This window comes from Vanessa tameamea, chromosome Z, assembly GCF_037043105.1.
Source record: "Vanessa tameamea isolate UH-Manoa-2023 chromosome Z, ilVanTame1 primary haplotype, whole genome shotgun sequence".
Classification (NCBI taxonomy): domain Eukaryota; kingdom Metazoa; phylum Arthropoda; class Insecta; order Lepidoptera; family Nymphalidae; genus Vanessa; species Vanessa tameamea.
In genome coordinates, this window is record NC_087341.1 from 2,138,023 (window position 1) to 2,426,380 (window position 288,358).

Sequence of the window (288,358 nt, forward strand, 5' to 3'; positions counted from 1 at the left end):
TAGGAATATATATTTACATTAAAAATTTTTCAACATTTCAAAAGTGAAATTCGAAGCGAATTCTTAAAAAGTATCTCTGTGGTCGGTTAAAGCGTGAACGCTATTAATTTATGTTATACTAGCGACCCGCCCCGGCTTCGCACGGGTGCAATACTGATACTAAATATACTACAGAATGTCATTATAGACAAAGTTCACAGCTTTTTGTATTGTCTAATAGACGATACAATCCGTTCCTGTCCCTGCGTTTTAAATCTGTAATATCTTCAAAAATATTCATTTAAATTACATGCTGTAAAGGGCCCTATTGATCTATATTAAATGCACAATGTATTTATGGTACTTTATTGAATAAGGATTAATGTTGTACTGCCTAAGATCGCTTCGAAAAAAAGCCATTATTTATAGTAAAAATAAAGGATAAAAATGGTTATTGTGGGTTATCCCTAAGAGATAGACACATACCATTGCGGAATTTTTTGAAGACCTTTTTTACGTGTATAATACTGTGGTACCATTAAACTAACTTTAATTGAATTGAATTGAATACTATAGTACATGATTTTGATCTATCTTGTAGGTTTCAGCCAGCGTTTGCAATGTAAGCGCAAAAAAATTGTTTATTTATGACATCCCATTAGAAACCTCTAAAATTATCAGTGTTTCTAAATGCTTTACTTTTTATATAACATATAACTTTTTCATAAACGTTGATCTATATTATAAGGTGGATAATTTTCCATCAGGTCTAAGGGAAACGGTAGAAACTACAAATAATTTGGAAAAGAATTTTTGAATGCACCCGTCAATAAACGTCAAACACGGCCGCCCGTTGAACTATCACGTCATTGAATTTTATAGATTCCATTTTGAAATATCTCGACTATACGAATGTTGTCGATTAAAAAATCATTATTTTTAACGATCTATAATTGTGGATAGGTTTCGATCGGGTTTATCGTGGACTATTAATGTAATGTGGATTATTAATATAACAAATATACAAGCGCATATTTAGATATTGTACTGACATCAAAATAACATATAATTAAAGGTCTTTTTCGAAATTTAAATTCGAAGCGAGTTCTTAAAAAGTAGCTCTCTAGCCTTAAGGCGTAAACGCTATTAATTTACATCATAATCATTTCATGATTAAATAATAAGTATTATAGTTTATCCAAATGTTATTACCACACATTTAGACTTGGTTATTTTCCGCATGTTCATTGGAGTGTATGAAAACCGAGCGTGATAATGACTGTCGCTTCTCAATTTGTTTTTGATAATGTTATGTATGTACGCAAAAACATAAATGATTTTCCCAGAAATTGTGACGTACATTCTATTAACACTAGGAACAAGAATAAACTTGTTACTCCAAGTACCCGATTACACAGGGTTAGTAACTCTTTTTTGGGGCAATGTATACGTTTTTACAACAGGATCCCAGAAAACGTTCAAAATTATTCAATTATAAAATTCAAAAGAATCGTTAAAGAGCGTTTGTGTGCTAAAGGATATTACAACACTAATGACTTTTTTGTTGACTGCACACCTTGGGCATGAAATGATCGCCTCTAGGCTGTCTCAAATAGCTAAAATATAATTATTATCGTACATGCAAAATGAAAAAAAAGTAAAAAATATATCCCGCTGAGTTTCTTTCGTCGGTTCTTCTCAGGTCAGAAGGTTTTACTTTCCGAACCGGTGGTAGATTTTTGACTATCAATAAGCAAGTTTAAACACTTCTATATTGAATAAAGATTTTTGACTTTGACTTTGACTTTGAATAATAAATGAACTTAAAATAAATTACGTTTGCACAACACAATTACTTACCGATGTAAGGTTATACCTCAATTCACTTACTACTTCCTTAGACGAGATTTTAGCTGTTTATAACATCACAATGTGTCATTTTTATATACTCGACGACACAATTCTTGAGACGCATACACTTGTTTTATAAATACGCTTTGTATATACAATTGTCAAGAGGACATCATTATTATTTCCTTTAATCTTATTACATTCTTTATAATTACAATATTAATTCAATGATCATATGTTATGTTTTATATATAGGTATGAAATAAAATTACTATTTGTATTTTTAAAATAATGGGGTAACGATTATTATATAAAGTACCTATAATATTTATCAAAGAAATTTCATAATAATTTTCCGATTACACTAGGCTTGAGATTTACCAAGGATTACCGAGGATACATTAATTTCGGACGTATTAAACAATATTCAGAGAAGTACTATACGATCAGATAGCTTTTCTCGTTGACAGAATTTATTTTAAATATCTCATATTATTTGAAAGTGATAATATTATAAATTATTTCAATAATATATAACAATATAGGAAGAAGGCATGTAGGTCCAGTAAAACATCTTGTTTTACTTTTTAATTCACCTAGCAGATGCAAGCATCGACTTTAAACAGGCGTAGTAGGTATCAGAGTTTTTATAAAGTTAACGCTATGGTAAATGCTTAACGCTTAATAAAACTCCGAACAGCTACTAAATTATAAATTAAATAAAATGTCTGTAAAAACGTACGAAGCCGTACCTTATTAAAATGACTTATCAGCTCTAATACTGGTCCATTGGATATTTATATAAAATTAGCGGGTTTCCTGCGAAACTTATACGTTTATTCAAAAGATTTTTTAGGAATTTCAAAACCACCTAGATGTCCGAAAATCCACAACAGCGCGATTTTTAAGACACTTTCTGCCTCGCACAACCACTCTGTGGAACCAGCTTTCGCCGGCGGTTTTTCCGAACCGATACGACTTAGGAACCTTCAAGAAAAGAGCGTACTCTTTCCTGAAAGGCCGGCAACGCACTTGCAAGCCCCCCGGTGTTGCAGATGTCCATGGGCGGTGGTAGTCACTTTCCATCAGGTGAGCCTCCTGCTCGTTTGCCACCTCTAACATAAAAAAAAAAAAAAAACCTATGACAGGTTTAGTTTTGATCTCATTTCATTGTCAACTGCAAGTCACTCATTTACATTCGGCGCCAAAATGATGAAGTCTCTTTTAAATTATTTTTTTAATATCAAATAGTATACTAGTTCTTTCTAGTATAGTACTTAGTTCAGTTGGAATGTTTACGTTTGCATTTTTTTACTTATCTAACTAAACGGCCAGTAACGTTTTTCCGCTTTCTAAAATTGATTCTTTGTTAAATCGTAACAATTTAGTAAATTGCAATCAAGAATCCTCTTTAATTTTCTGCACATTTACGGCTGGAGCTCTACAACATGAGACAATAACCGTTTTTTTATGTGCAGCTATCGTCCGTAATCACTGGGACAAAAATCGGCTTATGCTAATGTATTAGAATATATGATTTCTCTCTAAGCTTTGATGTTCGTTGCACAACATAATTCAATGATATTCTATCCTTAGCGTTTGATGTTTTATTATTGAAAGTACATTTTTATTGAGATTTTACAAGCAAGGTTACACGTGTCCCTTCAGATCGATACTCTTACAGTATCTCGCAACACCACAGCTCACTGACAGTCATATCAATTTATATTTAAAATTGTATTTTAATATTATTTCCTTTAAAATAATTTGTATGTTGTGTGAACGAGTTATTTTAAAATGGTGTGTGCATTGTAACATATATATTTAATGTGAGTTTTGTATTATTTTTAATATAAATTACATCATTTACTATTTAAGTCGTAAATTTTGTACTTAAAAATCTGATTAACATTTCATAATTCTCAGCTCATGTTCGTTCACTGCTCCTCTTAGGCATGTCACAAAGCACGCACAGGAAAGCAGGAACGCAAGATTACTCTCGCATCCTGAGGAGTGCTCCATCAAGTCACGAGTGGATCACGGCATGGATGGTATGAATACCAAACGATCACCGAACCACAGGCCGTTTGATCCAGTACCTTCGGTTCCTCCAGGACTCTTGTATCTTTCGAAGATATCCCAGCCGAAATAAAAAAGTAATCAGTCCCCTCAATATTTTGTTCGATTATCTTAATCGAAAGTAATAATAAAATACATATACGACAATCATAATTTTAATACTAATCATGATTGCCTGAATATTTTTTTAAGAATGATGAAGCTGATCGTAACTTTGTTATATTTTAAGGTGCATTTTGTTTGCCTTGTATATAGTACGCTTTTACATCCCATCACGGTATTGTTAAACACATCCGAATGGAATTTTTAAAAGTAAAAAAACACTTGCGTTGTTTATTATACCTACCAGAATATTTCGAAGTCTTTTCTACCTAAATAAAAAGTCTGGTAATTGAACTTTTTAAGCTGAAAACACAAAAGGCATCCTTTTTTAATTTGGAATCATTTTTAATTTTGTTTTTTTTTTTTGGTCAAAGGGACACTACCTAAAAGTTTAAATTTTATAGTTACATCACTTCCCAAGACCCAACTACGTACGGATTTTTTTATTGTGATATTCTTTAAGTTCTGTAATAGATATATTTATTAATGTCGTTGAATTTTCTTTAGATATTTTTCTTAGAAAATTAGTATATATTTAAATAAATGAGTGAATGAAAACGTTCGCTGGTGCATATTCTCCTTGGTGAATATCTGTATACTTGTTATCAATATTTTATTCGTGCACAGTAGGTACGATCAGTTAGTCATTCTTATAGCTAATCTTGTATGGAACAATTATTACGACTTGTTTATTAATTAATTTTTAATATAAACTTTAAACGTATTAGGTGTCGTATGCAAAAATGTCTGCTGAAGCAGTGACATGAATAAATGTAAATATGAATGATGATGAGCTCATAGCAGAGTTAAATGCAAACTTCAAAATACCTTAAGACGTACATAATGCAATTCCTATTATGATCGGCTTGCTATATTTTATTTTAAGGCGCCTACAATTAATGGATGTTTCAACATAATATTAAGGAAAACAATAAGTTTTGTTTTAAAATTTGATATTTTAAAACAACCAACAGTAAAAATAAAGAGAGAAGTTTCTTTTGTTATAAAAACAACTCATTTTGTAATTATTTCGTTCGACGTGACGTATTTAACAACGGATTTTTTTTTCCTTCCGTACATTATAATTATACCTAGTACATCAGTATAATGTATGCATAAGTAGAAAAATACTGTTTCATTGGAAGATTGTACTGTTGGTTTAGCAGCTAGATTATTAAATGGATATCCTGAAGTTTTTTTAATTAAAAAAATGTTTGTTAATCATTTATCAACAACAGCCGAAAGTTTGGAATTTGAAATATTTAACGCCGTGTCATCGGATACTGAAAGTGAGAGAAAGGGTGATTTTGACTTTCCGCACACACTTGGACACTACAATAATTATCTCGTAAATAACTATATAGAAGATCCATTGTTAGCTAGTTAGCAACTCTCCGTTACAATGGCCCGTGCAAATATTTAAAAACAATTATGTGAATAGAATATTCTAGAAACGAAATCTTTCTTTCTTAGTTAATCTATTTGAAAATTTCTAAACTAAACTAATTAGGTACAATAAAACGAGATAGCAATAATTTTGTCAACATTCAGTAACAGTCAGTGATAATATGGTCTGGTTAGGTATGAGTTATGACCGACTCTTCAGCTCAAGGGAAATAAAATCTTAATTCCCAAGGTCGGTGGCCCATTTTGTAAGATACGTAACTATTATTTATGTATTATCTTTTTGATTATTATTTAAGTTGCAGAATATGTAAATCTAAATAATAATTTATTTATTGCATTACTTCTGTTATACAATGTACGCACGTAAATATTAATTAGTATGTAATCACATATAAATCATTATGCGATGGACATAGATACACGACTCACGTATAATTATATAAAGCAATTAGTCTCCTTACAAATGGCTATACATGTCGGTCTGTCTGTTACGCTTTCACGGCGAAACCACAAAAGCGATCTTGATGAACTCAACAAGGAAGGACATAGGTTTTTTTAGACCCTGACGACCGACCTGTCAATATAAATTTTAAATATTATAAGTGTAAAAATATGAACAAAAAATTACTTATTTAATTTAATTGTTTCGCAAAATTCATATGATGTCAAACCATGTTAGACATTTTGATGGCGTCATAACAATTAGAGTTAGATTATGAGCCTTGGTACTTTTCGGACTTAATTAATGTCATTTTAGTTTGTATTCTCAATAATCACTAGGAATACAAATAAATGTTATTATTTTCCGGACAAGTTTTCACTTGCTCGTGGACGTGATTTTTTTTTTTGGTCACCTTTATACAGCGGCGGTCATTAGTATTGAGTGACGATCGTGATAAGGTGTCTTAGTGTGCGTGAGACGATTAGCAGAAGAGTAGAAACAGAAAATTAATGCAAATTAGATTACACAATCAAATAAAAAATAAAGGTTATTTTTAAATTGTTGTTTAACGCCCTCCAACGTGCGCCTATGTGTGAATAGGTCTATACCAAAATTCCAAATCCAAATACCAAAATCAATCGGAGGTATAGGCTTTTCGGAAGTTTATTCTAACATTTATATAGGACTTGTTATATTCTATTTTTACTTTATTTTATATGAATTATTCGTTCGTTCTCTATGTTCGGATAACTGAGTCGGACAAAGTATTTCAAGAGCAAAGAAGGCGTTATTTTTAAATTATCCGCCAGCGCAGTTTCTTGGGGATTTGATCTGGTGCTTGTTATATCACAACCTTTACCCTTTGATATTCACGATAGGGCGTAGCTTAGGCATACGAACGGCACCATCATTTAAATAAAATGTACAATTTGTTAGTGCAATCGCGAGGGTTGTTATATTCATATAAAGTTAATCCTGATATTATATCATTCGTTCATTTCGCTGACACACAAAGATAAATTTGATACATAAGGGATATAAAAATAGTATTTTCTGTTAAATGTATTATCATTCATAACATATTATTTTACAGTTTTATGTATATTCTATATAATATTTGAATACGAAATATTCATTTCAATGTCAAAATTCAGTGTTACAAAATCCATTGAAATTCCTAAGCTAATGCCTTTTGAAAGAGTGTTTCATTATATCGGAACTGTACTAGCGCACTAACAAATTATAATTTATATATATTTAGAGTTTAATATAAATGTTCAATATTTTAAAATAATATTACAAGCACATACACGAATATCTTCACGAATATTTATTGATCTGCATGCATTAGATAAATTATGCAATATCAAGAAACAGGTTATTTTGCAATTTGAATTTTAAGCCATAAACTTACTTGGACTTATCGTTTTAAATGGAAACTTTTCGAAATATTCGACGGTAAATATTCGATTTTATCGATTCTTCAAAATGTTTTCAGGTTAGTATATTTTTGCTCTTTGCACTAAAATATATTTTACCTAATTGTATATTGGAAACGTGGATATGAAAATTTATTTTATTTTTAATATAATAATCAATGCCAGATTGAGCAAATTCCCGTAACGAATTCTTTCAACGAGTACATGATCTGCTACGGGTTCTTAAGTATAAAGAGGAAGAAAAAGAAGTAAGAGCGCTTGCATACGTCAGAATTTTTGTAGAGCTATATTCTTCTCGTTTGTACAAGCAACTTTTGTAGTTCTTGTGCGTTTACCCTATAAAATTCGGTATTATTATTTATGCCAAGGAAATAGTCGGTTACCGTTCGTTCGTTCGTGGATTGTCTTCGATGTTGTAAAGGTTGACGTTTTTGTGTCATCAAGTAAATTCAATATTTTAATAAGTTTCACTCAAAAAATTACGCTCAGGCAAAGATGAGTGGGTTTAAATAAAATGCTCGCCCACCTTTCGCGCGGGGTCTGAAGCAATTGCTGCTCTTGCTACGTGGTTAATCCGGCACTGGCTATGATTTATTATTGTAAGTAATTGTTGAAGTTGGATCGAAATGGAAACGAGAACATATCATAACCATTATATGTTAGTAGAATTAGTCCCTCGCGTAAAAGGAATAAATGAAATTTGGCCCAAAATTACTACCATTGGAACACCTCTTATTGCCACTCCGCTAGCGCGATTCACCTGTCATTGTTTATTCATTGAACATTGATTCTGGTTTCGTTCCAGTTCAGTACAGTTATATTCACTAGACAAATATTTTATAATATTTTTATTAGAATTAGATAAACACAATTATTATTGTATTTATACTAATTAAATATTTTATCGCTTTGTTTTTGATTTTTTTGAATGTTGAGATCGCTCATAAGATATAAGAGATTCATGTTTGAGAAGGCATGTTTTTTTTTGTATTTTGCTATTTTATTTTGTGTTATAGTCTGGTCTCTAGTATCGGATCTACCGACGAGGACGTAGCAGTTAAAATTGGAAGTTTAATCCCTTGTTGTCGTATTACTTTTATATATTTATAAATTATTTTCTTTTTTTCTTAGGTTATCTGTATCTTAAGTAAATCTACCTTGGTCTATCTTGGATTGGAGAGGTTACATTTTTTTATAGCCATCTAAAACTAAGGCTAGAAATAATAAATTAACCCTCTGATACCTTTGATATCATGGACACTAAATTAATGTGAAACAGACGTGGGTTGACATATCCCAACAAACAGCGTACTGATTAGATTGAATACTCCGTTTTTCAGAAGTTATCTTTCGATATCTTAAAAACGGATTATTTTCTGTAACTGATTGTTTTTGGTCCATATTGTTTCATTTTTAAAATGTTACAAAACAGCAACCCGCAATTCAGAGTGATTTTCTTTCAGAACTATATTCTCTACTATTGACATATCCCCAACAATAAATACTTTCAAGATTTTTAAAGTCAGAAAGTTGATTAAAACAACGAAATCAGAGAAAAACTATACGAAAATCGAAATTCTGTTTTAGGAATTTCTACAATTATAGCTCTGATCCTCTACACGATGTAGTATTTCGATAATACAAGAGACAAAGTTTAACTGTTACAATATCTATTGACAACAATTAGTTTGTTTAAGAAAACATATTCTAAATTGATACCTATTTATTAATACTGAAAGCTTATATTCGACTGTACTGTCGGTCTCGGGCCGAGATCGATCAATTTATTTCAATTCCAAATATCGACTGTCAGCACTGAGTTTCAATTAACACGTCGTATGACTCCTATTATATATCACAGGTCATTTGAAGCATACATTTATAAAGTTTTTTAACGAACAAAGCTTTATAAATTCAAATCTATAAAATTTTAACTTAAACATAAAACAAATTCAAAGGAACTGCTGTATCTGGTTTAATTGATGACTTAGATATAAATGAGTCAGTCGTGCTTGAAAGAACTTTATTAAATATGTAATCGATGGTCGATGTTTTTTTAAGTAGCGAATCTGAAAATCTGTATATGCGGCCAAAAGACTAGTTATTTGCTTGAGTTAGAAATAACGCTTACCCCTCCCCCCAACAACTAAAGGCGTTCAAAGCTGTGGATGGACATTAGATGTTAATAATCTGCATATCAACCATAATCTGAATCAAATATTTTATATTCTGTATAGGAGGTACAATTTCTATAAAACTAAATTTACAACGAGACGAGATACCTACAGAAGTTAAAATTTTAACAAGACAGCTATACGTCTGCAGTTATTATATTATGAATCTCGAGGAGATAGATAACTTCAGAGATAGCATATTTCACAGAACATAATTATCTACGAGCATCCATTTATATGTTAAGCTTATTTAAACAATACTAAATATGTGTGATATTATGATGAATTTATTGTTGGTCATAATTTTTTCGTTGACGTCATATGGGATGGAGCATTGAAAGGATGAGATTCAACAACTTTTCACCGTTTCTTGTTAAGAAATTGCTGAATCGTTTTAAATGATAATAGTTTATCCTTTTATGTTTATTGTAATGATTACAGAATAAACACATAAGTGAGATAAAAAACTTTTTTTTTTTATGATATCCGTAGGAGGAAGAGTAAATGGGCCACCTGATGGTAAGTGGTCACCACCGCCCATAGATAATGGCGTTGTAAGAAATATTAACCATTTCTTACATCACTAATGCGCCACCAACCTTGGGAACTAAGATGTTACGTCCCTTGTACCTGTAGTTACACTGGCTCACTCACCCTTCAAACCGGAACACAACAATACTTAGTACTGCTGTTTGACGGTAGAATATCTGATGAGTGGGTGGTACCTACCCAGACGGGCTTGCACAAAGCCCTACCACCCAAAAATATAAAAGAAAAGAAGTATAAAAGATGCAAAGCATGAATAAATTGTTGCTCATTAATTTTTTAACTCTCGGTTCAAATTTCTTTGGAGTCGATCATTCATAATTTCTTAAGACATAAGAAGTGAAGGAAAAGTTAAGGTACATAAATATTCTTAACATTTTAGTACGTATAATATAACACAGTATTTATTATAAAAAATAATAGAACAAGATTTGGTCAGTTATAGGCTTACCGTAGCTGTCACGTACGTTAACACATGCCGGTTCCTCAGCCCCCGATAATGAATAAGAAATATTGATACTATTATTTAGGTATTGTATATATTTTAGAAATTCTTATATTTTTCAAAGGAATCCGACACTTTTTGTAATGCCATTAAAGTAAAATTTTGAGCATAAGGGAAAATTCGTTATTGCAGAAATTATTTTTTTCTAATCGATGTCGAAAGACGGTCTTCGTCTGCTCTAAGAATTTGGTATTATAAGACCTATAACACTAGGGTAACGGTATTTCAGATAGGATTCCTGTTTGTTGAGGACGTGATGGAAATTTTAAAACTGAAATACGGAACCTCCTACAACTGCGGTTTGATTGTAGAAAAACTGGTATAGGATCTAGGAGAGATTTTTTTAGTTTTCTTCTAAATTTTTCTATTTTAGGCTCTTTGTTTGCAGTCTTATGGCTTTATTTAAAGCGAATGTTTTGCCCAGAAAATTTAAATTGCGATTGCTGACGGGAAATTGCTAAGGTTGGTAACATTTCTTCCGACTTCATATTGTCATCCATAACAGAAATAAGTATCCAAGCTATATACTACTTTTAAACATTTCTCTTGATATATGATAAAGTTGATTAAATAAATAGAAAATTATAAATATATACTAGTGAAGATACAATACAAGATTTTTAAAAATTTCGAAGCGTATGACAGGTTTTTTTTTATTTAATTTCATTGTGACGTTTTTTTTTAATTTAATTTGAAACTGACGACGTCTGTTTGCTCGATTTCCATTTGTTTTTTTATACATACAGCTATAGCGCTGCACTCTACGTGGTCAGTAACTTTATCCGCTCTCGAAAATTAATTCATAACAATTTAATAAATTGCAATCAAGAACCTCTTTATTTTTTCTGCAATTCTACGGCTGGAGCTCTTTAAAATAAGATTATAACCGATTTTTTTATGTGCAGCTATCGTCCGATAATCACTGGGACAAAAATCAGCTTACGCTATTAATATATAAGATGCCCACCTTTAAACAAATACAGTTATGAAATCTGTCTCTGACTGAAATAAGAGACCTCTGTTGTTATATCACAAAAAAAAAAACTATCAATTACATTCTTACTTTTTCGCAATTGTCAAGAGACGCCTAGACTATGACGAGTGTTGCTAGTATGATGACGATAATAATAATAAATAAAAATTCAATTACATAATACTACTAATACCGTCGGTGTGTATATATAATTATTTAGGTATATATTTGCATTAGTATAATTTTAGGTCTCGTTCCCACTCATAACTCTATGAGCTTATATCAGAACAGTGAGCCAAATCAACGGAGCGAAAATAATACTTATATAGGTAGTGTTGTTGCCAAGCAATGGTTTAAAATATGCAAGTTCTATTACGATATTTTATTAGTAATGAAACTTAGTCACGTATGCATTACCAATTATGTTTTAATTTTTTAAAAAATAGAATAAAAGCCCATTTTTATGCAAACTTACAAATATTCGAGGACTTACAGATAGACGAGGATACTCCTAAAAGGTTAATAGTCTTGATATTTAACATAGAATAAGATATCGTTAAAGTCAGCATTCAGAATTGGTTGTAGCTCTACCTACGTTTAATTCATCTTGTAACTATTAAGATTCACTACTTATACAAGCTTGTTTGAGTACCTTTCATATTTTTATGGACTTATATCGAAAGTCTCGACTTATATCGAAGACTTGAAGAGTCTAATTAAAAATATTTTGTCCTGCATAAAATTAATAATAGAAATATTTATTTACGTGCTCATTAGATATACATTTAAAACTATGGTATTTTATTTAATAATTAGAGAATTTTTGGTGTTATTATAGGAAATTGCATAAAATGTTATCCTTGTTCAGGAATCAGAAACAGATAGAGGATTTTTTTGGTAACTACCTAAGTATAGCTGTATATTTTATTACCATTTTATAAGGCAACGAAATCAAAATAATTTAAAGAATATCTTGAACTTTATCGATCAAGCTTAAACCACACTCAAAGATCTTTCTATCCTCGAATAAGCACACTATATAGTCACTTACACAAGCCTTTAATTATAGTAATCATTTGTAAGCTGGGTCGAACTCGTAAACTTTAACGCATTAAATAGCTCTATGAGAAATGGTTGGCATTTTGGCACGAGGTGCAATTTTTTGACAACGAAGCCATCCGTGTTTATTATAAAACTAATTGTTGCCCGCGGTCACTTGCAATTTGGGGGTTAATCGTCAGAAGTTTGGTACAAAAAAAATATATGTCATTCTTCGGTTCAAAGTTGCTATTTAAACAATTTCATCAAATTCGGTTCACTGGTTTGGCTGTGAAAGCGTAACAGACAGACAGACAGTAGTTACCTTAATATTTATAATAATAACATATATTAACTACAGTTGCTATGCGTTTTTAATATTATGTAATAAATTTGATACGAGGATCAGATGACAGAAGTATTGTTGTATTATAAGAGTTTCTGAAAGGCACGAATTAGGTACAGGAATTTATGCCCAATTAAAAAAATAGAGGAAAATGAATGAATTACACAGCACAATATTATGCACCCATGCCATAAAAATCTTTAACGTCCATTTTTGTTTTGTATTAAGTTTTTGGATTTCGTTAATTATCATACATTTAAAATATTGCAGGAACTTGCAATTCCTGATATAATTTTCAATTATTTATTAATACATTCAATTAGAAAAAAACTGAAGAATAAAATATTACAAATCTCTCAATTTAAATATCTTTATCGCTAAAATTTAAGATTTAATAGATTTATCAATTCGTGATCGTTTAGAGTCCATCACTGGGATTGTAAAAGAACTTTCTTTTGTATCATGAAAGAAGGGCGGCAATTGCAAATTGCTGTAATTTTTTTGTCTTGTCGAAGTATTTCTAATAATTAGGTATCTAATAAAGACCCTTTCGGTATCTTATGAAGACCCTTTCCTTTATTAAATTATTTAGGCCATAATTCTGCAAAAGTTTAAAATAAAATATCACGAATTCACTTATTTTGTGTAGTTAAAATAAGAGATAAAGCTTTGATAACTGTTCACGAAGGGCTTAATTTTTCTGGACAATAAGTATCCTGTACATCGAGTGAGATAACTTATCGTCAGGAGTTTTTGTTTAAATTATCTTACTTTGCATTGATTATACTTGCAATACAAATTGGAAAGTTTTCTCTTATTATTTAAAAATACATAAGTAGGTATGTGTTCGATCTTCGTTTATTTGAACTTTTTGATAGAAAAAATGACACAAATACTAATTACTTTTGGTGTCATTTTATAGCATTTATGTATAGATTCATTTGGCACTGTATTTGTATTAGTTCATAAGAAACTATATCGAAGATATCAATGAAACGTGTCACTGACAAGTCAAGTGAAATTAGTATCGAAGTTGACACTATGGTTTTACGTAATGTTATGAAACATAAAAAGAATGTGCTTGATGTACACCATTAACAGTCTTGCTTTGAACGTCGTCAGTGCTGTGCGCGTGTTCACAAACGACTATAAATATGTGTGTTATTACTTGCGCATTGATCGTTTTAGTTATCACTGGGTACATCCTTAAATCTATCACAAAACCGAAGAACTTCCCTCCAGGTACATTTCATATACTATTTTTCAATTGTTTTAGCGACCTGACTATTTCTAGCATGCGCTGAACGAATACTGAACGTTCAAGACTTATGTTTATTTTTAAATTGTCTAACGATGTCAGATATATATTGTTTAAGACTGCCAAGCGATACTTATTTTATTATATCTATGTTTTTTTTCCTAACCAATTAGTGTTATTACATATGTATTTGAGACGCTGTGGTCGACACTAGTAACGTAACTTATTTGAATAAAAAATCTTAAAATATAATAAATTTTCAGCATCTATTCTGTGATAAAAAAAAATCAAAATTTTTGCGGTGATAACTTTTAGTGTTGCTAGCGATACTCTTAAATTGTAATGCAATTGTATTATAAATAAATTGTGCCTGTAGACAGTTCAATAAGAATATGATTGTGTGTACTTTATCGTTAATGAGACGAGTGGTCTAGTTGATACAACATGACGTGCATCCAAATCAAATATGGAGGAAAACATCGGAAGGCAAATGCATGCATGTTAACATTCCATTATGGAACGATGTAAATAATAAAGTTTCGTTAAAATGATTGGGTACTTTATTTGTGCAGATTAACAACAATTAGACTCTGCAAGTCTGTTACTAAACTAATACATTTATTTTTATTGTTGAGTAGTGGAGAGTGGCAACACTAATATTAAGAAGATGTCAAAAATAATAATTTTTATAGGATTTTATTTAAAAAAAAAATCTTTAATTTTAATATTTCTAAGCTATGAAGCTGTAATATATATGTGGATACATGTATTATCGTAAGGTTGTGTAACGTTTTGTGTTTCGCTTTGTGTTCGTCGGCTGCCAATGCGCAGGCCGCAGGTAACGAACTCTTTTTAAAATAAGAAATTTTCTGCTTGCTGTTCTTTTTTGTTTTATGTTAACTATTAATATGTAAAGAATTAATGATAAGGTAAACTAATAATTTAAAAATTGTATAGTCGCATTTAACATAGTTTTCTTATTTAAACTTAATCTTATAACTTTATATCATGATGGTACGGTAAAAATTAGCAAGTAACAGTGATAATTGTCATCAAAAAGAGTTATACGATTGTAGTTATAGCCGAATTCTTGCAGATCATCAACAGACTGTAAAACTAAAATTTATATGACAAAGTATTCTTATTCAAGTTTTAGGTAAATAACATATAAATATAAAAATGCGTTGGAATAAAATAAAATAAAAATCCGAATTCTATATTAGAAAATACGGCAAACTTACTTAAATTGATGTTAAAGCATCTGTATATAATATAATACAGTAAATTATATATTTAGTTCTTTATCTATTGTTTTGATTTGTTAAAGATTATAGTTGTTGCTATCATAATAACTAACTAATTAACCATCTGGTTTTAAGAATATCATAAGCATTATAATATTAAATTAAAAAAAAAAATAGCTGTGTCGTTGGACCTCTGGTTGGAATTAAGTTGTGTTTGTTAAATCAAAAATCAAAATCAAAATATACTTAATTAAAGTAGGCTTTTACAAGCACTTTCGAATCATCATTTAACAAACAATTTAAGTAAAGCTACTAGAAGTAAAGCTAGTAGACATTATGTATTCAATATCAGACACAATGAAACAAATTATCAACATTTGAGAATAATTATATGATGAAATGGTTGATTCAAAATCCTATGTGAAAAAACAATAAATAAGTTTAATAAATCATGTAAAATAGAAAGAGATAAAATGAAAAAGAAAGAAGGGGAAAGTTTGCTTGGAGGTGGCATAACACTTATTCCTTCTGCGATGATTTCCACCATTCCACATAATAGAACTTCATTCTAAAAATATCTAGTCTGATAAATAACTTCTAAATTATTTATTAGTTATTATATATGACTATGTTTATTGAGATCACAAATATATAATAAACATTATTATATTATATAATATTATATTATGCATATTGACATGGTATCTGTTTGTCTCATTATTGTGCCAAAAATTATTAAAATCGCTCATAATATAAATCAAAGTGATTTAAATTAGTCTTAAAAATCTAGTTAAGTAATTACATCTTAAAAAAGTATTGAATTAAAAACAAAATCTTTGTACATATGAGAGATAAAAAAAATGATAATACATTTTAATACATGCCTTAATGAAACCAAATTACCATGAAATGCTCACAGGAGTCTTGGGATTGTTGATTCTGATGAAAATTAGGACATTCTAGTCTAGTGTTGAATCCACTGATTTAAAAACAAACACGATTAAAAGTGTGTAGTATTAGAAAAATACATCAAATATATTTACATTTTTATTTTTAACTGTAAATATTTATTTAAATTAATTAAAAAAAAACTAGCAATTGTACAAGTTTGTATGGTTTACACAATCATGCTATAATTGATAGTCAGGCAGTTTACTCAACGCACAAGAGTGTGAAATGACTGAATGTGATCTTGTCGTTAACTATAATAATTATAAAATTTATAGAATACACACGTCAAAAAGTCACATCAGTCAGTAGTTTCTTACAGAATTGCACTGCAGCATGTTTATTCAACATTCTTAGTACATTTTGACATAAAGCTTCTTTACCAAAGTAAGTTGAAATTCATGTATGTACACATTACTAATTAAACTTATACTAACTTTGTGATGTCCATAAAGCCATTTGAAAAGTATTTTGTCTCAAATCAAAGGAATATTCTATGTATTCTATGTCAATAAAACTAACAGATATTACTATAATTATTTTATTAGGAAGGCAGAAGAACTAATTGACATTCTCATGAACACATTTTCAAGATTTAGAACCAAGTTCTTACAAAGTAAAAGCGCTGTCCATCACAAAGCTTAAGATAATATGTCCTTTGTAAAAAGCAAATAAAATAAAAAGTTTTTTTTTTAATTATTATTTTTAATTGCATATATATATTTTTTCAGAAAACATTAATAATTAGCTAGGTTATTATAATTAGATAAAATTAAAAACTTATATATATTACTAATGAATTTAATCAGCAAATGTCCCATCGCTGGGCAAGTGAAACTTATTCCACCATAAGTAACTCCTCTAATTCGGGGGGTCTAATTGTATACACACTCATGTAGAATTTTATAGTTTTTTCCTTCACCAATGATCATTAAATAAATTATAAGCAAAAATGAAACACACGAAAACCTTGCGTTAGTTTACCGGCCTTGAACCCGCCATCCGAGGTTAAGATGCAATTGTCTAGTCGCTAGGTCTTTTCACTTCTATAATTAGATCACTTATGATGTATTTATGGTTTTGACAAAACTATCATTCAAAAAAAGATTTTGTCCCGATTGGTAAATATTTCGAATTGTATTTTCGGAAAAACACTACATTGAATTATGAAATAAATGTATTATGTATGAATTATTTGTCATGCTAAGACTTAAATAAGTATATAAAAATCAAAATTAAAAATACCGCAGATCATGACTGCGTGGAATGGTGGCAAGAATCTTAGGAAATTTCCAAGTTAAACGCAATTCCAATTCCCTGGATGAAAAATGTACCAGCCCGCTTGTCGCCAGTGGAGGCAATAAGACGGGGTTTTATATGTATTAGAAACGTTTTTGCACTATCAGTTCCTTTGTCCAGATGCAGAAGTAAGAGACAAATATTTGTGCCGCTTTTTCGCTGATTACTGTACGTGTAACTACCGATTATGTACACAGACAACGCTTCTAATAAATGAATGATGCTGATAAATATACCTACCTTAAATAATTTTTCTTGAATGTAAAATTAATTTATTTTATTTGATTATAATAGTATCTTTACATAGTATAAAACAAAGTCGCTTTCTCTGTCCCTATGTCTCTTTGTACACTTAAAGCTTTAAAACTACCCAACGGTTTTTTTAATAGATAGAGTGATTCGAGAGGAAGGTTTTTGTATATAATACATAGACAATATAGTTAAGTAACACTGATAACTTTAAAAGTTTCTAATGTGATGTCGTAAATTTATAAATTTTTTGCGCTTACATTGTAAACGCTGGCTGAACCCTACTAGATAGATCAAAATAATGTACTACAGAATTGTACACCTCAAAAATGTCTATAAAAAAGTCCGCGATGGTATATGTCTATCTGTAAGTGATAACCCACGATAACATTTTTTGTTATTTATTTTTTACCACAAATATTGGCTAATCTTCGAAGCGATTTTAATCTATACAGCTTTAATCCTTATCCAATGAAATACCTTAAATACATTGTTGATTTAATATTGATCTATATGGCCCTTTACAGCATACGATTTAAATGAATATTTTCGAAGATATTACAGATTTAAAAATTGCGGAACGTAGCGTTTGCGGTGGTACCGGCCGGCCGGGGCGGCGGGAGCGTGCTATAGGCGCGTCGGAGGTCGGAGGCCGCGGTTCTCCCTGTAGCACTTTGAATTTAGCAGTGATCGGACGCGGTTATTATCGGAGCTCTAGCGATTGAAATAACAATCCATATTTCCATACTAATATTATAAATGCGAAAGTAACTTTGTCTGTCTGTCTCGCTTTCACGCCAATACTACTGGACCGATTTAAATGAAATTTGGTACACAAATAGTCTAGAGCCTGAGAAAGGACATAGAAAAAAGTGCTGTAAAGGGTTGAAAAGGGGGATGAAAGGTTGTAAGTTATTGAAAGTATTGTCATGTTTAGAGTTTTTAGAACTAGAAGCATAAAAAAATATAAGTATATTTTAGACTGTACACTTAAAAAATAACATATCATGACACCCACTCGGGAGGGAATTTTAGATATTCTACCCCTAAATGGGTGAAACAGGGGTTGAACGTTCGTATGGAATTTTTTAAGTTAGAAACATAAAACTTTATCTTTGGGATACTGATTAAAAAGGAGTAGATACTTATTTGAGTGTTTCTGCATATTCTACCCCTACGGGGGTGATATAAGGGTTGAAAGATTGTATAGAAGTCCGTCATTTTTAAGATAGAAACATGAAACTTTATTTTTGGGATACTGATCAAAAATGAGTAGATACGTATTTAAGCGTTTCTAGATAATCTACCATTAAGGGGGTGAAATAAGGATTGAAAGTTTTTAAGGGAGTCAGCCATTTTTTAAGTAACAAACATGAAACTTTAGTTTTGGGATACTGATTAAATATGAGTTGATTCGCATTTAAGCGTTTCTGGATATTCTACCGTAAGGGCTGAAATACACACCAATGTGGTATACAGAGAGGTTTACATTAACGTAACATTTTAAGTTAATTTGTAAATATATTCATATTCTACGCGGGCAAAGCCGCGGGTAACAGCTAGTAATATAAAAAGGTTTAGATACCATATACCATACACATATTTTACTCATAAATGGCAATTTTCAAATTATTATAAAATACACATATTTAATAAATTTTGAAATTTTTTTTTTTTTTTGTATGCTAGTTTTCGCCCGCGTCTTTCGGGAGTGGGGGAGTCGAACGTAGGTTTTAGTTAAAAATATATTGCCTATGTCCTATTTTGGATTCAAAACCAAATTTCATCAAATTTGGTTCAGTGTGAAATTAGTCGTACGAAAAAGAAAGCGTAACAGAAAGAGTTACAGTCGCCTTTATAATATTAGTCAAGATTAATATTTAGATACTATCCAACAAAATATGTATATCTCGATTAGCACTTTGATAAAATAGTTTGACTGGAAAACGAAAGAATAGACGTTTAACGTAAGTGCTCTTCGAAACATTTAATAAACCCAGGGATGTAATAGAGAATTAAAAAACAAAAAATTGGCTGTCATACTATTTGATGTCAGTGAAACGCGCCCGTAAATTTATATACATAAAAGGCAATTTAAAAAAAAAAAGATTTATATACTACAAGAATGAATTAATTAGTATTGCATTAGAAATCTCTGGCGGATCAGCTGTTTTCTTTTAGGAAAATATCAAATAATAAGAAGTAATAAAATTTTCTGTGTCTATGGCTCATTGTCTTTGATTACATTTGACATTTCATTGACGCGATATCATTGGTTCATGCGAGCTTAAATAATCTATTTTATATTTGGACATATATTTAAAGTGAATTTAAGTAGTTAGTGGAATATTATTGTATTATAAATGAATAATATATTAATTAAGTAATATGGCTGAGTCTTTAGCAAATTGCATGATAAATTTAAATATAGGGTCTGTTTATATGTTAATAACTACTGACCCGCCCCGGCTTCGCACGGGTGCAATGCTGATACTAAATATACTACAGAATGTCTTACAACGTTCACAGTGTTTCAGTCATTAGACAAGACAAAACCGTTATGCCCCTGCATTTTAAATCTGTAATATCTTCGAAAATATTCATTTAAATTACATGCTGTGAAGGGTGATATTGATATATATTAAATGCACAATGTATTTAAGGTACTTAATTGGATAAGGATTAATGCTGTATTGCTTAAAATTGCTTTGAAAATAGGTCATTATTTCTCGTTAAAAGTAAAGGATAAAAAATAGTTATTGTGGGTTATCCCTAAGAGATAGACATATGTATACCATCGCGGACTTTTTTAAAGACCTTTTTAAGGTGTACAATGCTGTAGTACATTATTTTGATCTATCTCGCAGGGTTCAGCTAGCGTTTGCAATGTAAACGCAAAAAATGTGTTTATTTACGACAGCACTTTAGAAACCTCTAAAATTATCAGTGTTTCTCTACTATATTATGCATATATAGAATCTATCTATAAAAAAAACAAACCGCATCAAAATCCGTTGTGTAATTTTAAAGATTTAAGCATATACAGTGACAGACAGACAGCGGTAAGCGACTTTGTTTTATACTGTGTAATGATTTGGAAACGCCGTGTTAGAAATTTGAGAAAGCCGACCTTAAACCATCAAGATGATTTTTTTCTTCTATTCATTTCTACCTCCATTAATAACATCGTTCATCCTTGCTATAACCTCATCTAATACTTTACACCTCTTGCTAAAGCTATCCGTACTCAATATTTACCTTGCTTAATCCCATTCATTATTATGAAATAAACATACCAGTATTTATGGTAATATTGACGTAAATACATAACATTCATAATTATACCAACATTTGCTTTGAATCAAGTTCATAAACATAAACTAGTTGTTTTAAAACTAGGTCTTCTAGGATCAAAAGTTTGTTCGGTTGCACGGAAGGTGAATGAAAATATTTATATGCACATTGCACTTAATATTATAAGGTAAATTTACCTTTTTATCATAGATCTTATGTTTCATTTAATAAATCCAAATTTAATGAAAAAATACAATATTTGTCTGGTTGATTGATTAGTCAGTTTCATAGATGTTTGATGGAATTATGGATTTTTTCTTTTGGATGATTTAGACAGTATATACGACGTCTTTTAATTTTTTTTTACAAGGTATAAGAAGTATGGCCACAGATAATTTTTTTTTTTTAACTTTTGAATTGACTTTTATAAATTTTTTGTTTGATTTTTTTAAGACAATACAGTCATTAGGTTGAATATCTTATTATGTAACTGATACGTGATTTTGTCCCCATAAAATGTTTACAAAACGTCTCGTTCTCGAAATCGTCTTTTAGGACATGGGATACTGATTCACAATGAAAAATTGTAATTATTAAACAATCGTGTAATCGATTTGAAATGAATCGATCGAGAGTGTTTTATTATATTTTTAAAGGTACTTTTAATTAAAATAAGGCGGCATTATTTCGCTTAATAATTTCTTCCAAACAACTTTAGGGTTAAACAACATACATGTTTATGTATTTAAATATAGTATACGCATCTCTAAAGATATAAAAACACGAAAATACATAAAATTCAATAACATAATATATAGTATTATTAGTCAGTAGGTTTATTTTCCGAGTGATTTCCGTAACTACTGCGATTTAACGATCGGAATAGCATCTTGGATGGGAGCAATTTTCTTAAGTAGATAACAACAGTTCAATCAGTACATGTACGGCAATCTAAAAGGGCAAAACACATAAGCTAGCATGTTATATGCTAGCTAGTCCGTAATTCGTACGGGTAAAATAATGAAACTCGAGATATTTCAATTTCAAATTCAAAATGCTTTATTTAGAGAAGTGTTAAAATTATTGATTCTAAAATTTAAAAGTTCCGCTGGTTCAGAAAAGAAAATACCCAGAACATAGAAGAACTGGCGAAAAATAAAATTTTATAAGAGTTTGAAATTGTTTACTAATATTCATAGCAAAGAAGTCACCAAGAGGCGATCATTTTGTTCCCAAGTTGTACTTTCTATGAACCTAGTTTATTTATATAAGAATTATTAATGTACATTAATTCCTTAAATATATATCAATATTTATTAAAAATAGTTATTGTATAAATCTTTACTAAGTGGAATGGTGGCAAGAATACCAGGGTGAGTTGGGGCAAGATCGACAATGGTAAGATCGCACTGAACTAATTTCCGACGAATTAATAAACCGTTTTATTGATTTTGTTCTCCAGGCAAACTAGTAAAACTGCAATAAACTAGTAAAATTGCTTCCATTCAATGAAGAACAACATATAAAGTGATCGATCAGTACGATATTAGACATTACTAATCTTACGCAACAAGCATTCATTTAAATTTACTTAATAGTTTCTAATTGTACGCTTTCTGGGAAACTATAGTGAAACCATAAACGTTGTCCCACAAAAGAGTTACTGACACTATGCAGTCAAGTTACAGGAGTAATTAGTTTGTGTTTGTTCTTTGTACATATGAATGTTATATATTCCGATTTCGATGGCCATTGTTTTTTGTTGGTCTTCTTGCCTCATCAGTTCCACTTTGTTTTCTAGTAAATTGTCAGATAAAAGCAACTACATAGATTTTTGTCGGTTTTTCTTGGTAGAATCTACATTAAAATTGGTGGTAACTTTAAATTAAAATCAATCTTTTAAAGGGACTTATGAAAGTTGCTCGTAACAGCCTACTTGAATAAAGTATATTAGATTTGATCAAAACGTGCAGTTCGTGTTAAAACAAAAGAATACGGTATAACCTTTCAAAGTAAATTGTGAACAAAAACGTGACGCTTTCGTCAGCTTTTCAATTGCTGTTATTATACCTACTGCTCATATAACAGAGCAGCGACCGTCCAGTTTATAAAACACGTGGATCTTAACAGAAGATTGTTTGTTCTAGTCTGGACAGATTAGATGTAAGATTCCATGTTTAGGTGTCACTTTTAGACTTATTTTCCGATACTGAGCTGATCTTCTGCATGTTCAATATCAATATAAAATCTCAGAAAGATCTGATGTTAATTTATTTAGCTATTTTTTATTAAATGTTACATCAAAATAAAATAGAATTTATATATAAATAAAGGTTAATAACGATTTTATCGAAAGATTTCATTTACTAGAGCTCTCGATACTTCAGCAAATTAGTTCTATGATACAAGTTACTATTTGATAATGGAACAGAACGCAATGGTGAAAACGAGGCGTTTCCGGAAAGCATTTCTACTTTTAAACGAAATTGAAGCCTTGAAGTTCTAATAAAACTTTACTTAACAATATCCAATCAAACTAACTAATATAGAAAATTTTAAATAATACCGCTTCTGTCTATTTGTTAAGCACTTTGATTGCCTCCATTCGTTTCAGCTTTGAATAGTGTTATAATTGTGAGGGTACGTCAAAAGCAAATACGATGCTAGAAATGCATATTGATATTAAACTCCTACGTGTAACGTATCTGTTTTATACGAGTCTTCATAATTTGTATTATAAATAAATCTGTAATTCCGTTAAAAGTTAATTTTAACGCCAAAATCATATTAAATACAATTTAAAATTGCAGTACAAATCATTATCTCCTTAAAGAAATGCTCGCGACATTTTTCCCATCACTTGTAATTTTAGAATCACTGGTGGAATTAACAAGATGATTTTTTGTAACGTTGGCTTGATTTAACTGTTTTAGCTTTGGCCCTTAACGGTCTATACTTGACGTTAGTCGAGACCAATGTGTTTTAAAAGGTTACTAATAATTGATACCAATATCAAACTTTTGGCATCTCGTAAATTGACAACAGAAATGAAAGGACCGTTGACCGTTTTTCAGCAGGTGACACAAATTTTACTGTCTAATATAATAGTTAGTAATAGTTGTTCTCTCGCTTCAATTCAATCAAAATGTATTTGTTTTATTCTTCATAGCTTTATGAGGAACTAAATTAGTAGGACTTGTTGGTAGGAACCAATAAATTAAAATGTATAACATTCGACATCGTACGATGCGAACGAAATATGAATGTCTCGTTTCATACCGCCAGTAAACTAATTAACAAAAACAAAAACGTTTCAATTGAAAGATACTCTGATTGCATGTAACCCAAATTAGAATTATTTACGTGGTTGCTCTTGTATAATCTGATATTTTGTTTTAAAAGAATTCTGAAAATATCTCTAATACAAATGCAAGGCCAACGTATCTTTCTTACCATTTTTTAAATTAATAAGATAGCACTGACTTGCTTGAGTCAATTCGGTTAATAATTAAAACCAACGATGTCGTTACATTGTATCGATGGGAAAAAATAGTTTATTTGTGCGGGAAAATTGTCTGCTAATAAATGCGGGCGACACAAAGAGAGGGTAAACCACGTCGGAACTCCGGCCAGTTTAATATGGAATAGTTCTCCGCGTTTCGTATTTCACTGTGGAAATCGAACAACTATAAATTTTCAAATGGAATGTTTTCAATTATTTTTGTTTAGAATAAAATAGATAGGTTATTCCATAGCGTGCATATTAAGTTTCTTTTGAAACGAACGACTTTACTTTTATTTTATTAAATTGCTTAAACATATATTAAAATATAAAAAAAGAAATGTAACACCGCTGGGTTTATTTCTCCGGTGCTTCTTAGATAGGACGTACTTTTAAAAGATAGGTGGTTGATTTTTAATGATAAATAAGCGAGTGCTTCTTTTTTGAAAATATAATTTGATCCGATTTGAAACAAAAAAATTAATGATGATACCAATAATTATATTTTAGTATACAAAGTAGAAAGACATATAAAAATCATATAATTTATTTTTCACAGGTCCAAAATGGTACCCAATATTCGGATGCAGCGCTCTCGTTCAAAATATGGTCAGGAAGCACGGATCTCAGTGGAAAGGCTTGTCAGAAATAGCGAAAGAATATTCAACGAAAGTTCTCGGAATAAAGCTTGGATCGGAACCGATCGTTGTCGTCTTTGGAGAAAATAACGTTCGAAGAGTTTTCACGGAGAAAGAGTTCGAAGGACGACCCGATACTTTTTTTATTAAGCTCCGTTGTCTCGGCAAGAGAATGGGTAAGAGTTTTAATAGAATCATAAGTATTAATGTTCAAGTCTTAATTCATTCGTTGTTCGTAATAAATTTTTGTTTTCTGCTGTTGTATTCGATAACTGAAATTGGACTATCGAAATTTATTGCGACTTGATAAAAGTTATTATCGCGTCTTTAAAAAAAAGCAGTGCATGGTATGTCATTTAATTTAACTTTATTAGACTTTCCATCGTATTAACCTTAATAAATAAAATTAATAATGGTTAATAATTACCTATCAATTTGGAACTGAAGGTTGTTTTGTTGATAAATATTTTTTGTTTAAGGATGTTAAATTATGACGTCTTAACTTCGGTTAAAGTCTTATCACTGAACACGAAATTTTCAGTACAAAATTTTCAAATCGCGGGTATAACTTCTGATATTTAATTTTTAAATTAATATTGAATCAGCGGTAGTGAAATAGATCGTAAGGAAATTTGGACGTATCGGATGATGTCCTGCCCCTCGTTAGGAAATCTTTTTTTTATAGTTAGTGGATCTATTTATTGCCCATATATGGGCCACCTGGTGGTCCTAATGGCTTATAGACATTAGGTCTGTATGAAATATTAAACAATCCTTCGCCAATGCGCCAACAACTTTGGGAACGAAGATGTTATGTCCCTAGTGCCTGAAGTTATACTGGCCCACTCACCCTTCAAACCGGAACACAACAATACTAATTATTGTTATTTTGCGGCAGAATACATGAGGAGTGGGTGGTACCTATCTAGACAGGCTTGCACAAAGTAAACTACCAAGTAAATCTACTACCGCGCACTGGAGTAGCGTTATAAAATAAACCTCAAAACCATTTCGATTCGAAGGCACAATATGATCTTACATCAGCCAATGTAATTACTGTGTTAGTTGGTTGATGGTTGATTGGTCAGGAGGGACATAATCAACATCACTTGTTCCCTTAAATTTTTAAAACAAAAAATAGATTTAGTTTTTTGATGACACAACTGACAAGCGTCAACGCTTCGCCATCGCCGTTGCTTGCATCGGCTGACAAGTCTCATCTCTTACATGAACATTTACATGAAGATGTTAGTGATCAAAGTAAATTCATATGCAGGTATTACGTTTGCCGACGGCGCGTTATGGAGGGAACACAGACGGTTCACGGTCAAACATTTGAAGAATGTTGGATTCGGTAAGACAGCGATGGAGGCCCACATACAGAATGAGATGCAGAAAATCCTAAACTACATTAGCAATCAAAATAAACCTTTCAATCCGAAAAACATGCTTGCAATGTCTGTTATAAACATTCTATGGAAATTCACGGCCGGTGAGTATTCGATTATGTTAATTTGGGAATAATGGCTGAATTAAATTGAATATGAATTATAACTACATCGTATCCCACGACCTCAGTGGGGCGTTCAGTCGGACGTGGCTACATTCGGATTTATGTTTAGAACAAACACAAATTTTTGTGCTAGAATAGAAGTGCAAGTATTAAATGGTATATGATTGTCCTTTATCTAAAGGTAATAAATTCTATTGAACGCTCGATATTATTTTTAATTGGAAGGGCGTTGTATATAACCATCCTTAGGAACTCAGGTGTTATGTTTCTTGTGCCTGTAATTTTACTGGCTTATTCACCCATCAAACGTAAGTATTGTTGCCAGACGTGTTATCCACCTTGTTAGCTACCCAGTTTTGAGCTATCCAGGCGCGGTTGCTTCCGAGCTTACCTAACCACCAAAAATAGTTGTATATTTTAATAAAATGTAATTAAAGATTATTATGTTTTATATTTAATCTTTAATATAAATAAGTAAATAAATATTGGACAACATCACATACATTACTCTGATCCCAATGTAAGTAGCTAAAGCACATGTGTTATGGAAAATCAGAAGTAACGGCGGTACCACAGACACCCAGACCCAAAGAAACAGACAACATAGAAAACTAATTAACTTTTTCTACATCGACTCGGCCGGGAATCGAACCCGGGGCCTTGGAAGGCGTACCCATTAAAACCGGTGTACACACTGCTCAACCACGGAGGTCGTCCAATTTTCGTCATTATTAATACATGAATAATTTATCTGATAATGTATGAAATTAATATATTTTTCGATTTTATATTACCCCGTGGGCGAGATGGTTTTAATATTACAGAAATATGCATACGAAGTTACCGCGGCGTGACCTTTAAAAAATGTCCAATTCTGTAGGTATGAATGTGTTAGTGTGCTAGATACCCTTAAGTGCTAAAAAAATATTTTTTTTATATACCGAGATCTCAGGATCTTGCTTTACGAACTTTAATAAATTTATTTATTGTTATATTAAAGATAATAATCCGTGGATTATTTATTAGTATTTATTGTTTTCTAGTTCAGGATATATAAAAATTTATTCTTCTTTACTGACATACTTTTTAATTGAAATGATGAAAAAGAGTAACTACTGAGTTTCTTGCCGGTTCTTCTCGGTAGAATCTACTTTCCGAACCGGTGGTGGCTTTAAATTTAATTCAATACTTTAAGCCTAAATCTCCTTCTTTGAATAAAGAATATTTTGATTTGGAATTGATTTGATTTCATTTATACCTCTTTTAGGACAATTCTAACAAATTAACCAAACGACTCATTTTTCGTATACATTTAAAATATCATCAAAAGTATTAAATGATAATAATCAAGCTCCAGGCTCCATTAAAGGCTTATTCATTAAATATTAAATAATTAATAAATTATAAAACCAAATGCACCTACATTCGCATTAAATCACTTCCATCGAAATATATATACCGCTGTGATGTGAAAGTCATTGCATATATTTATATGCGAATCAATTTGAGATTCATGAGAGGAACAGGCTGATGAAATAAAATATTTGTTCCCACGCCTTTGTCGTTAATCAACTGGTCCACTAGCTGTTCCTCTGGAATCTAACCGCGTAGTTTTGTTGTTGGATACTGCTAGTGTTCTATATGAATACTAGCTGTGCGTCACGACGTATCAGGTGAAATAATCATTTCTAAACTTAACTTGAGACGGGTAGCTCTCTATATACAAAGGTTCTTCATTTGTACGACAATCACATGAAAACTACTGAACGTATTGGTCTAAGAATTTGTATGATGTTGAATAATCAACCCGAATTGTCTGTAGATGTCTGTAGATAGGCTGTACATTTTTTTAAATTCCTTAGATCCTTCTCCGTTTTATTTATTTATTGTCCAGCAGCAGTTATATATATAATTAATTTCATGCTAAATAATGTTATAAATGTGTTTGTTAGGCTTTCACGTTTTAACTACTTGAAAACACAGAAATAGCTACCGCCAAACAGCAATGCATAGTTACTTAGTATTTTTTTGTTCCGGTTTGAAGGGTGAGCGAGACAGTGTAACTAAAGGCAACGGATATAACATCTTAGCTTCCAAGGTTTGTGGCATTTTGGCTATGTAAGGAATCGTAAATATTTCTTAAAATTAGCCAACGTCCATGGGCCACTTTTGGACCTTATCATCGGGTGATCCATTTGCCCATCTTCCTTCCTATATCATAAAAAAACTAACCTATATCTAACAACTGGTCCTAACAAGACACACGTGGGTGATGCTTCGGACGGAAAATCGGTCCAAAAAATTTCGGATGGGTTTAAAACAAAGGAACTTAAAATGACTAGGACGAAAAAAGTCTGTAGAGAATGAAATGAAATTAAAATAAACTTATGTTTACAATTGTTCCACCTTTACGAAATGTCATGTTGCATGAAATCCAATTGAGATTGATATACGAGTAGTCGTCGGTTGTGAACGCTTTGTCAGTTCATAATCGATACCGAATTGTCGATTTGGCTATTGAATATAATTGAATGATAGATACAGATAAGCTGCAGTGTTATTCTGTCACTAAATGTTAATATTTACGATACAGTAACCGTTCCGAAGACGAAAAATTTTTTGAAAAATATTTATATAGTGCTTATAAATTTTAAGTGATATCTGTTCACATATTTTTATTTATTAAATTGTGACTGTATAACTGTAAATATACGAATTTAAAGTTATATTTTTAGTGAGGTTTAAACTTTTGCAAAAATGTCTTCAAATGGTACAAAATACATTTTTGCATATCCGTTAACATTTCAGCTTGTAAATTTAGAAAAGAGAATATTATATTTAGAATATATATAATATACATTTATCGTAACAGTTATAACAAGAAAGTCTGCAAATGTGCTTGCTTGCTTTGTTTGACTAGCACGCAAAGCAGCATGCTAATAAGCATACGCAGTAGCACGTTGAGTAGCACGCTAAGAAGTACTGCGAGTAATTTTAATGAAACAGGTTAATTTTAAATTAACCTTAAACAAAGTCACGTTTCAGAAGTATATTGCCAACACCACATACATAAATAAACGAACCGAGATGCGTAGGACGTAATACTAATAAGCTGTCTATATGGTGTTTCGAAATGCAGGTTCATTAAGAAATTGCTCGTTTGTGTCGAGGTGCAAATGTTTTGATGTTATAGTGGAAACGATGAGTGGAGGTATAATCGGATTTACGATGAAATTTCTCCCACGTACAGCAATTAGTGCTACTTAATTTAGTATCATTTATATCTTTATATAATAATAATAGTACATTGTCGATCTTATTATTATTGAATAATAGGTTTTTCCAACGAGACTGTTTTAGTGAAATATATTTTATAATTATAATATTTATTAATAACTTAACTATATTGAACAACTATCTTAGTCATATTTTTCAATATTCTTTTTTGACACTAAACTTAATTTAAATATACATATTATACTACCTGCCCCTTCCCGACTTTGTTCGGTTAAAATTCATACAATGTTAACCCTCCAGTTCTCGCTCATGAAGTTGAAATATCAAAATAACCCTATTTAGTGAGCATTTACGTCAAAAAAGGTACGGACTCTTGACGAGTAAGTGGTATTTCGCTTAGATATACGTATAAAAAAGATAGAAAATATGATTAATTAAAACGCAAAAAAGTTGGTTCATGCTATACAGAACCAATCGACAAAATATTATATTTATATATTTTGTGACTATGAAATAAATCGATTAGGTCGGTTAGATGCTACACTTGCTAACAGACGCAAATAAAACAAAATACGAAGTTCATGATTGACTTTCACATGAAATAAAACGTGTCGCATGGGAACTGTAATATAGGTTGTCGGAGTTTGACTCCCACTCACAACATGGATTTGCTTTTTTTATTAGGTTCAATGGAACAACACTTGAAGGTTAAAACCAATTGAAGTGAAAATATAAAAACCGAAAATAGTGCTCACAATTACCATAACAAATAAAATCTTGATTATTTAGAACTATGCTCTTAAATAGATAAAAAGTTAAAAGCCCGCAAAAGCTCCTCTCAAAGGAAAATATAAACTTTAACATAACCTAACGATTTGCATAAAAAGGCAAATTCACGATCTCATTTCAACTGTCCATAACAAAGACATTTCGTAGGAGAAAAAACACATATCTACAATATGTCGCTTTAGTTTGGAAGATAGAGCCGGTTTGAAAATATCTATACTAATATTATAAATGTGAAAGTAACTCTGTCTGTCTGTTGCTCTATCACGGCGAAATCACTAAATCGAATTTGATGACATTTTGTATGGTATGTAACTGTGTAACTCCAAGAGATAGGCTACTTTTTTATGTCGACCGAAGCGAACGACTGCTAGAAGACTATATGTTCGCTATTTTTGGATCCAAATTAATGCGATTCTATAAACTATTGAACGATAATGGTAATTAAAAATGCTTTAGATAATCGTAATTAGAGTTACTTTTAAAGAAGATGTAATTTGATGTATTTTTACTAATTTATTATTGTTAACATTATTTTATTTTAATTAAATGCTTATGTGTTCAGATTTTATATTAGGTTAGATTAGATAATTAATATATTAAATTAAATTCATATCATTGTATTCAAATTGCTCTAATTCTGTATTATTTGTAAGTGGAAACTTAATTGGTATCTGTATTACCTTTTTTAATCATATATTTGTGTATTATGTTACTGTTTGTTTCCCAAATAAAATAAATAAATAAATAAATATCAAGGCTCATCATTCAAACATAGGAAACCGAAAGTATTAATAACTGCAAAATAATGAAAATGAAATTATAATAAAAAAAAAATTAACTAGAACATATTTTGGAAAGAGATACAATAAGAAATAAAAGAGGAATAATACAACTATTCCTCTTTAAAACGACGGTGACGGTATGACGGTTTCTCGGAAATTATTCGTAACATTAGCCAAATTATATGATATTAGGTACCAGGCGCCTGAATTTACCAAATAACTAAACGTGGTAGTTGCAAAATTAGGTGGAATATATTTTAGCCAATTATGTATTTACAATGACGTCCCGAATTACTAATGACTTGAGCGAATAATACCATTGCATCGGCCAATTTGGCATTCGGGAGGCGGGACTTTTAATACGCATCCATTTAATGCATAACGTCAGGATACAGATTACCTAATTATACTTACGTTTTTGAAAGTCAATATGAAATACGTGATGAGCCGAGATGGCCCAGTGGTTAGAACGTGTGCATCTTAACCGATGATTTCGGGTTCAAACCCAGGCAGGCACCACTGAATTTACATGTGCTTAATTTGTTTATAATTCATCTCGTGCTCGGCGGTGAAGGTAAACATCGTGAGGAAACCTGCATGTGTCTAATTTCAACGAAATTCTGCCACATGTGTATTCCACCAACCCGCATTGGAGCAGCGTGGTGGAATATGCTCCATACCTTCTCCTCAACGGGAGAGGAGGCCTTAGCCCAGCAGTGGGAAATTTACAGGCTGATTATGTTTTATTATGTATGAAATACGTAAAAAGATAATTGAATTAAAAACGTCTAACTGTTTTAACATCCAATTTCCTTTGAATCTGACAAATCTTTCAATTGAATCTTTTAAATTTTTCTCTCTTCTAGGATGAGATCTGTCATTGGCTAGATAAAAAGATTAATACGAGATTAATCAAAGACTTGCCATTTAAAACTAGTAGTTTTAATTCAATTTAAACTTTTATGCTTGAATAAACGATTGAACTTGATCTTCAACCATCGTTCAGCGGTCTTGAGTACCTACCGACATTTTTATTGAAAATAACGGTGACTCGTTTCATACGGTGATCGTTAAAAACGAGCTGATACGAGTGCCCGTGATTTATTTCAAGTGAACTTCGGTTTTTTTTATAAACAATACTGGACGACAATTTGAGTATAAATTTGGCTTAAACAGGGAAGAAATTAAATGTTTCTAACCATTCGTTATTTTGTAATCGCGTAGGTTCACTAATAAATCCGTTCACGGAGACGCCACGTAAATGTCGCTTTCAAAATTTTATATTTCTTTAAAAATTCTTAAGGTATATTTTGTCATATTCAACGACATAATCGCTTTCTATAAAAAAAAAAACCATTAGAATAATTTCAATCGACTGCTTGATTGAGCAACATAAAATCAAACGCGAAACCGATATATTTTTTTAATGATATACCCTAAAATGTGCATCTCATTATTATTCAAATTGGCATATAACGTATTTTAGGGGACGTTAAACACCAGTATTCCTTCCTCTCGCTGATACCCTTCTAACATAAATTAAGCCGTATATCACTTATGTCTACTAAAAATTTACGATGTTTCACTTTACGTTTTCTTCTTTTACCCGAAATATGATCTGCAAAATCATCCGACGAGCCAACAATTTAATTGATATTGTTGATCCCTTCTCGAGAACGATATAACCTAAAGAAAATTGCTCAAGCATTTTAAAATAGATTCTTGTTGAATGAGGAGAAAGTACGTCATTCAAGACTATATATTCTAAAGGGCAGCTTTAATACCGACAGCTTAAAGTGGATCCAGTTTCAATGCCGGGAAAATACGTCATTTACCGTTATTATATTAATTGTGAGAATGAAGACTGACGTAGTGCAATATAATATTGTTTTAATTAAACAATTTCTATGAATTTATCCGAGTATGTAAACCGCGAGGCAACACGGTTGAAACACGACGCTGCTGTAAGTTTGTTTATAGTTAATATGAGCTGTTGCGACCTTGACTTGTTAAAATTGACCTTGGATATGGAAGCTATTTTTTTTAATTTAATTAGTAGACAGATGGGCAAATTTGTCACCTCATGGTGAGTGTCCACGAACGCTCATAGAAATTGGTAATGCATCACCATTAATATTAACCATTCCGTATATCGCCAATTTTCTACCAACTTTTTCCACAAACTTAGATAACTGGATATCTGATGAGTGGATGGTACCTACCCAGGCAGGTTTACGAAACCATACCAACTAAGTTTGTTTTTATATATTATCTCTTGAAAAAGTTTCCGTTTTCTTTGTCACTACGTGCAATAAATATGTTCTATTGAACTCATATTCTCGTAGGCGAAGGAAAATCTCATAACGTCCTCATCTGATTTTCCTAAATACTTTGAGAAGTTTGAAGTTCTTCTTGTTAAAAGAGTATAAAGTCTTTCACAATAGTCCGATATTTACCAGAAGCGATTAACTTTATTGATAAAAAAAAAATAATAGATATAAATGTCTTTAAACAAATGCAATTTGGGCCTGAAGTTGAAGGTATGGAATTGAACATTTAGATTATATGTACATATGTATATATTTATGTATAAAGCGTGATAATTGCTGGTGACACATCTTTGTATAGATCCGTTTGGGTGGTACGAGTCACTCATCAGTTAAACTACCCTCAAATTCAACAATAATTTGTACTGCAGTATAATTTCAGGAACAAGTGTCACTCAACACGGTAGCACGCGAAGGCGATCGCGTGTCGTCCGCCGAACAGACGGAGAGGGTACCTCTGTTTTTCTATAAGTATACTAGGGCGCACTAGTTTTTCGGTCACCGAGACTCACATAACCAATATCCACATACTTCATTTCGGGGGAAAAGCGTAGTTTTTTGCAGCGAGATAAAAATATAAAAAAGACACAAGAGACTTTATTTTGTTTCTCTTGACTAGAGGTGCATTGGCATTGAAGGGACTCCATTTTTAGTACATTGCCACAATCTAACAGTTGCGAACGCTTTTTTAAATTAGAATTAGGTTGTCCATTTGTCGGACTGATATTCAATTTAAAAAAGAAAAAGCACTGATGTAGATGCAGGTTAATAATTTATTCTCTATCGGACATGGTTTTGGTTCCCTTTGTCAATAGAGTTTAATTATCAATGTAGAAAATATACATGGACTGGGTGCTGTTAAATAAAAACTGAAATAATACCATTTGACCATTAATTATATGCGTACAATTCAAATTTGTTCCGCGTTTGTTAGTATTGCGTTTGGATATAAAAACATCATTACACGACAACAAAGGAATGTCAGTCGTTTTTATTATTACAAAATGTATATTTGATTTAGTTTTGAACCTGTAAGTAAATAATAATAATAAAGTTGTATTGTAAAAGAATACTAGCATTAAAATTTGTTATAAAATAAAATACGATACTTTAACAATATTATGAACGAATACACGTTTTATGTGGGGCTCGCCGGCGCTGTAGGAACCGGAATATCCACTAAAAAACTAGCGGTACCCAATCCGTCTTTTCGGAGGACGTTACGGGTTCCCATGCGCATACTTCCGTGACGTTCCGAGTTCCGAGACGAATAAAGCGTCTGGATATCCTAACTTAAAATTTTAAAGGAAAGTGAGTTTGTTATTAGTTACGCTTTAACCAGTGACCAATCATTATGAAATGTTGCATGTGCCTTGTCATGTGCACAGAAGAAAATAAGAGTACATAAAACGTCAGTCCAACTCTCTTGTCGGTTTGAGTAAGGACGATGTCTATTTTTAAAGATTTATAGATCGTCGTTTTGTAACAATTGTTTTTACTTTTACTGTTACAATTTCGGGTTACAAAAGAAACACCGGGTCCTTATCATATAAAAATATATTTAAACGTACATTAGAAATGATTATTTCATAACCAAGCTGGTTTAGAATTCGCAATCGACAGTCCGTGAATTTCTGTATTCGGCAAGTCTCAGGGCGGAAGGCAATACATATTATTAAAAAGTTTTCAAACAAATCCTTCGTCTGAAAATAACTTAGTCATACTCATATCAAGCTACTATTCCGCGAAAGCAGTTCTTATTGTAACTAAAATAAATGTCTTACTTTAGTATTGAACTAACATTGTATAGAATGTAACAAAAAACAAAGTACCGCATACAAATGAAATATAATTAATACCTTTATTGGCATTTAAAGTCTCTTTAGCGGACGGAAAACGAGCGGTTATAATAATAAAGGAAACGTTCGTTGCAGGTGAGCAAATAAAAGAGGAGCGTCTGAATTTTCTTTTGGATTTATTAAATGCACGTTCGAAAGCATTTTCAATGGCCGGCGGATGGCTGAACCAGTGGCCTTGGATAAGGTTCTTGTTACCCGAAATAAGTGGTTACACGCTTATAAAAAAAATGAATCAGCAAATATCTGACATAATAGAGGTAATATTTTATAAAAAAATGTATTTTTAGTATCAATGATTTGAACATGTGAATGGCAAGTGCTTTTATATTTTCGTTTGGGCTTTCTCTGATTATATCACTTTATTATGATGAATGAATGATGATGATGAATTTATGAATGATATATGATGAATTTTTCGCGACGTTAGTGATATGACCTGATACCAAATCTTTCATAATATCAGAAATTAAAATTCAACCACGAAAATGATTTTTTAATATCTGTGTACCAAACATTTATAATTTTTCTAAGCATATTGCAACAGATATGCGTATAGGACATGTAAATTTGACTTTAAGTTTGAGATTAAAGATATCACGTTTATCAAAATTTGATCAATACCTCAGGATTTAAACGGGAACTAACGAATACACAGCCAAAATCATAACTTCGATGAAATCACAAAATTGCGTAGTTGGATAAAATACCTAAGTTAACACGTTAAAGAAAATGCATAAATGCAAATACTCGAATAGAATTCGAACAAGTAATTTCCTCACTCTGAATAATCCAATGCATTCATCAGACGTACTCTTAAAAAATAATAGAAAGAAATAATCTTAATAGAAAGGATGTTCCAGTGGATTATACACTAATGCATTATTTGAATCGAAAAATCTTATTCAATGAATTCGAAAATGTATCAAAACGAATATTAATAAAATTTCCAGTGCAATGAACAATGGAAGGCTAAAAGGATTATTACTTATTAATTTGCATAAAATGTACTTACTCAATATTAAAAAATATTAAAAATATACAAGCACCACACGCAAACGTAATCCTAATAGGATTGTTGGGTTAATGATAAATTGTACCAATGCTAATAATTGTAATACGTTTCAGGATAGTATTTTGAATCACAAACGAAAATTGACAACGGGAAGTGATTTCATATATTCTTTTTTGGATGAAATGAAAGTCAGGAACGACACGTTTACAGGTGAGTAAATTATAAATGTACTTACATCCACTTGTTTTGGATTAGATTTTGACCTTTTGGAATTGATGTCCCCGAGCCGATTTCGACATTAATCATCTTCACTGGACTACATAATTCTATTTTAATCCAAGTAAAATTTAAGTCCCGTTTTCTTAGTATTTAGAACGCTTTAGCATCAAGTTAAGTATCCAGAGGTCCAGCTGCCGTAATTAGATTGATTTTGTGATTACCTATATTATTAGTAGTGAAGGTATTCACAATTCAAACTAAAAATGTAATCGTTTCCTTTCGATTATATTTTCCAAGTTAACTTTGAATCACATAATATTCTGTTATATACCTAATGACGCTAAAGATGACGTCAAAATTTGTATTTTAATTATACATATATTATTTCAAAAGCTTAATACAATACATTCAAAAACTTATTAAATATGTAATTAATTAAAATTTCCAGTGCAACGAACACTGAAATGCTATTTGGATTATCACTTGTTACTTTACGAAAAACTGTTATATGTTGTTAAAAAATTAATAATAATAATTAAATACGTAACATGAACTACAAATCTTTATTAATAATATATCTCTGTATATTTAAATGTTGTTTATTTTATTGTAGTATTCTATCAGTTGTTAATCTTTTATATTACATGTATATAATTATTAAAATTAGTAGTATATATTTATTACAATACTCAACGTAATAATTCTTATATAAATATGTAAATATTCTATTTTATTTTATTGTATACCATCGGCACCAGTATTTGACTCTTCATTCAATGATAATACCAAGTACTTACCTATATTGGCTATTTATAATAAGACCATCAATAACTTAGCCGTAGATAGTGTAGGAACTTTGATTGAAGTGTATTTTATTTTTAATAAGCATTCGTCAACGAGGCTTAACTTAAATGCGCAGAAAACTTAAGAGTTGAGTCCGTTGAAGTTTACAGCATGAAAGGAATGAGGAATATTGAAGTGGAAGCTATAATGACAAAGTACTCGGTGAAATGCATTTAATATCTATCTCAATTAGCTATTATAATATTCTGTTCGCTTTGACGATGATAAATTCTATAGCGATTGCGTCACTAGCTAACCGATGTCAACATTTTTATATGCACTTTTGATTAATTGCTTTTCTACTGACTGTGTTTTTTCGTTGGAATATATATGTTTTATAGAATCGTTTGCTCTGTATATTAACACAGGCGTAATTTTTTTTTCATAATTTCTTTATTAATAATATCGTGCAGGTCGGTAAGAAAGAGCCGAGATGGCCAAGTGGTTAGAACGCGTGCATCTTAACCGATGATTTCGGGTTCAAACCCAGGCAGCCACCACTGAATTTACATGTGCTTAATTTGTTTATAATTCATCTCGTGCTCGGCGGTGAAGGAAAACATCGTGAGGAAACCTGCATGTGTCTAATTTCAACGAAATTCTGCCACATGTGTATTCCACCAACCCGCATTGGAGCAGCGTGGTGGAATATGCTCCATACCTTCTCCTCAACGGGAGAGGAGGCCTTAGCCCAGCAGTGAGAAATTTACAGGCTGATTATGTATGTTTTATGTATACGTTAAGAAATATCGATTTTTTTAGTCGACAACACATATCGAGATATTTCGATGTTTAATTCATGAAATTCTATGATATGAAGTTAAATGACATTTACGGATGCTTTCAGAAAGTGTGCTCCAAATAATGATTTCGTGTAGGCTTATGGTAGTTAGTATGTTTATTTATATTAGTTTAGATTTATTTCTTTACCCGAGCGAAGCCGGGTTGTCATCTAGTAGGTTAATATTCTTGAATTCAAAATAACTAGGTATGTAATTTGTTATTGCTTAGCTACAGAAGTACGTGCCCTTAAATACACATCTATCGTTGCATTAATCCTACTGAATTTAGTTCTATATTTATCTAATAAAATGTATTCCGAGGAGTGCCCCTGCCGATCTATTGCAAAGCGTTCTGAGCACGTAAGAGGATTACCGTGCTAAAATGTAGCACGTGATATTCTCCTGCAGATAGAATACGTGCATCTAAAACGAAAAACGTGGGTTTGAAGCCGGGAAATGTATAACTCTTGAAACTTGAAATTTTGTCACGTCATGTGTATCCAGCCGTAATGAAGTGTCTTTGTTTAATAAGCTTCAAACTTGTGAAAGATATACCGGTAGTTAATGTCACGTAGATAGTATGTCACGTGGGTGGGCGGCTACACGTAATCAAAAGGCCGTGATTACAATTTGTTATATTTGGTGAAGATTTGTCCTCTGGATATAGATTCGTGTTCGGAATAAAATTCAAACGATAGAGCTGATATTGAAATATTACTTAAATATGTAGGACGTTTTAATGTTTTTTTTTTTTTAAATCAGTTATTACAATATTAATAAATGCTGCATTATTGCTGTATAAGGTTATATAGATGATCATTTTTTTGATGTACATTTTGTATTCGTTGATTTTCATAACTATAATTCAAATACTTTTTCCCGTCTTCCTTTGATATCTAGTTGAAGTTTAAATATTTATATTTGTTTAAATGTTGATCTATAGGTATTGTATTATATATTTTTGTATTGGATTAGGTATATGTCAGGATTCAGACGACAATTATTAATCTGTTTATATTTATGACTTTATTTTAGTATGAATATACGTTTGCCTATAGCCTATTTCAGGTTAAGAAGGAATAAAGATAAACAAAACATAGATGTATTCCATGCAATTTACTAATAGCTTTGTTATATTGTGCAATAAAAACAGCTCCTGATACATCTTTATTTATCATACCAAAATTTCATTTTTTCGCGCCATAATAGTCATTATCATACATCAAAATGTCGACCAATGAAATCGCGTCATTTTTGTTTACTTGCTCTTGTGGTTGGAATAAGCTATACATCAGGATTCAAACTAGAAGTTTCAGTTTATTTTTTTTAAATTTCGAACTTTGTTTTAGTTAATATATAATATGTGTTAGGGTCGGACAGGGACAAGCTTTGAAAATACTATAGATTTTTGTGTACTGAAAAAACTTCTAAACACGACAAATAGCTTATAACAGTATATTTTATTAGAACTTTAAGATAGGTTTTAAAATGTCGTGTTATTAAAATATGTAGAAAATTTATAACAAAAACGCCTATTATATAATAACCTCTTAAAAATAATAAATATAATTTTAAATGATTTCATAAAACGTGACACGTGTATCTCCAGATTCTAGAACGTTCGCTAATATTTCGCCCTTTTAACATTACTAAAACAAAAGACAAACTTCCTATTTTATATTCAAGTATCAAGTTGAGACGTCGTTTTAGTAGTTCTTAATAATTCCAAGTCTTCGCTGAGACGAAGGTTATAAAAATGTAAATTTGCAAAAGAGATTTTTTTTTCCATTCGAGATCAAGCGCAATTTTTAATTATCTTTCTTTTTCTATTTCAAGAGGAGCAGCTCAAGGTTATTTGCCTGGATATCCTGATAGCTGGGTCGCAAACGACGAGCAACGTTCTAGAATTTGCTATTCTCAAAGTTTTGAGGGAGAAGAATATACAAGAGAAGATTTATAATGAAATAGTTAATTTACTTGGGGACGACATGCCTTCATGGGCTGACACTAACAGGTGAGCTTTCGGGATTTTCACATGATTACTGTGGACATTTTTTTTCTGTGGCATAGATTAGCGGACGAGCATATAGGCCTGATGGTAAGTGATCACCACCGCTCATAGGCAATGGCGTTGTAAGAAATATTAACCATTCCTTACATCGCCAATGCGCACCAACCTTGGGAACCAAGATGTTATGTCTCTTGTGCCTGTTGTTACACTGGCTTACTCACCCTTCAAACCGAAACACAACAATACTGAATACTGTTGTTTGTTTGATAGTATGTGTGGGTAATACCTACCCAGCCGGGCTTGCACAAAGCCCCACCACCAAGTAAACATTACGAACGATTCCGTAGAATATACCCTTTTATATCAGAAAAATCGATTTGCCGCTGGCTACAGACGTTGACAATATACACACTCATACATAATGTATAATAATTAATATTATATACTGAATTATATATACGTAAGTAGAACGTTATTTATTATTGGATTAGTCGTCACCCGGACATTGGTGCTGTTGGAAAGTATTAGTTATTCGGTACATCGCCAATGCGCCACCGTTCTTGGGAGCTATGGTTTTATGTCCGTTGTGTCTGTAGTTACACTGGATCAGTCAACCCGGATTACAACAGGACTAATTATGACGAGCGTGGTACCTACATATCTAGACGGGCTTGCACAAATCCCCACCACCAAATGTTTTTATAGATAAAAATAATGTTTGTAAGTTTGTCCTCTATGGCTTGGAAAAAAAAAACAAGTATTATTATTAATGACCAAATTGAGTCTGTAATTACGACAGTCCTTCAATATAAATGTTTCATATATAGTTCCTTAGAGTAATATACTAATCACAATTGTCAGTAGCTACTGTACAAATCATCAATGAGAAAAAACCTTTATCAAAATAATATGTAATTCAGTATACAATTGAAATGTCATGAATAATAAAATATTGAATAATCAAAGATATATACAATAATCATTGAAATCATTTATTTCATTGTTATTCACGGGAGAGAGTACGTAACACCCATTAGTTATTTACGGCTAAACATCAATAATTTGTATTCCTATGTTCCGGTTTAAAATGTAAGTGGCGTGTTTAAACAAGGTGTATCTGAACTGCAATAGACACGTTATATATTTGATCGCGTAATTAAGGACGTTGGCGACCATTTACTGTCACGAAAGAGTAAAAAAACTTTTCAAAAATTACTAGGATTTCGTAGGTATAAATTAAGAGCCTGCAATTGTTCCACGGCTGATCTAATGTCTCATTTTCTTTCGAGTAGAACATTTGGTACATATTCTAAACAAGCCACTCCATGTGGAATTGTTAATATTTGGCAGATTTTCATTTGACACATGCGATTTTTTTTTTTCGCGGCAAACTATATGCGTGCAGTTATATGGTGTTGGTTTGGATTTCAAACTTATATTTTTGGATAAGGTGATTTAACCACTTAGTCATCTCAATACATATCAAATTATAGCAAAGTGGCTTAAATAATAGATATAACACCTTCGGCACGTATACACTAGTCGAGATAATTATGTTAGTGTTTATTGCCGGTCATGTCGGATTTGCCGCCCCTATTAGATTATTTTATTTTCAGTAGGACAACCATCAAATAAAATACCAAATACAATACCAAATCAGAAAAAAAAAACATTTCAAAATTATCTTGGCAAATGTTCTACCGTTTACAAGTAGTCTCACCAGGCACTATCAAATTACACAATATTTATTAAAAAATATAAATTCAACATAATCAATGATTACAGCCGAGAATTATAATTTTTTTTTTTAACTTTTAGGTACATAATAAATAATAATCAATAAAACCAATAAGATATACCAAAAAAATTGAATTAAATAAGCACAAATAAAATTCTATATTTTTCGATTGAACTGAGGACGGCCATCGACATAAGTCTAAATATTTTACTTTTAAAATTTTTAAATATTTAAATTGAAAAAAAAAAAATGTCAGTGTGGGCCACGTCTTCCAAGAAGACGACAAGGTCGAAGTCCAGCGAAGATCTGCTGATGTTCAGTAAAAATATAAAATAACGCCACAATTTATAAAAATAAAATGTAAAAAAAGGCACGGTAACTGTGAGCCCGTGGATGTTGTAAAGAAATAAAAAAAAATAAAGTTTACTTGATTACTAAAGGTGATGTACTCGTATAACAATGATAATCTCGATATGATGGATTTTTTTCCTAATTGTATTCTATATAATCTTATACTATGGGAGTGTTTGTGTGTGTCTGTGTTAGCACACACATATGTGCACTATGATATGTCGTCTTTAGTTTAAAAGGGTCAATATTCTAAAGCCATAGCATATCTTATATATTAATAGCGTGAGCCGAATTTTGTCCCAGTGATTATGGGACGATAGCTGCACATAAAGAATCGGTTATGGTCTCATTTTGATGAGCTCAAGCCGTAGATGTGCAGAAAAATAGAGAGGATTCTTGATTGCAATTTAATAAATGGTTACAATTTAAAAAATAATTAATTTTAGAGAGCGGATAAAGTCTCTGTCCGGTTAGGTTAGGTTAATCATTTTAATAAAGTTTCATCATTTTGGAGCCAAATGTAGACGAGGACTTGCAGTTTACATTGAAACTAAATCAGTACAAAACCGGTCATAGGTTTTGAAATTCCTAAAAATATATTTTGTACAAACGCGAAGTATTGCGGGCGAACCACTAGCTGATAAGTTTACTGCCACAATAAAAATGGTTACCCATTTAATTCCCAATAACTTCGGTCAACACGGGTCTATTTATCAACAGAAATCGGTAATAAGCTTGGTGTATATTACGTATTTCCTAATCAAAATATTCGGTCGAACATCAAAAGGATTCCACATAATCGAATGAAATATTTTATTTAAATTTATTGTTAATATATAGCCATAACAGTGTTTTTCGTTGAATACTTTTATTTGTATTAATTTTTTCTCAATCTAAAAAATTGTTTAAAGTTTTCTGTATCGTTTTGTTCGTTAATTACTAAGTTTAATTACGAAACGTGGGGATTATTTAGACACACGTTTACGATGTGCCTCTTCGGTACTCGCTAGTTCGTATGTCAGGGGGTACCAAGCACTTCATAACGCTTTACACGAAGGTAAATCCGCAGGTTAAAACTGGTATATATTCATAAGATCTTCTTCATTGATTCCGAAGACCTACGAATATAATAATTCGATGTGCTAAATGCCTAGTCGTTCACCTAGGTGTGGAGTCTTCACTATAGAGTCAAGCAAGGGACCCTTCGGATATATTTACTTATATTTACTACACGGAACTCGCTATTTTATATCGCTATTATTTACAATCGAGAACCTTCTTTAAATATGTAGAAACATAACGTACATAACAATAAACAACAATGAATGATAATGACCTTCCAGGAGTTCGAAATATATAACGCATTTTAAATACAACTCAACAGAACAGACGAATTTTAATTTAAGGTGTACTTGAAATAAGGTCTATTTTAACTTGTATGTTTAATGGTCATTGAACTTTACCGAACTACATTTGATTTGATTTCTAGAAATTTCTCGACGGATCGATCGAATAAATTAAAACTATTAATTCCTTTTTAGTAAATGCAATGTTGTTACTTATTCGAGAAGGGCTTTAGTCCTTTTTTTAATATGTATAAACTTTATTTAGAAGCAGACTCTGACTGACTCACCAGCTATTCTCCCAAACGAATGTTACTACTTTGTATTGGTCCATCGTTTTTTCATCCTTCCCACTAAAAAGTTTAAAAGATTATTTAGCGAATAAGTGTAATTACAGACGAAAAGGACAACCCTGTTCTGTTTCTGTTTCCCCGTCTAAAATAATGAAATAATTAAAAAAAAAAAGTGAAGATACGCTGAAAAGTTGTAATTCTTAGGCGTAATTAAAAAATAGTTTAAGTAAATTATTTCATGCATTTCGTAATAAAATAACTGTAGAGGGATAGTCGATACGGTTGATAAGTACTTTTTCTTGAGCTATTTCGTATCTCATACTTCAATAAAATATGTGAAGTTGTCGGTATCGTGCAACTTGAGAGCCAGTTGTCGGTTTAGCGAGCAATTTCATCGTGTAGCTTTAATGTCACACGAGCATCATCTCACTCGTATTTTTCTCATAACTTCTTATAGATGTTGTCTCATAATCTATGTGTCATAATCATGTCTCATAATCTTAAAGATGTTAACCAAACCAACGCAGGGCACTCCTTAATATGTTTTCCATCCATGCAACTAGCAGCATATCACCTACTATTAGCTATATTTATATAAAGCAGAACTAATACTATTTTAGAGACTATTATATAAAGCAGTTTATTGTTTGCATATCTTGGTTTGCGCTAGACGTATTTCTAACGCACTGATCACAGGATTTAACAGTCTGATTTGGTACAAATTTTTTCCTTAGATAGTTTATTATTAATATTTGAGAAGGTTACTAGGTTATAGATCACGACGTCCCATGAGGTCGTAAGAGTAACATTAAAAGCATTTATATAGTACCAGTGCGACACCACAATTGGCCACCTGATGTTAAGTGGTCACCGCCGTCAATAGACAGTGGCGCTGATAGAAATATTAGCCACCCTTTACTTTGCCAATGCGCCACCAACCCTGGGAACTAAGATGTTATGTCCCTTGTGCCTGTAGTTACACTGGCTCACTCACCCTTCAAACCGGAACAACAATACCAAGTATTGCTGCTTGGCGGCAGAATAATCATTTAATTTTATTCCTTTTTATTCCTTTTAGGCTAGTTTACACGATGGCATTTTTATCTGAAATTCAGAGATATTTTACAATAGTACCAATAGCGGGACCAAGGAGAGCACTCGAAGATGTAAATATGGACGGTTTTCTTATACCGAAAGATACGACGATACTAATATCGGTTGGAGACGTGCATTTCGATCGAGATATTTGGCAAGAGCCGGAGAAGTTTATGCCTGAGAGATTTATAGATGAAACGGGACATTTAAAGGATATTGAACATATGTATCCATTTGGAATCGGTAAGTTATATTCCTTGAAAGTTTTCGGATTATACTCGCGTCTAGTTCATATTATAGCAATGACCTTGAAAATTATAACTGGCTAATTTGTAGGATGATGACAAACACAGGGTTAAGCGATTTACTTGTGTAGAATATTTAGACAGATATTAGTTTTAGCTTTTTCTTACAGTCAATTGATAAAATATAATTATTCTATTTTCAAGATTACTAGAAGAATAATATTAAAAGAAGTATGTTAGTTTTATTTTTGGAACGATTTTAATGTTATGTTAAGTAGTATTTTGTATAGCGAGTTGCCAGTGACATTTACCAACCGATGAGATGATGATCTTGTGGTCATCTCTGCTAAGATAGGCATTGTAAATAATAAATATTTAAACCATACGAGACACACTCACACGCATATCAAAACACAACACATACAAGTACACCACAGACGAACAAAATACATGCTTTGGAGTTCCATGTCAACTAAGATTTTAGAAATGGATTTCAAGAGCTAAATAATATTTCGCAGGTCGTAGGCGATGTCCCGGGGATTCCCTTGCCAAGTCCTTTATATTCATAGTATTTGTTGGAATTATGCAAAAGTACAGGATTGAGTGCAGTAACGGCGTTCTACCTTCAGAAGATCCGATTATCGGCCTCATTTCCAGCGCCAGACCCTTCACGGCTGAATTTATATTAAGGGAATGATTTTCGTGGTTTAACTGTTAGATGAATAAATTGTTTTAAAAGACAAATACTGTAGTTTTCTTTTCTTGCGGTAAAAATGTTGTATTCGTTTTATAAATGAATCTTTTTAACCAACATTAGATATTAGTCATCTAAAAGTAAAGTGAACTAAAGTTAACTTTACTTAACTTTATTTTATTGATGACTTGCTATGTGTTGGCTTGCAATCTAGTATAAGGTGTTTGGGGTAACTTTGCATGGATGGTAGGGTTTTGTAAAAGCCAAGCAGCAACACTAAGTATTGTTGAACTTTGGTTTGACCTTGAAACTTTAAAGTGAGTGAGCAAGTGTAATAGGGAACATAAATATCGAGGTAGAGGCGCATAAGGCGGATATAAAAGGGCTAGTTAATATTTGATGTCCATTTACCATCAAGAGGCCCTATTATTGAGATTCATCCGAGGCAATGCAAATACTAACCAACCTATTTACCGTCTACATTTTCTTGTAGCGTGTAATTATTTTGCCCGACGTTTGGATGTAATTGCATTTGAAGTGTCTGTCACCTGACTCGGAGCTCCGCCGTTAATAGTCTACTGCACGTGTTTTATTCCTCTGAACTTGATTATTTTGATTTCTAACATCATGCACCTAAAATTAAAACCTTTGAAAATTTTATTACATTTTTTCCATTAAAAAACTAAATGCAACTAAGGTTGACAAAGATTCTTGTCAGACTCAGTTGATTCAGAGCGTGATTGGAAAGCAAAATTCGTTTTACATCGTAGAACAATGTTTTAACTTACATCAGCTAAATTTGCGGAAGTGGTAAGGATTGTAGGTATTAATAAAACTTGACTTAATCTTATTTTACATCATACTAGGTTCTTCAGTTCGCTGTTATTTTTTAAACACTGATCTTCGAAAAAATATATGTTTCTTAATGAAAAAAGGGCTGTGGGTTAACTTACATACATGAATTATAAGTATATAATGGTAAACATGTATAATTGATTTCTAAACAAAAAACACGAAGATCCGGCGAAGGCCTTAATGTTTACAGCCAACAGTTTTTTAAGAATGAAATACCCAGTCGGCCATTATTTACCTACTTTTAAAGATCTATCTATAAACTCACAGGTTCCTCAACATTTTGTTTTTAATTTGATATCTATCGTAGGTAAACGTCACAATAAATATCTATGTCTAGTCTACTCTAAGTTAGTCGACCAATCGGATACCGGCTCGTGTTTGTTTTACGTCTGGTTCGGGTGTTTTTCGGTTGGTAAAATCGATGGCATTTCTAAACATTTTTGTTCTAAGGTTCACGTCACAGAATCAGGGTTGGTGGCGAGGTTTTTATTTTTTATTTACCAATGCTATCTTTTGTACTTGAACGCGTTTGTGTATTTCTAAATGAATGACTTTTAACGGGTAAAAAATTGTTTCACGATTTTATGCTTCATATAAAAGTATTTTAATATTTTTTATTCTTTTAAAGGATTTCAATAATTTAAAGGTTATTTGTGTAAAAGTTAAATTTAGGCTATGCTATTTACAATTAGTGAATTAATAGAACACATCACATCTCGGGACCGAAACGAAAATTTTTAATATTTTGTAAATATTTACAAAATAAGACAATACAAAAACCGTTGAGTTTCTTTAACCGGTTCATCTCATACATTAAATGAAGGAATTTTAACCTAATCTAGAGTCTAGAACTCCTGAATCTTAACTGAAAGATAGTGTGTTCAAACCCGGACAAGCACCGTTACTTTATTATGTGCTTAATTTGAGTCATCTCGTGCTCGGCGGTGAAGGAAAACATCGTTAGGAAGACTTCACTGTTTGATTGAAACTCTGTCTCAGATATCACTTGCTATCTCATCTACCAAGCAGCGTGGTGTAATAATCTTTCTTCTTCTCAAAATTTACTTTAATTTAATTATTCAATTGCAAGAAATATTTTATTATTATTTATAATTTGCTTTTTTAAAGCTGATGTTCAACAATTTTCGGCCTTGATTTATACAATTGACATATTGAACTCGCAAACACATCGCTATAAATAAATATAAATATTCATTTTTATTTAATAGAATAAAATTAATACTAATATTATGACATATTTTTTTGTTTTTTATAGCGTCATATTTGCTAGTGTGGAATTTGTTCTGTTCATTAATCTTACTATATCTAAATATCCGTTTTGGCGACGTACCTCACCCAAGTAATATCGTACAAAGGTTTTACAAAATGGAAACACTCGATGAACGGGTCCGCATATGTAAAATCAGGGATACAAGTACGTACATACATCATAAAGAATTTACTCTCTGAATGATCAAAGCGGTTTCTCGTATAGTACTCTCGATTTGCTGAGGATAGGGCTGTCGATGCGGTTAGTTTACGGTTTCGTGAATCGAAATGCATTGCTTGTGAAATAAATAGAAACTGTTACTTTACGTACAACATGGAGGCGTTACTTATAAGTCAACAAGATCAGGCTTATCGAAGCGGATTTGTTATAAAACGGACATTCCATTCTATTCCGTAATAAACTTGTTATACTTAGATAATGATTGATATTGAATAGAAGATTTGCAGTTCACAATCTGTTTTTATATCGAATGTTAATTGAATTCAGGGAGTTATACTACAACACTCATACATGATATTTGAGCATGTTATTGGGGTTTTCGTACACATTTGTTACTCTGTGGAATTTTATTTTATTAAATATAATTTAGTAAAATCAAAATAAAATGCGATAAGAATAAATTAGCCTGCATTTACGTTTAACTTTAAATTAATCTGATCACTTAAAATATTATGTCAATATTTAAAATGAGGATCGAAGCCGTCGCAAAAATATTATAAAGGTTTTTTTTTTTTTATTTAAACATTATTTTGTCAGTATAAGTCTTTCCTCCTAGATATCCGAAAATCCACACCAGCGCGATTTTTAAAACATTTTCTGCCTAACAATCACTGAGGAACCAGCTTTCGCCGGTGGTTTTTCCGAACCGATATGATTTGGGAACCTTCAAGAAAAGAGCCTACTCATACCTTAAAGGCCGGCAACGCATTTGCAAGCCCCCCGGTGTTGCAGATGTCCATGGGCGAAGGTATTCACTTTCCATCAGGTGAGCCTTCTGCTCGTTAGCCCCATATAACGTAAAATAAATAAAAAATAAAATATGCAAGCAACATTTCGAAGTCATATTTTTTAATTAATTAATATTAATTTTATTTTTAATAATATTTATAAGGTAGATAAATGTGTAAAGAGCTATAATTTCATATTTTCAACATAAATCGGCAACCCTCATGCAATTGAAATGTGCTATTGAACTTGAGATGCAGGAGCAAGTGTTTTGCTATCGACGGAAGTCGACGAGAAAAGACCTTTTAAGTATTTTGCCTACTTTTATAGATACGTCAAATATTTTTAAATTTTACGTAGAAGTAAAAGTAACAGCGTTACTGTTATGTATGAACACTTTCAATTTACAACTAACTATTATTGTTATTTAATAAACAACGGAAGGGACGCTTAGTATAGTAGAAGTTTAAAAAAAAGAGACATGTCCGAAAGGGAAAGAAGAAAAAATTTAGAGGAAATTGCATTTCGGACACTGCGCCGCGCTGCTGTACAGAGCGGCGCCGACGCAACCACATTAAATGAAACGACAATGAATATAAAGCTATAATTCTTTCATATAAAGCTATTTTTTTTTTTTTTATGTTAGAGGTGGCAAACGAGCAGGAGGCTCACCTGATGGAAAGTGACTACCACCGCTCATGGACATCTGCAACACCGGGGGGCTTGCAGTGCGTAAAAAAAAAAAAAAAATATATAAAGCTGTTAAAATTATCGAAAGAACAAATAAGGAACAAAATAATTCACACGGAAATTAAAACAAAGTAAAAAAACATTTGCTAAATTAGTCTATTAATCTGTAAAAGCGGCAACGCGAGTGCAGGACGTACTCCGCTCCACGCACAATGCTCTTTGATTTCATCCGGAATTACTTTAGGGTATTAATTTAGTAAATTAATAGTTCGGAGCGGCATCTATGAAACCATCTAAATAATCCAGGGTTTTTTGGTATTCTGTTGTAACAGCGTATTATTTGTCCATTGTCCTATTGTCCCGTTCCCAGAAACTATTAACCGGTTTAGTCGGGTGACAGAAGTAAGTTTACGTGTTCCTCGTATTAATGACGTGCACATAATTATTAGAAAATTCATTTATATTTTTACGAACATACATTATACTATCAAAAATAATATTTTGAGTAGGGAGAGTCAGTAATACTATTTCCTTAAATTTCCTTCTTATTAAAATAATGCTCGCTTGAGACTTTCGAAACAATACTTGCACATGTTAAATAAAGTTAGTCATCATTATACGTTAACGCAGCTAAACTGGCTCCGGACCGCGAGGATAAATTAATTTTTCTTTTTCAAGAGGTGAAGTACAAAGACAATTTCTTAGAATATAAAGGAATATTAGTAAAGCAACGTAAAATGAATCGGCATTGTGAAAGGTGATCAGTCGACGTGACACTACCGTAATAATGTGCGGCGCCGGCGCCGGCGACGGATCCCCTATGCAGTTTTTATTAAAATACATATGCCGTGACTGTGGCGCCATTTGCACGTGCAATATATTATTAACGTAAATATTTGTAAGTATGAAAACATATGAGTGATATTGAAAAATTATTAAAGTAGTAGAAAATATATAAAGTGGAAACCGACTGTCATGGTATGGGCATGTTATGCGGAGGAATGAGGACCATGTTGTGAGAAAGGTTTTGAAAATGGATGTGGATGGATATAGAGGTAGGGGACGACCCAAGAAACGATGGATGGATTGCGTGAAAGACGATATGGTTAGAAAGAATGTTACTTGTGAGATGACGTCCGACAGAGAAGTATGGAAGAAGAAGACATGCTGCGCCGACCCCAAGTAAAATTGGGATAAGGGCAGGAGGATGAGTAGAAAATATATAAAGAGACAAAAAATATATAATACACTCCACAAGTCGATAATATATTTTATTAAAATAACAATTAAAAGAAAAAAATCTTTTTTTTTTGCTTGTTCTTATTATCACACGTTGAATAAAAGACGTATTTTGAATTCTAATTGGTAGTGGGGATTCGTGCAAGCCCGTCTGCTTGAGCACCCGCTTTATTATTACCCATTTGTAATGAACTCGTATTCTACCACTACGCAGCAATGCGTAGTGTAGTTGTGTTTTATGTATAATGATTTTATTCTACAGGAAGTCTCTCAGATGTCTCGTGAACCTGGCATAGCTAGAAGACTCGGTCTTGTATTTTTCCTCACTTCGTAAAAGTTAATATAAAGGTAACTACATTTTTCCTAGTTACGTTTCAGAACACAGGCGCAGAGACTAATATATATTAAACGTGGAACTAACGTGGAAATAACAATTATGTTTGAATCAGGTGGTATTGACACCTACTCGTAGTTTTAAAGGGAAAAATTTTAATTTATTGTTTGTCCATCGCGTGTGTAGTATAAATCGATGATCTTAAATCATATTTAAAGAATATTTTCTATCTAATCTAAAAATATTCTAAATCTAATCTATTTTAATGTTCCATACCGGGCTTCTCACTTTGAGTCTTTGTCTATCAATAGGTAATTTTAAAAATAAGTTCAATTTTAGTTCACCAATATTTATTGTTTTAGAAGCAATTAAAAATTGATATAATCAACCTCCTAGTGTCTACGGAAAATTCGAATACATAATATATTTATTTTTACAAACAATGAACAGAAGCGAATGTTATATTTTTTTTAAATGAAAATTATAATAATTTTCAACAGTAGATAGCTAAATGAATTTACGTTTTCTGAATTTTTTACTAATTATTTATCCTAAATCAATAGACATATTAAATATTTATACTTATTTCTTATTATTGGTATTTCTTTAAAGCAAGAAGTTTTTACGGATACGTTTTTTTAAAAGTCGGATCCTTGCCTCGAGCTAAATAAAAATGGATGACATATCGTGACAATTGATAATAATAATAATCAAATCAAAAGATTTAATCAAAAACATTGAATAAATATTATAAATATAAATTTAAATATTTCACTTCTGAACCAAATTAGGTTCGTAAACAATAAGAATTTTCACCTCAACGTTTTTAAAATAATGTTTTCCAATTTACAAATAATTTCCAATAGTTCCAGAACCAATCAAAAGTTTCGTCAATCAAAGCGGCTATACAAACCGTGGAAATAAATTAAAAAATTCCAGTGGAATATTAAAAGAAAAATATTCGGGATGGCGAAGTTTTGGGGCACTCCGTAGACCGAATGCAGCGGGCAGCCCAAGTGCGCTCTTTATTAGAGTTGAATTTTAAATACCAATATCGTTCGTACGTTCTTGACCTAATTTTTCTGTTTTAATTTTATAATGTAATATATAACACTTCGCAACTAAAGGGATTGAAAAAACCTCTCGTGACTGACACGCTTCCTTGGCGTTTCAATGGTTACAGTCAACCTAAGTTCTTTAAAATAAATCTTTACGTGTTTAATATTGCGATGTTACCTGTCATGTAAGTATCGGCGTTACCCGTCGGCTGCACTGCACATTAAATAAATTAAAGGAAGGATCAAAGGATTTCAAAAACTTAATAATCAATGAATCGTCATAGACTTACACCGATACGCTCAGTTCTTTTCACGTGATTGACGTATAAAGAAAAAAAAAATCTAGTTATATACATTGAAGATGACTATGTAATAAAATGACGTGCAAGTAATCGAATTTCGTGGTTTGTATGTACAATGGGAATCTATGAATGTCACACGTGAAAGAGTCTTATGCACGAGTATGAATTAGATCGTGATTCTGGGTTGCTGATAATAACTTATCCTCAGTAACAGCTTGAAGTCTCTAAGTTATATGTGTGTGAATTCCTGTTCCTCGGATAGCTCGTAAAGCTGTTGCGTCTGAACTGTTTCCGGTAATATCGGATATGCCTTTATTTATTAGATAAAAAGTGTAAGGTATGCTATATGCGAAAATGGAGCCTAAGATTGGATAACAGAGAGCGGAATGGAAGAGGTCAACACGCTGCACTAATTCCAAAAAATTACATAGTCGATTTTATATAATATGTCCCATTCTCCTTATTTAAACCTTTAGATATTTGGAAAAGTTTTTTCATTGGTCATTTGTAGCACCGTATTTGGGACGAATGCGACATGCTATTTTATGTTATATATTTTTAACTTTAACGACTTTTTTAGTTCACATTGTCTGTTCTCGATAAGAATATTTATTTAAATTTTGTTTTAGTGTTGATCGAATTATACAATTAAAATGAGACACAAATATATTGATTTAACCGCAAGCTATTCATCGTCGTCTTCCACTGACAGAAATGTGAGTATAATATTTTTCAACTTAATAACGATTTAAATGGAAAACAATTGAATATACGTTAATAAAAAAATTGACAAAAAAAAAAACACCCGCTGCTTCTTTCGGCGGTTCTTTTCTGGTCAGAATGTTTTCTTTTCCGTACCGGTGCAAATTTGAATATCAATAAGCATGTGTAATAAATATTGAATAAAGGAATTTGAGTTTGAGTTTGAGTTCAATGTAGGTATCGTTAATGCAAATGTTAAGACATGCAGTTGAAGAGCGAATTGTATAATTACATATATTGTACATCTATATAGTCCATTTCGAAAATCACGTAGCTCTTAGCGAAATAAATACTAGAGATCAACACACAATAAGGCACCTGAATCATCATCATGTCGAATTATATTGATGTTCAATTTGTAAATAAACCTTATGTATACGAAGCCATAGCTATCATTTTAAACAAACGATACAAATACATACAGATGGTGGCTTTCATTAGAAATCTGTAATAATAATTGTTGGCCACTCAGTCTGGGCAATTCACGTTACCGATTCTTTCAAAGTGCTACGAAGTCTTATACAACGAATAAAATACACATTTCCTCAACGAAACCAACAGTCAGTGCTTGTGTTACCGGACAAAGATTAATTACCTAATATTTTAATTTATAGAAATATTTCTAAAATAAACCACCTATATTTAGAAGTCTAGATTATGAGCTGATCCAATTATCGCAATCTTACCCTAATATACATACTATAAAGGTGTATATATCTATCTATCTAATCTCTCTAAAATCTCTAATATCTCTAAAATCTATCTAAAATCGATGTATATATCTTTTTTGAATTGTTTACCTATATTTCAATCGACAGCGATTATATTCGAACAGAACAATAATTTTGACGTTTTGTATTTTTTTGTTTTTTCATCGACGAATATTGACTATAAAAATATGAATTTCATTTAGCATATTTGTTTAAACGTATTAGGGCGGTTCTCGACTGGGCGTTGCGTGTTTGGCTATTTTTATTAATTGGCCGAACACGAAAATATGAGGACCTACTCGATTACTATTATTCTACTTTATAGCAAATGCGTGTTCCAGTCGAGTCGTGGGCTTATTATTTACACACTAAATGAGTAAAATATAATAATGTAAACACTTGCTTTGTCAGTCCATTCTTTGTTTGCTTAACTGCTTTTCAGTTCCGTTTATTGTTTTTTGAATACGCAAATATTTTTGAATACTTGATTTATTTGCGGATTCAATCCACGTGTGTGGATGGAGTTGATGTGTTTGTTATATTTTTTTCTTGGTAGTAGGGCTATATGCAAGCATGTCTGCGTAGGTAGAACCCACTCATAACATATTCTACCGCTAAGCAGGTATACTTGGTATTGTAGTTCCGGTTTGAAAGGTGAGTAAGCCAGTATGATTACAGTTAAGGACATAACATTTCTGTTCCCGATGGTACCAACCGTTTGCTCATTTGCATCGTAAGGTATCGCTAAAATATCTTCCGGCGTCTCTGTCAATGGCCATTGGTGATCATTTACTTTAAGAAGTCCAGTAGCCAGCCGCCTACCTAGGTAAAAAACCATGCACCAAATGCTTAGTCAAACCAGTATCGTTCCGCCAGTAAAGTAAAACATCGTCCTTATAATCCTAAAATTCGTTACATATAAAAATATGAATTTATTTACACGAAATACACGTGTAATATTATTTTTTCAAAAAATGTTTTCAAATATCATTTCTGATTGAGAATTCGCTACGAAACAATACGTTTAAATTAATAATTCTAGTGGCATTGTTCACGTGTTAGTACGCGTAGAATTGTTTCACGTGAAAACGGAAATACAGTGCATTGTAGTGGCGGCAGTGGGCGGGCTATTGAAACGTGCTCGCAAAAAGCTACCACGCAATTCTGTGACATATAATGTAACACGACTGACGCACGCCGCGCTTTTACAATTATACAACAGTAGTATTGGTTTGATTGTCTTTTCTGTCAGTATCTCCCATGTTTAAGACTTCATGTTTACGAATAGACTGCTCAAGAAATGTAATCTCGTATTTTTTTCACTACATATGATAATCTAAAATCATTTCGATTGATACGCCGGTTATATACACTTATTTCCATAACTAATATCTAATATTGTGTATACGTCCTACCGGTAGCTGACGCCGTGGGCGGACCAACCGATCTCACTCAATTGTAATTCATAAAACAATTCAACATGAAATACGCACTATTTAAGTCCAGCATAACGATAGGTTCCAAAAATAGAGATCGTACAAGTGTCATTGATATGATAATCTATAATTATTTACCTACATAATTGGTACCGCGAAATATGAATAATTCCCTCTAATTTAATGTTCGCGTATGCGCGTATTTCGAATCAAATTAAATTCCTTTATTGCAAGCTTTTACTTAACTTGCAATGTAAGTATGTGCGGGTGAATCTTGCAACTCAATTTAGAGCAGATATCATTAACCGATCAAGCTGAAATTTTGTATAAGAGTTCAGCTTTGATGACAATGCATTGTTAACTTTGTGACGTCATACTAAATCCAAGATATCCAAGATGGCGGACCAAGTATTTTTAATTTACTCCTACAATAAGGGTTAAATAAAATAAGATTTACTTGTGGGGATGGAAACAAGTAAATTCGAGTACTTTAATCTCGCGACAAGCTTTTATCATCATTATATAGTATAAACCAAAGTCTGTGTGGTTTGATTTTTAAAATTACACAACGGATTTTGATCCGTTTTTTTTATTAGTTAGTATTATACAATATTTAGTACCATCATTGCACCTGTTCGAAGCCGAGGCAGGTCGCTAGTATCATATAAACTGTGTCGGATGTGTAAAATATGAAATGACGTTATAAGTTAACAGTAAAAGTTTATTTTTTTCTTTTAGCGCATTTTAATAAAATCTTGTTTTTCGAAAGGTTTTTTTACTTATTAATACAACATAGAAGCATTACACTTACTTATTGAAAGTTAAATTAAACACAACCACCGGTTCGGAAAAGTAAAGAGAGAACCGGCGAAATAAACTCAGCTGTCGAGAATTCGTAGTCGGCCAACATAGATGACGCGTACACGTCTCTTTTCCTACTTTGGTCCTTTAAAATTTTTGTCTTTTCATCGTAGTTCAAACAACCACAATTAAAATACGCTATGTATTTGCGTTTAATTTATTAATTATAAATATTTGTAAATATTTAATTCACGTACAATTCATTTTATCGTACGAATAAATAAATGTATGAATATGTGTTATTCATTGAATGTGCATTGAACTAAGGTATATTAAATAATAAATTATGGTAAATTAAATAAGGGGAAAATGTATACGAGAACCTTAAAGCCGATTGGGATGGAAGTAACCATAGGAATGCATAAAATAATAATGCTTTAACAGTCTCCGCTCAGGTTTTTTGTAGGCGGTAGGTTTTCAATAGGCGTTTGATATTAATAATCTATTATTAATAAAATTCTTGCCGTATTCATTCATCTGTTAATAGAGTATATAATCTTTAGTAAAAATTAAGCGAGTATATCACTCACAATAATTTATAGTTAAATAAGATTTTTAATCATCGTTTGTCCGTAATGTACTGAATTGGTTAAAGCTTTTTACTTATATATTTTGATACAGACAATGCAATTAAGGTATTATAGGCTTTGCAGTATAACTTATATTTTTTATATTAAACTATTAAATTAAACTAAAATTACTATTATGGATTTGATTATTTATAAATATGTCTAGATAGACACGCACTATAAAATAACTAAAAAAAACGAACCAACTTTTTTATCTTGGTTTGCGTGATACGAAAAGATACGCTTGTCTCTCGCCAAATTTTACTAGTGTGCGTGAGGTGGCCAATTGTTGGCCGTTATTTTATAGAAATGTTGACATTTTAATTTTTTTCTTTTGTCTTTTTAGGATTTTTATGTACGAAGTCACTTCAGATGGCAGAGCATCAAGAAGTTTATATACGTAGCGCATGCGTTCTCAACGACGAGTTTCAGTTTCGACATGTTTTCTAAAGTCCTCGCTGTCCATGGTAATAATAATACTCTAGATATATATTCTAATAAAAAAAGTGACAAGAACGTTTGCTGGATACAAATGTGGCAGATTTTCATAAATCACTTAGGACTTCGTGCAAGTCACCAGTCATCAGATATTCTAACGCCTAACAACAATACTTAGAGTTATTTTTCCGGTTTGAAGAATGAGCCAGTAAGTGTAACTACAGCTACAATAGAAATAATGTCTTAGTTCCCAAGGTTGGTTTCGCATTTGCGATGTAAGGAGAGATCAATATTTCCAACAGCCCCGTGTCATGTCTATGGGTGGTGGTGACAACTTGCCAGCATGCGGTTCATTTGACCGTCCGCCTACCTTCATCATAATAATGACATGTATATTTCTACACTATGTTGCTGCTACTTTTTGACATTAAACATTAAGGTTTAGCAGAATTTGTCCGTAAAATCGGAATTTAAGTTCTGTCAATAAAACAATACCAATTATTTTGACACAAGGATATTTTTATGATAATTCAATTTAGGAGACCTTATCATACTCCTTCTAATATTATAAAAAAGAGTTAGAGAGAGTTTGAGTTTATTCGTTGATCTGTGTTTATACGAAATCAACCAATGCTGAGAATGCTGTCCAAGGTAACTCTGTCAAAACTATTGCAGACACGAGATAACTTTATATGTAAGATTTGTTGATCTATAAGAAGTTTACAAAAAAATGTATCCGTCTTTTATAGGCAAGAAAAGTACAAGTCATTTGTGCGGTAAACTGTATGTAATACGCGAGGATTTATTGCTAGGCTCGATACATACAAAAACAATTATTGATTGAACTGCTTTGCTTTATTTTAAAAATAAAATATTCAATGATTCAACTCGAATCAAATTCTTTATTCAATATAGAAGCATAAGCACCTTCTTATTATTTAAAAACTACCACAAAATAAATGACCATCGATTAAAAACTATTAGTATTCAATTTTAAACGGATATCACATCATCATCATTTTCGAAGCAATTGGCTACCGCATGAGACAAATTATATCAATGAGAAAAATCCAAAAACAATTGCAACTTTTGGATCGGAATTAATAGATTTGTCGACAGCTCCTTACAGTTTGGCAAATGATTATTTTCCACAACGTTTGAATTTTATCTCGTGTCTTTCGGGTTTTATTGTCCATTGTGTATGTGAATATTACTAAAGATTTTTCTGAAAATAGCGACACACACTAGGCGCTAGGAACAAACATAAACTTGTTACCGCTGTGACTCGACTCCATAAAGTCGGTAATTCTTTTATGGACGCTTTTATGAAAGGATTCGTTTTACCTTGTTTAATGGTAAATAAAAAAAAAACAACTTGTGCGCAAAAAAGACATTTTAAAACTAACGAATTTATTGATGATATATTTTGGTATTTTATAAAAATCCTAGATTCTATAGAATAAGTAAAAAGCCAAAAACTTGTAAAAAAAGTTAACGTATTGCTGATTTTACTTCATGCTCATTTAAAGTCTCATATAAAAAGGATTTGTACAAGCCTAGTTGGGTACCACCCTCAGTTATTCAACTAATCATTTATGGTGCTAAGGTTTTGTCTAAGCCCGCCTGGTTAGGCACTCACCATAATATATTCTGCCGTCCAACAGGTCGAGTTAATGGGCGAGTATAGTGTCTATGTATATGAATTATATGACTACATGAGAGGTAGACATTTTGTTCGCATGTCGTATTTAAATAAATAAATAAAATGCAGCTCAAAGATCAAATATCCGGTTAAAGGGCTTGAATATTGTCGACTGACAGGTTATACGTGATTCTCGTCTTAGAATGTTACAAAGATGTCTATTCTTTTCTAGTGATGTCTGAAGTATTTTCTTGCATTTTACGTTTTGAATTTAAAGGCAGACGTCGTGTTTTGAACAGGGCGTATTATATTTTCTTATCTGAAGCTTACCTTATTATTTTATATTCAGTTCACTCGAATGAAAATAATAGGCTTCCTGTGGATTTCTCGAATATTTGATTTTATTTGCTTTGCAAATCTCTAATATTTATCTATTGTATTTATTGATATGAAAACATCGTAGTATTTTTTACATTAGCAGCCTGTTAATTTCCCACTGCTGGGCTAAGGCCTCGTCTCCCTTTGAAGAGAAGGTTTGGAGCATATTCCACCACGCTGCTCCAATGCGGGTTGGTGGAATGCACATGTGGCAGAATTTCGTTGAAATTAGACATAAGCAGGTTTCCTCGTGATGTTTTCCTTCACCGCCGAGCACGAGATGAATTATAAACACAAATTAAGCACATGAAAATTCAGTAGTGCCTGCCTGGGTTTGAATACGAAACCATCGGTTAAGATGCACGCGTTCTAACCACTGGGCCATCTCGGCTGTTTCATCGTTGTATATATAACAGTAATGGGAAAACTAATCAAACCATAATTTATATTATAAATATGCCTAACAATTTATACTAAAACGTTCTTAAATTAAATTATAACCTTACCTTAATACTAAATTATAACCTTTTTTTCAGTTCACTTATTCGAATATATATTGTACGCAATATTTATAGGAGTTAGCTACATGTTTATGGATTTCTTTATAAAACAATACACGAGGAGGCTAGATACGAATAAAAATTTGAATCCGCTAATGAAAGGCGTATCGTTTGGTATACTCTTGCAGACAGCGTTTTGGGCTTTATTGGTGAGCTAATGTTTTCTTTCAAATTTGATATTTTAATCGTCTTGACTCACATATATGTTACTTGACAGATATTATTTGAATTTCCAATTATCAGACTCATCATTGGCTTTTTGCAAAAATTGTGTAATAAAATTAACTAAGTGATTTGAACGCACCTTTGGAATTCCAGTATAGTCAAGTAAAAGTTTTAAATATATATAATATTATAAATATAGTAAAATGAGAGATTTTATGCTAAGGACTATGAAAAAATATATCAAATTTCGAGTATTAAATATTAAAGTAAATTAAAAATATTATTTAATTTTTAAAAATGTACGATCATTGTCGATCGCTTTTAAGCATTGCTCAATCGGACTTAATCGTCTTCTCACAAAATTGATGTATCCATGAATCGAAATTATTCGAAACGTAAAATGTTATTTTAAAAATTGTCAAATGTTTATGTCTAGTTGAAAACAACGATCGTTGAAGGAGAGGAAAAGTTACGTCTCATGAAATATATTTCTAGTAAAATTGAAATAGCATTTGATTGGAAAATGTAAAACAAATCTGCGACCAAATTTTTTTCACATCGAATATTGTTTTCAATTCTACGGTTTTTTATTCAAAGCCTTTTATTCCATATTTTCCAGTACGATTTGAAAAATTGAATTCTATTCTTTTGAATTTTCGGCACAATCGATTCGTTGAATTTCGTAAGAATTGGTGGTTTGAGTTGAAGGTCACACGAACTCTATTCATACAATCGTAATGGACGGACAGGCGTGCTGTGTGCACTGACGAATCCATTTGAAATTTCTATCCGAAAAAACCTTTATATGTTGTTTCCGTAAACATTGCTTCACGCTTTCGCTTCAAGGATATATTTAATAAATAATATTTATTACGGTCGTATAAATTGCCTTCGTCGTGCGATATTTTAGCTTGAGCGCGGTTTTCTCGTTAACAATATTATGAGCATCGGTTTTTCTTACTATATTTCATAAATAAATTCTATATTTGTAAAAATTCACACCAAAACTCTTTTCAAAACAAACCATAATTTGAAATCAAAACATCCCACTCAAATCAGTAAGCATGGTCACACTACTAATACTAGCCTTCAAAATATTTCACGTGTAACTCTATGTTTTACACGAGCTGCGTTCACGGTCAGTTATAAATCTCGTTGTTCATATAAAGGATTTATAGAACGAGATAAATTAAAGGCAATGTATTCAATGGAAACTGTGATAACAGCATTTCTCATTAATGAGGTACATACTGGTATAAATGGATAGGAAATGACGTCTATATGTGAATTTGAACGCTCATTTGTGTTGACTAGATCGTTGTTCATTATACAGATATTATTCACTCGTGAGTTTATTAGAAATTACGTTGGATTTTATGAAATTAACTATACTTATATATAGTAGTATGCCTCCCTAGGCATCCCATCTTTTTCGTTTTATAATATGATTTTTATCTGATACGTTAAATAAATACCTTGCTTATAGAAGTAGAAAAAATAAATATTTAACTGATGCACTTTGTGCATGTTTAATCATGCCTGCTTAGATATTGTTCCATTAAGCATTAAGCACAATATAACGTCAATGAACCCGCGGTTATTAGATGAACACCATAAAAAGTTAAGCAGAATTCTTAGAGTGTTTGTACCTACAATGATCTTATGAGATCATTATAAAATATAATAAAATGCATATACAAATCACAAACAAAATTATACTCTTTCCTAAATATGAGTTGAAAGAAACTTCCTTACGTAATAGTAACGTAAACGTAACGCAATAGTAACGTGACATTGATTTTTTTTGTTAATTTTTTTAGCACGCTAGTGATTTAGCGGATTCCTTAAGATTTTTTTTGGTCAGTATGAACAGGACTCCGACGTGGTCGAGGTGTCAAAAAATCAACACGAACGTGACTTGTATGTCCTCCCAAGACGTGTTATTGCATTGTCGTGAGAAAGTTATGGTTGACATAAAAATAACATCTGCACATCTAAATTATATGTAAGTTTCATTATTTATTTATTTGTTTTATTATGATATCGTTTTATATGATTTTTTAAACTTGGAAGGGTTTTTGTGCCACATATTCTACTGCCAAATTGCTGTACTTAGTATCGTTGAGTTCCGGTTTTATTTCGGTGAATGAGCCATTCTAACCACACGCACAAGGGACCTAAGGTTGGTGAGGCATTGGTGATGGTTGCTTAATTTTTCTTACAGTGTCTATTGGCAGTGGTGACCAACGGCCATACGCCACCTATAGAATAAAATTACAACCTATAAAAGTGTTATGGTATAAGACCTTTGCGATTACCAAAACAATTTAAAAAATCACCTGTTAACAAACCAAAGACATGTTTACTTGTGACTAAACGTATCTACCGATTGTAAAAATATTTTCCTTCAGCCGATTGTCCAATAATTGTCTTCATATTATTGTATGTACCGGAAACATTGAGTTAATATAGACTTTGGCAGATTCGAGTCAATGTTAGTTGTGTTGACTCAAACATCAATACAACTATCTAAATGTTATTTATTAGTCGTCGTGTTGTAAGCCGATAATAGCCGTGACATGAAGGTTAATGCACTTATTGTGATATATCTATTTATGTATTTAGTAACGTGCGGTAATCCCTTAAATTTAACTTAATCGAATTTATATGTTTAAATAGAATTTAATACGAATAATAAAGAGGAAATTCGTTTGGTAATTTTGTTTCATGCTCAAATTACTAATCCGATTATATATTTATTATATTTGTAGTTATTGTTTTATGTTTAAAATTTCTCCATATTAAAGTATAAAATTATAAAGAATTCTGTGAATAAAACTAAATATAAAAGCGCGGCAAGCTCTACAATCCGCTTCGAATGAATTTTGATAATTGATATTTTATATTCAAACAACATTACTCAGAAATGGATGGAAACTACGATTTATATCATATTACAGTTTTCTGTGATGGTATTTTATAATTCTATTGTCTTTTTTTTAATAAACATTTTAAAAAAATATTACTATTTCCTTTTTTCGGCTTAATCCTCGCTGTGATATCAACCTAGAGCTTATTTCAAGTGCCAATATCGATATTGCGATGCCATTCAATAAAATTCAACAAGCGCATCGTGTACTGGACGAAAAGAAGTTTAACGCTATGTTTCTGCAATATTTTATGTATTATATTTATGATATAAATTTTATGCTTTTTTTTTTTTTTCTTTATTTATATTATGATTCATTTGCGGTTTCACATTTGGTTCTTAATTTGAATTATATTAAATTTCTATATTATTTTCATGTTTTAGGTTTGACGTAGTGTTCGAGATATCTATTTCTCATTATTTCGTTGTAGGCAGTTTGTGAATTGTCGGTAGAGGCGCTTTTAAAGCAAACGCTTGTCAAATTGTTACTAATTATGACACCGTGAGTGAGGTATATATCTAAAATATCTGTTGAAAACAACAACTAAGATCATTTTAAACAAGGAGGAGGTTGCATTTTTGTCAGTTTGACGTCACGTACTATATGGACGGATTTCGAAACATATGTGTAGGACTTGGCCACCCTTTCATAGTAATAATCGATGTACCGTTCGATTGGGCTGTCTAGTATAACATTGGTTACGATTACGATAATAACAAGTGTGGTATGTTATATATTTTATGACGACAAATCATTTATTTGAATAAATATTTTGCGTTAAGTAAAAAATATTTAATGAGAATTTTTTTTTAAGATATAATATCATACTACGAACTCTGGCGCAATGGGTGGATCAGAAACTTTTAATGTGGGCGAAGCTGCGCCAGGTTGCTAGATTTTTTGTGCTCATTATATCATCATAGGTTAGCGGACGGAAATGGACCACCTGATGGTAATTGGTCACCACGGCCCATATACATCGGCAGAAATATTAACTACTCCTTACACCGCCAATGCGCTATCAACCAGGAGAACTAAGATCTAATGTCCCTTGACTATGTAGTTACAATGATTCACTCGCCCATAAACTGGAACACAACAGTACTAAGGAACTTTGTTCATCGAGAGGATATCCAATGTGTGGGTGGTACCCATTTAGACGGGCTTGCCCAAAGTCTTACCAACAAGTATAGTCAAATATATTATTACATCAACAATATTTATGTACTATTTATAAAATTATTCTTACGTTATTGTAAGATTTTTTACATTCAAATGTTTATTGCGATGTGTTGTGTGTTATAATAGCACTAGACTACAGTATTGATAACTATCAGTCTATAACTTTCGTAATATATTTCCCATCGACATTCCACACTCAAGAATTCTCGTAACACCTTACTTGAGCGTTCTGGGGAATACAATACAGAGACCACCAAAGCGATCGCCGTGAATTCGATAATTCATCGTAACACATCATGTGGGAATCGTACGAGTTGCAATATCGAGACTACCGGTGAATCGCCGTCAACCATCGGTACCGAGTACGAAGGAAACTTAACTTCCGGCTCACGCTTCGAGCAGTTGACACTAGGCTAATTAGTTGATAGGATAAATGTAATCGATTTACTTCTGGTTCTTTAATAAATCGTTTTAGAAATAAAACGTTTTATTTGCGTCTCTCGGGCTCGCTCATTATAACTTGTGTGTAAATAAAATTCAATCGATATTTTCAGGAAGTTATTTTCAAACATCGATAAGAACAGCTTGTCGATGCGTCTCTTCGTGATAGCTATCGTATGGATTGGTAACTTTTTTATCGCGACCGTCACCGACAATGCACTTTTAATGGTTAGTTCTATTAATGTATTTGTACCATAAACATTATGTCGCGGTTCATTTTTTTTATTAGTAATAATATAAATAAAATTTGATACTGAAATTTATTGTATTTAAAGATGTTTAAAAATCATTAGAGTCCAGATTTACGATTTTTTTATGAAGTACACAGTACATATATAAAGTTTAAAAATTCTATATATAATATTTATTCAATGCAAAAGGCATTCTTATTATATATCGAGTGCCTATAAATCTTTGATCTGTGCTGTTTTGGAAATGAGTACCCCAGACCTTACAAGCACTGGGGAAGAAAACTTAACTCTCCTTTTATTAGTAGTTGTTATATATATATATAAATGTACTAGTATACTGGTATTGGTAGTGGTATCTACAAAGTTTTGTAATGTCCCTCGACACATAGAGTTTGCTTGTCATATTTTTAAATTTGATTAGTTGTTTTTGATTTAAATTTTTTAAACTGGCTACCTAATAGGGTAGCAGATGGTTATTTATCAAATGTCATGTAATTGATTCTTATCTTTCGATTCGTGGCTAATTGGCACTTAAAAAATTATACCAATTCCGAACATTGTCAAATCGCACCGAATCATAAGTACTAAGGTATAATGTTAGGACTTTTCTACCGCCAAACAGCAATACTGAGTATTTGCGTGTTCCGTATTGAGAGATGAACGAGCCAGTGTAACTACAGTCACAAGGGACATAACATCCTAGCTCCCAAGGTTTGTGGCGCATTGTAGACGTAAGGAATGATTAATACACTTACAGCGCCAATGTCTAAGGGTGCTGGCGTGCACCTACCATCAGGAGTCTTATTTCCCCATTTGCCCGACCTATCATCATAAAAACATGTTTTGTCCCTTATACCTGTAATTACACTGGCAACACTCTTCAAAACAGAACGCCTTTCACAAGAACGATAATTAATATTTTAAGTCAAAATGCAGAGATAACTCATCGTCGAGAATTACAGTTGCAGATTTGACTTACTATTTTGAATTAAAAACAAATAGCTGGAACATCAACTTTTATAACAATAAATGTACAATGCTTGTGAATATAAATATGAAAAATATTCCTATTTCATACTAATATTGTAAGTGAAGCTGTACACTGAAATAAGTTATTGCGGAGAGTTTATTATCAATAGGTATTATTATGTAATATATTTATAGGACCAATTTCCTACGTCAAAAGTATTCTTATTGAATTTGAATACGACTGAACTGAACATTCGTTCTCCGTCAACAAAGTGAACATGATGTTTATGTAATATATTTCCATTTCAGATTTTTAAATTCTCCTTCCTGTGGGGGACGTTTTCTACAGCTTTTATATTAGTTTTTTTATTATTTTCGACGCAGTACACGTCTAAGGCTTTCTATGATTTAATGGATATACAAGACGTATTCCGTGTAAGTGTATTTATTGACTTTTTTTAATGCCTTCAGTAGAAAGTAGGATAAAAAATTAATACGCAGTTCTGCAGTATTATCTGTTGCATACATACATTTTATATTTGAGGCGCTGTTGTCAGGTGATTATAATAGTATTATTCCATCGTAAATCTTAAAAATATGTCAAGTAAGGTTGGCGTCATCCAAGTGGCCGGATGTTAAAACCAAATGTAATTCTTGCAGTGTTTAAACACACGTTTATTGTTATTTTTGGAAGTCCTTTTACGCGAGTTACCGTAGACTGAACTGCCAGCAATCGTCATGTTAGGAAAAACCGTAAAACCCCCCCTAAGCGACATTTTCTGCTCTTTTCTTTTTGTTTTAAATACTGTTTTGTTTAAACTTATTTCTTGTTATTGTTTGAATTCAAACGGGATTCTAAAATTTTTTTTTAACATTTATGTCTTCTCAAAGTTTGTTCATTTATTTTATTGTGTCTGTTATTCAATACGTAACATTACTTCGTTATAAACGGTTGTGCCGAGAATTTTTTTTAAGGTTTCTTTTAAATTATCCATAGTAATAGAAGGAAAGAGTCATAAAAGCTTCAGTACCGCAGTTGAAGTACATTTACCAGTGCATCTCCATAATCTGCTAACTATAGACAGATATATATTATATATAACCCATCAATATATAAATAGATATTCTAGTCCATAGTAAGTCAAATGATTTAGAAAATTGATTCTGAAATTGATTCTGATTGGAAAGGTACAATATGCAACAGAAATATTTATGTAAATGTAATTTTTTATATACTTTAAACAATTTATTCCGATAAAATTATATAAGATTTTTTAAAATATATAATATATATTTTAAAAAATCTTATATAATATATGTAGCTTTATACTTATATATTATTTGAGTACGATTACGGTCAAATTGTCAAGTCAAGTCGAGCCGATATGGCCCAGTGGTTAGAAAGGGTGCATCTTAACCGATGATTTCGGGTTCAAACCCAGGCAAGCACCACTGAATTTTTATGTTCTTAATCTGTGTTTATAATTCATCTCGTGCTCGGCGGTGAAGGAAAACATCGTGAGGAAACCTGAATGTGTCTAAATTCAACGAAATTCTGCCACATGTGTATTCCACCGCACATATTGTAGCAGCGTAGTGGAATATGCTCCAAACCTTAGGCCTTAGCCCAGCTTAGTTCGAAATTTACAGGCTGCTAATGTACGGTCAAGTCTCAATAACAAGTTAATTAAATATAATTCAGTCATGTCAGTGCTAGTACGAGCTAATTACAAACGAAATTATATATTTTTATATTATAACGAAAAGTAATGCTCGATCCGTACTGTAGTTTTTTTTTAATGATCTTGTTTGTCGGCATCCAATAATTAAATAATGTACGCATAATATGTATTGTCTAAAAACAAGTCAGCAATGTGCGGTCACGTTGACGTTAATAATCCCGAAAAAGTGATGCGATATCATAATAAAGATAATGGAATGGAAACTGTAAAAAAATACTCCTGATTTTAAAGATCAAAGCGCCGGTCTTTTTGTCTTTTGTACTTGGAATCTAATTTTGTGTGATAGTAATTTGAATTATTACAACCGCCTCGTTAGTCTGGTGTATAGTATGTAGAATGTTCTGAAGACATAAGTTCGAGCGAATGTTGGTAAGGTAAAAATTTTGTTTTCGTTTTTCCGTCAAGATACTCTGTTATCATTCTGTATAAATCTGGAATCTAAAATCTAGTGTAACTTGATACAAGGAAAAAATCATCGTAAATTTGTGAAATAACATTATTTTCAATATCTCAGACTTAATCAAAGTCCGCCTTAAATGATTTCCTTACTGAATCGTCGAACACTACGAGATCAGTGTTTTTTTATTTACGTTAATATATAATTAAAATGAAAAGTACATTTCTCTTGAGTAAAATCTATTTTGGACGACCAAAAAAGAACCCAAGCAACATTGCCCCATTCAATGGATATTTCCACTAAGTACTCGAACAAAATACGCTCAAAATGTATTTATTTATCGCTCTTGTAAAAATGACAATAACAAGTTCAATGACTTAAATGTCATGTGTAAAGTTTGTTCAAAACATTCGAGAAGAAAATTAATGAAAAATTATAATGTAACAATAATTTATTTTACTTCATTGCTAAAGGCTTTGTTTAAGTATTATTTTCCAGCTTAAAACGTATACTACAATATTTTTTGTGTTTATGAGAAAATGGGAAGAGCGAACATCTCTCCAGTCTGGCTAAACCTAATTAGACAATCCGCACATTGTACATATGTATTACACAGTGTGAGTGCCTAGTGATTTTGCTCAGGTCTGCCTGAGTGGGAACCACCCACTGAACAATTCTAAAAATAGAATATTTCACTAACAAATAATAAGCGGATGCGAATTGATGCCGTAACAGTGGTTCTCATTTCCCTTTGGGTTCTTTGAGCGTCTTTGAGCGAAGGCGATCTTCCATCAAATGCCTCATTTGTTTGTCTGTTTATACAATATAATTAAAAATAAGAAAAGACATAAAAATATTTATAAAACGGTTATTATATTTAACCAAAACTTAAAAGTTTCTAAAGACACATTTCTGCCATTTCACTATTTCGAACACTATTTCGACATATAAATGTTCTGTGATGAATTCGAAATAGTAAATGGTGACGTCGGACTGGTTTATGAAGTTCTCTTAATAACTGAAGTGCTGTTTGAAGATGGCCGTTAATTGAATGAAGTCCCATTGCTGTGAAGCATTTCGCTTCTAATTAATTAAAAAGTATTACCTAAACTTCACCGTAAACAGATGTTTTCTTAGAAATGAATCGCGTAGGCGACATCGAAGCTTCAACGCATTCTATATCTGATCTTTTGATGTGAATTCAATTTGAAAATTGCACCGAATGTAAAAATAATTGTAAAATACATTTTGTGTGTTCGTTTGAATATTATTTTTGTTCGTAATTCTATTAATAGATGGTGGCTCTGTGCAAACTCATCTGCGTGGGTACCATCCTCTGATCATTTGTTCTACCGCTAAACAACATTTATTGATATTGTTATGTTCTGGTTTGAAAGTGAGTGAGCCAGTGTTACTACAGGACATAAAATTTTAGCATTATTGATGTAAGGGATGGTTAATATTTCTTATAGCACCAATGTCTATGGGCGATGGTACATACTTTGCTCGTCCGTATACATATTACCTTGTAAAAAAACATGTTATAAGAGAATACTCGTCGTGAGGCAGTCCTGTAATAGTGGAAATGCTGTCAACCTACCTAAAAAAAATATAAAAGATACAAATATTATTTTGGTCTGTCATAGAAGTTTTGGTGCACGTAATAATTGACTATCCTGATAAACTTTTTCACAGAAATTTCTTATGGAATGTAGATGAGCACTTAGGAAGAGATTTTTCAAAATTCATCTCCAAATCTAGTTAAATAAGGTATTTAGGATTATGTTCAAACCAAATATATAGATGATAAAGTTAAGGTAAATACTTTTGAAGTAAAAAATATGGAAACCGGCGTTTAGTCTTCTGTTTTTGAAGATACGAGTTTTTGAACATACATTATCTGAGAGGGTGATATCGGGATGAATGTTTGTATTGAAAGTCGCCAGCTCTAATCTTAGAAAGACGGAAATTGGTGATTATGATTTTGTTTATAAGTATAAAATATTGTTACGGTGGTTTTCATAGTCAACGCTTAAGATATTTAGATTGGAGTTGAAATTATGTAAGGCAGTTCGTCATTTTTGAAATCCCAAATATAGACAACGAAATATACCAAAAACTCCATTGATTAAGAAAATATGGATTTCTGTATAATGATTCCAATATGATGTCCCATTGAGTATACGGCTAGTGTTATCAATAAAAAACCGACCACGGTTAGGGGACGTAGCTTTATAGTTCATCTTTAAACTGAGGTTCACGGTCAGGTTTAAATTTAGGTTTTTTTTTATTATCCGACCAACCCAACGAGATAAATTTCAATCAATTTGCAATAAATGAACTCCTAGCAGTACGCCTCACATATTTTTTCTTTTAAACAGAATATTTATTTATCGTCAAACATAATAGAATGTAAATAAACTCGTAACTATAATAATTTACTTAATAGAGAAAAGTGAGCAATATTTTTTGTTCAGGTTCTTCTCGGTAGAATATAGCTTACTAGTCGCTCGCGGCTTCGCTTTTCCTTATAGTTCATACTAAATTTCATCAAATTTAGTTCAGTGGTTTGGCCATTAAAGAGCAACAGACAAACGGATAGACAGACAATCACATAAAATATTTACACGTCTTTATCAATAGCTTAAGTAAGTCAAGTAACCAAAGGCGAATTTACATCGATGTTTGATTGGAGGAAGTAGACTGGATCTTAAAGATAAACCCTGTGTTAGGTAGTTTGTGTACTTTATAAATGACGATGCACTTGAGACGATATTCACAAAATATTTGACAAATATTTTGCTTCTCAAAGCTTTCACTAAAACAAACACCGAGAGTGCACTATCGGGTGGAGATTAAGGTTTGAAAATTTTCCAATACTCTTGCCCTTTACACGTACACGCTGAGAACCATTTTTACGTGACCTATAGCGTCAATTTTCGCGTAACGTGTCTGTATTGATTGATTTTAAACAAAGCGTTTGATATAAAGTGTTTTCTGTACACCGATGGTTGGTTATGCCCAGGCTCGTCTTGGAGCTTCACCGCACTCGTCTCTTATTCAATATTTCTGTATCCAGTTTTAATGACGATTAAGTGTGCAAGTGTGATTACAATGTGATTCTACGACTGGCGTAAAAGTTTTTTTTTTGTGTCACCTGAATTTGAGTGGTCACCATCGCTCGTAGACATTGGCGCTGTTATAAATATTAACGAGTATGTCCCTTGTGCCTGTAGTTACACTGGCTCACTCGTCCTTCAAACCGGAACAAAACAATACCAAGTATTGCTGCTTGGCGGCAGAATATCTGATATGAGTGGGTGGCACCCTACCCAGACGGGCTCGCATAAAGCACCAAGTTGGTTTAAGGAGGGGTGTATATTTCTTATAGTGCTGATTGTCATAAGCGAATATCACCTATCAGATAGCCAAGATTGTGCATCTGTTTACGTTTAATATTCCAACAAAATATGCGGTCTAATAATTTCCTTATAATTTATATCTTTGGAGTTGTAGTCGTATCGGTCTATGTAGGTTCTTGTTAGAACAAAAATGTACTCAAACTGTACTTCTGTAACGCTGTTGTTAAATTCTCATTATATACGTATTAGAGGAGTTGACCGTTGAACCAATATTGATCCAAGATCAATATTGGTAGCCAATGTTAGTTCGAATACAAGTATGATTAATTGAAAAAGCATTTGTCACTTCGCTCGCTTTACAGCATGATATTTATAACTCGACTTCGGTATCTCGCAGTTTCCTTATATGTATTTAATGCTTGGACCAAGGGAACTTGTTTTAGATATATTTTTAGAAATATCGAAAGTGCTTCTTGATTGATGAGTTATTCGCATCAACGAGATGGATATATTATACTTGAACTACTAGTCTAGTAGTATTATCGCAATAGAAGTTTATTTAATGCGATAGCTGTACGTACGGCATTCTGTTTGAGCGTATTGCCAAAATTGCGTACGTTCGGCCGCTTGACTGACCAACGAGAGGTTGCAGTATCCTCCCGATGTTATCGTTTGCGGTATGATGGCTCCATTTCCCTTGACGAGACTGACATGTTTAAATTTTCAGTACTAACTCATCTTATATGTTAATGGCGTAAGCCGATTTTTGTCCCAGTGATTATGGGGCGATAGCTGCATAGCTCCATATAAAAAAATCGTTTATGGTCTCATTTTAAAGAGCTCCAGCCGTAGATGTGCAGAATATTAAAGAGGATTCTTGATGACATTCTTCATGACTCTCTAAACGGCCAGTAACTTTTTTTATAAGTTTAGAGAGCGGCGTTATGGATGTATAAGAAAAAAAATGAAAAACGTAAATAGAATTAAATTTTTCGACAAACTCCAAATTTTATATCAACTAATGTATACTATTTGACATTAAAAAAATAAATTAAAAAAAGGTTTCATTATATTGACGCCAAATGTAGATGCAGACTTATATGTGACTCATAGGTTTCGAAATTCCTAAAAAATCTTTTGAATAAACGCGAAGTTTCGCGTGAGATCCACTAATTTATAATTTATCGGTTGATGGACACGTGAGCACCTATAATGTATTTTTTTAAACGAGTCATGTTTCCTATTAAACAAATGTATTGAGTGAAATTGATATTTTATTTGATCCCTATATTTGAATAAGGCTTAGTGAATATTTTGAATGTCGGCATTTTGCATCGCGACAGAAGAGTATGTACGCTAGTCGTGTTAATTTATTATAGTATGGTATTACGTTGAATAAGCGTTCAATACGAGAGCGCTTCTATAAGCTGAGCTTTTAACTAAATTAAACCGGCTAAAATCATAAGTACGAAACTAAAAAAGCCGATTAAAAACGCGAAAATTATACATATTTGAAGGAGAGAAAAATAACAAAATTCTGCATGCCAGTACGGTGTGTTAAAAACTTTAAAATATTGTTTAGAACTTTACAATAGTTAATCAGTTATTACTCTCCGGTTACTAGAGTATGTTTGTTTTGTTTTTTAGGGTTCTGTACCTCTAAAAGATAAAAAAACCCTTATAAGATCACTTCGTTTTCCGACTGTCTGTCTATCTATTTATCTATCTGTGGTGTCCATCTGTCAAAACTCTTTGTCTCAAGAACACGTGGATGCATTCAATTTAAATTCAGACCAACTACTCAAATCTGCCGTCACGCGCAAGGGAATCATTGATTATCATTAACAATATTACATGGTGGTACGGAACCCTCGGTGCACGAGTCCGATTCGCACTTGCCTGGTTTTTTTTTTCGATAAAAGTTCTCGTTAGGTTTTTTTTATTGTACGTGACTATTTTATTAATCTATTTCATTATGTCTTGTTTCAGCACAACGCTTTCAATTTGGTGACGGATCCTTTTGGTGTTGGATTAATAGGGGTTTATGATTTTGGAATGATGTCCCCATTCACGATGGTTGACAACGCCGTACTTATATTCGCGTTTGTCTTCATAGTAACTTCATTTGCTCGATCTTTAATAATTCGAGTGCTTTATTTGATGCTAACGAATTGCGTCGATGTGAATATAACAGAGTCACCTCACTATCTACTATTTGCAATACTGCCGCTGAGCACGGAATTCATGGACGCCCATAAAATATTTGTGCTTTATATATATTCGTATCTGACGGCTGCATTAGTTGCTTGTTTGGTAAGTTGCATGATTAATACAGTTCGAATTTTAAATTGTAAATATTGTTCGTTTATTACTATTCGGTGTAAACCGCCATCTTGAGAAATACAATGAAAACGATATTACATAATAAAACCTTTTTGTACGAAACTATTTTTTAAATTTGTAATATTTGACTGAAATTTTTTGTGTTATCTTTTTTTGTTTCTTTGGAACAGTTTATGAAAATTATAAGTCATAGAAAATAATAGACTAAAGTATCATTAAATAATTTTGTGCAAAAAATTTTAGGTACATACTTTTTGCTCAAGTGTGTTTAAAAAATTTAAAGCCAGTACCACAGACTCGCTTTAAATCTAGTTCGAAAACTAATCCCCACTGTAGCTGTTAAAAAATTCGAATACTGGCAGGAATTTATCACGTTTCGAAATTACATAAGTTTTGTTAACAATTGAATTTGAGCTTTGGCGGCGTAGGAATACATCGTGTAACTAGGTGTTACGGATGAAGTTCTGTAGCATAAAATCCGCCAGCCAATAGCAGACAAGCGTGTGGGATATAGCTCCAAATCGTTTTCCAGCGGGGGAAGATTTATGATTTCGACAGTTTTTATTTCTTAACCGATTACAAAAAAATTAGGAGATTAACTATATAGCTACCTATATATATGTAATTAATAGGTATGATATTTTTATTTAGTTATTTTAGAACTACGTCATTTTTGTTTATGAAACGATTTGAAAAACAATTGATTGAAAAAAAAAAAATGTTGGTTTATTAGTTAACATCAAATATTAACATCATCTTAAAAGTATCATGTTAATAGTTTTGAAGGGTATGAAAATTTTCTTAGCAGATTCAATTACATTAGTTATTACGTAGACGTTAATTCAAACGTTTTAAAAACGATGGTTAAGTTATTTAATTATAATGAAATTGAGACTTATAATAACCATTTTAGTTTCCACTAATGAAAAGAAATTCGAATAAATCTCCGCAAGGCATAGTGATAAAATAATAGCAAATTTTCAATATTAATTAAATTAAACAAACAAACAAAAAAACATGTGCAATACCTTAAGCTATTTTTGGTTATATTTTTATTGATACCATATATGTATCAATATATAATATAAAATATATCTCAATATTAAAGCTTCTATCATAAAAGGTTGTCATTTTGTTAAATATTATTATTTTTTGGTTTCTCTTGTTGTTCGCTCATAGGTTGTGCAATAAAGTATTTAAATAAATATAATATATAAATAAATATATTTATAATTGCTTTAATTTACAGGCAATGTTCACAACAATTATCGCGAGACTCTTGCACAGCGAATATCGCGCCGTGAAGAATATTTACATCGTCGGCTTGTTATGTTTTTTGGGCTTCAATCTATCTATCGCTGTGACTCTCGTAAGTAATGTTATTATATACAATTACGATACTACTCGCTTTATATAAGAGTCGACGATTTTATTGATTTTAATTCATAACTTGTATGTTTTAAAGAGAAAACAAATATAGGGAGTCGATTTAAACACTAAACTTCGTCGGCCTCATTGACTGATTTTAATTTTGAGCACAGTACACGAGCGGAAACGTCAGTGAAGCTGAAATGAAGCTACAAGAGCTTCATTGGGTTTAGTTAACCCGCTACTTAATTTAGAAATAACTTTTGATGAATTAGGTCGAAGAACACGTCACCGTGTGACGTAAAGTGTAGCTATTTTTGTAAATTCTTACGCAATAATACTGGAACTCTAATATTAGCGTCGTGAGTATGAGAATTGATTATATAAAAATGGTTCATTACAATTAACTAAATTTTAAGTGTCTATATGTTACGTTAAAAAAATATTATTCGAGATTTTTTGACAGATTATTAAAAAGTTTGAAAGCCGTGTCGATGTCGTATTTTTAAATACACGTGTACTTTTGTAATTTTTCAATATCAGCAACTTGTTCAAATATTTTCATATATATATCAAATAGACCTATTGAATGATTTAAAAAATATATACAATGTTCAATAAAGTTAGCGTTTTTGAACTAAATAGTTAACATTTTCATGCGTTTTTCATTAAACATCAAACAGTGTATACAATTTTTCTTTTATTAATGTGTTATATTTCGAATGAACAATGAATAGTACAGTATTGCTTACTGACATTTAATTGGAATGAGTGTCTAATGCCGATATGAGTCTAGCAATCATTTATAATTTAAAACCGATGGACTTGACTGACACTTGCACGAGCGTGTTATGGATGCTTTATAAAATGTGTACATATATACTGGTATCGAAAATAGCTTTAAATTGTATTTCAAGCGGCGTATTAACATTAGTTCAGCTATGATAGTTATGATAGATCTTTTTTTTTTATAATCTTCGTAGGCGGACTAGCATAGACGAATTGATCACCACCGCTCGTAGACATTTCCTATGTAAGAATAGTCACTTCTTATGACGCCAGTGCGCTAATCTCGGTGACAAAGATCACTCACCCTTCTAAGGGATCGTAAAAATGCTCTGTTGCTGTTTGACGGTAGAATAAGTATGATGTGATGACTGGGTGATACCTACTCAGGCGGCTGGTTAAGTCCCAGATTATAAAAAAGCAACAAAAAAGTATTCCACAAAAATGGACGTATCTCGGTTCATTTGCATTTCCAAATAATGAACTCGATTTTTAAATTTATCGCCGACTTAGATTCTCAGGGTTATTTCTGTTGTTTTTGAAGAAAGAATGTTGTCTTGTGTGTGTGTGTGTGTGTGTGTGTGAGTGTGTATATGAGTATCTACGACAATAATAAAATTGTTCGTGTTTTATTCCCATCGCATACATGTTGAATTGAAAACAATAATACCGATTACACCAACAAAAGTTCATTCGACATGTAATAGCATTCGTTCGACGGCGTAATAAATACCTAATAACATTTTATTCGAATTCAATTCAGCGTTTTATTTTATTATAATGTTATGAGCATTTAAACGCATCAAATACGTAACGGCACGTAATTAAAGTGTGGCCTGACCGAATTGTACACAGACTGATTGTTATTTCAAGAACTTTATCGTCGCAGTGCAACGTGGTCAACTTACCAACTAGTCAGGGCTGGATTAAAAATGTCAGGCCCTTAGGCAGTGCACGTATCGGGGCCCATTCACCCTTTCCTAACTTAAATATGTTTTTCCTACCGCGAATGAAGGTCATCCTCTTGAGAGATATATCAGTCTGCAGTAATTTAATTACAATTAATTTTTAAAATTTATTTCTATTATATTTTGACCCCTATGCAGTTGCCTACACCGTGTAGTGAATAATCCAGCCCTGCATCGAGTCAATTAAAATCAGAGCCAGAAATCCTACAGCTACTAAAACTACATTGCGAGTAATAAATTGAAAAAGTTTCGCAGTTTTAAATAAGCATAAAGTCGCGGTGCCCACCTGGTACTGGAGGTCGTAAATGATCTTCCTTGAGGGAATAAATAATTTTCGTTCGGAAAATACTAGCCTAAAGTACTAAGATTTTTTTTAAAGGCGAAAACCGATTTTTTTTCTTTCTATTAGCTAACTCAATTAGTCAGTTACAATATTTAGACATTTTTAATGGAACGTTTTACTTACGGCTTGTACTAAAAGTGCCTTTTAAAGATTCCTTAAATATTCTACCGCCAAACTGTAATACTTAGTACTGTTGTTTTAAGGGTGAGTGAGCCAGTAACTAAAGGGACAAGAGACATATCATCTCAGTTTTCAAGGTTGAGGCGTATTGGTGATTCGAAGAATGATTAATATTTCTTACGCATTGGTTATGTAAGGTTAAAATTGCATACGACCGTAATGACCACTTACCAGCAGGCCGTCCATTCGAGAGACCGCTTATAGAGGTCATTGACCAAAACCAATTGGATATTGCATTAATAATTGAATTAAATAGCAGCCATTGCAAATTACTTTGAAGATAAATTAAAACTGCGAAATTATATAAAACGTATATTTAACAGAACATTACATAAACACGACATTACATTAAAAAATGAACTCACTGAGAATCCAACAGCGACCATAGCAAATTACTTCGAAGACGTTACCTTCGAACAACTCAAGGCGGTGATAAACAATTCAGCGTTCGCTCGAAAAATTCATCGGCCGAGAACGTAAGATAAGATCGAATCCCACATGCAGAGCAACGCTACCTTGAATATAAAACGTAGGCTACTACTAACATATTCATCGGGACACATGTTTATATACGTCATACCTTTCGTGTATGTTTTGTTTTCTTTGGACTTTTTTAGTACACGCTTAGGGTCGTTTTGATGCGTATATAATCTTCTTTAAAGATTATTTGAGACTGAAATATATTTTTATAAATAATAATGTCTAATAAATAATCAATTTTATTTAAAAAAACAATGACCAAACGATGAAATTTTAAATAATACTTAATAAATGAGATTTTAATGATTATTAAAACCTCATTAATTATCCGTGCAACATCAAAATCAAAATGTTCTTTTTCAAGTAGGCTCAAAAATCATTTTCAAATCATCATATTAATGTTGTTATAAATATAAAGCTACCATCGGTTCGGAAAGTAGATTCTACGGAGACGAATCCACTTTTTTCCATCTAACCATTCATCGGGAAAATAAGTGATAATCAATTTATTAGTGGAAGTAATTATTAACTGCAAAATAAATTGATAACTTTAAAATCGTTTTAATATTTTAAGCGTAAATGGACTTCTTAGTTTCTTTTATAAAAACATATAGTTTTTGTACAAAGATCTGCTTTTATATGCATATAATACGATAATTCTATCGTTTTGCCAATGCTACATTTTTCGACACGGATTTCGCCTTAAAAGCCGCCCTTTGCGAGGCGGGAGCAATATGTCAAATCTTGTAGCGTTACACAAAAGGATATGTCCCCAGGAATCTAGAACCAAAATATCCGTGCCGCGTTTCTTTGAACGAAATCAAACTCGTTGTAGAATTTGTTCGTGATATGTCAAAAATTATATTTTGTCTGTGACATTATTACTGTGATCATTAAGATATTAAAATGCTATAACAAAATAAAAAGATAGACATATCATTAAAAGATAAATAGATATGTTTCATAATTAATTCACAAGCAGATTTATTTAATTTAAACGTATAAATCTTTAATTTAACATCGATAAACAAACACTCGGAATGTATGTGCATTGCAGCTCGTAGATTGTAAATATAAATTTTACATGTGCTTTATAATTATTGAAATAATCTAAATATTAATATTTGCACAATCAGTCAAGGCTAGCGATTTTATTTAAATTTACTATCAAATACAGCTCGCTAAGTTCAATGTTACGTTGGACGGTGAATCGTACTAACGCTGATTAAATAACACTTCGAATATTCGGAGTACGGTTTATCGTTCCGATTTATGAATGTTGGTTTATATTATTCGGATTATGTTATTTGTTCAATGTTAACCAGTTCTTCATTTTATTTATGATGATAATTAAAATAGCGTAGCGGCCTTGTAGTTTAGTAGAAGTAGTAGTCGTAGTAGTATTTTTTAAAACTGGCAAGCACCATCGTTCTTTTGCTCAGTGAAAAATCGTGACAAAATTTGCGTTTATAGAATGAATGAATCTCAGACTATTATTTCGCAAAAACAGTTTTTTGAGATACTTATGCACGGCAAAACTAGCTCGAGCTAGAACATTTGAGTGTAACTGGTACCACCGGCTACACATCATATAACAATGCTTCAAACAGTTATTTATCTTGGATAAAAAATTTAGTAGTCATTATTAGATAAGGGATGTTACATTACTAGTGCTTTTAGAATTGAGACATATATTAGACCCATTAAATGGCCGTAGTCTGCGATCAGGCCAAGGAAAGACATGTGCATACTTCATATCATGTATTTAAGTATATGAAATTGCTTTCTCAGCGATGTCTTGTAACATATAATATTTTATTATGTGTTGTTTCCCTCCTGTTGCTTATATTATGTGTAAATAAATTATTTTAAATTTGGTGTATAACAAAGATCCACCAAACCAGAATGTAGAAAGCGCCAAAACAACTCCTCAAAAAGGAGAGAAAGCTTTAGCCCGACATGATGTTTACAGGCTGTCTGTAAATCTATGATTGTATACCTATTTACAAAAATAGTCGTGGCTTTAAAATTCTTAACATTCTATCAATACAGATTAATTTAAGAAATGTATATTTTACTTAAGATTATAAAAAAACTAGGAACATTAATATTATTTTAAAAAATTAACTTCGACTCTTAAACTCGTTGAAGTGTTTTATTAATTCTACATAATACAAACGTACGATTAACTAAATACACTAAAACATTATGTGAATTTGTTTTAGAAGTTAATTTGAATAGTATGCAACGCAAGTACGACTATTATTTAAGTCCGTTTAACTTTAGTTCACTAAATATTTTATTAACTATGAATTTACATCATTTCAACATGACGCTTAAAATTTTGAAAATTTCAATCCCGTACAATGCAATCTGTGGCCTTGATACTGTATAAATTATACGGATGATACTTTAATAGTATCTCATTATAATTTTGGTACTCAATTAATTATATGCGCTGGCTTAAAACGGGCCGCACATCAAAGGCGAAACGTATTAACGGTTCACAGGTTACTCGGTTATGCACATTGAACTCAAACAAAGGTTTGAGTGGTTTTGGTTTGCGCGACTCAACTTAAATTGTATTTGCCTTTCCTACTATCAGAGTACTGCGGTTACAGAATTTAAGCCAATTTCGTCAGCTTCTGTTCGTTTTGACTGTCTGTGATTTAATTATGTAATGCCCTGTGATTTCGACAAAGCATTATTTTACAGGATTCGTATTTAAGTTTTCATGGGCTAGTTTTAATTATTTGTTCTCGTTGGTCTAATTATATGAAAGCAGATAGGGTTATAGGAATTGGCTAGTCGCCAGCGGGAATGTGTCCGTAGCTATGGTTTAGAGAGACTTCAACTGTGTGTATTTTTATTTTGTGATGCTTAAGGTAAACGTGTCTCTAATAACACTGGTTCAATCAACTAACTGATGTGAATTTCTGCTAAGGAGATTAATGTGTATTGCTTGTATGGTCGAAGGTGGAAAGCAGATAAGATTTTTAGATTTAATATTCCGTTTCGATGTTATCCTTTGAAGTTTAAAAACTTAGGTGGATTTTAAATTGTTTCTTATTTTAAATAAATAATGGGTTCATAATGGCTATGAAGAAAAAACGTGTATACGTCGAATGCTGCCAGATATTAATTTATAGACCCGAATTTAAGTAGCGCGATGTATTAAAAAAATACCTTTCTATTCAAATAGTAGTTTCCTTTATAACAACGCATAAAATATATAATATCTTGAATTCCTGAAAATTAATTAGTATTTAAATTATTAGGCATTTATCAGAATTTATTGATGTTAATTTTTATGTAAGCACGTCTGTGTAGGTACCACCCATTCATATGATATTCTACGGTTTAAAGATTGACTGAGTACTGACTCAGTACAAGTTAAATACAGGCACAAGTGTATACATAATATCATCCTTGTTCCCAAGATTGGTGACGCATTGCCAATGTAAGGAATGACCAATATTCCTTACAACACCAATATCGAAATACAAAAATCTAAAGAAAAACCTATATTTAAGTATATTAGTCACACAATTAGGCTTAACTTCTATTGTTTTACGTTGGCACTGCATTAAGGGATGATCGATGCCTTCGTGTTTAGTAGAAAGCTGGTGATATTTAACATCATTGTATAACAAGTCGAGAAAAGTAACACATCTGTTTCGATTTACTGAACTTCTAACATGCATTGTTAAAGTTTTAACGGAATATTGGAGAAAAACTCTGTCGCGTTCAGTTTTATTTAACGTTCACTGAAGTTTTCAATTACAAATAAAACCATAATCTCCTCTACGTCACAATCCCCTCATTGGTGAGCTCATTCAACAAGTTAACAGTTTAGAGGCGATTTCGTTGTTGTGCAGTAAGTTCATACGTTATCCCGTAACCGACGATTATTAACTTTTCAATTTGACGTAAATGAATCGGTATCTTATTTTTACTTATTTTGAAGGCTTCTGCTAATTCCGACCTGGTTTCAGATTAATCTCTCTATTCATCGTTATCGACTTTATCCGGGATTGTCTCCGGTCGGTCACGGGGCTCATTGTTGCGATCAGAATTTCCAGAACGGAAGCCGGAGGTCACATAAATAGTAATGTTAAAGAAATGTCGAATGGCGGCAAAATTATTGGACTTATGATTTTTATTACAAATATTAAGGACTCGTATATAAGACTAGTTTTCGCCAGCGTGTTTGGGTGGGTGGTCGTAGGTTTGAGGCATAAAAAAATTGACTATGGCTTTCCTTGGGATTCAAACATGCTTCATACCAAAATTCATCAAATTCCGTTCAGTTTATTCGCTATGTAAGCATGTTGCATTTGTTATGTACTTTGCAATTGGTATTCTGAGTCCAATGAAAGTACTCAGAGTTCCAATAAAAGAAAGAAAGAAAATCTTCAAACTACATAGTATGAAACCAATGATTTCATAGATAAGAATCTAATAATTACATCAAATATATATTTTATATCGATATTAATTTCGTTGTTTTTTTTTTTTTTTTTCATTTAAATTAAATCATTGCGAATCAGTCATGGCGGATTATGCGAAGTAAGCATGTCTCTCGGTTATGGTCAGCTTACCGAAAATCACACTATCCCTGTTCTCACATTCTTATTGTTTTTTTTTGTGGCATTGGTTGCCGGACGTGCATATGGGCCACCTGATGGTAAGTGGTCACCACCTCCCACAGACAAAGGCGCTGTAAGAAATATTAACCATTCCTTACATCACCTATGCGCCACCAACCTTGGGAACTAAGATGTAATGTCCCTTGTGCCTGTAATTACACTGGCTCACTCACCCTTCTAACCGGAATACAACAGTACTGTTATAAATGAAAATAACTATAATTTCTACAATATTATGTCAACTGTTCTAAAGTAAAATAAAATAGAATGTTTTCGCGTTGCAATACAATGTTTGATGTCGGGAGTTTTATCTCATTAATTGCTAAACTTTACCGTTCGCAGTCAACAGTACTTTTTCTTTTTATAAGGCTCATTATTATTTCTATATCTACGTCCGTACTTTTATCTGTATGGGTATTAGTTTCTCATTCTCTATCTGGCAATCAACTGCTATTGCAGATATGTTGCTTGTAGCGGGATAAGGCGAGCACGGAGATTTGGCAAAGTTTACGTGGAAAAAAGTGTAGAAACCTTAAATGTTTACTGACAATGTCACCACATACTATATAAAATTTAAATATAGATTTTTTTTACATTAGCAGCCTGTAAATCTCCCACTTCTGGGCTAATGACTCCTCTCCCTTTGAGGAGAAGGGTTGGAGCATGTTCCACCACACTGCTCCAATGCGGAGTGGTGGAATGCACATGTGGCAGAATTTCGTTGAAATTAGACACACGCAGGTTTTCTCACGATGTGATAATTGATTATTACGACAGTGAAATAGATATTTGTTTATTTTTATTTTAAAATAATGAAGTATTTATTTGTGCACGTCATTGAAAGTCATTACAGCCCAAAATATTCACTTTAGATGAACAAACGTGAAATTGTCCGAATATAAAACAATTTTATGATAAATGAATTCGTATATTTCAAGCAGGCTAAATACCACAAGCCATCCATCCAAGCGTGTCTGAAGTATGAGCCACACACTCGCCGCGCTCCTATTTCCAGCTTATGTTCAATTGCGCAAGGGTCACATATATTACAAAAATATTATATCGATGGTAGAAAACGTTTAAGGAATTCAAGGATTTATTTGATTTTCTATGTTCAAAACTTCAGATTAGTAATTATAAGTAATAACAAAACTATTTTATTTTTCACTAACCTTTCAAACCGGAACACAAATTGTTTTGTAATACTTAGTGTTACTTTTTGGCGTTAGAATTTAAGAACCACTAAATTCGTATTCATATTTAGGCTTTATGCAAACGCCATCGGGAAATGGCTTTTTTTTTTAAATATTTATACTTGAAAATTGGCACAAGTATCAATGACAGATGACAATACATAACTACCGTCCTCCTAATGTTAGCAGGAGGTTAGGTTTGGTTTTTTTTTAACCTGTATTGTTGTAATGTTATCATAACCGTTATGTCGTTATACGTGGGATAATGACTTACTTGGTTTTCATACGTTTGAATAAAATACGGTATCTCATCTCTTCCGTGTATGTGACGGATTACCTACTATTTTAAATACCGATTCCTTTCACTAATAAAAGCATTATTTTGAAGTAAAATTCGTAACCAGATATTGCACAAGCGATATGCGTGGTAGTACTCAATACGGATATCTGAAGCCAGACACTATAAGAATTTCTATTAAATTATTACGAGGCGCAGTAGTTTTAAAATTTTTTGCCCAGTTGAACTACCCACCAGTTAGATTATAAGGCTGCATCGGCATGTCAGAAAATATTACTTAAAAAAAAACCATTAACAATGGCGCATAAAATATCTAAGGAAAAAGAAAATGTTTATGAATTTTACAACCTACACGTATAAAGGTTTGTAAAAACATATTCTTTGTTATAAAAATATCCGTCTTCAAAGTCGTAGGAATCATGGCTTAAGAAAAGTTTATCTTTAAGACGTAGGAGTTAATTCCTGTAAAATTAACTTGATAATTCTGAGATAATATTTTACATAAAGCGAAAGTGGGCGGATTACACGTAATACTTAAAGAGTACCGAGAAAACATACATGATTCCGAATAAGGGGTAATGATAAGTATCCTGTGATATTCTTCGGTCCATCTCCATGAAAAAAACACTTCAGACCTTTCCTCGTCAAGCAACAAGTAGACATAATTTTTCCAAAAGAATCCTGTTACTCTCCAGACTATGTCTGAGAAATATCATAACGTTGATCATTGCGATTAGGCCAGACGTGAAGAATAAATACTTCTTTTAAGTGTTATAGTCTGGTGTAATATGGATAAGATAATTTTGGAGCTTATTGCAAGTTATTCCAATGCGGTTCGGTGAATACACAGGTGGCAGAATTTAATCGGACACGTGAAGGTTTCCTAACGACGTTTTCCTCACTGACGAGCATGAGATGAAATTTAAACAGGATTTGAAACATGAAAACAGATTCGCTTTCCATCACGTGACGAAATTCACACGACGTGTAGCGTACATCTTTACAATTTTAGTATCGTTACTAAATATTTGAGTCTATCTCCGAAAAGCTCTTCTTATTTAAGATTTAGATTTTTCTGTACCACGACATAATATTGTGTTGCAGCCAATAACGAATATAATGGCGAAAAATATTTGAATATTTTTATGCGTATTATTTTATTTTAGATGACATTTGTATGTTTTCTGTTGCCAAAAATGGACTAAAAGTAGATCAATACATATTGAAGTGTAATAAATTTAAACTAGTTTTTGAAAATGAATGTTATGGGAATTTTCATTGCATGATATTCATGATCAGTAAGTCGAAATAAAAGGGTTAACAATATTCCAAATTAATTGGAGGTATGGTTTTTCCCAAACTTTATCCTGCGATATTCTTCAATAATTTTAAATACGCGCTGATGTGGAATAATTAACTTAATTGGTCCACCAGTTAATTGACTTCATTTATACCACAATTATTCCTTATAACTAGAAGACGCTTTCATAATTTTCGTCAATGCAAAACTATGCCAGCGTTAATTGACTCCTCTGCAAAATATATTTTTTTGTTTGTCTGATGCACTAATTAGTCGAAGAAATAAATTTATGGTAATGTTATTTATAATTAAACGAATGCATCTTTATATTCATCGTTTCGAATTAATGATGAATCAAGCAAGCGAGCTTATGAATGGAAATGAAATTTCGCGACATGTTTATCTACTAACCATGCATGCGTAAAGCATGGCGTTATGAACTCCAAATATTTTTCGTTTACCAGACAAATCTTTTGCTTAGCTGTAGAAAATTATCAAAATTTTATTTTACCGTAATGACAACTGTGCTGCTCATTAAGTATTCAAATAATCGGTGATTAATTTACAGGCACGATTTATTCAATTAAATTTTTCATTGCAGTTGACGACACAGAAAATTATGGGCATCATGTACGGACTGAACACATGCAGTCTATACTTGGGTGGTATGAAGGTAGCTATTGTGATGTGGCTGTATGGAGTTCAAAGATACTCGACCGATATACACTTCTGGCTTGGTTTTAAGCCTACGCAATTTTGGAAGTGTATTTGGGTGATGTTGCCAATTGTTATATGGGTGAGTATTTTTTTGGTATATAAGTCCAAGACACAGAAAAAGTCTGGAACGACATCCTGTGAGTGTGCATTTTATTGTGAACGAGTGGAGTTCGTAGATGGTGTGTGGAAACGGTTTTTAATAGTCGAAACAGATTGTATTTGTAATCACAAATCGCTTTTATTTAAATAGTATTTTTATTTTATAACGCGTATTGAATTTCTCAACATACTCGTACTTTGTGTTCCGGATTAATTTAATTGAAAATTTAAATATAGATTTCCAATTTCTGAAATACTGATCAATTTAAATCGCACTTGCCCAAACACCGTCCAAAACAAGATGATGCTATAGAAATTACTAATATTAACTACTACTACTACTATTACTAATTTACTAATAGTAGAATATAACGTGTCAGGAATACATATGCAGGCAGGCTACCGCTTCCCACCGCAAAACCCACCATACACTATCATCCTTTTGTTGTGGTTTCTATTCATAGAATTATTTTGTGTACCAAAATAACATAAAATCACGATGTTATTCAATATTGTTCTCGTGTTTTACAAACAATGGCTAATTTTATTTGTAGAATTCAAAAAGATAAAACTACATTGCGAAGTACGAACTTTCATTACCGCATTTTCTTTGACTGCATTTCTTTTAATTACTTAAAACAAATAATTTAAGGAACAATTTCGTATTATGTGTATTTTTTTACATTTATTTTTTTAAATTATTTTTGTGAATATATCTCTCATAATGACCAAGTAAGATAGTGTGAATATTTTTCTCTCTTTATGAAGTATTTTTATACGCGCTACCGACTAGTACTAGGCCATCATAGACTCCGAGGAGTTTGATACAGGAAATTAAAGTAGGAAACTGTTTTGTATACAGTTTGAATGGAGCCTTCATACGAGTACTGAAAACTCAGGTTGCGTTAGCTTGAATAATAAGCTACCTTTATATTTTATTTTTTGAACTGAATGTCGTTGAAGTATTTTTTTTTAATTAAGTGATGTGTTTATTACTTCTTATTATTAAATTAACTTTAGGAGGCGACTGTTAAAATATTGAATATGTATGAGTTTTTGTCGTTTGAAAAGACCACAAAGTCTATTATCTTTTTCACAGACTACCAATTTCTGTTATCTTCTTGGTTTTTATGGTTCCTTTACATTGTTATATTTATAATACCAATATTATGTATGTATGTATGTACTCTGACGTAACCACATAAGAACTGAAATCAATCATACATTCAATTCATACATTTAAAATATATTAACACGTTTTAAATTAGAATTTAAGTCTTTTTAAAAGATTTATTATTATTAAATACTTTGATTTCAATTATTAGTGTTGTGGTTTCGAAGTCTTTTTATTCCTTAGGGATATCGAGCATATCTCTAAGTGATATAAATAAACATTGGACAACATCACATACATTACTCTGATCCCAATGTAAGTAGGTAAAGCACTTGTGTTATGGAAAATCAGAAGTAACGACGGTACCACAAACACCCAGACCCAAGACAACATAGAAAACTAATGAACTTTTTCTATATCGACTCGACCGGGAATCGAACTCTGGACCTCCGAGTGGCGTACCCATGAAAACCAGTGTAGACACTCCTCGATCACGGAGGTCGTCCAATATCCACGGAGGAATATAAATGACATAAGTGAAACCGAAATAGTTTATATTATATGCCAATCGGAATTTGATTCCCGTTCGCCAAATTGATGACTCATTCGGTATTTTTTACTGTTTACTATAATTAAGAAAAGATACTCTTATTATCAAGAGTTTGACGATTGGCAATTAATCCTTTGGTTAGTGGAATTGGTGAAGACAACACTAATGGCAATGTAATTATATATAAAATGATTTTAATACTATATTAACGTAAATGAATTGCATTTTTTTACAATTTGCATTAGATCTGGACCGCCAACATTGTATAACCAACGCCAACGTAGGTACTGGTATTTCTTGTATCTGTAAAATGAGTTCAACTAAATTGATCTTTTATTTTATATACCTATTAATATTGTAACTACCTATAAAATAGTTAAAAAATAATTTTGTTGTTTAACATTTCTATAGATTTAATTAATTTTATTTCAGGTATTAATAAAAACTCCTCTAGGTGTTAAATAGTTGCCAGCACTCATAGACACACACTGTTTTTTTTTCATTATTTTTTTTTATACTATATGTGGCAAACGAGCAGGAGGCTCACCTGATTGAAAGTGACTACCACCGCCCATGGACATCTGCAACACCGGGGGCTTGCAGATGCGTTGCTTGCCTTTAAGGAAGGCATACGCTCTTTTCTTGAAGGTCCCCAAGTAGTATCGGTTCGGAAAAACCGCCGGCGAAAGCTGGTTCCACAGAGTGGTTGTGCGAGGCGGATAATGTCTTAAAAATCGCGCTGTTGTGGATTTTTGGACATCTAGGTCGGGCGGGTGAAATTTAGAATTTTGACGAGATGTCCGAAGATGAAATTTAGCAGACACATCTCCACTATAAGCCATTTCTTATTCGGCCAAAGCGCTGCCACCTACGGAATCTAAAATATTACTCTTTTTACCTGAAATTTATATTCTTAGAACGATTTCCGTTTCGGTATCTACTTCAAACCTCCAAACGGAGGTTAACCAATTTTGATGTTACAGTTCTCAACTGTGAGCTCAATATATAATGTAATTAGTGGCAATCCTATACGACGGGAGAGATTTCAGACGCAGGACTCCATTACGTTTTTTTTTATGAAACGCGAGAGTAGTAACACTCCTAAATTACAAACTTCGGGCTGCTTTGGAGAACTTTTTGACACTAAAACCTTTTTGTGGCATGAACCGGGGCTTAAACGGAACCTCAGATCAAAATCAACAGCCTTATAAGTTTGTCATTCGAAAGACGAGGGAATCGAATTGTCAGTGTTATTAGAATCACTTGAATTTCAACACTCACACAACAATACAAATATTGCAATTTTTCGGTTATTGCATTTTTGGACTCAAATGAGTAGCCTAATAAACACAACTCAAATAGTCTCATAAAAAAATAAAGTATTTAATTTATAAACTATTATCTGGTGATCATTTATAAAATCTCTTAAGTTTTCTTAATTGGGTACACTATTATCTCGAATAGATTTATCATGTAAATAAAAATTTTCAAACTTACTTGCTTGATTTTTTATCGTTTAGATAATTAAACTTTTTATTTACAGACAGCTGTTTTCAATAAACTGAAGGACATGAATGCGTTAAAGGACGCATCGCAAAAGATTGTGGCTTTGTTATGGATGTTCTTAACCCTCATTACAGTTGTCGTTATTCAAGCAAAAGTGATAGCTAAGTATATCTTGCAAAATGTAAGTTTATGAATACATTTTATTCGTAAAACTCTTTAAAAGTATTTAAATCTATTTTTGTCTATGTGTGTGTAGTTGATGTGTTCTTATTTCTAATTTAGGATGATTCTTTTTTGTTTAATTTTGTTAAAGTAGTAAATATTTTTTTTAGGGATAAAAATAAATATTTTATTTGTTAATTAAAAATTCATGCTGTTTTTTCAAACTAAATAAATAACTTGTCATTGATTATTTTTGATTTGACATGTCGGACACTTTTTAATAATTGACTCAGTTTGATTGAAGTTATTTTCGACACGAAATAAATATATAATCTATATTTGAAAGCCTTTACATAGCGTTAGCGAAGAATACTAAACTGTATTAGATATTAATATACTGTCTCTTAACGGCCCCTCAAACTCACCCCTCAAAACGGAACACAATAGTACTAAGTATTTCTATTTCGTGGTAGAATATTTGATGAGTGGGTGATACCTACGAAGAAATCGTTGCACTAATAACCCCGTGTAAATGTATTTGATACTTATACATAAATGAATACTGAAGGTAAATTCCTATTTCCTCATATTCACAAATGAAATTGCTGCAGCGTTATAATGTATTTATTAGGATAGATATTTCAGTTCCAATTTTCGAGATATTCTAATGGTCTTAACCATTCGAATATCTCGATATTCCATTAAACAAATATTATAATATCTAATACCTATTAATGTATCTCATGAACCGTCATAGTTAGACACTTGAAATTTTTACAGATGATGTATTTCTCTTGCCGCTTTAATAAACAATATTAAAAAAACAGAATAAAATAAATATTTAAGGGGCCCATACAATAGACATGATTTTTTAAATACGGCTACAAACGAATTATGTGCTAACTCTTTTCCACCCGCGGTTTTACCCGTATGTTAGAGGAAGATGACATATAATATGTTATGCCTTTTTATACCCTTGACAACACTTATGCAAATTTCATGATGAGGGGTTTAGTATTTAAGACGTGAAAGAAGCAAACACACTTTCGTATTTATAATGTTAGTTGGGGTTCCTATTTGCTCTCACGTGAAGGCAATTAGAATATCGGTCACCACTTAGAAAACGACGTTATAGCCGAGCAAATTTCATCGACATTGGCAAAATGCTAGCCAGCTATGTCGGAAATATTCTAAAGTATATATCTGCATCGGCAGGTACACCTCTGTCAATTGGTGTAAGTTTCTGAATCCGAGCTTCTAGTAAGAATTTATTGATACCAACGAAGAATATACATATCTATTAGTAATTTTATATATATTTATATAATATATAAAGTCACTTCCTGCCGTATTTTAGATCTTTTAAACTATGCAACTGATTTTAATGGTTTTCATAAATAAACAGAGTGATTATTGTAGTAAAGAAAAGTCAAGAATTTCAACTTTCCTAGCGCAAAAAAAATACAATTGTTTTTCTTTTTATGTTTGTTTTTCAAGCTAAAAAAAATGTTTCAATTAAAATCTTACAACTATACCGACCGGTATTAAGTTATCCGGGTAGCTAGTATATTTAATAAAAGGTCACTTAAACATATTTTTTTTTTACAGAATATAGTAGGAGTTTTTAGAAGTAACTTTAAGTATGGACCTCCCGAAATAGATGATCGTAAGAAGAGAAGAAATTTCGATGAGATTACACAGAGCAGACAATGTCGACACGATTGTATGATTTTAGATGTAAGTATTTATGTGCGAGTTGAAATTGCACGTATATTCTTTTTTTTGTGGTATAGGTTGGCGGACGAGCATATGGGCCACCTGATGGTAAGTGGTCACCACCGCCCATAGACAATGGCGCTGTAAGAAATATTAACCATTCCTTACATCGCCAATGCGCTACCAACCTTGGGAACTATGATGCTATGTCCCTTGTGCCACTAGCTCACTCACCCTTCAAGCCGGAACACAACAATACTGTTGTTTGACGGAAGAATATCTCATGAGTGGGTGGTACCTACCCAGTTTGGCTTGCACATAGCCCTACCAAGTTAGCATATAAGTTAGTTACGTAATAAATAAACGAAATAATTTAGATACACATTTTTTTAGTCACGTAAGAACTATTTATGTAAGTTAGACAAAATTACTTAAAGTTGAATTTGGTGTATAAGGCTGTGTAGTACGTTTATAATATATTGTTTAAAATGAGATGAGAATGAATGAAATGATACATATAACATAAAACATTACAGCCTAATCTTAGCCTTATTAAGAAACTTTATCCATATAAAATGCAAATTTTTTAATTTTTATTTGAAGCCGTTACTGTTTGAATTTACTCCAGACTTAGTTTCTGTGACTTTCTTTAATTTCCGGTTAGTATTTTGGTACCCTTGTCTCAGGGTATCAGTTGAAATGTTCCGCTTCGGGATAATAACTCTCTTTTGGTGTTTGAGCGGAAAATAAAAAACAAATGTGTGCGTCTTGGGACGCCCGAGAGAAGTGAACTTCTAATCTATGTTGAATATGCGTAAGACAAAGGGAAGCCACGTAACGCGTTACGTAACGAAGCGGTTTACCCTCCCATACGATATTATCCATTCAAAAAGATTTATCTTATTAGGTTTTCACAAATAAATTAACAATTAAATTTTCACGATATCTAAGCATCGTCAGAAAAGAAATGACTCAATAAGAACAGGTAACGTGAAACTTGGAGAAGCTGATCCTGAGTCGTGAGGTTGGAAACGATCTCTCCCTACGAGCAATCGCGTCGGCGATGCGCCGCAGGAAATTGGCGTTGAGGGCCTTTCTGTGTCACCGTTATGGTACAGAATGAGACGGTGGAGCGGGAATAACAAAGGGCCAATCTCACTCGACGGAGACGATGAATGCGTTATCTCGGCCGTGCGACAGCCCTGACGCCCGGGGTTTAAAAGATAGGGCTTGAACTTGAGGCTGTGGATGCTTGGGGCCTCTCGTGTGACTGTATCGGACGGCCCTGAACAAGACGGCACCCTGGAATCGTAAAGCCGTACGCACTGACGAGGAGTGCGCTGAAGAAAGCTCCGCTGAGTCACGAGCGAAGTCTCATATCGACACGATCTCGCAGGCTTTCCAATCCGTGCCAAATACGGCTATCTCAGTGGTTTAAGCGGGTACGAATCCCACACAACACGGTTCCTTCCTAAGGGCCCAGGTACCTTTCTGAAGGATTTATCTGCGTCGAAAGAAAAGAAAAAAGAATAGGTAAAATTGGAAATAGATAAAATGTTGCAAATCAAGTCTCAGATACTGAATTTCAAACAAAATATAACTGGATATTTATTTTCATTTTCTAACTTACGAAGAATATAGCTTAGTTAATCACAAAAAAACGTTTCGTAACGTTGTATAAGTCCACCGGTTATATCATTAATTGAATCCGTATCTATTTCTGCAAGATGAAGACTAACAGTATACAAATTACTTGAAAATGATCATTGCATTTCTGCCGCAATCCGAACCCTCAGGGTAATCCCTCACCGGGAGTATTCGCGTTTATTGTAACAGTTGACATCCGTGATGTAATTCTCGGTGAGTGAGTGATTACGAAGAACTGAGTGTAATGCTCAGTTCTTGCACAACCTATAATGTTACATTTTTTCTTAAATTGTAAAAAACTGTTGATTCGACTTTAGGGGAATACCCGAAATAGATTCTTAGATTGTTACATTACAGTTGAGAGATGGCCTTAGAAATTTTTACTCTAATTTGGATTGAGTCGCGAGAAATGAATAAGGGTAGAATATTATGCTATTTTTCTAATGAATGCTTTCTGTGACGTCATTCGTTTATTAAAATAAAATATTATTGGTTCACATTATTGTACCTCATGGATTGAATGAAAAGTATTTAATTGATTATATGTATTACTAGTTGTGGCTTCTTCGCTCGATTTTTAAGGATCCAGTGGTTTAGACGTGGAAGAGCAATAGACGGATAGGTAAACAAATGCTTACAAATGCAGCCCAGTTCCTTTAACTTGGATGAAGGGCTGTGCAAGCTCACTCATTATAATTATATTCTACCCTCACATATGCAAAGCTTAGTATTGTTGGATTCCGGTTTGAAAGGCGAGGGATCCAGTGTGTTGCCTAAACAGTTAACACAAGGAACAAAACATCTTTGCTACCTATTGTTGTTGGTTGGTCGCATTGACTTTGTATGAAATAATTAATATTTCTTACAGTAACTATTTAATAAGTTTAGTAGTGTTTATACTCTTATGATGATTGATGATGATGACCCGATGATTTCGGGTTTAAACCCAGGCTGCAACTCCTGAATTTTCATGTTCTTAATTTGTGTTTATAATTCATCTCGTGCTCGGCAGTGAAGGAAAACATCTTGAAGAAACCTGCATGTGTCTAATTTCAACGAAATTCTGCCACATGTGTATTCCACCAACCCGTATTGGAGCAGCGTGGTGGAATATGCTCCGAACCTTCTCCTCAAAGGGAGAGGAGGCCTTAGACCAGTAGTGGGATTTCCCACTACTGGTCTAAGGCCTAATAGGCTGCTAATGTAAAAAAAAAAAATACTCTGGTGCTGAAGAAATGTAAAATCGCCTGAACTGTCTACGGTGTCGGATAGTCAGACACTTAATCAATAACAACAATAAGCGAGGGATGGAATGTTGTATATATTATATAACAGTCGCAAGCACTGTGCACATACACTTCTGCACTATCACCTGCGTAGTCGGTTGGGCTATTGAGAATGACCGCAAAATGGATCGATAAGACACTATCAATCATGCAATAATTTAAAAATTAACAATAACCAATATTTAACACGGGAGACACAATTCTTAAAATCAATATTCTTTTTAAATATATTTTTGTTTTAGTATTAATTTGTAAAGACTAGAACATTTTTTATCTGTTAAATGAAAATAAATTACAATTTTTAAATATCGAATACGTCAAATGATGTCGGAATTTTTAGTTTATTCTCGAGATTATAAGTAACAACGTTAACAGTATAGCTTGTTATTAAATTTTTGACGTCTCTTTCCGCTCTCATAATTAACTTGGTCTTGGTATCGTAGGTAGATGAAATACGCTGTAAGAGAAATCTCTTGGAGCTTTTATACAAACAAAGGATATTTTTGAAAAAATATTTGATTGCACATATTTTTAGTTTATTTCATGTTTTCGTTAGATTTATAATCGATCTATTGTTATGACAATTTATTGTTATATTGCGTGGTATATTGCTATAGAGAATACCATACAGTCATCATAAATATATTATAAAATATTCATAGTTTAAGAGTATACCCGCTTCCAAATTCTCACGTTACATTACGACTTGTTAGGTTTTCAAGTGAGCATTCCGAACACAAGTTTTAGTTTTAATTGGAGGGTAATAGAAATATTAGTAATTATTTGAAAAAAATATACGACAAGTTAACGACGTGGTTGGGAGTTTGATTCAAGTTCATGACAAATATTTTTGTAAATTGGGTCTTTGAATATGCGCTGTGCGGTTGGAATACCGCGACGGATTTTTTGGCGTGTGACTTCTTTGTATATATTTGAGTTAAATATGTCCATAGTATTTTTCTATGGAGTTATACTTCCTTTGGTGTGCTATGAATGTTGAAAGTAAGCCTCCAGTTCCTTTGTCGCTTATACTATAAAAAAGTGATTTTTAACGATGCGCGCGCACAGACGGACTTTTAAACTACACAATGAATACTTAAATAGCGTGTGAAAGTTATATAGTTAGATGAAAAAGAAATCACTTTTATCACAATAGAACATATAATTTTTTGTAATAATTTACTTGCATGTAATTCAAAACTATTTTTAATAACGCCATAGAAGTATAACTTCTCACTCGCACATACGTATAACACTTTCATATATATATTTCGTTGCCTAATTAACAACGAAACCCCGTTGTCATGACAACCGGGCTATGAAATATTTTAAAACCAAGCAATACATTGTATTGTCGAGCCGAGTGAGCCATTATCAGTATTAAGGCAACAGCGTTTAAGTTCTTATGGTAGCTAAATCGTCTTATTTAATGCCTTCGCGTTGCCTGTATTCCATACTAAATGCTAGTTGCCTCTTTAACTTTAATTTTTTTTTTACTCGTTATTTAAAATTATAGTTATTTCATTTATATAACGTTATATAATTGCCATCTATACGTTCCGACTTAGTTATATAAAATTGCTTAAGTTTTATAATCAATTAAAATTTTTGAAGAGAATTTTAAGCATCTTGTCTTTCAGTATGTAAGACAAGCTGTTAAGAGGGAAGAATAAAAATTAATTTTTTTTTACCTCCATTTTGAGTTTTAAATAATTTGTGATTTAGTTTTAAGTTAAATAGCTATGTTATTTTATTTTTTATTTATTTCTTAAATTCATAATTTGTATATTTTGGAAAACATATGTTGATTAAAAATAAATTGGCTAAAATAAGAGCGTCATTTGAGTGTAACTATTGTGTATTTACCCTTACTAATAATGATTTAGCGCGGCCGTCTTCATCGCTGTACACGGAACACTTCTTCAGTAAGCTGTCTATAAGCTTTTGATCTCTGCTTATATGAAAACATTTAATACACACTTACGTTCAGGTCTGAAACGACATCTATGTAATATTAAATTTGTATGAAAATATTTTATATTTTTTTTATTATTTCAGGATAAATACGAATGCAATCACCTACCACTTATATTCAGGAGCAGATCAAGCCTTCCTAGTGCAGAATCATCGCTTACAAATATTTACGAAGACTCCTCGAAGCCTAAGAAAACTTCAAGTGTCTTAGATGTTTCTGTAATGAATATGAATTAGATATGTCGATTCTATGTTTAAATAAAATATAACTGTTACGTTTTCGTTCTCATTTTTCAAAGCGATCAATATATGCAAAGCCAATTAATACCTAACGATAACGGCTCCTTGGTACGTTATGACACGCGTGTCTTCCGTGATCTGCGTTCGTATTAAGAACAGTTGAAGTATTCTGTAATAAGAAACTCGTATCTCACCACAGAATACGAGCGTAAAATGTCAGAATGTGACATCTACTGTATAATTATAAAATTTATAGGATTCACGTATCAAAATGGCGTATATCCGTAAGTCGATCGTAAACATTTCACACGTGAGACTCACAAGTGAATTCTTACAGAATCGCAATTCAGTTGAACGTCGACTCTTAAATAATTTACTTGTTACAATATTCCTATCAAACTTAGTTAAGTGAAACAAGTTGGATTTAAAACAATCCTTTTTCCTGAATTTTGCTCTTTTTACTTGTGAACTAAGTTTTATTAAATTTATACAAGTTAATGATAGTAATATTTTTATAAACGAAATACTCGGCTGTGACGCGTTGCGGACATCGTGGAAGACAGCATTCCTTTGGTTTACTACTAGTCTGGATGAGCTCTTTGTTAACTGCAAGAGCGTTCGTGCTCGACGATGAATCCGCTGCGACTTCACAATTGAAATTTCGTTCATGAGTTGCTATCAATTTTATTATTATTACTTTCAATGGTTTTCATATACTTTAGAGGATTTTTTTCTAATATAGATTTTGCATACTTATTATGAGAACCGGAATTAAGGATTATTGAACGTATCTGATTGTTAAATAGCAATTTCCTTTACGTTCATTGACTGAGGCACATAGTAAAGCTACCTGTGTGGAAGATACTATAGTGCACTGCTCACCCATAGGCGGGCTCTGTGTTCCCTTACACTTATAGTACTAATTTATGAGAAAACTACATTAGGTGCTTCTATTAAATATATGAGAAGATATGTTAGTTATATGTTCCTTGTCATATTATATAGGCAATATATATTATGTTGTACATTATCAATATGTTGTCAAAAGATACACGACTCATGTTAATATGAACCCTTCAACATCTCGATCAGACATAATTATCAAAACAAAACAAAAAGACTCACTTTGGGTTTGTGTAGTCGATTTTTCATTAAAATCTCATAATGACATCATAAAAAGTATTTTACAATGTTTGTAAAAAATTAAGCATACAAACAGCACAGTAACAGTCTGTAAATTTGCCACTGCTCCTCTCCCTTTTTATGAGAAGGTTTGGAGCTTATTCCACCACGCTGCTCCAATGCGGATTGGTAGGTATAGACATGGCAGAATTTCGTTGAAATTAGACACATCACGATGTCTTCCTTCACCACCGAGCACGAGATGAATTATAAACATAAATTAAGCACATGAAAAAACAGTACTTACCTGGGCTTAAAGCCGCAATCATCGATGATGAGATGCACGCGTTCTAACCACTGGGCCATCTCGGCTCTTTAAAAAGATAACATTTAAAAATAGAATCAACCGTAGTCGTACCTAATTCTATAATAAATACATATATATCTTATAGATACTAATATTATACATGCGAAGGTAACTCTGTCTGTTACCTCTTCACGCTTAAACTTGTGAACCGATTCAGATGAAATTAGGTAAGGATATATTTTGGTTCCGTTAAACGACATAGACATTCAAATCTCCATTTTAATTCACCCCTTAAGGGAGTAAAATGAGGGGGTTAAATGGTTTGTGTGCTATAGGTAAAGTGTTATAAATTTCGCACGGGTAAACTATTATTAACATAAATCTGCTGTGAGTGTGAATTAGTATTGACCAATCATCTAGCCACCTGTAATATTGTATTCGCATTTGATGTTTCATTATATTGGTCTTTTGTTATTCGACTTAAATTAAAGTTACAACTAACGGCACATTCATTACATACATTACATTAGCAGCCTGTAAATTTACCACTGCTGGACTAAGGCCTCCTCTCCCTTTGAGAAGGTTCGGAGCATATTCCACCACGCTGCTCCAATGCGGGTTGGTGGAATACACATGTGGCATTTCGTTGAAATTAGACACATGCAGTTTTCCTCACGGGATTTTTCTTCACCGCCGAGCACGAGATAAATTATAAACACAAATTAAGCACATGAAATTCAGTGGTGCTTGCCTGGGTTTGAACCCGAAATTATCGGTTAACATGACTTTGTTTAAAAAAAAAAAACGATGCCTATTATAGTATTTGGTTTATTATTTTCTATCCTTGCGTGTCCCTTTTATGTATCACAATTCTGAAATTCTGGTGTTTAATTTCAATGACAATTAATATACTTAAAATGTTTCTGTGAATCTGGCACCTTAAGCGGTCACGTAATTCGTCTCCCTACTTTAAGATGGTACTTCCACGCATGTGTGCGTATTAATACATCCAAAAATGTGATTCTATTAAGGATTGAGGTAGATTAGAGACAATTTATTAAATTTAAATGAATTCCGTATTACTAAAAATGGTTTTCATTTTTACTTTACTTTTACGACATATAATCATCCAATTAAGGGATTTAAACTAAAAGTATTTTTCCGAAACCATCAGCTCCATCGAGATACGAGCACGGCAAGGCAGGCGCAGTGACATACGTGAAAACGGCAACGCAGAATCTCCAATTGAAAATGTTGTTTTGCAATTGCAATAATTCCAAAGTACAATTGTAATTTAATTCCATATTGTAGGAAATAATAGAACAATTCCTCGTCGTCTCTAAGATATGTCTTATAATGTATTCGTGCTAATTATACGATTATGTCTCCGTCGCAAGTCTACTCTTCCTTGAATTCCCTTAAAAACTTCTAAGTAGGTACTTCATTAGAGGAGCGGATATGAGCCCTTTTATTCACAATTAAATAGCACCCGCATCTAGCAGAGGGCACTAATTGGAAGAAAGAAACCATTGGACATACTTGCACGACCAAGCGAAGCGAGGGCGACTGTTATGCTAAAACCTCTAGAAAAAATAAAATGATTGCCACAACTGTGTCACGTACTTAACATATTTGATGTTTGGTGTATTTATTTCTACAGGTGCTATCAAAGCGTTAAACGTCTTTTCTAAAATCTTCTATCGTTTCTACTAAATTACGAGAACTTGATCGTAATTATACGATGGAACCTTATTAGATATGCCAGTGCAAATATTTAGCTATCGACCGCACATAAACTTCACGATATGAATTGGAATTTTGATACTTAAAAATTGAAATGAATATGCGGACATCAAATTCTAATTTATCTGATGTGTGAATAGTTTTTATAATAAGTTTTAGTTTAAAGAGTAATTTTATATAATAAATAATATAGGTAAGTGTAAACGTCAGTACAGTCAGGTTAATAAAGTTGTTTACCAAAATATTACTATTTTCTTGTGAATATTAATATTTTAGAGGTGTAAGGTCACAGATTCTAACGGCTCAGGTCGTTGAAACCAGGTTCTAAGCTTAGATCATTTATAAAAAATGTTGGGTTATTCTGACGGGAAAATCTTAGTAGCAGCCTCTAAGTAAACACCCGCGCGCTCAAAAAGCACATATTATATCCATTCGTATAGTGTTCAGTAGGTAGTCAACAACGTCCATAGATATTCGTACCATTACAAATATTGACCATCCTTACATTGACAATGCGGCACCAGCCTAGGGAATGGATGTTATGTTATTTCCCTTGTGCCTGTTGTTATACTGGCTCACTCACCCTCCAAACCGGAACTGAACAATTAAACATTGCCGTTTGACGGTACAATACATTATGAATGGGTGGTACCTATTCAAATGTGCTTGCGCAAAACCTTATCTACCAAAAAACGTCGGATTTGCCGTACCAAAGGATTAAGGTGCGAGGAAAAAGAAAATGCAGTCGCGTTCACGCACATAACTGTGCACTAAGCTATGTGGTGTGCAATTGTTTCGTCTCCTTTGAGAAGGGACCACTTTTCATAAGGATTTCAAAACATTACTATTATTTTTGACGACCTCCGTGGTCGAGTAGTGTGTACACCGGTTCCCGGTCGAGTCGATGTAGAAAAAGTTCATTAGTTTTCTATGTTGTCTTTCGGTCTGGGTGTTTGTGGTACCGTCGTTACTTCTGATTTTCCATAACACAAGTGCTTTAGTTACTTACATTGGGATCTGAGTAATGTATGTGATGCCCAATATTTATATATTTACATTTGTTAATCCCAATCCATTATTGATAATATGCTGTCAGGCTTGGGATCTAAGTTACTTTGTTGTTATGACCCTTTTGCCTGTAATTACACTGGCTCAGGCTCAATTATCCTTCGTGCCGGAAAACAGCGAAACAAAATATTATTGTTTTGGTTAAAAAATATTGGTATCTGGTACGTATTGATTGCTACTAAGTTTTTGGGTTGAACTGTACGTAGCTTGAGTAAATAACCGCGCTAAGTATATTGACTAGTTTGCGTGTGTAATGTTATATAATCAGAAATTGAATTCTAATAGCTTGCACGTTCGCTCATAGCTACGAAAGTATTTTTAGAAATGTAGGTCAAAACAAGTATTTGTAAGTGTGGAATTAAAACTATATCAAGACATAGACTACGTTTGAACACTCGATTATTAAGTTTTCCACTGCATGAAAAATTAATTCTCGCGACAAATATAAATATTTCAAATACATCCACGATAAAACCTTCATTTAAATAACTTCATAGGAATCGTAATATTCAACATTTCTTTGGGGTATTTTATTACATTTCACATCGGATGTTCTGACTTATATTGTTATTGGTGTTAAAAAGTTTAAATATAAAATAATAAAACCAGCCAAGTGTGAGTCGGACTCAAGCACGGAGGGTTCTGTACCATTATCAACAAAAACGACAAAAAAAATCACGTTTGTTTTTCTTCTTCGTGTCTTTTTTATCATCCGTCATTTTGTCAGAATTTTCGAACTTAATTACCGTAAATTCAAACTATAACATAAAAAAATTGGTTGAATAATATGAGCAGGGACTTACTACGAATCAGTGTTGATGACCAGCGTGACGTCATTACTTCGAGATGCTCGAGGATGATCAAAACGTAATTAAAGCGATAATAACGCTTAGTCGATGACAAAATCACTACTAACAGTTACTCAATGCGGGACTCGGCTCAAGTCGTGAGCTAAGAAATCTCTTTAAATCCATCATTTAACATTATTTTGAAGACCGACAACGTGCAGAGTTATTGTTTCTGATGTATATTTTGCTCTTTTTATGCAAGATGAAATAGTATAAAGTTTAATAAGCTTAAAGTCGGTTTGAAACACAAACAGGTGAGTATGAAATTTGACCGGAGATATTTAGGTAATCAAAGTATGACTTTTTCTTGTATATATATATTGCTTATAGTAAAACCTTAGTCTTAGGGTCGTATTTAACTTTTACCGTTACTATACACGAGGGAGTGCTACTTCGTACACCGGGTCACTCGACCAATCAGGAACACAGTAAACTATGAATGCTTTTTGTGGTAGAATTGCTGATAATAGAATTCCTACTGCAAGTTTACTTGGTGGTAGGGTTTTGTGCAAACCCATGGCTTGGTAACACTCATCACACGTTTAACCACCAACCAGCGATACTAAATATTTCTGTATGCTGTCTATTTATTTTCGTCTCGCTATGCATATCGAACAGCATGGGGGAACATGCTGTTCTAATGGTGCTTATTGGCAAAGTAATTAGTTTACCATGTAACCCCTTTGAAATATTTATTCTACTGGAAATCTTCAGATATATGAGATAAAGTCCACTGACTGACTAATCAAGCGATCTCCAAAACTATAGGTCCGATTGAATTAAAACGATTACTCCTTTCGCGTAGATGCACATTAAGAATTTTTTGAAATTTCAATATCATGGGGAAATTGCTCTCTTCCACTTCCCTTTGAAATTATATAATTTCGTATAAATTTTAATACGAACCCTGGACGGACATTGTATATAAATATGTATATAATCAAACTGGTTTAGAGGGTTTCCACCGAATATTGTTGTTTAATCTCCTTCTAAGGTAAGTTCAACTAATGAGTGGATCATCGGATCCAGTTCAGATACTGTTGAAGCGTGAATACAGTTAATCCAGGCGAACAGTAGTTTTTATTAACATTCCGACTACATTGTTTTCGAGACATTAATTATGTAATTTATATCTTAGTAAAGCTCGAATGGCTTTATTATGAATTCCATTATGATTAAAATATATATATATATATATGTGTAATTATATATTATGTCAACATTTGTTTTTCGTTAAAGTTAATTCATGTGCTGATATATAAATATTTTTAGTAAAAACGACATAAATAACTGGATTGAAGGATGAGTTAGCCAATGTAACTACATATTTTATACATAGCATAAAGTTTTGTGGCACATTGGAGATGTAATGAACACTTAATATTTCTTACAGAACGAACGTCTATGGGAGGTGGTGACCAATTACCATCAGGTAGCCTATTTAACGATCCATACTATAAAACATTATATTTACAATTTTCCAGTGATGGAAAACATTGTATACGCACGTAACGTACAGGCTGTATGGATGAAATGCTGCCAAATGTCCCGAAGTAGATTAGCGTTGAAAGTTAAGTTTTTAACCTTCATCATCTTGAGCCGAGGAGCCTTTTGCTCACCACTGGGACACGCCTTATGAGCAGTTACTTTTTTATATTAAATTCTTGAGACTAGAGATTGATTATAAACATATCTATCCCTATAAATTACATTCAATTGTCCAAATCAAAGAAGAACAAAATGTATTTGATAGAACGAAATTATTGCTTTAGCTAACGATAAATTAAATTATTTTTTATCTTATTATTCAGACCAATTATTTTTTTTTATAAATTGTCTGCTCTGGAAAGTTTGCGATGCGCTTACGGTAGGATAGATTTTGCTGAGATTTGGCATGAAAATAACTGATTAAATAGTTCAAGTTTTCACTGTGAAAAGTCAAAGTTCTGCATCGATTGTTAAAAAAATACAATGTCCATAATATTTGTATGCAGTTCGAGCAATGCCAATGTATATAATGCCAATATTTTAGCTGTTCATTTAAAAGCAAGTTAAATATTTATAACATATTCGTTTAAGTAATTAGCTGTGTATGGTTTTTAAGTGCACATTCGTTCCAGAGTCGGCTAACCGGCCTATGTAGAGTTAAATACCTGAATGGTCGAGTGACGCAATGCGGCAGGCGTAGCACCCAATAAGAGTTGGGAGAAACGATTGATTCGTATCTGAATTAAACAGTAAGCATGCTAATGTCTTCTTTATTTGACTAATGATAATATTAATATCGTTAACGAGTTTATATAATACACAAACGTTGAATTTAATTATAATATGTTGTTTGTGTAAAATGATTTAAAAAAAGAATACTAATTACGTTTTAAGAAATATTAATATCGTAATATATTTTTATTTTTTTTCGGTTATACATAAGGTTATTTTGTAGTTGATTTGTTGTATGTGTACCGGTTACTGTTTTCAATTATGTATTCTAAGAGACAGATATATGAAGCTGTATTTGAGAGGGCCAACTAGATACGGACCCGATACGGTATGAAATCGTCGTTGAAAACGGTGCGCTTTGAGCGGTCAAGACTAAACAACTTTGGATGCTCACTTTGAGCTGGAGGCAATGCCTGTGATTTCCATCTCACTAGCAAATTTAATACGAAGTGCTGGAGTCTAGTACATTTCTAAGTAACGAACCACATATTGCGATAATAACTGCTAACTTTATGAACGAGTCCTTGGTTAAATTTTCCACAAATGAAATAGGTTAGAATTAAAATGTAAAGGTATTTATTTCGTTGAAATTCTAATAAAATGAACTCTTACGTTTTTCGGAAGCTGCACGATCGGCGCTTTATGAAATTTTATTATTTATTTATAATCTTTTTATTTGACATGAAAAGATGAACAGTTACACAGCTTGAAATTTATTTTTCATTTAACGTGTTTGTTTGCAAAATAAAGATTTTTTTGTTATTATTTTATATTTTCTATTGATATATAAGAAATTTAAGGCGTAAATTTAAATATATTATTTAGCCCAGCAGGACCAAGTTTACTTGGCAAAGCACGTCGTGTGTTGGGTGTTATTTTCAAGGTCAAGTTCAAACCCTACTTGAAAAATAGGGTACTATTAGGCACTTAAAAATAACAAAAGGTGTCATTAAAGTATTACTGAGCTTTCGTCCAAATTCGTCCATTTTCGGTAAAGATCGAACCATTATCAGTTATTTGAATACGCATTAAATTTGCAAACAGTGAGTGACGGTACCAGGAACTCTTCTATTACAAATAATTAATGAGACAGAAGTATCAACGTGCAATTTGAATGAAATTAAGACACCCCCGTGTGAACACAGTTCACGAAAGCGCAGCCGCATGGCGGCGTCTAGGATTTAAAGAGGTAAACATTAAAAAAGGGGGGGTGGTGAAAAATCTATTTCGATCTTGAGAGTTTAGTTAGTGTTTTTCGCTCGATAAGTGTTGAGGATCTGAACATCAGCGGTGAGCGGAAGGAGAGGTCCGGGCGGGTCGGGCCGGGCGGTCGATAGGTCGCAGGGCGCAAGCGCGGGCCCCGCACTGAGCCAAGACCCTGACAGTGTGATAGTCCGTCGACAGGCAGACACACGCGTTTACCGGCAGTTCTTGTTAGTTGCTGTGCCGACATAAACATGCAATCCAAACGACCGCGTTTGATTCGCAGCTTTGCGCTTGTGGTATCTCTCGCGATCGCCTGGTTGCCGCATGCTGATCACGCTGCGTGAGTATATTATATATAGAAAAATAGTTTAATTCTTCAATTTTCTCATGTTTTTTTTTAAATCGAACCCGTCTTATTATAAGTCATACTAAAGTAAGGTCTGCGTGTCAGTGCGTCAAACAGTGTAGAGATTATTACCAGGCTGAAGTTATCTGGCGTGATAAAGATCATCATAGAAAGTAACATCTTAATTTTTATTTAATTAAAAAAAGTGCGTCAATTTTTTTTATTGACACTATAAATCACATCTAATTTTATTATAGGATTTATTACGTTTTGGTAAATATCGGTTTATTTATCTTATAAATAAAAAAATATATACATTATGTAAAGAAGCATTATCAATTTAAAATTCATATTACTTTAAATACATTTCAGAAATACGTACGGTAGAAATTATTTTATAAATCCACATTTATATTATACTATATTTATGTACCCACGTATTGTATCAGCGTATAAATTATAACTCTTAAAATACCGTATTGAAAAATCTTTGCTACGTATATTCCTTTATATTTTAATAAAAAAAAGCAATAGTCTTTGTAATTTATTTGTAAAATCACAATTTTTATTTCTTATTCTACGATTATTAACATTTAAAGACAATAAAATCCATTTATATAAAACCGGCTAAGTTTCCTAATTATTCAAAATTATTTAACCATCGACAAAATCAAAATACTTTACTATATATATAAAGAATTCATTATCAAAATTTTAACGAATCTATCAGCTGTATAAAACAATTATAAACATAAAATTATAAAAATCGTTACCCCAATCTGCTACCAACCCATATACTAGAACCTTGAAACATTACACTACTTCTGTTGGAAGTCATACACAACATTATATTTCATTACAAATAGAAATGATATTTAATTTTGTATCATAAAAAGGACGACGAACACTTCTGACAGTCATAATATCAAATAAAAAAAAACGCCAAAACAAATCGGTAATCATGTTACAAAATAATAATATTGTCATCCTAACCCAAACGGTATAATCATTTTTTTTTTAAATTTAAAACGAAACTATTTATCTTCGATGTTAAAAGGGTACCACTTAAGTGGTCACGACTGTACTTACACTATAACCACAGTTCACAACACGCAGGTGACGCCTGTTAACCCTGTAATTATGTTCAGTAATTACGCTGGAACACACAACTTAACATTGACCTTCATTAATTATATATCTGGGAAAAGGATGATCGATGTCCTTGTCCGGAATTAACTCGCTTTTTCATTCAATGGGCTATCTCGCCAAATTATATTTTGTTTATATCATTAAATACAATCAATAAAATAATTACAAATAAAATATATAAATAGTATATATTATTATATATTTGTAGTAAAATTATGATAATATATACATATTTTCAATCAACCTTGTACGTTTCTCGTTCGCAGGAACTTTAGACTTGAACGATCCAACAGCTTTGATCATTGAAAAAATAGACTTTTGTTAAAAAATAAATCGATCAACTAATTAACTGATTATTAACGAATAACAGTTACACTATTCAAGATTGAACAAGGTTATAAATATATATCTAACTAAATAAATATAACTTACTAATTTTTTTATTAAATTTTGGGCATAATTGTTATTTAAGATGGCATAATATATATCAACATTAGTTATCTACGTTTTTATTTATATTAACGACAAAACTTTTTTTAATTTCTTTGAAATTAAATAGAACGCTAGATTACGAAATGTCCGAGATAATTTGAACAAAAATAAAATTTTCAAGAATTAAAGTCGTACATTTTAACAGACTTTAATATAATTTAATTATGAATAATACGCATTTTATGCAACACAATGAACAATATAAATCTTCACCTCAAGTTTCAATATATATTTTTGGACAGTACGCGACTTAATTAAGACTTAACTAAAACATCTTAGTATTCGGTAATACGAACATTTATTAATATTAAATCTGAATGAGCTAAAATATGAAAATGTACCATTTAAAATAACTTTAGCATTTTTTTTTTATTATTCATATTTATGAATCTAGAATGATTTGACTTGATAGAGTCTCTCTATCCCGTTAAGTATTGAGTTATTAATAATATAATAAGGCAGCGCTACGAGGCACGCTACGAGGAAGCTTTAAGAAACATACGCTACGGCTACGGATAATGAACCGACGGCACCGATACCTGTACCCGGAAAGACTTCGGAATTTCAGCTTAATCCTTTCTAGTGCTGAAGTTGATTGGCTAAACAATACGGCATATGATTTTTAGACTAATTTCGCTGCAAATATTCGTATCTGCGCCGGACCGCAATACTGTTTACAAATCACACATCACCGCAACAGTGGCGAGTGCAAGCCGCATGTTCCCGCATTGAATAGTAAATCAGAGTGAGAGTAACAGAGATTCAATTTTAAATAATGAATAACAACAATAACTAAATGCTAAAACGTAATAAATAAAGATATTAGAAATATTTTGTTTGAAATTGACGCGTCTCCTCCAGTAAATAAAGGCTAATTTCGTTTAAAGAAGAAGATTAAAGATTTAGGACACATTTTAAAATATTTAAGTAATGTAGCAATGACCATGTAAACAGTTATGGGGTTAAGACCTTGAACTTGTGGTATGTCAGTGTCATGAGCGTTTAAATCACGAAAAATAAATACGCGTTATATATTTCGACGCCCGCGCAAGCGCAGTCAACGATCTAATATAAACAAAGCTTAAGCCTACCCAAAAGAGATTAAGCTTTATAAAACATTTACGAAATTCATAATCAAAATTTATCATTAAAAATAAATATTAAATGTTTATGAATATTTTTAATTTAATTAAACGATGCTTCGCCTTACTTAATTTTTTCATAGTTCTTCAAGAATACCAACATTTTTTTCTTAAACGCAATTTATTCTTGATACTTTTTATTTTAATTAAATATGAAACTCCCGTGAATTTCATTTAACATAAGGATTTATGAATCTCGCATTTAAATGTACTTATTATAATAAAAATCTAGCAAATTAAATTATGTTTTGGAAATTATCCTTAAACTAAAACTCTAAGCATTTATATCAATATAGATGTTGTACTATTTGGTGGTAAGGCTTTGTGCAAGCCCGTCTTGGTAGGTACCACCCACTCATCATAATATATTCTACCGCCAAACAGCAGTACTCAGTATTGTCGTGTTCCGGTTTGAAGAGTGAGTGAGCCAGTGTAACTACAGGCACAAGGTGTATGACATCTTATTTCCCAACGACGTCGGTCAGCGACGCATTAGCGATGTAAGGAATGATTAATATTTCTTATAGCGTCATTGGCATTGGGCGGTGGTGACTTCTTACCATCAGGTGGCCCATTTGCTCGTCCGCCTATATATAAAATAAAAAAAATACAATATACATTCGTATGAATGCTTATTAAAATTTAAATTAATGTAACATAAACAAATAATGCGTGCTTAACATACTAATTAAAATATAAAAATAAACTGCAATGTTCTGTAATAATTCCGATAGGTTCAAGGTTATGTTATTGTTTTAAATGAGCGGGCGGAAAAATGATATCTCTGCACAAACAATAACATACGAAATAAACATATAACTACACCGTCCGTTTTGTGAAATGTTAAACGCATTGATTGCTATCTAATTTACGAACATTTCTGTCTAGGAATATATACCGTTTGGATAAAAAAAAAATTAAAGATATATCTTCGGAATCAGAATAAAAAAAAAAGTTTAATGTTAGCTTAGATCATTGAACCATCCGATAGTAAATGATTGTCAGCTCGAGTCTAAAAAAATACAGATCTATCTTGCATTATTTCATTAACTATTCCAGTATCAGGGATTTTGTCCTTTGTGTGATGAGGCTAGACGACTGTGCAGGACACATTATAATGCACCATTTCATGTATCATGAAATCCCGGATCCAACGCAACCGGGTAGCAACAGGGGCAACTGCTTTACAAACTGTCCCAGCCACTTTCAATTTCCAGACTATTCTGCCAAGTAACATCTAATATTTTTTTACTACCCCGACCCAAGATATCTGGTTCCGTTTTATGGGCTAGCTACCATTGAATCAATCACGACCTATGTATGTATACAATGCTTATACAATACATTGAGATTTTAAGCGACTGAGTACAAGATATAGATGGAAATAATAAACAGGTCAATTGCGAAACAGTCTCGATCCAGAATTTCTGGCAATCTAACAAGTTGAAATTAAATTCCTTACTTAGTTCAATAATCAATTCCTCTAACAAAGGTACTCTGTTGTTGTTTCGTCGAAATTCTTGTTCTTAATTCAAATTTGTAGTATTGATCATGATTTTAATCTGTATTTGTATATGATAATTTATCTTCAACAAATAAATACAATGTTGTTAATGGAAACGCATGGAAGCTAAAATTAAATCGAATTTGAAATAAATACTATTTGTACTAAACAGCTACAGTGCTTGATTATGCATGACATCCAGCTCTATAATATTCTACTCGGTCAAAACCACACAAGTTTTAATCTGTGTAAAAAAAAGATTAATTCTTTAAAATATTTTGAATGAGCGAACGATTTATTAATAAATAGGTTCCGCCCGTGGCTTTGCCCGCGTGTGTTGGGGGACAGTTGTATATCCTTTTCAGTACCTCTGATAAAGTGTATGTAAAATTGAATGATGGTCGAATGAGTATTTTAGGCATGAACACTTTTAAAAACAAATAATCAAACTCATTTCTATATTAGTTACGATTCGAACATTGAAATAAGATTCTGTCCATAACACTTCGTAAGCAAAAAAATGAATTATGATTAAAATTTATACCTACTTCATGAAATTTTAGTTTAAAAAAATATATATTTCGTAATTAAAATACAAAAGAATTGAACACATACCACAAATTACGGATGATAAATACATTTTCATTTGAAAATTAAACTGGTTTATTATTTTGACGTATATTTTAAAGGATTAAATATTATTAGAGTTAATATATTTTATCGAAAATATTTTTTATTGTTCCGCTATACTGAGCCTTTATAAAAACAAATTGTATTTCTGATAAATCATAATTAATCCGATGCTTTAAACAAATTTATTAAATTCGTGATGGTTTCGATATGATCAAAATAAATGCATTAAATAAATGTACCAAAATATATTCACAGTTCTGTTAAAGAACTTACTTTATTATGGCTTTTAATATTTATATTAATTAGTGTAAATCTTTTTATTGATACTTTTTATATATATCTTTAATTTAAGCACATTTTGTAGGGATTCATTGTATAATATGAGGCTAATTATACAATGAATGAATGAATGAATGAATGAATAGCATAGTTTACTACTGTATGTTATACTTTTTGGCATAGATTTTTCAGGTCCCATATAATACAGGTACAATCTTCTTCTTCGTCATCGTAAAAAATATCAGTAATCTAGAAACGCGGTAGCGTGTCAGCCAAGTTCAAGTAACAGAATTGGCGAGCAGCACCGTGTGTAATATTACACGAACCATTTGGAGCCACTTTTGACCTTCTCATAACTCAAAAACTATTTGACATAAACGTGTCAAATTTGGCTCATATATTGAGACTCGCGAGATACATATGTGTTCCAAATTTCATAAACGCATCTCAAACGGTTATTTAGATATTAACGTCGAAAAATCGTCATTTTATCACTGACTGACCTATAGATCAAAACTGTAACCTACTTCAAGGTAACCTAGAAAGTTCAAATTTGGCATGCAGGTAGATAATTATGCCAATATAAAGGAAAAAATCTGAAACTGGTAAATTATAATCATTTTATTATAATTTTTCAGTTTATTGGGTCTATTAGGAACATTTATATACTTAGTTCCTGTAATAACTATATATATATAAAATTATGTAAGAACCAACAATCAAAACTTATGAGAGCCGGTCTTAATGTGGATTTTAAGGTCTTCACGTGAATATATAACGAGTTGAATACCACCCTTAATTTTTTTAATCCAAATATTTCCGTTTTGGTACTTATGAGTATAATCGACTTTCGTATTTATTACGTTTTTAACTGGCATTTAGCGCATATTAATGGTGCAAAATCATTATACGTTAAAAAATAATAATAATAGTCATTTCGGTACACGGCGCGCCACGCTACGCCGGAGCAGCGGGATAGGAGCGTTGCGATAAAACCTTGAAGCGGACGTGTCCGAGCGAGTGGCAACCGCGCTTATAAGAATTATTCCAATGCCTTCCGATGGAAGCTGCCTAGTCATTTCGATTGCATATTCTTTGTTTGAGTATTCTAGTATACAACAAAAAAATAGGTTTCCTGAGACTGTAGTAGAGTATGTATATCGTAACTGGGATGATTTAAGTATGTACTCTAGCGCTACAAACGGGGATCCTTATTGCTTGGAAGAACAGTATCGAGCAAGCATGCTGATGTCAGCAAAGGACTGGTGAATAGGTCCAATGAAAAAATAGAGAAGGTACATTGGGACGTTGACAACAGCAATAGCGCATGTAAAATAACAATTCAATTTAAATATAATTTAATTGACGAACTGAAGTCAAAACTAAGTTTCAAATATTAAGTACTGTATATGTTCAAAGGAAACAATTCTCTATTTGCTTAGCATATTCTACTACTATCCATAAATCACAAGGCCTTCGCCTTGACAGTGCTCTTCTCAACATAGGCTCTATATTTAGTAAAGATTTCAGGCTTACGTTGGCCTCTCCAGAGTTAAAACCTTAGATGGAGTACATCTTATCAATCAAGGTCCAAGTCAAATCAAGGCACAAGAGAGCTCTATTGTAGAGTACAACCGTCTGCGCACGTTATACCGCCCCGACTTGGCCAAATTAAGTATAAACAGAAAATGCGTAAAAAAAATCCGGACACTGAATGGGCAATTCACTCGAACATTTCAGAGGTACAAGAAAATATAGAACGTATAACAAAAAAGACAATTATACCCCGTAAACGTAGGAATATAGAATAGTTTAACAAAAACCATTTAGTATTAATGTTGTTATTAATAAGTACCTACTAATAATGTATATACAAAAAGTAGTGATATCCCATCAAAAACATAAATGTAAAAATGAGAGCCAAGTCCAATATTATGATATATACCTTGGTTGTTGACTTCAACGACAAAAGAAGTAAGATCTAAATGAGTGCCAAGTTCTATGGTCCATCCTGAAAATTAATTTATAACTACATAAAATATCATTTCTTCTTATAACTTAGGATAATATATTGTTGCCTAAGGTCTGACTTGGCTAGTTCTTATATGTTCATAAACACAAATTGTAGTTTGTGTTTATAATAACAAATTATAACTCAGAACATCTAAGAATAATGGAGGACAGCTGAGTATTGCTTAGTTAGAATTAACGTACATTAAACCATCATTATCCATTAAATTTAATCGATTCGATTAATATAGTAATTCTTTAGATCGCAATCAACGGCATTTTAACACCTCTAGATATAAATATTTTTGAATAATAATAATATTCAATAATATTTAACATTGAGTATAAATTCACTTATATTATGCTAATAAGCATGCTACTTGACTGATTGATTTATATTATTTAAATTAAATGTATTATAAATTGAACTTACGTTATTGTAGTGTCGTTCCTTTTTTAAAGTCAGAAACGTTACTGGAACTTATCTAATAATGTTTAATGGTCGAATGCCAAGCCATAAAGAGTCTCGTAATCAATAATATCGACATCACAAGCCGTTGTATCCCGTTAACAAATAATTATTGCTACTACTTATTAAAAAAAATAAGAACACGTTCAGATGCTACAACATCACTGATACTAAAAAAAAGAAATGCTTGTCTACCTTTTCCTGCATGCTGATGCTAAGCATTCGTGGAATAAGTTATTCAATACGCTAAATTAATACTTACTATATTTGAATTAAGTTCAAAGTTCAGTACATCAACAATATATCATCGAGCGTGTATAACTGTATTGTTATAATGTGTTTCAAATTCTGTTAATCTGATTATGTAATTGAATGCAACAAAAGGTACCGTTGGCAACAAAACTGTAACAATATTATTAATATGTTTATATTTGTTTACTTCGAATGATTACGGCTTATAGTTTGAATAGGTAGACATGCCGACAATTTCGAATGTGGCTGTTTATTTTATACTTTCGAAACACTTTATTAGGATAAACTCATTACTTAATCTCTTTAAATAAACCAAAAATTGGATAATTTTAAATATTCGTTTACGTGTATGTTCTATTGCTCTCAAGAGTCCGATGGACCGGCAAACTGACATGACCGGACAGAGATTAGGTGTACGACCCATGACTAATAAATGATTTCGAAGGCTTGGGAATTGACCATCGCCACCCTAACTGATGAACAGGAAGGCTACCTTTGAGAATTTCTTGACAATAAAATATTATATTATGATCAATATAATGTTTAATTATCGACTATGATGTATATAATATATGACATAAGTGTGAAGATTATGACATTAGGAGAATTTTCACTGAGATCACAACCAAATTACATATAAGTAATTATTTTGCGTAATTTTATTGACTCATATAAATCATTTTATTGATAACAATGTAACTTCCGAGAAGGCCCAGTAGATATAAAACGTGTATCTTAACCTTAGATTGTGGATTCAAATCCAAACGAGACCAATTAAATCTTATGTGATCTCCTCTCGCCAATGTAGTAAAACTGAAGAAAACTGCTCGTTTCGAATAAAATTCTGCCATAATCAGCTTTAGAGCTCTTTGCTTACTTGAACGACATTAACAGGATGTTACTTAAAGAGCTTTGACGTTATCTATGAAAACAATTTTTCGGTATACTTTTTATTTTTAGCGTAATATTTAGATCCAAAAAAAAGCTAGTTGTGTTGACAATTTTATACCACGGTTGCTATAAGAGCGATTTGCTCTTTTTCCTTAGTATATTCATGCATACCCGCTAGTTAACGCACTAGTAGGCTTGAATGCAAATACGGTCGCACTATGTATTCACAGTCATAATCCAATCGGATGTCAATCTGGCACCTTCGGAGATATCAATGATTTAAACATGGCAGATGTCAGTAGTGTAGTGTTGTAACAAACTACTAATTTCCTAATTTCACCTCGGTAGATTTCAAGCATTTCCGGACACAAATTGAACGTTTTACTAAGGTTTAAACTTCGGAGTACCAGCCATTAAGGTGGCTCCGAGACCAAGTTCTTACCAAATTACTTTTCGAATATCAACGAAAGACTCGTTTATTTAATTATAAATAAAAAAAAACAGTAAACTCGATCAACTAAATTACCTCTGGGCAACTATCGAATAAGTCGATATCATTAGGTAAGACGTGAAGTCTTAATATTCTTACGATATTCTTATTGTGTACACACAGAAAAAACTCAAAATAGGATATTAAAAAGACTTAAAATGACTTTAATTGTTGCTCGTAACCGTCAGCATCAACCGTTACTTAAGTAAGGAAGCGTATATGAAAATAATTACACAGACTTATTAATACAATACACTTAAAATATATTATGGTGATAGATCAACTAATAATTAAAGGAAATTATTAGTTTAGTTTCATTTACTTTCGTATGATAAACGTTAAAGGTAAAATATGTAAACAATATTTCAAAGACGCCACAAGATTTAAAATTTCCATATTTTTATTTAGCAAAATGTCAAACGGTTCGCTCGAGAAACATTTTATTCTTTGAAAGTATCTTTAAAGTTATACCGCTGAAGTTATATCGCCGTTCAAGGAAATCTTAGATCCAAGTTTGTGACTCGTCATCCATGTGCTCAGGTCGGCTGTTTACATATCTTTTTTTTAATATCGCTTGAATTATTTCAATACTAAACTACGAAAGAGTACTTGAGTCAAATAAGTAGAATTTTAATTATTCTTTTAATATAACGATTTTATCCTCCGACTACGATCATCTTTCTGAAATATTATAAAATATTTATAAACTTAATCAAATGTTCAATTATGCCTCAGTAAATAATATTTTGGATTCAATAATATACTTTCTCATGATACAAGATAGAAACTGTAACGGAAAGGGAAACAAGAAAGCCTTTTTCATTGCACTGATCCATTTGTTATCTGAGCTGTTTAGTAGATACACGTGGCAGAATATAATTAATATATATATACATTAACTTTAAAATTCACTTCAAATCTGAAGTCTTTCACTGAGACAGCTCACTAAAACACCTCGCTTAATAACAATACTCAAATGTTTTGATAGTATTTCACTCATAACAGCACATGCTCGACGAAGTCTGTCATTTAATAGGCATTTGAGTTCTAATTAATGGAATAAATATACATAACTATTAATTGAACTACGGCGTTCATTCGCTATGTGCTAAATCATGTATGAGGTGCCACCAGTCACTATATGCAGGCGTAGAATAGTTCGTATCTCATTAGAAATGAAGTCTACATTGCAACAAAAACTTTTATTTTCTGAAACATTAATGAATACACGTCGATGTTTCTACGCTTTTGTTATTCAAAATAGAGAGTGATTAGCGGTTTGCGTTGATGGTTTGGTTGAAACTTCATTCAGTCATCATCAAGTCAAGGTCGGTTAGCAGTGGATTTATATAAAGTTACTTGAATAATGACTCTCAATTTTTGATATTAGTTAAATGTATTTTTTGCATTGAATTAACCACACCATGAGTCTACTCTATAACTAAATCAATTGGCTAAGCGCATCCCGCGTTTATGTCAATTCAAAGCGAATCAAAATAAGATCTATTTTGGCAAAAAAAATACGTTTACTTTGTGGTAAGGCTTTGTGCAACTCCTTCTGGTTAGGTACCACCCACTCATCATATATTTTATTGCCAAGCAGTAATACTTAGTATATTGTGTTCTGGTTTGAAGTCTGAGTGAGCCAGTGTATACAGATACAAGGGACATAAAATCTGAATTACCAAGTTTGGTGGCACATTAGCGATGTAAAGAATGGTAAATTTTTTTACATCTATAATGTCTTAGGGCTTATTTGCCAGTCCTCCTAGGTAGGAAAGTATAGGTTATACCATAAGAAAACTTTTCAAGTAGACCTCGATGAGCATTTTTGAATCGTCATTTTACAAAATTTGTAAAAGTTACCACTCGTTCGGAATATAGATTCTACCGTCAACCCGGAAACTCGGTAGTTACTCTTTTTCATCATATAACTACAATTAAATTTATATTATAATCTTCTATGAAAATTAACGAAGATAATATTAGCATTTTTATGATCTATATCTTGTGTTATATGCCTCTAAAAATATTATTTAAGCACGATAAAGTATAACTTTCCTTCATCCTCCTGCCCTTATCCCAATTTTACTTGGGGTCGGCGCAGCATGTCTTCTTCTTCCATACTTCTCTGTCGGACGTCATCTCACAAGTAACAAAATATAACTTTCCAATCAAGTATAATTCCATATACAACAATATGGATAACATTCAAACTTTAATTGCTCAGTAGTATTTGTATTGCAATGATCTTGATGGTATGTAATATTAAATTTATTTGAGATTTATACACCAAATATGTCTACTTCATTTTTACTTCAAAAATAATAATTAAAATCATCATCATGTTTCCCACTAAGGATACAGATAGAGATGAAACTGTAATATAATATTTCGTTAAATTTAAGCTTGAACGTATAATTTGATATATCGTTTATCGTTGAATTTCGTAGCTACTAAATATCAAATCAACCTGATACACAATAGCATACAGTTACTTTGGTCTACGCCTGAGCTCGGCCACGCAAAGTGGAAATGCTATTAGTATTTTGGGTACTTCGATGGATTTCGATATTGGCTTCGATGAATGTTTTAATTTGTATAAAATACTCTAATGCTACATAATACTATGTATAATAATTATTATTTACTTATTTATTTATATTAATACACGTAATTCTAGAGTTACTTACATGATGATCTTATATACTATAATTTTCTTTGAAATTTATTTAACGTAAAGTATGGGTATCTTTAATGGATATGGTTGAGAATTTTTTTAGAACGGCATTTATAAAACTTCTCGTCATTTATGGGCTTAGCATTATAGATAGACAGTCTTACATACATTACATACATACATTAGCAGCCTGTAAATTTCCCACTGCTGGGTTAAGGCCTCCTCTCCCTTTGAGGAGAAGGTTTGGAGCATAATGCGAGTTGGTGAAATACACATGTGGCAGAATTTCTTTGCAATTAGACACATGCAGGTTTCCTCACGATGTTTTCCTTCACCGCCGAGCACGAGATGATTTATAAACACAAATTAAGCTCATGAAAATTCAGCGGTGCTTGCCTGGGTTTGAACCCGCAATCATCGGTTAAGATGCACGCGTTCTAAGCGCTGGGCCTCTCGCTCTCTCTCTCGGCTCTCTAGACAGTCTTAAACCTTAATATTATTCAAATAAATTTCTGTTCTAAATTTGAATCCAATAATAATATACTTTATTCTCGTGCGTGCCAATTGATGTCGGGTACCGTTTTGTGTCGTGGCTTTAAGCGTCGATCAATTAACTGTTTGGATTGGACAATTGACAAAGCAAATAACCATTTAAATCAGTTTAATTTGATTGTAATCGTGGCCTTTGTGGATATCCTCACACCGAGATTTAGATTTAGGTAGCAAAGTTCTATTGTAAATAGTAACGTCTAGTCCAGTGAATAGTTTACGTAAGCCTTTACCGAGATTAAAATGACTAATAGAGACTAGTAATACTAAGGGTTAACTTGTATTTATATGTTTTTTAACTTTATCCTGCTCTTGTCTATGCCCTGCATAGATTAAATCAGGATAAACTAACCAAGATGAATTGAGCTCATTGAAAACTTCAAATAAATCAAATCACAAGACATAATGATCGGAATGTTTGAGATTGAGTTTGCTTCGTACACTTCAAATCAAATAGTATAAAGAACGTTCGTTTGTTAAAGGATATTATAAAACCCATTGCCTCTTCGACAATAACACACCTTGTGAATAAAATGATCGCCTCCGGGCCATTTCAAATAGAAATATGAAATATTACACTGTAAATATAATTTAAAAATAAAATGGTATAAAATGAAGTCTCGCTTAGTTTCGCCAGTCTGAGGTGTTTATTTCCGACCCAATGGTAGACTTTTTTCTTGACGATAAATATAATGAGTAAATATTAAATAAATTTCACTTTGATTTTTGACTTTAACGATTCTTATAAATTAAAAAGCGTTATATCTTCTAAGTATTATTTCGGTATATTTTTTAAAATAGGTAAGTAAATTACTAGCTCATACTTTACAGATTAGTACGACAGATTTTATTATAGTCTCTCCAAGGTTCAAAGTCAACATGGGCTACTTGTTTATAGTATCAAGAATTTTGACGATAGTTGTATTTTACCTTTTATTGAAAGATAATTATTATAAACCTTACCATCTGACAACATTAAGTACTTTATGTAATACACCTGATAAAAGTTTAGAGATATCCATAAGTGTATAAATTAAGGCAAGTATTAATATGTTTTATCTCAGAGATGTATTATTGATATGCTCAGTGGTTCCCATTTACGCGGTTACATACGAAGCATGGTATATGTGATTCACTGGCACCGAGAGCTTGAAAACACACTTAAAACCAGTAGTACCCTCACTGTCTTTTCTAAGGTCGTCTCGGGTTCGTTTGCGCATACGTCGTGAATAAACCTGCATTTGTAACATAAAATCTCATGTCCCTGTAACCTGTACCAGAGCAGCATAGACGTACACTCCAAGCGAACTTCTTAAAATAAAATGGTGTACAAGACTGTGTCTACAAGACTGGACTGAAGGTTTTTTTACAAAGTAAGTTTATATCTTAAGTTTACATACATAATCAGCCTGTAAATTTCCCACTGCTGGGCTAAGGCCTCCTCTCCCGTTGAGGAGAAGGTATGGAGCATATTCCACCACGCTGCTCCAATGCGGGTTGGTGAAATACACATGTCGCAGAATTTCGTTGAAATTAGACACATGCAGGTTTCCTCACGATGTTTTCCTTCACCGCCGAGCACGAGATGAATTATAAACACAAATTAAGCACATGAAAATTCAATGATGCCTGCCTGGGTTTGAACCCGAAATCATCGGTTAAGATGCACCCGTTCTAACCACTGGGCCATCTCGGCTCTTAGTTTACTTCTTAAGTTTACATATGAAACCTTAAAAGCAACAGAGAGGTGAGATTATTAATAGCTCAACTTTTCTACTCGTGCACAATGAGCCATTCACTCGCATTTAACCGAAAAACATACTTTATATTGTTGTGTTTCGGTTTAAATAGTAGTATTATTACAAGCATGAGGTACATATCTTATAACCGTTCTATAACAGTTATTGTTGTGCTGGCTATAAATGAATTTGTAATTGTTGCAATGCTAGTCTCCATCGTTTGATGTACTTCTGTCTGTTTGGTCAGAATAATATACTTAATAAAATTTTAAATTGTCTGACGGATACCATGCATGGTATAAGCCGGTGGGTCAAATATTAAACTCTGGCTAAAATTTTCAACAGCAATTCATTACATTACAAAAAAGCACTGAGAAATCATTTTAAAAAAATTGTCCCATTCGATATTCGATATATATGTATGTTAGAAATATAAAAATCGGTATTAAGGCTTCTGTTAATGAGTTAAGGACAATTGTCAAAGTTTTATTTTAAATTCATTACCTAAGGGGGTAAAATGGGGGACGTAAGTTTGAACAGACAAGAAATTGGTCTTTTTTTTCTATTTTAAATTATTGACATCAGTGTTTAGGCATATCAGTTAAAAACAGGACACCAATTCTAGAAACAAACTGTCACTATTGAAATTGAAATCGAATCGAGATGTTATCGTTTTCTTTCAGTCGTTTCCCGATCGATCCAATTGAGATTCGTTCGAAGTTGGATCGGAATATAGTACTACGATCCCGGTATTTTAACCGATAAAGATTAGTAGGATTGGTCCTCAGTTACGATTGATATTTGATTAACACATATAATTTAAAAAAAAAAGAATAGTCGAGGTTGAACGTATCATTACCTTTATATGTTACGGTGTTTAAAGCAGTTTTAAATTCCATATAAGCGATAAAAGTTTATGTGGGAAAAAGAGGTTACGGACAATGCAGTTTGCCAAAAACTCAAATAATGATTAAGAAAATTCAGTGGGGGTCAGAATAATTATTTCATATGCTATCTAATCGTGTACTGGCTAGCAAGAATAAAACTTGTTAGTCGTTCCAGTTATTTCATTAATTTGTAACATAAATATAGTTGAAATCACTAATGAGACAGAAGTTCTGTTTGAATTGTTAATGTATTGATTGGAATAAATTATTTTAATTCACAGACATTACCAATGAATGTGTTCCTGTTTGAGTAATAATAATCAAAATATTTTTGTTTATTTCAAGTTGCTAGGTTAAAATTGTAAACAGTCTTACAGTGTTTACTTCACAATATTTGTAAATAGTACAAATTGAACGTAACATTATAACATTTAAGCGTCAATTGCATATAAAATACTAACTATAGTGGTATGTATTATAAATCGGGAAGCATTAACGATTCCTTAAAAACAAGTAAAGCTAGATGTATGGTAACGCGTATCTCTGGATATAGTCATTGTATGTATATTACATAATCATAAACATAATCAGCCTGTAAAGTTCCCACTGCTGGGCTAAGGCCTCCTCTCCCGTTGAGGAGAAGGTATGGAGCATATTCCCTCACGCTGCTCCAATGCGGCTTGGTGGAATACACATGTGGCAGAATTTCATTGAAATTAGACACACGCAGGTTTCCTCACGATGTTTTCCTTCACCGCCGAGCACGAGATGAATTTTAACACAAATTAAGCACATGAAAATTCAGTGGTACCTGCCTGGGTTTGAACCCGAAATCATCGGTTAAGATGCACGCGTTCTAACCACTGGGCCATCTCGCCATACATAAACATACATATAATAAACATACATTATGTTATTATATGTATGTTTATGTATATTGGTTTAAATTTTAGGTTAAATATAGGTAATCGATACAAATATTATAAATGCGAAAGTAACTCTGTCTGTCTGTCTGTCTGTCGTTCTATAACTCGTTCACGGCCTAACCACTTGGCCGAATTTGATGAAAACCCCAAGGTACGACAAAGGCTGCTTTTTTATGACTAACACATAACGACCAAAACCTAAAACGCGAATGAAACCGCAGGCGGCAAATAGTACTGTATTATCACAATTAAAATGAATTCAAATGCTTGGTTTTGTAAGAAGATCAGGCTAATTCGATAATTATGTTCAAAGGTTAACTTTTATGTAAATATTTTATTATTAAACGCATTGTTTACAAATACTATCGAGTCGATTGAAATAAGGATAATTATTTTTACGTTAGATGGTCCTTTTATTGAGGAAGCTAGCCTGTATAACTTCACTACAACGTGTTGGAGCAAACCAGAAACAATAAACGTCAACCAATCCGACAAACTGCTGCGAAGTAATCAAGTGTATGAAACTGGCACATACAATAAAATATGAATAATATAACTGTTTTAGGGTACAGCCAGTTACTGATAAGGCTTTTATATTCTACATGCACTATAAAATACTTGTGTTAATATGGTTTTTAATAAATATCGTTTACTTTGTACGAATTTCGAACTGAAGACCGTATTATGTAGATATCAATGCGACGACTTTCAGGATAATAATTTTCCTTGAATATTTTTAAGAATCGAGACTAACCTTCCGTTTAACGTTTTATTGATGAAATATATCAAGTTAAATAGGCTTTGACCCACTTATTCGGTCACGGAAAAAGCTGATTAATATGAGCTTTTAAGTATAACAATACCGTTAAAACAAATTATTTTAAAATTATCGTTTCTTATTTAAAGGAATTCAACATTCATGGTTATAAACGAAATGCCCAACGACACATATAGAACTTTACTTGTGAAAATAAAAAAAAATATAAAACAAAACGACTAAAACTAAAATTAGAATCGTAAGAAGACTGATGAGACGATAAAACTTAATTTAAAATATGAAAATGAAGCAATGTCATATTCGAAAAATTCTTCTATAAACTGACAGATTTAGAAACAATTTCGTCGACCCTGGCCAAATCTATGGGGCTCCCTCGAGACCCGATCCTTACCGAATTGATACAACATTACGCATGCGCAAAACTAAGGCGGCGGGAGAGAAAGGGACAATGATATGTATCCGTGCCAACCTCATGCAGACATACTAAGCTTGAACCTCGTTTCATTTTATCTGCAACCCACTAAGGGCACAATGAAGAAACAACGTACGCATAACTCCGTTCAGAAAATTCAGATTACGCTGGGCAGAACTGCCATTTATATTTGTCGGAGTAAAATACTTTCATAACTATCGTTGGATCCATTCAAGTAAAAGCCAAAATACGATAGTGACTACACTTGACTAAAATAATACTTTTATGATAGCATTATAGTTGGTATATGAATTTAACGATGGATTGATGACGAAATTATTAACGATGGATTGGTAAGATTTTTTCTAAATAAATTAAATGCTTACCAAGAATTACAAAGAAGGTTAAGCTGCGTTTCGTTTCAACGGTAACATTTACGGAAAAATAAATAACGTCGAGTAATTTACTAAATCTTTTTACTTCAAATTTTTGTTTTCAATAAATGTTTTTTGAAAACAAATTTATAAGTGTTGGAATTGAAAACAATATTTAGTTATGAACATACGGTTTTTAATATCAATGTTCAATTTATTAAAAATAAATCAAAATTTTAATAAGACGATTATATCACTGGAGTGGGATTAAGTGTTTTTATGATCATCTCTGTTATTTTTGTCGCTAGACGAAGATCACGATGTCTTGATAACACAAACTATTATATCATAAATGTACCCGTTTATCTCTTTCTGTCATCATTAATTATACATTAGTAAGAATAAGACAAAGTATGTAATAATTCAATCAATACATTTTTTTTGGCAGCGTAGGATGTTGGATCACTCTGCATGTTATACCGCATTTTTCACGGGAACATACAAGGATTTGTTTTGACTAATCCCGGCTGCTAAATTTCAGCTTCGGATATCTCGTTAAAATTCCAAATATCACTTACACCACTTAGATATCCCAAAATCCACAACAGCGCGATTTTTAAGCCATTTTCTTAGCCGTTTTTCCGAACCGATATGACTTGGGAACCTTCAAGAAAAGAGTTCTCATTCCTTAAAGGACGGCAACGCACCAGCAAGCCCCCGGTGCTCCAGATGTCCATGGGCGTTGGTAATCACTTTCCATCAGGTGATCCACTTATAACTTAAAAATATATATATATTAGTAAACATTTTTAATAATATTTCTATCAATTTACCATTCCAACTAAGCGTAAAGTTTCTATTAAAATTGGGCGAAAATAGTCCACGGGGTTCGATTTGAATTTTTGAATTTTTCACATCGCTAAGAAGTCTCTAAACTTTTATGATACTGACAATTAAGGAGGTATTGTTCAATATAAAAAGAAAAAAAGTTACAATTTAATTTATGAAGATTTTTTCAATAAAATTTAGTGAATGTACTATAAAGTTTATTCCACCGATTATGTGGTATAGTTTAATATTTAATAGTTATAGTCTACTTTGTACTATATAAAGTAAATTATTCTAATTGTTAAAATAATAGTTTATCAACAAAAATTGCATGTCAGACTCTCATTACTCAACGCGTTTTAGATTTATTCATAAATCGTGCTGGTTGATACAAAATTTAAATAGCTCACTATACAATATAAATTTCACGATAGCGTGAAAATATATATTTCTAAGGTTATTAGTAAGTAAGTATTTCGGAACCTTGACTTGTGAGCTCAGATGGCGCAGAGGTTGAATAGTTGAATTTCACAACGTATTATTGGTTCAAAGACTTTGAAGTTTGCTCTACTTAGTGTACAGTTTTCATTTGCTTGATTCGTTTTAGTAATTCCTCTCAAGAAAACATCGTAAGAAAACCTGAGATGGCGGATTAAATTCCGTCTCAATTTCTTTAATTTGCCATTCAATTAAGAGCCATTTTACTAAGCGGTGCCGTTCAACCAGCGGACAGAATAAAATTCAACTAATACTAATCATCCGATGAGTATTTGTTTAAGAATCACATGAAAATATATTGATCAATTATATTGATTGTGTTAGCTCAACTATAAATTACACGTATCTACGCAAAGTAGTAACAACAAATAAAAAAGGAAAAAATCGTAACAGGAAAGCCACGAGCAAAAACATCAAATAGTGATAATTTATCATTATCAACCTTTCAATCAGTATGAAACAAATAAACAAAATTATTATCCATCTACACCTAATGCAACGGATCTAAGATGTTACGCCTCTTGTGACTTCAACAAATTGGCTCAGTCGCGATTCAAACCGAAATAATGTTTATACATTTTCAGCGGTACATAAAGGAATGCACACGAATTATTTATCCAAATAATTAGTCCAGAGGGTACTATTAGTACGCATATATTATTATAATATTTAATATAGCATAAATTTAAGTAATATAATGTTGCCAGAAAGGAAAGTAGCACTGGTGACTGCAAATAAGCTGACGCCCCTAATAGTTTAGATGAGTGTGGGTTGTTCGAGGTGCTGAAATATTGTCAGCAAGCCAACAAAGTGAGCCATGCACATGTATCTGGAGCCATATGTGGGAAGGTAGTTATCGCCTACTCAACAAATAATCCGGCAAACGCACCATAATATTGCTTTTCAACGGTACTAGAACTTGGACGACTTAGGCTTCGACAATATGCATTTTTTATATTATTTCATCGGTTCTATGAAACAGTCGCTTAATGGAATAACTGTTTGAAATGTTTAGACGTAATATATCTGAACTATCATTTTGCTACCAAAGTCTTCGGATTGAAATTGGCGAGTCTTAAATTTTTACTTCAGTAACAGTAACTAGTTTAAGACTGGACAAAGCGCTCGTGTAAAATTTATTTAGCACTCAAGTTGTATAATTTAGATGATCGCGTACAACATCTTTAATGTTTTAATCTTTCAGTGGCTACCATGCATGGAAACCATATTATTTATTTAAAACGGATAACATGAAAATTTTACTTACTGCTATAAATTTCAACATGATCATTTAAATCCTTGGTACATTAAGAACGAACAAACAATGAAACTTTAGTTATTAAACAAATTATTATACTGCCCTTTGACACTTTGATAAATTACGATTAATGTTTTATAGTCGGTCATATTATGTTATGATGGATACTGTATATACACTTAACTATTTAACGCTCTTAAGCTACAGGAGCACTCTATTTCCTGTAAATACCATCTGAATAGAGCAGTCCGGTGTGCGCCCTCAAATTGATGGAACAATTCATTTTATAATAATACCTTCCTGAAACTGCCACGGTTGCCCAATCTCAAAGATTAATTGAACAGCGCATGAGATATTATTGTACAGATATCAGATGCAGAAACAGTAGCTGTATGTGTTTTTAAAGGTAAAGGATTGGAAGACAGCTCATTACTTCTACTTACTCATCCGAGATATTAAGCTTGTGGTCAGCAGATGCCTACAAAAATGAATAACTATCAATATTAGGCCAATTCTTTTATAAATATGTATATTTGAACAATATCTAGCATAATATATGCATGTTTCATTCAATTCCATTAGCATCAAATAGGAGTTATTTGTAATATAAGAGTCCGTTAGTATCTCACTGCTGGACAAAGGCCATCCGCGTAGGAGTTGTAGGAACTAGTTGGAGTCTTTGGTTGAAGCCTTTTACGTTGCTCTGTATCGAGTTTGTCACATTATCCAAACATAAAAAACTCAAGTTTAATTATAATTATTTTATCTACACCATTTTAAGTGAATTATAAACACAAACTTAAGTATACTTTACTACTACTGTACTTGGTGGTAGGAATATGTTCAAGCCCGTCTGGGTAGATACCACCCACTCATTAGATATTCTGCCGCCAAGCAGCAATATTTGGCATTGTTGTGTCCTGGATTGAAGGGTGAGTGAGCTAGTATAACTACCGGCACAAGAAACATAACATCTTAGTTCCCTAGGTTGGCGGCACATTGGCGAAGTCTGTTACAAAAAAAAAGTATTTTATTGATTGGATTGGATTTCAAAAAGGAGAAAAGGAAAACTTATTAAAAAAAAACCTATGTAAATGAAAAACAGTTGAACTCTTTGATAGCGTTTCCGCGAGTTTGTATAAGTTGCCGTTTTGCGTTTGTGCAAACTACCATTTATTCGTCCACATAGACACGCTTAACTGCGCCAAACTAGTTTTGTACTATCAAGCGCGAAGTGATACTTGAGCGTAAAGCCGTGTTTTTTTAGTCAGAGGAAAAGAGATGTGATAGATTTATTTGTGTATGGAAATTTTTTAAGCTAAAAATATGATATACATAAATTAATAGCGTCGCTCAGTTGAAATTTTAAAGTACTTTAAATTAAAAAAAAAAAACATTTATTTCCAAATATGGATTGACCATAAAAGTTGAAAATTGACAATATTTTTTGTTGTTGTTTGACTGCTACGGTTGAAAGCGTCCGAACATTGAAGTTTGACATTACATTTTGTAATTTGTAATTAACTTCAAATTTATTATTTGTATGAAATCAAATTATATAAATTGTATTAAAATGGAATATTAATATGCCTTGTTAATATTAACAATGGTAATAATTTTTGAGTCTGTTTAAAATAAATACAAAATGTATTTAGCCGTTCCTTTTTTAATAGCGTAATATTAATGTTTTATTTAACTTATAATTCTCGAATTAGTTAGCAGTTTTACTTAGATATTAAATAGCTAAATCGAGCTGTGTCCTCTTCTTTCAAATATCAAACGAACGATGAACGAAAGAGATAAAAGTAATAAATTAGTTTCAAAAGAAACTGTAGAACACTGTTAAATAATGATCATGTGTTTTTCTACCTTTGTCATTTCTACATTAACAGTATCGATATCGATAGATACATTTCCAGTATCGATAATTAACTTAAATATAAATTAATTTATTATTAAAAATACACGTTACCGAGGATATATAGTATAATCGCATCAACGTATGGATTTACGATGAACATATATTGTTTTATCACTCGTGTTATGTTTCCAGTCTCTTAATGCATTAATATAAGTTACGAAGCAATTGTACTGAACCCCAACCCATTAATTTATCAATAGATATGCATTATTAATTCACTGTAAATTAGATCTGTATAATTAATTATATTCAATCATATGTTGGGATTACGTATATTAACAATACTCTCAAACGAATCAATCTCTCGCAGCAAGGATTTTAATCAGGCTACAGCACCATACATACCGTTGAAGGTGCAGAAGAGGACAATAAACAGCTGGGTTTTTATGGATCAGATCAAATTCATACCGTCGAAACTGAAGTAGTACTTGACTCATTTCGGATGTAACATAAACCACTACCCAAATGTAATATAGCAAGAGGAAGGCAATTCAACTACGCAGACAGTTGAGACAGGTAATGTAATAGTCCCAAAACTATTCACAAATGCTGTGAAATTATTCATTCAATTATCAGGAAGTATTCGACTTGGATTAATAGGACTGCATGTGAAGACGATAGATACGGAGAGTATATATTACAAACCGTCGATTTGCCTGTCTTCATTTGACTGGATGGAAGCTTTAGCGCACTCTGTGAAAGGCTTATATCAGGTAGTGGATTACGATTCGCTAATGGTCATGATGATAATTTACACAACAAAGGAGATTAACACACAAGTTCCCTTTTTTTTTTCAATGTTTGAAATATGGGAATCGTTGTTTAGGCTACTGTTTATAAACAAACGTTCAACGTTATAGAGTATCCGATGGGATATCCTATCTCATCATTATAAATCTATCATGGTTGTTCGAATGTGGCAATGTGGATCTGACCAGATGTCCAAGTTTTTCTTTCCACTGATTATTTTTAAAATAAAATTCTTAAAAATCCATCCGATATTCAAACATAGATTAAAACAAAACACATTAAAATTGCGTGCTACGTGTTAATTATGAATAATGGCCAGTATAACACGAGCCGGTGTGTCAGCGTCTTACATCGCAAATTGAGGTCTATTTTAGTCTTCAAATAGGAATAGCTGAGCACGTAATCACTTATACTTGAGTGCACGTAATGGTCAGTTATTCTATTATGATCCTCAAAGCCGATGCTCCGCCATTGTTGTACGTTTCATGGTGTCAGCTCTTATCGCAAAATAGCAATTGTGCTAATGCTGATTGGACTAATTGTGTCTGCGCTTTTGTGAATGTTAAACACGATTGTGACGTGCACTTTACTAGTATCACACGCTAAAGTGTTTTTCAGTCTGAGTGTTTATATGTTCGTATAATGTATAGATTTTAGTGTAAGAAATATTCTTGCCTATCTATTAAAATTACGCGGATGAGAGAGTTTGAAATTTGACACAGTTAGTTTATATGGAGGAGTGTAGAAAGCTAATATTTTTTTTATTTTTTTGTGCAATAATACATTGAATTAAAAAAGAAACATTACACACTACTCTATATTTGACACGCACACATTTAAAATATAAGTAATAATCTGAAACATTAACAGATTACGTTCATACCGCCAATGACAACACACGTCATATCGAAGTTAAAAATCAAGTATCTTACAATTTTGTTAGCAATGAATGGACATTTGAATTTCGACCAATAAGCGACCACTAGTTTTATTAGAATATACAATACCTAGTTCGTTTATTTTAACGTTATGAGGGAATGATGGAATAAATTTAACTGAAACTTGAATAAACTGTGATGATTTAATCTTTTAAGCACAAGATCTTCTACTACCGTTCGACTAAATATCACACTAATTAAGCCCCACTTAAAACTTAGAGCTTTTCTGATAAGATCTAAATCTTCTATAACGAGATATATTTTCTAATAATTAAAGTGATCTTAATAAAAATAGCACAATTAGCTTCCAAAGTTTCGGAAGTTGAACTAAAGTCGAGTTGAAACTCATCGACTCGTCTCTATAACGATGACTGATTGCAAAATAATGTTAAACTTTAAGTAACGGATGGACTTTGAACTTTTACTTTGACAAATACTCTCATCGTCCGTCGATATCGGATATGTTACTTTAAAAATCATCAATCATTCGATATAATCCACTCTAATTATGAAATACTTGAAAGTGATAATATATTGGATTATCGCTCAGCGAAGTTTCCTAACAACTTTTGGTTACGTCATTAGAAGGAGTAAATGAACGAAGTTAATACTGTTTTAATAACTTGAAATACACTTGTTAAAGCTAAACATGCTGTGTTAATATAGCGTCTAATAGTACCATTAGTGACGGTGTACAGGATTACTTGATATCATAAACTTTTAACTTATGATATTTGATACATACAGATTTTGCAGTTAGAATATACGAATACTTTTAAATGTCAAATAGTGCAACACCTTTGGTAGTCAAGGTTTTGGGGCTGTTATTCGAAAGTATCATTAAAAGCAATGTATTATCATTGTTTATATTTTCTCGGTTATATAAATACAAAAATATTCGAATTTGTTTTAAATTAGGCCGGTATTTGTCAATGTGTCTTTTCACGTAGGTTAGGCTGAATTCGTGGATATGTTTCAGGTCAGCTAAAAGAAAACGGAACGGATAGCATCAATTATTTAAGCGCCTCGTGTTGCCACCACTTCAGTGGTTAGAAACCAAAAGAGCATAACATTCGGATAGCGTTGGCGCCGAACTGTCTTTTTTCTTTTCTATTCAGTGTCACACAATGCGTTGTCCAATATATGGGATATGGACGGATAACAATGAACTAAAAATACAGACGAAATAAATAAAATATGCGAGAAATTATCGCGTCTCAAATGGGTAGCCTCCAGACAGAATATACCATTGTAAATACATTTTATGATTTATAATAATAATCATCAATCATCATCAACAGCCTGTAAATTTCACACTGCTGGGCTAAGGCCTCCTCTCCCTTTGAGGAGAAGGTTTGGAGCATATTCCATTACGCTCCAATGCGGGTTGGTGGAATACACATGTGGCAGAATTTCGTTTGAAATTAGACACATGCAGGTTTCCTCACGATGTTTTCATTCACCGCCGAGCACGAGATGAATTATAAACACAAATTAAGCACATGAAAATTCAGTGGTGCCTGTCTGGGTTTGAACTCGAAATCATCGGTTAAGACGCACGCGTTCTAACCACTGGGCCATCTCAGTTCTCTATAATTAAAATAATAATTCAAACATCTTATTATATTTCTGTAACATAAATGAACGTAACAAAACATTTTCATAATGTAAGTATAAAAGGAAAGGAAAGGTCAATAGGAAACACAATATTAGCACCACAATACAACTCCAATACGCTTTTATTAGGATTCGAAAAAAAACCGGGTTAACTCTATGCAGCAGTCGATACTCACATGTACCGAAACTACGGAACACGTAATAATCTGACGGGTTCATATTATGGCGTGTTAGCATCGCGACCGTTTCCAAATTTGAATATTGTACTGATACCGTCGGCAGAAAAAATAAAGAATGAGGATTTTTTTCCGATGCAACGTATAGTAATTCAAATTCAATGACCTTATAATAATAAACTTATCAAATTATCTCGAATGCAAGGGTGTTCAATTGATATATCGATAATGATAATTTTGCGACTGTGAAGCCATTTATCGGAGAAAAGCAGGCACAGAGAAAGGCAGGCTCGTTTTTTAATTCTAGTCTGTAGATGTATTCTTTGAGTGTTCTTCTTCTCATTTTTTGATTTTTAGTTTGTAGAGATATTCTGAAAGAAGAAACTCAAAACTCAGAGCAGAACACGAGCGTTAAATGTGAGATGGTGACACGCAACATTTATAATAAAATTAATAGATTGTACGTATCAAAATGGCGTATCACAGTAAGTCGGTTATCAACATTTCTCGATTTACATACGAAGTAAATTCTTACGGAATTGCACAGCTATTTCCGTATCGAACGATTTTATAGACGTTAGTGACAATAGATAGAGACAAACGGTATGATCCTTTTTAAAAGATAAATTAAAAGTAAAGTTTTAACTGAATACATAATATGCCTAATATATACAAGAATGAAAATCAACGAATACAATTTCTACCCCTTTTATCCTCTCGTGCAAAATAATGAACATATCTTAATTATTATTTATTTTTAACTTCGAACCTTATATTTATTCATCGGTCACTAAAAAAACACGAATTGCGACTGGAATCTCCAAAAATAGTTAGTCTTTTAGTTTGCTATTCTCTTTAGTGACGATGTTGGTGCCATATCGACTTTATTTATTCAAAATTCCATTTCATACGATCTGCTGGAGTGAGTTTTTATGACTTTGGTTGCTATGGTTTCATTGTGATTTAAATATTGTATAGATCTTTTGTGTATGAATTGCTTGTACGGTATACGATTTATTTGTTATTTTGAATGGTTTATAAAGTGGTAGATAACGGTTCTGTGTCAAATACCGAGTTCGGTTAAAAAATGTTATAAGATATTACTATCAAGAAATATTCATTGGCAACGTGGAATACCTCGAATAGCACGTACAGTCGTACCATCTTTATTTTGGCGAATATATGAGTATTTTATTTACATAAGAATTGTTAACATTAAGTCCTTAAATATATTCAAATATGAAATAAAAATAGTTACTGTATAAATCTTGACCTCGTGGAATGGTGGCAAGAATGTACAGATAAAATTAGATTCTCGAAGATTATATATAATAAAAAGAAAATTAACAAATTGAGTTCCATTAAGCGAAGACATCGATTACAAACAAAAATGATGAAAAAAAAACATATATCCAAATTGATACCCTCCACTCGATTAAGTTAAAAAATTTGAAAACTAAAATATTTGGTCACTTGACTGTTATTGACACTGTTTTGGTAGTATATTTGGTGGTAGTAGGTTATACTCGTATATAACTCCCAGGGGAATTTGGTGGATCTATCCATAATAGAAAATCAGAAAAAATGTCAACTCTCCGAATTGAAAATGGCGAAAAAAATTGGTTCAGTGAAAGTATATTCCAGTAGAACAAAACCGAATTCAAATAGTTCGTAAATAATAAGTAAACCGGTGAAGCTTTCCGACTCTTTGCTTTATCCTCTCGATTCCTTTTGCAATCCTGAACTTATTTACTCTAGAGCGGTCGCCCGAGGTTACTGCGTTTAACCAGGTATTTCCTCTTCGATCGAGTGAATTTGCATCATTGCTTCTTAGAATTATAGAGAAAATTATATGAATAATAGTATTTTTTTATATTGATTTCGAAGTTAAATACAACAAGGGAATAAAAGATTTTTAATTTTTGGAGCCTAAATTTGGTGATAGTGTATTGTTTATGGAAGAAATGGTTCGAACTTTTTAAGCAGCAATGTCTGCGGTGAGCGGTGAGCACTTACCATTTGGTGGGAAATTTGCCCATCGACTATACTATACTACCTATGCCATAAATATATATCGAACTCGGCGGTAAACGAAAACATTTGAAACCAGCATCAGTCGGCTGGAATTCTGACATGAGTTTGTACCAAGAAAAGAGAAGCACTCTGGCTGTCAAAAAACTAAGCTAACGGTTCAACATTCTTCCGTGTTTCTTCTTTTAAATTCGGAAGACAAAACTATTTATTTAAATTCAACCAATTAATTAAAGTGGATCTTGCAGATTCTTATTTCTGGCTCAGGTATTTAGAGCTTAAAAACTGCTTCGTTAAAATAGCGTCCTTTTTATCCCAGTTGGTTTGCACATTTTGGATTTCCGTGGAAATTCACTACAGTCGCTCGTATTTGATACTTTTAATTAGTCACGATTCCTATTATTCTCAATTTTATTTCATTAATAATTAACAAGCAACTCATTCTGAAAGTTGCTTTTATTAAATCATTTATATCAATAGCTCGGAAAGAATTATGTTGCACTGTTTAAATTTTAACGACAGATTAATTATTAACTCGATTGCCTCATTGTGACATAGTTAGAAAATTCGAATAATTTAATTATAAGGTTAAATGGAACGTAACAAAATGGGATATTTAAAACTATTCATATTTTAAATTATATTCTGAAATAACTTTGGTAAAGACGCAATCTGGTCCGAGTACGAAATCGATGTTTATATCTCACCTAAGATCAGAGCCGGCTTAAGCCGTGGCTCCTAGGTAATGAAAAGGCCTCGGGGCTCTTCTCACCAAAGGTGGACTAGTATGCGGTTATATCAACTTTATATTATTGATACAAAATTCTAATATTTAAACACTATGTTAGATCTAATAATATAATTATATCTATATTTTATCAAAATGAACGCCAAACTTTTGTAAAATTAAGTTAGAAAAATTTAACTCACCGCGTGGCACCATAGCCTATGTGGATAATCCAAAGAAACGAAAGAATTACAAAAGCAAACGTATGTGGAACTGGAAATAGCACCAAGGTTTCTAATGTAGTCATAATAAGGTCCCATACATAGTCCCTTGTAAATCAAATCATACCATTACCTCAATTTAATTTAAGATTCAACTCAATTCAAGACTTAAATAATACCCAAAAAGTTATTTATAGAAAATAAAAATACTCAAACAAGATACTCGAGTGAACTTTGCGCAATTTAAATTTAAATACAATATTCTCTTCCTGTTTTTTTATCGAAACCGAGTTCCTGAGTGACAGGAACAGACGAGCTAAAATAAAAAAAAATATATATTAAAACATTATAAAGAAAAGTTATAAGCAAATTATAATTAAGGGGTTTTTGCCTTAATTTTTTCCTCAAAATAATAAATGTAAACCGTTAAATTTAACTCGTGCAATAACTGTCAAGTTTTCCTAGCCGCTTTGAGTTACAACAACTTAACTGTTTCACGCTAAGCGTTATTTATACCCTAAGTTCGGGTCATAAGATACTAATGATAGAAGCTTCCGGCTACACGATGCACTTATGTAGTAAAATCTCTTTAATGGAGATCCTACTAAAATACTTGCATTTTCTACTCGAATATACAGCTTGGCGTTTTTAATTTTGCTACGACTTAACACAGCAACAATCATTTTAAATACACGATGAAACCATATAGAATTACAACTTCAAAATTCCATGAAATTAATTGATCAGTTAAAGAAAAAGATAGAACTATCAAAAATCAAACGAGTAAAAGAGATAATCACAGTTCGATATAAGAAGTGGTTATGATTGGTTAATGCCTAACCGTAATAAACAAAGAGACATATATTTTTCTCTCTAAACAGGATATAATAGTTACGAGCGCATTAAATTAGAATTAATTCTACTTGATGTTAAGGCTTTGTACTACACACTCTTCAGATATTTTACCGCCAAACAGCAGTATTTAGTATTGTTGTGTTCCAGTTTGAAGGGCTAGTGAACCAGAGTAACTACAGACACAAGGGGCTTAATATCTCAGTTACCGAGGAATTATTGGCGATTTAAGGAATACTTAATGTTTCTTACAACACTAACCAACTATGTCTATGACTATGTCACTTACCATCCACTACTTACCATCAAGTGGGTCATTTGTTCAACCGCCCTATATCATAAAAAAACCGGTGTGTTATTCCGAATGTAAATACTACACTGCCAGTTGATCTGTAAGCGATCTATAAAATTCACGGTCACGTCCTTGGTAAAGCAAAAAATTTAGCACTGTGATACATACATACATTAATAGCCTGTAAATTTCCCACTGCTGGTCTAAGGGCTTCCCTTTGAGAAGAAGGTTTGGAGTATACTCCACCACGCTGCCCCAATACGGGTTGGAGGATACACATGTGGCAGGATTTCGTAGAAATTAGACACATGCAGGTTTCCTCTCAATGTTTTCCTTCACAGCCGAGCACGAGATGAATTATAAACACAAATTAAGCACATGAAAATGCAGTATTGCTTGCCTGGGTTTGAACTCGCAATCATCTGTTTAGATGCACGCGTTCTAATCACTGGGCTATCTCGGTTCTCTGTGAGTTACGTCACGATAATCGAGCATCTCCCACGGTCTTGTTGATATCAGCAAAGTGATTTCAAGAACTCATGGGGTATAATGGCTTCGGCGCCCATTAGTCTGTTTATATTTATTTTTAATATCGAACTATATTCTCATTGGTCTGCAGACATGATTAAATATTCACACATTTCGTTTTATATTTAAACCCTAACAATTATTAAATTCAGTTAGTTGTCAGTTACTCGTGTACCGGATAGGTTAGGTTTTTTTTAATTGTTCGGGTGTTTTCTCGCTTATGGTGCGTTTAATTTTTATATTGTTTTTATTTTCGAGGAACTTTAGATAAACATCGACATAAGAATAAAAGCGGAATCAAATAAATTAACGAATAATTAGTAGTAATTTAGTATTCTTTTATAAAAAAGTTTTAATAACGAAGTCGATTTTATCAACATTATAATAATTTCGAAAATTTTAATCCACTGCTGAATACGCCTTTTCGGGGTGCGCCAACGCCCCATGTCCATATTTTATATTTAACATTTACAAAAAAATATATTTCTCTACCAGCAGGCATGTTCCCCTCCTCTTATAACCTAGGTTTCTTCAAACGAGGTGTGAAGAAGCATTTTGGGGGCCACCATGTCGATAGTGGCTAGTAAAGTTCATTCTCCCTGATTGTACCGGCCGTTGTCGCGTCTGTACTCCACTAGCAATTACCATCAGTTGCAGTGGAGTCATATGCCTACCCGGTCGGTATATATAAAAAAAAACCTTAGAACATTGTCACACTAAACAAATCGCTGTATAATTGAGTTTCTCTTGAATTACGTCATAGTTAAGGAATATGTACTCATTTTATGGAAATCTATACCATTCGTTTTATTGTGAAGGTTGAAATTTTAATTTTCTAAATTTAAATATATGGAAAAACGTTAATTTAGTTACCATTGTCGTATGATGACGGTGTATGGGACGATTTAAATTAGAATTAATTTTACTTGATGTTAAGGCTTTGTACTAAACACTCATCAGATATTCTACCGCCGAACAGCAATGCTTAGTACTGTTGCGTTCCGGTTTGAAGGATGAGAAGTCAGGCAAACTTACACCCCGTTACTATGTTCAAGAAACGAATCGTTTTACTCAGTTATGGTAAAATTATATACGAAGCATAACTCAGCCTGTGCTTATGAATAGCATAAGTTTCTACATTCTATCTTGCATGCTCGTTCAAATCTCGTCGGAATAACTACACGCCTGGCCGCATTAGCGTCAACGAGCATGCAGCGAGCGCCTTTGTGCCAGAAGAACCCCCTCCTCGCGCGTCACTGCGAGCACCAATCGCTTTACTAACGAACGGCTCGCATGAAGATCGCGAACACACTCGCTACAGTATCAGTTACATAACATGCCGTACGTATAAGTAAGCACCTGACCGTTGCAACGGTACTTCAGTGATTGTAATGGAAATCACTTTCGTGTAAGGAATGCTAAAATTTGCAGTTTTCGTTATTCATATCGGAGTGAAATTTGATGCAAATGAGTTTATGTCAAAAAACGCAGAGAATATGAAAGTGTAAGCGACTTTAGATAGCCGTGAATAAATTAAAAAGTGATCCTTGTTTGGACGTTGAACACTACGTTGAGCTTGGTACTGTTTGTACTTGAAGAGCTAGAGAAGTTTTTTGCTATTAATATTGTAAGTTTAATTATTTTTTTCACTCAAAGAGACAGGAATTACGATTCGTCGGGGAATTAATACCAGCCACCATTTATGTAATAATTTCTACTGTTGTTTATTTAAATTTGATCAGCTTTTATTACCAACATTTTACAGTAGATCAATTTCGTATGAAATAAATTGTTTCAACAAGATTAGTTTTACTTTAAAATTTTCCTTTAAGTTCATGAATCCATACATTAACCTTGAAGCGGCTTGAACACGGCCTGGCGGAATTTATATGCGACTACGAGGTAGGATTTTCTAATTTATCGAACCTTTGGTGTACATTTAAATGAAGCCAGTTTATCGTTTCGAATTTTTTATTATGTCTTTCAATATTCATCGTCCATCAGATTAAAATGTATCTTCTTATAGCCTGTAAATCTCTCTCTGGAATAGATTTGGAGTCTCACATTGCATGATATAATCCATATACATATATAACGTAAACGCCTGAACTGGTGTAAAACACAAGAATTTGCATTTTTACTCAATAATTTGTGGATGTTCCGATGGTGTTTTGAATATCTATAAATAAAATGATTATGCCAAATCAGATTTTTTACAAAAAAACAAACACCAGATTTCTTGGTGATAGAGCTTTGTGTAAGGGCTTCGTTTCCCTACCCTTGTCCTCAATTATTTGGGGTCACATATTCCTCTGCCAAATAGAAATACTTATGGTTATTGTGTTCCGGTTTGAAGGGTGAGCTTGTGTAACTACAGGAACAGGGACATTACATCTTATTTCTCAAGGTCGGTGCATTGATGACAGTGCAAATGTCTACATGTGGAGATGATTAATATACTAACATAACCATGATATGGCTTATAAGCTGGCGCTCATGTACCAATGACAAAAAAGTCTTCGGATTCGTAATTTACCCTTAAAATGATATATTATTCCATTTATATGGCTGCAATGCCGTACTACCAATTCCACCTGGTCTCGCCGTATGTCCCTTACTATACTATTTTATATATTTTAAATATACTAGTTTGGTAAAACATCTAATACAACTATTGCAAAAATATTGAAACCGATCTAAATAGTATTAAGCATATATTTATGAGCCGAGACGGGACGAAATAGAATATCTCTCTCTCTCTCTCTCTGGCGTTTATTATTCCCATTTGACGGTGGGTGCCTTTCTGAGTTTTCTACTCCACTTCGCTCTATCGGACGCGTCCTCGTCGGAGACATTGCAGAAACTTAGATCTTTCTTGAGCACATCCATCTCGTCTTTGGTCGCCCTCTGGATCTAGACCCCGTGATGTTTAGATTGGTCACAACATTACCCACACAGTCAGGAGATATTTTTTTAACAACGTAGCGAGAAATAAAATTGTCACGAAAAACGAATGTCACGGAAATATTCTAACACAAGCACAAGTGATCAAATGCTTAATTCAGATTCAAAATACGTATCGTGCTCAGCGTTGAAGGAAAAGATCTTAGGGAAATGTACATGTATCTGATGAGGTTCTTCAAAATGTGTAATCCACAAGGAGACAGGCTGATCAAAATGTTCTCATTTCGAGAACAGGAATATAACTGAATAATGGATTATTTACAAGTTTTACTGTACTATTTATTTTTAACGTGCTCTATATCAAATTGATCTGTCAACAAGCGATTTTGTTTGATGTTAAGTAAATATATAAGAATGTTATAAAAAAATAACCTATAAATATGAACTTGTCAGTTCACATTACAGTAGAACACATGGTTTTGAGCCTCGGGATTATCAAAATGACAATTATAAGCTGTAAGCTTAGTACGGAGTAAAGGTAATCCTTTCCTCTCGTACCTTAGAAAGAATTTCCCATTTTCTTTATGAAAATGTTATGTTATACGACCATGCAGTTTCTATTGTATTCAATGAGTGAACACATGAAGGACTTTTTTAATTCTATGAATGAATGAAAAGGAAAAATGACACTGTAAAACGAATGGATTTCATTAATTTTATCTTGAGTTTTAGTATTATTATTTTAGCTTTAACATATTACAAATATAATATTACTAGCCGAACCTGCGGCTTTACTCGCATCAAATTTTACTTACAAACTCAGGAACCAAACACCAGAACTTTACCGGGTGAATTAATAAAGTAACTTATGTCCTTTTCGGGGACTCAAACTATCGACATACCAAATTTTAACTAAATCGATCTAGCAGTTTAAGCTTGAAGAGGTAACAAACACAGTTACGTATGCATTAGCGTCATTACTTATCATTATTAATAAAGTAAAAGTAAAAACGAAAATAGAAAAGCTTCTGTCTTACTTTATTTACAGGCGTAACAATGTATTCTCAATTTACATTATTGATCATACAGTCTTGCTCTAAAAAAAGTCATGCAATCATGTCATAAATGTTTCGGGATGCATTCACGAATCCGTAGTGTAGCGGACACCTCTTGCTCTGAATTGTAGGCATTAACTTGCATTATACACGGCTTATGAAATAAACGAGGGTAAAAAATGCGACACTGATATTTTAATTATACAGTTGACATTCTCTTGACCCACGCATATCAATGCTTTTGTGTTATTGTCGAGTGGACTCTACGACGCTCTAAATAACTACGACTGTGTCGCGTATTTTTTCTATTTGTTTATTTCTACTTTAATTAGGTGCATACGTCGCTGTTATTTTAAAACTTCGTATAAGTCGTCTATGTGAAAATACATTTATTTGAGAATAATCTAATTTTGCGTTCAGATAATCTTACATGTTAGAACACGAAAAGAAATGGAGTTTTCGTAAAATATTATTAAGCATTATTTTTCTTAAAATATTGTTTCAAAACGAGATCACTACGGGACTAAAAATAGCATTAGTGAATGTGCAGGGTATTATTATAATATGACGCTCCATCATATATGAAGCAGGGTTAACAATGAAAAAGAATAATGCGTACGTTCAAAGGAATCACGACTTTATTTTAACGAGCTTACGTTTTAAATTCTATTGTTGCATCTCATATATTTGTCCCGCTTTATCTTTAAGTAACATACTTAAGAAAGAAAGAGATAGACTATATATTAGACTGTGTGACGTACTATACGCTAACCCCCTCTGTTCCGCATCGCTAATACAGCAGGTGTGGCGCTGTGCTTCGAACCAATCAAAATATAAAATAACAAATAAATTATTTTATAAAACTAGTATCTCTATTACATAACGAGAAATAGATGTATGGCCAGACTCATGACCATTCCACGTTATGAGGCACTAATTATATCTTTTGCTAAGAAAACAATTTAGCATTTCTAAATTGGCTCCAAACTGCCATACTACAGATCAATTCAACTAAACACAGAACAGCTTATTTTGTAAATATAAACATGTCATATCTTCTAATCTGTTTCTGCTTCCACAGATAAAACTTTAAAATTTAGAATTCAGAGATTATTCTTATAATATATTTAAATATCTGTTACATTAAAAAAAAATATCAAAACTAGTATCGTGTCAAATAGTAGTAATCGTACAAATGCAAAGCCCACTTCTTTTTTCTGACGTTGGCCTTAAAACCCTATAATACATTTGAATTTTTCATTCTAATAACACTATTTAAACATAAATTAATAATCCTTTACAGACACAATCCTCATAAAATACACAATATTTATGTAAAATAAAACTTTTAATTATGGTAAATTTATAAACTATCATATTTTATGTTTCATAGGAATTGAATCAGTTAATTTTGATACAAATCAGTATGTTAACTACTCTGTCACAAATATAATATAAAGAGTCGCTACTGTCAAAATAAGTGTAAACCATTCCTTAATTCTTGCCAATAAAATCTTGCCTTCCTAAAATATGCCAAAATAAGGTATTTTTTGCTTTGCAACTCAACCGGTTCAACTTTTAAATCAAACAGCAACACAAAGTGTAATTGTTGTTTGACAGTGACATAACTGATGGGTGGCACCCGCGATAGATACCACCCACTCAACGGACCGGCACAAAGCCCACCAACGCCTAAGGCGTAACAAACATCACGTGCTACGTAGATATATTCCAAATTTCGTTATATGTTCACGTTATACAAGATACACTCTACTGTTTTTATATATTTTGAAAATAATAGCCGTTTACAGTGGTAATTATAAGCCTCCTCTTAAATTAGACTTATCGATTCGAAATATAAATTCGTAATTTGAAATTTTGACGACATAGTATTCATCAATTGTTTTTTATTCTAAAATGTTTAAAATCAGAATTTAATTATAAAGAAACCCTTAATTGAGTCGATTATTATAACTGTTCTTAGAATTATTGCTTAAATTATGAAACCTTACAAAGTACTAAGGAGTCAAAGTAAAGCAAATGTCAGTAAATGTCTGTGATGGCGGAGCAAAGGCAGCCCATTATTGAGAAGAGACTTACGCTTTGATTCCGTCAGAGCGCAACTAATTTACATGTTTTAACTTCGACATGCAGGTTTCCTCAGAATATTATTCTCAGTGAGTACTTTTAGAGAGTTTAATATTAAACTAGAAGTTAGAACACAACTCGCTGTTGCGTTATTTAGTTTTAACTCACCTATTAAGATCCACGTGTCCTGAACTTAACGTTTCCATCTTAAAGGTCAAGTTAAATTTATTTCGTCGTTCTCTCGTAACGTTTTAAGTGTGATTTTTACGAGCACTTACAGTTAAATCGGTCTATAGAATTCGGAACAAATGAACTACTAATTGCATTGACCGTGTTCGGATTGACATTACCGTCAATTAAGATGAAAAGATGTCGGTGGGATTTCGTCAAACCACATTATTAATTTTCCCCTTAAGCCACCAAGGGAAAATAAGCCGTTTTTGTAATAGGCTATTAGAGGCCGGATGAAACTTAGTTTAAAGTCAAAATGAGGCAAAAGCCCCCACGTTGTTAACTAATCACTCTCTAAACAAGATTTATAGATAAAAACGTTAGTCTAAAAAATAACTCCAAATCAGATAATTCACTCTAATAGTAAAAACTATATTAATAAATGTCCATTAATAAAAGACTACGAATTAAGAAAATATAAATTTAGAATTAGCAAATATATATTCTATTTCGAATCAGTTGAATTCAAATATAGGTTATGTCAAGCTTAAACGGCTCTCGGGCACAAGTCAACAACCTCTAGGTATCGCTAAGTTAGTTCTGATAACTGCAGTCAAGTGAGCTACAAATACATTGAATAATGTCTCGTATGTTTCCGTTCATACGGTACGTTGCGTTTTCCTGATTAGTCGCTCAGGGCCACATAACGCCGGTTCTAATCTTCCAAATGTCAAGCGAAACTCAAGATTTTGCCTCATTTATGTCGGCATTTTTAATTATTTCACAATACATTAAAAAAAATGTTTCAGTAGTCGCAGATTGTTTAAGTTTATTGTATATTACAATAGTCATGTTTCATAATTCAATTATTGTGAGATATTTCATAGTTTCAAACATCGAGGATTGTGTTGATCATCAAAATGCAATTCTGTAAATAAAATTCATTTGTGAACGTTTGATTTAGCAAAATATTAAGCTGAGTTCGTTTATTCGATTTTTAAATTTCCGCTTAGAATTTATTTGGTGTACAGCTGTTTCGATTTTTAAATGACAGCTCGCCCAATATAGATTAAATAATCAAAAATGAGTGGTCATCTTACAATATTTTTTACAGTATATGATGAAATAAATTACCTTGAAGTCCTTATTGTACGAAATTGTGTTTTTAATTAATTTCTCTGTGCATCTATTATACCTGTATAATCATTCTCTATCTCCTTTCATTTAAAATATACGGTGCATTCATTTATTCATATAACTTTCCTTAAAACCTCCTTGGATTTAATTTTTTATCTATAAGCCCGTCCAATAGCTCCTATTTTGACACTTGTTTGAGCGAATAGATCGCTCAAACTAAGTCTCAAAATAGGTAGGTTGTAATCATTGATTCGCTCACTCGATCTAAAAAATGAAACCAATTGAACTTTAATAAACAATATAAGCTTTAATTCTCTAAAAATTCCATGCACGATCTCACCTACGTAGATCCGCAGCTTTATTGCATTATTGTTTGTGCAAATCTGTTTGTATTTTACAAACAGATATTCATCACGATTGTATTTTATTTATACAGCAATTTGAGTTTATTCGAAGTAAATATTTATCAAAAATATTATGTACTGTAATAATTAAATCTGTTTATCATCATTAATTTTAATTCAAGCGAAGCCGTATTTGCTATCAATAAATATTATAAACATCAGACAAACATTAACTGAATCTTGTTATGTAATATTTGAATCGTGAAAGGTACACGGATTGTTTGAGACACGGAAATTGTAAATGGATAGATTATTATATCAAACATTGGAATTGTAGGGATTGAATCACATGGCTGGGCTTTGCTTCTGGTGTTAAGAATGAAACAATGTTTTGAATATATATATGTCTATACGGACCTTCAAATGCCATCTGGCGTTAATTGGTCACCACTGTTAGAATTATTATCTATTCCTTACATCGCCAATGCGCCACTAAGCTTGGGAACTAAGATGTTATGTCCCATGTGTCTGCAGTTACACTGGCTCACTCACTTTAGCTGTTTGATGGCAGAATACCTGATGAGTGATGAATACTGATGAGTACCTACTCACGGTCTTGCATATAGCCCCATTTTCAACTATTCCCTTTGCACGAATTATTATTGTTTATTGATATGGATGGGTAATAAATACTTTTAGTTATAGTCGGCAATCGATCAGAGGAGGCTAAGGCTAGTTAACGGCTCGAATTAATACAAAACTCCCAAACTTAGAGCGCGAATAGTTGATGATGTAATAACTCCATCCCTCACGGGCATCACTAATGAGAGTATTTTTCGCTCTTTATTATAAACCTTAGGTGATTATGAACTTCTTTGTACGTACAAAACTATAACTTAAATAAATAATCTGCTTTGATTAGATTGACGCTTGTCTTAAATAAATGTCGATATCGCCTATTATTAAAATACAATTTAGTTCTTAACTGGATGTGTCAGTCTTACTTTGTATTAGAGAGTTTTATATCGGTGGTCTAATAAATAAATAAATAAAAAACACTGGAAGGATTGTCCCACAGCGGCTGCTCTTGCCTTGAATGTGATGAGCATTTCGCTAACTGTACTGCCTTACGGAGTATTCGCCTTTAATATAACAGATGTTTTTTTTTCTATGCAATAAGCACGCGGCTGGGAAAATGGGCCATTTGATGGTAAGTGTGTATCGTCGTCCATAGACATTGGTGCTGTAAGAGATATTAACTATTCTTTACATAACTGTTTTATCTTGTGCCTTACACTGGCCCATTGCCCCTTCAAGCCGAAACATAACAATATTAAGTATTACTGTTTGGCGGTAGAATGTCTGATTAGTGGATGGTACGTAGGCCTGGGTAGCTAACCCTATATATCGAACAAAATAAAATTTTAATGGGTAAAAAATGACTTGAAGCTAATACTCTTAACTCGATAGTCACTCAATTCCTGATATGGCATATTTACTCGTATATAGGCAACACATGCAAAAAATATATAAAGTGTAAGGTATAAGAAAAACTTTGGTCCCTTATTGGAGTTAAAGTTTACTACGTATCATATTTTAATATTTAATACGTAATAATTAAATTCGTTTTAATCGTTTGGTCGAGAAAACGGAAAAGACACAAATAAATCAATGAAAACGAACTTGAAAACTTTTAATCAATTTAGTTATATTATGTGCAATAGGTTTTATTCATTAACATATATTTCATTATATATCAAATATTTACTGTAAATATAATTTATAATTAAATACAATTATTCAACGCGGTCAAGGATTTGATTGTAATAATAATCAATAGTCTATTTTGATTTGATAATACCAATTAAACGAACTCTTTGATGTTAATATAACCGAAATCAATGTATTCTCAAGCGGACCATAATTGATTAGCAATTAATTATTAGTGTCGTATTTATATAGGTGATGTTAAGTTATTACATTTAATGGTATTTCGTAGTTATAGACTGGTTCGAATTGGGTCGAAACAACAGTTTTGTAGCTGGTAGACTTAACTTGGTCACTCAATCAAAACTTTATACAAGTAGGCTATTACAAAGTACCTTTTGTGTTGCGATTTTGAGTTATTTATTTATAATTGACAAATGGCAAATATAAAAGTATGTGCAAAAAGATTGAATGGGTCTTAATAGCGGCAGATTATATTTCACCGATGACGCAATACTTGGATATTTACAGCAAACAGTTTCATGCTGTAAATGTCTTGTACTGGGGCAGAACATCCGTTAAATGTGTCGTGGCCGATATTTTTATCGGATTCCACTAATGTGAATTGTGCTATTGACATACAAATGCTAACGTACATCCGAAACATTTGTCGGACGATAAATATGTTGGTTTTAGTGTGAACCAGCTCCAAAGCGACGCTTGCACGAACAAAATTCATTAATAATGATTACTCGCATCGCGATGAAGAAATATGATACTATCATACTTCTGTGATGAGATTTTATGAAACTCTAAAGGAATTTAGATATTTTTTTATGAACAAAAAATCATTAAAAAAAGAAATTTTCTTATAAGTTTATGTTAGAAGTATAATGAGACGGAAACGATTAAATCGAAGATTTTATGTTTTTTTTTTTCTTACGGACTCACTTAGGCTTCAATCCACAAAAGTAGTAGATACAAAGTTTACTCGGTGGTACAAGAGCTGATAGGTAGTTGAGTTTAGACGAATTGAGAATTAAAAAACATAAAAATATATTACCATATTTATAAATAATAAGTTATTATACTAAATAATCAACAACCGTTTCTATCTAAGAGTATACAATTTAGACTAGTACAATACGCGAAGTTTGAGTTTGCCGCTCCGGAATGAAGTTAGGCGCTCCGAGTTAGTTATAAAACAACGATAATCGACTATTTATGTAACTGTTATAGCCTTGTTCGGGTGGTTATAGTTGGGGCTATAACTAATCTGTACGTTCATTTAGTATATATAAGAAGAATTTATAGATGAAAAACATAAAACCTATTCCTGGTGGTTCAGAAACTGAAATGCAAAGCTTCAATATATCTACATAGGATCGGTTAATATATCTTTATTTAAATTTAACGAACTTATTTATGGATACACAAATGCGAAGTCGGCTATTTAGTAAATAAATAAAGACGTAACATTGAACTGCTCTCTATGCTTGTAGTTCAGAAACTAGTATGTGTTCGGAAACACGAATGTAAACATCTCGACCGCCTATTCAAATATTTGTCGTGTACAGGGATAAATACCACGGTCTTTAAAGCGATAAAGCGGTAATCGGCGGAGAGATGGATTTATTTGAGCAATATTTATCTACACTGCATAAATATTTTAAACATAATCTTATATATAATATTAAAAACGCAAGCCGATTTTTGTCCCAGTGATTATGGGACTGATATAACTGCACATAAAAATTGGTTACGGCCGCATTTTGAAGAGCTCAAGCCGTAGATATGCAGAAAAATAAAGAGGATTCTTGAATTGTTATGATTTAACAAATAATTAATTTCAGCGAGCGGATAAAAGTTATTACTTACTGTTACTGTTACTGGCCACGTAAAATCGACACGTCGTCAGTTCACAATGGAATGAAATAAAAAAGAAAATCTGTCATCGCTTTCGAAATTTGTAAAAATCTATTGAATAAACGAGAAGTTTCGCGACACACTGGTCTATGTTAATCATAGAGTACCTTATCCGTTCTATTCAGTAGAATACATATTCCGAACGATGCCTAATCACAAAATGAGAGTCACTTGAAAAAAGTACATTTTGTTTTTATTTTTCATAAATCACACTCACACACACGGCACACACTGCGGGTTCCATTAATCATCACTATCGTTCAACGATCAATCAATTGTCGGATTTGCCTTTTTGAAACCATATCGTATTGACCTTTTCGTTGTTGGCTCCTCACCTCCATTTTCCATTTTTTAATTAGACTTTTCTCGATTTTTTTTTTGCCATTGGTGCAGCGTCCACTCGATTTGCGTTATTTCCTCTTGGCCCCTGGCCGATTCAATGCATTTTATCAATGTCATTCACAGAATGCTAAAGTTTAATGGCAAAATTTGTGTTTATTATTGAACTTTATTACACTGTATTGCATTTAAATGATTACTTATTTATATGAAATCAGTACCAAAATTGCGGTATATTTTTATATGCAATTACTAAATTAAATATTAATTAAAAAAATTAGTAATGTACAATTATATCAAACATAGATGTCGTGTTTTGTTGTTGGACTCCCATTCAACACCGTTACTGCGTCTTAAGCGTGTACCGAAGTAGCCACGGTCGGCCGTAAAAGCCTGTCAAATTATTTTTCTTATCCGACCCCTAATATATGGGGGATAAGGACGAGCGAATTCCTTCACAAGGAAATAAGACAAGTTAATTTGAGACTATATTTCTTATAAAGAAACATATATTTCAGTAATTATAATTTTCGTTATTTTGTTTTTAGTACTTTTCTGTTTTTTTTTTTTTTTTTAATGTACAACTATTTCGAAAGTAAATCATAAAAAAGGTAAAGCTATGCAAACTAAACTTGCGTTTCGAAACTGCACGCTACAAAGTTTCAAAAGCATATGTACATAGATTAATTAACTCTAATGAGAAATATAAAAATAAATTAGCTATCGTGAGTACTGTGAACATACATTTTAAATGTAAGATTTAAAATTTTTATTCAAAGTCTTGACGGTTAAAAGAAATTGTTTTTTTTTTTTGTTTATGAGACGAATGATTGATAGCTGTTTGAAATGATTTTACTATTGTTGTGTGTGTGAGTGTGTGTATGTCCATTGGTGTTATGTAGTGTGATACAATTAACTCGAATGATCATAATAAGGACTATTTTTCCAATTTCCCGTATTGACTCAATATATATATATATATATATGTAAATAACGAAAATTCTAGTAAGTCTTTTTTAGAATATATTAAGACAGCGGATGATTATACTTTTATCAGGCAGTGTCAAACAGTTGACTATTACCACGCTTATAAGGTATTTCCTTTGTCTGATCTTAGTATGATCATATTATAATCAATAATTACGTTGATACATTTAAACTCAAATTAAATTCTAGTTTGGAACAAATTTTGAAAACATACATGGTAATCCTGTAGTGTGTTATTATGTTTGTTTAAAATCAGGTTATAGTTCGTTTGAAGTTTAACGTATTAAAATATACTAATGGTTTACATCTTCGTCGTTTAATTTCGTTAGAGCAGAATCTATCCCTCCCAAATAGCGTTCCGCGCAAATGAGCCCAACTGGTAAATATACATGTGTTGAATACGATACATTAAACTTCTGTGATATCGAGTTAACTTTCAGCTTTGTTTTCATACACAACGTCTTATGAATTTTTAAAGCTATTATGAGAGTCAATTAATGAGTCGGAGCGTCGGATGAGAGTCACTCAGTAAGGGCTCCTCAATCGAGTGCTCTCCTCCTAAATGATATACTCTGGCTTTTTGCCACGAATACTTTTAAAATAATAAACTTAGTTACATTATTTTTAAGTATAAAGGAATCGCCTATTTGGTTTCCATTGTCACGTAAATTAGTAATTACTGTGAGAAATACGTTTACAATATTTCCTGCTGTGTAACACAATAGCATTGACTGAGTGCAAATGACTCGGAGTTTAGTTTAGTTTTGGAGTTGTTCAACTAATTCTAAATCTACCCGCGGATTTGGAGCTTTCTGAAAATTAGCCTTGACAGCGTGGTTGCATGTTCCAACTATTATCGAGCGCATCTGCGTCTGATAATCGGGATTCTGCTGAATAATATACATGTTTGTTTTAATATTTAAAGATCCGCTTTTACAATGAACTTCTACCTACTATGTAGTATTATTATTTCTGTGTGTATTAATAGAAATTAATCGAAATTGTCCTAAAAAAAAATCATGACTACGTAGTTTTCGTAAAAAATAATAATTACGTAATTATTTATATATCTAGTCAAGAGTATCGCATTATAAAAGAACTAAAACAAACGAGGGAACTTAATTATCTTGGTGTGCGTGACAGCTACTTTTGACACTCGTCAAACGTCACACTACTTCACTAGTGTGCGTGTACTTAGTGGCCACTATTTTATTTGACGCGTTCTCCGCTTTGACAGTCTGTCTAGATATATAAACATTCAAAGCAAGCTGTGTTCAAGATGTGTAATTTTCGTACATAATCAATTCTTTATTTACATCAGCAGCAGCAGAGCCGAGATGGCCCAGTGGTTAGAACGCGTGCATCTTAACCGATGATTTCGGGTTCAAACCTAGGCAAGCACCACTGAATTTTCATGTGCTTAATTTGTGTTTATAATTCATCTCGGTTCAGCGGTGAAGGAAAACATCGTGAGGAAACCTGCATGTGTGTAATTTCAACGAAATTCTGCCACATGTGTATTCCACCAAGCCGCATTGGAGCAGCGTGGTGGAATATGCTCCATACCCTTCTCCTCAAAGGGAGAGGAGGCCTTAGCCCAGCACTGGGAAATTTACAGGCTGATTATGTTTATGTTATGTTATTTACATCATATTATTTTTGTCATGATATTAAGAGAAAACCATTATTAGAATGATTTTTAACACCTAATTCTACTGCTGGTGCTAGTGTTGTGAAATCAGGTCTATTTTTCACGCAGAGAATCGGAATTACGATTAAACTGGGAAATGCTATTAGAATTCTTGCCACCATTCCACGCGGTCTCGATACCTTAGCCTTTTAAATAATAGTTGAGTGTAAAATAACATACATGATTCCACTGCCATCAGGTGAAACGCCCTTAGGGATAATATAAACTATATTTCATAATGTAGCTTTAATTTTTTAATCAAAGTCAAGATAACCGGAGAGAAAAATATTTATATTAAAAAAATAAAAACACCGATTTGGGTGTTATTTTTTCTTGAAATACTTAATGTTGCCAAAAAAAATCCAATTTGTTTTATAAATTTTAGAAATTATAAAATGTTGTTTCGATTATGCTTATTAAGTTATTAATGGAATATTGACGTAATTTTTATATAACGTTAATATTTATTTAATTCGAAGATTCATGACAAAATTGAATCCAATCCCACATTGGCTGTTAGAAATACCATCGTTTACCCCTATGGGTATTATGATGTCAAATCATTTGAAATTACCAACTTTTTAAATCTATAGTTATTTTTGGACAGGCTGTTTTAAACCCTTTCTTACCCTAGTTAAGCCCTTAGGGTAAGTGTGTTTTTATTAAAATGGAACTTCGAGGAATAGATTTTTTAATACAAATATAATTAATGATCGTATAAAATATCAAGATTTGTCAAGAAATTTTTGAGTCAACCTAAAGTTACTCATTAAATTACATAATTGACAAAGAACATTTAAGACGCCTACGAACAAAATCTCAAGCTTTGTAGGTATCTTAATACTAAAAATAAATTTTGAAGATATGATATATAATTTGTCATAGTAAGCTCAATATAAATTGAACCGAGAGATATATGTGTCAAGCGTGATGAAGATGGATCGAGTGATAACTAATTTGTCAAAATCGATCAGTTATTTGTATGTTACATTGTTATTCGATGCAATCGATATGTGATTGTTAAACGCTAAAATTTATATACATATTACTATATGTTTTATGGCATGAACCGAGATGGCACAGAGGCTAGAACGCGTCCATCTTAACCGATGATTGCGGGTTCTAGCCTAGGCAACTGCTGAATTTCCATGTGCTTAATTTGTGTTTATAATTCATCTCGGGCTCGGCGGTGAAGGAAAACATCGTGAGGAAATCTACTTGTGTTTAATTTCAACGAAATTCTGCCACATGTGAATCTACCAAGCCGCATTGCAGCAGCGTGGTGGAATATGCTCTTAACCTTCTCAAAGGGAGAGGAGGTCTTAGCCCAGCAATGGAACTTATAGGCTGTTACTATATATATTTTAAGCGATGGATTAATGGTTAGAACACCTGAATTAAACGTAGATTGCAGGTTCACCCAGGGTCCCGTGTCCTTTATTTGAGTTTATAATTCATCTCGTGATTATCTTTAAGAAATCTGCCACATGTAACCTAATCTGTATTGAAAAAGCGCTGTGAAATTTCCAAGCAGTTGTTGAGCTTGCGTGACTGGGACTAGCATAGCACCTTAAAGTTTAATATACGACGAGCGAGTCGTATCGAATAACTGTTTACAAGCAAATTAAATATGTATTGCGATGCGTGTCTTGAATTAGCATGTTTTAATGTAAATTATTTTGCAAGATGTTATTTTTTGTAAGAGTTCTGTCACATAATGTGTGATAGATCCCTCATTGAAACAGCGTATTGAAATGATTAAGCTGTTTCATATAAGTAATATTATTTAATAATATAAATGTCTATTATTAATATACTTGATAATTGTACATAATGAAGTCATGTATGTTAATGTACGGTATCCTTATTCTGATTCTTGATTCATTTATAAAATGTAATTTAAATACTGTCTATAAGCGCAGACTTATAAAGGTTATATATTAAACTTCATTTACAATTTAAATGAAAATTATGATTTTAAAATGTATGATTCAAATTAAACTTTAATATGTGTTATAAATAAATTACCGCTGCCTTTGATAATACAAGTTAACAAAAATCCTATTGCGGAATGAATGAAACAGTTTACATCGTTTAAACATCGCTTTTAACTTTGTCATATAACTTGTTTAGTTTGAAATGTCAACAGACATTTCTATATTTTATTCAAATATAAGTTTAATTAAGTTGTAAATTACACGTAATGTTCAAAATTGCTCTGCTGTTATAACAACTTGTTTGATGAGAAATGTTTAAGTTTGTTATATTTATAATATGTGTAGTTGTATACAAAGATTGTTATTAGTTTAAATGTCTTGTCTAGCGGCTAGTTTAAACTTGTAATATATAAGCTAAGTTAGTAAAATAATATTGGGTTTTTCTATCAAGGATTTCGCAGCGGCGGCTCGGAGTTTCGAAATTGAGAGTGTACACTCTCAATTTCGAAACTCCCTGCTGCTCCTGTTGACACACCGGAAGCTGTTGATTGTTAAATTTGGATGATAGTACGGTTTCATCGCATTATGAGAGTAAGTGATACATATGTTTAAAAACCAATAATACACAGGTGTTTAGTTGCATTTGAAGACTTGGCTTGTTTCGTTGAGACTGTGAAACAAATCAGTTAGAAATTATTTGGCAACAAATTAGATTTCTTATAATTTATGTTAAGGCTTCTTTTGTTTAAATTATTTAATATAGTTCTAGAATAATATGTATAAAATTTCTTCAAAATATTTTATATTAAAACTCGCTAATGACAGAGACACGTCGCAATACGTCTTTAACTTCTCATAACTACGACACTTATTGAAGATGCTTTCAACCATTTTCTGTTCTACCAAAAAACATTCATTCGTTTGGCATCGGTTGGGTGACTTTCGTATTCCCCATTTAATAGTGACGGGTTACCACTACCCATAGACGTTAACGCCGTATGAAATATTAACCATTTCTTATATAACCAATGCACCACCAATCTTGGGAACAGAGATGTGATCTCTCTTGTGCCTGTAGTTCACTGTGCCTCATTTACCTTTTGAACCGGAGCAGAACAGTAACAAGTATTACTTCTTGGCGGGCCAGACGTGCTTCCACAACGCACTACCGCCAAGTTAATACTTTTAACATACGATTTTTTCTTTAAAAGGTATTATAAATTTAATACAAAAGAAAATTTTAGATCTTTTATTCTCGAAGCAAATGGAAATAGGCTGTATTGTGTGGTTAAAGAAGAAGCATACCTTACCTGAGCATAGCATACTTACCCCGTACGTAAAGCCAGGTCGCTTAACGATAACTTATTGATACCGACTATTTTATGAAATTCGCTTCTATAATTGTGAAGAAAAAGCATAAAAGGGCATTTTTTTCGAAAACCCACCAGAGTCAAACTAAAATTCAGAGCTATCGTATACGACACGGACTAAAAATTATGTTTATATCACGTTTCCATTAATAGCAACGTTTACCATGTAAAACTGATACAATAACAGTATATTATTATTCATTTTAATTGTAACTTATATCCTGAATTTTAAAAATAATAGTACATTTCATAACTGAACATTGTTTTACTGATTCGAAAACTGAATTTATCGAGAGTTTATCTTACAAACGGATTTATTTTAAAAACTGTTCGCGATTTCGTGCGCGTTTCAATTTAACAAAAAAGTTATTGTTGTAGCCTTAGTTGCTCAGCTATCTGAAAATTCGAAATCGGTCCAGCCGTTCTAGAGATTAACCGAAACAAACCGAAACCGAACAAGACAGACAAAAATTTAAAAAAAATGTTATGTTAAAAAAATGGTATATGTACCGTGTATACATACATGTGCATTTAATAAAAAGCGGTTAATTTATTATTACAAACAGAAACTTAAATTTTATTATATGTATAGATATTTTTATATAAAATGCATGCTTTTAATATAATTTATTTATTATACTGTAATATAATATTACCTGTTATTAAATATTCGGAAATTTTACAAAAGCATTTAAACAGACTCGAAGCGCAAGAGCTATATAACTCAATTTATCAAACATCGGATAGCTGCTGATGGGTGGCCACTTCCTTAATTGATAACTTCGCTACATGTTGCCTGCACGTTAGCTGACGGATTCAATTTAAATTTACATCATTTTACATGATTTAACATGCATTTATATTTTTTGACACGATAACTTGCATCGTTTTTAATCAAGATTGATCTTTTGGATCTGTGACAAAATGCGTCGCTTTGAATCGTTTCGTGGAATATTTAACATTTTTGTTATATGTTTAGAAACAAAAATGTAATCTCTAGAAGTTTGACTCCACTTGGGTGAATTATATAGAACTAGTGGGCCACCCGCGAAACTTCGCGTTTATTCAAAAGATTTTTATTGAATTTCTAGGCCTACGATTATTTTGATTACATTCCATTGTAAACTATATGTCACTTGACACACTGCGACAAGAAACGACTTACGCTATTAATATATAAGATTACTAGCTACTATTTTTATACAGATACAATAAATGTCACAACTTTTAATTGAAGATCAAACATGAGAAGAAAAATTATTGTGTTTTTCTGGCTAGGTAATTTAAAATTCTCGGTTTTTCTCAACTATAATATACAAGTATTTATAGTATAAAACCTTCCTCTTTAATTACTCTGTTTATTGTTGAAAATTGCATTAAAATCCGATGCATGGTTTACAAGATCTAAGCATACAGGCTGCGTAATCGACTTTGTTTTATATTATGTAGAGATTTAATAAAAGGATATCTGTATGAGATTACTAATGGAGAAATGTATAATTAAGGAGGAATACAGTTTGTTAAGGAAAATAAATAATTGACGTGAACTTTGCTTATACCCGTTGCTTCTAAATTGATTAATGTTTTACAGATTAATTGTTCAAACTACTTCACTTCATGAAGTTTAGTAAAATTACAATACTTTACCGAACTAAATTGTGCATATAAGCGATATGTCTTAAATGCGATTATCAGATCTTCATACTAACACTTAAACAGATATTAGTCAAAAATAAAAGTATTTGTTTGATTTAAACAGAAACCATTAGCTTCGAAATTTATATATATATTCGATCTAAATAAAACAGATTTAAAAAAAAAAATGTTGTTATTTTTTTATCGGGCCAGTAATAAACTTACAGATTTCCATTCAAGAGACAGATCACCATAATCCTGTCATCAATTTGTTTCTACATTAATTTATTTAGATAAGTAACAAAATTTAATAATGTAATAATATTAATAAAATGACTGAACGTATGCATAAGAATTCCGTGTGGATGTCTAATATATTATCCCATTTAAAAATAGCAAAAATTCTTTCTATTTTCCGCTTACTTGGGATTTCACCAGAATTTAACGATTTGTTATATATTAATAATAAGGATCTAGCTACTATCCCTGCACTTACATTTCATTAGCAGCCTGTAAATTTCCCACTTCTGGGCTAAGGCCTCCTCTCCCTTTGAGGAGAAGGTTTGAAGCATATTCCACCACGCCGCACACCGTTTCGTAAATATTGGTGGCATATCATCCGGGCTTATTTATATCAAGACCTTTAAATTTATCTGTTACTTCTCACAGACGAATACAACTCAATTGTGAATTATAACAAAGTTCATTATTAGTATGTAACAACGGCAATCGTCCATTGTTTCGCAAGTATGTGCTTGAAAAATAAATATCAAATTGGTTACAGATATCTGTGCCATCGGAATGAACATAAATGTCACTACAGAAGATATGTCGCATATACGACGGCGTTTTGTTTTCAAAAGTGAATACATTTTTTTTTTGTATATAAGTTCATAATTTTTTTATGTTACACAGAAAGGTATATATGCATCGGGTAAATGGCTAGTGAACCTAAACACATTACCTAAATAACAGTGTAAACCTAAACAATAATCGGACGCATGCCTACTACCTAACGATAAGTGATCGCCACCGCCTAAACAATGGCGATGTAAGAAATATTAACCATTCCTTACACATTAACTACGTATACCTATAACTATATTAATGTCGTATAAAGCCATAAGCCTATGTAAGACATTTCACAGGTGAAATATATATATATATTTGTTCGAAACAGTTATTGAAATTCCATAAAGCAAAAAATATATATTTTGTCGCAAACGTTTCTCATGATCCATTGGGACGTATAATTCTGACATGCAGAATTTAGTGCCTGTCAGAGTTCTGTTAAAGTTCGATAGGTATGAAAGGATTTTGCGTTATTAATTCCATTTCATAAAATATTTCACATTTAAAACTTTATATTTTTTTATGAAATAGGAAGATAAATAAAATACAGCAGTGAATTGTAATCGGCTTAAAGGAAATACGTACTACCGTTTACGGAAACATATAGTTCCTATGCATAAAAACAATGTCTTAAATTAAATTTATCGGTGATTAATTAAACTTAGATTGTAATTATTTCCATAATATGGTACATCAATAAGCATTTAAACTTAAACATTTATTTAGCTTCATTACGCAACATCAAATATTTTTACTGTTCTAAAAAGTCATATAAAATACTATACACGTTCCGGAGATTATATTTAATTTTTACATAGTTGCAATCAAATAGTAGTAATGTTTATAAATTAATGTTAAATAGTAAAAAGACAAAATGTATTAAATTCACTACTCCCAATGTAAGACGTGTCAAAACGAGTGTACTTTTAAACGGGGAAGCATTAGATGTTTTAGAATTAACAGAGTTCCTTGGTATGACAATAGACTCCTAAGCTCCAATGGGGCCCCCATATAAATAAATTGGCGAATAGACTCAGCTCTGCAGCCTATGCGGTAAAAAAAATTTACTTTTGACTGATGTGGATACGGCTCGCCTTGTGTACTTCAGTTATTTCCACAGTATAATGTCGTATGGCATCCTACTCTGGGGTAATGCAGCTTACATTAATACAATTTTTGTACTGCAGAAGAGGGCTATTCGTGCAATTTATAATCCGGGCCCAAAAGATTCGTTAAGAGGTAAATTTAAAGAAATTAAAATAATGAATGTCGCTTCTCAATTTGTTTTTGATAATGTTATGTATGTACGCAAAAACATAAATGACTTTCCCAGAAATTGTGACGTACATTCTATTAATACTAGGAACAAGAATAAACTTGTTACTCCAAGTAACCGATTACACAGCGTTAGTAACTCTTTTTTGGGGCAATGTATACGTTTTTACAACAGGATCCCAGAAAACGTTCAAAATTATTCAATTATAAAATTCAAAAGAATCGTTAAAGAGCGTTTGTGTGCTAAAGGATATTACAACACTAATGACTTTTTATTTGACTGCACACCTTGGGAATGAAATGATCGCCTCCAGGCTGTTTCAAATAACTAAAATATAATTATTATTGTACATGCAAAATGGAAGAAAAAAATATCCCGCTGAGTTTCTTTCGCCGGCTCTTCTCAGGTCCGAGGTGTTAAATGCCGAACCGGTGGTAGATTTTTGACTATCAATAAGCAAGTGTAAACACTTCTATATTGAATAAAGATTTTTGACTTTGACTTTGAATCGATCAAGTGCTGAAGAATAAGTAATCGAACAAACGTACCGATGTGAATAGGAACTTTTGTTTGATTGCAACATCTCATTATTCAGTTATTCAGTTATGTATTATAAAAGCATTTTATATTTCGAACAATGTGGTTTCCTTAACAAATGACGAACTGACAGAATAGAGATCGAGAGTTATTCCTGGGAGATTTTTAAAGGAATAACTTCAATGAAGACTTTGATGTATAATTGAGTTGTTGTTATGTTGCCCGCTGCGCTGGTCTAGTGGCTTAATTTAAGGATGTAGATCTGGATGTTCGAGGAACAAAGTCTTGATCAGGTCAATAAAAATTTTGTCTGTCTGTATCAATACTGATAAAATTTTATTTTAATTAATTATTAAATTGACTGACGAGGTAAACTGATTGATCGTCAGTGGAGTGAAGTGATATTTTGTAAGAACTTACTTGGAAAATTTTGAAATCTTGACTTTATTTTACAAAGTTATAATTTTATTATTTCATCACATTTCGATATACACGACACGTTATAAGAAATATTAACCATTCTTTACATCGCCAATGCGCTACCAACTTAGGAACTAAGATGTTATGTCCCTTGTGCCTGTAGTTACACTGGCTCACTCACACTTCAAACCGAAACACAACAACACTGTTTACAACAAAATAAATTGAAGATTTTACATCATTCAATATTGCAACAGTAAATTGATCTTTGGATCGTATTCGATAACCTTAAATAAATATTAAAGTAAAAGAATTTATATTGCTTGGAATCGTTTGACTGAATCAATTACGTACTACAGCGGTAACTGCTGACTTGAGATTAAATTAGATGAGATTAAGACGAGCTTGAACCAAATCGTGTCTATAGGTTTGTCTCTCTTTACTCTCAGTATATCTCATTTGAGGGCCGTTTAAAACGGGATTGGAAATTTGCTCAGTGAAAACTTTGATGAATTGAGAATTTTCATCTTTGAATTTAATTCAAAGTAACTTTAAAAGAGAGGAAATAATATAATCTTTCGTTAAGCCGAGTGACAATATTTAAGGCTGGGATTATGATTTTTGGTTGATTCTTGAATAAAGTGATGTATGCGGTTTCGTTTGCGACGGCAAATATGTTGGTTTTTTTTCTCTATGAATTGTTGTTGTCGTTATAAATTTAAAAAAATATTTTTAATTCATATTGTATTTGGGAAAGGAAAACATTTTGAGGAAACATTTTTGTAATATCGAACACTTAATATTATGTATTTAACAATTTTGTTTAATGCGGCGTGGTTGAATTCCAAAATTTTATTCTTCTAGAAAATAGGAGGCCGTTTGGGCAATAAAAATAATGAGAAACAAAACTCTGTGACGTATGTTTTTTAATATTTTATCGATTTTTCCAAAATTAATTCATTAATTTTCACGTCAAACACTACATGAAATGTTATACAAAAACGTCTATATAATTTTAAGTTGAAGTTATACATTTAAATGATTTCATGTTTGATTAATATTTCCAGCTTGGGATAATATTTTTGTCAATTTTTTAACGACAATACATTTTAGTTTATTATATATAACTTTTTGGTTCGGAGATAATGTTTTTTTTTATTTATTTTAAACACTTTATTTTCGTTCAATTATTGACAATGATTTTAGGATTTCATTTGTTTTGATTGATTTTATTTCGAATTGTTTATGGTTTTATTACCTTGGTTGCAATAAAAATAGCTTCTCATATCTTATTGTTAAGAAATATTCGACCAACTGTACCGACAACGTAAACAGAATTCCGACCTTTGCATAACAATTCAGATATTGCACTAAAAAAAAGAACAAGTCCAATAAGTACTAAAACTGGAAAAAGACATCAAAGCGTTAAAGTTTAAAAATGGAACTTGTTCTTTTTAGTAGAAATCGTGTTCAGATTATTACGTGAGTGTGAAACAACATTGATTCCTCAATACCTTTTTGAATACCTCTCATAGATGTGTTGCGAGTGCGCCGGGTTCGTATTGTATCGTTTCGATTTACGAGAGCGCTATTCATTAACGGATTTTCGAGGGTATTTTATTTTTAGGAAACACGAATGAAGCGCTTAACTTTGTATGCGTGGGAGTTTGAATATGGAATACTGTTATTTGTTTTTAAATTTAATATCCAACTACTTTTCTAAGTGGCTCTTAACTCCTGAAGTTTGTCTATTAGCGATTTGAAAGTCTCTCTATCTGTTCCCAGCTGAAACATTTGTCCAACGGGGGTGATTACGATCCGATACGATACTGCATGCATACATGCTGATACTATCACTTATTAAACATGCATTTATTTATATTACGCTTTATTTCAAACTATTTCATGTATATTCATTGATTTAAACTTCGGGACGAACAGTTTTTGCTAAACCCGTGCCGTCGCATCTATGTAAAACTACAACAACAACAACAATATATTACTTAGAAACGACAGTTCAATACCAGACACTTACTAACGTTTCTACTTCCCGATAACTTCGAGTCGAATCGATGTTAACTTGTGAGTGGCGGGGTAACTCGATACGTGAACGACCGAAAGAGTATTGAATTATTAAAGGCATCGATTTGAAACAGTTTTGTAGATATTTTTAAAATTTTACTGCATCTTGTCAGTTTAGTGCGTTTCATTTATCGAGCGATTTCCTTCTATTTTTTGATTTGAAATTTTCGACGAGTTATAAGAAAATTTCAGATTTTTTTTAAATTTATTTATTAATAAAGAAATTTAAAAAACATAATTACTACTCATACATAAGAGAGGTTTTGGGGTACTCCCAGTTGGAAAAGTTGCTTCTGTTGTATATTTTACATATTTATTAACGGACAATGGAATAAATTAGCAATGTTTGAAAATAATTAAAAGATATAAAAACTGTTTTTAAAAATTCTGTATGAATACTTGGTGATAGGGCTTGTGCCAAACCGAAGTATCCAGTGTTTGAAGGGTGAGTGAGCCAGTGATTCTACAGGCACAAGGGACATAACACCTCAGTTCTCAAGGTGGCACATTGGCGATGTAAGGCATGGTTAATATTTCTTACAGCGCCATTGTCTATGGGAGAGGATGACCACTTACCATTGGCTGGTCCATTTGCTAGTCCGCCTACCCAAATCATAATAAAAAAATTAAAACAATAACAAAAAAATAGTTTAAATAATACTAAGAGACGGAGAGAAAGGAAAAAAAGGAAAAGATCGCATGGAGAAGGCATAACGTTTATTTCTTAAAAAATTCTCCCTGTTCACCTAACTGTGAGCCGCTTAAAAGAACATCGTTTCAAACAACGTCTTAAACATGCAAATACGTAATATACATTACATACATTAGCAGCCTGTAAATTTCTCACTGCTGGGCTAAGGCCCCCTCTCCCTTAGTGGATACGGCTTGGAGCATATTCCACCACGCTGCTCCATTGCGGGTTGGTGGATACGTAATATATGTATTCATAAACATTTCATTAATAATTGTAGATGAATTTTGAGCTGTAGAGAATATTTTACATGATTCTCTATTCAATACACATAGCTTAGATCTAAATTGAAATATGTTACATAGATATGACAACGACTATTTAACTATTTAACCGCAGACGAAAATGCAGACCAATATTTGTAATAAATACGAGTATTATGGTTTCTTTATAGCGATAAATTTCGGAATGCGGCATCGATGCAATTCGTATGTACATTAAATATCTAATATTTACTTCGTTGTATCATTCGCTACGTTCCTTCGCAGAATGCATACAAACCGGGAGAACGCTAAAATTCGAATCGCAATATTTTTTTTTTTTCATGTAACCGATCGGACGTAACTGGTTATTTATATTGCCTCCTGGCTATTTCTTTTGATATTGAATATTTTTTATTTTAAAATCACAAGTTGACAAAAAACGAACCGCTGAGTTTCTTTCGCTGGTTCTTTGTCAGATCAGATTTTACTTTCCGAACCGAAATTGGATGTAAGACATCTTTTGGTGCACTGAGGAGTGCAGACCGACATGGCTTTAATGTTGTCGACCCTTATATATCTGTGTGCGTGGCTTTTATACTATATATAATAATAATAAACAATTATAAAAGATGTGTCATTGGATACTCGTTTGGAATTAACTTATTTTCGCCGTATATTGTGTGTTAAATAACAGATACAATGGAATAAATTAACGTTTGAAAATAATAAAAGGAAATGAAATAAAATAGTTATCAAAACTCCCGAAAATTTAGATAATGACAAAAAATAAATGTTTTATATTAGTAAGGGTGTAAGAGAATGAGATCTTTCCTCTAACGATGTCCGCTAGTTCACTCTACGGTAAAAGAACTTCGTTCCAAAAAGTATATCTTGTTTACTAACGAACTTATACGTTTTTTTTTTTAATTATATAACGATTTTTAATTTAAACTCATCAAAAAGATGACTAATGATTTTATATACTAATTTAACCTTTTCCTTGTTTTAGTGGAGCTGGTGGAGGCGGCATGTTTGGTGACGTCAACATCTCGGCGATTCTTGACTCATTGAGCGTAAGCTATGATAAGCGAGTGAGGCCCAATTATGGAGGTAAGACTATTACATATTTAAAACAAAAAAAAAAAAATTGTACCAGAATAATTCTTGGTGAATCCGGTGCTGTATATCAATAATATTGTCACAATAGCTCCAATAAAATGTCACTTATGAGAAAAAAACTTGTAATTTTAAAATATGTAAATTATTGAAAAATTAAGTCACTATTTTAAAATTCAGCTTAACTACTTAACTATTATTTGAGTATATGAATTAGTTTTTTAATTGAGAGGTTCAATTTTATAGATACATTGCCTAACTCTATAAGTGACATTTACTTTATTCTTTACGTAAATATCCTATTTGATACATACATATAATTTTAAGGGATATACGTCTGTGTCTGTCACAAAATAATATCGACAAATCATAATTTCCCTTGAAAAGTTAAGCTAAGAAGCTAAGAAAACGGTTCACTTCTAAAATCAATCAGTGTTTGATTTATATTTTTTGTAGTTGCAAAGTTTGATGTACTCCGATATTTTACTTATTTCTACGTTTTGTTCACATTCAATAAATATAATTTTAATGCCAAGTGCACTTGGCAAAAGTGCTAGTATCGCTCGTGTGGTACTTAAGGGATTTTACGTAAAGACTTATATTGGACATGGAGCTATAATATTAATTTATATATGTTTATCAAGTAATTAGACATAATAATTAATATTAAAATCAAAATCGATTTATTCTTATATTATTGTATATTTTGGCCTTTGACTAGTTCGTAATAATAACTTATTAATTTTACGAATATTTTCGTGTAACGATGCGGTCTCGGTCATTTCAATAAACTCACGAAGAAATTGAGGAAAAATCTCAATAAAATCAAAGATTCTTTTTGTCTTTTCATTACAATATAATTATAACATATGTATGTGTAATATATTGTTTAATTTAATTAGGTTTTAAAGTGAATTATATTTTTAATCCGTTTGATAGATTTGTAGATACGAACCTTGAGTAACCAAATACAAGTCGGAAGTTTTTAATTCGTAAGCAAAACGAATAATTTCTTGAATATAGTAACAGGATGTTAATCATTCAGAGAGGAACATTTTGATCACAAAAGTATATTTTCTCTCAAATGCATGACACATTGATATTTAACTATGATAGAATTTAAAATTAATTAAATCTAAGGAGATGCATCATGGCTTCTAGTGTCAATGGGAGCTCACGCAATATTGGTTGATAGACATATTACAAAAAGAGAAGCCATAATCGACATTATTAGCTAATTTCTATTGAATATCTCATTAAATAATCGGTAACTCATTCTATCTTCGAATAATTCACACTAAACATATTTATCCGATATACATCAGCTAATATTTCTTTTAATAATTTTGACGACTAGGCTTAACGAAGATAAAATCACTTAACTCTAATTTTTAATTTTTAGATCGTAATACATAGTTACAAGTGAAAAGGTAAGTCAAGCAACTTCGAATCCTTAACATCCTTAAACAAGGACTTATATTAATACGCTCAAAGGAAAGTAATCATTATTTTTTACGATATTTGGTAGTAAATAAATATCTAACATACATATGAGTATCAGCTCGACCACCTTTTGGGGCTTTGAAAACACTTAATAGCAACACGAAACCTATTTAATTCATAAATAGATACGCTTTCGGTTAACCGTAACTGAAATAAAATCGAATAGGTTAATCGTAACTGAAATAAATAAAAAATAACGGCATCTATAAAAGCAATGTACACTTTGAAGGGTATAATAAAGGTAATGATAGACACAACAAAGTTAGATGTTTTTCATCAGACACTATAAAACTAAAAACGAAAACAACGACACAATTCAGAGTTAAAAGTTTTCTTTATTTAAAATTTAAATGTAACTAACTTCAGTTCCGTTCGAAGGAAGCAGAAGTGGTAGTCTTAGAATGATAAAGTCCATAAATATCTACATATATGGCAAATCTATATACCTGGCAAAATCGATGTCATTTACCGTCAATTACGAGATATTAAGCAGATTTTTAAAATCGGTAATGCTCGCACGCTTTTAAATATGTAGATATTATTACAAGTTATGTTTGTTTTATGTTAAACGGATAACTCAGAAATAACTCTAGGTTTGTTTGTTTATTTCCTCGTTTTGAATAGGATTCGTGTACAGATACTTTCGCTGAATGACAACCTACAGCAATGTGAATATATATATTTTTAATTTTTGGACAAAATTTACAAATGCGAACACATTGACGAAAACATCAAGTAACATTATGTTAAAAAAACACACACATACACAATCAAGTAACTATTGTTTACCTAACACATTTTAATGGAATTATTATAATGAATAGAATGAAAAAGGCAAAAAGAATTTTGAAAGAAGCAAATATAACACATGTAATATTTCAGGACCGCCCGTGGATGTTGGAGTCACCATGTACGTGCTATCCATCAGCTCCTTATCTGAAGTGAAAATGGTATTTAAGAGAGTATTATTACGTAGATGTTCTTTAGTGAGGCCAATTTAGGTTAGGTCCCTCGGTCGATCCATGGCTTAGGGTGAGAGAGTTAACAAATACCTCAAAGAGTCCATGATCTACCTAGGGAACAATGTCACATCATCGTCCTCTGGTTTGGTTTTCACGGCGCGAATCGCGCGCCCTTCTCACAATTGGGCTTTATTGCAGGTCCGCCAGTGGAGGTGGGCGTCACCATGTATGTGCTCTCTATCAGCTCCGTCTCCGAAGTGCTCATGGTACTCGCCACTGTCAGCTCAAGCTAGACACGAGTAGCCCCAGATACGAGGCTGCGAGCATGCCGGCGTATTGGAGCCGACTGCCCGGATGGCGCATCACCACATATTAATTTCAATTTCATACAAACATATAGCATTTGTAAATAGATAATAATCTTACTCTTAATTGGAAAAGGTGGTGTGCCTTTCCGGGTTTGTCGAAATCTAAAGACATATGAAACTGTACTCTGCTATTAAGCATTCCTCCAAGCAAAACACTGTCGTAAACTTGCTCCATTGTTGTTTTTTTTTGTTTTAAGCTTTTTATGTTCTTGAGTAGGTATTTGTTGTGACTGTGGGTTTCTTACTATTGTCTCCCAAAATGGCGTTTAACTCTTCAACTTCGCCGATTGCAATTTACTTACTTTCAGTAGTCTTGCTATGAATGTATTGTGAATGTACAGTGAGTTCCGGTTGGACGAGGGAACATTGTTTTCATTGAACATTTAAAACTGTTTGATATAACTGATACGACGCGCAATAATAAGTATCTGTTGTTTCATTTTTATACAATAGAAACTCAAAAATATATAGACGTAAAGCACAGGATTTAAAGCTGTGGTAATTAAACTTATTATTAATAAATCGCCAATTACCCTTGATAACGGTTCCAAAGAACAAAGTCTGAATGAGACCAGGGTGTATGACCCCTCGTGGAAACCAAATCAAGGGACTCGTAAAGTCACTTTGAGACGTGACCTGCAACCTAACATTCATAGATGATCTATCTATATCATTATCAATAAAGTACACGTAACGAAGGAATTGGATACAATATTGTGAACAAAATATAATTGTCGTTGAAGAAATGCTCTGAAGCATGTTTACTAAAATTTTATAAGTATCTATAAATTACTGTTTAACATTTTACGTGTACTTTAACACGTTCATTGCCAATCACTTGAAAATTCGTGGCTCATCACGTGTAATCGCGTGTTACTATGCTGCAAAATCTTCGCTTTCCAATCTTATTGAACCAATGCTCTGCATCATGTTCACTAAAATGAAATGTTTGTCTATATACATTCTTCTTATATATTACGTGTACGATGATGCGAAACCGCGTGATACGGCTGCCAGCGCACATGGCTAGTCGCGCGATGTTGCGTGTCTTTCGTCCTGTAAAATTCTTCGCTCCGCAATCTTGTCGAACGAATGGTCTTGCATCATGTTCACTAAAATGTCATTGTTATCTCTATATTTCTAAATTACTTTACGTGTACTTTAAGTTTGTGTATCAAATGAAACTCTTCATTTGCGTAATAAATGTTTAATGGCACCTGGCAGCACAGTTTTCTACATTTATATAGTTATATTGTTCACGATTCTTTGTGTCTATATCTAAGCATTCGTCTAAGCTTTTAATGCCTATTAAAATAAAATAAAATATCATAGACAATACGCAATCTTAACCTTTTAATGCTATAGAAATTATTTTCAACTGTTCTTTTTTTTTTTCAACATCTCGCTGCCTTGCTGTCACTTGTGTGATTTTCAGACAATTCATGTCTCTGTGGTAGACGTTTGGAACTGAATTATAATGATATCAAATAATATGAATCATTTAGTGTTTTCACAATAAACGAAATACTCGATGACATGCATTGTGTGCTTTTTTTACCTTTTACAGTCAGTTATTTTGAATAATACCGATTTTGCAGGATTTCACACTGGACTTCTACTTTAGACAATTTTGGACTGATCCAAGGCTTGCTTATAAAAAACGACCTGGCGTTGAAACTCTCTCAGTTGGATCCGAATTTATTCGAAATATATGGGTGCCTGATACCTTCTTCGTTAACGAGAAGCAGTCTTACTTCCATATCGCCACAACAAGCAACGAATTTATTCGGATTCATCATTCTGGATCTATCACCCGAAGTATTAGGTATTTTATTTATTTATTTATTTAATTATTCACGACTTTTATACCTTAAAATACTTTTTCATATTATTTATATTTACTCTAGATGCAATTAATTACATATGATCTATTAAAAGATTAATGTCAATAGTGATTTTGACTTGTTTATATTTATGTATGTCAATCCGAAATTAAGATTGTTTTCTCATGTTCTGCTAAAAGAGAGGAGTGATCTAGATGCGTATATTCATAAATATTGTTGACCACTTGATAAATCATATAGTCTTATAGATATAGTCTTAAAACGATACATTTGTTAATAGACCGCTGTCTATACCTAAACATTTCTCAACTGCCGTTTTATGCAATGCAGCTGTATATAATATGAATTGGTTTTTTTTAGGTTAACTATCACCGCTTCTTGTCCAATGGATTTACAATATTTCCCAATGGATCGCCAACTATGCAACATAGAAATTGAAAGCTGTAAGTAATGGGTATACGTTTTAATTGTATTTACCTATATTGATCGTTCAATAGTAGGTAATAAAACTTTTTTTTAATCCAAATTTTTGTACTACTTTATTGCTGATAATTTTTTTTAACGATACAAAACTGATACCGTCTATTAAATACCCCAGTGCACAACGCGTGTGCAAGTTCATGAGGCTTTCATTTGGTAGACGATTAAAAAAACAGACACGTAATACGACACCATATATATCTAGGTTGTTGTACACTTAGCTTTGGTAGTTAAAATCATCCATTATCAAGATTATATTGAAAACCCAGTGCGATGGGTGTTTAATTTTATCGTTCCATATATTCTCTGCATGGTACAGTTGGCTACACCATGCGGGACATCCGATATAAGTGGAACGAAGGACCCAACTCAGTGGGTGTTTCGAGCGAGGTATCCCTACCGCAGTTCAAGGTGCTCGGCCATCGCCAACGTGCTATGGAGATCTCGCTAACAACAGGTAAAAAGCACCTTTGCCAACATCATTTAGATTACGTACTTTATTTATCTTATCCTCCATTTTTTCATTTTTATCATCTTTGCACGTCCTTATTGGATCGCCGGACTGCGATCATTTTAATTTTATCTAAGATACTACCTAAATCTGACTTTTGTATGCTTTCATTAAAATCACGACCACATTGTAAATTTTAATTACTAAAGTTAATTTTTTATTACAGGAAATTATTCTCGTCTGGCGTGTGAAATTCAATTCGTGAGATCAATGGGATACTATCTTATACAGATTTATATTCCATCTGGTCTCATCGTAATTATATCTTGGGTCTCATTTTGGTTGAATCGAAATGCAACACCAGCTAGGGTTTCCCTTGGAGTCACCACTGTCCTTACTATGACCACGCTTATGTCTTCAACTAATGCAGCTTTACCGAAAATTTCTTACGTCAAGTCGATTGATGTTTACCTGGGCACCTGCTTCGTTATGGTCTTCGCAAGTTTACTAGGTAATACAAGATATCTGAGCCTTAAAGACAATTGCAAATTGTATTGTTTAATTGTTAATGTAATTAATATTCATGATTATTTGTGTTATTATTGTGCGTTTGTTAGTTTTTATATGCGATGCGTTATCTTTCAATGTTCCAATGTTAATAAAAGGCTTCGCGATAGTCGCGAAGTTACACACCATTACTTATAACCATCTATTGCAGAATATGCGACCGTCGGCTACATGGCGAAAAGGATTCAGATGAGAAAACAACGATTCAATGCTGTCCAGAAAATGGCCGCTGAGAAAAAAACCGTTCAGGTCGAAGGTGCACCCGGGCCTTCTGTACCCGAGCCGTTGCCTCCACCACGCAATAGCACGATAACTCGACCAGCACCGCCGAGCCGATCATCGGTACAAAATAAACCTTCTTCTTGATAACGACGTTATTTCATATTAAGAATATGTTTTCTACGCTCAATGTAGTCTTATAATCCTCACACACAGGAAGTGCGATTCAAGGTACACGATGCAAAAGTATACACCAAAACTGGCCCATTGGAATCCAACGGCTCACGAGGTGGGCCTTCTTCTGCTGTTCCTGTTGCGGTTACCGTGCCTGTCTCTGTACCGGTGCCTGTGACTATTCCCATGCCACAGACATCTGCTACCGTCACTGTACCTGTAGCACCGGCCGAAGAAGAAATCCCCGCTCACCTGCTCCAAGCATCTAAGGTTTGTTAGCTAAGGATTGTATTTGTTTCCATTTTTTATGTTTATAGATATCTAGCAATGCGAAATCAAGGCGATGCGAATGACTTTGCGATTTTATGCGAAGTTTTATTATTTGATTGTATTTTATTCCATTTCTACGTGCTCATCTCTTTAGCAATATATTCCAAGTTAAAATATTCCAGGGTATCAACAAACTACTCGGCACTACACCATCGGACATCGATAAGTACTCACGGATCGTTTTTCCCGTTTGCTTCGTCTGCTTTAATCTGATGTATTGGATCATTTACCTGCACGTATCAGATGTGGTTGCAGACGACTTGGTTTTACTCGGCGGAGAGAATTAGATACTGACCACGAAATTGAACTTGCACCGAATAATGACGTCGACGATAAGGATACCAAATCAACGAACCACGACTCGTATATTGGCCCTGTGCTTTTTATAAATATATTCGAATCTTGCTATTTGCAATATTCCCAATGACTAAGAATAAGGGAAGTAAAAATAAAAAAAAATGCGCTGAGGAAATTAAAAAATATTATAAATAAAAATGTATTTAAAGAGTAGTCATCATAGTCTAAAATGTAATTGACAGTACAGATCTGAATCTGTTAGCTAAACTGTTCTATATAAACTTATCAGTATAGTCTGTATCTTCGTAAGCAGAAAGCACTAGTAGTTACAATTTATTTACTCTTAGATGGATACCTAGTTCACTATTGTATAATTATGATAACACTCTTCATTATTATTTAAGTAATTTATTAAAGCGAAGACTTATTTAGCGTCAAAATATAATTAAATCGTAAATCTAACTTTACTGTAGTCACGTGTATAAGTAGACATTAGTTTTACCAAAGTATATTTAGAGTATTATTCGAAAATAAATTTTCGTCATATTTTAACCTTAGGTAAATAAATGGCTATTCTTAATACTCTTTCATAAGAGCTCAAAACTATGACTAGTTCTACTGAAATTAGGTACAATAAACTGAACTCCAAACGTCAGCAATTAGTGCCTATTTTCCTAAGTATATCGGATCACGACCCACGTAGAAATCACCTATCCGTCGATTAGTAGGGTAACGACTCTTTTATGTCTAGTCCCAAATGAGTGATTGACGAGGGAATATATAATTATAATATGGGTAATTCGTCTTGTATAGTAATTGCCTAGTTTTCTTGGCATGTTTTTTTTTTTTTTTCATGACACATTGATAGGTTTGTTTATATGTAAACGATTACTTTGTATTAAAATATTAGCTCAGCATTAAATTGTTAATATTAATAATATCTATTTAAAATACTGTTTTCATCAGTTTTTTCGTAATACAAATATCAGTCGTTACAAAATTGAAAATACCAATGATCAATTAAGTACAAAAGATAATTGTCTCAAAATTAAATTCAAGTCTAAACTAAATTAAACTTAAATAAAATGGTTGTGTTCTGTACAATTTTGGTAATTAAAATGGCTGAAATTTACGTTAACAAAATTTTGGATAATTTATCATTGTTACAATAGCCGAAACATTAATATGAATATTAATCATATTAACATAGATTTCTACATGTTATAATAGTAAGTACAACAATACAATAATTAAAATTTAAAAAGTTAACAAATCTTATAAGTAGAAATTATAAATAATTTCTATATGCCAAGGAAACTAATACTTTACGTTTGTTTAAGTTTATCGATTTAATATTTTTTTATGTTCGAATTTCAAACATAATGTTTTATTAAATATGTGGCCTTTTTGATTTTGAACAGCCGTTTGTTAGTTCGTTCAGTCTATCTGAAAACGTACCGATATCCGCGATTGTGATAAGCCGGAATAAACCGCTTTCGGTAAATAAAAGCGTTTGGATAGCCGAACATTGAAATATTTCGACGAATTACTCATATTAAATATACTACAAAAATTTCAACTCACATTCATTCATATAAATAAAATACGAAGTCAACGACGGATAATGAGAATGATTTGTATTTATCGTGGGTATGTGAATAAGGTGTGTAAATATTTATACATAATATATTTATATAATAGGACATTTGAACATGGTCGCCCTAGTTTTATAAAAATATAATTTCATTTTATCGAAATTTACACCGGTTAATACACATTCATGTATTCAGTATAGTGCACGGTACACTTTTTCTACATAAATAGTAATTTGTAACATATTTACGAGTATTTATCGAAATGTTGTGTGTGTTAAGGGTGTTAAGGAAATTATTTCTGTTCCTTTTACGACAATAGCAATGCAGTATACAGCGCTTATGATGTTGTATAACATAATACCCGCCGAGGAATTTTGCCGTGTGGGTTCCGTAGGTGTATGTTGTAAGAGTGATTAAATGAAAAAAAAAAAAAATTTTTACGTCAATTTATTTTTGAGAAAATATTCGCGATTTTTGATGTGACCTCTTTTAATAGTGTAAAGTTTTTTTTTTTTTTAAATCATCATAAGCATAATTAAGATCTATATCGTTGGCTGTGAGACGGTTGGAAAACTGATACAAATTAGACACGCTTTATATATGCCGTCGTAGATGAGACTTGCGGAACCCTGAGCAATATGTAAATAAATTTGTTAAATATATATATATTTATATGTGTGTTTGGACGTATAAAGCCGCTTTACACTTAATATCAAATAAACCTTGATCTGAAATGGAGTTCCATGGCCTTATTGGTATAATAAAGTATCAATGATAAAAAATTCAGGTACACATTGTACTTCGAAACGTAATAGATACTTGACGTCGTAACGTCGAATGCCAATTCTTATATTAAAAAAAGTATTCAACAGCAGATACAAGTACTGTATATCGCTAAGGCGAAAGCGTATAATACTTTTTTCTCTATTTCAGAGCACTGTTTATTCTGGACAGCCACGAAATTGGCACAGATTAAAAACATGTCACAAAGAACCGCTTTATGAAAACAGAGTATTTTTGATTATTTTTTTATAATTATTATCTACAAATAGAAAACAAATCCACATAAATATATCATAATATTTAGGTATGAAACATAGGAAACCAAGTTTAAAGTTCACGGTCATAGCGAAGGGGATTTAATACGAGTGGTCCAAGAGACTTTAAGCTTTTATTAAATACTCCGTGAACTCAAACTCATTGTAGCGTTTCGCTCAGTATTATAAATATAATAATGTGTCCTTAAGTAAACTGTTCCCATTATTGATCACATAATTACTATTAATTAAACTTATGAGATGAAATTTTACGTATTTAAATATTAATGCAATGTAAGTTAATTATATTAATTAAAAGGAACGTAGTGCTGTGAGCAAGATTAGTACTATAAATAAATTAGAAACAGTCACGCAATTATATAATTATACTATGTATATTATTTTGTTATATATTGCTCCGGTATTATTTGCATATTATTTAATTATATTTACAAAATACATTCAAGTCAAAATATCTAAATAAAGTATAGTTATGTTACAAGATTTGCTCAATGTTTGGAATATTTATATTTTTAATTAAATCTTAAATATATATTACAGTAATTTGATTCGTTTAAATTTTTGTAATGAATGAGTATCATTAAGTACTTTAAGCTGATTATATTCGATTGTTTTGCCAAACTTTCTAGTCATTATACATTCGGTTCATAATTACTGTTTGGGCTTAGAATGTTTTATTTCTAATATAATAGACCGTGGCAAATACTAAGTGTACCTGAGAAGCAATACTAAAAACGATATTTGAAAAAATATATCATAATATTATAAATATTTCTGATAGAAATATATAGTAAAGAGTTATAAGGTACTAGAGGAATTTAAACATTTATGTTTGAGTTTGCATTTATCCAACAAGTTAAGTTTGTAATTTATAGAATGGTATTTATAAAGAAATGTTACGCTGTTGAAACATAGTCAGAGTAAATATAATTTACAATAATTATTTTTGAAGTAATTCAAATATATAAATTATAAATAAATATAATATAGGATTATATTATAATTAATAAATTACTGCACTTAGTATTAAGTAGTTAGTGTAGCTCAGTATGGAGAGGAGGGCGGCGCGCGTTTTTTTTTTTAATTTTAATATTTACCAAATAGTTCTTAGTTTGTATTTTGTAAAGCTTTTGATTCTAAGCCTCAAGATTCATTAGCGCAAAATGACAAAGAGTTTCCTTTATATTATATATTGACTGTTATGTTGAGAAAAAACAATCAAGTCATTTTATTTATTAGAATTAGTATTAAAATATTATCGTAATTATAAAATGATCTCTTAAGTCGAAACGCTCGCCGACCGTTTTATCTCCTATGCGCAACCAAATTCTAAATTACTTAAATTAAATATAAATCACACGTATATATAATGTAACTATTATAATGAAAAATTTAAATTAAAGTTAGGAAAAAAAAAATACAAAATTATAACCATTATTTACTGTTTAGATTTATCCGATTGATGTATTTTATCATTATTTAGAATATTTGTAAGCGGAGTAGACACTGAACAGTGTAATGAAACATTGATGCAAGTGATCGCGTTGAATACTGGTACAGCGACGGAATCAGATTTTTAGATATCAAATAGAATAATTATTATCACTGCAACATGTACAAGCAACATCATGAAATATAGAGTTTTTGATAAACGAATGATTTTAAAATTTTAAACACGCGGCAGTTGATTTGCTTTTAGAATTTAATGCCTGCAAAAAGCACACACGAGAATTAAACGTTAATCGAATAACAACAACAGAGGAATCAAAAGACACACGCGATAGAATTTTAGGTAACTTATATAACATAACGAATTTAATGTCTAAATTTATAATGAATTTATAATTTATATTTAGTGAATGATAAAATCAAAGTGATTTTATCATTGATCGTTCACTCATGAATTCGAAAATACAATACATGTTTAGTTGATCTGACAATAAGCATTATTCACTTGTTTTTTTTTTTTTAAATTTTTTCATTTCGCATCGAACGTTTTCGTTAAATCGCAGTTGTAGAATCCGTGCATTGATAGTACCGATCCGATGTCTACGGTCGCAAAAGTTCGCCGCTGAATTTCAACGCTCATAAAGGTGACGTTTCATTGAAGTTGGAATAGAGTATACAATTTTTAAAAATTTAAAATTCGATGTTAGTTTTACTTGAGACGTTAACCGTCAGATTTTGAATTTTTGATCTAACTCAGTTTAGTTAATTTGATTAAATGAACGCTTTTTGCGCGCCTATTGCGTCATTGGTTGGCTCGCCAATGTCCATGATGGCTAAAATCGAGTTAGGTAAACCGACTTTGATCAAATTTTCAGAAACTGGTGGTAAACATGCTCTATGTACTCATATTTTACTTAAACTTACGTAATAAAGTAAATTTATATTAGAGGGCACTTACATACAATACTCTTTCAAAGAGGATACTGAAATTAGGAAGATGTTGGCGATGAAGCCATGGTACTAGGTATTGAAATACCGTGCGAATGCTGAATTTGGTTTGGAGACTAATTGAAAGAGTTTTATGTAAACGTTTCATGTTAGTTTATAGTTATAAAATCAAATTTGAATCATTGTAATAGTTTTAAAGAATATATCCTTTATTGATTAAAATTGTATGTTGTGACGTAATTTCAATCGATATATTAACATTCGTTTATGTAATTCATGTCTTCATTGTGATCTCTGTCCGAATATTTGAAGAATGTTTTATTAATCATTTTATGAGAAGACATTCGTTATCGCCTTTTTTATTCAATAAAACACGATTTTCAATCTTCTTTGAAAATGAATACAGAACTCATTTGATAGAAAGACAAAATTATGAAGTAGATAATTCCGCATATTTATTTAAATTGTGATACCGTCATAGCTATTTCAGCTCATACAGTTCTGTTGTCGGCGAAGACGTATGTTTCCATAAGTTGGTCTAGCGCATACCCGGTGAATCGCAGGCTTAGAGTAATTTACTATCTATTAATAAAATTGCATTGGATACAATTTAAAAAATTAGCTCTCTCTCCCAGGACATCTTTACTCGCATTGGCATTATGTAGTTTTCAGGTCGTTCAAGCATATGCACTTAGGGTGCGCGGCTTGTCCCTTTGCCACCATGCTCTGCGCTGCGCTTCGCCAGACGTGCGCCAGTCCCAACCGACCCAGATTGTTAGAATTATTTGACATTTCATTTTTGATCTCCAATTAACGATGATCTAGACGTTGATCCAAATTCATTATTTCGATAGCACATTTAGACTGGTTATACTTCATTATATTACGAAAGTTATTCACGAATTTATTCAATTAAAATTTCCCCCTTTTCATCATACTTAGATCATATACACCCTGTATTTTAATATTTAACAAGATTTTGATGCATAAATTTTACAATGCATTAATTGTACCCAATTAGTTGTCACATTGTCTTCAAGTCAACCATTTTAGTGCCAAATTTAGGCTATTCATGTTTTACATTCAAAATAGTATTTAATATCAGTGTTAGTTAATCTTTGTAATCATCTTGATGTTTAGATAATTATTTCGTTATTGTATTTCAAAACTCGAATACATGTTAAAGAGATTCGGTTGAGCATAATTTCAAATGATATCTAAGCATGGATGATACATAGTGTGGCAGATTACACTTCCAGTAATGAATTAAGATGTTCTTATTGACGTGACGTCATCGGCAAGATGTACTTAAAGTTACGCCTCGAGATTTGGTTGTGATTGTCATTCATTTCGTTCTTGGACATCCAGTCCTATAGCTGTCCCCTTCCTTACGTATACGTGTAAAAAGGACGATGAAATTGCTGTGTCAAGGAATAATAGAACGATTTTTTTTTAGCTATTGAATAATATTCACAAAAAACGTTCACAGATTTCATATCAACATTCCGGACGTATATATTATTCGATACGATTATTATTGTTTTCACACAAACTTTAGGAAGACATAATGTTTTAATCCGGTTACATGAACATTGCCAAAGATCTTACGTTTTCGTAATCTCCTTAGGACGAATTATTAATTGCAGGGCCTTTTAAACAAGATTTGAATCTCATCTAATGCGAAAATAAAAATATAAAAAACATTACGTAGCATCAAAATTCCAATTGACGAAAACTTCATGAACAAAATCTAAAATTCTGTAGTCATATAATTCGGAAGAATATATTCAATTATTCTGGTAAATAAATCGCATAGATGAGACTCAATCTTTACACAGATAAGGTTAGGAGTACACCGTCCGCTTATACTTAAATAATACTCGGACGTCGTTTATAACGCGTCATCTATTATTCTATAGCTTTAACTAGGTGTGTATGACTAACATTACGATCCTTCTTAAACCTCAAAATTACCGTAAATACAGGCAGTGCAGATAACCGTGATTAACCAGAAATTAACATATTAATAAAAATAATTTAAAAAAACTAGTTAACAAAACAGTAAGTAATCGATGGTGCATTATTTTTTTGACTGAACTTAATACTGACTAGAAGTTTTTTTTACGATGTTGGTGAACGGGCAAATGGGCCACTGCCCATAGACACATGCGTTGTAAGAAATATTAACCATTTCTTACATCGTCCATGCACCATCAATCATGGGAAGTAAGATGTTATGTCCATTGCGCCTGTACTGGCTCACTCGCTCTTCAAACCGGAACACAATAATACTAAGTATTGCTGTTTGGCGGTAGAATATGTTAATGAATGGGTGATACCTTCGCAGATGGCTTTCACAGTGCCCACCATGTAAATTACGATCGACTCACTAGGTATTATATCGTCAATCTGAACAATACTCTGTATTTCTGTATTCTGTTTTCAATGGTTCATGAGCCTGCATGATCCAGGGTAATTACAAGCGCATGAGACGTAACGTATTGGATACCGTGTCACTAGTTGTGTTATCCTTATTACGGCCCTAGTCTCTATACACGAAAGTGAGCTATCGAGTAGTCCATTTTCATTTCATACCTTTTCTGGCTAACTCTTTTAATATGGAAAGTTTGAAATATATTTCACGTGAATGTACTTTAAAACATCAATATTAAATAAAGAAAAGTTGAAATTTTATTTCGTCAAGACACGTCAATATATTACAAACTAATCAACCCGGTTTATCTGCACTGACTCTCCGGGGCATTTTGTGAAGACGTCATTCATTCGAATGAGAGTTTATCCTTTAACTGTCACCTTAAATTTCTATGTGCTGTTTGCAGTGCTACGCTTCATGAATTATTTTAACAGATTGCATTTAAAACGTAATTGATAATTTGCTGGCTATATCTCGACTAAACGTTTCTGAATCGTTAAAATCTATGAAAACTTTACGAATTTAAAATCAATATATGATTTGGATTTATTATAAAATATTTATTCGAAATAATAATTTTTATTGTAATTGTTAATTTTAAGTTATCAATTTGTTAAATTTATTAATCATCAGAGGTGTTATTTCAATTTGAGATTCGAAAAAACGGCGATTTTATTCGATAGCACTGTTTATTTTTCATAAAATAATTTGTTTGCTATCGTTCAAAAGAGCTGTTAATAGTCGGTATATAAAAATACGAATATCAATATTATTGTATCTAGTAATAGCCTAAGGGCTTAGACAAAGTTAGGAAGCAATTTAATTGTTTCGTATGGTTGTCACTATTGACGAGATCGCTTAATAGATAGAATACGTGGATTTTAAGATTTTTGAAGCATTGAAGTTACGCAAAAGAACAAGTCTACGACTGAGTGCTGATATTCTGACACATCAATCAATTCGCAATGAAATAATTTATAAACCGCCTTAAGAAGGCTCTTGCCTAGAAATGGTTCATTGATTGTCTAACGAATAATTTCCTGTAACATTTAACGTAATTGATCTTTTTAAGCTACGATCGTATTGAATTAACTTTGTCTAAGCCAGTAGAAAAAATCCGTCGCAAATGCGATCGAGTTTTAAATTGAAATAATTATGAACTGGTGAAGTAATTATTTATAACTTTATTGTAAGTTTATTTAATGATGTATATTGTTTTTTAATTGTTGTTGTCTCTATGTACTACTTGATTATTTCTGTTGTGTATTAGTGTGTTTAATGATGTTGCTCAAACTGAATAACTTTAAAGCGTGTATGTAGTACCTAACATTGTACTATTTTTAGTTCTGTGATTCAATAAAGTTATATGAAAAAAATATATTTTATTTTTCGATCATATAAGCAAAGGACATTGTAAAGAGTTCAAAAGATTTACTTAAAATACAATAGATGGTTCATATTAATCAAATACGTTTTTTTCTTAATTTTTAATATTTTTTTGAATAACTGGTTTCAAGCGGTTTCGCCCGCGTGAGTATTGCCTACCCATTTGCAATCTACTCTACATGTTGATTATATATATACAAAATAAATTCCTCATTACAAGATTATGAAAATTTACTTTTACTCTTTGTTAAAAATAGAAAATTCAAACATGTTAGTCTCTCAGACTTAAGTTAAGTAACTTCATGTGATCACTCTGATGTTATTATCTCTTTATATACATAATTCTATTTTATTTAAGTGTAACTCTGACATCAGCGTACAAAATAAATACATAATCTATTTTTAGAAGCTTATTTAACTACATGAAGATGTAGAAACTACTTATTGCAAAAATAAATATTTTAATCGGTAGTTATAACATCTCAGCACTAGGAACGTTTACACGAACGAGGATTTTGGGTGACAGAAAAAAAAACTGGCGACCTATCCTTCCAAATCGAGCAACTGTATTCAGCATTTCGACTGCAAGCAAACTATTGTGATATCACAACCATTATAGAGGCTGATTGGGTTCAAATGATTTGCTAATATAATGAAGGGATTAGTTTCAGTGGACGCCACGTGCCACATTAGTTAAAATAAGATACTTTCTCGGGAGAAAAAAATTGTGTCCAATTTTCCAGATTTTTTTTAATGATATAATTTGGCGGACAAACATATGGACCACCTGATGGTAAGTGGTCACCACCACCCATAGACAAGTGCGCTGTAAGAAATATTAACCATTACATTATATACTTACATGGCCAATGCGCTACCAATTTAGAAACTAAGATGTTATGTCCCTTGTGAATGTAGTTACACTGGCTCACTCACCCTTCAACCGGAAAACAACAATACTGAGTACTGCTGTTTAGCGTTAGAATATCTAATGAGCAGGTGGTACCTACACAGAGGAGCTTGGACAAAGCTCTACCTCCAAGTTCCTACTCAATGATGATTGTTCACAAAAAACACCCCTTGTGTTTATAATTATTTAATTTGTGTGGCGGTGGCGATATTTTGAATAAATATAAATATTTTGACAAAAACTTTGTTTTATGAATGAAAAGATTTAATTTTCATGTTTCAAAAATGACAAAAATGTTTCGATAAGCCCAATATCATATTGCTAACAATTTTGTGACTGTTCCACGCGACGTAAAATTGATACAGTTTTGTGGCAGACGTACCGAAATACTGAACAAAATTAACATTATTCCAGTTATAAGGAATAAATAAAGTGTAATCTGTATAGAGCCTACGTAACAAACAAAATCAATGTTAGTGTCGCTGTGGTAATGAGCGCTGGCAATTGTTCAAGAGAGCATTGCCAAGAACTGCCTAGTTTCTTACTCGTATTTTCGGTTAGTTAATCTGAGTTTCCATTTACGTCTAAAATGTAACAGAAACTTTATTTACCAATGAAAGAAAATCAACTAATACTTAATTATATGAAAAAAAAAACAAATACACATCAATTTGTTCGTAAGAACATTCTCAGCACAATAAGCTAGTGTAACATGGTTTCGTAAATTTCTCCGAATAAGTATAATAAAAATTCACCCAAAAACCACGAATTGAAATATAAATAAAATTTGACTTATTGATTTAAAAAAAAATAATAAACATCACTTAATTTCACACTGTTATATGACAGAACTACCGGAACGAAGTCTTTTTTAAGGAGCTCTACAATTTTGGTAGCGACTTAGACTAGCGAAAGCATCCGTAAGCATAACAATAAACAACAACATCAATCCTCTGTTGAGAGCGATGATTCGAGAATTCGTAAATCGTCAATAGAATGACATGTTATTTTATTTAATATATTGTTAATTAACATAAACGATAGTATTATTTTGGATTGGAATTGCGATTCAACGGGGAAATACTGCTAGCATTTTAGTCACCATTCAACGCGGTCATTATAGTAACTACAGTATAGTAACTATTTTGAATTATTATTTGCATATAATTAAGGCTTTAATGTTAATAAATCTTATGTAAGTAAATATAAACCAACAATAGATATTAAAAACGCTGAGTTGATAAAAAAAATATTTCACAGAGTTAACGAGTAACTGTTTGTATACGTAGAATTAATTTAAAATTTTCTATTGATATAAATTAATTATGTGATATTATAAATTCAGTATATGTATAAATTAATTTAAAATATATGAGAATTTTACGATTATCTTATATCCGAATACAGTCATTCTTCGAATCGACTTAATCTTGTTAATATTTTATAAAGTGTTTTTTTGTTTAAATCATATTTTTTGATATAATTTTGGTATTTATTAATCAGTAGTCAATAAGTTGTTACTTTGCAGTTAAAATATTAAAATTTTATGTTAAGAAGACATTAGTATAATTTAACAAAATTGGTATATAGTTAATAAAAAGCGTTGAGTTTTTCCTTTTTATAATAAATAGTATTATATTCTGAATATTTAAAACTGCTCAGTTTCATGCCGGTTGTTCTCAGTAGAATCAACAGTCCACTGCCATTCGAAGCCAGCGGTAGCTTTACATCCAATGCAATCCCGTAACACGACTAATACCAGAAATAAAAAAAAATTCAATGGATGGATTTCAAATAAAACAATTGAACATCAGTCCCACATAATACATTTTAATGCTTTACTCAACATGTCAAGTACGCTATTACAGCATTGGAAAAATAAATAACATTCTTTTTATCCTTTCGAGTCACAGCATCATTTAGCTTTGTTAACCATAGCTAACTTTTTATCGAAATCTGCCGACGTTACATAAGATATATTTACAACATATTTAAATACATTTATGATGCACTATCTACGTTAAAGTTTGATAAATAAATATTTTGAATTTTATTCAGTAATTTTATTTAAACCTTTTTTGTCTATGATTGGTATGTTTGTTAGTACATGAATCAGTTTGGGAATTAAAATATAATTAAACATAATTTTTTGCTAAATTCATATTTGATATTGACAGATAATTTGTTAAGACTAGACTTATTATTTATAGTATTATCATATTCACTTCATTTGAATTTGCATGAAAAATAAGCATGCGAAAATAATATATGTCCTTCCAAGTTATATACAAAATGTAATCCAATTGCATACAAAGTTTATAGTAGTTTTTTAAATTTTAAAACGATATATGGAAAATTTTCTGACTTATGCAAAATCGTTCTTAAAACCACTAAGAAATGACAACTGACGAAAATGATTTAAAAAGATTTGTTTAAAATAGTCCAAAAGGGTTTTGTAATTTAAATATAACGCAATATTTTTTTTTTATGAATTCATAACATAAATATCATTTAAGAATTAATCGATAAAGTAAACCTTGCAAATGTGTTTGCATGTAAAAACATCACCCCCCCCCCTCCTCCTCCCATAACCCAACGTATGTAAAAGTAAGTCATTCCTTTAATTCGATTTATTGAGTGACTAGATTGATGAAACAGTTAAATATTATTGAGATATCGCATCATACATGTGTTTAAATTGAAACCAATTGGCTTAGTCATAAAGGTAAGTAAACGTATTATAAATAAAATAGTATTTGTCTCATTCGTTTAAATGATATATTAAGTCGGATAGAAGGAGACAAAGTATATTTTAATTATCATACGATTAATAAATATTTATGAATAATATGATAATTATTTACATTGTGAACCATATTTATAATAATCGGTGTACAGTTTATAATTTTTTGTTATTTTAAAGTCGTGTGTTTGAACCTTGAACATACGATAGGTGTATTTAAGAAGAGTCGGTGCCATATTGGTAACTTTTCGATTAAATTAAGTTTTTTTTTTTTATATACTAATCTAAACAATATAATCGATAAACATCGATACAATATCTAATTGATATAAATCTTAATGAGCTAGAAAGATAAATACCAGCGAAATCTCACTTAATTTGAGGTTATCAAAATAATGATAAAACATTGATAAACGTAAGACAACTACACTGGAAATCAACTGTTTTATATCACAGCTATTCGAGATTCAGATATTTCTCCACATGTTAAATGATTTATAATTTATATTAAATTAAAAATATTTAATTCATTTAAAAATCATTCAATGTATTATTTCTATTCATATAAATATATAGAGATGTTAGTACCGCCAAATCACATTACATTGGTTTCACCAGCTTCTATGATATCGTTCTATTGTATCATTTAAAATTTAAATTGTTATTCGTCGCAAGCAAGGCATTGCAAGGCTTGTGTGGAAATAATATGATAATTATTTAAAATTATACTCGTATTTCTATAAACAGTTTCATATCATTTGTAAATGCTCGAGGCTACAGCGTTTAAACAGCTGTTAAATAAACATGGCACCAGAAAATCCGTATCACCAAATAAATAATGTAAAATATACGTCTATTGTCAATAATTTTTGTTAAAATATAAATCAATTAAATCCATATTAACTATTGCAATCGTCTAAGACAATTTAAAACTTCAAGCTGGGCCAAAAAATATAAATTTGACATTATATTATACTCGCTGATGGTAACTTCCATCCAGTAGAGACGAGGAGATGCATTATGAATGCGTCTTATACAGTTGGATCAAAGTGCGTGTATAATCAATTACTGTATTTAATGTATGAAACTATCGAACAATTTCTGAAACATTGATCAAAGTCAGATTAAGTAATTTTTCTTAAATCTGATTGGTCGATGGCAGTCGATACAACAATATCCGACCAATGAACGTTCAGGATTTAGTCAGATCAGTAAATCTGACTTTGATTGCTGTTGTATTATCTTTCTTGATTATTTATTAATTTTATAATTTACTTAGTACCGAGTTTAATATTTTACAGGTAACTATTCTATTTTTTAAAATTTTATAGAGTATTGTTCTTGCTAAATACATTTTAAATTATTTATTAATGTTTTTTTTTGATAAGATAATTTATTTTAAAAATTAACGTGTCAAAACAGCTTCTATAATAAAAATAGTATTGCGTTCTTAGACTTATGTATTATTGAATTAATAATACCTAGATTTTTATTTCTTTATTAATAATTATTTTTATACTCTTAAATGGTGATAGGATTTTCAGTAGACTACATAAAGGTTATTCGGATGTTTCACAGTCACTTAGCGTTTATTAATATATTATGATTTGTTTTGAGCGAAATTTTACAAAAAGGCATATATTTGAGGTATAAAATGGAATCGATCTAAGCTACGTTGCTCGAAGTCTAACCGACGTGATAACTACATAATCGCTATATAATATAACCTATGGTTTCTCGTAACCTGTAAACGGAAGTTCATTTTTTTAATTTATTCAAGATCGTTAGCTTAACCTTTAACTAACTTATAATCGATTATAATCACGCTAAGAGTCTGTGAATTTTAAATACGAAAGCATGTAACATAGACGAAAAAGTTATTGCTTGTATTTTTATTCAATGTAGATATCTTCAATCGGGTACGCGGTTTCAATGAACTTCTGATAGAACCTCTGGAACGCTCTCCTGAAATAAAAATAATAAATATTAATTACTTAGAGATTATAACAATAATAAAACCATTATACACATAGCTCGAAGGGTTTCCAAACATACAAAAAAGTAAGTACAGTAATCGTCCACACAGCGCTTATTAATATTATCAATATTTCCAAAATGCATTTTGCACACTTAAATAAAATTGCATAGCTAAAGTACATTCGTTATATGTGCGTAGGCAATGTAATAATGTACCTAAGGATTCGGACGTATTTGGTATTTGGCGTTTCAAGTATAATGTTCATATATACTTTGTAAGATATTAAATGATAAAATATTACTAATATAATGATCTGGTGGTCAATTCTACTAACGTATAACGGTTACAAGAAGTTTACGATTCTATTTCGATTCAACTTCGACTCTTCACGAAAACTTAACTCGGCTTAATCGTAAATTTATATCGGTTACGACACGGTCTCGGTTATATTAAGATCTAACAGCGACCCAAACCTAATCTGGATTATAGTGTTAATAGAATGGGAAAACAACGGAACGGCAACAATAAATAATGTTTCGATTCGATTGCGATAAAGTGTCAATTTGTTACTACAAGTGTCTTGAATAGCTCAGGTTTGATTCTGACTATGAGCTACTCCGAAGATTAAATATAAAAGTCTTCGTCTAACATAAATTTAAGCTGCAGTGATAAAAGATATATCAAAAGAACTTTTCTGTGAATTTACTGACAGCTGGTTATATTTATCATAAGCAAAAATTAATATGTTGCCATAGTTCATCTTCAACGAACGTCCATTGGACTAAAACAAATACTGAAAACTTACTGTGATGAATAGTCTTACCCTACAGCTTCCGCGACTGGCCTCGTAGACTCCGACCCCCTGAACACGTGACAAGCAAATCTCTGCAGTGTCGGGTGTTTTGTGATAAATCCCAAGTAACGATGATCGCGAGGATGGAAAGCGCAGAAGGAGACGTTCTTGAGAGAATAGAAGTAGTCGATGCACGGACCACTTCGACTTCGCTGTTGTAATAAAAAAATAAAAAAGGTAAAAATATTGTAAATTGAATTAATGTGTAAATATGAAATCATTATTTATTAGAGATCGTTCGGGTAAGTAATTTTTATTATTGAATTTTAATCTAAAATCAAGTCTAAAGTCAATGATTTTAGACTTGACTCTATTCTTGCAGTTAATCCTAAATTGACGACTAGAATAATGCCCATTGATGGAGACAACTAGTTAGCGAAAAATCATACTTCCCAAAATATGAGGTTTAATTTAGTTTAACATTGAATTTATGCGATATCGTTAAAGTTAATGTAATAGTAGCGTTTTATTATAAATAAATAAATATTAAGCAAGAACTATTTTTAATGCAAAATATATCTAAGTTATTTACTCGTTCTTTGATTGGAATTGGTTTTTCGAATTTATTTAATTAATTAGTAAATTTAATTATTGTGTTATCAATTTTAAACATTTTTATCTATCTAACTGTTGCATAAAAATTTAAAAGGTTAAACTGCATCGAAGTAAACTTACGTCAGGTTTTGATCGATCAACCATTCGAAGACCTTGGTCTGAGACTTCTAATATGCATGGTTGTGCTCCTGGCTCTCCATTCGCTTCACCTACAATTTTTTTAACCGCTTGACAGACCACTCCAGTACCTTTGTGAGCTAAAGTTTCAACGGATCCCATATATCTGTAACAATAAAAAAAACTTTAGTTTCATGTACAAACTAGATGTATATATACATATAATAAATATATTCATTTCGGAGACAGCATACTAAATCAATAAACCAACTTAGCTTTTATAAACTGAACGCACTCATTGGTTCCCCTGTTGTATCGGCGAAGAGTTTCACATAAGCTTATAAAGACTAAATATACTTTAGAAAAATCCCCGATCAGAAGAACAGGACTAGTCACATCAAAAATCATTAAGACAATTTCATGATATCCACATTCACGTTTTGAAGTCAGATTTCGATTCTAATCTTTTCTAGATTTACATATTTTGCTATGTCCTCTGTCACTCTGCAAGTAGCCTGACAGCTCTTCAACACTGGTGCCCAAACTTACACGTGAAACCTCACCGCTGCACTATGGCTATCTCCTTAATCTGCTCACATTCCCAATGTCCTAATCCCGCGAAAGGTGAAATTCGCATCGGATATTCTTATTGTTCGAAAGGGCTTCCAATTTCCTCTCTGCTATTCTTCAGTTACTCATTTTGCGCGCTCTTTGCACTTTTGCAAAAAAAAAAAGAAAGTAATTCATCTCATTTCTTGAACAAAGCCAAAACGGAATAGCTTTCGCATAAAAATCTCACACATAATGGACTGATGATGTCCTGTACGATTTGACGCGGTGTCCGTTATCAACGAAAACTAACCAATTGCGTACATATACAATAGAACACAAGTATTAAATATACACTTAAATTCTAAATTCACTTACTCTTTTGATGCGATGTAACAGCAATCCAGACGTAGGGCCAACAGCTTCAGAGATATAAACAGTAGTAACTGGGAGTTTTGAGGTTGGGAGTGCGTACTCTCAACTTCGAAACTCCAAGCCACCACGTAAATATTCTTGATCGAAATACAGGATACATTTTACTGGTCCTGCTTTATATGGTAGCCGCTAGATCCACAAATAGTTAAACAAAAACGAACAGTGTATACATGTAGTAAATATAAACAAAGTTAAACATGACACAAGTTTAGTAGACCACTAGAGCGCTCACAATTATTTACTCACAAATATTCATTATTAACATTACATGAAACTTATATCCGAATAAACAGTCTTTTCCACCTAATATTTATACGATGCAGACTACTTCCTTTATGATGTAATACATTTTTTTATAAATATATAATTATTTAATACACTGCGTTCGGATTATTTTAATTAAATAAATCAAAGTGTAATTAAAAAATATATACATTTATTTATGTGTGTTCTTACAAATAGCGGTGTAGCTTAAGAAAATCCATTAAAATTTGCGCTGTTGTTTATTTCCGGACATTGAGCTGGTCTGGATGGAATTTAGCTTTCTGCTATCAATTCTGTATCCCTATTAATTTCCACATGCCGTGGGCCTGCAGCTTATCTTTCAGGCTGTCTACTATCGCAGACAACAAAAATATGCGTGGTCCTTGCGTGCCTTTTCGATCTCGCTCCGAGACGACATATTAATTCTCAATGATGCCTTAAAATAAGGACCCTTACTACTTCAGCGTTTTCATAGCCGACCTATGGCATTTTTTAACCAACTCCAGTTAAGGGATGTGTTATGGCCAAGCGTTATACGACATCTTCATGTCTGAAGTAACAAAAGTAGAAGAAACAAAAGTTTGTGCAGAGTAAAACGTGCAAATGAGTCATAATGTCTCACAGATATCGAACACCGGTAAAAAAATGCCAAAATATCTTTAAATCATAAAACCATCGAGAACAGACGCAGAAAAAGCGTTTTCTCTCAGCGTTTGCTCAAGCGTTTCCTCTAGCGAGAGGAAGAAAATAATCCAATAAATGTCCCACTACTGTATAGTGGATATTGTTCATATATAAACAATTTAAACAAAAATAAAATATATTTAGTCATAAATTTACCTGGTGGTTGTGAAAATAATAAGCAGTAATTCAGAAATATCGACTTACCCTAATAAGTATCTTTCCCTTTTAACTTTGGCATTTGCGGGATCGAAATCGTTATAATCCATATCCACAGCGTAGGCTGAAGGGAAAATACCTTGTTGACCTGTTCGTAAATTTACACCTGGAAAAAACATATGTTAATATTTGTCTATATTTCTTAGGCTGGGATCACATCTAGTGATGTGGTCCCAGCCTGAGTGGGATCTACGATGATAGTGAGTGATGAAAAAATAGATAATATAAACTAAAATTGGCGATGTCCACTTTCAAGTTATTACTTTTTTACCCCCAGGATAAACCATTTTATACATTTAAATTGGAAATTTTGCTTATAGTCCAAATTATCAGGATTCAAGACGTTGTATATCGATACGATTAAGGCAACATAGTTTATAAGGCAAATAAACTAATATAATTACCTTCACACCATAAATCTTCAGCTTCCTTCTGAACATATATTGGATCTCCAATTTCAACTTCAATTTCATCGTGATGTCGTGGATTGAATTTATGTAGACCTCTGTGTGTTGCTTCTAACATTTCAAGTTGACTGTGAGGAACCGTTGTCATATTGCCAGAAAAATTAATTCCACTGATACTGCAGCTCGAAGATGGTGACACTGGAATTAATAAAATTATAATATATTTTTACACCAACAATAAAATTTGATTTTTTTTAATGATATATATAATTATTATGAAAACTTAATACCCAAATTAAAAATACTTGGAACGGTTGAACCTCAAGATATAGAAATCAAAAGTTTTTTTATTATGAGCCATGTCTGATTTGTTGTTGAATTTGAAATGTACTGGATTTACCAACGACTATAAAGAGAATAATCATTTATCTAAAAATAAGGATATAATAACCAGACATTTAATTGAGATGAATTTTGTGTGAATATTTTTAGAGTAATAATAACCATTCATATTAAATATATTCAGAATGTTATTTCAGTTACTTTGATTCTATTTTAATATGGAAATCAATTTATGTTGGCTGATCGAATAGAGGTAAATGGCATCCAGACCATTTTTCAATCAATATAACTAATTTTATTACTTATTAATGTGCATTACATTTATCAATTGCTGAAAGATTTTACAAAAAAAATAATTTGACTCTAGAAAATTGTGGGAACACATATTATAAAATTATGTTTGATGCATTCATGGTGTCAAAAATGTAAATACTGTCGTGAACAACAGTCTCGATACTCCAGATGTTATAACAAATAAGCTGAAAAAAATTAATGGTAATTTTGATATGTTCGATGGCAAAACGGGTATAAAACTTTTGGTTGATGATGGAATTTGATAAAGTTGCTTAAAATAAATAACTTCTGATTTCTTTCATCGTGTATTCGCAAGAATACAGTAACTCTTCCGATACACTTTTTAGTCCTTGTTAAATAGCGATGATTTTACTTCGACTGAAAAGTGCTTTTAATAGCTCAATTCATATATATATATAACAAAATAATTGAAATATAGTAAAGTTGAAACGAATTATTGTTTAGAAGCTTTTGAAATATAATTAATCGTCTAGGTACGATTTTTTTATATATCAAAAACATCAAAGCAACGCCAGACTATACCAGAATGGAAGGTAAACAACCAAGAAAGAAATTAACACTTGAAAGTATGCCACACCCTTCTTAAATTCCTGATACTGCGCCTTTATACTTTCAAGAGATAAGTGTGCAGTTCTATATAAACTAATAATAATACTTTGAGAAAATAAAATAATACTCTGAGAAAATAATTTAAACCATAAACATTTCGTCCTTTTTTCCGCCCTCACGTATTGTTTTTTTTTTTCTTTAAATTTAAAAGGCACCAAACGGGAAGTGTACCCAAGAAAACAATAACAGATAACCTCCTTTCTTATTTCTTTTAAGTCGATTAATAACAATTACAAATTAAAAGCGTCGAAATCGCAGTTGAAGGCAAATTTTATTAATAAATGTTTTCGTTAAAACATATACAAAACTGTTCACAGAGATCGACTAAGATCCGGTAAAGTAAGTAATCACAATATTAGAGATCAAAGTCATATCGTATTCAAATACAGTAAAATGTTGTTACTCATGTGACAAAATTATCAAAAATTTATCTGCATACAAAATGGACACTAATAATTGGTCCCCGACCAATCTTTTTACATTTCTAGATGAAATTGAATTGAGGCTAATGATAAATAACATAATAATAACATAATAAGCCTGTAAATTTCCCACTGCTGGGCTAAGGCCTCCTCTCCCGTTGAGGAGAAGGTATGGAGCATATTCCACCACGCTGCTCCAATGCGGGTTGGTGGAATACACATGTGGCAGAATTTCGTTGAAATTAGACACATGCAGGTTTCCTCACGATGTTTTCCTTCACCGCCGAGCAAGAGATGAATTATAAACAAATTAAGCACATGTAAATTCAGTGGTGCCTGCCTGGGTATGAACCCGAAATCATCGGTTAAGATGCACGCGTTCTAACCACTGGGCCATCTCGGCTCCAATAAATAATACTTATGATAAATAAAAAATACTTACCATTTTGCTGCAAGGGTGTTGGTGATAAACTCTTCGGACCGGTGTCGATAGGCGAGTGCGCTGTGCTGTGACCACTGTCAACATCGCCGAGACTCTGTAATCTTTCAGAATCTGGGCTAGAATCTTCATCGAGAAGGTAACCACACTTCAGAACGAGAAGTGGTCGTCCTTGACATCCTGGCCGTATGAGCATACCAGTTAAAGCTCCTAATTCGTCAGCCAATGATGCGGGCTGATTAGATGAAACTAGCGCCGCTGGAAATTGTAAATTTTTCATTAGTGGCTCAGTTGAAAATATATTTCTTAAGCCTGATTTTATTTATAAACCTATATTAAGTTCAAATTATAACGATTGATTGAATTTAAATGAATATCACCAATTAAACTTAACACATTAAACATTTCGTTACAATCAAAGTAACTCTTTCAAACGATTAATAAGAAAATTAAATAAAAAAAAAAAACAAGCATTACACGATGTACTTCTTTCTTGTTATAATATGTTTATAAATATAATTAATCTACATTTATGTGAATGCATTGCTAGTATATCGTCATTTTACTTAGAAAAGCTAAAGTATAATCCTCATGAAACAAATATATTTGGTAAATGATTTATTCAAAAACATAAACTTTAAGAAAAAAAAAAACAATAATAATAATAAAAAAATAACTAAATAAAACCATACGGACATGATTAAAAATATAAAAAACACCCAATCTAAAATGGCCTGTGGTATTGTAGCCAAGACACTGGCACTAGTGGCACTATTACCCCTCTAAACAGCATAATATATATTATAAATTATAATGGAACAACTTGGAAGAAGGGCCACCCACCCACTCATCAGATATTCTACCCCTAAATAATAGTACTCAGTATTGGTTAGAAGGATGAGTGAGCCAGTGTAACAGGCACAAGCGACATAACATCTTAGTTCCCAAGGTTGGTGGCGTATTGGCGATGTAAGGAATGGTTAATATTTCTTACATCGCCATTGTCTATAGGCGGTGTTGACCACTTACCATCAGGCCATATGCTCGTCCACCAACCGATACCATAAAAAAAGACATAAACCTGTTCTTAACAGAAGAGGACAGTCTGACAAACCATTTTCATAAATAACTAAATTCTTAATTGTTATGATGTTGTCCTGTACAAACCAAAAAAGATTTCTTTTTAATTAAAAGGAACTAAGAACGTTAAAAAGAACGAAAATTCGTATCGAAAATACACACAAATAAAAATAACAAAGCTGATATCATATCGATTAGAAGAAAAGAAAAAGGTATTTCAGAGTAAAGCCATAACTTCTAAAGTATTTTAAAGATGCAATAGCGCCAGTGACTTCATTCCGAGTTAATTATATGCAATATGTTTTTATAAAATACTTCAATTTTAATTTTGTTCGTTTATGTTTTTATTGTATTTAATAATATTTGGATTTTGAATCGGACAATGACAAATGCTATGAATCATGAAAATATTCTCTTTTGTCATAAATACGTACCATATTATAATCGTTATTTATTGATAAAATTACGCTACTTATACAGACATAAGTGAGTAGATTATGTACTAGATATATGTATATATGTAAGTATGGTTGAATGACGAAAACCACAGATTCAACCCTCCAATAAACCGAAACCTATCTTTTTAACACACTCACATTTAAAATATATAAATTGAAATCGCCAATGCTTTTGCAACGAAACACAAACAACGTAGAACAAATAAATCGCCCAAGCGGTTCTTGAATATAAAAACAAATAGGCTCGCCAGCTGAGTAATCGATCTTTTAAAACAAAATAATTAAATATTTTTATATTACCAATAAATTAAGACTTACATTTTCTTGTTTTTGGAATCTCTGGTAGTTTCCTTCTTCTTCTTTCGCCATTAGCAAATGTTTGGTGGTGAGGGCTGCGTTGTGCGTCCGTCACATCAGATTGATTTATCGGAGACGCATCAGCTTGAGCCGCACTACCCGTCTCATTTTCACCGACCTCTTCATCAGGCGTACCTTCGCTCTTTGATGAAGGCGAGTCATCTTCCAAACCAACATTTGGCACTAATCTATTAGCACAATGTAACCATTAAAATATTTGCTCCGAATACATAAATAATATCTTCCCAGAATTCTAATTAATAAAATAACGATTTTTAGGTGACATTTTAAAGGAACTACTTTCGTCTTGCAAATCGATGGCGGATGATACTAATAGAGATAAATTAACTTACGAGTAAAAAGGCGTTGGGGCCTTGATGTGCTGTGGAAGTTTGTCGAATACCCGGCGAAATTCTTCAAATTCGCTGTCGGCCATGTCGATATCGCACCAGGTATTCGAGCACAAGGGGTGCATGCGCGACGCGCTCCGACGTCAAGTTTATCGACCAGAGTTCACTCGTATAATAATGAATAGTGCAAGTTTTGCGCATGATCGGCTTCGTTGCGCGCGCATCTTTCATCCCCTCAATATGCAATGAGATGTCACCCTATACCTATTGCTTACGTCACGCAATTCAATTTGTGAATCAGCGGGAAACCCTCGAGAGTAATTGAAAAGAAATATATTTTAGAATTTACTTAATTATTTTAGGTTGAACTCATATTTTATTTTATTTAAATTAATTTGAAAGAAAATAATAATAGTTATTATTATTATTACAGCTTTATTTAATTCCACACAAAATTACAATACAAAAATTCAAAAAATATATAATACATAACATGCAGATTAACGTAATAAAAAATAAAAAAAACAATCTGATTTAATTATTGAACAGTTCGGGTGCTATTGTGTTGTTGTGTGGACCCCCTACGGGTGAAAGCCTCCTCCAAGGAATTCCACCTTTCTCTATCCCTGGCATCAATCATCCAATCCTGGCCTGCCATTGTCGTTAGCTCATCTGCCCATCTTGTATATGACCGGCCTCTAGCTCTTGTACCTTTTGGACCCAACCAATTTAGTATCCTAAGGGTCCATCTGTTGTCCCTGTACCTAGCAACATGACCCACCCACTTCCAACACCCAAGTTTGGTAACCATAAGTGAGGCATGGTAGAATTTCTGAGTCCTTGATTATTTTTTTGGTCGACATATATATCGCCCTATAAGCCTCTTGCCGTGTCTCTATAAACTGTTCGCATCATGCTTATCTAGAAAGATTTTCGTACATTGACAAATATCAACCGATTGAGCAAGCTGGTTTTAGAAGCGGTTTCAGCACAGTAGATCATATCCAAGTGGTCGACCAGACAGTAGAGAAATACTTGGAATTCCGTAGACCACTATATGTAGCTTTCGTAGACTACAAAAAAGCATTTGACTCTATATCGCATGATAGTATCTGGGAAGCACTAAAATCGCTAAATATAGAAGAAAAATACATAAACATCTTAAAAAATATCTACGCAAACAGTTCGAGTAGAGTCAGGCTGGATAAAGTGGGTAGAAAAATCAGCATAAGTAGAGGTATAAGACAAGGCGATCCTGTTTCTCCTAAATTGTTCATAGCTGTTCTCGAACATATAATGAAAGACTTACCGTGGTCCAAACAAGGCATTAACATAAACGGGAATCTTCTAAGCCATCTCAGACTCGCTGATGACGTCATACTATTTTCAGAGAGTCCACAACAATTAAATAACATGATAAACGACCTACATCGTAATAGTATAGAAGTGGGACTGGAGATGAACTTGGACAAAACAAAAATCATGACTAACCACCACCGAATACCTATCTTGGTTGAAAATATCCCTCTCGAGTATGTCTACCTCATGAAACAGATGTCATTCAGCAACGAAAGGAACAAAGAAGAAGTAGACCGAAGAATAGCGACGACCTTGAGAAAATATTGGACTCACAAGGAGATATTCAAATCGCAACTCCCTCTGTCGACCAAGGAAATAATACAAACTATCTATTACTTAATACATGAAATATAAAAATTGCAATCTAAATTGCTTCCCTTTATAAATATAATTCGTTTTAAATTATATGCAGAAAACTTTTTAAGTTTAAGTTAGGTCTAATTTGATGAATGAGATATTATTTTGCTTACTAATATTGTAAATATGTATATATAGTTGAGAGATAAAAATGCATTGTTCATATTTTTCGCCGTCTTAGGAGGATTATTTAAGCAAAACATATTATTTTTATTTCTGAAAATATCTTCCGACTCAGAAACGTGTCTTATATAGCGTTGCTATTAAAATAAAAAACCTACATTAGGTTAAATGTTATAAATAAATAGACCAGATATTTTTTTATAATTCTAAAAACTTCCTATTAAAAACTTAGCAGCTTTAATTAGGATATTTTATTTATTACATAATAATCCGCTGCGGCTTCGAAAATAATTAATCCCGTTAGCGCGAAAGCTTTAAAACTATTTATATACTTCAAGGTCATAGGAATTACGGATAACGGAGAGTGGTAGAGATCTAAGAGTTAGTTTCTGTAAAATGTACGAGATCCTTCCTAAGTTATTTAACGTTTAAAGAAACAAGCTATAAATTAAATCCCACTCTTAATTGCTTAAGTACTTATTTTATTCTCACTTCTAGAAACGCGTCTAGTGTCTACATTAACAGCCTGTAAAGTTCCCACTGCTGGGCTAAGGCCTCCTCTTCCTGAGGAGAAGGCTTAGAACATATTTCACCACGCTGCACCAATGCGGGTTGGTGGATACATATGTGGCAGAATTTCGATGAAATTAGACACATGCAGGTTTCCTCACGATGTTTTCCTTCACCGCGGAGCACGAGATGAATTATAAACACAAATTAAGCACACGAAAATTCAGTGGTGCTTGCCTGGGTTTGAACCCGCAATCATCGATTAAGATGAGTGCTCCCTTGATGAGATATGACCTACCACCAAGTACAACGAATTCATGCATTACGCGTTTGGTAATAATATTAGTATTGATGTTACATAGCAAAGGCACATAGTGGCTTTTTTATGGGAGACTAGCCACCTGCGTATTTATATTATAGTGCAAAATTTCCCACGCTTATTCGATATAACCGGAATGAGGTCGTACATAAGACCAAAGGTTTAACGTTCTTTCCAAAGCACGGACGTGAAGAAGAGGATGTTATAATTCAGGTATAAATCAATTTAAACAATAAATTCAATTCAATCTAAAAATGGAGATGGAACTAATTACTGATCTTTAGTGATATTATATGACGTAATTATTAAACGTCAATGAGCCAGTTTTAATTTTCGAAAGGGACAAAATAATTATTTTCCCAAGAATAGAGGCGCACTGGTAATGTAAAGGATGGTTAATATTTCTTACAGCGACAATGCATATGAGTGCTAACAACTCACCAATCTTATAAAACAAAATTAATAATAAAAATAAGTACCTACCTATGTAGACATTAGGTATATACACATATATAAATACAGTCATCTTAATGAGGACGTAGTTTAAAATATTGCTTATTTCAATCTCACCGGTGATTGAATAGTTCTATGCCTGTACTATATGCCTATGCCTATTATATATATACTCTGTGTTTTATTTCAAGATCAAAGATCCATTCTTAGATAATTGAATAAGTCTCCTTTCATCCGGTTTAGCTTGAAGTGGTAATAACATAATAACTTTACAGATCTATTCCGCCGAGACCGTCCAACATGATCTCATCGTCATAACAGCTATCTTGTATGCTTTTGTTTCAGATTTATCAAATTTTGTCAAATGTTTTGTATCTATTCCACAAAGACCGTGTATTTCTCTCCTTTACATAAACTACACCCAATATACTAAAAATACGTCGATCTTTCAGCTTTGTTATTATGAAAGCGGGAAAAACAAATAAACAGACTTCTGCATTTATCATATCAGAAAGAATTTGCCCGATTACGCTAATATTGATTTTTATAAAACCATAAAATGCTACCCGTCCAAAAATTAAACACATTCCTAAACATTCATTCACTCACTTTATAAAATATCAGAAATGTCTACCAAGAGGTTAGCAATAAAATAATATTAAACAAGTTTGTTCAAGTTTATTCAAAACATTTGTATTCAATTTTGATTTATATATAGGTAATACGTTTTAAAATGTCGGGAAAAGATTCATTGTATCAGTGTGATTTTGTTGATTCGACCTACATGATCTTTAATACAGAAATATTTTAGGTTTTATAATCAAAATAATCTAAAATTAAGTACGAAAAAGTAACATCTCTTAGTGTTTGCAGTGCGTCTTCATCCTGCCGACTCGAGGCAGCGCACGTCCTAAGAGGTCTGTCAACACTCAGTCCGTAGACCGTCAGAGTGTCTCCGGACATACTTGAACTAAATGTTCTGTATTATAAGTACGTCTTCCGGATAGTAAAGTACTATATAGTAATCGTAGATTATTACAAACTATCTGACCGGACTCGAATCGAAATTAGTAAAGGTTTCAAAACATCATATTTTGTACCTACCCAATATGCACAACGAAAAAATCGTCATCGACATGCACATACAGAGTCTTGTGCATGTGTTTCCATGTTATAAAATAAAAAAAATTAAATCTGGATCACTTAAAATGTAGAGACTTATCTAAATGTATACGTCCAAAACATTTTTGATTATATCGAATTTTTAGAAGTTCAAAGTTCATAGTTCTCGCGTAACTGTCGGTCTTCAACAGGTTTATCCTTCGAAGAGTTTTCTCAGACATTATATGTATGTATGTATCTGATAAATAGATGCCATGAATGCCTTATTTATATGCGAACTGTTAAAAGTGAAATATCTTTTCGGGATATAGGTTTTCTGATTATCATCCGAATATTTTTAGGGCACTTTATTAGAATCCAAGTAAAGTTAAACTTTCATATAAAAACTTAATATTAAGGTGATTGCAAAATTCATCGCAAGGCACGAGCTGGCTGGAAGAGAATGTATCCTATACAAATACTCGCAATATAGAAAAAAAAAAACATCTTAGCTAAGTAAGTAGGTTAGTAAGTAATAGCCTATAAATGCCACAGCTAAGCAAACAAATCGTTTACCTTTTTTTGGCATGCAGCTTATTCAACGGCGATTTTCCAATGTGGTTTGATTTATTCATATGTTGTAGATTTCATGTGATATGCAGGTTTCCTCACGATGCTATCCATTAAAAGTAAATGCGAGGTTAATAATTAGCTTATATTATATAATACGTTAAGTACGTGAATATACAGTGAAGCTTCCACAGGTTTTAAGATCCTCCATGGCTAAAAGAGACATCTTGGCTCACTTTTGTTAGCATTTTTTTTTGAAAAAATGAAAAGGCAAAACGAAATACATTTTATAAAAAAGCAATTCGCAATTTAGGACATACTATATTTGACATCAGATGATTATTATTTTAAAATAAGATAATAAACGTATTTACAAGAAACTCGATTTTCGAAGTGCAAATAAAATACAAACTGTTAACGAATAACGAACCTTGAATGGAAACAATCAGAGAGCGCTCTTCGACGTCTCAGAGGAAATTGAGTTAAAATCTCTTCTCGACAGCGAATTGTAAATACATATTTCTATTGTGTATCCAAAACAATTGAAAAATAAAAAATAATATCTTCTTCATCCTACAATACAAAAAAAGAAATAAGCCTGAAATGATTTATACACATTTATTACAACTCATAATACTGTAATCTTCGTTCGCATCTCCTTAACATTCGAAGACTCAAATCTTATATAAAATATTTTTTTAAATAATTAATTTGTAAAATATATATATTTTTTTATGTATCTATTTTATTGTTGAGGGACATTTTATGAATGAACGTTACGAACTGAAATTGGTATCAATTTAAATGTAAATCATCCTAATTTTTTATTTATATTTAATTAACTAAACTGACCCCGAACCTGATATAGCCCCTATCTCTTGATTACTTAAACAAAAGATACATCTCTCTGACGTCATTATCATAACCATTATACGCCTCGTTAGCTAGAAATTTTACATGAATAGAAATTATACGCGCAAGCTAATTTAAAAAATATATAGTAAATGTTTAAACATATTATTCACACATAATTATATGTATAGTTGTATCTTTCATTATAGATATACTTATTATTACATTAACTAATGTTTGTATGATACGCATAGAGCTATACGCGTTGATAAACCATTAATTTCATTGTACGATTTCCGTATCCGCGTATGCCCGCGAAGGTCCAAATAAAACAAGTATATTTCCTTTGTACTTTTTTATTATAATAAATATAATATTTATCAGAGCGTGAAAAGTTATAAATTAGTGGAGAGAAATTGCGGAGTACTACTAGGACCTACTGTGACTCTTACGAAAAATAAAAATGTCGCCTCATATGGTACATGAATGTCCTTGAAATTAGAGAAGAATGTTCCTGTCAAAAGAAATACCAAAAAGCTAAATATTCCAGTACCCGACATAACCGAGATCTATGACAGCATCGAAAAGAAAATGAATACAGAATGCAAAGTTATTACATAGTTGCTCCGTCGGGAATTGAGATCGCTGGAAGTGGCAAGGCCCATGGACTGAGTTTGCTTATGAAAACAACCGCTTCGCTCAACAACATTACTCTATGCTCAAGGATTATACGTATTATGTGTCAGCAATGGGAAGTTGGCTGCAAACTTCGACGGTATCATGTCCTATAAAATCGTAGAGATGAAGAATTTACCCGAGAAACCTGCAGCTTAAGATGTCAAACAAATATATCAACGAATCTATAATGTTGTGCGGAATATTATGACTGACAACGATCGGTAAAAATCAAGCTAGTTTTGATGATTGTTGTCAGTCATGTCAGCTTAGCATGACTTTTAGTACTTATATTCGCGGGAGTGCCAAGTGTACTTTTTTTATTATAGTTAACGCGTCATAACTTTGGCACTTGCGATACATTTGTAATTTATATTAAACTGCTCTCTGTAAACATTATATCAAAGGGTTTCTAAATTAAACTAGTTTAATAAACTCTTTTTTTATTTTACACTAGATGTTGCCAGCTTTGGAAGTTGAATATATTTACAGATTAACTTAAAATATTACGTTAATTTAAGACCTCTTTGTTAATCACATTGGTGTGTATTTTAACCCTTAAGGTAGATTATCCAGAAACGCTTAAATACGTATCTATTCATTTTTAATCAGTATACCAAAACAAAGTTTTGTGTTTCTAACTTAAAAAAATTACGGACTTTCATACAAACTTTCAACCTATTTCACTCCCTTAGGGGTACAATTTTCAAATTTCCTTCCTTAGTGGGTGTCTACTCAATAAAACAATCCTGCTCATCAAATTTCATGACCCTAACTTTAATAGTTTACGCTGGGCGATGACAAATCAGTCAGTCAGGACATGTTATTTTATATACGAGTATAAAGATAGATTTATAAGCCACAAGAAAGGCAGTCTAGCAAATTTGTCATCTAATGCTTAATAGTTACTATTACCAATAAATATTGACTCTGTAAGAATTTTTAAATATTTCTTAGACCAATGTGCTGCTAAAAATAGGAACCAAAAATTTAAGCGTCTAGTTAAATTAGCTCAAATAAACACTGCAGTTTCACTTGCTTTCATTTTAGACGAAATGAAATTCGATTCGAAAAGCTCGATATTCATCTTCTTGTCAATGATAAGTGGTGGAAACCTACCCTGAACTATTAGACCTGAAATGTTATTTACTGTAGATTAAGAATACTTTGTTTATGATAAAATGTATGTAATGCAGAGTTCCACAGTATTGTCGATATTTTATGTATGTGTATATCGCGCCCGATCAGGTTTACAATGATCGAAAAGAAATTCCATACTAATGTGCTCATTAAAGGTGACAAAAAAAGAAAAACAGTTTGTCTCATAGATTACTACTATTATTAAGGCGGAGGTAAGTTTCTTAGTATGGTGTTCCTTCATGCAACAACGAATTGGTGTCTTATAGATGGAGATAATTTCTATTCCAGATTATACAGTTGATAAAATGAAAAAAGAATAGGCTAAAATAATATTGATAAACTTTTTTGTGAACGGCTATTAGATTTTGAAATATGTTAACATACCTTACACTTTACACTAAACGGTAGAATTTAATTTTTTTTTTATTTTTTGTGATTAGGTCTTAGCTTTAAATAATTCATAGCATAATTTTATATCTTGCAATAACAAACAGGACACGTATTGGCTTAGAATAATGCGCGTTGGATATCTTAGTAACTTTATTATTAAATTACTGCACAATGTTATGACGATTCAGAAATTCGTTTGAGAAATTTGAATGGCGATGAATAATGATTGGTATAAATGCTTAAATCACTTATTTTTATAACTATAACCTATTAAAAATAAACAAATCTTAGATTTACATAGTCCATGCGATTTGCTAATAGCAAAACACAATGAAATTATAAATGCAGTTCTTGATTAATATCAGTTCAAACAGGCTGACCTACCTAATTTGTTTCTTTAGAAGAAGGATCACTATGCTGCAGAATCTTTTTCTGCGTACCGTCCCACTTATCTATTAGACGAGGGTGGCAAGGCTGTGTGACTGACTGATTGACTGTGACAATCTATCATGTGGTTGTCTCAGCCTACCAGAGCAGGCGGTGGGTCGGGATGGCGTGGCATTGGCGATAGGGCCCTGGGACGCTATTTAGGGGCGCTTGTGCACCATCGTCTGTCTCTCTGCAGGCTATCGATGGCTACTTGCGTGATGGGTACGTCTCGTACATGGAGTAAAACGGTACAAAGATCTCGATAGAGATGTATGTATGTATTGAATTCCACAGGTATCGGTTCTTAGGTTTATGCTGAGAAACCTCGAGTACGATACAGTCTAAGGTGACTGCGTTATTTGTTATGCGGAATACACGTTGGTGCTGGCATCTGGGGAGATTTTTGAAAGAACCAAAGAGCGAATATTGCCTTTAGTAAGATTGGGCTAGTTGGGTTGGGTCTTCGGATGGCGTCTCATAAGACTGATGCTATGATTTCACAAACTGCCGAGGATCAGAGAGGTGATGTAACCAGGCACATGGGCGGTCTGGCTCACCCTGGACGGTCACTAGGGCTTCAAAAAGCTCTTGGTGCACCTAGTTCCCCGGATCGAGTAGGTAGCGGGTGCCATGTACAGACTGCTGCCTAATCTCGTGGGATCGACGATAAAAGTTTGCTCCGATTCTATGCTGGTTTAGTGAGATCGATATACCTATACGGGGTACTAGTTAGGTCACACAGGCTACCGGAAGTTCGCTAACCAGCGAACACTGGGGGCGAACAGCGGACGTGCCCCACATAGAATGTAGAGAAGCCGAAAATGGTCCACGAAGTTGGACAAGACCTCTTGGTGCGAGCAATCGTGTCACCGATACTCCACAGGGAAACGTTGAGATGGGCTGTGGCCTCTTTCTGTGAGACCATTACGGCCCTGAAGGAAACCAAGGAGTGGGAACAGGAAATCACCGATCACGTTCGGCAGAGACGACGAACGCTTTGTCTCGGCCCTCCCAATAATCCGGTTCCCTATGGCCCGGGTACCTTTCTAAAGGTTTCCAATGCGTCAAAAAAAACTCTATACGTATCACACAGACTATAAAACAGGTGCGGAAGCGAAGCGGAGAGGTTTATGTACCATATGCTATTTAGTGGTCACAATCACCAACCATTCCATACAACATCAACGTGCCACAAATATTTGGAACTAAGATTTAATATCACTCTTCAAACATAACACAACAATAGAATGAGTATTACTATATGGCAGTAGAATATGTGATGAGCGTGTAGTACCTACCCAGACGGACTCGCTTAAAGCCTTACAAAGTACGTTAAAGAGTGTCTTATATCTGGGAAATTGATGTTAATTTATGTAAAATCTGTTAAAGCTGATTAAGTTATATCAGTATAATAGCTGACTCACTCGCTTTGAAAAGATTTACCCAGAATAATAATAATTATAATGATTATATGTGTTATATATTTAGAATGTGCGATACTAACTGAATGCTATACCCTGACACCTTAGCTATATGTATATATATGTCCGATAAAGAATGATAAGGGATGCTCTCTCGACTAAATAATGGTAATAAATACAGCGACTTGCGTTTAACGCCCGTAAGGGTGTGGGTGGAATACAACATGCGGTCACACTCGGTAGATGTTACCAATATGTCGAGTATTTTATCTATCTTTCATCAATCAGACATTCGATCTGTTTTAAAAGAAACGTCGTGTTGGTTACATTACTTTAAAATAGGTTTTGAGTAAATTTGTTATACCTACATGAGCTATGATGCTTTCCTTCATAGAGATAAACTATATTATTATTGTGAATGCTTGTTCGTCTCGTACTCTCTGATCAGTTTGTATAACAAAATAATTTTTCAATAGAAAATATATTTTTTTGTAAAATTTTAGAAGTGACATATTAAACTTCCTAATATTCTGTAAATATATATATTTTTAATATGCCATGTTTTACTATTCATTGATTTAATGAAATATATAAATAAGAAAGTTATAAAGTTATATAAATATATATATATAACTATTGTTAGTATATTATTACAAAGTTGTTACAATAATTAATGTTATAATAAAAGTTAAAAGAGAACGTAGGGAGTGTGCCCGTGACTTTATGGAATGAAAGATTTTCCAAGTTACACTGAACAGTTGATTCAGCCAATCAAATATACCCACCCTCCGGCTATCTCCCGCGCCTCTTCTCTTTATATAGCGCGATACGCAATGGACAGCCCGCAGTTTGTATCTGACAGTGCACAGTGCCTTCGACTTACACGAATTTTAATATAGAAGACAGACTACACTGACCCGATATACTGAAACTTAAAAATCAGTTTGAAGTTGAGAAAAAGAGAACAGAAGATGAGTGGGTCAGGAAAAGGTCTTTTAGGTTTGTGGTTGTATAGAAACGGATCGGATTGGCAAGTCAAGAATGAGTCTTCCCATCATCCCAAGTTGGCTGAACTACATGCAGCTCAACAGCACCCGCAAGAAGGGGAGAGGATCTCGGTAATATTTACTGTGAAGAACCAAGTTGGAGGCTTGGTTAAGGTTCTTTCGGTCTTCCAAGATCTCGGTATCAATGTTCTCCATATTGAATCTAGAAAATCTGCCATGGAAATTTCAGCTGTAAGTTTCATTCTTCTGCGAACGTTACTTAATTGATATGGGTACATATACTGCTCATTATTTTTCTGTTCTTTTATAATTTACACCCCATTTCATCTGTTCTGAATAAGTTTAATAAATTATCAATAATTTTATTGTTCCTGATATTTTTTCAAATTATTATTACAATTTGAAAACATATCGAAATATTGCAATGGTTGCTTGAGCGAATATTTAAAAATATGTTGGTTTTTAGTCTGACATCCTGGTGGACGTCGAATGTGACCCTCGTAGAATGGAACAGCTCAAGCGAATGCTAAAACGCGAAATCCAGGATTTCGAGGTGGTGTCCTCTCAAACTGGCGATGACTTCCCACCTCCAACACCATTATCAGCAGCGGCTAGCTTTGGTATAACATTAAAATAAACAATTAATAATTGAATAAAGTGTTTTCGAGCTCTGCCTGCGATTACATATTTAAACTCATTTCTCTTGCAACTTTTCTATCTTCAAAAATGAGTACTTTGATAAAATAAGTATGGGCAAAGCATCTTCAATTAAAAAACTGTAATTCTTAAGAAAATTCAGTGGGCTTCTGAACAATGTTCCGATGGGATAGTCCGTCGTGTAAACGGCTAGTAAATCAGAACAAAGTAACTTCATTATACAAGTGCTGAAGACATTCCAACTGTAAAATTCAGCCCTAAATACCTCTATTCTTCCGCATCTATTCCATACTTGTTTTTACAAAATATAAACTAATTACTTATTGAAATTTTCATTCATGATAATCTAATGTAATTCGCCCATGCATTACACCCATACTGTTAGTGAAATAAGTGAAACGATTGCTTTGCAACATAATTATCTCTATACCATCGGTACATTAACGTAAGAATAGTTAGGAAAATAATTTCTACAATACTATGCGAGTATATCGTCATAAGTTTTATCCTTATATATATATATATTATTGCATTGGTTGGAGGACGACCATATGGGCCACCTGATGGTAAGTGGTCACCACCGCCCATAGACAAAGGCGCTGTAAGAAATATTAACCATTCCTTACATCATCTATGCGCCACCAATCTTGAGCACTAATATGTTTCTTGTGCCTGTGATTACACTGTAAAAAATAAGGGCCAAACTCATAAGCGCACAATTTTGTAAGCGTACCAATATATTATATTGTTTTTTTTTTTTAATTCTTGCGTTTCTCTTCAGAAATAATATTGTGATATGTTTTTAGATTTTGGTGAGATGGCGTGGTTCCCCCGTAAGATTTCTGATTTAGATCGCGCTCAAAACGTTCTCATGTATGGTTCGGAACTTGACGCTGATCACCCTGGGTTTAAGGATCCAATTTATCGCAAGCGACGGGAGCAGTTCGCAGCTATTGCTAATAATTATAAATAGTACGTATGGTTAATAGTAATTCATATTCCATTGATGTGATGCGATCGGTTGAATCTAGTAATTAAAATAATCGTTTCTTAATAGATTAAGCGCTCAAAAAGATGAACCAACTTTTGTAGACCAACGTCGGTACTTTTTTTTGGTTTTCCTGAACTCATAGTGTGTCTACGTCCGTAAATGCATTGTTTAAAATAAATATGTGAAAAATAATCATCTTATTTAATTAAAGATTTAAAGTGTTATTTATAAAAGGATTCTTTATAATACTAAGATAAGGAAATTGTAAACGAATGTTAAGTAACCATAATTCATGAAAATATTTATATTTTGTCACAAAAATAACAGAGCTATAGTTATTTCATAAATATTTATAATCATTTAATAATTTTAATGTTTTTAATAGTGGGCAGCCTATCCCGAAGGTACAATATACCGAAACGGAGATTAAAACTTGGTAAGTGAAAAATCTTAGCTTAAAACCGAATTCACGCGACTCGATCTTAGTTGATAGTCTGGTAAATCGAAATAAAGTTCAAACGTCTGTACGAACTTTATACCAAATGAAAGCAGCTAATATCGATTTAATATAAGCTTGCTATTGTCATTTTTTTGTTCATTTTTAATTATCACTATGGATTTACATAATATATTGGTGAATATGAAAGATGATATTCACCAAAAAATTGTCAACTAAAATTGAACTCTGTGAACCATAACGTTAACATTAAAATTCGTTCGATTGAAATCGTATTAATTTACTCTTTATAATATTTTTTCCTCACTATTAAACGGATCACGTTACTGGACTAAATAATAAACAGATTTTTGAATCAATTGATTTTTAGTCACTATACAAATTAAGTATCGTTTAAGGAGACGATTTTGATATTATTTTAAACAATGTCAACCCAAGAATCCCCAAACTTATTTCTCATTCAATTATTTAATTTGATTTAAAAAAAGAGAAGATCAATCACTTATATTTTAACTCATTTTATTTTCCAATCTAACTTTGTGAATGAATTAATATGTAAATATTTGAAATATTACCGTATTCAAATGACAGTATTATTCTTATTAAATCTTACTTAAAATTATTATATGCGTAATAGAAAATGTCGTACTTATTAAAGTTACAACTTTTAATCGACATTAACAACTTCAAAACTTAATAATGTAACGTAATAAGTTATATTATTATTTTTATACTTATATTATTATTATTATACGCAATGAATGCAGTGATTGTCAAACTTATAAGATAATTATTATTTGAGAGGTCATAGGCGAATCGAATCCTTTCATTTAAAATTAACTTTAAGAATGGCCATAGGCTATGCATATTTCCGTCAAAATAAAACGGTTTTTCAATTTAGTTAATTTTTCAACAATTCACGAACGGTGGACTTAATACATTATATTATTATATGGTTAAAGTGAATTCAAAAATTCATAAAAGGTGACTTTAATCAATACAACTAATTTTAATACATCATTTCTCATCATCTTTGTGTTAGCACTTTGTGCGAGCTCGAGGTACCGCCAACTCATCATATATTCTGCCGCTAAGAAGCAATACTTACCATTGTTGTGTTCTGGTTTGAAGGGTGAGTGAGCCAATGTAATCATCTTAGGTCCCAAGGTTGGTGGCGCATTGATGATGTAAGGTATGGTTAATATTTTTTACAGCACTAAATTCTATGGGCAGTGGTGACCGCTTACCATCAGGTGGCCCATTTGCCTGTCCACCAGACTATAACAATTAAAAAATATATATTCTACCGTCAATGAGCAATACGTAGTACTGTTGTATTTCAGTTTATAGGGTAGTTCCCAATGTTAATGGTGTAATGGTGATATGAGGAATGAATAAGATTTCTTAGAAATGTCTATAGGCAGTGGCAACTTACCACCTGGCCTATTTGACATTCTACCTTACCTTTAACATATAAAATAATTATATACTGTAATAAAAATGACATTCAAGTTTACAAAGCTTAAGAATTTCCACTTAAAGTACTATTGAGAGCCGAGGTGGCCTAGTCAAAACATGTGAATCTTTTTACCAGAATGTTTGGCGAATTTCACTGCTATAACAGAAAGAAAGGAAAGTTCATTAAAATCAAGACATACTGTAGAACAATAAAACAAAATGTATATATATTTATATGCGACTTATTGCATACATCAGTAATTCATGATACAAACGCACAACCACTCTGTGGAACCAGCTTTCGCCGGCGGTTTTTCCGAACCGATACGACTTGGGAACCTTCAAGAAAAGAGCGTACTCATTCCTTAAAGGCCGGAAACGCACCAACAAGCCCCCCGGTGTTGCAGATGTCCATGGACGGTGGTAATCACTTTCTATCAGGTGAGCCTCCTACCCATTTGCACGCCCCTATACATAAAAAAAAATATATTCATAAATTCAATAAATATAATTACATTAATATGTATTGTATGAACAAAAATTTATAACTGAAACAAATCGGAAGTTAGCGATGCCTTGCAAATGTGGTGCGCGTGGTGGTGGTGGTGGTTTCGTGCGGTAATGTGATATGGGAAAATGTGACTGTAGATAATGAGTGTATATTTTATAATTCATCCGGAGCTCGACGTTGAACTGAAACATTGTGACAACCTGTTAACCAAACAGTTCTGCTACATGTGTATCCAAAAGCCTGCATTACAGTCGCGTGATATAATAACCTTCAAACCTTCATACACACCACTCAATATATTATATATTACTAAGATGAGCTAAAGCGTCACATGAAACTTTGTAAACTGTAACTGTGACAATGGGAGACACTTACGTAGACTAGCTGACCGGCAACTTTGGAGGCATACCGTGAACACTAAGGTGTTTGCTTTTGAGAGAAGACGAAAGGAAAAGGTCGATTCAAAACGGGACGAGCTCGAGGACGACCACTTGTGGCCAGACATAATAATTATGTCAGAGGGGTGCTGACCTGCAGTGAATGTGGTCATACATGCGCTCCAAAAATTGCCTATGTCATTTACTTGAAAACACATAAGAGAAATTTTTAATAGTCAGATCCCAGTCGCTGTGGCCGAATACGGTCAGGATAGATAGATAGATAGATAGATAGATAGATAGATAGATAGATAGATAGATAGATAGATAGATAGATAGATAGGTAGATAGATAGATAGATAGATAGATAGATAGATAGATAGATAGATAGATAGATAGAAAGATAGATAGTAAACTATATCATGAATGCAAACAAATAAATTCTTGTATGTATTAAACAGATAGAAGGTAATTTAAAAATATTGTAGTTAAAGTGAAGAGGGACTAATTACAGTTAAGTAGCAAAAGACTAAATGAGACACCGGATACATGAATATTTATAACAATTAAGGAGTAATCTTTACTCAGAAATTTCTTTTATTTCAGTTTGTTTCCCTTGGAAAACATCACAATATGTTAGTCCTTAATATATAGCGCGATGTGATCTTTCCTGATTCGTTAATTTTGCCAGGACAGAGCCGAGAAACGAAAACACGGTGAATTGTAGAGAAAATCTAGCCATCGCGATTTAGGAATGTAATATTTTTAAAGCAGCGCCATCTATCGGGTCCAACTTGCATCATATGCTATCAAACAACGGTTTATTTTATTTTTTCATATTTTGACAATATAATACTACTTTGTTCGTAGTATTAAGAAATACAAATAACTACTATTTAGATACAGTACATTTATTCATTCTTCAATAAAAAAAGGTTTAAATATTAAGGTTTTATTGGAAATAAAGATAACAATGATGTAGATTATGTTCCACCACTTTTCTCATGAAACTTGGTAATTAATTAGACTCGAAAATAAAATCTTGATTCATGATGGAAAGTCAAGTCTATCATGTTATACCCATATTGTTGGGCACGTGACAAAATATTTAACAGCCATTTTGTAGCGGCGGCCATCTTAGATTTACAATTATATTAAATATACTCAATTGCAATGTCATCAGAAGTATAGGTGTGCACACAAATATCAGATAAATCAAGGAAGTAAAATTTTAATTACTAAATATGACTCAAAGAAAAATCAGCGTGGGGCTGAATGAAACCATTTAATAAAAAAAACAGTTGTTTTTAATATTCAAATTTAGACACCAAAGAAAATAAATTAAAAAATATACAAATACCGTACGAAAGTTATAAGAAATAATATGAAAAATCCTTTAGATCTCTTTTCATTAAGACGAACCGTTTTCTAACATAATCAATACTTAAGCTTCATCTCCAATATATTTCTAATGCAATCGAGATACAATTTGCAGATATTTCCCGAGTAGTTACCTTTAAAATTAAACTCAGTGTCGAGCACGATATATCTAAACGGAAATTAAGGATTTAAAACGAATTCTATGACAATATCTCATTGACAAACTATAACATACTTTTTAACAACTCTTAATGTTTGCATACCAAAATGTTATGATTATATTTATAAACTGAATAAGCAACAGTCTTTATGCGACAATTATTAATACAAGTTTCCGTCAAACTTGTAACAATCTGGTAAAACTTGTTGCGAACTGAGATGAGCAATGAGGTCGGTACACTTTGAAATTCAATTTCACGAACTTACGATGCATGTATTAGTTAGATATCAGATTTGAATCTATGGCAACAAACTCGGACCGATGAGTATTTTATTTAGTGTTTAATAAAATAATATTTATTATATAATTTTTAACGAATACTTTTACATGACTTAAATTAAAATTATAAACACAATTAATTTTATAAAGCGCTTTTTTATCATAATTTTGTTTTGTTTTTTAAACATAAGTAATTACTATAATTCAGGCGATGCGATAGGCTTGCAAGAAATGCTAGAACAATTTGTATTCGAAAGCGAAAATGTTGGACTCTCCATGAACACCTCAAAAACGAAACTGATGACTAACGTTGAACAAATTCCAATTGTAGTTAATGGTTCAAATATTGAATACGTGGAGGAATATACTTATCTTGGTCAAATAATATCTCCAACAGACCTAACAACTAAAGAAATAACTAACAGAATTAATCTGTCCTGGAAAAGATACTGGTCCTTAAAAGAAGTAGTACAAAATCCCAATGTACCTCTTAAATATAAGAAAAAAATATTTGACTCGTGTATTCTACCTGTTATGACATATGGATGCCAAACATGGAGTTTAACCGAACACAACATACGCAAACTAGAGATTTGTTAGCATGATATGGAAAGAAGTATGCTCAATGTTAAATTAAAAAATAAAATAAAACTAAAAACAATTCGGAAGCAAACCGGAGTTACAGATGTGACATATTACATCAAAAAAACTAAAATGGAGGTGAACGGGTCACATGATGAGAAACAAAAAAGATAAATGGACCAAGGATATAACTGAATGGTATCCAAGACAATACAAAAGAAAGAAAGGAAGACAACGTCGCAGGTGGGAAGACGACATAAAAAGAATAGCAGGTTTTAAATGGAGAAGAAAGACACAAGATCGTACTTTCTGGCAAGCTTTAGGGGAGGTCTATGCTGGGAAGCAAGACAATCTTGGCGAAACAGGTGTCAAATATTAAAATGTAGTATTTAAGAAAGAAACGTATTATATAAGATTGTTAAATAAAGGCTATTATTATTATTATAATTATCATTATAATAGTGTTTTCTGTATCGACTGTTCCTATTAAAGACGAAAATATTTCCTATACAGCTCAATCTAGTAACTTGCAACATTTCACGACATTTTTAACATATCTACATCTACACGAACGTGTCGTCTAGACAGACTAGAATAGATGACTATTTTCAAATCGCTTTACTTTGTTCATATGTCACAGTTTTCACTATTCTCGACAATTAGGGGCCGAGGCCTATTAATTTTATTTAAATGATATAGTAAAAAAAATAAAAAAAAATGTCTGTTTTACATTTTGTATGAGTTAGTCAGTGTAACATCTACCGCTGGTAAAAAAGTCACTTATCTTGATTTGTTCTGTCTTGAAGGACACAAGGGCATCTTAGATATTCTTTCAATTTCTTGGTATCCATGACGATGTAAGGAATCTTCCTTAAAGTGCCAATGTCTATAAGCTGGATACTACCTATAGATATAAAGGAACTCTTACTTTTAAGGAGTTATTTTTCTAATATTCTTATATATTATAAAACGTTTAAATAATAATAAAATGTATTTAAAACTTTTACAATAATTTCAGGGGCATAGTATTCAGGGAACTTCACAAGCTCTACCAGAAACATGCCTGCGAGGAATACCTTGAAAACTGGCCTCAGCTGGTAAAATATTGTGGATACAAAGAAGACAATTTACCTCAGGTAAGGAATAAGCTCAATTATTCCATGCATTTGTTTATCGGCAGTGCGATTTTGTAAGTATTCACTTCGTATCTCACTCGTGAAATGTAACTACCGACTTGACTGAAATTGTGTAACAGTAACTAACAAATAATAATCATTACATAGTATAAAACAAAGACACTTACCACAGTGTGTCTTTATGTATGCTTAGATCTTTAAAATTACACAACGGGTTTTGATGCGGTTTTTCTAATAGATAGATTGATTTAAGAGGAAGGTTTATATGTATGATATATGCACAATATAGTATAGAAACACTGATAATTTTAGAGGTTTCTGAAGTGATGTCGTAAATCGTAATATTTTTTGCGCTTACATCGCAAACGCTGGCTGAACCCTACGAGATAGATCAAAATAATTTACTACGGTATTGTACACCGTAACTTCAAATAAATCCGTGATCGTATATGTCTATCTATTAGGGATAGCCCACAACAACCATTTTTGCGGTTAGTATTGTCTAATGTCTGAAAAACTGTGAACATTGCAGGACATCCTGTAGTATACTACACCATAGTATACTTAGTATAGTATATAAGTATACTTAGTATCAGCATTGCACCCGTGCGAAGCCGATGCGGGTCGCTAGTAATTAATAAAATATTTCGAAATATATAAATATTTATATCGAAATTCCTTTAAGCTACGGTTGCTTTTTTCTTTCCGTCTCACTGTGTACTTCCTTTTGTGTATGTGTGTGTGTAGTGTGCGTATACACTCGCATGAGTTTTATTTGAATGAATAAATATAAATTAATATATAAAACTAAATATTTATTTTTGGCTTGGTGAATTATAAATTCTTACCATACCTAGGTATCGATTTCAGTACCTGTTATTAAAAAGGGGCAATAATGCACACGTGCATTTATTTTCATCATTGATTCTGTTTTTTCTTTTTTTTTTTTTATATATAAATTCAATTTAGTGTTGTGAGTGAAAAGTAGAAGTATCGTGAAATAACGGTAGATGGCGTGCCTTGTACACGCAGTTGCTTTAGTACAATGATGTTTGGGGAAAATTCCATCAGATGTCGCTGATTAACTGTACTGAGATAATACAAAAATATTTGTGATAAAATGATACATTGATTAATAAAGTACCACTCACAACAATTCTACCATTATTAAAAATGAAAATACGAATTATGTGATTATTTTAATTTTATTTAACTAAACATTACAATACTATTCAATATTATATTCTTAACCAGTGGAAACTTTACATTCAATATAAATAAATAAATAATAAATAAATAAATATTGGACAACATCACATACATTACTCTGATCCCAATATAAGTAGCTAAAGCACTTGTGTTATGGAAAATCAGAAGTAACGACGGTACCACAAACACCCAGACCCAAGACAACATAGAAAATTAATGAAATATATAATGTATGCGATGGCGATAAATGATTTTTCTTCAAAAAGAAGTATTATAATGTTTTAGTTTTATTCTTTTTTAAAAAAAGCTTGAGTAACTTCAGTAGTTTAATAAGACAAAATTAAATCACGTTTTATAATAATTCTCCAACAAAACTATTTTTCAATCATTTCCAATGATACCATTATTTCTTGTGACAGATCAATATTTTTTAAAAAAAGAAGTATTTATATGTATTTGTGCCAGTCTTAAATATGCTAAATAAAATGGTATTAATTAAAGTTTAACAAATTATTAAACAACTAATTATAACAATAATTTTATAAGTACATCATAATTTAAAATAAATAGTTTCGATTATAAACATTATATATAATAATGTGATAGAATTAATTATGACATCCTATGACGTAACACCGTATTGGACGCTAGGGCTACTCGTTAACACTTGCTTCTTTTTATAATAACACAGATTTTCGAATAACTTTTGACTGTTATTGATTAGAAATAATTCGAAGATTTCTTTATAATTCTATCATGTAAAGCGCGAACTCTGTATCATGTTATCATTCCAGTTGGAAGATGTAAGCGTATTCTTGAAACGCAAGACTGGATTCCAACTTCGCCCTGTCGCTGGTTATTTATCCCCGAGAGATTTTCTATCCGGATTAGCTTTCAGGGTGTTCCATTGCACTCAGTACATTCGTCATTCCTCCGACCCCTTCTACACACCTGAACCGTAAGTATTGCATGTAAAATAGAATTGATTTATGTAATAGAATTATTTTTAATTACATTTATATTTAAATGTAAATGTATATTTATATAATATACATGTATATTTTTATTTATTCGTAAATAAATATAAAAGTTAAAATAACATAGTAGTTCTTATTTATTTATTACTTTTTTACTTTTAAAGTCATTGTAATAAGTGATACGTGAATCTATAATATTATAAATGCCATAAAGTAAGATTTATTCGCACTTAGTATTGGTGAATATGTTAAAATATTGTTAAAAATTTGACCTATTAATAGTCATTGGATATACTTGATATGGGACTGAAAAGTCGACAACGTGTTTAAATAATAACATATTTGAGAGCGAGAAAGCCCAGGGGCTAAAATATGTGAATCAACCATAACAAATTCAAGCTGAGGCACCAGAGTTAATCTGCTCATTATTATTATTATATAATTGTGTTTATTGTTTATTGTGTGTACTTGGTGGTAGGGCTTTGTGCAGGCCCGTCTGGGTAGGTACCACCCACTCATCAGATATTCTACCGCCAAGCAGCAGTACTCAGTATTGTTGTGTTCCGGTTAGAAGGGTGAGTGAGCCAGTGTAATCACAGGCACAAGGGACATAACATCTTAGTTCCCAATGTTGGTGGCGCATAGGTGATGTAAGGAATGGTTAATATTTCTTACAGCGCCTTTGTCTATGGGCGGTGGTGACCACTTACCATCAGGTGGCCCATATGCTCGTCCGCCAATTAATGCCATATATATATATATATAAAAATATTGTGATGGCGGTATTGTTAAATATTGTGAAATCAAATACACGTGTCAGACTTTATTTTGTCTCATGTGCATTAAAGCAGGTGACTAGGCTCTAAAAAAGATCTGTTTTAGCAGAGAGAGGATTTTGTCATTTTACACAATATATTTACCATAATATTATACCGTTTCTTTAATCAAATACAAGTCAGGATAATTGTTAGCACTATAAAAATATTACTTGATTTAAATTAAAGTTTGCAAGAATTCTAGAAATATTATTCTGCGAAATTCGAAGTGAAAAATGACTGAATGAATATGAGATTAATCGAGACGATCAGCAAGTAACTTCATAGTTATTTACTTAAAGTTAATGACATTGGTAAATTCTGTACGCCGAAGTGATTCTGAATAATATTACAATGTCTTATAATTTATATTTATAGTGATTGCTGTCATGAGCTCCTGGGACACATGCCGCTGCTCGCTAATCCCAGCTTTGCACAATTCTCGCAAGAACTGGGTCTGGCATCGCTTGGAGCTACAGATGAAGATATTGATAAATTGGCAACGGTAAGATCGAGATTCGAAGAATTTGTAAATTTAAAATTTTTGGCACTAAAAATTATTGGACAAAATTTTGGGGTCATAGTCGCCAAAAGTTTTCTTCAGAATAAAATATCAGAATTTATTTTTATTCTGATATCTGAGATTTTTGGAAGTAAGTTCTTTTTCGGTATCCCATGACACATCTCGCTTTTTATTTTGAATTATCCTCTTATAATATAATTATATATATGCATGCAATATTCTCATGCAGAAAATATTATACATTACATACTACATTAACAGCATGAAAATTTCCCACTGCTGGGCTAAGGGCTCCTCTCCCTTTGAGGATAAGGTTTGGAGCATATTCCACCACGCTGCTCCAATGCGGCTTGGTGGAATAAACATGTGATAGATTTTCGTTGAATTTAGACACATGCGGATTTCCTCGCGATGTTTTCCGTCACCGCCGAGTACTAGATAAATTATAAACAGTGGTGCTTGCCTGGACTTGAACCGGAAATCATCGGTTAAGATGCACGCGTTTTAACCACTGGGCCATCTTGGCTTTTTTATGTAGAAAATATTATGTCAATTTAAAATAATAACGTCATTAATATTAATCTAGATCAAGCAAGACAACGAACTTAGATCATAAGAATTAACTGCGGTATATTTCGTTTACGACTGAACGTTGAGTGTATGGCCTTTGGTTTAATTATAATTGAAATTTCATCGCTAATTAAGAACTGAAACCTCTTTAATATCTTCTTGAAAGTATCAGATGTATCAGGTCTGATGAAGGAAATTTTGGTATTAAAATCTTTGTTATAAAGTAACCTTTCCTTGTACACGTTGATTCAAATATAAAAATAAACATTATCTTTATTCCATCATAATAATAAGATTATAATTATATATATTTTTAAATTAGATAATGTATTAAATATAAAAAATATTCCAAGAAAGATCTACCTAATTACTTTGGTCTTTTGATATTTTGTAAGAAAAAGCAAATTATTTCAAACCTGCAGTTAAGAATACTAATAAATAACTCTGAAAGTACTCTCAGCTTACAAGTGGTCTTGCTTTTAAAACGCTAAACGATGTTTTCGCAACGCAAAGTAGACCAATTTATATTTTTACAGCTATTTTAGTTATAATATTCGATAATACAAAACAATAAAATAATTCTAACAATTTATAAATGTTTCAGTTGTTATCGCTCGACGCACTTTGTAAATGTCTAAAAATGTTTTTTTTTTATTTAAATAGTATGAAAACGAGTTTTCCTTGACTACGATTGCCATTAATCTTCTGAGCCTATTTCCTAAGTTACGTCAAAGTGACAATTGTTCATAGTGATAAATTATAGTAACCCGAGTCGGGCGTTATTCGAATATTTAAATAAATATACTTTAACGCTAAACGGATTTCGAATTTCATAATAAATACCTGTATGGACTGAACGGGATTAAAATAAAAACAAAAATTATTCCAATTCATAATTAATTTTAATTTTATCTACTTCAACTCGAATAACTTAAGTAGGTTTTCAGTTGAAATATCAAAACTAATAATGAAGTAATAACGAATACTGACAAATAATGACCGTTATTTTTACCGCAGTTAAATATAATTTTAATCAAAATTATGAAAATAATACTAAAATGTTTCTTGGACACGTTAACAAAGAACAGTGTTAAAACTATATTAAAACAAATGTCTATCTAAATTGAGATATTATTATTGTTAATATCGTTACATTTTAGCTTTATTTCTTCACGGTTGAATTCGGTCTATGCCGTCAAACTGATGGAAGTTTTCGAGTGTATGGAGCTGGTCTGCTCTCCTCCGTGGCTGAGCTGCAACATGCCCTGACCACGCCCGATAAAATAAAAAGATTCGACCCCGATGTCACCGTTAATGAAGAGTGCATCATCACGTCATATCAGAACGCTTATTATTACACGGATTCATTCGAAGAAGCAAAGGAGAAAATGAGGTCAGTCACAAATATGAACATGCGGTCATTCATATTCATAAATCATCACACTTTTGAAAGAATTACTTTTAAAAGATAAGATTTAAAATCTGTGTATTTTAACATTTACTCACTCAATTGATGACAAAATATTTGTAAACTTTTTATTTCAATTTCAAAAGTAAAAGTAAAATGTTACTCGATGCTGGTATAGTATTTTAGACGACCAGGAATGTGGAACTAAAATTATTGTGCTCCAATTAAATTTGTTTTTAGAATTGGATGATCTATTTTATATAAATCGAACAATAGTGTTGTTATATCCGCGATACAAAAATAGCGCGGGACAAAATAATTAATTTTATATATATATCAGTTTTAGCGAATTTTCACGTTCGATTTTCAAATTGAATATACACATAATGAAAAATATTTGAGGTGAAAACTGAAAGTATTCATAAATTTAAACATTCTTACTTTTTCTAGTTCATATTATATTTCTAAGATTCCTCTTGAGAGAAGGTAATTGTAACTCTTCTTTCAAGACAACGGTTCATTATTTTATAACAATCGGATACAAGTCAACTATTGGCTGGTATATTACCAATCTTCTCATATTTTAAGCTGCTTGAAAGGCTCCCGACTTAGCTGGATGATATTGATCGTTATTGCAGATTTATGACTACCTATGTGAAACTCATTTAAACAAATATTGTGAGAAACATAATTATACAATTATACATATGTATATATATTCTGTTATATCATATAGATAGGCGGATGAGCAAATGGGCCATCTGATGGTAAGTGGCCACCACCGCCCATAGACAATGGCGGTGTAAGAAATATACTTTACTTCGCCAATGTGCGACCAACCTTGGGAACTAAGATGTTATGTCCCTTGTGTTGTCCTGTCCCTGTTGTTAGACTGGCTCACTCACCCATCAAACCGGAAAACGACAATACTCAGTACTGCTGTATAGTGATAGAATATCTGATGAGTGGGTGGTACCTACCCAGGCGGGCTTACACAAAGCCCTAATACCAAGTAAATAAATTCTAAATTACAAATTATGGCGTTTATGACATTATTAAGTTATTTTATTTATGCTGTTATAAAGCTGAAGATTATTTTCGTTTTTAGGTTGAACTTGCTTATTTGGGATGTTAAATAAGCATTTTTTTAAGAAACTAAATACTATAAAACATCACGGTATGATTCGAGTAAGGTGTGAAGCAGTTACCACGGGTGGAACCGTTTGAAGCCTATATTTGGCATATATGTCAATGTACATTATACTACACAAACTATTTCAGAAAATAGCCGTATATTCTAAATATACTAATAGTGAGGCAACTTGTCTGACCGATGTAACGTTTTGGACGGAGATTAAACTAATGACCTCGGTTCCCAATGTCGGTTTCTTTGATCACAACAGCGTTGACTAAAATAAAAATATTACACAATCTTTTCAGGGCCTACGCGGACAGTATTCAACGACCTTTCGGAGTTCGTTACAACCCATATACTCAAAGCGTCGAAATATTGAGTAATGCTCAGAAAATAACCGCTCTTGTTCGTGAACTAAGAGGAGACATATGTATCGTGTCTTCCGCTATTAAGAAGATTTCCGCTCAAGACTCCACTCTTGACGTTGAAACAATCGCAAATATGCTACATACAGGACTTCAGGTATTTATAATTTATACAAAAATCATATAATTTTTTGGACAACACGTGTGTTTGATTCTCATGCATATCATCGCATATATAGTTCAAGTGGAATGAGTTTATTTTACTCATTAACACTATAAAGGTCTAAGACGAGGTACATCAAGCAAGTGTGCAACAAAAGTGATTTTGATAGTCAGGCAGAATTTTATTTAAGGATTTGTTTATTACTTTTGTAATTGATATAAATATCCATTGCATATTATTAGAGGTACGTTTCGATCAAAGAACTTAAGGTCGGAATACACTTGATCGTCTCCGTTTAATTAAGCTCCTTAAAGTTCAATAGAGCGTTAATTATCAAGCTAACTGGAGAGCACTCCCAATTACAAGTTATAAAGCCGAAGGGAGCTGCATCACTTTAAGTCATCTTTAACTTGTGGTACCTTACTGGTAATCGATAATATACTTGCTGCGTCTATATAATGGAAAATATAATTATGCTAAATACATTTTCATTAGTTACTTAGTCGGTCAGCTTAAATTCAAACTATTTAAAATTATGTTGTAATAATTTAATTGGGGTAGTTTTAAGGAAACCTCATTTATCGTTTCTAACAGGAAGACTCAGCTCCGCAGCATACGCAGGAAAAGACAACTTAATGACTTAAATGCCGCTAGTCTAATAAATTTTGATTATTTTCCTAGTATTAAGTCATATTAAATATCACTTTGGTGTAACGCTACAGATATTTAATATGTTTTTATTTTACAAAAGAGATTATGTTTATAAAGTTGGAGTTAGAAAAAAATGCTTACAGTTGCCTTACAAGATATTTGCAACAATGTGAAGTCAATATCTATTGATCACTTTGATAGAATCAGTGATGATTATTGTATGATCACGAGAAGTAAGTATAAGCTTATAACGCCAAGTTTCTGACTCAGCAAAGTCAATAAATCTTGGAGCAACTTTGCCGATTGATAAATTAAAATTGTTTGTTAAAAAGATATTAATAAATAAGGCATATTATTTAACATAAGATTATATAGATGATAAAAAAGCGTGAAGCTAATACTTGTTGAATTAAAGGCGGGACTAAAGTATAAATAATTGTAACATATTAACCAACGTGGCTTTGTATTTCAACTATTGGAAAAAAGTAACTACTGAGTTTCTTGCCGGATCTTCTCGATAGGACCTACATTCCGGTGGTTTATTTACTTTTAATATAGGTCTGCAAATGACGATTTTCTAGACCGGTGCGCCTTTTTGATCTATTAAAGATCATTCACACGAAATCATGAAGGAAGTAACATGTCTTTTTCGTCACGACAAGCGAGTCTGTTTTACCCTCAACACAGGCCAATCGCATTATTATTGTAGATCGAAACTGAGTGACGTGGATCAAGAATTAGACGTAGTAAAAGGGGCATCCATCTTGGGTTGTCACTGTGGTAAAAAAATTGACATGTCCGTAGCATTCTTGATGAATTTCATAATATTTTGTTGGTATATAACTAAAACGTAGTTAATCAGTGTCTGGAAATATTTTACTAAATGGTCGATAATACTATAAAATTTTCTGCATAGTTGGCTATTCTCCGGTGAGATTGACTATCGTGATGGATTGATCATTAATCATCAAAATGATCTTAACCTTATTCAGTAAGGTACATGATACGGTATCCTAAATTATTGTACGGAAAACCTAAGGATAATAGTATTAAAGAAAACTATCTAATTTACAAAAGTAAAGAGTCTCTTTCCTTACTATAGTATTTTTAAATATTGACTACCATAATAAATTTACTGAACTGTTCCTTGGGTATTCGGCCTTTCAATAAATTTATACATACATTAATTATAATATTGTTCTCACTTCATATGTATGGTCTTAATATATGAAACTTTGTAGCATTTTCTTGACGCCAGATTCTACACAAAACTTCACGATACGTGAAGTCTATTAAATACAATGTTGTAGGAATTTCTGGCAATCATTGCTAAAATGTAGGAAATATTTCAGAGCACTACGAAGTGACGTCGTCGTGATGTACTAATTATTTAAAAACTATTTTTGGCGGCATTAAAAGATATTTTTTAACTTTTTTATACAATAATAAATAACGCCATTGAATCTGTTATTTAAAACTAAACGATACGAATCTGGCAATCATTCGTTTGGACTCATAACAACACTGATAAGTTTTAAGACAATCGGTTTTCAATATTTTTTTTCCGTTAAACTATCTTGTATTTGAACACAATATTGCTGATGTGTGCCGTGTGTGCAGGACCAAGATTTAACCTATAATTATTATTTTTTTATTTATTATAATAATCAATTTTAGGCTGGGTTAATGAAATACCTTATCCAACACAAATCTAAAGACAGAGTGACTGACACTAAAAATTATTTGGCTTTTATATCTAAAACAAAATTAATTACCATTTAGAAGAAAGCAATAAAAAGGTTTATAAGCTCATTCACTTTTATTGATGTGAATAACCGCCTTATGAGTAAATTACTTGGATGGGATTTACTTCAAGCGATCTTGACTGTTGAACTCAAAATCAACTTTCATGCCGTCTGAGTTTCGTAAATGTTGGCAAGACTCCAAAACCAAAATCCTCTGTTCTATTTACCTACTATTTCGAGATATTCTTGACCCACGTATTAAGGATAGCATTGAAACCTATTTCAGTTATAAGGTTAAATTATTATTATATTACCCTCCCATTACCATGAATCAGACGCATTTATGTCGTCATCGATAGTCGACTTGTTTACGACGCGGGTGTTATAAACACATAGTTCAGTTAGTTTTATGTATATGTGTGGTCTTAACCGAAGATTGGTGGTAGGGCTTAGTTAAGCCCGTCTGGATACGTATCGTCCACTCAACGTATAATCTAGCAATACTTCATTATTGTTTTTCGGTTTGAAGGGTAAGTGTCCAAGTAACTACAGGCACAAGGAACATAATTATCATCTTAGCTCCTAAGGTCGCGCATTGGTGATGGCTTGCAGCACCAATGTCTTGGGGTGGTGGTTATTATTATTATTGTCACTCACCATCAGGTGGTCCATTTGCTTATCCACCTACCTACTGCATGAAAAAAACAAACCGAGGCAAGCGCCTCTTAATTTCTATGTGCTTGATATATAATGAAATATGTTTTACAATTAAAGTCATTCGGCATTAAAGTAAAAACATCGTAACTGTAATTGAATAAAGATCCACAGATTAAATGTTCATTTAAATTAAATATATATATAAATTGAATGCCGTATTTTTTATGAAATGTCTCTGACATGACATTTATTATAAGGTTTGGAAACACAAATTACAACCAGCCTGTAATTTTTTTTGTGTAATTTGACCTAAAACGTGTGATGCAAAATAATACTATACTGGATCTAATTTTCTTATGCTTTTGTATTGAATTTACGGGTGCTATGACGGGACGGTTAAGGCACTCGCCGTATACCACTCGCTTATACAATTCAATTGGTATGGCAATTAAAATATTACGATTAATTATAAGAAAACATCTCAAAACAGAGGTCACTATTATTCGCTACGAGTTACTCTTCTATATAAATAATATATTTACTTGTATTTTACAGGTTAACGAGAGAAGCCCACAAAGCACTTCGGGTGGTAGTACACCAAATTCAGAACGTGGCTTGTCCCCTCGGCCTGATGTAACGAAATAAGTACTGTTTTCTGAATAATATTTAATATATAAATATATAATCTCTCTTGTAGTATGCGTGGTAATGTATAAATATAACCTAACATTCCATGCGTTTCTGCTTAGCAATTGCATTACTAGGAAAATAAACGTATAATCTGTAATCATTGAAATCAATTATTATTAAATTTCATTCGTTATATTAAATAATATAAATATATTGAATAGCAAATTATAAAGTAATTCCAATAATAATATAATGACATGCTTATTGTATTTTGAAGTTACTAATGTTTCAAATTTATATAATACAATATCGAATCTATTTATAATAATCATAATATAATATATTTTATCATGTTAAAGAAATTCACATATCTATTACATGTAGTAGGTACTTCATTGCTGATGAGCGAAATATGTTATCTAAATGTTAAACGTAACCTGCCTAATGTAATGGCAAATGATATTTAAAATGTTTCACGATAATAAAAATTAATAGAATGTTATAATTGTTTCATTTATAAAATATATATCGAATTTATGATAGACAGTTATTTAAAAAAATACGCAGAACCGCTGACCTTGTTCTGGTCATCGGCTCTGCTATAGTTACAATAATTTTATGTTTATACTGAAAAGCAACTTTAAAGTTGCTTATCAGTATATAAAGTTATCTTAAGATATCGACGGCATTTATTTGATTTAAAAATAAAAAGGTGAGTATTAACAAAAACAAGCAATAGTTCAAAATAGTTAGTTTTCTTTAATCAACACAGCTTTTTCTTATTTAACCAACATAGATTTTACTTACAATGTTTTCTCTTCCGAAGTCGGTAACAAAGTGTTTTTCGTACTTAAATCAACCCTCTTTTATTAAATCGCCCGCCCCACCAGAGGCGGACATCAACCACAAAAACACTTCATTATTAAACAAACAGATGTTGTAAAATCATTGTATTAGAAAATGGTTTTGACAATTCTTTTTATAAAACAATTAATAATTTTAAATGAAAATAATTAAAAGTAATTTAAACCGAATTGCAGTAACATTATCTAATTAATAGTAATTACACGATTAATCAATTTTTATAAAATCAATACCGGGCATATTTTACCCACACAATAATTTTAACATTTACAATAATTTTTAAGAGTATAATAAAATTAACCTTATCAGCTAAACAATATTCGCTGCGACATATACAATAAGATTCGACATGAAATTACATTACACGTGACGTTACGCACATTTGACGAGATTGTATTTAACCTTTTCCCCCTTTACGGAACTTAAAAGTACCGCCACATTTTTCGTCTAATAAATTAAGTACGAAAAAAATATGTTAAATAACAGGTATGTTGTAGGTACAACTGACGATCCTTTAGAGTTTAGAGTATCGTTGCTGTAAGCCAATCAAAACGCGTTATTTGAATTACCTTATAATAAACGATATACCTTATAATGAGAAATATGCCTGTCTGGTAGGTGGCACTGATTAGATATTATATGAAAACTACAAGGTCAAACTTCATATTGTTGTTATCCGGTTTGAAAAGTGAGTGAGCCAGTGTAACTCCATAAGAACAACTACGGCACAAGAGACATAACATCTAAGTTCCCAAGGTTGGCGACGCATTGGAGATGATGTATGATGTATTTCTGATACAGAGTATTGTTCAGATTGGAGGTAGAATAACAAGTGAGTCGATCGTGATTTACTTGGTGGGCACTATGAAAGCCGTCTGAGAAGGTATCACCCACTTATCACATATTCTAACGCCAAACAGCAATATTTAGTATTGTTATGTTCTGGTTTGAAGGGCGAGTGAGCCAGTACAGATGCAATGGCCTAAACATATTACTTCCCATGGTTGATGGTGCATTGGCTATATAAGGAATGGTTAAACTTTCTTCATCCTCTCGATATACCTGTATTATTGGGTTCCCCAGGCTCCTCTCAATGGCCACCTCATTCGCCAACAGTGGGCTGGACGACAGAAACCGCAGACATCAAACTGGATATTCCGGTGATTCGATAGGGTTTCCATGACCGTATCCACCTTCCAGTGACGAGCACGGTGGCCCAAGGCGTTGGACGCGAACGTGTTATCCACGATCAATTCGCCCTGCAACCCTGCCGATTCGAAGCCCCAGCGACACAGACCATTCGTCCGATTCGATGTTGATATGGTGTTGAAGTCTCCCGCGACTGACACAGGGTTGGCCGATATCTGCCCAATTCACTAGTATATGATCGAACTCGACGAGACTCCGATAAGGCGCGGCATAAACGCCCAAGATCACCACACTGCCACGCCGCACCACCCCCTAGACTGACATTAGTATTCATAGCAGCCCCATAGGCATTCCCTGGTGATAATTGTGGGCGAACATCTCTTATTGCCGTGACAAACGTAATGCATGGCAGCAAGTGGAGTTGCATGAAAATGGTCTCTTTCTGTGAGACTGTAATGTCATGAAAGGAGGCCGCAAAGTGGGAACTCGAGGAGAGTGCCTCCACTCCTTGTTGGCACAATATGCCCACAACAGCGTTATGATAAATGCTTTGATGTCATCAAGACTTTCTGCTAATGTCACAATATCCAGGGTTATTGCTAGCTCTGCTCATATATTGGCCGCACATATATTAGCGCTTATGGTTATGATCAAATGGTTCCATCAAAAGCCTATCTGGTCAGGTAGCAGCAGATACGCTGATACAGATCGCTGCATAGATGATAAATGAAAATCTATTCAAAGAGCTTGCCAGCTTCTTCTAGTAAGATTTAGAAAAATAGAATAGAGCCATAAACAGCGAGAGATTCCGTAGTCTTTCTTCTTCAACTTTTGTCTCCTTGTGAGCCTTAGGCAATATCAGTACGAAGGCAGTCCACATCAGTCTATTTTCCAGGTCAACCGAGGCTAAAAGAAATCCCTACCATCGAATTGGGAGCGGTACAGATCATAGTTAAGAGAACATCAAAAGATCTCAGTTGATACGGGTTTTAAATCACTGTTAAGTATTGCTTCTAATAGCGGAGTTTGTTTGATACCATTCGGCGTAAGTGTCAAAATAGATTCCTCTTGAATTCCTCAACAACCTTATTTGAAAGCCGACTATAGAGCCGTATTTAACTCGGAGCGCCAATCAAGGAGTTACCCGACTTCTTCTTGCGGTACTAATGAGCCTATTCTGCGCTTGTCAATAATGGTTTACTATTGCACGGAGCCCGTCTGACTTACCCTCAGGATCGTACATGCCCTCCGTTGCTTTCGAAACAGTCCATGATAATGGCACCTACTGCAAGAAAACTTAAATCTAGCCGCTTAAGAGACCACGGACGCGGCTGGCTGCCTTCACGGCTGACAGGCCGAGAGGGTAACATTTTTTTCTGCATACAGACGGGAATAATTCGCAGATAGGATTATCTATATAGAGGGCAAAAAAGTAGAATTTGTCTGAGAGAATGCTGATATGCGACCGCCATTCTTCTGCATATCAATGAATTGTTGCATATCTGTAACATTCACTGCTTGCAAACGACATTTTGGTTATTTTCACAGTATTATGTCATATGGCATATTACTTTGGGGTAATGCTGCAGATATTTAATCTGTTTTTATTTTACAAAAGAGAGCAATCCGGTCTATTTATAATCTTGGAGCTAGAGACTCTCTTCGGGATGTTTTTAACAAAGTAGGAATACTCACTGTTGCGTCACGGTATATTTACAACAATATTATGTATATTCACAGTAGCATTGATCACCTTGATAAAATCAGTGATAAACATTGTATGTCCACAAGAAGTAAGGGTAAGCTTAGAACGCCAAGTTTCCGATTCCGCAAAGTCAATAAATCATTCTTGGGGCAAGGTATCCACTTCTATAATAAAATTCCGCAGACATTTTTAACTTTGCCGTTTCATGGATTCAAGTCAGTTGTAAAAAATACATTGGTAAAGAAGGCATATTATTCGATACAAGAGTATATTGATGATAAAAAAGCGTGGAGTTAATGCTTGTTGACTTCCAGACAGGAGACATAACATACATATATAATTATGTTTAACTGTATTTTTAGATATTGAAAAAGAGTAACTACTGAGTTTCTTGCCGGTTCTTCTCGGTAGAATCTACATTCCGAACCGGTGGTAGCTTTACTTTAAATAGTTTGTTAAATGACGATTCAAAAGTGCTTGTAAAAGCCTACTTGAATAAAGTATATTTTGATTTAATTTGATTTGACACCCTGTAATAACATACCGGTGCCGTGCCGAAAACTTCGACAAAAACTGGAACAAACTTGTGTCTGAAATTGTATCTTTGTTAAACAAAGTTTCGGAATGGGGCCGGCTTAACCTAGTCCAATTCAATTCAAAAAGACACAAGTTAACCGCAAAATAATCACCATTTGTCGTATCTCCGCGAGTTGAATTTCAACATTCCCATTGCTGCCACAACTTGTATTGGAATTATTGGCGTAGATATTTTGAACCTCGTTCAGTTCCGCGGTCAATTGGAAGGAAAAGCGAAATTGGCATAAAAGAGCTTGATGTGCCGAGCAAGACAAGACGGTTATTCACGTCGGCCCATCGCCTAAAATCATACAGGATGCCAATTCGGAGTACTCACATGGAGTACTGCTCTCACCTCTGGGCGGGTGCTTCTCAGTACTAGTTTCTTCCATTTGGCCATATTCGTCATACTGCTCGAATTTTATCAACTGCTTGATCCTTCGGTTTTGCATGAAGATGTTGAATCACTCTGCAACAAGGAATGTTCCGAGAAATTGTATGGATTAATTTTGGCTGCTGAATTTCACCTTCAAATATCGCAACTAATGAAGCAACATAAACTTAAATGAAGCAACAAAATAGTGTTTTACCATAATTCTCGTATCACAACGCACAACAGAGTTGTTGCCAAAAAACTAAATTCAACTCTTTTTCCAAGATGGTGACGAACGCACAAATGAAATCGAGGTTGACAATTTCAAATTAAGCTTTTTTAAGCTACACCTACAACATATTCAAAAATCAGCCTTCTCGGTTCATTTGCATTTCTTGGCCAGTTTTTTGTATATAATGAGTATATATTTAAAAAGGGAACAATCATTGTATTTCAATTTGTAAATTTCGTAGAAAATATAAACTAGTAATATATATCTATACATATAATAAAATCGTAACTGATCAAAATCTGTACATTGAAGATATTTGAGAAAAAATTGTGGTAAGGGTATTCATGAACGCAATAGATCACATTATTTTTAGAATTTATGTCTGTGTATCTGTTCCTTCGTTACCGCTAATCTCGGAAATGGCTTTACCGATTTTGATGCGGTTTTTACTAATATACTGTAGTTAATTCTGGGTAACAGGGTTTGTTTTATTAAAAACGGTTCACAAATAAAAAAGATATACCATTTAAAAAAAATACATAAAAATATTTATTGCAAAAATGTGGTCAAGTTGATTTGGTTGAAACTATGGTTAACTATAGTCTGTAAAACGGTTATAATTGACAGTAAATGTGAACAAAATTAACAAAAAACTGCTAATTTCAAGACCAATGTAAGTTGAGCTTTCAGCGATGTAGGCGATCATATGAAATAGGGCTTAACTTATACTGGTCACTTTCGATCACGGCCTAGCCAATATAAACTGCGCCCGCGCCGCTGCCCCCGCCCGGTGACGCTGTAGTAAAAAGCGGCGCTGTCTGCAGTATTGAATGACAACAAGCGTGTACACGCATTACTTAATTACATTACATTAGCAGTCTGTAAATTTCCCACTGCTGGGCTAAGGCTCCTCTCCCTTGGTTTTTCAAATTTTTATCTCTATTTTCGGTCCTAAAATTCTGAAAAAAATTCCTCAATTAGCTCTCGCTACTAAAATTATTTTTTCATATTTCAATTTCTTATATCTCCCGGTTTTGTCTGTTTTTAAGCTATTTTTAAGTTTTTCTTTGATCTTTTTAATTTTTTGTTTTAATTTTTTTCCTGTGTTCGACGCGATTGTGGGTCCCTCTGTCCTGCATCCGTTGCCTTTTCAATCTCCCGGATCGGCCTCTCCGTTCGGGACTTATCGGCTAAAAACCGAAAATTTGTGTGTATTTTGCGTGGTCGACGCTCTGGCGTCTCGGACGGAGGCCGACGAGGCGAGAAAGCTTCGCGCGGACAATGGCCGCCTGCGCAGAGAGGTTGAGACCCTCAAGGCTGAGCTTAAAGCTCACCGCCGTGAGTACGCGGAGATGCGTACCACGGTGGCAGCGGCAAGCGAGGCCGCTAACATCCCGCGAGACGCTCCTTCCACCCTAGAGGAGCTGAAAGAATTCATACGCTACGCCGATGGACGCAGCGATGAAGGCCCAACTGGCGGGCCTGGAGGAGCGCCTCCCTGCGAGGATGCAGCGAGCTCCCCCCGCGGCGGATAAACCGCAGATGTCGCAGGGACCACCGCCATCTACCTCGACGGCCCGCCAGGACGGGGGTGTTAGAGCCTCAGCCACGCCTAGGAAGGCGGTTCCACTAGCCGCTCAGACCGCGCCCACCACTTGCCCACCGAGCGTACCGGCACCGGCGACATCCCAGACATCACCGAACCAGGAGTCGTCTTTTCGAAGATTTTCTTACATACATAGAAGTGAAGCTAATATAAGCGTGTTAATAAAAATAAAATTAAAAATTTTAAAAACCCCCCGTTACAAAAAATAAACTCTAAAAATTAACAAATAATATTTTAAACCTATTATAATTATTATCGTCACATATATTATTTAAGTAATATTTTTATTTTCCAAGCATCGTCGTCGTGTCGGGGGACCTAGGACATATGGAAGGTAGTCAGATACCCTCATCAACTGCTAAAGAGCTAATGATCTTCAAACGGCTGATCAGGTCATGGTTACCTTACCATACACTTTCAATATCATTTAAGTAACACGGAACCAAATTTCGAATCGATAGGACATATGGAAGGTAGTCAGATCCCCTCATCAACATTCTGTCTATGGTATCGCAGCTCCCAAGCGGCTTAATAGATTTTCATGAAACACGGCTAAGAATACTAGTGATAAAATTATCTATGACACAAAATAAACTAAACGAAAATCGGTTGAGAGTTGCGATACCACAGACAGATACACAGACACGTCAAACCTATATCCCCTAACTTTTTGCGTCGAGGGACAAAAAACATTACTAGATATCCCCGTATCTATTAAGGCAATAGATCACATTCATATGATTTTTAGAATTTTTGTCTGTTTACCTATTCGTTTGTTACCGCTAATCTCGGAATCGGTTTAACCGATTTGGATGCGGTTTTCGCTGATTTATAATGTAGTATTGTTATATTAAAATCGAGATATTATGGAACCAGGGCTGATGAGGTTAAAACCTTTTTAAATAGTTCCAGTGGTGTTACATCATCCCTTTGCGTTTCAAAATAAATATACTATAAGTATAAATGGCTGCGGTGCAGATGATTTTATGTTTATGACCCGGTTCCTTCTCATTCCAAAAAAAAACTTTTACTTTTAAGCGAGTCCAGTGCACGTGGTTTGCTTTATATGGCTCTGTCGCGTGTTCGTAACTGGAAAAAATCTATGCTTTGATCCCCGACGGCACTACGTGTAATATCGTGTAACTTACATTATACAATTAGACAAATACTTACTGGGAACTACAATGTCACGACAGACTCAAAGATACAGAAATATATCAACCATATATAATACGGTCGGCGCGCCTATGCAGGCCTCCTAGCTCTAGGGATGGTTCCCGGGGTACTGGGACCTCTCCTAGTCCCTGCGGCGCCTATTGAGGCAGGGGGAGAAGGTGCGCATAGCGCCAACCTTTCATCCCCCTTTTCAAACCTTTACAGCACTTTTTTCCAAATAAAAAGTAGCCTATGTCCTTTCTCAGGCTCTAGACTATTTTTGTACCAAATTTCATTTAAATCGGTCCAGTAGTTTTGGCGTGAAAGTGAGACAGACAGACAGAGCTACAATCGCATTTATAATATTAGTATGGAAGTATGGATTGTTATTTCCCTCGCTAGAGAGCTCCGATAATAACCGCGTCCGATCGCTGCTAAATTCAAAGTGCTACCAGCTACAGGGAGAACCGCGGCCTCCGACGCGCCTATAGCACGCTCCCGCCGCGCCTATAGCACGCTCCCGTCGCGCCTATAGCACGCTCCCGCCGCCCCGGCCGGCCTGTACCAACGCAAACGCTACGTTCCGCAATTTTTAAATCTGTAATATCTTCGAAAATATTCATTTAAATCATGTGCTGTAAAGGGCCATATAGATCAATATTAAATCAACAATGTATTTAAGGTATTTCATTGGATAAGGATTAATACTGTATAGGTTAAAATCGCTTCGAAAATAAGCCATTATTTCTCGTAAAAAGTAAGCGATAAAAAAATGTTTATTGTGAGTTATCTTTAAGAGATAGATATATACCATCGCGGACTTTTTTGTAGACATTTTTGAGGTGTATAATTCTATAGTACATTATTTTGATCTATCTAGTAGGGTTCAGCCAGCGTTTACAATGTAAGCCAAAAAATATATAAATTTACGACATCACATTAGAAACTTTTAAAATTATCAGTGTTACTTAACTATATTGTCTATGTATTATATACAAAACCTTCCTCTCGAATCACTCTATCTATTAAAAGTAAACATAAATAGGGACAGAGAAAGAGACATTGTTTTATACTATGTAAGGACGAAATTATGAAGTTCCGTTGTTATGTTTAATGTTTATTGAGGTTGAACAACCAAAGTGTTCAACCCTCTCAAAAATTTTGAAAAAATGTGTTTGATCTTTCTAGCCTAACTTAACCTAGGGTCATATTTACAATATATACAGCACTACAACTAATAATTTAACCTAGGGTCATATTTACAATATATACAGCACTACAACTAATAATTATACCTATGGCAGTGACTTGTTTCATATTCAACGATGAAAAATTGCTCCGAACCTATATATTCTGCACTCGGCAACTCGTCAGCGCGATTCAATTGAGGTTAGTGACATCTAGCGGTAGTTTTCCGAAACTGCTGTAAGAGAAAATGCAATTTCGTAGCAGTAATATTTATAGAACAAGTAAAGTAAGTAAGTAATGCAAACAAAAAATATCGTTCGTAATTTTCTGATAAGACTATCAAACTAATTATATTTTTGGACTAGCTGGTGGACTCGCGACTCCGTTCGCGTAATTTTAAGCCTCGAAAGTCAGTCAGGGCGTCACAGTAGCATGCGAAAGCGATACCGTGGCGCCCGTCGAAAAGACGGAGAGGGTACCGCTGGTTTTTTAGTGGGTATTCCGTTGACCGGGCCGCACTCGGCGCCCTGGACATCGGCGAGCCCCACATACCGCCCCACTTCCATCACGTTGGGGAAGCGCGTAACGCGTTTTTCCAGCGAGAAAAAAAAAAGAAAAAACAAAGGGGGATGAAAGGTTGTAAGTTGTTGAAAGTATTGTCATGTTTAGAATTTTTGGAACTAGAAGCATAATACTTATATTTTAGGCTGTACACTTTTAAAATAACATATCATGACACCCACTCAGGAGGGAATTTTGAATATTCTACCCCTAAATGGGTGAAATAGGGGTTGAACGTTCGTATGGAATTTTTTAAGTTAGAAACTTGTTGGTGTTGTGAAGTCTGGAAGTCTATAATTTTTGAAGCTAACATCAAAATTACAGACTCCAGACACTATACCATATACGTATTTAAGCGTTTCTTGATATTTTACGCCTAAAGGGAGAAATAGAGTTTGACATTTCGTATACAGGTTAGTCTGGAAATCCGTCATTTTGAAGTTAGAAGCATGAAATTTTATTTTTGGGCTACAGATTAAAAATGATTTGATACGTATTTAAGCGTTTCTGGATATTTTACGCCAAAGGGGAGAAATATAGTTTGACATTTCGTATACAGGTTAGTCTGGAAGTCCGTCATTTTGAAGTTAGAAGCATGAAATTTTATTTTTGGGCTTCCGGTTAAAAATGATTTGATACGTATTTAAGCGTTTCTGGATATTTTACGCCAAAGGGGAGAAATATAGTTTGACATTTCGTATACAGGTTAGTCTGGAAGTCCGTCATTTTGAAGTTAAAAGCATGAAATTTTATTTTTGGGCTACCGATTAAAAATGAGTTGATTCGCATTTAAGCGTTTCTGGATATTCTACCGTAAGGGCTGAAATACACACCAATGTGGTATACAAAGAGGTATTATACATTAACGTAACATTTTAAGTTAATTTGTAAATATATTCATATTATACGCGGGCAAAGCTGCGGGTAACAGCTAGTATAGAATATTTTTTTCAGGAAGTCTGCCCCTCAAATACTTTTGTAGGGAATAATAGAACTTGACGTGTGGTGTAAATATTAATTTAACATTTCTTATAAAAACGTGCATGAAATAGCAATTATAACACAATAAATGTTTTCATCATTATACCATAATTTATTCAATTTACACAATTTTTACTAATTTTTTTACACCAGGTATGTGAAACTTGTTGTAATTTGCAAAAGTTTGGAACTCGAATATCGTTTAGACGAAGACTATCGTAAATTATTTGGTTCGACATTGTTTATTTATTTAGTTGCATAACAGAAAATGGCTTTTTAACAGAAAATTTCAGAATGACATAGTTAACCACTTCGGTATGACATCATAATAATATGTTTTTACAATCAAAATGTTCGAGTAGATAAACTTAATATTGAATTTTATAAAATGTTGTTGTTTTCAACAAACATTTTTATAGTAAATTATTATATGAATATTTATAATCTTCGTTTATAATATTATTCCTGATGATAATAATGTATGTGCAATAGAATGGCTCTTTCACTCAAATAAGGTTGCGTCCTGTTCGTTTCGCCACTAGATGTCACTACACGTAACTTAAATCGCGCTGACGAGTTTACAAGACTGGGAAACATAAGGCTGGAGAAAATTTACAAACGTGAATATGGAAACTATCACTGCCATAGGTTTAAGTCTAGTTTTAAGTATTAGATATAGTGATGTATATATTGTAAATAGTCTGTAAATATAGATTTGAACTAAGGTCTTCCTTAATCGAGAATAATTTTTGGAGGGTTGCGCATCTCGTATGCAAAGCCCCAAGAAACTAATAATAACTTTACGTTAAAACGTAACGAATGGTACTTTATAGGATGAAAAAAATATTAAATTAGTTAATTGATTGAAAATAACAAAATATAGATATTTAATGACTTCATGTAGGTATTAAATGTATTATTATGATGATATTTGGTCATCAAATCAAAATGCCAATAACCGTATAAAATTAAAATTAAACCTCTTCTGCAAGAAATGAGTAAGTTTTTAATTTTGTATAGTGCGCCACCAATATAGGAAACTAATGTATTAAGTCCAGGGGACTTAATATATCAGTCATCCTTTTTTGTACCTTGTCCTTCGTATAGATCATAGCCGGTTTGAACAGTATTCCGTCAGTCCTTAGTCTGTAATCAGGCAATGTCTATCATGGGTCGCTTTTATAGGATGTAGTCCAGAATCTTATTTCCGATATATATGTGTGTGCGTACAAACCTGTGAATATTTGTAGGTATTATTAAATAAAAATAACAAATGACAAAAAAAAAAGTTTAATAGAATCAGTTTAGTATCACAAATTATATTCATAAAGCTAGATAAATATTAAATAAGCTTAAATAGCCATATTATATGTTTACGATTTGACACGTCCTACACTAATTTAATGCCTATATTAAAAATGTTTCGAAAGTATGACTTAAATCAGGATATAAGTTAATGTAAATACACCAGTCAGTGGAAAAACAATCTTAACGAGTCAATGGAGTGTGTACCAGTTAGATGCAGTTATCGTTTGAAACGGATTCCAGCCCTCATACCCGTAAAGTAAAGGTTTTTTTTTTATGTGACAGGTGGCAAACGAGCTGGAGGCTCACCTGATGGAAAGTGACTACCACCGCCCATGGATGGACATCTGCAACACCGGGGGGCTTGCAGATACGTTGCTGGCCTTTAAGGAAGGAGTACACTCTTTTCTTAAAGGTTGAAGGTTTCTTGAAGGAAAATTTTCGCCGGCGAAAGTTGGTTCCACAGAGTGGTTGTGCGAGTCAGAAAATGTCCTAAAAATCGCGCAGTTGTGGATGTTCGTACATCAACGTGGTGCGGGTGAGCTGGTACTGGGGAGCACCCGCCCAGAGGTGAGAGCAGTACTCCATGTCTCCATGTGAGGCTGAATTTGCGCCTTGTATAGTCTTAAGCGATGGGCCGACGTGAAATACTGTCTTGCCTTGTTGAGCACACCTTTTTTAATGCCAATTTGACTTTGCCTTCCAATTGGCCGCGGAACTGAACGAGGTTCGAAATATCAACGCCAAGTAGAGATACGACGAATAGTGTTTTTTTAGTGGTTAATGCGCAAACTTGAGTCTTTTTGGGGTTGAAATGGACTAGGTTTAGCCGGCCCTAGTTCGAGACTTTTTTTTAACGAAAACTCGATTTCAGACACAAGTTTGTTCCAGTTTTCTTCGACGTTTTCCCGAGAAATATTAACACGGCCGGCGTATGAGGTGTCTACGGTGCTGAGTGGGCGATAGAACGCAGCCTTGTGGAACACCAGCATTGACGAATTTTAAGTCGGAGCATGCACCGTCGACAACGATCTTGATGCTCCGATCGGCCAAAAAGCTGGTAATCCACTTGATTTTTTATAAGGGATTGATTTCCCGGGAAGCCCATAGGAAGGAAGCTTCGAAAGAAGCGCATTGTGCCACACACGATGGGATTTATACCGCCCATTTATGAGTAAGGTAAACTAGAAGATCACCGGCTGAGCGACCCCGACGGAAACCGTACTGGCGGTCGCTAAACAGCTGGTACTCCTCTAGATACCGCAGGAGCTGGCAGCTTATAATCACCTCCATTACCTTTGAGAACAAAGGGGCTGATGGCTATATGCCTATAATTGGATGCGTTAGAGCCTTCTTAGGGATCGGATGCACCAAAGCAGTCGTTCCAGGAGTTCGGGACAACGCCTAATGCGTAGGATTGCCGGAAAAGACGCGTTAAGACCGGTACCAACTCGGGAGCATATGTCCGTAGCACGATTGGAGAGATGCCATCGGGTCCACTCGACTTTTGAATGTCCAAGGAAAGAAGTGTTTTACGAACTGTACTTTGCAGGAATTTAACCTCCGGCATCGTGGTATCACACCACGGAATTGTTGGTGGTGACTTTCCTCGGTCATCTAGAATTATAATAGAATTCTACGCGAAGAGAGAGCTTAAAAGATCACCTTTCTCCTTCACGGTATGGGCCAATGACTCACCGTCCTTGTGCGGAGATGGAAAGAAAGGCTGACAGAAATTCCCTTAAACAGTCTTAGCGAGAGACCAAAATTCGAATCTTTATGAAATAAAATCATTTACTATTTAGATATAAATAAAAACAAGTTATGACATTAAAAAAAGTCTGTAATTTGTTGCACAGTTTTGTGCAAGGAGTCAGGAACTGCACTAACTATTACTTTATAGTTTTCCCTTACTACTTCACAAAAATGCATTGATAGAAGATTTTGCATATAGAATATTTTGTCAGTCATTTGTTTAATATAATTCTTAAAAACGGAAACAATAAACAGAACAATAAACATATCTAAAAAACGTGATAACTCAAAAATGGTTCACTTTTGTATGAAGCATATGGGGGTTCAAATTATCGCAAATAGTCACCCCTATCTCTTCCTAACGGGAATACGTCGAATTACCAATAACCCTGTATATAAAATTGTTTTAATTATATTTTTTTAAGCAAGGTAAGTTAAACAGCCGCGCAATCGAGTAACATCTCAGATCATCTTTGGCCCCAAGACCTGGCGTGGGCGTTGAAGTAGCTTAAGACGATCAAGATATGGGGTAGGCATCTGCAGATGTAGCTCACCGGCCCGTCCAGATACACCTCGTAGCCGTCGTAGGAGATACGTAGCACCCCACGACGGCTAAATGGCCAATTACGAATCCCTGCCCCCGACAGCAGGGAACAAGCTGTGATGTGTGCAGGTGCCCAGTAGAGCAGGTGGTGAAGGGATCACACATATGGCGGACCAACGACCGACGGCGGCGTTTTACTAAAAAAACTATCTGGATCGGCAATTGCTGAGATTGCACTACGCCCCAGAATTGGATACTCACATTGTCTCCAGTGGGATAGGGCCCGGTACTGATTTGGTTTCATTAGCGGTTATCTAGGCTTGGACTGGAAGAGAAGTATTGTTTTTCCTATTTCCCTATGCTGGCCAGCACCCCTCGACGCTGAGATGAGGGGCCGAAAGAGTTCATCGACTTCGGCCAAACAATCCCTGTCGCTCCAGTTGACAGTGACAGTTCTTGAGGTAATGTTAGCATTATAAAGGTCTGCTATCTACTACCTCGGCTCTAGTGGAGCCCCAACCAACGTATATGCACCCCTCTGCATGCGACGGTCATTGGACCCAGACCACGCCTAAAAATATGGGCATCCGAACATCCCCTCTCCTCTATGGCAGTCAAAGTTACTTCTGTCAGTATTGTGGTCTAAGATCCTTAGGGCTTGTCAGGGCCCTTTTAAGGTCAACCGTCTCGCTTAATTATATTAGTCATACCATGACTTTGTTTAACTAAGACTCGATTTCATTTTGTTTATTCCGATTCATGTCGATTCCGTCTTCATGATACCAAGAATTATTAGCGTGGCTGGTATATAAGACGTCCATAGTGCTGTCGCTGCATAGCAGTGAATATTCCTGACTTGCAATAGGCCGTTAGTATGCAGAACAAATGGAATAGGTGGTAGCTCCGTTGCTTCCGGGGGTTTAAATATCTAAATTAAGGTTTAAATATATTCCACTTTAAGTATTAAAGAATAAAACAGGTAGTAAGTAAGTACTTTCTTTTTCCTTTTCTGGCATGTATCTACGTTATTAACGTTTTACATTTTGCAGAATAAAAAATCGTTTAAATTTTTGTATGTGACATAATATATTTAAATAAACATACTTATGACGTACACGTCACAATAATTATAAGATAAAACTTAGGAGTTTTTATTTTAATTTACGTTAAATAAATTTCCTTTCTGCTATTTTCAAAAACTCTGTACAGATAGGGCTGGCTTTATGCCAACGACAATGTTTTATGAATGCTGCCCTGCTAGGATTCCAGGATTATTTAATAAAAGTGTAGACGACATCAAGGCTTATCCTAAAAAATTGTCACACCAGGCCACCACCTGCTTTGTTTCAAAACGTACGTGCACAATCCAACGAATCCACACGAAGTCAAACTGGCTTTCCAGCCGAGAATAAAGACGCTTGTACAGTTGTGAAACTACAATCCGCACAACAGGCTATGGGACTATAACCACGGTATTTTTAGGTAGTTAAGCACTTGGTTTAGTATATGTTTGATCACCCAAGTGTCGTACGATCTAATCATCAATAACATAGGAATAAGGCCCACGGTACTTGATAGGATCGCCAGGAAGAACGTATCCGTCACTCTTCTCAGTAGACCGGTCTTGACCTTGACGTACCATTTTAAAAGGCCCTTATAAAAAATATTTTTATTGGTAAAAGTTTTAAAATATTGATTTTAAATTATTTTGTTGTTGTTAATCTCTATTATACACGAATGGTAAGACCCGTCCATATTGGTGGTGGGAAGTCTCCCCATATATACCATACCACTATCATATAATATTAGGTCCTTACATATGAAATTGGCGTTTTGTACGGGAGGAATATAAAGTCAATTTTTTTTTTGTAAAATGTATTTAATTATTCAAGGTATGCACCGTTGTTATCTATGCACTTTTGCCATCTCATAGGTAGTTTATTGATCCCTTTACTAAAAAAACCACGGGGGCAAAAATCAATAAACTCTTTGAAGGCGGTTTGGACTGCCGCATCGGGGTTGAATATTTTTCCTAGTCAGAAGTTATCCAAATTCCGGTAAAATGGTACTGTTGGAGCAAGGTCCGGGAAGTACGGTGTTTGTCGCAGACATTCCAATTGTAGCTCATCTAACTTAGTGTTTTTTTGCTGTGTAGTGTGCGGTCTTGAGCGATTGACCAATCCCGGTTGTTTAGCAGCTAATTCTTCCTTCATTGTTTGCAGTTGCTGACAAAAGATATCTGCGGTAATCGTTTGACCAGATTTTAGAAATCTGTAGTGAACACCGGCGCTGGCCCACCATAAACTCACAAGTAACTTTTTCTGAGTCAATTTTCGCTTAGGGCAGGATCTACTTTTCATCACAAGTAATGATTTGATTTAAAATCCCTTCATTATTGTGTCGGTTGAGCAAAGTAACACAACAGTTGACGCGTGTTTGCAAATTCTTGAGGTAACCATCGTTCAAGGTTTTTTACTTTCCCGATTTGCTTCAAGTGGGATAGCCTGAAGCTTGAAGCCTGAAGCTATATCTGAAATGCTTGTGATGGATCTGTTTAAAATGTTTCTACAATAGCCTTTAATTCTTCATTTTCCACTTTGGTCTCCGGCCGTCCACGGCGTTGGTTCTGAAGGTCGAAATTTCCAGAACGAAAACGTTAAACCAAAAACGTACCGTGCTTTCTTTTGCACCTTTCTTTGACACCTACGCCGTACATATCATTAATACTTCGAGCTGTTTCTGCAGCAGTGGTTTGTTGAAAAAAAAAACAAATGAATGACTGTTTTGCAAAAATCAAATGTACCAACTAAATAAATTTATAAATTTGAATTTGGAATTCTTAACTAAATACCTCTAATAGTTATCTCTTCTGTAAATTATAGACGACAACATTTTAGGAAAAATAAAGTATGATTACGAGGAATGCTTGCACAATTTTTAAATGTTTTGGCAAAAAAATATAATATTTTTAAATTATTTTTTCACTTCTTCTACTAACTCAAACCTTTGAATAAATTAAAACCCATTAGCATTCTCGCTACTACTCAAATCTTTTACGATATTTTCCTAACTTGAGACGAGGCCAATTTGGATACAGCGTAAATAATAATAATAATAATAGGCCGTCGTCATTGCCAAGGAACTAGCGCCAGTCCATCTGGTCTTGTACCGTTTAAAACATATTTCAGAGGGTTAATTGCGCAGAAACTTCGATTCCAGCAGAAACTTCGAGGAAGCAAAACCCTGTTATATTGTTGGATTAATATTTTTTTTTTTATAAATAGGAAAATAGACCTGCATATGGGTGCGTGTGTAGCCGTCTGACGGCAAATGCTGGAAGAAGTAAATTCCATACACCGTCATTGCACCGCCAAAATAATAATTAATTATCTTTGGGTGTTATGTAGAATCTTATGTTCAAAAATCATCATCAAATTAAAAAACAAACAAAGTGTAGTATTTTTGGTTAAATAAATAATGCTTATGAGATAAACACCAATACGTTGCGTATAACCATTTATTGTTACTAATACTACCAATTTTTTTTTAAACTATCTACTTGTATCAATCTTATCTAAATTGAATCTTTTGACTTCAATCCGTAAAGAATTTTACGAACACTAAAATCTTAGTTAGCATCTTCTTTTATAGCATATAAACCACAAATGTAAACTAGTCAGCCATAAAACAAACTACATGATTTAATCTATAAACAATTTCTGGTTAAAATAGATATGATTTAATGATCTTATCTCAACCATAGGTGACTCATCTCTGTTTCTAGCTGAAACTGTTCGTCGATGTTTATATTTTTTATTATGAGAAAATAAAGGGTCTTTCGTTAAGTATTTGTCTTGACAGCGGTTCTTATATAAATTTTATATTAAGCTACCATTAAGAGCTATTTTTCTAGCCGTATAAGTTCACTTACATTTTTTTTAAATTGTATAGCTAAGGTCACATGAGATTTCCGTCATCAGCATTAATGTAATTTCAAAATTTTTTTCTGATGTTATTATCTTGTTGGGTTTATTATAAAGTATTAAAACAGCAGTAAAAAAAGCACTAAAGCGGATAGAAATCGAGTTCTAGGTGTAAAAAATGGCATTTCTATACTTAATAACATGGGGTTTTTTATGAACCTACCACTGCACTGAATAACTCAGTCTTCAAACCGGAACACAATAAAACTAAGTATTGGTGGTTTACTGAATGAGTAGGTAGTAACTATACAGACGGGCTTGGAAAGACCTTCTTCTAAAAATTCTATTAATATCCACATAAGATCAATCTAATGAAGTTTAGTATCTTATAGACGAGCTGTCTATCTCAGTCGACAACACAAGGTAACTATTGAATTTAAAATTACTGTTTGATCTACCATTAGTCAGAGCCACTTGTGAAATATCAAACTTCAAATACGTTTAATGTATCCCAGTATTCTGAACCATGAAACGACTGACCCGCCATTAAAAGACAGGAAATTGGCACGTAAACTAACAAGAATAAAGGTTGGAAATTATTTCCTCGTTTTGTTTGAATGAGTGACATGGTTACGTCATCATTCAAGATGGTAACGGTTTTAATGATACGAATACGTCCCGCTTGACCAATACTAATTTCGTCCAGACATGACGTCGACACGTGACACTTTTCAAATGATTCTGTTATGTTCGTTTATTGAACACGAGAACATTTATTAGAAGAATTATTTAATTAATTAAAAAAGTGAATATTTATTTATCTTCCTCTGTCCAACTCTAGCGGATGGAAGAGTGGTTTGAAGTCGTGAATCTAATATTCGCAAAATTAGTCCGAGCAAGTACCAATTTGTTTTCATGTGCGTAATTGTGTTTATAATTTATCTCATGCTGGGTAAAGAGAAACATCGTAAATGGACCGGAATCTATCGGAAGAAATTCTGTCACTTGCACTTGCTCCTCAAGAGGTTGGAAGGTCTTCGTCTTACTATAGGATATTTACTAGTTGTTACTTATAAATGTTGTTTCTTTATTTCGTCGCGTAATCATATCATCAACTAAAAGATTAATGTCAAAATAGCTGTAATTCCAGTTGATTTTTTATCAACTGTTTTAATAATAAGAATTAAATCCCGTTTTGTTATTTAAAAATTTCATTGATATTAGACATCTGTGTCCAAAATTGTTTTGGATTGGCGCCAAAATATCAAAGCGATTAATTTTTCAAATGTGAGCTGATGCAAGTAAATGAGGTCACGAAATGACTTATACCATGACAGAAAAAATGCTTTTAATAAATCTAAACTTCATTTCTTTAATATAACAGTTAGTAATATAAATAATACTTATTGATTTGCTTTGTATGTTATTGCGTGCACATAATATATTCATATGAGTAACCTCTTAGTTTCTTTCTAGTTCTTCTCCAAAAAATTTATATTCCGGAAAGGTGCTAGGTTTATATTTACGTTAATGTTGTAACGTAATAATTTAAAAGATCTATTTGAATAAAGTATATGTATTTTGATATTGTTGCAGAGAATAAATCAAGTTGGCACATATCCCTATTAGAGTAATGCCCACGCCACGAACTCTTGAATAAGAAAAGATTGATAACATTACCTGAGGTCACACAGTACAGGCAGTCAGTGTAGATTAGCTGGAGTAGTGGATATTTAAGGAAATACACGTTTATTTTTATGATTATAGGTGTGAAGGGTGAGGACAGTAATAAAATACGAACTGATATATTAATAATTTATTGGAAATTTTAAAAATAGGTAGGTAAGCTGAAAGTTAATTAATTAGGTAAAATTGCTCCATTTATTGGAATTATTTTTTTCGTTATTGTTGGTTTAGTTTGAGATGTTTCTAATCACTGGACTATATAACAAACTATAGATTATCCAACTATAATCTATTTAATGCAAAGAAAAATTAGCGAAAACAGTTCACAATAATCGAAGATGTCATAATATCTTGCTCTGCTGGTGTTGATTTTTATCAAAATAAATGACCTCTCTCTTGGTTTATATAAAGATCATTAAAATTCTAAAGTTTTCGAATGAAGTTACACACAAAAAATAAACCTAATTTTAATTACTCATTTATAATATGGATTACGAACATGTAACATTGGTTTGTTATTTAAGCAACACTATCAACAAATTAATTTCTATATATTTTCTTTTGCGAAAAGAAACACAGACACACAAATCAAACAAACTTCTTCAAAGTATTCAACGGTAAAACAATAATAGACCAAAATTACTTCCCTAGACATACTCATTAACTTAAACTACTAATGTTAAATCCTTAACAGCATGTGATCGATTTAAATATTGACCAATATAATTATATATATATTCTATTGCGTAATAATTTACGTAGTAAAGATTTTATTTAGCTTACATTTACACAAATAATAATTAAATGTAAACAAAATATATCTCCATAAAAATAATCCTAATTCGATAATCAAAGTACGAAAATTAAAATAAATTGAACCAATACAAACTGTGATCTATCATCGAGTATTACGCTAAAATCGGGTCCTTGGCAATGCTTTCCCAATTTAATTATAACTACCTACGTATCTGTCAAACCCATACAAATGTTGGCAACCGAGCGTCGAAGCTACATAGAGCAGTAAGAACAATAGAAATTACATCGCAAGTCCTAAATTTATTATTATTGTTTTTTTCTGACTTCAAATGGCATTTGTGATTTGGCAACAGAGTGTATCATGATTATAATTATTTGAATCTCCTTATTAAAACAGTATCGAGGGTTCAGAAATGTATAGAATACGCCTTCCTTTCATATAGACAAAAGTGCAGTTTTTAGTACATTGAAACAATACGTATGTCTTAAGAAAGATTCTTATAAGCCCTTTATAGTAATATATGAAAAACAATTATTTGCAAAGTTGTATTATATTCTGTATAAACAACATGAATTTTTGCCATTTCCATGAAACTGATCTTCTACACACCGACTCTTCGAACTTTTAAAATTAGATTATCGCAGTGAAATTTCATGTACGTCTCTTGTGTTTGGTCATTGTTTTGTTGACATAACACAGTGATTGATGACGTCAATGATTCAAAAATATAAAATACGCGTCATTAATGTTTGGGTATGTGGGGATGGTCATATAATATGAACTACTGTCCACTTTTGATACTGATAATACATTCCACCTAAGTGTTTCCAGAGACAGTAGAAGAACGTCGTTACTCAATAGAACTCTTATATGTTGGACGTTACGGTACTTTTTTATAAATTAATATCACTATATATATGTTTTTTAAATTATAAAATTTTTCTCCGTCTATAATCAATATAATGATAAAAGAAAAAAAATATTTAAATAAATTCCGAAAATCGTATCAATACGCAATAAATAAATAAACCTTATTAATCATGAAAATAATACCTTTTGATAAATTTGCTTGGACGAGAAGCCGGAGTTCCAAATCAAGATTGATATAAAACAATTATAGTTATAAATTAATTTATTGAAAGATTAACTATGCGAGTTATTTTTTCTGTTTCTTCTCTAGGCAGAAACAAGAGGCTGATTTTGTAGACATTTTTAGACATTGTTGTCTTTTGATTACATTTTTTGTTCGTAAATTTTTATCGACACACTCGATCAAGGTCTATAATACTTTTTCATAATTAAAGACGGTATTTTTTATTTATTGGCGCATATGTTCGTCTCCTTCGAATTACATCTTTAGTCCTTTGTGCCCGAAACGCCGGGCGTTGGCGTTATACAAATAAATTCTTCAAAGACAATACTCGGATCTCATTGTCTCCACTCGTGAGTGAGGGCGTTTTCTGTCTAAAGGATCGGAATTACAATTTAGCGTAGAAATCTTGTCTATATAATTTAAATATTCTGTACCGTTTTTAATATTTGATGATTTTCTGTATATCTCAATTATCAAATGTGATAACCAGTTACTTTCAAACGACTTACTAATTTAATTTAATTAAAAAGTAGGTCTTTACTTATTATTTCTCTTTACATTATATAAAACTTCTGCTTTTTCCTTATGCGACCCAGCATTGTTATATTTCGGTTGGTTTCTTACCTATGGAATTACCAATTTTTAATACTGGCTTGTATGAAGATCAATATTTAACGTTTTAACAAATAAAATTAACGATCGAATGAACGATTATAAAACAAAATGTGTATTGGACCGAGTACGCATGTGAACGCTCGATGCATTTTTGGTTTGATCGATCTCGGTTTTAAAATTTCGTGCCCAACAAGAAAAAATAACTCAATTCTACCAGATTGGAATGATAATACATCTCGAAAAGTGCCAATCGAAGCTTACGTTAACCTGTTGAATGGGTGCACGAATGAGGGGATTCTGAATTGTATTATCATTTGTTACGAAGTATGTATCTCGTATCACAATAGAAACGTCATAATGCGCCTAACACAAGTTTTAGTTGTTAACAATTTAACAGCTTAATACATTTTGAAAGATGGTATGTGGTCAAATTTAAATATCGACTTACCATCAAGCTGTTATCCAATTCCATCTTAGCAGCTAAGTTGTGATAACGTGGTCAATTATCTTATCAATTTCAACGGGGATGGAGATGACACGAAGGACATAGATCGGTACCGTCGAGGTTAATACTTCTATTAAATTGTAAAGACAAATATAATTTAATTAAATAAAATTAATTTTGAAATTATAAAATACAATCGAGTGAATGAATTAATTTATTTATACAAACACAGTCACACCCCATTAAGTAAGGATTCTAACGATACCTCATACAACACAAATCTGTTCAAGAGTTTAAAAGACGATAGAATAAAGAAACTTTCATTCATACATGAACCCTGAAAACATTACACCCATTTGTTGGGATGTAGTGCAAAAATTATATGATTCTTCACTTCAGTTAATACATATAATCTGCTGGTTTTATTTCAATGTCAACTTGACGTCTGTTTGGCTAAATAAATGATTCGTAGTAATTTATAAATTCTACTGTAATCTCCGTCTACTACATAAACAGTCAAGTACCAGTGCCAACTGATTTAAGATATTCTTCGTATTTATATGGTTAATCACAAATGTTTATCTATAAATAGATATAATTATATAATATACAAATGTATAAATTACACAATTATACTATAATTTTATGTATCGATGTGAATTATTTACGAAAAAATATCGATTATATTATTGGAAATTCCATATTGTCAATGTTATTGAATGTGTAGAAACACATTCGCTAAAGGCGGCCGCATTTATTAATGTAATGTAAACGAAAAATGTAATATTGAGACTAACACGAGTGCCTTTGGCGCTATACCCTAGTAAACTTATAGCCTAATATTTTACTGTACTATACAGTACTATATGTGTGGAGGCCTACTTTTAATGACATATTCCAAGGCGCTTCTTTTAATATTGGAATTGAGTGCCTGATTAGCACTACATGAAAAGAATATTTTTATAAAACATTTTATTTTCATCTATAATTATAATGTTCGTTGACTGCTACCAACATTGCATTAATTGCAATGAATTTGACATTCGTTAATCAATCGGAAGAAAATATTTAAGCCCACGCAATAGCAGATTTTCACGACAACTTTGAATCATAACCATAATCATTGAGAGCGATCACGAATTGGTATTTAATCAATAATTATATTATGATATCAATTTAATCCATTACATAAGAATCTGACGCCACTAACATAAAATAAATTTAATGAAAGCCAAATATTTCCGGTACTAAAATCTATTCTTGACCAACAATATTCTGGAAAAATTATGAAGCTTATATTTTTATATAAAAATAAACAAACTAACAGTTGATGAATAATAAAAAATGCGAATACACCATACGTATTATTCAATAATTTATTAAGGAAGTCAGTTGACGTCATATCAACATGATTGTGTGTAATAACCTTAATTACTATTCGCATAGCTACGAATCGAAAATCGATCACGAACTATCAACGTTGAGGTCACAACTGACAACAACTGCTCTGCAACTGATAAGTCGTTATGAAACAGACTCTTTTGACAAGCCACGTTTTAATTAATGTGTTTGTTTGGATGTTTGTTGCTTAGAAATAGTAGGTATCCACTCATCATATATTCAACCGCCAAAAAGTAGTACTCGGTATTGATGTGTTCCGGTTTGAAGGGTGAGTTTGTGTTAACTGCGGGAAATAACCTCTCAGCTCTCAAAGATTGGTGACGCGTTAGAATTGTCCATACCATTGTCAAAGGACAGCAATGTCAACTTTAAAAAAATAATGTCATGGCATGCGTGAATAAGGAAGGATACGAAATAGGATATTTTAAATAAAAAAAAAAACCATGCTTAAACTAAGTGAGTTTGTCATAAATATTTCTTTTAGTTAGTCAAAATAATACTATAAAAGTTCATAAAATATACCTACTATGCAATTAAATATTAAGACTTATACCTACAATAACCTGACGATACAGCTTCAGGAGAGTCTTTGTGAAAAATATAATAACGCTTTCAAAACAGGCTCTACGGATCCATTTGTCGAGCGTAAGCCTTGTACAAAACATGATATAGAAGTCGAGGGTGGACCGATCAAGTCTGAGAGAACAAAAGAGTAGTTATATACTTTAAGCAAAAAAACGGCCTTTTTTTCAATTTTAGAACACCAACAGAATAACTTCATCATTGTCACTACGTCATGTCCAGAGAGACGAGGCCAAATTAACTAGAACTTAAAAAACACGGGTCGTATACAAATTATCCCTTACTAGCACATAGTATCAGAGCAGACGGTATAGATAAATTGAGAACCTTCTATCTATGAAACTGTAATTAACTGTACTGTGATTTTAATACCATATTTTTAAATAAATATATATTTCATGCTCGTCTTAATATGTGTTCTGGCAATGCGTGCCATAACAGGACAGCTTGCATGCCGAAGGAAGTTTTGTATGAATTTGTACTGTACAATACGTTGTTTAATAAAATAGGCAAGGGGGCGGGCAACTAGGCCACCTGATGGTAAGTGGTCACCACCACACACAGACATTGGCGTCGTAAGAAATTTTAATTATTCTTACCGTTTTTTATTTTAAATTTATTTCAATTTTTTAGCGGTGTCCCAAGGATAAATCAAATGTCTTCGCGCGCTATGGAATTTACGCAGTTAGTAACATCAAAAGACAGCACGCGATGAATTGTGAAGGAAAAGGAAAGTAGGAATTAGAGAGAATAATTCCTCAGAGCACTCACCGTGATACAGTCTATAAGCGCTCAGTGCCACTATCTCTCGACAGTAGTTGTAAAGGTTTGAGGTTGACTGTGACCTAATATTTACATCATCAATAATTTGGATCGCACATTGCTGCAACAAATCCAAGGCTTCCACTAAGCAGAGTCATACCAAAGGGGCGAGTAATATTCAATGCAAGACCGCACCTGGACATGCGTTTTGAACAAGAGGAGCAGTTGTTATGGCGTATAAATGCCGCACCTTGTTCAGGACCCTGAGTATTTGTGAGGCCGTTTTGATAAAAATCTCGATATAATCCCTATGCAATGAGTCCTATCGAGTTTAACAACAATATCCCCCGCCTCTCCTCAATCTCAGCTCGCCCGTATACTGCGTGTCCGTCGTTCAACCCATGCACTACTACAGCTTCACCCAAGTGTGTTATGTTCGCTCGAAAATCGTATATTAATTAAACTGTGATCTTCTAGGTAATGGATCAGTAGATCACTAGGTAAGAGTAACTAAGTAAGTCGCAGATGTCCGACGTATACCTTAAAACATTAAGGGTATGTAGAATTTGATGTTATTAGCCCAAAAGGGTACTATAATCTTTGTTCAGGACGTACACCACCTGAGCCCCTGCTCAGCCCAGGCTGTCTTCCCAGGCTCTGGGGAAATTTTCCACTCGTCACTATTCGAGACAAGCGGAGCAGGCGTCATAAGGCAATCACACAACCACAAAAAAACAAAAAGATTATAACACATTGTACATAACTTTATATCCAAGAATAAAATACGTACCTATTAACTGAGGGATATACGACAAGATCAGGGATATCTGCAGAAAGAAACGGTACTCGCACTGCGGCGTGTGCTATGAAATTGTGGCTGTGTCACACGAACATGTAAAATATAGACGATAACAAATACCTCAGCGCTCTGTTCATGGAAACGCTATGAAAATGGCAGAGACGGAAATCATGGAAGCACTTTAATTAATTCGATATATGTTTATTTATACGATCTATTAATACGATATTCTATGTTGAAAATAGAGATTTTGGTTTAATATACTCGAAAATTACAATTTCCCTAGGCATTATTCTTATCTTAAATTAGAATGTAAATTTATGTTTTTTAAATCGATTTTCAATTGTGTTTGACAATGACGTAAAAATCTCATGTATAAATACGATTTACATAAATCTTCAATCTAATCTTAATTATTATGAATCCATTAATTTATATTAGTAGTTAGATGTTATAGTTTTGGAAGATCATTCAAACAGTGATAAATTATATTAATAAACTGATTGAATTGAAAAATAAAATCGATTTTGCGTTATAAATTTATAGGCGCTTATGTCAGCCATCAACGTTTTCACGTCGTACGTTGGACTAAAACATTCATCAGGCTAATTACAGAGTTCGTGACACGAAGCAATACTCGTACCTACTTTTAATGATTATAAAATATTTTGTACGTGTATTTTTTTAAATGGATATTTATTTGTGAACCGTCCGTGTCTGGTGGGATTTTTTAATAATGTTTTGTTTTATAATTCTCAACCATTCGTTACGAATTGGTTGCATTAAGTCTGATAAAGACTTTTTACAATGTTTTATAGTGTTATTTGTAGTGTCCGACCGAACTTTCGACTTCGAATTCGGCCACCTTCAATACCTGGACACAGACGTTAAAAGTCACTTAGTAGTTTTAGAAAAAAAAGCGACATTTTTTGTTAAAAAAATTACAACTTACTTTAATTAAATTTAAACTAACTTCATAAATGTGATTAATTTATTTTGTTTTTCCTATATTGTATTATGATTATATAATATAAAAATTAGTTTCCACGTTACAATTTGTTAACGTCGTTTATTTTTATCATTGTAATTATGTATATATATATAATTGCATGTTACGAAGTCTACTTTTAATATTGTAAAATATAAATGTGTGTGTATCATAATATACACACACATTTATATTTAATTGAATAATAAGTAAAATAAATTTCCCAGCAGTGGGTTAGCGACAGGCGATTTCTTTCTTTCGTTTTATATAGTATTTATACATTTTTATAAAAATAAATTATTGACGAATTAATTTAAGCTTTTTGTTTAAGTGTCTAAGTAAGTATATTGACAACATTGTCTTACTTTTACATAATATAGTTTCACTTATTTAAGTGTCAAATTCATTATAACACGTCTTAAAAGTCTATCTAGAATACTAAAGGTTTGCAAGTATCGATTCATAGAGTAAGTAGAAATTGCAAAGATAGAACTGTTCTTAAGTTAGAAACACTCTTTCAACTTAAAATCATAAACTAGAAACATTGTGCAAGTATAAAGGAAACTCGTATGACTTGAAATTCTTTCAATTTTTATAAGTCAGCTCAAAGCTGATTGGAGCAATTGCATCAAATACAATTAGTATGTTTTTAATAAAATATTATGGTGTTATAGCGAATTAATTGTCTTAATATGTTTTGGATTTTGATATCACATATAATCCAGTTATTCGAATCGAATTGATTGATCGAAGAAAATTGAAAATTTACGCCATTTTCAACTTTAACGAAATAAAAATAAGTATCTATTTAAAATGACACATTTTTCATACTTGATTTTATAGGGTTTTTTACACGTTTTGAGACATTCTGTATACTAGCTCTACAGCTTATTTTTTATGTAAATAATTAATCAATAGAGCAGATCACGCGCCATCTGTATTTTGATGGTACAATGCCGAAATCTTACACAATACCAATAATTTATGGACAAATAACGGGCATTTAAAATTCCAAATAAAACAGCGAATTGTTTAGATATGTTTAAATGATATACGACTCAATATAAATACACGTATAGTTTGAAAATAATGACGTCATTTGTTATAAAAATGTTTTACATAATTATTAACGTAGCCTTAATTATATAAAAAATAAAAATAGTTTCTGTACAAATATGCGGCGTGGAATGGTGGCAAGAATGCTAGCAGCATTTCCCCTTTGTATCGCAATTCCGATTCTCTGGGCAACAAAATGAACCAGCCCTCTTGACAGTGGAGACAATAAGGCGAGGTGCTATGCTTTGTATGAAGGTTTTTGCACTTCTACTCCAAGGTCCAAGTGTATCAACTGCAGACAGAACCAAGACATAACTTGGAATAGCGAGAAATATTACGAATTTATAATGTTATAATCAAGTTATTATATCGTAATGATGTTTCTTCTCCTTTTCTTCTTCTTCTTCTTTCTAAATTTTCTATTATTTCCTTTATTATTTGATATATTTTTATTAATTCTTTCATTCTAGTTCTCGCAAAATTTTACGTTTATTTTTATTATACAATTATTGTGAACTACCATAAAGTATGAATCAATATGAGGGAACGATTGACAGAACTCTGTTTTATTTTCGTAGTTAACTCCGCAGCTTACGAATAGACGTGGATTTTAACACTGTACTGCTAGTACTTAATTAATTTATAATAGTATGAGATTATAAAGATTGTACCTATATAGATTTTAATACAAAAGAACTCAATACGAGACTAGATGCATACTTACATCGTCAATGCTTCAATGATTATTATTTCACCGTCGTCTCTGGGCGGTGGTGACCGTTTACTATCAGGTGGCCCATGTGCTCGTCCGCTTACATATAACACAAAAATTAATATGCCACCAACCTTGGGAACTGATATGTTGCGTCCCTATTGCCTGTAGGTACACTGGCTCAATGACCCTTCGAACTGGAACAACACAATAGTTTAAGTATCGCTCGGCAGTAGTATAAACATAAGATGAAAGTGTGGTAGCTACCTAGGCGGGTTTGCACGGAGCCCTATCGCCAAGTAAACCTTATAACACTGGTTACAAGTGTTTCGCCCATCTAATGATATTTTAAATCTTATTAGCTAATGACCGAATTCGCGGCATCACTCGCGTGCAATTCAGCTTGTGACGAAAATGATTCAAGAACAATCCATACACATACAACAACTCATTTACAAATGTGTCCTCTTAAATGGTTAAAAATGTAGCAATTATCCGTCCTTAGAGTTCGAGTTCGCTTCGTACCAAAATGTATAATATAATTCATCAACGTTGGTCCTAATTACATTGTCAATATACTATTGAATTGAGATTGTGAACGTACGTGATAATATTTCATAATCATTGCCTTTATGTAGAATACATTAGTATCTAAGTTTACACTCTGAACTAAGCCCAGCAGCAATACCTACACAATAGATGAAGTTTCATTATTAATGTTCCAGCGTTGAATCTATTTAACTACTTGCATTATGTGAGATCTGAAACCAGTGAGAGAACCTGAATCTTAATCAAAAATTGCGGGTTCAATCCAGAGATGACCTCTCTGCCTTTTTACGTGCTTCAATGGTTTTTATAATTATTTATCACGTGGTACTTCTTCCCTAATGACGGGGCTTTAGCTTATTACAAGCTGTTACTTTTATTTAACAGTGATAAAGAACGCCAAGAGAAAGCCAGCATGTGACAAAAACCTGCCCGTGTGTATCCCATAAAACGCATTAGAGAACTAATGAAATAAGGTTAAAATCGTCTCCTATAAAAAAAGAGAGCCTTTACCTTTTGGTCATTTATAAGCTTTACATTTTTTATTTAATATGTCTTATGACTATTATATCATACAGTGCCATAGTAGGATTGCTCCTTTATAGTGGAATAAGACCTAATGTAACATAGCTATGGGTAGGCGATGAGCCAAAAACAATGAGCCGAAATCACTAGTAATAACAAGATGAAATAAATTTGAATTCCACCAAACTTCAGCGTCATTATTTTCAATCGGAATCAACAAATATAAAATAAAGTTAGCGAATACTTAGTCAATAAAATGTTCTCTATTCTGATAACATTGTCCTAAACCGATGCGTATTTTATTCGCTTTACGTCGCTTTGATATTTCAGTCGCCAATATGGAATGGACTGATGGACTTTCATTATTAAATTTCGTACTCAAAGTTTGGAATATTTTATCGTCAGCTTTACATTATCACTTATTGCGTGAATTAGATTTTCAGTGAACTACAGAAGATTATTATTCAGATCATTCATCAGATAGATATTCTACCGCCAAATAACAGTACTCTGTATTGTTGTGTTCCGGTTAGAAGGGTGGGTGAGCCAGTGTAATCACAGGCACAAGGGACATAACATCTTAGTTCCCAATATTGGTGGCGCATAGGTGATCTAAGGAATGGTTAATATTTCTTACAGCGCCTTTGTCTATGGGCGGTGGTGACCACTTACCATCAGGTGGCCCATATGCTCTACCGCCAATCAATGCCATAAAAAAAAAAAACAATGGACGACAACCTTTTAGGTATCATGGATCAATGAATTTCGCAATTTCTTTGCAGACTACAAATATAAAATATTAAATAGCTTAATTCCGTTGGGATTACCGCTGCCATCGTTCATACAATGCTATCACATATGCACAGACTTGTTTAAAGGGCTCCGAGTAATGCGATAAGGGATCATAACATCAAAATGACAGGACCATTGTGGTTTTCGAGTGACTAACTAGAACCGGGAGTTGTGTTACATATTTGATCATAGATATATTATATTCAATAATGTATTAGAATTACAAATTAACTGAACGATTTCTAACTCGTAAAATGGCATAGACAGAAAATTAATTGATGATACAATAAATAAAATAGAAGAAAATAAATAACTAGTAAATAATAAAATGTCTAATAATCATATAGTTTATACAAATTAATAGTAGTTATCGATTCACCATCCAAACTAGTTGCTTAATTAATTAAAGTACTAATAATTTAATAAATAATTGTGTTAAGTAGTTGGTAATGTTCTTTACTGAAATTGATTACATTTTTTTAAAGTTTAAATTTTAGTCTGAAAATCTGCACGTCTTACATAAAAATCTAACATATCCGTTTCCAACTCACATTGGAATAGCCGACTGGTATAAACTATAAACTCATCAGAGGAAGGGAAACATTTGATTAACAAGGTAACGTAGAAAAGCTTTTATTATTTTAAAAAACTTCTTATTAAAGAACAATAACATCGTTTGTTTTAATTCTTACTACTACTTAAACCAACTAAGGTTTTACGAGGTAGCATAGTTTGGTAACAAAACGAAAACTTGAATTAAAATATTTATCTGAATATTTTTAATACTTTAAATGTAATATTTCCTTTATCTATTTAGCACGTTTAGTATGAATATATACTATTAAGTAGATAGAGAAGTAGGTGAAATCGTTAAGAATTATGTAAGCACTCTTTTATGGTAAAAGTAATTCGATACTTATCTCTTTTCGCGTGTATCTAAGTTTGTTGCTCACATTATAAAACTAAAGGTAAGGCACCGCTCGGAACATTTACTTAAGCGATAAATACGAATACAAATCAAAATTGTTGACATATTAAAAAGAGTGTTCTTTTTTTAAATTTGTCAATAATTAATCATTAAAGTGGCACTTGACATGTTGCCATATGGGGAATGGGGAACCGGAAATTTATATTTTGATTTGTATTCGCTTTAGTGCTTCACTATAACGATGCGAGCGCTCCATCTGTCTTTTGTTGCTTGTTGAATGCGAAATATTCTACAAATGTTACGTATCATGTATAATTAAGTTATTAGATATTTCATTATTGATACGGACACTATTTATTTTAAATTTGTCTGTTGTCTCAACAATGGTTCCTAGGCCGTTCAGTCAAAAAGTATTTATTATTTATTTAACTGTCATTAATAAAAATAAAAACTAAAGTAGACATTCCCTAGATTAATTTTCTTTCGATAAAATATTTTATAGTATACAACACTGGTCTTATTAGGGCTCTGACAAATCACAGATACATGGCTATCATAGTGCAAATGATTTTGTTATTAATCTATATATGTATAATAAAATTGCAGTGTCTGTTTGTAATATTAAAATAACCGCTTTATACTAAATACATATGTATGTAAACACGGTACATGTACCAAAATAACATTTTTTCAATTTTTGACTGTCTGTCTGTTTGTTCCGGCTAATCTCTGGAACAGCTGGACCGATTTTGACGGGACTTTCATTGCAGATAGCTGATGTAATAAGAAGTAACTTAGGCTACAAGAATAACATTTTTTTTTAATTCAAACGCGTATGAAGTCGCGGGCACAGCTAGTACAACATATGATAGAAATATGAAATGTAAGTGAAACAGAGATAGAAGATGATTGGCGCAAAATAACAAAAAAAAAATTGGCTATTTAATTGTAAGTTATAAATTCACGCTGTATAGTTGCCAGTTTATATAACATACTTACGATTAAATCGTTCATGTGAATCAATGTCAGTCGATCTACTGCTAAACTGAATGCCATTTAAATCACATAATCTGATTATCGATGAACTTGGTTCGCATTTGAGGCACATTTCGCTTTCGAATTATCTATCACTTAAATTATTTTACTATACGAATATAGTACAGCGTGTCTGTATTGCAAATGTATTAAAATGTATTCATAGTAATCTTGAAGAGGCAAATAGCATTAAAATGTCTCTGTGTGTCTCTGTGTGTGTGTTTTTTTTTATGTTATAGGAGGCAAAAGAGCAGGAGGCTCACCTGATGGAAAGTGATTACCACCTCCCATGAACATCTTCAACACCGGGGATTTTGCAGGTGCGTTGACGGCCTTTAAGGAATGCGTACGCTCCTTTCTTGAAGGTTCCCAAGTCGTATCTTTTCGGAAAAACCGAGTGTGTGAACTCTCTTAATTATGATGAACGATGGTAAAATAAATAATAAAGAATTTGAATAGTTTTAATCGAGTTGCAATAAATTAAAAATGAATACTAGAGGAATGCCTACACGTTCGATGCGAGAACTAAGAGCAACTATCGTAATGCAACTCATACCCGGCGGTTCGCCCGCTCGGTATGCTAGCTAAGTTTGCAGCGCCCGACAGCTTTTAATTCGTATCCACAATAGTCAGTAACAATGTCTCGTAACTTCAGACGAGAGTGTTAGCTTCATATATTATATAACGCCGTATATATTTTAAAAACGATGTTCAACATTAACTTCTGTGTGACTAAATCTTGTGAATAGTTAGTTTAACTGAAGATAACGGGTTTCAATTATTACTGCTTTTTCGTGTTCTTAATTTGTATTTAGAATTATGTATCTCGTGGTCAGCGTTAAAGGAAAACATTGTAAGGAAACCATGTATCGGATGTTAACCATTATAGCAGCAAAGTTTAATAAGAATCGAAAACTTCTGGAGAGTAGCCTTTAGCCCAGCTTTGGGATATTTACAGACTTTCTATGTAAAGCAATTATTAATATATTTTACGCAACACAATTTACCTTAGCGTCTCTACATAAATTTATGTTTTGAAATTTGTTAAAATATATTATATTACAATTGGAAAACGTGTATCGTATATATTTTTAAATAAAAACAAAAATACCAAACTATGGTTTAGAATATTCCATTGTTTCATTTCCAAGAGTCTTATACAATATGTGTAATGTATTACGCCATCGCCAGGTCAGCATTCCCATGAGACTTGAAAATAACATTTGCGCGGTATGAAACATTGGACAGATTTAAGAAAACAAGGGCACAGTGGTAACTTTAATAACAATTCAGCTTCATAAAGACTAAAAAATATATACATAGATATATTACATTTTAATTTCATCGTATAATATTAAATCGACTATTTTTCGTCTCGGCTAATAACAAAAACTTTCGACTAACCTTTGGACAAGAGCCACAAGTGGCACATACAGTGAGAAGGTTCTTCGCCTTACAATAATACCTTAACCACCGTTAGCTCGTGTAAACAACCTTTAACAAGGTTTTTATGTTACACGCTTTCTCATAGCTTTACTTGTACGATTTTGTTTACTTACTGAATTTACTCAAGAAAGTGAGTAAACAAAATCTAGGAAGTCAACTTTAACCTTCTTTTAATTCTCGAAACGATTTGAAACGGAAAATTATAGTAAGAGTATTTGGATGTGAGTTAATATTTAAAATGGAGTTGGGAACTGGATGTATTTAAACTTTCAATGTTTAGTGTAGTATGTTTACCCCTCTTTGAGCTTGGTTTGTTCAAATAAATTCCAGATACCAAATTAAGAAAGACGTGCCTTTTACTATTTTTATCTATGATTTACTTTTATCAAATGTGAAGAAAATTAAATCCAGCTTGATCCGTCCAAAAAGATATCAAGATGAATAAAATGAAAATAGTCCAAGAGACAGTCACAAAACCATATAATTATTTATTATTATCTTCACAACAGACAAAGGGCTGGTGTCACGCCTTAATAGTAATGATCGATAGATAACTTTTGAAGTATTTAAATAAAAAACTTTTTCGATAATGTTATGGATAGTGCTCATCACTATCCATCCTTATGTCATTACTAACCATTCTTATCTTTAAATAGTTAACTCATCGTTAGCAAGTCCGAACCTTGCTCTGCGAAATGGCGTCACGTCGAAAGTGGGAACGCTATCAAGCCTTTTTTTTTCGCGCTTGAAAATGCGTTACGCGCTTCCCCCACGTGATTTGAAGTGTGTGACTCGCCGGAGCTCTGGACGCCGAGTGCGCCCAGGTACACCGGAATACTTACTAAAAACCAGCGGTACCATCTCCGTCTTTTCGGCGGGCGCCACGGGATCGCTTAAGCATGTTACCGTGACGCCCTGACGGTCGGACCGCCTATGCGGGCCTCCAACACCTAGAGGGGGGTGCTCGGGGTAACGCTATCAAGCCTGGGCTAACGCATCAGTACACTCCCCATTTCGTTAGTCATAATCCGTGGGACGGAAAATCTGACACGACCAGAAAAAGGTTAGGCGCAGGACCTTTACGAGAAAAACCCAATAACTTTTTATCGGCCTGACCTGGGTTTTGAACCCAGGATCCAGACCTCAGAATCTGTGCCTTATATCTAGTGACTAAACCAGAGAGGCGGGCTGGTATAGTAACGTCAATGCGTCGTGTGAGGTTTGAATATATTTTTATAAAAAAAATTAGGCCGCATTCCCGGTATTAGCTTGTAACTATACAATACAATATACAAAATAATATAATATTTATCATCCATAAAGACTTCTTGTAAATTTCTATTTCAGGCAGTTCTCGTAATTAAGACGCCTTGACGCATTGCAGATCATTTTCCAATAACAATATTTCTTCAAACACTCCTGCAATTGTTACAATTGCAGAAATAAATGTATTGAATAACACGAAATAAAAAATTAGAAAAGAGAAATTTCTTTTTAAAATAAAATGAAGAAAAGAAGGAACTGGTATAGTACGAAGGTATATATATATATTTATGATATAGGTAGGCGGATGGGCCACCTGATACTAAATGGTCACAATCACCCATAGACAATGGCGCTGTAAGAAATAATAACCATACCTTACATCACCAATACGCCACCACCTTGGGAACTAAGATGTTATGTCCCTTGTGCCTGTAGTTACGCTGGCTCACTCATTCTTCAAACTGGAACACAATAATACTGAGTGCTTCTGTTTGTCGGTAGAAGAATAGAATCGATCAGTGGGTATCAAGCCACCATTTTGAATTGTAAGTTATATAAAAACTATACCTTTTTATGTCACCTACAAATTGCATTGACAGTGTTAATAGTTATAGCCTACTAAAATGTGATATTAGAAACATCAATAGGAATAAAGCATATACTCGTATCTGGACGTACTCATCTTACAGTCGAACTAAAATACTCAATAGTGTCCATTAGATATTTAATCAATCTGGCATTAGTACAGTCTTTGGATAAAGATTTATCCAGATCGATTTTACGGAAGAGACGGTAATACGTGGTCAATCAATTTATTTCAGTAAGCACGTAGTTCTAAACCTTGTTCGAGGGAAAGAGTTGATAGAATTTTACAAATAAAATCTTTACCTCAAATAATATATTGTACATATTTTTTTTATTTTTTTTTTGAAAATATTAAATAAAAACTGTCAACTAAACTAATACATTTTTAACTATTTAAATGAAAAAAATTTGTCATTTCTAAGTTTTTCCCCTCAATGTTATAAAATCTTTAAACTTCCTCAATAAAGAAGTTTCGAAACGAACTGATAGTTTCTGAGATTAACGCGTACAAACTCTACACTTTAATATTCTTATAAATCACTATTAACCCGTCCAGGTCTCGCACGAATAGAAAATAGATATTTAATAAAAAATCGTACAAACGATTTCGTAACTGTAAGCTTTGGATATCATAGTTAAATCATCTCAAATAAAACGAAATATTTGCCACTAATTCAATTAACTACTTCTCAAACGAAAGACTTAGAATAATAATTGTTAATAAGATAAGAATATAAAAATATATTTTATAAATTGGATCAGTTCTTATCAGTAAGATTCCAGTTCGTATTGAAGCCGTGGAATAATGAAAATCGACTTACTGTAATATGGTATTTTTATTATTTTTATGAATATAGTTATATAGCTTCCTCAGTTTGGTATATCTCTGTATTGTATTTTTCTCTTGTTTTTTAAACATGTAACTTAAAGGTAATAATAGGTTTAACAAATATAATCATTGATTGAGAAGTCACTGTCCGTAAGATATGAGATCTCCTTGTTTAGGGGTACAGGGCCTTATATTTACCATATCCTAAACACACAAAAACATTAAAATATTATTACTCAATATCGTATGTCACTTTCATACGTTTCACGTTCGAGTTCGCAATGAGTATCGAATTTGATTTTACATGACAGCTCTAAGCGGTTCTGTGATATTGAATTACATTAAAAGGAAAGTTAGGAACTTAAACGTTTCTAATGTATTTCTTACATATGATTTTATAATGTCGTCTTTATGTTTTGGTATGAGTTCGGTTTTAGTTCCATTAACGTGCAAAATCTTCATGTTGACTTTGATTTTTGTTAATATTTATTTTATTTGGATATGCTTTTTTCTTGGTTTTTTTTTTACGACTTATTTATTGATTCAGAAATGTGTCAGTTGTTTGGATGTGTTACCGAACTTTCACAAGCTTCACAAGCTTCACAAGCTTGTTGAAGTTAGTAACGTTTATTAAGTTAGTTTCTATGAGAACTTTCTACAACTTAAGTAGATATTCTATTCTGTCGTTAAAATTATGTAAATTATGCATCTTGTAAAATCGCTTATTCAACGCTTGATATATTTATAATAATACACCTTATCTACTAATATTTAAAAAAATAGTATTCGTATTAGTGATTTTCTTTCTGATATCATTGAACGAAATAATATGACTATTTTGTATATCTCTGTAGGACGATTAGGATCGTTAGCTTATAATAAATCTAGGGTATAATCCGTCCCGATTTATTATATTATTATGAAATGTATTTCTTACAAATAAATAAAATAGTACTTTAACTCTAACTATAACCGAATATAATTAAATAAATATACTCTATGTGTGAACTCATATCTGCTGTAGTCAAGAAAAAATATACTGACAAATATATGACAGCATTTAAAAAAAAACATTGACGGTGATATTTTTATTATTATTATATTTAGAGCCGAGATGGCCCAGTGGTGAACGCGTGCATCTTAACCGATGATTTTAGGTTCAAACCCAGGCAGGCAAAACTGAATTTTCATGTGCTTAATTTGTGTTTATAATTCATCTCGTGCTCGGCGGGAGAGGAAGCCTTAGCCCACCAGTGGGAAATTTACAGGCTGCTAATGTAAAAAAAAATGTAATGATATTTTTATTTGTAACGAAATTTTTTCAAGCGCCTTACAGTAGAGTCGAACCGTCGGAAATAATCACGTGAGGAAAAACGTCATGACAGTCGACATTTCGCTCTCTTTCTCTTTATCTTCTTCTCTTTCTTTTTTATAAGATTAGAGATAATATTATTTTGACTTTATTTCGAAATTTTCACGACCATCTTGTTTTTTTTTACTGTAATATAATGACAACTAGAACACAAAATGTCGCAATGATTAAATATTTGTAGAGATGTCCATTCCCGTAATTCAATGCCGTCACATCCAGGTAAGGTTATGTTACGAACAAAGACACAATTCTGGCTAGCATCCAGTACGAAAATAGGTCAAAATAATATAAGATTTTTAAGCTTGATTTTAATATTACATATTGATAGAATTAGCAACAGATGTTGTAACAATTCAATGTCATAAAAATATTTTACGAGAGGAATTGAAGTAGCAATTATAAATGAGGCGCAATCTCACACGTGTTCCTTTTAAATTGAATAAAAAGTATTCCATGGCATATTTGAACGCATATTTGAGTGGTATGTATTGCAATACTTCTTTAATTTTTTGTATCGCAACGGGCTTCCTATTGTTGAGGGTACTTAGAGATACTTTCTCGCTTGTGTGAACGAAAACTATATAAACCACTCTAAAAAGTTTAAACACATTCGATTAACGGCTAATATTACCTTAACTTCATTATGATATTACCTTTTTTACGTTTCGACTGTTATAATAAGACGTTAACAAATATATCAATAAGACGTTAACAAATATATGAGAGTATTTTATTCGCTCGTAATGTAAATATTTTTCATATGATTTTTTTTTTCAAATATTTTGTAACATCTCTCCATTTATTTGTACAAATCAAAAAATGAAAACGGATTTTCTTTATTTGAAATCGAATTTCATTTTGAAAATGATGCTAGCAAACATTTAGTAACTTATTGATTATTTACGTTTACCAGTTTAATAGTTCATGCAACTAAATTATATATTTCGTTTATTAATCTACGTAATGTCAAAAACCGATTGCTGTTTCGAATAGGCTCTCGCTGTAATTTGATACAATAAATATAATTCAACGGAAATTCGAAATAACTCCTCGTCAGCTGTCGAAATTGTGAAATATTGCGTTCAGAAAGTGTGTTTTGTTTACAAATATGATGAATCATTTCATTTCCGTTCATCAAAATGCTTTTATCTTCGTATTTACAGTATTCAATCAAATTTGTTTGCGATTTTATTTTAATTTTCATGTCTATTCGATACTTATCGAATTTCCAGTAACGTTGCAGTGATGCAAAATAAATATTAGAGCTTTTTTGCACACATTAATTTTGTGTAAACGACCAGTACAGTCGAGTATATACGATCTATTATGTGCCTGACACAAAGCAACGATAATGTGTTACTCTGGTGTCGACTGAGACACCGCACAGCTTCAAGATAGACCCACGATCTCACGTGGAAATAGCATAGGCAAATACCAAAGCAGTTAAGTCAGCAGTACTTTGCAGGGAATCGGAGTAAATGATCGTAACCTTCTCCCAAAAACCGTCAGAAAACGAAGAAGCATGAAAGGACCGGCCGCTCGCCAGAAACGCAGAAAGAGTGATCTCGTTGTATCAGATGCGAAATCATCCTCTCTTTCTTTAATACGAACATAAAGAGGACGGCTTAAGTCGGGAAACTGATCTGTCTGGTCTGATATAGCTTAAGAACATACAGAGCATTTTTTGTACTGCACGGGTTTTGTATGTTTCACAAAATTTACCACCACTCAAAAAAATACATAAAAGCTCTAAAGCTATAATACACATAATTCAGTTATTGTGCCGTGAGTGAGTGAGTGAGTCAGTGTAATTAGAGGCATAATTTATCTGTAACATCTAAGTTGTCACTGATACTTTTGCTCGTTTGTCTATCAAATGAACTAAAAAGTTGACCTCTTAATGGAAATAAAACCAATTTTATAATTCAACTAAAAATAAAATAAAACACAATGATCTGTCTAGAATGATCGAGAAGTATATTCACTGGTTTGACGTTGGGAAGTCCCACAAGAGTAAACCACAGATCGAAATATATCAATACTGTTATACTGTAGTACGTACAGTTTCAAAGCGAATTGACCCGCAATGATTGGATTGGATGGTATTTTTTTTTTATTCGTTGTATATAAATTGGAAGATATAACGCTTTAATTCTAATACTGACAAATGCAAAAAGCATTCACATAAGCGTTGAATTCATATCATACGGTAATTATTATACCAACCGCCAAGATCTCTCAGCACATCTCTCTGTAAATAATTTTCGAAAATGCACAAGGGGCGTTGTCAAGGAACTCGGCACTTGGTTTTCTTACAGCGTCGTTGCTTTCAAATATTTAAAATATATAAAAGTTTAAAAAAAAATGGCTGACGATAACGCCTCAACTAGATAAAATATGATGATCAATAAATTGTAAACATATCTCCGCTCTATACGTAAATATATAAATGTCGCGAACAAAGTCACGGGTACATCACTTCATTTCATCGAATGAGAAATAAGGCATTACATAAAACCGCTTTCGTTACCAAAAAGGGGATTCATTTTTAGCATTTGAGACTAGAAATCGTAGTTTAATTCCAAATGTAGTCCTTTACTTGTGACTAAATTTGTAAACGTCAAACGGCACTCATTATATATCCTATGTAAAACTGAAACTACTTAAAACGTTTTAAAAAAGCGCAGAACAGCGTGACCTACTTCGATGCGTTTATGATGAGATGACCTCGTTCGTGTTTTGACTTTAATTTGTACGCAATTAACGCTCAAAACAGTTGAAATTAAACTTACCACGTCATCATATATCATAATTAACCATTATTTTTTTTTATCGTGAGATAAAGATAACTTCGTAAAAACAAACTTTATAAATATTAATACTTATTAAATGTTTTATAAAAAAAGTTATGTAACATTTTAAGTGAAAAAAAAAAACGAATCTTTCGTGAAAAATCTTCTCAAATCATATTGAAGTTTGGCCATTTTTCATCGAGAACTTCCGCTTTTGTAACAAAAATTTAAAGTGGCTTTCAATGTGAAATCTTTCTACCTATATATTCTAACTTCTATCTACGATAATACACAAAAAATAGAACCGGTATTAGTTGTACTTCAGTGTGTGTGCTAGTATTAGCTTAGCATAAGCAGACGAATAATAAAACAAAGACTTAATAAAATATACGAAATGGAAAAACAAATGAAGCGAGGTTCGCAATTTAAATCAGGTGTTATAAATAATGTATGTCTGTCTCTCAGTATGTTAGATTGACGTGAAATTTAGTCTAAAGTGATTATATAAGGATTTTAGCTTAAAATTAAGAATAACTGACTTATATATTACGTAATTGTTACGAAGGTTGCGTATCTCTGTACATTGTAACTACTAAGATCACGATCCGAATGTAAGTATGACTCTTTTGAAGGACAACGACGACACGTTAGTTAATAAAATGAAAGTTAGTGAATAATGTATTTAAGAAACTAGATGAGAAGTAGGCTTCGCTTGGGTAAGATAAATAAAATATAAACATACTAACTACCGTACCCCTGCGCGAAATTATTAATTGAAACACATTTTCTGAACGCACGTAAACGTCAAACGTCAAACATGGCCGCCCGTTGAACTGTCATGTCATTAAATTTCATGGATTTAATAAGGAATTATTTCGATTATACGAATTTTACGGATCTATCGTAAACCTGCACGATGTATTAATATAGACAGATTGTACTGAATAGACACTATCATTATCATTTGTATTGAATATACTTAAAATACCAGATGCTATTGGTATCATTAGTTTAAATAAATTTAACTGTATGAAAGCAATTATTTAAGTACTTTATAAGAATTGTTGCGAGAAAAAAATTTCTTGACTATATTCTGGTTTTAGGCGCGAGTATACCTTTTTATGATTGAGCCCGAGGTTTCAACAGTAGATCACCAGACGAGGTCACGAACTTTCTGAGAGCGCGCCCTCTGATGGCGAGCGAACACGTTTTAAATACAAGGTCATATTTTAAATCATGAAAGGATATACCAATCTATACTCACCTAGGAAACGTTTTATTGTAATGTCTAGCTGAAAAAATACTAAACCAATATACATACAAATTATACCGAACATTAACATACAAGGCGATGCAAAGCGTTTTCGTATATCATAGTATTATTATATAAGTAATTGCGCTTCGCAATTTCACTGTTTTTAAATTTAGATGAGGAATACGTAACAGACGATAATTTTATGTTCTTGAAAGAAATTTGTTTTTTTTTTCGTTTTATCGAATGTTGTAGTTAAATTGATGTAATTTAAAATTGCAAGCATTGTTTAAAATCAAAAAGGATTATGCTACGGTATATCATCGCAATATCAATCCAGAACAGGGACATCGCTTGTAGGAAATTTTTAATCAATATAAAGTACTTACATAGTAAGTCAAACTTAATAAATAAAATGCTCACAAATAGGTCAGTTGGAAGCAAATATGTCACACGTTTGTGAGTTGTCATAAATAATAAACGTTGTTTACAAAGACAATTGTTGCAATATAAAAGGACAATGGTTACAAAAGAATTGCTTTTAAAAAAACAACGAAATGTCTTTTAAAAGCAGGCTATGCACACACATTCAGACATCTATACTAAAGAGGTAATGTGACCTCTTTATAGTTTATTTGTTTGTATTTAAGGAGTAATCCCCTTAATTTAACTCATTGTTAGAATACACTACACGTACATTGTTCCTAAGTGTTATAGGGTATCAATTTAATTTGTATCATATAAAGAGCTTAATTACTTGGTGGTAGACTCGTGAGCTGTCTGATTAGGTGTCATTCACTCATCACAAATTCTACCGTTAAGTAGCGTTATATTCCGGCTTGAAGGATGAGTGAGCCCGTTTAATTACTGGCCTAAGGGTTGTAACATGTTAGTTGCTAAAGTGATGGTGCATTGGCAATGTAAGGAATGGTTCACACAGTACCGATGTCTAAACAGTTATGAGATACGTTTAAATAATATTTTCAAATACATTATGTTTAGTATGACACATCATTTTCAAATAATATTTTATTTGAATATTGAATAAAAATTGAGGACTAAAATATGTTATATGAATTAATTCTCATTTCATTTTCGAATTAATTATAATATGAAATACAGATCTCATTCAACAGTTTTCCATTTAACAAAAAGTACTTATGTTATTTATGATTTAATATAAAAAATGAAATATAACTTTATTAAAACGTAGCAGAATATACAATTAGAACGTTATGATTAAGATGTCTAAAAAATTTAATTAGATGTATAATGATAAAACGTAAAATAAATAAAACAGTCATAAAATAAGCTAAATGTTCATTGAAGATAATTAACATAAAAAGGCTTTAGGTACGTTCTTTATAAATAGGATATAACTTTTTCTTTTTTTTAAGTGACTTAGTTCTTTAAGTAAGTGAGCCTTTTGAAGTATGATATTAATAAAAGAATCTAAGACGCCAAACGTTAAAAAGATAAAAGGTTTCGAAGTCGTTTAAATATAAGATCTCTACATTTTCTCCGATGCACTTTTTTTGGTTTCCTCCTCGGAAAATAAGCGATAAATTACGAATAGGTATGTTTCCATTTTTAAAAGAGAAAGATCGTCGTTTCGTGTTGGAAAAGTTACATCATTTGATTAAAAGAAACTCGACTTTCAAAGTGATTCGAAAAGTTTTAACCTCAGGGATATTAATTACACGCTCGACAAAAGGCCATCGTATTTAGAGAAATTGGCATTTTCGGAGTTTATCATAAGAAATTTCTTTTCACTCGTAACAACTGAATTTCTTGTGGCTGTTTTCGCTCGAGTGTTCGTGTAGGTGTCGCGTACTCTGACCTATATCATAGACATGAGGTTTGATGAGATTACAATAAAATTGTGTGGGTTGCGTATTAATGTGTGCGTATAATTTTCACGTGCCTGCTTTTACAACAGAATAAGCAAAAACTAAAATATCAATGAAAAAAAATCGGAATTCGAAGCGTGTACAATCTTTAAATACCTTGTTTATAATCCTTATATAATAAATTCGAGAGCGAGTTCGTTCATTACGCTTTGAGATCCACATTACTCAACCGAGCAAATTTTGCATACACGTTTTTAGGGATACAGACACGCTTAATAGCTGTTTGGTGGTGTTAGTTATCAAAACTAGGATGAAATTTAGTTTTAACTTTTTATATGAATTATTGAATATCAACTGTTATAAGCGTGTAAATATAAATCTAAAAGATACGAAAAATAATAAAGTAAGATTAAATTATTTTCTTAATATTATAATAAAAAATATCCCTTATATCTTGGAATTTATTTGATGGAATAATTAAATTAAGTTATGTAATATTTTAAATTGATATCTTCAGGGCATTCTCTGAACATTATGCATACTTTTCATATTCCATTATATTGTAAGTAGCTTAGGCCCGCGGTGTCGTCTGTGCGTGCTGAAAATTGATATCAAGTGGCTATTTAACCATTTTCCAGTTAGGCTAACTGGAAAACTATTGAACGGAATTAAGTTTTACATTACTACATTACTTATATAATAAATTATTTGAAAATAAAACTAATTAAAATAATATATTTTAAAGCTTCATTTTTTTGAGATCGTTTATGCAAAATTTCATAGTAATCGGTTTAGTATTTAAACCATGAATGCCTAACAATTAAGGATACTGACTTTAGCATTTAAAATAAACTTAATAAATTAAATAATTTTCTCTTAGCTTAGATAGATATAGCCGACATAAATTAATTATCTAGTTAATAATATAATACAGTAGTATATAACCTTCTTATATATAGTACAATGATTATCTATTATATTCGATACTAAAATTACACTCGAGTCTTGAACCACTTAATAGAAACGTATACGATGTATATTAAGTTTCGATATAATCTCTCTCAGGAAATTTAGAAAGAGATCTCATCATGTTAATCGTGTAAGCGAAAAAAGGACAGAAAATGTCTTATTTTCATATTGCTCTTTTTTACTGGTCTATCTTTTAAAATTTACTATTTACCAGTACGACTTGTAACTTTGTATATCTATTCACGAAGGCGCGCCCCTCCCCGCTAAATTATCAACGTGTATTTATATAAGTGATGTATGTGTTTACAAGTTATCTTAGTGTGCGTGGCATGTCTAAAGTATAGACAGAAAAAGATTATAAGACTAGAAAAAAATACAAATTTGATTATATTTGATGACGTACATACATAAAAAATTAGCGTACATAGCAAACCAATAATAATAATCAAACGCATTTTTCTATAAGCAAACATTTGAAAAGCTTTATAATTGTCAATTATTTCGATTGAGTTTATTTTTCATATAAATATTTTACGTAAGTATACAATTTTAATATGCATTATTAATAAAAACGTTTGTTATTGGTCTTCGTGGAATTTTAATATTCTATTCTTGTTTAAATCGTCTCTATTATGGATTACCAAATTAAGGTCTCGAATCATTTTTCTAATTAAATTTTCGACAAGTATCTCATTATTATTTAATTTAAAAACTGTTATGTTTCTGTATTGTAGATAATATGTTCTAGATTATTCACAGCACTTTGTCGCTTTACTTGAATAATGATTAGTTTTCGCTAACTAGAAATTAATTTCCAAGGTTTACAAGTATAATCTGGTTTTTGAGATAATTCACAAACATGAGCCTGAAAATTATCAAATACGATAACTCTAATAAAGTATCTACATATATATATTTCAATGGAATATCACGTTAGAAATATTTTCGTTCACATTTCGTTTTAATAGCCTGAAGGAAGGTGTATACATTTTCCTCGTTTTTGACGAGACTATTTTTTCTATAACATTTTCAGTAACATTTGCTCTTTATATTATTTATGTAATATTTTTGGATATAATAGGTATGTATTTAAAAGAATAGTGCGCAAATAATTGCATTAAAATAATGAACATAATATACAATAGTACGAGGATCGATCAATAAAAGTGATAAAAATTAAAAGGGTAAAAATTTAAACGTTAAGTAATTTACGAGTATGTAAAATATGAACCGTATATAAATAAACTGTTTTATTATATACATATAAATAAAAATTAAGTGTATTTTAATGCAAAAATAATATAGTTTTACTTAATATAATATAAGTATATACGATACTAATAACAAAAAAAAAAATTCTAAAATGTTTGTCCATCGGTTCAGTTCTATTCTCAATAACGGCTACACCGATTTTGACGAAACTAGCACTGTTAGTTAGTTAATGACATGGAAAATAGGATACGTCTTTATAAAAATGATTTGAACTTCGGGCAAAATCATTGAAACATTAAAATTAACAAAACCTGAATCAACTTCCACGCGGAAGAAGTCGTCGAAGCAGCTAGTTTAAAATTTAATTATATAATATACAAATTTTAGCGAAAATCATAGATTGCTTTATTACATTTTTGAAATTTTTCGTAGGAAAAATTAACGAAATATTACTAAAATCTACAAGTGACGAAAAGAAGGACCGCCATTTAAAAAAATAATTAATCACTCCGTCCCAATGTTTGTGTCAATCTCGTTGTTTAAGTTTAAAATAATAAACGATTTTGGCAACCTTTACTAAAAATACAACAATGTTTACTAAAAGTTCAACAACAATTTGTATTGTTGTGTTAATGCACGAGACGTGAGTGAGCCGGTATTATATAATTAGAATCACACGTAATGTTTTCGCTCTCACGGTTGGAAGTACATCGACAATGTCAGTCTAGTGATGTCAATGTCTTGGCAGTGACAATCATTTCCTATCCGATCCAAGAGACAAAATTACATGTCTGTATTCGTGTATCCGATACAAATAACATATAAATAACTGTCGCTAACGTAGATTGTAAGGTTGTGTGCTATTTCCGTAATAGTTGCTTTATTTAATTTTTTTGAGGACCGTTCACAGTAGTAGTATATTCAGGAAACTAGTGACGTCACTAAATTTCGTTGTGTCGAATTTATTATTCGTTTATGTATTGTATTGACATTGTAGATGGAAGGATAATTCACGAACATTTTATTTTATTATTTAATATATTATTAAGATAATTAACAAATTAATATACAATTGCCGCTGGACCAGAACTGTTTCCAAGGAGAGAGAGAATGGAGGGAAGACTTTTTTACATAATAGGTTAGTTGGCGAGCAAATGTGCCACCTGATGCTGAATGGTTAAAACAGCCTATAAACGTTGGCGCTGTAACAAATATAAACCATTTCTTACATTGGCAATGGGTCGCAAACCTTGAGAACCAATATGTTATGTCCCTGATACCTGTACTGGCCAACTCCTACTTCAAAACGTAACACAATTACTAAATATTTCTGTTTGACGGTGATTTGTTATGAGTGGGTGCCATCAAATTGTGTTTGCTTTCACAGTAGTATACGACAACAATATTATGTCGAATGCGTTACGTATGGTCGCCGTGACCAAAATCTTTAAGAATCGTTACAAGAATGAAAAATTAAAATTTTCATAGCAAGCAAATCCTGTAATATCTGCCTAATAATATCGAATCATGATATTAAATAATTAATTTAAATTAGATTTTTAAGACCTTGACACGCGTCTTTAAATTAATATAACTGTCCTGAAAATATTTTTAGTAAAAAATAAAACCATAAAGGAAATATGATTTAAGTCAAAAATATATATATAAACTGTTTACAATCGCTACGTAAATGTTTTAAAAAAATGTTATGTTCATTTGAATGGACTTTTATTATTTTACTTTTATTAATTACTTTGAGTTTTTCCAGGAAATATAGACAATTAACGTATGAGCGACATGACGGTGATGCATCACTGTTCCAACATAGTACATAATCAGCCTGTAAATTTCCCACTGCTGGGCTAAGGCCTCCTCTCCCGTTGAGGAGAAGGTATGGAGCATATTCCACCACGCTGCTCCAATGCGGGTTGGTGGAATACACATGTGGCAGAATTTCGTTGAAATTAGACACATGCACGCGTTCTAACCACTGGGCCATCTCGGCTCAACATAGTGCCTGAAATTAAATCGTCTTGTAAAATTAGATAAATAAAAGTGAATCGAACACATTTATATAGCTTTTAAAAATGCAAGGGTTGCATCTTTCGTTCGTTCTAATTAGTTTTTAGTGCGAGAAGCGTCAAATAGTTCCAATCTTTGTACTAAAAGTACAGTCAAACCTAATAACATTCAAGAGACGTCCGGGTTGAACGTTTTAAAATTCGAGCCCGGTCAAACGAAAGCTACTGCAGGATGAGTACAGAGATCGAGAAGTGAAGTTGTTTTCTGCCTCGACTGTACGCCAGCTTCACGCGGGAAAGCCCACCGACCGGCCGCAGTCGCGTATCGCTCGCCGCGTCACCACCTCGCGTCGTTTTCACGAATCGATACCATCGCAACGCGCCGTCAATGCACACTTTATTGCAACACGTAAACATTTTACGATTGTTTAAAACTTTTATTGCTCTCATCATACACTATTTGCAATACACGAAAGCAGCTTAAACGAATTGAATTTGTTAATAAATTATTTATTTGATTTTTTTTTTTTCAAATGTACATATTAAAAAGTAAATGTCGCCGAATGTCGTGAATAGATTGCGTGAAATATTCCCGCCGTGCGATAAACGTGCGAAGGTCACGGCTTGCGTAGCCGTTGGCAGCGGCGCGGGCGCGTCCCGATCGTCCCGTCAGTAGCGACGCGGGTCCGTCGGGACATGTCCGCGACATGGATTACCAATGCGTGGTCGTGTACACGGTCATCAACATCGCACCGCCTCGGCTAACTCAAACCGATATACCGAACGGCTGTGTTGATTGGATCAAAAATAAAATTAAACGGCAAGTACTTTTTTTTATTTCTGTGCTGGCGAATGCAAAAAAAAATTTAACTGTTTAGTAATATATTTTTAATGTTCGTTATATAATAATTTTCATTATATGATAATCGTCAAACGATTTACAGGTGCAAAAATATATTTTGTTACAAAAAATATTTCAGAATGAAACCAAATTAATTTTAAAATGTTTGTGTAAAAAATAAAATCTCTCAATTGTTTTTTTTTTCAAAAATCGAAAGAATTTAATTAGTAAATTAAAGACAATATACGTAGTATATTGGTTCTGTCATAGATACACAAACAATCAATCACCATTAATCACCATCATCACATTAAGCGAAAGAATCCACAACTTTCCTTTCATTAGAATGAAAATTAAATAGATCATACCGTTCATACTTTGCTTGCTACTGCTGCCGCTAATATAGTGTTCATTGATTTGGTCAATAGAAATTTAATATTGTTAACGAAATTTAAAGAATGTATTCTTTTTTTGAAAAACTAAAATTCGAATTTAGAATAATTTTAATATTATTTAATGGACAGCTCGTTTGTGTGGCTTCGTTCGTGTTCAATTAACTATTATAATCAAAGCGTACTAATATTCGTAAATAATAAAATAATTTTCAAGAAAATCATAAATATAATAGTGACAGCTTCGTCAAAACTGTTCCATGTTTAAATAGCAGTGACAAAAAAGGTTCAATATTGTGGTATATAATTTAATGTGTCATTATAGTGTATCTGTTTAAGTAAAACTTAAATCAATTTTGCTAAGCGCGACGTCTGTTTAACATAGAATTTACATATACGGTACAAATTTGATATTAATTAAATTTCTTCTATAATAGTATAGAATTCGTAAGTCCTTTAATCATTTGCACGGTGAAGTAATATCTGAGACTGCTTCGCAATTAATACTCTCAATTTATTAAATTTCCATTATTTATTTACACTCATGCATAATAGATTTTTAAATATAAAATACAAAATTATTAAATTTATTATTACCTTTATCAATTTATTGAACAATAATAAAGTTAAAATTTGCATCAAGCGAGTTTATGTGTAAAAGCATATTGTGTCGACAGTGAAAATTGTATAGGTTAACGTAATTTACCTCATAGAATATATTTTTATCATCCATCAAAGTTTGTTAACAGAAAATTCAAGTTTGTTATAAAAGTGCCTTAGGAAAATGAATGTCGAGTTTTTCTTGTTTTTAATACGTATTGAACCACAAAATAAAGTCGAGATAAAGCCGTATAAAGTCCGACCTTTGCGCCGTTGGCATAATATAAAATGTTTTGATTCTCTGTAACAACTTACAACCTAATCACATCAAAGCGAACGTTGTGAAAATTATATTCTTTACGTAAATTAAAATTTTAATAATTAATTTATTGTTGGAACAACGCGAGGTACCTCGCATCTACTTTAAACTCGCTCGTTATTAAATTAATGTTTCAAAATAGAATGTTCAAAACTTTTAACTTTACAATATTAGGATAATCGTATTGCTTCATAGTGTTATATTTTATTTATTATTACGATAACAAATTGAGAACGTCGTTTTAAAATAGAAGCTTAATGTTATTTATTGTTCTTCTTGAATGGCTTGGTTATTAGTATTCAAGAAGGATCATTCATTCAAAGATCCGTAAATAATGTATGAGTGTACAGAAAAACAAAGTCACTTACGGTTTCACTTACGATTTATTATAGTTCTATATTGCAAGTGGATCACAATTATTCATAAATCACTCCTTTCTTATGATATAGGCTGGCGAACTGACAGATTTACTAGCTGGTGGTAAGAACCACTGAACATTGGCGCTGGAAGACATAATAACTATTTCACCATTCCTCATATCACCAATGCGTCACTAACGTTGGAAAGTAAGATGTCCCTTGTGCCTCGCCCACTCGCTCTTCGAACTAGAACAGAACAATACTAAATGTGCTGTTTTGCGGTAGGATTTATAATGAGTGGGTGGTACCTGAAATGGGCTTACCCAAAACCCTATCACGAAGTAAATCCACCTGATATCAATAAGAGAAATTGTAAGGTAACCTATCCAAACGGTAGGTACTATATTACACTCGTTCAGTATCCAATGATTAATTAATTAAAAAAATACATATGTATGTTATACCGATATAATGTCTCTCTTTCGTAGAATCCTTGTTCCACGGTCATGTTTATTTCTATTATTTGAATTTACGTTGTATTATATTATGTTTTTTATTACCAAACAGCATCAGAATCTAATCTATATAATGCTAGTCCACCACTTGTTTTACATAAAGCCATTATTGACTCAAAGTGGAATTCAGTAACGCCATAATACATCACTTAAATTCTCTATACAGCAATTTGATTGATACAAAAGCAAAACAGCCGCTCTGATGTATTGCTTAATCGTGTATAATATACTGAAATCTTCGCTGAACCATGTCAGATATCCTGGCTTAGGTTTTATGTTTATTGGCTTAGTAGTTTTTTCAGTTAGGCAACACATAAAAATTCTACTCATTTCCTAATTTATATAAGTATCAACTTTATATTTATATTATATTTATCCTTATAATAAATGTAAGTTATTTTAAAAAAAAATGTTCGAATTTAGTCTTAACTTTGATTTCTTCTGGAACATTTCTCGTAAAACACATTGAAATATAGAATAACAAGGCTTACAATTACGATCATTAGTATTAAGATAACGATCTCGCGTTGTATTTTCAACGAGACAAATAAAAAAGTCATTCACAGATTCGCTTTGAAAAAGGTAAATTATATATCTTACTGGAATCAAATAATCAAAATCAAAATAAGAAATGTTGAATATTTAACAAACGTGGTCAAATTCGACGAAATTTTACGGCTCACTTGACAGCTAATTCCTTTCGGTTACCTCTAAAATATTTTACTTACTTGATTGGTTATGGTTATAATTCCACTTGGTTTTGTGCAATGCCATTTGCATCAAATATTTAGTAATAATGTGCTCAGTTTCGAAGGGCGAGTAAGACATTTTGATTAAAAACACAAGGGACATAGTAGTCTTAGTTCTCAATATTTGCGGTGCATTGGCTAGGAAAAGAATGATTAAATGGTTTTTCCACCAATATTTATGGACGGTAACCACCATTTAGCATCAGAGTGCTTGTTTGCTGTGTTACCGGAAGCAGAGTTACCTATTGTTGCCAGAGTATTGTCATTATAAAGATTATTTTTACAGTCTTGGTTGGGTTTATTCTCCAAACAATGTCTACTTCCACTGAATAATTTGGAATGTAAGAAAAAAAAGGTTTAATACTATGAAATAGCGGGTATCATTCAGTTCGTTTTAATTAATTTTATAATTAATCAAACTGAGAGTATTTGTTTTTAATAATACCTATTCGACGAAATTATCAAGAAATTAATATGACGACGACAAAGATGTCACGAATTCTATTCTGTTTCTTTGAATATTGTTTACAATCTTAGAGGTTGTTTTACTATTCATGAAACAAGTTTCAAAGTTGAATACAATTAATATTCATTTTATCGTAACGGTACTCGCAGTGCAAACTGAAATAGGTCGTATATCGTTTATATGGTGGTAAGGCTTTGGGCAAGGCCGTCTGCGTAGGTACCACCTACTACCACCCACTTATCTTAGATATTCTACCAAAAAAAAGCAGTACTCAGTATAATTTTTAGTTGTGTTCTGGATTGAAGGGTGAGTGAGTGAGTCTTAGTCCCCAAGGTTGGTGATGATGGTTATAGTTTCTTACAACGTCAATTTTTTGGTGACCACTTGGTAAAAATTGCCCGTCCACCTATTTGCACGATAAAAAATGTAATTTTTTTATACGTTACAGAATAATATACAATCTGATTATTACCCTGTGTTACGCGTATATAATATTCATATTTATCCCTGTTGTGTTTCCATCTTAACTAATAAATAATGCAACTCATAAAGAATTGAAGTAAATATTCTCTATCACTGCTAAAATATTAAACGAATTCAGAGTTCTGTTCAATTATAGGAGAGATTATTTCACGAATTCAAAAGGCTTACAGGCGGTTGTGATTTTCGATTTAGTATTGACAAGAACGAAAAAACCTTCTCAAAGCAAAACGAAAACGAATGTGACTTGGTAATTGAGTCTTGGAATCTGTGTCCAATATATAGTAATTTAGCGTTTAGAAGTAGAAGTAACTATGTTGCATAAAATCAGCAGAAGCGTTAAGCACAGTTCCGTCTCGTAGTCGTTTTCGTGCTCTCTGTCCTCTTGATGTTTGTCTTCACTTTCAATAAGCATCTTGGTTGATAATCGATTTTATAGTAAGATTTCCTTTAGTTCGTCAATTACAAAAGTGATATTATTTGTTTTTAATCATTTGCATTTTCGCAAGTCATTTTTATACAAAATATGTTTTTAAAATAACTAAATTTTAATATAAAACACACTCAGTTACTTCAAACATTGTTTATGTAATACTATCATAACAAAGACGCTCAATCATCGTGGAATAAGTATTAAAGATTGTTTATTATTGCAGAGCGGTAGCAGTGTATCTTCAATCATTGAAGCTAACGCCCAACAACGGAATTATACATGGAAACTTGGCCTGTCTATATTACAAACAAGGCTTAATAGATCTCGCTATTGATACGTACAGGGAAGCTATAGAACTGCAACCAAATTTTCCAGATGCCTATTGCAATCTCGCTAATGCGCTCAAAGAGAAAGGTCACGTTCACGAAGCAGAAGAATGTTACAACAAAGCCTTGTATCTTTGTCCTACACACGTCGATACACTCAATAATCTTGGTAATGTTAAACGGGAACAGGGAAAAATTAAAGAAGCAACGAAATTGTACCTGAGAGCGTTGGAAGTATTTCCTAATTTTGCAGCGACTCATAGCAATTTGGCATCTCTCTTACAGCAACAAGGTATTTAATATATATCAGTTTTATATTGTTATTCTGAAAATCATATTCTAGAGAAAGTTTTGGTATATAAATTAAAATATCACGACTGGGCATCGTGTTAAACATAAAGCGCACTGTTAACAATCAAATTCAAAATTTGTCAAACACGTTATATACGATATGTTATGTAGCTTTGTTCTGACACGTTCGTCATACAAACTAGATGTTTGACAAGTTTGAGAGAGTTGTGGATTTATGGTTTGCTGGTCAGCATGTTTAAATGTGTTCTATTGAATTTGTTAAACAATGTCTTCATTTTAATATATAGAGCACTGTATATTTCTCTCTCTATTTTCTGACGGTCACTGATTAAAGTCGGAGAATTAATTTCAGTTCAATGTGCTTATTGGTTGATGGCATCCAATGACGCAATAGGCAACCAATGGTCATTCAATATTAATTCGGATTACGTTATTGTTTGAAAACAACGTAGTGTTTGACAAAAATCTTTACTTAGTAAATTTATTCTATAAAAATCGTAAAGTTATTCAATAAACTGGGTTGTAATCATTTGAAATACGTATTAAATAATTTAATAATTAAAGTATAAAATTTGAATTATATTTGTGAAGAAATGAGCAATTTCAATTGAGTTACACTAAAATTAATTTTATTTAGAAATTACCATATCATGTGTTTAGATAACGTTCTATGTTTAATGAATGATTAATATAACTTAAACTAAATACAATTTTGATAATTATATTTTAGCCTTTGTTAATGTGAAATTTGCGTAAAACATTTCCCGAAACCAGATACATATTAAGCAATTGATAGAAGATGAATACATTCGTTTTAATTAAATAATCAAATTAATGTTTTAAATTGATGTAATGCTACGAACGAATTAAAAGTAATGCTGTTTTTTAATTTACATTATAATTTTCTTTTGAAAACTGCAGGTAAATTTCGGGAAGCATTGTTTCATTATAGACAGGCGATAAATATACAACCGAGATTCGCTGATGCATATAGTAACATGGGAAATACTTTACGGGAAATACAAGACAGCAAAGGAGCATTAATGTGTTTTAAAAAAGCCATAGAAATAAATCCACAATTTGCAGATGGCCATTGTAATTTGGCCAGTATCTACAAAGACATGGGTAATATTACTGAAGCGATTGCATCGTACAAAGTTGCATTGAAAATAAAACCAAATTTCCCTGATGCTTATTGTAACTTAGCGCACTGTTTACAAATAATTTGTAGTTGGGACAACTATGATGAACGAATGCGAATAATCGTTGCGATAGTCGAAGATCAATTGTATAATAGTGATAAATTAACCTCAATACACCCACATCATTCCATCTTATATCCATTATCTAACAGAGCAAGGAAAGAAATAGCTGCACGACATGCTAATTTGTATTCAGAAAAAGTGAATATGCTCACTCCGATCACATTCAAACACAGTAAAACATACGAAGGACGATTACGAATCGGTTACGTTAGTAGTGATTTCGGTAATCATCCAACATCCCACTTAATGCAGTCGATACCAGGATTGCATAATCGTTCGAATGTAGAAATTTTTTGTTATGCTCTGAATCGAGATGATGGAACCACATTCCGTAGTAAAATAGTTGAAGAATCAGAACATTTTATTGATTTATCATTTATAACTTGTAATGTTGAAGCTGCTAGAAGAATAAATAGTGATAATATAAATATTTTAATAAATATGAATGGTTATACGAAAGGTGCTAGAAATGATATATTTGCTTTAAAACCCGCACCCATTCAAGTAATGTGGCTTGGTTATCCGGGAACTAGTGGTGCAGAATATATAGATTATTTCATCACAGATGAAGTATCAAGTCCAATATCAACGAGCGTGGATTTCAGTGAAAAGTTTGCCTTCATGCCACATACGTACTTTGTCGGAGATCATCAGCAAATTTTTTCCCATTTAAAAATTCGATATAATGTTAAAATAGAAGACGAAGAGTGCGAAGGTGATAACATAGCAGTTTTGAATGCAGCAGAAGAAATTAATGTAAATCAATATATAAACGTTAAATGTTACGAAGAAACATTAACGTTTGAAAATTTGGAACCAATAAATATAATTGTAAGAGAAGTAGACATTCCGAGGTGGGTACTTGAATCGACAATAAGTTCTAAACAGGAACAGGTAATTAATAATTTATTAAAGGCTATTCTTCACTTATTTATATATGTATAGTTCTGTTATTTTACTAATTAAACTGAATTTACAGATGTATATTAATAAAATACCAATAGATAATGGTGTTTCTATTAACTTTATGGACAAGAAAATTGCATCAGGGGAAAAAAGCTATGACAATATTGTATTTACTTCGAGAAGGCAATACGGACTTCCGGATGATGCTGTAGTTTTCTGTAATTTTAATCAATTATACAAAACTGACCCTTACATTGTTAAAACTTGGGTTAACATATTAAAAAAAGTACCAAACAGTGTTCTTTGGCTATTAAGTTTTCCGGTTGCAGGGGAACCAAATATGATAAAATACGTTCAAGGATTAGGTACATATTATTAATCTTAGACATTACTATATTATAGCCTAAGGTATCGTCTGTTAATGAATTGTTAATGCTTATTGCAGGTATATCTCCTGAACGTATTGTTTTTTCTAAAATAGCTTGCAAAGAGGAACATGTACGCCGAGGACAATTGGCTGATATATGCTTAGATACATCACTTTGCAACGGTCATACGACAACAATGGATGTTTTGTGGGCTGGTACACCTGTAATTACGCTGCCTGGAGATACATTAGCTTCAAGGTATTATTAGCCTCATTATTCTATCAACAAGCTAGACGTACTGTTGTTGTCAATTATTTCAAATCTTGTAAGTATAAAAATATTTTTTGTAGAGTGGCAGCATCACAGCTCAAAGCATTGGAATGTACGGAACTTATTGCGAAAAGTATGAAGCACTACGAACAAATAGCTGTGAAATTAGGGACGAACAATGAATAGTAAGGCATATTTTCATCAATTATTAATATAGGTTTATTTATTCAAAATTATTAGACTAAGACAATAAACGCAGTATTAAGAAAAAAAAATCTCTTGAATATCAATATTAATTATAATTGGACTGATTTATCGAATACAAATTTAATATTATAACATTAGTTACTTTACGACCCTGAGTCCAAAAAATGATTTTACTTTATAAATTAAAAGTTAAAATTTATATAAAGATTAGCCATTTCAATATTCAAAGCAATGGAGATCGCTTTCTGAATTCATCGATGCATTTGACACTCCAATTAATTGAATTGTAACAACTGTGCAATTAAGTCACTTGTACATTTTATCCAATGTTATTTGTTCGAACAGAAGCGTTGTTTTATTGTTTTCAACTTCCGCATGACATGTTTACATTTAATGAGACGTACGCCAAATGCGTAACTTCATATTAAATAACATCTGTCATATCGTTAATTAATTTACATTGGTTATCGACCGCGACTTCGTTCGCATTTCAAAGGTGTTACATATAAAAGTAGCCTTTGTGCTTCCTTGGGGTTCAAGCTTGCTTCATATTAAAATTGAAAAAAAAAAACGGTTTTTCAAACGGAGTTTCTTTCGCATTTATAATATTTGTGCAGATGTGTGTGTTTTTATTTAAAGTTTATAGTATTAAAAATATGGGAGATACTTCACTTGTTTTTACATATTTTTTTTATTACTGTCATAAGTGTCGCTGTTTTTTATTAAAGCTTCTAAAGAAGCCGTCCCAAAAAACTATTTATAGTCTCATTTGGCTTCAATTCGAAATTTTTGGCAAATTGTACTGAACCTCACCCAGCGTTATTAAATCGAAAGAAAACTTCATGTAACTATTAAAGTATTCATTTAACTTAAAGGTTAAATACTACGCTGATCACAAATCAATATTAGGTTTTATTTTGTAACAATTTTAAAGGTTATGTACAGGAATAGAGATTGTTTGTTACTAATAATTCAAGTACTTGTAAACAGTTATTTGATTGGTCGATAGACTGCTTTAAGACACATTATGTTCTTTGACGATAATATTATTAATACAGAATGAGTACTGTGATATGAGCTGATATTTTGTGTGAAATGTTATAAAATCGAAATTGGCTATTTAATGGAATAGAAAACATTTGGAAACTTAATATCTCCTCAAAGCGTATACACATATATTGTCGTTTATACTGAAATATTGCCTGTACATTTTGAAATTTCGGAATTTGCATTTGAACAAAATGGTGAGTTCGTATATCCACATAGCTACTGCACGTAATATAACCTTCTCTATAAAGGCCAATAAAGGTATCCAATCTGTGGTTTAAGATAGATATTACGATCTGACTGTGGCTCGTCCGTTTTTGTTTTATTGGAATAATAGTTCAATATTCGATACTAAGCTTACTTAGTTTTTGCGAACCAAATGTCTCCGTTCTAATGAATGGAGACGTTATTTGGTTAATTTTAATACATTAAAGTCTTTAACTTTAATTTGAATACATTAAAGTTTTAAGAATTTTAGAGCCTATAGGATTTCCAAACAGATTTATTTATCGAGAAATTCTTCTCATAATATACAAACAAATAAAGAGATATCATACGTTCAAGAACTTTATTGTGTTTAGATTGTGACTTGACAAACAAAAGGATGGGAATGTCCCCCAACCTCCGATTCATACTCGGACAGAGATTTATTATGTACCAAATAAACTTTGTTTCTTCTGAATTAATTTGTCCTTGTGCTCCTAACGTATGCTTCATAATGACGTTATTATTGGAAGTTTCAACCAGATAAAAGCAATTTTTTGTGATATAACATTACTGTTACAATTTTGTCATTGGCTCATTACACGAATTAACCCATTAGATGTCTATTGGCAACTCGAGGCTTAATCTATTTGAATGATTAAATAAAAAAAAAAGAAACAAATTAAACAATCCATGTTATTTATTTAATATAGTAACTGCAAAAACAACATATTAAATTTTAAAAATCCCAAACTTAACTTAACAACGATATATAAATATCTAAATTAGTTTTATAGATGTATATATTAGCATGAGAATAAAAGTATTTAGAATTGTGTTCATAGCACACATTTCTTTTAATTGTCACGTTTGGTTTTCGGTTTCCTATGTTAGAATAAGCATGAGGATGAAAGTGACCCCTGGAATAACCAGAACTGCTTTCAAAAGATGTATATTATTTGGTGCGATTTAGGAGTCGTTTTTTTTTTTGGATCAGTGTTGTAATTTATGCGTTTACGTAAATTTTTCTCTCGAATAGATGAACTTGCTTATCTTTGACTTGCGACCCGTCCCGGCTTCGCACGGGTGTAATGCTGACACTAAATATACTACAAAGTGTCTTACAAGGTTCACAGTTTTTCAATAATTAGACAATACAAACCACTATGTCTGCGTTTTAAATCTGTAATATCTTCGAAAATATTCGTTTAAATTACATGCTGTAAAGAGACATATTGATCTAAATCAAATGCAAAACGTATTTAACGTACCTAATTGGATAACAATTAATGCTATATTGCTTAAAATCGCTTACAAAATAAGCCATTATTTCTCGTAAAAAGTAAAACATAAAAAGGCTATTGTGGGTTATCCCTTAGAGATCGACATATACCATCGTGGACTTTTTTGAAGACCTTTTTAAGGTATACAATAATGTAGTATATTATTTTGATCTATCTCGTAGGGTTCAGCCAGAGTTCGCAATGTAAACGCAAAAAAATGTTTATTTACGACATCACTTTCGAAACCTCTAAATGTAACAGTGTTTCTCTACTTTGTTGTGCATGTATCTCTTGAATCAATCTATCTATTAATTCAAAATAATTTGTGTAATTTTATAGACCTAAGCATACATAGGGACAGACAGCAGTAAGCGACTTTGTTTTATACTATGTAATGATTACCTTTCATACTCAGAGTCAGAATCACGATTTTTTATTCAACAGCCTTTTTGTCCTTGTCTTACATGTTGCCGTTTCATCAAATTTCTTGTCACCATTCAGCATCGCTAATATTTCGTAAATTACATTAATTTTATATTATAAAAGCAACGGCTTGTTGTCGAGTTGTATTATCTATAAGTTAATAATAAAACGTAATCTTAGTATATATTTTAAAAATGAAGAAAATCGCCCGGGGACCAATAGACGAAACTAACTAAAATTCGATAAATTATTTTCACCAGGAGTTTGCCGCGCTTTATTTCATTAGTGCGTTCAGCACCGTTTATATAAAATTTAAATAATATTTTTCGAGCTCTTCTTTAATATTCCTTATAATATATATTTTATTAAGATGTTTTCATCCAATTTAAATTAATAATTATTTTTTTCTATTATTAACTACTTTTGTACCTGCACTATATAAAATAATTAAAATTTCAAATCAGTTAGATATTATGTAGGTGTGATGTATCTTTTAGAAAGTTTGCTTCAAACTCAATATAATGTTATATAAGTATAAAAATCAAAAACGATTTTGCACTGTAGGAATTATAGTAAGATCATTTATTTAAAATTGTGATTTTCACGTGTATTATTTCGTCAGCGCGATCTAAAAACGTTCAGCGCCATCTCTTATAATTTCCAGGAACTGCGTTGCTTGGTATAAACGCGATATTATTATAAACGCAAAACAAACTCTGTCTGCTGTCTCTTGCTTTACCACGGCCAAACCACGGAACTAAAATTGATGACATTCGGTATGAAGCAATCTGGAACACCTAGGAAGGACATAGTCTACTTTTTTATGCCTAACATCTGAACCTCTAAAAAGCCGGCAAAGCCGCGGCCGACAACTAGTAGAATATATAAGTTCCTACTTATTTTAAAAATAATGTTTCTCTATTGTAAAAAAAAACATACTTTCCTAAGCATAAACTTTGAACAATATTGTCATTTTGAAATGACATGTTTCTGAGACTTTTAAACGTAATCATGTGTATTTATTCTTCCAGCCGTAAATATATTCGAGCTAAAGTCTCGAAAGCACGTTTAAGTAGCACATTATTTGACTGCAATCACTACACGAACGCGTTGGAGAATCTTTATGCTATAATGTGGGATCGTTATCAAGCTGGAATGCCTCCGGATCATATAAAAGCATATTGAATATTTTAATGAAAAAAATATCGTTTTTAAGGTAAGCGATGTTATAGCGAAATGGTTATAAAAATATACATTGGTGTCAGAGTGATATCTGGAGTTCTTGAGTCGTGTTTACCCTATTCTAACTATACTGGCGTCTAATCTACATAGATCATTTAACTACTTTATTAATAATACATACGTATATATTTTTATGGTATAGGTTGGCGGACGAACAAATGTGCCTCCTGATAGTAAGTGGTCACCACCACCCATAAACAATGGCGCTGTAAGAAATATTAACCATTCCTTACATCGCCAATGCGCCACCAGCCTTGGGAACTAAAATGTTATGTCCCTTGTGCCCGTAGTTACACTGGCTCACTCACCCTTCAAACAGTAACACAGACAACAATGAAATACTTAGTACTGCTGTTTGGTGGTTGAATATCTGATGTGCCTCTGAGCCTTACCAACAATATTCTTAACAGTTAAAACAGCCTGGTAGATATAGAATTGTACAAGTATTAAAATAGAAAAGGTAAACTACGTTTACATGTTCGAATGTTCCATAGTCTTCTCTTAAGTAGTTAAGAGATATCTACATATGAATATATCTACTATATAATAAGAATATAACTACATATGAGCTTACTGGTGAAATTTGGATTGTGAGACGAATGCGGGGCAGAATATTAGTCGATACATGCAGAGTTACCTACTGTATTTTCTTCACCACTGAACACGAGTTGAATTATTTATGCTTAAATAAGTTTAATAAGTATAAATCAACTTTTGCGATTAAAATATAAGAAAAAATTGCTCTGCATTTTACAAAACTTTACAATATTTTTGTTTGAATTCGTTAATGATGAGCAAATGGACTTGATTGTAAGTGATCACCAGTGTCTATAGATATTAGAGCCGTAACTAACAACACCAAACATAGGAATGAATATGTTAAATGTGTTTCTTGTCTTATAGTTACACAAATACTTATTTTTAGGTAGAGTTTGTATTCGTCACAGTAATAGCCTGTAAATTTCCTGCTGGGTTAAGGCATCCTCTGATCCTCTCCCTTTGGAGACGGCTTGGAGCATATTTCACCACCAATGTGGGTTGGAGGATATACACGTGGCAGAATTTCGTTGAAATTAGACACATGCAGGTTTCCTTACGATGTTTTATTTCACCACCGAGCATGAGATGAAAATTAAGTTGTGCTTGCCTGGGTTTGAACCCCCAATCATCGGTTAAGATGCATGCGTTCTAACCAATGGGCCATCTCGGTTCTGTATTCCTCGTTGATACGCTAATGTGTAATGTAAAATTTTTAAGCAATAAACATAATCTTGATTTTGTTTTCATAGATATTTTTCTTCTTTCAGATAAACAAACGTCCGTTTTGTATACAAAAGGATTTTAGAAAAATTCTCCGTCCGGCAGAATGAAGAGTTGGAAATGTTTATTCGACTAAAAAAAACAGTTGTATTGTTTGTGTTTGAAAATGTTGTATGTTGTAATGTTACATCTAAAAAAAAAATTTTGAAATATTTTCGATTCGACTTACTTAATTTTAAAAATTAAAAAAATATCTTTTAGGTAAATATAATCATTTATAATATCTAAGTCGGGGATTGTTAACCCGAAAAATAATAAATGAATATTTATGAAATAGATTTTTTATTCTCCATAATAATTTGTATTGCAAAGAATCGTTATGTATGAAATTTCATTAACCTTTACCAAATATCTATTAATCTCCTATTTAAAAGAAGAATTTTGTGATACCTTACATAAGAAGTACCTCTGTTAAATTTCCTCTGTGCAATGTAACATATAGCCGTTATCAGACGTGATCTTTAAAAGTGAAATTTAAAAACAAGCAAAATAGTTTTATTGGTACCTTTCGTAATGTCAAATAAAATTGTTAAACGGTTATTTAATTGCATGTACAGCACGAACGGCAGAGATAAATGTTGCTGCTTCAATGTTTAAGATTTCTGAATCGTTGTTGATCCTCACCTGCAAAATTAGAACTGGTGTAAGAATGATGTCATCACGCTTTTGTTTTAAGATAAAGTCAAAAGTTTTCAATAGAAAAAAAATATTAAATACATGATATAATTGAGTAAAAGGTAAGTACGGTGTAATCTCTGTTGACATATTTACTTAGAAAACAATAATTTTTATATCAAAATTAATTTTTCTAATTGTTTCGTGGACTTTGTTTGTATTTCACAAACCTTTAATCATGCTTATGAAAAATGGGTTGATTAAAATTAAACCATATCATTATTAAGATTTTCCACAAATTAAACTCATCACCTTTTTTTCTTACTTGATTAAATATTTATTATAACGTTAAGGAACGGATTTTTTTGTTGGTAAAAAACAATTAAAATTAAGAGAAAAATGGCATAATCCTTACTAACCATTCCATTTGAAAATATGATTTTTCATGTAAAACTTCGATTTTGTCAGGCTAGTAAGTACTTTTTATTACGTAACTCATCAATAATGTGGAGCTATAATATAATCTCTTAAACTATACAATATACGTATATATATACATATACGCCACACTCTTACATTACATAGCTATGATTTGTGTGATGAGCGTTTGACAAAAGAATATATTTTATATAAATAATATACTATCAATAGTTTCGCATCTTCGTAATAAAATTTTCCTATTAAAATATATATTAGTGTATAATAGTCATATGTTATATATTTATACATAAATGTATTAAGTGGAAGTATTAGTGATTATGTTTTAGATAAAACTCTCTCACATTGGGTTGTCGGGAAACATGGCTAATAATTCGTAAGTTCTCCCGTTCAAATATATTTTTTTTAGTATTACTTCTCTTTTTAGTTCAAAGATTTCTGTATATTATGTTTATGGTGTACCACTGAACAATCTCAACCCAGTCATAAAAGGATACAAAATGAAAGACAGATTACATTTTTTACACATTTAAAATTCCTTTATTACTCAAACGGTAAGTTGCTAATTACACAGAAAAAAAACATACAAGAAATATTATGTATATAAATAAAATTGCATAAAGTTGCTATTACACAAACATCAGAAAATATTGGATAAAAACATTGAATAGCTTAAATATGCATAGACAAAGTAAAGAAGTACGTCATAAATATCGTAAAGCGTACAAAATTTTGAAGTGTTCACAGTTAAAGCGCTTACTTAGGCTTTTTATTGCTGAAATAATTCAAAGCACTATTAACGCGGTGTTTCTATAAGGTGGTTAATTAGAGGAATCCTAATTTTCACATCAATATCGCCCTTCAAATCACTTTCAATTTGAACGGATGTTTTCAATTTAGAAATATGGTCTAAATCTTCACATCAAACCGAATTTGCATGTTTCAGCAATATATTCGACATTCCCAATTTTTATCCAACTCAGTAACGCGTATCTTTAGCGTGCTTCCTCACATATTTCTGTCTCATGTTGATCCTGACCCACGACCGCTAACAAACATATTCCCGTAATAATGTTTCCTATTCTATGACTAGTAAAAATTTAATATTGAGTATAATTGTAATATATGAGTAAATTCTATTAACCTACATATATTAAATGCAGTAATATGTGCTATAATCCGTTTAGATAGAAATGATTATATAATTTTCTAAATAAAATAATATCGACAACGTTCTTAGTTAAGAGAACCTTAAATTTGTGCATTTTTAACCGACTCCGAAAATTAGGTCGGTTCACACTGTCAGTATTTATATAACATATAGATAAAATATTTTTGAATATCACTTTTTTTTTATTTTCGAAATATTTTTTATGATCCTTTTGCATGGCGTTTAAATTTTCTCGAAAGTATCGATCAGTTTCATTGCTGAAAATTTTAAGTTTTACTTGAAGCATACATATAGGCAATTTTTTCGGTTTTAACTTTACTTTAAAAATAAATATTAATACAACAAGAATAATAAATATTGTAAACAAATTGTTTTATGATAGTTATTGAGTAGAGTACAATGAGAGATAAATCTGATGGAAAAAGCGATGTGTTTGATTCTAAAAATGAATTAGATATAAATTAATATTTAAATAGTACTTAACGATAAAAATGTTTCAAGTTAGACGTGACATTAATATGAAATAGATAAATTAGTCTTAGGTTACATAGGGACAAAGATTACTGATACATTATATACATTTATAAAGATATATTCAAATATTGATAGTTAATGAGACTTTGATGATTCGTTGATGGGTAAATTAATAGAGAAGCTAACTACTGTATGATTAATTAATAAATAATTTGATGCGAGTGCACGAATGTTGATTGTGAATATTTATAAATGAATATGAAAAGTAGATATTTACAATTATAATGATTGAATTAAAACTTCAACAATTATTATCTGTATCGAGTATAATACAATCATTATAAATGTATAATCATTTGTTTTATCATCTTAGGTGACGTTATTTTTTTTGTTTTTTTTTTTTTTTTTAGTTTTTTCTGTAAATTGGCAATGAATATTAATTATTATACTTAACCGATTTTATTTAAACTAAGCTTTTAAACTAAACTATCCAAGTAATAGTACTAGTATTTTACAAAATCAGTGCTTTTATTATTTTTTTAATTTTTTCAAATGTTTCGCTCTCTAAGAATAGAACTATTTTCTATCTTTTCGGTCTAAGATTTCGAATATCTGTCCTTGGTCTTAGATTTTTTTTCACCGAAATCGTTGCCACTGATCTTGTACTAATGTACAATCGTAGACCGTTCCGAGATCGGAGATGTCTTCCCTTTAAATTATATTTTATTTGGATTATTTAGTTTCTAACGACACATTATGAGAAAAGAATCTAATATTTTTTTGTTTGATTTTTCTTTTGTTTTTTTTTTTTTTTTTAATTTTTTTTTTTTATATAATTTATATTAGATATAGTCGC

At 32.4% G+C, this 288,358-nt stretch overlaps 6 protein-coding genes across 6 annotated transcripts; 5 read left to right on the forward strand and 1 right to left on the reverse strand.

Annotated features, from left to right (window-relative positions):
- The first annotated feature begins 13,906 nt into the window (after positions 1-13,906).
- On the forward strand, positions 13,907-46,489 carry LOC113403890 (probable cytochrome P450 305a1). The gene is made up of 8 exons (XM_026644516.2): positions 13,907-14,123; positions 25,235-25,489; positions 26,590-26,805; positions 35,896-36,077; positions 36,946-37,042; positions 40,513-40,690; positions 45,491-45,750; positions 46,271-46,489. The coding sequence occupies exons 1-8, from the start codon at positions 14,036-14,038 to the stop codon at positions 46,447-46,449; spliced, it is 1,455 nt and encodes a 484-aa protein (XP_026500301.2). The 5' UTR covers positions 13,907-14,035; the 3' UTR covers positions 46,450-46,489.
- A 7,308-nt stretch (positions 46,490-53,797) lies between these two features.
- On the forward strand, positions 53,798-96,909 carry LOC113403873 (sodium-dependent dopamine transporter-like). The gene is made up of 12 exons (XM_064220254.1): positions 53,798-53,876; positions 57,845-57,965; positions 60,493-60,665; positions 62,502-62,686; positions 65,348-65,462; positions 66,764-66,889; positions 73,945-74,268; positions 75,548-75,667; positions 86,465-86,659; positions 89,887-90,030; positions 91,620-91,748; positions 96,719-96,909. Exons 1-12 carry the CDS (start codon positions 53,814-53,816, stop codon positions 96,869-96,871), a joined length of 1,848 nt encoding a protein of 615 aa, XP_064076324.1. The 5' UTR covers positions 53,798-53,813; the 3' UTR covers positions 96,872-96,909.
- An 8,722-nt stretch (positions 96,910-105,631) lies between these two features.
- Positions 105,632-170,591, forward strand: LOC113403893 (gamma-aminobutyric acid receptor subunit beta-like). Its single transcript, XM_026644519.2, has 10 exons — positions 105,632-105,728; positions 162,448-162,548; positions 164,940-165,007; positions 166,986-167,212; positions 167,592-167,674; positions 168,031-168,168; positions 168,389-168,673; positions 168,881-169,071; positions 169,144-169,392; positions 169,575-170,591. The coding sequence occupies exons 1-10, from the start codon at positions 105,640-105,642 to the stop codon at positions 169,737-169,739; spliced, it is 1,596 nt and encodes a 531-aa protein (XP_026500304.1). The 5' UTR covers positions 105,632-105,639; the 3' UTR covers positions 169,740-170,591.
- Positions 170,592-183,780: 13,189 nt separating this feature from the next.
- LOC113403895 (JNK-interacting protein 1) lies at positions 183,781-192,862 on the reverse strand. The gene is made up of 8 exons (XM_026644520.2): positions 192,706-192,862; positions 192,314-192,540; positions 190,461-190,715; positions 188,328-188,528; positions 187,912-188,029; positions 185,779-185,941; positions 185,074-185,255; positions 183,781-184,237 (listed from the first exon to the last, which is right to left on the reverse strand). Exons 1-8 carry the CDS (start codon positions 192,825-192,827, stop codon positions 184,165-184,167), a joined length of 1,341 nt encoding a protein of 446 aa, XP_026500305.1. The 5' UTR covers positions 192,828-192,862; the 3' UTR covers positions 183,781-184,164.
- Positions 192,863-203,325: 10,463 nt separating this feature from the next.
- LOC113403870 (tryptophan 5-hydroxylase 1) lies at positions 203,326-222,265 on the forward strand. Its single transcript, XM_026644492.2, has 10 exons — positions 203,326-203,639; positions 203,875-204,028; positions 204,872-205,037; positions 205,442-205,492; positions 211,279-211,396; positions 213,400-213,563; positions 214,776-214,902; positions 216,651-216,883; positions 218,339-218,555; positions 222,170-222,265. Exons 1-10 carry the CDS (start codon positions 203,373-203,375, stop codon positions 222,257-222,259), a joined length of 1,587 nt encoding a protein of 528 aa, XP_026500277.1. The 5' UTR covers positions 203,326-203,372; the 3' UTR covers positions 222,260-222,265.
- A 48,528-nt stretch (positions 222,266-270,793) lies between these two features.
- On the forward strand, positions 270,794-283,458 carry LOC113403876 (UDP-N-acetylglucosamine--peptide N-acetylglucosaminyltransferase 110 kDa subunit-like). The gene is made up of 7 exons (XM_026644499.2): positions 270,794-271,297; positions 275,855-276,249; positions 277,191-278,428; positions 278,514-278,805; positions 278,886-279,066; positions 279,159-279,263; positions 283,274-283,458. Exons 1-7 carry the CDS (start codon positions 271,185-271,187, stop codon positions 283,425-283,427), a joined length of 2,478 nt encoding a protein of 825 aa, XP_026500284.2. The 5' UTR covers positions 270,794-271,184; the 3' UTR covers positions 283,428-283,458.
- The last annotated feature ends 4,900 nt before the right edge of the window (positions 283,459-288,358 follow it).

Excerpts from the sequence above, each read along its gene's own strand:
- LOC113403876 (XM_026644499.2), top strand. The coding sequence starts at position 271,185 with ATGGATTACCAATGCGTGGTCGTGTACACGGTCATCAACATCGCACCG. Across the intron at positions 271,298-275,854 it reads ATCAAAAATAAAATTAAACG|AGCGGTAGCAGTGTATCTTC; the intron begins GCAAGTACTTTT and ends TTATTATTGCAG. Across the intron at positions 278,806-278,885 it reads AAAATACGTTCAAGGATTAG|GTATATCTCCTGAACGTATT; the intron begins GTACATATTATT and ends TGCTTATTGCAG.
- LOC113403893 (XM_026644519.2), top strand. The coding sequence starts at position 105,640 with ATGCAATCCAAACGACCGCGTTTGATTCGCAGCTTTGCGCTTGTGGTA. Across the intron at positions 167,675-168,030 it reads CAACATAGAAATTGAAAGCT|TTGGCTACACCATGCGGGAC; the intron begins GTAAGTAATGGG and ends TGCATGGTACAG. Across the intron at positions 168,169-168,388 it reads GGAGATCTCGCTAACAACAG|GAAATTATTCTCGTCTGGCG; the intron begins GTAAAAAGCACC and ends TTTTTATTACAG.
- LOC113403873 (XM_064220254.1), top strand. The coding sequence starts at position 53,814 with ATGAGACACAAATATATTGATTTAACCGCAAGCTATTCATCGTCGTCT. Across the intron at positions 66,890-73,944 it reads ATATACAAGACGTATTCCGT|CACAACGCTTTCAATTTGGT; the intron begins GTAAGTGTATTT and ends GTCTTGTTTCAG. Across the intron at positions 86,660-89,886 it reads TGTTGCCAATTGTTATATGG|ACAGCTGTTTTCAATAAACT; the intron begins GTGAGTATTTTT and ends TTTTATTTACAG.
- LOC113403870 (XM_026644492.2), top strand. The coding sequence starts at position 203,373 with ATGAGTGGGTCAGGAAAAGGTCTTTTAGGTTTGTGGTTGTATAGAAAC. Across the intron at positions 204,029-204,871 it reads ATCAGCAGCGGCTAGCTTTG|ATTTTGGTGAGATGGCGTGG; the intron begins GTATAACATTAA and ends ATATGTTTTTAG. Across the intron at positions 216,884-218,338 it reads GAAGCAAAGGAGAAAATGAG|GGCCTACGCGGACAGTATTC; the intron begins GTCAGTCACAAA and ends CAATCTTTTCAG.
- LOC113403895 (XM_026644520.2), bottom strand. The coding sequence starts at position 192,827 with ATGCACCCCTTGTGCTCGAATACCTGGTGCGATATCGACATGGCCGAC. Across the intron at positions 190,716-192,313 it reads GATTCCAAAAACAAGAAAAT|CGGCGCTAGTTTCATCTAAT; the intron begins GTAAGTCTTAAT and ends TACAATTTCCAG. Across the intron at positions 188,030-188,327 it reads TGAAGATTTATGGTGTGAAG|GTGTAAATTTACGAACAGGT; the intron begins GTAATTATATTA and ends TGTTTTTTCCAG.
- LOC113403890 (XM_026644516.2), top strand. The coding sequence starts at position 14,036 with ATGTGTGTTATTACTTGCGCATTGATCGTTTTAGTTATCACTGGGTAC. Across the intron at positions 26,806-35,895 it reads TCTATGGAAATTCACGGCCG|GTGAGCAAATAAAAGAGGAG; the intron begins GTGAGTATTCGA and ends CGTTCGTTGCAG. Across the intron at positions 37,043-40,512 it reads CAGGAACGACACGTTTACAG|AGGAGCAGCTCAAGGTTATT; the intron begins GTGAGTAAATTA and ends TTCTATTTCAAG.